Genomic DNA, 288358 nt, shown 5'->3' on the forward strand with positions numbered 1-288358 from the left:
AAGCTATTACTTTTTCCTCTTGATCTACTCTTTGTAGCAGAACAGCACCCAGACCCTTGAGGCTTGCATCGGTGTACAAGTACGTTTTTGCACACACATCAAAGTGCCCTAGGGTAGGCATCATTCCAATGCAATTCTTTACAAAAGAGAATGCAGTCATGCATTCTTCCTCCCAGACGAACTCACAACCCTTCTTTAAAAGAGCTCTCAAGGGTTGTGTCACGCTAGAAAAATTGGGAATAAATTTAGAGTAATACTCCGCCAAGCCTAGGAATGACCTCACGTCATCCTTGTCTCTGGGTTCAGGTGCATGAATTATAGAATCTACTAGTTCCAACTTGGGTCTGATCCCTTCACCAGTAATGATGTGACCCAGGTATGTCACAGAAGTGACTCTGAACTTGCATTTTTCCTTCTTAACAGTAAAACAGGCCCCTGCTCATTTGCTCAAGACTCTCCTTAATACCTTGTCATGATCAGCCACTGTTTTACCATGAACTAAAATATCATCCTGGAAACACAACATGCCAGTGAGCTCTCCTAAGATTTTTTTCATAATACGTTGGAAACACGCAGCCACAGAGGCCAGACCAAAAGGCATCCTCATAAATTGATAAGCCCCCAAAGGTGTAACAAAAGAGGTGAGATGCCTGGACTCAGGGTGCAAAACAATCTGATGGTAAACCGAGGAAAGGTCCAACACACTAAACACTCTTGAACCCCCTAAACCTGACAACTCCTCTGTTATGTTGGGAAGGGGTTGATGATCTATCCATATATACTTATTAAGATCCCTGAGGTCCACACACATTCTGATGCTCTTCCCATTGTCTTTGGGTGCCAAAACGACAGGAGCTAACCAATCTGAAGATTCTATCTCCTCAATCACTCCTGCCTCAAGTAATCTATTAAGTTCTGCTCTGAGAGGTTCTAACATCAATTTGGGTACTCTTCTAACCTTATGTACTATAGGCACAGCATTTTATTTAGAGTAATCTTGTGTTCAAAATTGGTCAGGCAGCCTAAACTTTAGTTGAACACAGTCGGAAACTCCATACAAATCTCCAACGGATCATCCCCATTACTTACCACCATGACTTGATTATCAGAATTGGGATCTAATTTAATACCCATGTCCCGTTGGTGTCGCCATCCTAACAAATTACCACCACGTTTAGCTACGTAGACTTTTCCTATGGTCACCTGGTCTTGGAACTGGATTTTCATAACTCTGTATCCAATTATCTCTATTCTGGTTCCCCCCATAGCTGACCGGGTTGATGTCAGGTTTGATAAGAGAATCCAGAGACTCTCCGAAGATCGCCTGCCAGTTCTTATCACCGACCATAGTGTAGGGAGAACCCGAGTCTGCTAGAACCATAACGGTTCTATTATCGAGTTTAATAGTGCACTCAGGCATGATCACAGGTCCCTCATCTACCATGCTAGCATTGTGGTCAATCTCCTGTCCCACATATAATAACATCTTATTGATATTTTCGGTGACACAATCTACGTTACTTTTGTCATTGTTACAAACCCTAGCATAATGACCCTTCTTCCCGCACTTTCTACAGAATGAATTTCGTGCAAGACAACTGGCACTGTTTGCAGCATGACCCGCATTGCCACAACGGTAACAACGCAAACATTTAAAGTCTCTTTTCTTTTCCTGAAAAGACGCCTGTGTTTTACTGTCATTGCTAACTCTAAAAACTTCTTCTTGGATCTTTGGAATTTGCACAGTAGAAAGACTGTCCCCTTCAGTATGATTCATTTCTTTGATCCAGTTAGAAGTACTTTCCATTACTTCGACAATGGCAATAGTTTCTCTCAGGTCAGGATTCTTTGTCAAAAGTTTTTCTTGAACTTTTTTACTGTTTGTGCAACGCACAATTTGGTCACGAATAAGAGAGTCCGTGATATCACCAAAATCACAGGTGCGTGACAAGGTGCGTAAGGCAGCCACAAAATTCCCTACGCTCTCAGTATTACCTTGAGATCTGGCGAAAAATGTATGTCTCTCTAATACAACATTTAGTTTGGACTCAAAGTGTGCTGCTAGGATTGCTACAGACATCTCATAAACATCTCTGGGTTCACCATCCGCCCCACCAATAGCCAAAGGTTCTAAACTGTCATATATATTTCTGCCTTCGATTCCCAAGTTGTGTAGTAGCACCGCTTGTTTCCTGGCTGGAGAAAATTTTCGCCAACAATAGCTATTAAATAGGAATCAAAAAGATTTTTCCAACGTTTCCATGGAAGAATGGGGTCGCCTTTGTCTGATAAGAATGGAGGTGGTTGTGACATAGTAGGTGTAGCCATAGTAATACCACGGAAAGTTCTGTTAAAACTTGGAAGAATATCAAAAGCTAATTGCAAAACGTCTAAAACCACAAGTGAAAAGCAAAATAAATAAATCGAGTACATCCTTAATGAGAAAATAAAAAATAAAAAAAAAGCAGATAGAAGAAAAAGTTGTTGTCTTTTTTTTCCCCTTGTAGAAACTGTGGCGATGAACAAAATAGTTGCAGTTTTTTTTTTCCCTTTCCTCCTTCTTCTGAGTTATGCCGCGTAGTGAGCAGAAAGTAGCGGTCTAGATCCTAAACCGCTATCACCAGAGATTAAACCATTTCCTTTCTTTCCTTGAGTATGAGCAGAAAAGAAAGTAGCGGTCTAGATCCTGAACCGCGTGACTCGTGACGTGAGGATCGTCACGTTCTGAACAGTGCGCACAGCAGAGGAAAGCACGAGGGTGCGCGAGGAGGAGCGCGCGCGCACCTCACTGAAGACAACGGTACAGCGCGAGCTAGACCGAAGGTAACAGCCAAAGCGCGAGTTAATGCTGAAGGAGAAGCGCGAGCCTCATATGAAGGTAGCGGTAGAAAATGCCAAAAAGAAAGCGAAAGTCTTCAGTACCTCCAGTGGCTCACGATCAGGAACGGGAATCTGCGGATTGCGGGTTCCCCCAAAACATGAAACAGCTGACGGCAGCACGGATCCAAGACTTGAAGTAATGTCAAAGTGGCCGGTAAGTTTGTGGGTTCAGGGTTGGTAAGCCGTCGCCAGTGTTACAGAAGTGCAAACGCGGTGAGTTGAACGAAGATTTATTGCAGAAGAACCAACCCAACAGCATCCGTACTCTGTCTCACCACACCCGCTCTCTCACTTCAAACCGCCTTCCTCCAAGAACCTTAGCGTCTCCACACTCCAGAATGAGTGTCCTGGAACATGGAAGACAGCGAGGTTCCAGGCAAACTCAAGCTGGTGACATAACCCAACCTAGTGACATTACAACACATTGCTTTCTAGGCAGTCTGGGAACTGTGACTCCACGGCGGTGTTCTCTGAGGCTGCTGGAGTACAAAACAGTAGTTGCATTTCTGAAGAAAAACAAAGATCACACCGCGTTAGGTTCCTTCGAGGCAGCTCCATATCATAGGAGATTGGGGACATGGTGTCTCCTCTGGTGGCATTTCCTGGCTTTTCTTTAAGTTGTCTAGTAAGCCTCAGGGCGATCCTTCGGTGTGGTTGCCTGTTCAGACTGCATGTTTACTCAGTGGCATTCTATGTGGGCAAGAGGCTGATCGCATCAGGTGGCCTTTCTGTATTTCTTCGAGCTGTCACAGTAACAACTTGTGGTCTCGCTTGCTCAGACTCAAATGGGTGTTCTGGTGGTAACTTCTGCCCAGCTTATTCCTGCATGTCTGTTATTCTCTGCTCACCATTGTGCAAGGGTGCCTGCGTTGGCACTAGGCAGTACAGTGCACCAGCGCTAGGACAGAGCAGAAATGCACCATATTGTAGCACATATGGCACATTTCTCCTGCCTCCCTTTTACGCAACCAAGTATTGCAATGAAATGAAAGTAACTGCCCCTAAATTTCCAGTAAGATGATCTTATATATGGCAATTGAGGGAAGTTTTAGGAAAATTGAAAGATGCAGGCTTCACATTAAATAAGGAAAAATGTCAAATTGGAGCAAGACCTATCACATATTTAGGGCACATACTTTCCAAATATGGTATCAAACCCAAAATAGACCTAGTTGACCCCATCAGATGTGCCCTATCTCCAAGTAACAAAGAAGTTTTCAAATGCTTTCTAGATCTATCAGAATATTATTCCAAATGTATACAGAATTTTGCGGACCTTACTGAACCATTAAGGAGGCTTCTAAAAAAAAAAAAACATTTCTCAGAGATGAATCTTGCTAATGAGCATTTTTGCTACTTAAGAAATAATGAATGCACCTTTTCTGGGCAGCTTTGAAATAAAAAACATACTATTCTTACCTACTGATACTCGTACTAAAGGCGTCAGTGCCAACCTCAGTCAAATAGTGGGGTTAAGGAGACGTTAATCGTATTTGCTTCTTGTTTACTATTGGATGCTGTATCCAGATATTCTGTAGTTGAGCAAGACGCACTATGGGCCTCACTATGAGAGTGGCAGTCTTACGACCGCCACACTTGCAGTGGCGGTCTGGACCGCCCCCTATGCAGTGGTCCAACTGCCACATAACCCTGGCGGTCCAACCGCCAGGATCTTGGATCCCGGCAGTGGCGGCGATCCTAATCCACTAGGGTAGCGCTGGATGCAGTGCTGCCCTGTGAATTACGACCTCGTTTTCTCTGCCAGCCTTTTCATGGCTGTAACACCGCCATGAAAAGGCTGGCGGAGAACAGGTGCAGGGGGCCCCTGCACTTCATATGGCAGTGCAGGGGCCCCCCTGCCCAGCATCCTCGCAGTGTTCACTATCTGCTTGCAGAAGGTAAACACTGTGAGGGTGCTGGTTGCTGCCGGCTCGATTACTAGCCGGAGACAATGCTGCAGCCTGTTTCCCGCAGGCCGGAGGTCAGAAAGTCAAGTTTCCGCCCGCAGATCTAGCAGGAAACTCTAAATGACTCTGACAGGGACGTCGCCATGTAGGCGCATGCCACCCTGTTGGAAGTTTGGGAGATGGGCTTTTTCATCTGCCAAACTCAAAATAAACCTTAGATTTCTACTTTTACGACAAAGGCAATACAAAAATCTTCTCCCAGAAAATAAAAAATGTTTATCTGATAGAGACTTCTAGCTGCAGATTCCTTACCTTAGAATTCCCTTGCATCAGTTTTGAATCCGGAATTTTTCTGCTGAGCACTACCCTGCGTGCGCCATTGGGTGGTGTTGTTCGGATCCGCGTGCGTCGTCCAGCTCCATGTGGCATCGTCAGCGTCCTTGGAGCCGTCAGTGACGTCACGGTTGTCTATATAGATGCTACCTCTGCACATGTACGTCAGTTCTTTGCCTTCCGTGCCGGTTAAACGCAGATCCGGATAAGAGCTACCCTTTTCTTCGACGGTCGTTGAGGTTTTTTCAACTTTTGATTGTTTGAAGCATGCCTTCTAGAAAGACTGGGTTCAAACTGTGTTGTGCATGTCATCGCACCATGTCAGTAACGGACCCACAGCGAGTGTGTCTCTGGTGTTTAGAGAAGGATCACAACTCCACTTTGTGTTCCGACTGTCAGGCCATGGCTCTGAAGGCCTTGAGGGAGAGATCCCTCAAGCTTCTTGCGGCCCGACAGCCATCTTCGGTCGGGCCGACTCCGAGGAGGACACGGTCCCACAGTAGGAGGAGGTCGCAGCACTGCTCCTCTTCTTTGCATTCAAGGTCATCCGATCACTCAGGTAAGAGGCACAAGAAGAAGTCCAAACGGACTTCGACTTGCCCATCGGCCGAAGAGGCGTCTAGGGAACGTCGATGTTCCGAGCGCAGTTCTGCGGAGCTGTCACCAGGGCCGACTTTGCGTCTTCCGGAGTGACCCCCTCTCAAATAAAGTAATTTTACGAGGCCATGCGCCTTGTTTTTGAGTGGGCTGCACCCTCAGGTGGGTGTTCGGGCCCCACTGGATCAGCAGGGGCCCCATCAGGTACTACGTCAGCGGCTTCGGTGCCATTGGGGACCCCAGGATCTGATACCGGTTCCGGACCGGCGCCGGACCCTCACAGTCGACCTCCTCCAGCTCCGTTGTTGACGCTTCTTCCACCACCGGCGCCCACCGGTGGTAGCCCCATCCTCATTCCGGATGATCCGAAGCAAGAGTGATGTTGTACGACACCGCCTCTGATGGTGCCAATTAGGCACAGATCATTGCCTGATCCTTATTCTGAACAGCCAGGCACAGGAGAGGAGTGGGGGGTCTGAGGACCCTTTACGACCTGGAACAAGAACAGGACATAGGGGAGGCCAGTGGACTGGACACTTCTCCAGATACTTGTATACTCTCTCCTTCTAATGTGGCTACGGAGGAGGAAGCTTCTTATGCTATGGTGGTGCGTAGGGCAGCTGAGGTCTTGGACCTAGACTTGCCTACGTGCCAGTCAGGATGAATCTCCTGACAGAGGTGCTTCAGCCAGGGGTGACTACATCAGAGCGATGTTGCCCTTCAATGAGGCCCTAGTGGACGTCCTTCTGGGAACATGGTCCAAACCCAGCACAGGGGCTCCTGTGAATAGGACAGCAGGCCGCCGCCATAGACCCGCTCTGAGCGACCCTAGTTTCCTTACCCAACACCCCACCCCAGAGAGGTGGTCCAAGCCTCTACTTCCCGTGGTGCCTTCCCTTCCGGTCCCCAGATATGGAATCCAAGAGGCTGGATCAGCTTGGAAAGAAAATGTTTTCTTCCTCCAGCCTGCCATTGAGGTCAGTAAACACCTCTTGCCTATTGGGCCGTTTCTCCCATACTTTATGGGATACGTTGGCATAGGTGCTGCCCCAGGTCCCGGAGGGCATACGGGACACTCTCACCCAGGCTGTCAAGGATGGGAGAGATGCAGCCAAGTTTACTATCAGGTGTGGATTGGACACGACCGACTAGCTGGGAAGAGCGATTGCAGCGACAGTTGCCCTACGTCGCCAAGCCTGGCTACGCTTAACTGGCTTTTCAGGGGATGTCCAGTCCAGTTTGATGGACATGCCCTTTGATGGCTCTCGCCTTTTTGGTGAGAAGGCAGACTCCGCGTTTGAGAGGTTTAAGGATTCTCAAGCTACGGCCAGATCCTTGGGCCTCTCAGCGCCAACGCGACAGCAGTCTGTCTTCCGCCCCTTTTGAGGCTTCGGAAGGGGGGTGGTACCAGGCCAGCCACAACTCAGCCACTGTCCTCAGGCTTCACACCATCCCGGGAGAGGACGTAGTCATGGTACCATCAGACCCAGAGGGTCTGGCCAGCGGTCGGCCACCACACAGCCCCCGTCCACCGCGCCCAAGCCCTCCTAGTGTGGTTTTGCAGGACAATGTCCGTCCAGTTGGAGGGAGGTTTCAATTTCATCTCCCTCACTGGCATTCCAACACAACGGACAAATGAGTCCTGCAGATCATACGGAAGGGCTTTTCCCTCCTCTTCCAGTCTTTTCCTCCCTCTATCCCTCCGACAAAAGAACGGCTGATGGAGGACCATTTGGTTTTGCTCCGCAAGGAAGTTACGTCTCTCTTGGCAAAGGGAGCCATAGAAAGGGTCCCAATGTCAGAAGTAGGCAGTGGTTGTTATTCCACCTACTTTCTGATTCCCAAAAAGAACAAGGGCCTTCGCCCTATCTTGGACTTAAGGGACGTCAATCTCTTCCTCAAGAAAGAGAAATTTAAGATGCTCACTCTTGCTCAGGTCTGGTCTGCCCTAGACCAAGGAGACTGGATGTTAGCGTTGGACTTGCAGGCTGCGTATTTTCATATCCCCATCCTGACCGCCCACAGGCGTTACCTGCGGTTCAAGGTAGGCCACAAGCACTTTTAGTTTACTGTGCTCACTTTCGGTCTCAGCAGTGCCCCTCAGGTGTTCACAAAGGTGATGGCAGTGGTAGCAGCTCATCTGCGCAGGTCAGGGATTTCAGTCTTCCCCTACCTCAGAAGGGGTTGTTGAAGGCTCCCACGCCCCAGGCTCTTGTCACCCATCTCCAGACGGCGGCGAACCTCCTGCATTCGCTGGGGTTCACTATCAATGTGCCGAAGTCACACCTGACTTCATCTCAGAAGCTCCCTTTCATCAGAGCTGTTCTGGACACAGTGTAGTATCAAGCCTATCCTCCCGAGCATTGAGTCCAGGATATTCAGGTTATGATACTGATGTTTCGGCCTCTATCCTGGATTTCGGTGAGACAGACTCTTGGGCTGTTGGGACTCATGGCTTCCTGCATCCGGTTAGTCAAGTATGCCAGATGGCATATGAGGACTCTGCAGTGGGACCTGAAGTTCCAATGGGCACAGCAGCAGGGAAATCTTACCGAGGTGGTTCAGATCTCGGAGGGGACTGCAAAGGATCTGCAGTGGTGGTTAGTGAACTACGATTGGGTCAAAGGCAGACTCCACTCCCTTCCCCAACCAGATCTCACAGTAGTGACAGATATGTCATTTCTGGGATGGGGCGGCCATCTGGGAGAGGTGGAGATCAGAGGTCTTTGGTTTCCGGCAGAATCCGGGCTCCATATCAACTAGTTGGAGCTTCGGGCGATCCGACTAGCATTAAAGGCATTTCTTCCTGTTGTGAAAGGGAAGGTAGTGCAGGTGTTCACGGACAACACTACTGCAATGTGGTACTGCAACAAGCAGGGCGGTGTGGGGTCGAGGACCCTTTGTCAAGAGGCTCTGCATCTCTGGACATGGCTAGAACAGCAGGGCATAACCCTGGTGGTTCAATACCTGGCAGGTTCTCTGAACGCGAGGGCGGACTAACTCAGCCGACAATCTTTAGCGGATCACGAATGGCATCTCCATCAGGAGGTGGCGCAAGAACTCTTTCAGCAGTGGGGAGAGCCTTGGTTAGATCTGTTCGCCTCTGCAAAGAACGCACAATGTCAGCAGTTTTGCATGTTGGAGTTTCCAAGGTGGCTATCGCTAGGCAATGCTTTTTGTCATGAGTGGAGTTCAGGCCTCCTGTATGCCTTTCCGCCCATACCACTTCTGCCCAGAGTTCAAGAAAATCAAGAACGACCGGGCCCAAGTAATCCTGGTGGCTACGGATTGGGCACGGAGAGTCTGGTATCCAGAGCTTCTCAAAATGAGCATCAGTCCTCCAATCAGGTTGCCTCTTCGGGAGGATCTTCTGTCGCAGCAGCAGGGGAAGGTTCTTCACCTGAACCTGTCAACCTTGCGGCTTCATGCGTGGAGGTTGAGCGGCGACAGTTGATGGTTTATGACCTCCCTTTCGAAGTTTGTGATGTCATTCAGCTAGATAGTCTCTACCAGATAATTCATTTACGAGGGTAATTAACTTGTTCTTTAGGTTTAGAAGGATTGAACCCAAATATGAGATATGTTCCAGGAATTAAAAATATAGCAGCAGATTGTTTTCCAGGCTTACTGTTACCACATGAAACAGCCAAGAATGACAGCAGAGATTAATTTGTGACAGCTCTATATCAGATGGGTTGCATCCAGAGGAGTGGGAAGAGGGTAAGAGATGATCTAATCTTGAACAAACAGAATTGATAAACAAAGGGTGGTAAAGAAATGTTTAGAACTAGATAAGATTTTTGTGGAAAATGAGTGACAAACTGTTGAGAGGCGATAAACTTGTACCCTGGAGACCTTTATGCAAATTTAATTTAGTTCATGAAAGTCATCTGGGATGCAGTTTGGCTGAAAACATAGTAAAGCAGCATTATCGGTGGCCTTGCATGGACTTGATGCTTGAAGAAATTTAAGAACTGCATAAATGGTGCCTTTAGTGATAAAATCAGGATCACTAGGAAACTGAACTTTTTCTCCTGTGGAAGTTACAAACAGACCCTGAAATACAGGTTGCTCTGGATATTATTGGTCCAGTGAAGTGTAATGGCCTGGGAGGAAGGTTCATAGTATGTTTACTGGATTATCACTCAAAATAGATTGAGATGTAAGTTGTTCAAAATATCAAAACAATGGTGATTATCAATATCCTTAGCAAAGTATTTTTTGTAATCAATGAGTATTGTAGACTATTTTCACTGACAATGGTGTATAATTTACATGATATCAAATGAAAAAATTCTTGAGTCATATGTCCACTAAGCACATACAGACACCTCTATATTTTCTTAGAACAAACAGTCTGATTGAACGTACCGTTGAGAATGCATTCATCTTAATTTACACAATAGTCTGTCTAAAATAGGCTTGTAATGAAATGATATGGTCTTACCGTACTACCTCAAAGTGTCACTGAAATACCTCTATTTGTATCATTGAAAGGCAGGAATCTAGGGACTAAATGAGCCTGACTATGGCTATGTAAACAGATTCTGATGTTGTACACTGGGAAATGTTGTGAAAAATAACGAATCATCAAAAGGAATGGATGGAAAGTTATAATGAAAGACGGTCAAATCAGAAAATTCTAATGGAGTGTTGGGGCGGTTGTGAGAGTCAAGCTACCTAAAAGATACACACGGGAAGTCAAAATTCTTTGCATCAATTAAAATACAAGTAATGAAGAAAGTAGTTACATTGGAAAATGGTCAAACCTGGAGTATGGATAGAACTGTAAAACACTTTACGGTTAGAGACTATCTAACTGTAGATTCTTCACCTTAGAATATACCTCAGGCATCAGACCTGATGCGAAAAATCTTAAGCAATATCTCTATGCACCGTTTAGCTCTGCATTGGTATTGTCTGTGTCAGAAGGGATGTCACGGTGTCCATAAAGAGGCCACCCCAGCATGCTGACAACAGTTTTTCGTGACTATTTCTGCTCCAAAAACGCTGAGCCACATAAAAAAAAAACTGTATTTTTTTACCAGTTTTCTCAGGTTACAATTACAATAAGTAGTTATACAGAAGCTATGAATATATATGTGTGTATGGATACTGATGTTCCTAACAAGAATGGGTATATGCACAGATGTCGAAAGTATCAACATGGCATAAGGACTGTCTGATAGGGTAGCCCCATTCACGTATGTCATCTCAGAATGCATACTTTTTTCCCAATTGACTGAATAGGTAGATGTGTTGTATTTACATATTTACAATTATCTATGTACCCCTTAGCTACTCTGATATGAATTCCAACTTATTACTTTACTTAACCCCCTACCTGTTCACCCATTGTTCTCTTCGAGCTTATGTAAACCTGAGTTCTGATGGATACAACTACCTGTGGATTCCTCACCTAATGAATACTCCCATTGCGCCAGCATTCAACGGAAATCTTCTTCCTAGCTTCTGCACGTCGACGAGGACGTCACATTTGCCCACGCGACGCCGTCTGACGTCATACAGGCAATAAGAGGTCCTCGCCGACGTGCCGACGTCAGTTCCCTTTTTTCCGTGCCATTCGAAACGGTTATCTTCGAGGGAGCTACTGTTGCTGTTCGGCAGTTACAGTGTGTTTTTGGCTGTGTGTTTTTTCTCTGAGGTTACTATGTCTCAGAGGAAGTCTGGTTTTAAGCCCTGTCGAGAATGTGGGGGCAAAATGTCGGTTACTGACCCACATTCGGACTGTTTGTGGTGTTTGAGTTCCGACCATGATGTGGCCAGGTGTGATTCATGTCAGCACATGAATCCGAAAGCCCTGAAGGAGCGAGAGGCCAAACTTTTTATGGGAAGTCGAAGAGAAAGGAGAAGAGGCACCATAGAAAATCCTCCTCGCCGAAGTCTCATCGACGTCATCGAGACTCCCGGCGCCGGTCAAGTAAGGAGAGGTCTCGGTCGAGGTCGCCATCGACTCGGCGTCGGAAGACTTGGGAGGTCAGTCCCACAGTCACTCCTCATCCATCGACGCCGTTGCCTTCTCCAGCCTCGCCGACTTCGCCCGGGTCTTCGGGCCAGCCGCCTTCAGTATTTGAGGTGCCACAGCCTCAAATGTTCTCACCGACGTTGCAGACGTCGAGGCCTGCGTCGGTGTCACCTTCGATCCAGGCACCCCAGTATCCAGCTTTTCCGGCCCCTGGAGCCGATAATACCGCATTTTTAAATGCGATGTTTTCCATCTTTCAGCAGATGGCTCCAGGTGGCGCACCGGCTGGGCCTTCGGGTCCTTTGGCTTTCAGTTTGGGTACTCCGGCTCCGCTGCGACCAGCACCCTTCATGCCCTTTCTCCCCTTGGGGAACGTGGGCTCGGCGCCAGTGTCGGCTCCGGTGGCTTCAGAGGCTTCAGCTCCATCGGCTTCGGTGTTTCGGCCAGTGACGCCGTCTGGGCCTTCTGCGACTCCGAGGCAGTCTTCTCTTCATCAGACTCCTGGTTCGGCACCGAAGCTACCTGTGGCGCCTGTTGACCCGGCGTCGGACGGATCCGGTGATCGGCGTCATTCTTCGACATCTGCTGACGCCATGTCGACGCCGAGGATTGAGGAGAGGCTGCATTCGAGGAGACGTGCTCTCCGTCTCTTGGAAGAACAAGAGTATCAGCAGGTCCTGGAGGAAGGAGAAATTGAGGACTCTGGCGAGGGTCTTCATGGGCTGGACACAGCTAGTGGCCTTGATACTTCCCCTGAGTGGGACTTGTCATCTCCAGGGGAGTCTACTGAAGAGGCAGCCACTTTTCATGCTGTGATAAAGAAGGCAGCTAACTTCCTGGAACTGCCTTTGCCGGTAACTGAGGTGAAGCAAAATCTGCTGACTGAGGTTTTACATCCGGCCTCTACATCAGCAGAACCTCTTTTGCCATTTAACGAGGCACTGCTGGAACCTGTGTTGGAGGTCTGGAAGAAGCCGGTATTTTCCTCGGCTGTCAATAGGTTTGTGGCCAGGAGGTATCGGGCTGCACCAACTGACCCTGGCTTTCTTTCCAGACACCCTACGCCTGAAAGCTTGGTGGTCCAGGCTTCCTGTTCGACAAGATCTGCGCCTGGATCTTTTCCATCAGTGCCGGCGGACAGGGACTCCAAAAAGATGGATATGCAATCAAAGAAAGTGTTCTCGTCATGTAGCATGGCGTTAAAGTCCATCAATGCTACGTGTATTTTGGGGAGGTACATTTATGCTCTGATGGACGAGATAACATCTACGTATACAGAGGTTCCTTAAGGGCTGTTGAATCTCGTGTCAGACGCTCAAGCTGCTGCAACCCAGGTTATCCAATCTGGGTTGGATAAAACTGACTCGGTGGCCAGAGCGATGGGCACGGCTGTGGTTGCGAGAAGACAGGCTTGGCTTCGCAACTCAGAGTTCTCTTCGGATGTGCAGTCGACCCTGTTGGACCTCCCTTTTGATGGGGACAAGCTCTTTGGTGCCAAAGCAGATTCGGCTTTGGAGAGGTTTAAGGAGAGCAGGGCCACGGCCTAGTCGTTAGGACTACAAGCCACTTCTTCTGCCTCCTCCAGATTTTTTAGGAGGTTTCGAGGATTTGGTCGTGGCTCATCCTCCTCCTCCTCCTCCTCCTCCTCCTTTCGGGGGAAATTCCAACAGCCTACCTCTTCTCTCGCCTATAGATCTTTTAGAGGGAGGGGTAGGGTCCGTACCAGGGGAGCCTCTCAGCAGCACTCTGCCTCTTCCTCTGGAGGGGTGCAGCAGGGGAAGCAGCCTTAGGCTTCCACCAATTCCCACTCACTCCTCTCCTGTAGGGGGAAGGTTACTGTATTTTCTTCACAAGTGGGAGGTTATCACATCAGACGCCTGGGTTACCAGCATTGTGAGAAAAGGCTACACCCTTCCCTTTCGGGAGTTTCCGCCCCCCATCCCGCCCGCCCTTCTTATTGTTCAGAAGAACACCTCCTGTTAGAACAGGAGGTTCAAGTCCTCCTTTTAAAGGGCGCGTGGAGTTGGTTCCAGAGCAGGAAAAGGGTCAAGGTTGTTATTCAAGGTACTTCCTGATTCCCAAGAAGGATGGTCGGTTGAGACCAATCCTGGACCTGAGGATGTTGAATTGGTTCTTCAAACAGGAAAAGTTCAAGATGCTGACCCTAGCTCAGGTGCTTTTGGCGTTGAACAAGGGAGATTGGATGGTGTCTGTCGACTTGCAGGATGCTTATTTTCATATCCCGATACTCAAGTCGCACAGGAAGTATCTCCGGTTTGTGGTAGGGTCGCAGCACTATCAGTTTGCGGTCCTCCCGTTTTGTCTTACTTCAGCACCTCGAGTCTTCACGAAGGTGATGTCGGTGGTTGCGGCAGAGCTCAGAAGGAAGGGGATAGCAGTATTTCCTACTGGTTGATCAAAGCCAAGTCCCCGGAGCTTGTGTTGCATCATCTGCAGTCGACAACCCAGTTGTTGTTCGACCTGGGCTCTTCGGTGAACGTGCCCAAATCTCACCTAGAGCCCTCTCAACGCCTCTGTTCATAGGGGCAGTACTGGATACAACATTGAATCAAGCCTTTCCTCCGCCTCAGCGGATTCAAGACATTCAGGCGTTGGTTCCAATGTTTCAAAGTGGAGCGGTCATTCCAGTCCTCAAGGTCCTCCGTCTGCTCGGTCTGTTTGCCTCCTGCATACTGTTGGTCATGCATGCTCGCTGGCACATGAGGGCTCTTCAGTGGTGCCTCCGATGGCAGTGGTCTCAACACAAAGGAGATCTTGAAGGTTCTGTCAAGATCTCCAGAGATGCTGCCACGGATTTGAAGTGGTGGATCGCGGACAACAATCTTTCCCGGGGAAGGCCGTTCATGCAGCCTCCACCAGTGACCACGGTCATAACGGATGCTTCCACTCTAGGGTGGGGAGCTCATTTGGGGGACCTGGAGATCAAAGGGCTTTGGTCTCCAGGGGAACAGATGTTTCATATCAATCTGTTAGAGTTACGGGCTGTACGTCTGGCTCTCAAGGCCTTCCTCCCATCCCTTTGCGGTCAGTCGGTTCAGGTCCTGACGGACAATACTACCGTGACGTGGTATATAAACAAACAGGGAGGAGTGGGGTTGTACCTTCTCTGCAGAGAAGCTCTTCGGCTATGGTCCTGGGCAAGGGACCATCAGATTTGCTTGGTAGCAAATCATCTGGCCGGAGTCTTGAATGTACGTGCGGACAGTCTCAGTCGACATTTCTCGGCCGACCACGAGTGGCGTCTCCATCCAGATCAAGTCCGTCTAATCTTCCAGATGTAGGGGTTTCCTCGGATAGATCTGTTTGCCACCCGGGAGAATTCGCACTGCCCGTTATTCTGCAGCCTCCAGTATCCGGTGCAGGGAGCGTTGGGGGACGCATTTCAGAGAACCTGGTGCGACCAGTTGCTTTACGCGTTTCCCCCCATACCCTTGATTCCTCGAGTGTTGAGGAAAATACGCCAAGACCAGGCCCAAGTAATCTTAATTGCTCCGGATTGGCCAAGGAGGGTGTGGTATTCCGGCCTTCTTCAACTCTCAATGTGCCCTCCGCTCCGTCTCTCTCTCAGGGCAGACCTCCTCTCGCAGTCGCAGGGGCAGGTTTTACACCCCAACCTCCAGAGCCTGCACCTTCATGCCTGGAGATTGAACGGGTCAACCCGAGTTCCTTTTCTCTCCCGCCTGATGTAGTGGATGTTATCTTAGCGACCAGGCGACACTCCACTAAATCTATCTACGCTAATAGGTGGTCTAAATTTGTGGTATGGTGTGGAGAGAGGCAGATTGATCCCTTACGTGCTCATTTGTCAGATGTTTTATCTTTTGCTTTGTCTTTAGCACAGGGGGGTTGTGCAGTGGCTACTGTTAAGGGTTACTTGTCTGCCTTGTCAGCCTTTGTCTTCCAGACCAGCCTTCATTATTTAAATGTCCTATAGTACTTAGATTCTTGAAGGGCCTTATGAATAAATTTCCTCCAAATCCTTTCATTATGCCTCAACGGGATTTGTCCTTGGTCCTAACTTTCCTTATGGGGTCCCCTTTTGAGCCTATGCATTCTTGCCCCTTAAGATTGTTAGTTCTTAAAACAGTTTTCCTGGTTGCTATAACATCTGCAAGGAGAGTGAGTGAGTTGCAGGCTCTATCGGTAAAACCCCCTTATACAACTTTTTATGGGGATAAGGTGGTGTTGAGGACCAAGGCTGCTTTCCTTCCGTAGGTTGTTTCACCCTTTCATTTGGCACAGACAATTACTCTGTCCACGTTTTATCCTCCGCCTCATCCTTCAAAGGAAGAAGAGAGACTACACCGCTTGGACCCAAAGAGGGCGTTAAGCTTCTACATACAGGACGAAGGATTTCAGGCTGGAGGATCAGCTTTTCATCGGATACGTGGGAAAGAGGAGAGGAAAGGCAGTCCACAAGAGAACACTCTCCAGGTGGGTTGTTCTTTGCATTAAAATGTGTTACTCTTTAGCAAAGAAGGATCCTCCTGATGGTATTAGAGCTCATTCCACCAGAGCTAAGTCGGCCACTTCGGCCTTGGCCAGGGGTGTTCCGGTGGTCGACATCTGCAAGGCCGCAACTTGGTCGTCCCTTCACACTTCTGCGAAACATTACTGTTTGGACTCTGAGGTCAGAAGGGACGGACATTTTGCATGGTCAGTGCTGCAGGATTTCTTGGTTTGACCATTCAGGCACCCACCACCGAGCGCGGAACTGCTTTGGGACTCTATTCATTAGGTGAGGAATCCACAGGTAGTTGTATCCATCAGAAGAACGAGTTACTTACCTTCGTTAACGACTTTTCTGGTAGATACATAAGCTACCTGTGGATTCCTCACGGTCCCACCCGCCTACGCGTTGCCTGTTTGGTCTAACCAAGTAATTCTTGAGTGTGCTCCTCTTGGCTTTGAGGATTGTTATAGATTATATATATATATATATATATATATATATATATATGTTTATATATTTATTTACTTGTTTTAAAAAAAAATATATATATTAAATTAGTAGTCCATCTTCTCACAATGATGTGTTGTTTACAATGTCATTAAATATGGCTATTCTCTTTCATCTCAATGGATTATTGTTCTCAGGCACGTAAAAAATGTTGGTACTGACGTCGGCGAGGACCTCTTATTGTCTGTATGACGTCAGACGGCGTCGCGTGGGCAAATGTGACGTCCTCGTCGACGTGCAGAAGCTAGGAAGAAGATTTCCGTCGAATGCTGGTGCAATGGGAGTATTCATTAGGTGAGGAATCCACAGGTAGCTTATGTATCCACCAGAAAAGTCGTTACCGAAGGTAAGTAACTCGTTCTTCAGTGTTCTCTGTTTCACTGTATCTTATGTTTTTCTAATGCTTATGTACTCTGAGCCCAAGATTCTCTGTGACAGTTGGAGTGTGACATGATTCTGGTAGAACTGGTCAGAGATGTCATCTGGAAAATACATTTTTTCTCCTCACTTCATATGAGCTTGCTGTTATTTGTGAAAGAGAGAATACATTAGTTTCTTTTGATCTAGAGAAGTTAGAATCACAATGCCCATGTGAGTACATAGGTATATAATGTTAATTGTAGAGTGTGAACTAAACTAGATAGTAACCTGAGCTCTGAACAAGGGACATAGCCTTGACATTTATGAGAAACAATATTGGGGGAGGCGGGTTAGTTCCTATTGAGCAAGAGTAAAGTGTACTGTGAATGCCTTTTCAACTCCTTTCTGAATTGTAGGAGAGGCGGGTAGGACAGTTGTGATGTAGATGGGGATTTCATTCTAGACCCTGGATATGAAGACCTGTCCATTTTTCTTTTCTTTTTCTACATTTCTTTCTTTTCAGTCTAGCAACTTCCTGGTTTCTAAAATGAAGCTGACTGCAGGAGGTTTTAATTTTCTAGACAAAGTAAGCAGGTGTATCTTTAATGTGATGATTTGCTCTTGAAAATGATGTGGCACGGAAGGTGGGTGCTTTTTAGTTCCTTCAGTGTCAAAGCAATGTGGTTAACCTCATTTGAGCCTCGTATGCCCCATCTCAGATGTAGGATATAATTCAGGGAAGCCAGTTTTGAGTTGAGAAGTTCTTTAAGTAGAGCATTGATTCAATGTAGGTGACAGAGGACTAATGCTAATGCTTGGTCTGAACTAGTTGTGGTTCGGTTGAGCTTTAGGCTAAGACTTAATATGCAATTCTGGATGAGATTCAGAGAGATTCCGAGGCAATAGATGTAGTGAGCCATAAAGACTTTCAGACTGTTATCAATATATTTATGGAAGGTCATTGTTTGGCATAAAAAGAAACAGGGATAATTGTAGGGAGCATAAGAAACCCAACAGAAAGGGTTAGTTCTTAGTACAAACAGGAATAATTATAGGGGAATTATATGGCATTCAAGCTAACAATGTAGATTTTTGCGACATGTCACAAACAGCAAAAAATCAAATCCAAACTCCTCAATGGAAAAATCTCAGAGCATGTTTTGCACTTGGGTTATACAATGTTTAATCTGATCTAAAAACACTGGGCAGAACAAAGACAACCGAAAGGGTTAGTTCGTAGTACGGAAATGTGAAAAAAAAATCTAAGTGAGGGCGAATGGACAAATACTGAACACCAGCTTATCACCGTACAGTGAATCCAATGAAACCGAAAGCCCCTGACTAAAAGATAAATAATGGAGATAAATAAATTGAAGAACAAGTTACTTACCTCCAGTAACACCTTTTTTGATAGAGACTTTATCTAACCGTGGATTCTTCACCTTATAATATACCTCAGGCATCTGTGGTAATGGAATATGTAACGTGGTGTTTCATGTTCCATTACAGAATAGGGAGAGTGGAATGTAAGGGGGAATGCTATGATACAAACGTGCAGTGTGGAGGCCGAAGGAGGTGTTACACTACCTATGGTTTCATGTAACTGCTGGTGTTGAATACAGGATTATGACTTCTTATGGTTGTGCGAGTATCATTGCGACATTGGCGACGAGGGACAAACGTTAGAGAAGAAAAGGTTTATCAGCATTTCAACAACTCAACCCTGGCGTGACGGGATACGCTCTCAATGTGAAGGAGTATCCTGATAATAGTGTGTTACTCCATGGTATAACCACATTGCAAACTGAGAACAAACACACCAGGATTACAATTATTAGCATGATTGTGTGCCACCACCACGCAGAAAACGTACATCGGTGCAGTAAGCGGACATCACACCAATTCAACATACAACTTAAGACTAATACTAAGTCAGCTATGTGTTTGCAAGATTTTTAAAGGGATATTTTCCCCTTCACTGTTATGAGTAATGTGTTTAAAGTTTTAAAAAATGCACTTACTATTTAGCGTGCGTCGGCGGCTGCAGAGTTCTACTGCCAACAGTTTAGATGTGTCAGCACCTACGTCATCACGCTGATTTTGTTCGTATTACAAGCTCTTTCACCCTAAGAAACGCACCCGAACACGCTTGACTTAGCCTGCATTACAAGCCCTATCACCTGTGGAAAAACACCGAGCACGTCAACAGTTACATCAGGATACAAACTGAAGCGTGTTAAAGCTCTGCATTGGAGTGTGAAACAAAGCATCTGGATATCAACAGTGCCAGATACGCCTACAATTTTAAGAAGTAAATACTAGAGTACTTTTTACTTATTGATCGTGAGACAGGGACCACACCTATAATATACACTCACAGGTTTACTTTTTACCAATGTGTGCTTTAAATTTGTTAAATTTATCTACATCAAAACCGTTCCTACATGAAAAAGAACCATCAATGAGATGGCAGGATTGGAAGGAGTATTTTTGTAACTATATTGACACATTTGATGATGAGGATTTCTCACCAGAAAAGAAAAAAAATGTACTCTTACACTGTTTAGGTCCAGGAGGTGTAAAAACCTATAACCAAATTGAAAAAAAGTAAGACAACAAGGAGTAGGGAATATGTTTACACATGCCTTGAAGGATCTTGATGCTCATTTTTCACCTGTGGTATGCGTAGTAATTGATAGATATAAGTTATTTCAGGGCAAACAAGGGAAAAATGAAAGTACTGATGACTATGTGTCAGCACTTAAGCATTAGCCACTTGTTGTAGATTTGGAAACCTACGGGAGGAACTCATCCGTGATCAAATTATAATGCACACTAGCAACCCCAATATACAGGATAAATTGTGGGTTAATGGTGAATCTCCTTTGAAGGATGTTATGACTTTAGTAAGGAAAGCAGAATTAACATGTAGATGTGCAAAAACTGTTGTAAATTAATCTCAAAATGACAACAAGTAAATGTAGTCAAGACTCTAAAAAAATAATAAGAGTAATAGTCAATATGCGACAACTACAAAGAGTAGAACGGGTTCAAAAGGGAAAGATGATTTTAACCCAAAAAAATGTTATAGATGTGGCAGCATAGAGCATTTAGCTTACTTTAAAAAAATGTCCTGCCAAAGGAAAAAAAAATGTTCTAGTTATGATATAGTAGGTTGTTTTGCTAGTTTGTAAAAAGAAAAAAAAAGAGGGAAACGTACAGTGAATTTAGGAGGAGAATAATTCAGATTCCGATCAACTGGATAATGAATCAGACTCCAATAGTGTATTCTGTCTTGATTATGACGTATGTAGTGTGGAACTTTATATTAGAAAAAAAATTAAGTGTGAAATATTGATAGACAGAGTACCGGTTCTTTTGATGGCAGATTCTGGTTTTCCCTTTACTATTATATACAGAGGAGTTTTTGAAGAGTTATTGGTAGATAAATGTGCTTTGGAAAAAATGTGTGTGGAAGCAAGGACATACTGGTGAGAGCATCAACTTTATTGGCGTTAGAACAACTGAATTCACGTTAAAGGGGAGGAAAGCGGTATCCAAATTGCATGCATCTGAAAGAGGTCCATCAGTCTTAGGTTGGCATGATCAAGGAGAATTAGGAATAATAATGAACCCAAATAGTACTGAACCTGTGTTGTTTATGGAAGAGGACATTGAGAACACAATGCGTAAGAAGTTCTCAAAGGTGTTCACAGGGAATTTTGGACTGTTAAAGAGATTCAATCACAAAATAGAATTAAAAGGTACTGCTACTCTGTGCATACACAAAGTAAGACACATACCGTTATCCATTAAAGACGAGGTGGTTGCAGAATTGAAAAGACTGGAGGAGGAGGGCATTATTGAGAAGGTTGAATCCTCTGAGTGGGTTTCACCCTTGGTGGTATTTAGGAGGTCTAATGGCAAGGTGAGATTGTGTGTTGATCTCAGAGATGTTAACAAAAACATACTCAATGATCAATTCCAGTTACCGAAAATTAACTAAATGTTGACCAACACTAAGGGTGCCAATTGGTTTTCCATGCTTGACTTAAAATCTGCATATCACCAGGTGCAATTACACCCTGAGTGCAAGAAGTGCACAACTTTTATCACACCAGTAGGTTGTTTCCAGTTTTAACGGGTACCGTGTGGTTTGGCATCCGCTGCTGCCATGTTCCAACAATTAATGAGTGAGTTGTTTAAAGATATAGGCAAAGTTATATTTTTTCAAGACAACATCTTAGTCATGGGTGAATCTAAGCAAGAACACAATTTCAAATTGAGACAAGTTTTGAAAACTTTAGACCAAAAAGGAATAACAGTGGAATTTAACAAATGCACCTTTGCTAAGCAAGAGGTGACATAGTAAGTTCACAGCATAGGTAACAAAGGTATTAAACCAAAACAGAAGTTAATGGATGTCATTTGTGAGGCACCAGCACCCATTAGCAAAGATGAGGTCAGAGCGTTTCTAGGTCTAGTGGAATTTTATTCAAAATGTGTGTGGAATTTTGCTAACAAAACACATTCGATAAATCTATTAAAGAATAAAGTCAAATTTGCCTGGTCGGAAGAGTGCCTAAAAGAATTTGCAAACTTAAAAGATGATATGTGTAAGGCACCGTATTTGAAGTGTTTTGACCCTAAGTATCGTATTTGTATAACTACTGATGCCAGCAGAAAAGGATTGGGAGCCGTGCTACCACAAATGTTTGAGAGGGGCAATTAATGGTTTGTGGCTTTTGCTTCACGTGCTATTGGCGGAAGGGAGGTATTCTGTCATTGAAAGAGACAACGGCGTGCGTATGGGCACTATGTCATTTTAGACAGTATGTATGGGGATATAAAGTATTGCTTTAACGAAAGTGTTAAACACAACAGGCTTACAGAGAGCTTCTCCACGTTTAGCACGCATGTCTGTCAAATTACTAGATTTCAACTATGAAATCCAATACATTCCTGGCGTGAATAATAGGATAGCAGATTTAAGCTGCATGCCACTTCTGGCTGATGATAGCAATGAGCATCTCATAGATGGATGTGTTGCAGGTATTTTTGATGAAGGCATAGAAGGAATCAACATGGAAGAACTGAAGTGTCATATCATAAAGGATAGTACTATGCAGAAAATACTTACATTTGTCAATGTGGGTTGGCCAGAAAAGAAGAATATTGACAAAGAATGTAGGGCATTTTGGGAAGTCCGCAATGAACTTAGTGAAGAAAATGGAATATTACTTAGGAGTGGAAAATATGTAGCACCATGTGGAATACGGAAAAGAATATTCAAAGTATGCCATGAGGGACATCAGTCAAACTGTATTATTGATGGCCAGGTTCTGATAATGACATTGAGAGAATAGTCAGATAATGTGTTAAATGCAACTGTTCCGATAAAGCTTTGAAAACATTTGGCCCACCTTTGATTCCAGTATCGTGTCCCAGTATGCCCTGGGAGAAAATTGGTGTAGATGTAAAGGGTCCAATTGAGAGTGAGGAGAACAAAAAAAGTATTTAACTGTAGTAGTGGACCATTTTTCAAAATGCCCAGGAATAGATATAGTCAAAAAGGCAGACACTGAACATATAATAAAATTCTTGAATAAGATATTTTTGAAGGAAGGTTTGCCTAAACAAATAATTTCAGACAATGGTTCACAATTCATGTAAAATGTGTTTGAAGAGTTTTTGAAAAGGAATGGTATAGGTCATAGAACTACATAAGTTTCCCATCCTTCAGGAAATGGTTTAGTAGAACGCTTTAGTAGGGTGATTAAAGGGTCATTACACATTGTAATGAGTAATAATATGAAATGGGAAACTGCAGTTTTAAAAAAATGTTATGGGCCTATAGAATTACTCCGCGTTCGGCTACAGACAAAAGTCATTTTGTTCTTATGTGAGGACGAGAACCATTAAGCAAGGAAGTTGCGTGGATGCAAACAACCAAATTAGCATTTTGGACTTCTGAGAGAATTATAAAAAAAATGTGTTTGGCCCAAAAAAAATAAAAGATTATCACGATAAAAAGAAGAATGTCAAACTTGTACCAATTGTAGTAGAAGATTGGGTGAAGATAAAAAAAAAAGAAAAAAGATAGTTCAGAAAGGGATGAGTAGACTTTCTACACCCCTCAAAGTCAATAAATTATTTAGCAATGCAGCTTTACTCAGTGATGGAAATGTGTGGCTTTTAAGCAGATTGGCAAAATGTTTGCATCCTGCTCAAGATTGTATTTATAATCATAAATCAGAAAAAGAAGGAAATGGTCAAAAATATGACTGGATGGATGATATAGTGGAGAAGGAAGTGTTACACAGAAATATTTTCATTGAAACTGTAAGAAGTGACGATGTATCAGGCATAAATAACAACAATGCTTCACAAAGCAGATTGGGAGTCTGGATTCAAAATAAAAGACCAAAAAGATTCAATCACAAACCCATAAGATATAATGATTATGTGTGTACTTGATGGTGACTTGGAATATAAGCAAAAAGAAAAATGCTTAAAATAATTGCATATTCATAATGAGTTTTCTCTCATATTTTAAAAACAATGTTATATAGACTAAGTTAAGTTTATTCATCCTTTATTATTTATAAAGGGGAAAGGTGTGTGGTAATTGAATATGGAATGTAGTGTTTCATGTTCAATTACAGAATAGGGAGAGTGGAATGTAAGGGGGAAAGTTATGATACGGACGGGCAGTGTGGAGGCAGAAGGTGTTACACTACCTACAGTTTCATGTAACTACTGGGGTTCAATAAAAGATTACGACTTCTCATCGCTGTGCGAGTATCATTGCGACAACATCAGACCCGATAGGAAAAATCTTAAGCAATACCTCTATGCACCGTTTAGCTCCTCATTGGCATTGTCCATGCCAGAAGGGATGTCACGGTGTCCATATCAAGGCCACTCCAGCCTGCAGACATCAGTTTTTCGTGACTATTTCTGCTCCAAAAATGCTGTCACATTAAAAAAAAACTATATTTTTTTAGCAGTTTTTTTTTTTTATGTTAGGCCCTTAGGTTACAATTACAATTGGCAGGCCCTGTTAGGTCTCCTTTCTCCAGCCAACTGTAATCAACTCCCAGGTTTCAACCAGCTTAAGGACACCAAAATTCCATGCATCACCACATTGTCTGAGCATACTCACTCGACGTTCGACAGTATGCCCACTCAGTCTATGCATACACAGACACTAATCACTGTATCATCCCTTTATTTTCAGGACGATATCCAAACCTCTTTTGGCACATTTGTCAGCATAGCATCGGAAACTGTTCACGCTCAGAACACGGTTTCTTCCAGCCTGAAGATACCAAATATAGTCTGATTGTGCTGAAAAGGCACAATGTCGATTTTTAACTCCCTTTATCGTGTACTGATGGCCTCTTGGAATAGGAAGTAGGTTTCAGGGCTTGAAGTACTGTCAAAATGGCCTAAAAAACTCTGCAAATCCAAGCTAAGGTCCTGGGCATCATTCGCAGCAGACAGGGAACCCTCAGAGATTCCATGACCTTGTGCAACACACAACTTACACACCTTGCCCATAAATATATACATCTCCATAGAAAGGTGTGACAAAACTTATGCCAAAAAATTAAAGGCAATTTGTCCACACCAGAAAGCAAAGAGCCATAAACTAAAATAATTTTGGAGTTTCTCACATGCACCAGAGTTCAGGAGTCCAAATGCCATTGAAAGCTACCACCCAAGTTAGGCACGTCTTCACTTTCTTTGGTTTAGTGAGGGTAAAAGCAATGCAGCATAAAGGCTGAGAAGTAAGGCTATGTGGACTAAAAACTGCTGAATAAAGGTTGCATACCAACGTTGGTGTTTATGTCACTTCCTTTCTTTGAATCGCCCCAGCCGTGGCTCCATTCTTGAAAAATTCAAAGGCTCAGTAGAGGAGGCACCCTTTGTGACCTGCCTGTTGTGCCTTGTTCTCTTTTGCTTAGCCTTCAGGCCCTATAATTGTCCTTAGAGGCTTATTCCTTCCCCTTTTTAAGGGTCAATTTTGGACAAGACTGCCAAATTTGACAGAATGCATAGGTGAGTTATATACTACACAAAGTAATGATCTGTGGCAGCCTTCTTTCTCCCATGGGAAGGTCACTTCACTAAAGGTGAAGGCATTTGTCAGACAAATCACCTCACAACCATGGGAAGCAGTTAGATTTGCTGAAGGGACTTAAGATATCCAAGAAAATGGACAGTTTTGAGGGAAAATGCCTCAAATTGTGTTCTAGTATCCACTCAGAATGAGCCACAAAAAAACAGAACTGAGGCTGTAAAGCAAACTGCCTTACTGTGCACAATGAGGGATGGAAGCTGCTGAGTGCCGAAAGAGTGCACTCCAGCTTTTCAAGGATTATTTTTCTTGTTTTTCTTGTTTTCTACTAAAATGCAGGACTGAGCATATTTCTAACCTGGAAGCTAACATTTATCAGCTGGGTACTGCAATATACCCTTTTTATTGTTACTTTTTATTTACTATTCTAGTGAGAAAAACTCAACAAAAGCCTTCATGCTTAACTTTAGAGGTAACATATAAACAGCTTACTTTGAAAAGTCTTTAAAATGTCTACATCCCCTGAAGATGTTTCTACTATGGAAAGGGACTGTTCTGGGGTCTTTGTACATTGGCAGGAATATTTCTTCAGAAAGGCAAGTTAGTGCAATACTATCTTGGTATTCTTGATTATGCTTTCTTTGAAGGAGAGTGGTATAAAAGACCCACTATTTATGCAAGGAGGATTCCATTCCGCACATAACCAATAGAATGGGAGACCATGTACAGCTTATGTAGAACAGAATAGCCCTATAAAACACACCTTCTTCAGAACACAAGACTATCCTATAAAAATAATTCAAACATTACTTTCCCATAAAAAAATAAATAAAAAAAAACATACAATTGACTTAAGACCCATTCGAACAACTAGAGTGAAATAAGCTGAAACATAACAAAAATAAATTGTACACGTTTAGGCACAGATATGTATTCCTTTATTGTGTGTGTTGTTTCTCAACGTGAAAAACCTTCAGCAATCTTTTAGCTGTTTTTCTATACAGCACCGACAGTTATTTGATTCCACTTTTGGTCATGGTTTGAGCCTTACAAACGCCTTTCCCCTTCACCTCAAACGACACGCCTTTGTAAGTGGCCACACAATGCTCATCAGTCTGCAGGTCAGGATGGACTTGCTCCCAGATTTTCTTTTTAGGATTCAGCTCCTTATCGGGCTCTCCTGCAAAACATCAACAATCAATTAGAAAATTCTGACACGTACAGAAAAAGTCTGATTACGATGTATTAACGTTAAAGCGCAATGACGTTGTTCTATACAATATCGAACGAAACATGGGGCATTAAACAACAGTGCAAACAAATACAAAGACTACTGAAGCTGTATGAAGTAGACATGATGCAGAGAGAGAAAACAGAACAAAAGCTTTGGAAAAAAGTGAGCCATACACGGTAGGAGAAGACTCGAGTTTATGAATGAGTGTTAGGAAAGATGTTTATTCTGCAGGAGAGTGCAGAAAAAAACATGGAATCATTTGAAAGTTGTACCTAAAGCAAAACCTACAGTAGACATTACATTTTAATTCGTAGAGAAATTAACAAACTAAATGGCGCAAGCAGGTTACTACTTTTTAGGTCGAGCCTAGCAGCGTACATGCTGCTGCTCTCTCGTCATGCTATAACCTACTTGGTGGGCTTTAGCCACACCGATCACTTTCATTAGTCCCTTAGCCTGCCTTTCAAAAATTCCCTTGATTTCGTAGGTAAATGCTTTATGTTCGTCCCTCCTGGAGACTGTTTTGTTACCGTCTTGCTCAAGTTGCCAACCTTAGTTCCTCTTCAGTCCTCGCTCATGAGGTGATTTTGTTCAGCAGTAGGCAACGTTTCTCTTTAGAAAGATACATGGCTATTGCTGATGCCATCAACTCCTATTTTCTGCCCATTTGGTATCTTTTTAACTCTTGACAGCATCTCTGCGTTAGTCAAGTTGCTATTTAGATTACTGGGTCTTCTGATTAACCCCCTCTTGGTGAGTACACACATACAAACACAAATTCAGCAACTGCGTGTCCCTCGGGTTAGTTTATTGCAGACTATATATTGGATACCCTTGCTTCCCTCCAAACTGGACTACTGATACCGGTCCATCGAGGCAGATCCATGCCTCTTTTCTCTTTGCTCTGCCAGTCCTTCTCCCAGACTCTGAAACGTTTACAGAAGGTTGGCCAACTGCTGCGGTCAGGATGGGATATATACTTAAAACAAATAGAAACCATGAAACATAACGTGAGCTGCAGAGTAAATATTGCAACCTAACTATTATAATAATTTGTTTGCTTATCTCTCACACTTTCTCTTCCATCACACTGTGCCCAAAGACCAGATATGTTACCTTAGGGGTAAAATATAGTGAATCCCCGGGGCAAAGAAAAAGTATCCCGGCTCAACAACTACTTCTTGGTGCAAATAAAGACAAAAGAGCAATAGATGTCTCACCTGTTCAAAAGACTTACAATGGCTCAATTTGCATTCCATAATTTGTTTTTTATAACTGATTTATTATTACGTTGATTTCAAATAATTTAGTTTATAAAACAATGTTATGCCTGAAATGAGTTTGTATTTTCACTACAATTCCGCAAATAAAGGTGGTGATTTAGTCAATTCAACCGGTGTTAAATATATTTGAGTATTATGCTGCTGTGAGCAACAATGCACTACACAAAAATGCTTCCCACATATGGTCACAACAAATTTAACTTTCCACAACCATGCACTCTCTTTGCTATACTGTGCTACCAGTATGATAATGTTACAGTTCACTACAATGCAATATACACGAATGACATTAATAAGTGGTTTAGATCTGAATGCATTTTACATATACGCTAGAGTGAAACACTGCAGACTAAAGCTGTGTAATGAGGCAACAAAGCAGTGCTTAATTTATGCTTGTTGTTTCTGGAGCTGAGCACCGGCACTTCTTTTTGAGGGCCGGGGCTTACTCTTCTGCCTCAAGCATTTGCTGCGAGCAAAAGACACATATGGGAAAGATGGAGGAAAGGAAAAACGAAAAACGAAAAAGTGTCACAAAGAGAGAAAGCAGAAAGCTGCAAGAGTGAGCTGAAGGGACAGGGAGTGGCTTTATACGGATTGAAGAGGCCCGAGATGGCTTCAGGATTACACCGCCTCAGTATTCTGTGTTCGCACATTTAATTGCAGCAGCCATGTGTTTAAGAGGAAGGCTTTGGGCACCAGCACCTTTTTATTTACAAATTAAGCACTGCAACAAAGCAACCAATCACAAAGTTGGAGAATGAGCAATGCTCCAGGGGAGGGGCAAACAACATAAAGAAGCAACAAATCACAAGCAAAGGATTGCAAGTTGACAAACGGCTATCCAACAGGAAAGGATAAGTGGCTGGTTAAGAATGTAACATAATGCTGCCTGCAAGAGGAAGCAAAAGCTGTGCGCAGCTAGACAGCTAAAATGAATTGGGGGATAAGCACATTCCCCAGCATCTTGGCTCCAAGTGATGAAAATGTGTGACACCAAAAACCAAATATCTGAAGAAGCACTTGAACAATACAAGAAGATTAAAGGTTTAATAGCAAGTTTGCAAGCAACACAACCTTTACAGAAAAGTCTTAATTGCAACTATCACCTCTGACTGAACACTCCCCCCCCCCCCCCCCAAAAAAAAAAAATCTTCCATCCCAGCAGGATAGCATGAACAGTTACATGTTTGCTGATGAAGCAGGGGGCTCATGACCTGGATTATGGCAAGGAAGGCTCAGCCTCTGTGTTTTTCTTAAGGTTGGTAAATGAAGTACTATTAAACTGGGTACTAGCATCACCTGTTACAGTTTAGAAATGACAGAAGTGCAATTTCCAGTGCTCTATCCCAGGCAGAGTTCAGGCCAGGATGTAATAAGATTGGTAGCTATTGAACAAGACATAATGGTTACGTTCAAAGAACAATGAGACATTTGAGAAAGTTATGCTGCCCCTCCCCACCATGCCAGAGGTGATTACATTATTAAAACCAGATAAGCCGTCTCGTAAATGTGAATCATATCTCCAACGTTCACTAATACGTACGAACAACAAAATGCTCGCTAAAATCATCACTAACATGTTGCTCCCTCTGAAGCCTAGACTGATAAGACCGGACCAGTCAGATTTTATTCCATGGCGATCAACTGGAGATGAACTACGCGCGACTTTCAAGTGCACTTACCAACTTAACCCCGGCAACAGTACTAGAAAGAATGGTTGGAAGCTAAGCTATGCGCCAATAGGTTAGACTACTAAATATGGAGCCAAAGGCAAGCATTTGGGTTTATAATATATTATACCATCTCGCGAGGTGTAACTAATACCACTAAGGATATGTTGATATATCACCGCCTTCGTTGCTCTATACCAACCAGAAATACCAATGGAACCGTTCAAATGGCATCTGCTCAACCTGGTCACTGTTAATCTAAATCAAGTAAAACTGATCACAAGAATGTCTTCGTGTACCGTGAATAAGTTCCATGTTGAGGATCTGAACATGAAGGGAAATTGGAACTCGATCTCTGGCACGAAATAGAGACTGTACAGTGGGTATGATGCTGCCAACAAATTAAAACATGTGTCCATCAGCAGGAAATTTAGATTAATACAATTAAAATATATACACAGAGTATAAACATGATGAGGGATGGGCTAACTACACTCTAGCTGCTGGAGATGCAAGGCTCAGAATGCAGAGTTTGTGCATATAGCCTGGAGTTGCCCACAGATACACTTATATTGACAGGAAAATCATGACCTCAATTAGACTTTTGATGTGTCCATGACTCCTATGTAGGCCATGTTGGGAAATGTAAAAGACATGCCTACGCCTTCCCGGAAAATGACCGCTATTGCTAGCCAAGCAAAGGATGGATATTAATTGGAGAAAGAGAGCGGCCCAGAGATACGCAACGCAGCTCCAAGATCTCACCATACACTGTAAGTACTCTGAAGTCTATGACTGCTTACTGCCACACCTATCTTGCCCTAGAAATATGTGGGGCCACTGTAAGCATGTTTAGCCAATCTGAATCTATAGCACTAACCTTGTAACATGCTTCCTTCTGTTGTCAATCAAATGAGCTATGTACCACATGACGTAATGGCTGGGACATTACACATGTTGCCTGCTCCTTGCTATTAAATAACACACAGTGTTAAGAGAAGAACTGTGTAATGTCTCGTCTTGCAACATTATGCTCTGTTTAGTGTTGAAAAAAAAACCCGTGAAAATAAGTTTAACAAAAATAATAAACTGAGTAACAGTACAGCCAGTTTACAGTTTTAAAACTTGGACAACATACATTATCAAGAAATGAACACAGGACGATGACCAGTCAAGGTCAGTTCCACAATCAGGAAAATATACATTTTAGAATAATCTAACCTAAGCATACTTTTTTGGACATGTTTCTTAACAGTATGCAAGTGTGACATCCAAAAGGCTGCCATTCAGATCAGCGTTAGGACAGACGTGTATATATATTGACTGCTGAAATAGATTCCTGCAGGAGGCTAAGTTGAATGACTAGACCGGGTCAATCTCTTATTTAGATACCACCATCCTGATGTGAAAGTCTGAATGTCTGTCAAGCTGAATGGAATCCGAGAGCACCAACTTAGGCAAAGGTGATCGTGACAACTAGCCAAATGTTAACAGTGATTTAAAGGAACATGTACCAATATGGCTAAAACCTCAGATCAAGAAATGCCCAGCTTCTAATCAAAGCCAAAATCTGATCAGAAGCTATTACTTCAGAAAGAGAACAATCCCTGGTTCAATTTAATCTATTTCCTTTCCTTTAAATAGTATTTCTGAGGGAAACATCTACCTGTGGATTCATCACCTTTTCAATACTCCCAATGCACCAGCATACAACGGAAATGTTTTCTTTCTAGCTCTTCACCTCAACGAGGACGTCCGAACTGAACAGCTCTGCACGCGACTCCGTGCGATGTCTTTGGAGCCATAAGAAATCCTTGCCAGCATTCTGATGTTAGTTCTCTTTTTACTGCCCTTTCGAGGCAAACATTTTTTTCTGTCTCTCCCGGTGTTACACTGTATTGAGGGAGCTTCTTTTCATAGCTTTCTTCGTGTTACAATGTCTCCGCTGTAGAAGTCGGGCTTTAAGCTTTGTAAAGAGTTTGGAGGTCATATGTCAGTTACTGACCCACACTAAAATTGGCCCGAGTTCCAACCACAATGTTGGCGGATGCTCTTCTTGCCAGAGTATAAACCCAAAGACAATGAAGGAAAGGGAGGCAAAAGTGTTCCTGGCAAAGGCATAAAAAGAGAAGCGGGCCATCCAAGATTCAGGCCTCAAAAGGGGTTGTCATCTCACAGGTCCGTGAGGTATCATAAGATGGATCGCCATCACAGCTCTTGGCGTCGCTCTTCCCGAGATGCTATTATCACCAGCTTCGAAGTCTCGACGCAGTTTGACCTATAACACGAGTCCCACCTTAGAGCCCCACCTTATCACCTCCACAACCAAAGACGCCTGAGATGTCACCAGCGCCGTCTTTGGTTGAGATCTCAGCATGGCCTGCGAGTCCTGCAGCGCAATTCTCCTCTGTTACTCCAGCAGACCAGGAAACTGAAGAGCAGGAATCAAGTTAGGCCCAACCTCAACAGGAATATCAGTTTGTTTTACTCCTGGGACAGATCCATCTGTTTTCTTAAATGCTATGTTTAGCATTTTCAACAAGGCAATGACCCCCACTGGTCCTTTGGCCTTTAATCTGGGATGCTTCCTGGCACTGTAAAAACAGGCTCCTTTCATGCATTTTCTGCCCACGGCTCAATTACCTTCGGGAATTAAGATGCCACTGGCACAGATACGGACATCGGAAAATCTCATCCGGTGTCGGGCCACTCTACTCCTCTTCAGAGTAATATCCCAGCTCTGGCTTCACCAGCACCACAAAAGACATCCACGACGTCGGAGCGCTCACTATCAACACCGCGGCTGGGGTCTAGACTGAGGTTTAGAAGGGAAGCCTTGCGGCTCTTGGAGGACCAACAATACTGGAAAGAACAACAAAACCTTGAGGAAGGAGAGATTCCTTTACCTTCTCAGGGCTTTGAAGGTATTGAGGTGGCTAGTGAACTGGACACTTCTCCGGAGAGGGAGTTGTTATTACCTGGAGTTCAAGGTTCTCCCCTGATAAAGAGTCCACCTTAATAGACCTCCCTTTTGACGGGTCCAGGTTGTTTGGAGACAAGGCTGACTCAGCGTTAGAAAGGTTCAAGGAGAGTAAGGCCATTGCTAAGTCATTGGGACTTCAGACACTCTCCTCATCCTATAGTCCTTTCCTTAGGTTTAGGGGAGTTTGGCCACAGCTCCGCCTTTCGTAGGAGGCAGCAGTTCCAGGGTCAACAGCCTGCCAACCCCCTCTATAAGACCTACAGAGGCTGTGGGAGACTTAGGCAGAGTAGTGCTGTCCAGCAGCCTTCCTCCTCCTCCAGTTTATCATCTGCTGGGAATCTTTCAAGAAAGCAGCCACAGTTCTCTTCCTTTCAGTCAGAATGTGTTGTCCGTAGGGGGGAGGTTAATTCATTTTCTCCAAGAGTGGGAGTCAATAACATCAGACTTTTGGGTGTTAAGCATTGTAGGAAATGTGCATGCCCTTCCCTTTCGGGAGACTCCCCTTCCCTCCTCAGCATACTTTTTGTCAGAAGATCAGCTGCTGTTGCTTCAGCAGGAGGTAGAAAATCTGCTTTTACAGGGCACAGAGGAGCAGGAAAAAGGTCAGTGATGTTATTCAAGCTATTTCCTATTCCCCAAGAAAGATGATTGTTTAAGGCCAAGCCTAGACCTGAGAATTTTAAATTGGTTCCTCAAAAAAGAAATTCAAGATGCCAACACTAGCTCAGGTGCTTCTTCCGCAGGACAAGGAAGACTGGATAGTTTCTATCGACTTGCAGGATGCATATTTTCACATCCAAATTCTGCAGTCACAAAGGAAATATCTTCTGTTCATGGTAGGAACACCGCACTACCAGTTTGCGGTCCTTTCTTTTGGTCTAACTTCTGCACCGCAAGTCTTCACAAAGGTGATGGCAATGGTTGCAGCACATCTCAGAAGGAAAGGAATATCGGTATTTCCTGACCGGGGCGACTGGTTGATCAAAGCTAAGTCTCCAGACTTGGTGCTGCATCATTTGCAACTCAGTTGTTGTTCAACCTGGGCTTTTTGTTAAACATGCCCAATTCTCACCTCAGCGCCTCCTGTTTAGAGAGACAGTACATATGTTTCAGTGGAGTGTTTGTTCCAGTCCTAAAGGTCCTATGCCTACTCAGTCTGTTCACTTTCTGCATTCTGTTTGTTTCTCATGCACGTTGGCACATGAAGGCTCTCCAGTGGTGACTCCCAAAGCAGTGGTTTAGACACAACAGAGATCTCAAGGAGTCAGTAAGGATCACCAGGAGCACTGCAATGGATCTTCAATGGTGGTCTGTGGACAGAAACCTAACACAAGGGAGACCGTTTTGCCTGCCACCTCCTATGACCAGTCACAACGGATGCTTCCACTCTAGCGTGAGGAGAATATCTGGGGGATCTGGAGATCAAGAGTCTTTGGTCTCCAGAAGAACATATGGTTCATATCAATCTGTTGGAGTTGCGGGCAATACGCCGGGCTCCCAAGGCCTTCCACTCTTCTATTTGCGGTCAGTCGGTTCAAGTTTTGACAGACAACACTACTGCAATGTGGTACATCAACAAACAGAGAGGAGTAGGGTTGCATCTTCTCTGCAGAGAGGCTCTGTGACTCATGTCCTGGGCTCAGGAACATCAGATTTGCATAGTAGAAAACAATCTGGCTAGAGTTAATCTCAGGTGGCCCTTTTCAGCCGACCACCATTGGTGACTCCATCCAAAAGTGGTTCTTCACATCTTCCAGTTATGGGCGATGCCTCAGATAGACCTGTTAGCCACTGACAAGAATGTGCACTGCTTGCCTTTCTGCAGCCTCCAGTTTCCGATGCGGGGAGCATTGGGGGACGTGTTACAATTGAGCTGGGGCAACCGGCTGTTTTACAAGTTTCCTCCCATACCCATAATTCCTCAGGTTCTGAGGAAGATTCGTCAAGACCGGGCCCAAGTCATATTACTAGCCTTGGATTGGCCAAGAAGGGTGTGGTACAGACCTCCTTCACCTCTTGCTGTGCCCTCCTCTCCATCTCCCTCACAGGGGAGACCTCCTCTCGTAGTCAGAGCGGTAGATTCTATACCCCTACCTCCAGAGCCTGCACCTACATGCCTGGAGATTGAAAGGGGCAATCTAAATTCCTTTTCTCTTCACCCAGAAGTGGCGGATGTTATATTATCGGCCAGGCGACAAGCAACCAAAACTGTCTATGCTGATAGATGGGCCAAGTTTGTTAAGTAGTGTGAGGAGAGTCAGGTTGATCCTTCAAAGGCCTATTTGTCCAATGTTTTATAGTTTGCTCTCTCCTTGGCACAAGTTGCAACAGTGAAGGGCTGGCTGTCTGCATTGTCGGCATTTGTTTACCTTACCAACCCTCTTCAAGTCCCCTATAGTTCTAAGGTTTCTTAATGATTTGATTAATAGGTTTCCTCCCATTCCATTTATAATGCCTCAGTAGGATTTAAATTTAGTTTTAATGTATCCGATGGGTGCACCATTTGAACCACTGCATAGTTGAGGCTCCTTTAAAATTGTTTTTATCATACCAATCATGTCATCTTGGCATGTTAGTAAGCTGCAAGCTCTGAGCGTAAAGCCCCCGTTCACCATTTTCCATGCCAACAAGATAGTTTTAAGAACCAGGGCTGCTTTCCTGCCAAAGGTGACGACTCCTTTCCATTTGGGGCAGTCCATCCTTCCACCCTCCTTCCCATCCCTCTAAGGAGGAGGAAAGACTGCACGTCTGGATCCAAATAGAGTACTGAGCTTGTACATGGACTGGACGAGAGAGTTTGGGACCGACAATCAGCCCTTTGTTGGCTATGTGGGCAAGACGAAGAGCAAGGCCGTCCACAAAAGAACGCTAGCAAGGTGGGTCATTCTTTGCATTAAAATTTGTTATGCACTGGCAAAGAAGGATCCTCCAGAGGATATTAGAGCTCATTAAACCAAAGTTAAGTCTACTACTTCTGCTTTGGCTGGAGGTGTACCTGTTGTTGACATCTGAAAGGCAGCAGCTTGGGCTTCCATCCATACTTTTTCAAAACATTACTGCTTGAACTCGGAAGCAAAGCGGGACGGACATTTTGCCCATTCTGTGCTGCAGGATTTCTTGGTATAGCCAGACAGGTGCCCACCTCAGAGTGCGGGTCTGCTTTGGGATTATATTAAAAAAGGTGAGGAGTCCACAGGTAGATGTAACCATCAGAAGAACAAGTTACTTACCTTTAGTAACGCTTTTTCTGGTGGATACAGTATCTAACTCTGGATTCCTCACCGTTCCGTCCAACTCCCCGTTGCCTGTCTGGTTATGCCAAGAACGAAATTGTTTGTATATATATATAAGGTACATCAGTTCGTGGCATGTTCCGCTGCAGATTCACATGCTATGCATAGTCCAGCCATCTAGTGTTGGGCTTGGAGTGTTACAAGTTGTTTTTCTTCGAAGAAGTGTTTTTGAGTCACGGGATCAAGTGACTCCTCCTCTTTGGCTCCACTGCGCATGGGTATCGACTCCATGTTAGATTGTTTTCCCGCAGAGGGTAAGGTAGGAGTGATAGAGCATAAAGAAAAGAGATGTTATTGCAAATGGAATAGATATATATATATACATATCTACAAATGAATGTTTTAACTTAAAAACGGCTACAGGCTCCCGGGGAGGTGAGAGGGCGCATGTGAATATACAGCGGGAACATGCCACGAGCAGATGTACACTGGGTAAGTGACATTTTCCTTTCGATGGCATGTGTAGCTGCAGATACACATGCTATGCATAGACTACAAAACAGTTTTGCCTCCCATAAGCAGTGGTCAGCCTGTAGGAGTTGAAGTTGTTTGAAATAGAGTTCTTAGCACAGCCTACTGTGGCCTGTTGTGCTGCTAACACATCAACACAGTAATCCTTGGTAAATGTATTGGGTGTTGACCAAGTGGCTGCTTTACAGATTTCGGTCACTGGTATATTTCCTAAAAATGCCACTGTTGCTCCTTTTTTCCTGGTGGAATGTGCTTTTGGTGTTACTAATAGCTGCCTTTTAGCTTTTAGGTAACATGTTTGGATGCATTTTACTATCCATCTAGCTAGTCCTTGTTTTGTGATAGGATTTCCAGTATGCAGTTTTTGGAATGCCACAAATAACTGTGTTGTTTTCCTAAATGATTTAGTTCTATCAATGTAATACATTATAGCTCTTTTAATGTCCAATGTATGCAGCGCTCTTTCTGCTACAGAGTCTGGCTGTGGGAAGAAGACTGGGAGTTCCACTTTTTGTTTGATATGAAACTTGATATCACTTTTGGTAGAAATTTTGCATTTGTCCGAAGTACCACTTTGTTTGTGTACTTGTATGAAGGGTTGTTCAATAGTGAATGCTTGGATTTCACTAACTCTCCTTAATGAAGTAATAGCAACTAGGAATGCAACTTTCCATGTTAGGTATTGAATCTGACATGAATGCATAGGTTCAAATGGTGGACCCATGAGTCGTGTGAGTACAATATTTAGATTCCACGAAGGCACTGGGGGTGTTCTTGGTGGTATGATGCGTTTTAGTCCTTCCGGGACTCTAAATAGAGAGATGTGTTGTATATTTTGCAAATACGCTGAAATAGCATTGAGATGTATTTTGATGGACGAGAAGGCTAAATTAGCTTTTTGCAGATGAAGCAAGTAACCTACAATGTCGTGTATTGATGCTGAAAGAGGGGCAATCTGTTTAGTTTGACAGTAAAACACAAACGTTTTCCATTTGTTCGCATAACACTGCCTGGTAGTGGGTTTTCTAGCTTGTTTAATTACTTCCATACACTCTGTTGGAAGTTGTAGATATCCAAACTCTAAGACTTCAGGAGCCAAATCGCTAGATTGAGTATTGCTGGATCTGGATGCCTGATTAGTTGTCTGTTTTGTGTTAACAGATCTTGTCTGTTGGGGAGTTTGATGTGTGGTACTACTGACAGATCTAACAGTGTTGTGTACCAGGGTTGACGTGCCCACGTTGGTGCTATAAGTATGAGTTTGAGTTTGAGTTTGTTTTGATGCAGTTTGTTGACTAGAAATTAAGTGAGCAGGAGAGGGGGAAAGCGTAAGCAAATATTCCTGACCAGTTGAGCCATAGAGCATTGCCCTTGGAAAGAGAGTGTGGGAACCTGGATGCGAAGTTTCGGCCTTTTGCGTTTTCGCTGGTGGCGAATAGGTCTATGTCTGGTGTTCCCCAGTGATGAAAGTATGTCTGAAGCACTTGGGGATGAATTTCCCACTTGTGTGTTTGTTGATTATCTCGGCTGAGAACATCAGCCAATTGGTTGTGTATCCCTGGAATGTATTGTGCTACTAGGTGAATGTTGTTGTTTATTGCCCAATGCCAAATCTTTTGTGCTAGAAGGGACAGTTGCGAAGAGTGGGTCCCTCCTTGTTTGTTTAGGTAATACATTGTAGTCATGTTGTCTGTTTTGATCAGAATGTGTTTGTGAACGAGAAGAGGTTGAAAGGCTTTGAGTGCTAGGAATACGGCGAGCAATACTAGGTGATTTATGTGAAGTTGTTTGTGTTTGGTGTCCCATTGTCCTTGAACAGTGTCTTGAAATGGCCGCCCTTTGTTTAAATTTGTGGAATTCCACCACTGAAGTGATATGCATGTTTGGCAGTCTATCAACACTAGATCTTGAAGTTGACAGTGTGCCTGTGACCATTGTTTTGCAAGGTACTGTTGGAAGGGCTGCATGTTTAATCTTGCATTTGGGACAATGGCGATGCATGATGCCATCATGCCCAACAGTTTCATTACAAATTTGACTGTGTACTGTTGGTTTGACTGAATTTGTGCTAATACATTGTGGAATGTTTGTACTCTTTGTTGACTTGGGCTAGCAAGTGCTGTTTGTGTATTTAGTGTGGCTCCTAAATACTGTTGAATTCGGGCAGGTTGCAAGTGGGAATTTTGGTAGTTTATAAAGAACCCTAGAGTGTGTAGGGTTTGTATTACATAATGTGTATGGTTTTGACACTGTGTATGACTGTTGGATTTTATTAGCCAACCGTCCAGATATTGAAAGAAATGGATGTGTTGCCTTCTTATGTAGGCTGCAACTGCAAGGTATTTTGTAAATACCCTGGGAGCGGTTTTCCCCGTTTTACAAGCCTGAGATATTTTCTGTGCGCTGGATGGATGGGTATGTGAAAATACGCATCCTTGAGGTCTAATGTTGCCATGAAATCTTGTTGTTGTAGCAGTGGGATTACATCATGTAGTGTTACCATGTGAAAGTGTTCTGAGAGAATGTAAAGATTGAGAGTTCTGAGATCTAGTATTGGTCTCAAGGTTCCATCTTTTTTCGGAATAAGGAAGTACCGGGAGTAAACCCCTGTTCCTATCTGATCTTGTGGTACAAGCTCTATGGCTTGTTTGAGTAATATTGACTGTACTTCTTGCAACATGGAGATGTGTTGGGAGGAGAGTTTGTGTGGTCTTGGAGGTATATCTGGGGGAATTTGTGCCAATTCTATGCAGTAACCATTGCGGATAAAAGACAATACCCAGTTGTCTGTTGTAATGGGTAACCAATTTTTGTGGGACGTTTGCAGACTTCCTCCCACAGGTGAAGTGTGATGAGGGAAGAGGTGGAGAGAGTCACTATTATGGCTGTGAGGCTTGTTTTACTGGCTGATATTTTCCCCTACCTCTGGGGAATTGGCCTTTATAAGTTCCTCTAAACCCACCTCGTTGGTATTGAGGCTGGTAAGATGATTTGGACTGTGAGGTGGATGCCTCAGGTGTTTGTGCTCTAAAACCACCCCTGTATTGAGGTTTACAAAATGAACCTCTGTATTGCGTAGTATAGAGAGCACCCATGGCTTTAGCAGTGTCTGAGTCTTTCTTCATCTTTTCAATGGCCGTATCAACCAAAGGGCCAAAAAGCTGTTTCTCACTGAATGGCACATTAAGGACAGCCTGCTGGATTTCAGGCTTAAACTCTGAAGACCAAAGCCATGCATGTCTCTGAATAGAAACAGCAGTATTGATTGTCCTAGCTGCTGTGTCTGCTGAGTCTAGGGCTGACCTAATCTGGTTGTTAGTAATTGCCTGCCCTTCCTCGACTATTTGCTGTGCCCTCTTTTGTTGATATTTGGGAAGATGCTGGATGATATCTTTCATCTCGTCCCAGTGGGCCCTATCATACCTAGCCAGTAGTGCTTGGGAGCTGGCTATTCTTCATTGATTGGCTGCTTGTGATGCTACTCTTTTGCCAGCAGCATCGAATTTCCTGCTCTCGTTGTCTGGTGGTGGTGCATCACCAGATGACAGAGTTGGCCATTTCCTTGCTGCACTCACAACTACAGAATCAGGAGGCAGTTGTTGAGTAACGAATGCAGGGTCAGAGGGAGGTGGTTTATATTTTTTCTCTGCTCTGGGAGTGATGATCCTGCTTTAACGTGCCTGGAAGCATGGGAAGGGACTGGTAAGTAGTGTGAGTGGAGGATAATGTATTAAAGAGAAAATCATCCTCAAAAGGCTCGGTGTGCATGGAGACATTGTGGTATGATGGCGCCCTAGCCAGAACTTGAGTGTACGCAGTGCTATCTTCTGGTGGTGATGGTTTGGAAAGATAGCAGTCTGGTCTGTTATCGGAAATGGGATCTGGATCATAGAGATCCCATGGATTGACATTGCTGTGCTGTGAATCTACAGAATGTACAGGAGACTGTGCAGGTGTAGAAGTAGGAGTAGTGGGTGGAGAGACAAACAGGTGAGGAGAATGGGGAGGAGACTGATGAGGTGAAAATTGTGGAGGTGGAGATTTTTGCTTAGGCCTTGGCACTTTAGCTGGTGGCTGATCAGTGTCCAATTGTCCTTGAAAGGCTAGCTTCCTCTTAGTCTTCAGAGGAGGTGCAGTTATAATCTTGCCAGTGTCTTCATGAATATGAATTCTGGCCTGCCTTTCATCAATGTCCTCCATTTGTGTGAGTTCCTCCGAAAATCTATGGCTTTCTTGAAGTTGTTTCGAAAGTCCATGCTCTTCTGTGTAGCTGGGTGTTTTCGGCTCTGAAGCCGATTTTCTCGGGATCAAAAGGCTGGGAGTGAATGTTGGCCTCGGCTCCGAAAGGGATTTGAGGCTTCGACTCGAAGGGTCGGCGTTTGCCTGTTTCGGAGCCTGTGCTTCGGTGGTGTGGCCTTTCTCGGTGCCGAAGTTGTTGCTTGGTCACCGGAGGTCTTTTTGCCGGTCGAACCATGGCCTTCTGGCAGTAGCGTTCCCAAGGCCTTGTGTTTGGGCTTGGATTGGACAGGGGCAGGCGTACTCATGTGCTGTCCTGCCTTGACCGGTCGGTCCTCCTCGGACTCCTGCTCAGAATCGGACCCTCGGACGGAGACTGCGGTGTGCATAATCTCATCTTCCTCCACGCTGAGACGTTCGGTGCTTCTCAACGCCATTTCCAACCTTCACGCTCTTCTGTCTCGTGGAGTCTTCTTCGAGCGGAAGGCTCTGCAGGCCTCACAAGTATCCTCTAGATGGTCTGGAGACAGACAGAGATTACAGATGAGATGTTGGTCTGTATATGGGAACTTGGCATGGCACAGAGGACAGAAGCGAAATGGGGTCCGGTCCATGAGGCTTCCACGCAGTCGGCCAGACCAGGCCAGAGTTGGGCACGGGTGCCCCGAAGGGCAAGTAAAGAAGTTGGATCCAACGGTACCGAAGTGTCGTTGAGAGATGATGCGCGATCTAAGCAATACCGACGAATTATAGAGTTTTTAGAACTTTTCCGACTCAAACTACCGGAGCGAAAAGAAACCCGTCCGAACCCGATGGCGGAAAGAAAACAATCTAATATGAAGTCGATGCCCATGCTCAACGGAGCCGAAGAGGAGGAGTCATTCGATCCCATGCCTCGAAAACACTTCTTCGAAGAAAAACAACTTGTAGCACTCTGAGCCCAACATTAGATGGCAGGACTATGCATAGCATGTATATCTGCAGCTACACATGCCATCGAACATATACATATATATATATAAATATAAATAAAAATTATTGTATTGAGTTTGCACATGTGCTTGTGATGTTAGTGTTCCCCCCCCCATTTGCTTTGAAGGCAAGGTTAAAAAAAAAAAAAAAAAACGGGGGAAACTGACATCAGCACACTGGCGAGGTCTTCTTATGGCTCTGATGTAGTCACACAGAGTCACATGGAGAGCCGCTCCATTGTGACGTCGAAGTGGATATCTAGAGAGAAAAAAAATTCAGTAGAATGATGGCGCACTGGAAGCATTCAAAAGGAACCCACAGGTAGATACTGTATCCACCAGAAAAAGCGTTACCTCAGGTAAGTAACTTGTTTGTTAACAACAAAAGGCCACTACATTGATTTGATAGATTCCCATTCAAATGGAAGATGGAAATTGTATGTCATTTCATTCAATATCCTTTAACATTAAGGGGCATCTCTTTATCTCAATGTAGTCCCCCGTTACTAACACTATCAAAACTGCCTCTAGTGCTAATACCCCCTGCTAGTACTACTTTTGTTGCCAATAGAACTTTCTGCAACACTATTAGTGATAGCATACATAGAACTACCACCAATACTAGTACCAGCACCATTTGTGCTAGAGAGGTACCGCCAATACCCAAAGGAAGTTTTTTTTCCACCTGGACGGGCTGGTAATAATACATTTATGACAATGCACAGAGGCTAATATTATGTCTATTTTCTTTTATTGCCTGAAGCACAGCAGCAATACGGAAAAAGCAACCGAACAGAAAAAAAAAACCGGAGCTTTCCACTTAATTTAAAACCATATAAACATAATGCCATCTTCATTATTTTATTGTTCTTCAGGAAAATTTAACTTTTAGTACAGCTGTGGAGATGTGCTTGTGAAAGGTTACTGCATACGGAACAAAGGAAAGATTTTAAGATGGAGAGGTACAAGTTTATTTCTATTTTGTTTTGGGTTTTGACTGTTTATTGGTATGTAAATGCCCAGAGCATGCTGCTTGAGCAGTACGAGTAGTGTTGTGGATTTCAGTACTGAGGGCTAACATGAGCAGGGCATTATTCAAACTTTCTAGGTGGTCAGGGTTAGATTTATTTTTAGAATGTTTGTGCTGCAGATAGACAATGATTCCTTGCTTGGACAGCACACAAAGCTGGAGTGGGTGAGGCTGAAGAAACAGCATTAGTAGTTTGCGCTTATGCCTGTGCAAAGTGTGTCAGAGCAGATCCTTTATATTTGAAATACGACAGATGTGCAAATGAAGTAGCCATTTGTTTGGTAAATTGTGGATTTATTTGTTTTTCAACTGGGGTCCAGTTGTAAAGGCAATGAGATAAATTATGATACAATACCATATGAGATTCACCTGTTCACAATAAATATGCAAGATTTGGTATAGATTTGGAGGATTATGGAAATGATTGTGATATCTATGTGTAAGTCTGAAGCATAGCTCTCGATTATGATGGAGAGGTCAGTTGATTAGTCAAGGTTGTTGCCAGGTTTCCAGAATTGTTGGTAGGACCACAGAGGAAGTATCCATGGTAAGTCTTGGCATCTTCTTAGCCTTGGTCATCTACAACTGAAAGCATAGGGATTTGGGGTGTCAAGGAGAGCATAGGTTTACTGAGGTCTGGAAAGAGAGGACAGTCAGGCGCCAGAGGAATTTGTGCATGTAATTAATTTCTTGACAGATTTAACAAGGAACTTTCATATGGTACAGTAACCTTTTGTATATGGACCAAAATTATGTCTGTGACTTACCTGTGTAAACGTAATCAAAAAGGGTTGAAGGCACCATTCAGACCATGTGCCTAGATTTAAGATATTTAACAATCCTAAGTGTTGTTCAGAAGCTGGATCTGTTTGGTTTTGTGCTATATTCACCACATCTTGAAGGTGCGGTAATGGTGCCTCCTGAATTGAAAGCCATGTAACTCTAACTGAAGAGGGGATAGATGATCATAACAGATAAAGAGTAGGCAATAAAAAAAAAAAACACAAGTATATTCTGAACTAATGAAATAATGAAACAATGATGCTGAATATGTTAAAATTGTGTTATTTTAGAAGTACCCAAGATAAAACTTTAGCAACAAAGTCATAATGAAATATTGGGGAGGGGGGGGGGATCTTGCCAGGCTGAAAATTGGCTGCACCTTGAGCGCCCTCTGCTGGCCACTCATCTAGCCGTAACAATCCTACTACCTAAAGACCCACAACAGCCGTGAATAAATAAAGAAACAATAATTCTACTTATCCATCTGTTGGCTGGGGGGGTGCAAAGACCTAGAATTAGCAGCAACTGCATTCCAGCTGACAGTGGCCTACGTTGGGCCTGTGTTCCTGAGCACTGTGAAGGTGTGGCTAGCTCAACACAGAGCACTTCTTCCGCTGCATGGAGGACCCCAATGTGGCGACCGGTCACGGTCCTAGACTAAAGGAGGAACGCAGGCTTCATGCAATGCCGCTTTTGGCAGCGGGAAGGACCTGGCAGTGCTAGCTGTGGGGACGGCGCATACAGTGGGCGAACGGCCCCAGGCAACCCATTCGGGCCGCCATGCCTGGTGCTGAAAGACACACAGAGGCGGCGACAGTGAGTGCGCCACGTTTCCCTCTTAAAAATTCAAGGGCTTCCTGCTCTCTTGTGGCCCTGAGCTGCCGACGAAGATCTGGCCAGAGTAATTCCCCAAGGGTCTGCCACGGCTCGATAAGGAAACATTCTGCAGCGGGCCAGGGAACACCCAGGAGAAAGCTGGAACACTGGGAGGCCAGGATTGGCAGCAAGAACTCAATAGCCTCATAAACCACACAAACCCTTCAACAGACTGATAGTGCCTGAAGCACCAGCTGAACTAGGGGAACTCCCAGAGGATCATTTGCCCACACTGTTTGGCGGCCCAGGGGATCTAAACTGTTACTGTGATAGGCCACATCACATTGTTGACCGGAGCGTGAGAAGTCTGGGGGTACACTTAGCACTGCTAATGCACTCACTGGTCTATTTGCTGCAACCGCATGTATGTTTCATAGCGGGCTTATTACCAGACCTAGGGTGACGGAGAACTCACACTGGCTCCTGTCCAGATTTGCCAGTGACCTCGAAGGATGCGTAGAAAACGGACACCTAGGAGAGCGACTTCTGGTTCGCACACACGTGTTTTTCTGGAGTGAGCCTCGCTGACCCACTGAACATTTTATTTATCACCGGCAATATGGGCAAAATAGATAAGTCTCAATGGAAATTACAATACAATCAGCACAAGACCCCTAAGTTTTGTGAGGGTGGTGCAAGTGGATCGGGGCCTCCGACGGAAGAGCCAGAACCAGAAAGCGAAGCGGACCTTAAACAGATCTTGACTGCCACGTAAAACAGTGTTGCCAAAATCGAGAGCAAAATAGACGCCCCTTCCAAGCGTACGCAGCGATTGGATGCCGTGTAACAACAGGTTTCACAACAAGATGGACAAATTACTCCTCTCATTACAAGCAAAGACAGAAGATTTGGAGGCCCACTCTCACAGGAACAGGCTGCGTACAGTTAGGATCGCTGAAACCAAAAACATTGATAATATGGAAAGGTACACAGAACACCTACCCATTGCCTTGCTAAATCGTGATACTTGCTCAGAGATAACTGAGGTAGAACGTGCAACATCGCTCGCTAGCCACCCGCCCACAATCAAACCCCGGGAGCTAATCCCAGCGATAACGAGAGTCCTGAACTACAAGTGCCACAAAGCGGCTTTAAGTAAGGCGCATGAATTAAAATCTTTGCAACATGACGGTTACAAAATCTCCCTATACCCCGACTTCATGCAGCAAGTACAAGAGGCAAGACAACTTTTCATTCCAGTCAAGAGACAGCTCTGGGAACTTAAGCTGGACTATAGCATGCTGTACCCTGTTAGGCTACGAGTCATGGCAGACGCCAAGGCGTTGTTTTTTTTACTGATCATAAACAATTGCAACAATTTCTTAAGTGTAGAGCATCTGCCAGGGGTTGTCGTGACTCACCAACTCCTGCTTCGGAGAGAGGTGTGGATACACACGGCCCCAAAGACTAAGACTTTAACAGTTAATGGCAGATACGGGGTTAGTGCGGCCTGTCTCGGAGTCTAGTGCCTGGGAGATGCGATACCTCCCAGAAGGGAGCCACCTGAACTCATACTTGGTCCCTGTACACGTCATTTCATGGCACTGCACACTATCATTGTTTGGTATGAGCTTCCCAGTCAAGAAGTAATAGCCATTTCAGAGTGGTATTGTTCTTCACTATGACTAAACCTTTATGCATTACTACTCTCGTATAGATCTACATTGTGACTATCAAGCGCAATTTGTTGTAATGTCTCTCTCATTACTTTGGGTACAAATGATACTAAATAGGTGGCATTTTGAAGCTGCGTGTGAAGGAGGTGGCTAGGCCAGGCAAGATCGGTCCCCATGTGTATTCCACCTGGCCTGGTATTGATTTGCTTATTCGTGGTACCGGTGGGTTAAGGTAGAGTACTACGATGCCATGTACGTTGGGGGTGAACCTGGCGTGGGAGGCTTACATGTTGTGCAACAGTTCATCATTTGTGGTTTCTGCACAAACGTTTTATATGAGATGGGGCTAGGAGAAGCAAGATATGTAGAGCAGGTGTTAGCTGGTGATTGACGTAAGACACGGAGTGGAGGACCCTCCGGGTCGTCCACTACTGCGATTTCTTACATGGAACATCCGGGGTCTCAATGATCATAGAAATATAGGTAAGGTGGTGGAATACCTCAAGAGACATAGAACAGAGGTAGCGATACTGCAAGAAACTCACTTGGCACCAGAGAACAAAGTATTAAAGGAGCGCAGAATGCAAGGCCACTGCTACGCTGCAAGTTTTAACTCGCACGTGCAAGGAGTACTAATATGGGTCAGCCAAGGATCAGGGATTCACCTACAGGAGGTGTGCATAGACCTGGGAGGGAGGTATGTGGAGACCCATTGTAGGAAGTTGGCTCTGTATATACTATCTCAAAGTAAGAGATAGTGTGCACAGAGTACAAGGGTTCCCCTTAGAGGTAAGATAGTGGCAAAGTTAGATAATTTTAATGCTCTATTTTATGGTAGTGTGGTCGAGCAGTAGGCTTATCAGAGGGTAGTGTTAAGCATTTGTTGTACACACACAGGCAATAAATGAGGAACACACCCTCAAAGACTTAACTCCAGGCCAACGGTTTTTATATAGAAAAATATATTTTCTTAATTTATTTTAGAACCACAAGATTCAAGATTTGAATTAAATAAATAAAATGCAAGGTACTCCACACAGGTAAGTAAGGAACTTTGAATTAGACCAGTAACATACACAGTTTTAGTTAAAATGGCAATAAGCTATTCTTTAAGTGGACACAGTGGAACAATCATCAGTTCCTGAGGGAGGTAAGTATTGGTTAGTTTTTCAGGTAAGTAAGGCACTTACAAGTTCAAGTTCCTGGGCATAGGAGGCCCACCGTTGGGGGTTCAAGGCTACCCCAAAGTCACCGCACCAGCAACAGAGGGCCGGTCAGGTGCAGAGGTCAAAGGAGGGCCCAAAACAGATAGGCGCCTATGGAAAACAGGGGTGCTCCAGTTCCAGTCTGCCAAAAGGTAAGTACCTGCGTCTTTGAAGGGCAGACCAGGGGGGGGGTTTTGTAGAGCACTGAGGGCGGGGGGGGGGGGCACAAGTAGACACACAAAGCACACCTTCAGCTGCACAGGGGCGGCCGGGTGCAGTGTGCTTAGTAGGCGTCGGGTTTTCAATAGGAATCAATGGAGGGACCCAGGGGTCACTCTAGCGGTGCAGGCAGGGCACAGAGGGCTTCTCGGGCCAGACACTGACTGGGCTAGGCAGAGGGTCGCCTGATGGTCACTCCTGCACTGGAGTTGGGTTCCTTCTGGTCCTGGGGGCTGCGGGTGCAGTGCTTGGTCCAGGCTTCGGGTTCTTTGTTCCAGGCAGTTGCGGTCCGAGGGAGCCTCTGGATCCTCTCTGCATGCGTCGCTGTGGGGATTCAAGGGGGTCGTGTCAGGATACTCACAAGGTTACAGTCGTCTGGGAGTCCTCCCTGTAGTGTTGGTTCTCTGGAGCTCGAGCCGGGGGGATCGGGTGCAGAGGGTGAAGTCTCACGCTTCTGGCGGGAAGGGTGAAGTCTTTAAAAGTTGCAAAGTTGTTGCTGATTTTGAACAGTGCCGCTGTTCTCTGGAGTTTCTTGGTCCTTTGGGTTCAGGGCAATCCTCTGAGGCTTCAGAGGTGGCTGGTCCCTGTCGGATGCATCGCTGTGCAGGTTCTTTGAGTCTGGAGATAGGGCGGTAGGGCTGGGGCCAAGTCAGTTGTCGTCTCCGTCGTCTCTGCAGGGCTCCGAGTCCTGCTGAGTCCTTGTTGTAGGTATCTGATTTCCTGGGTTCTGGGTCACCCCTAAATACTAGATTTACTAGATTTAGGGGTGTTATGGCTACTGTCCTGGAGGGTGGCTACATCCTCTTTGTGCCTCCTCCCTGAGGGGAGGGGGCACATCGCTAATCCTATTGGGGGAATCCTCCAATCTCAGGATGGAGGCTTTCTAAAGGCAGGGGTCACCTCAGCTTAGGGCATCTTAGGGGCAGTCCTGACGGGTGGGTGACTCCTCCTTGTTTTTCTAATTATCTCCTCCAGCCTTGCTGCCTAAAGTGGGGGCAATGGCCAGAGCGGCTGGTATTTCCACTTGGTGGGATGCCCTGGGCTGCTGTAACAAAAGTAAGGAGCCTTTGAGGCTCACCGCCAGGTGTTACAGTTCCTGCAGGGGGAGGTGTGAAGAAGCTCCACCCAGTGCAGGCTTTGTTTTTGTCCTCAGAGAGCACAAAGGCTCTCACCCCATGGGGGCAGTAACTCGTCTCAGTGGCAGGCTGGTACAGAACAGTCAGTCCTGCACCGAAGGATTGGGTAAAATACAGGGTGCATCTTCTAAGATGCCCTCTGTGTGCATTTTGTAATAAATCCAACACTGGCATCATTGTTGGTTAATTATTCTGAGACGTTTGATACCAAACTTCCCAGTATTCAGTGTAGCCATTATGGAGCTGTGGAGTTTGTTTATTTAATATGGCTACACTGTACTTACTATGTCTAAAAATGGACTTAGACACTGTTGGGGCATGTTGCTCATGCAGCTACGCCCTCACCTGTGGTACAGTGCACCCAGCTTTAGGAATGTAAGGCCTGCTAGAGGGGTAAATTACCTATGCCACAGGCAGTATTTTGTGTGCATTGCATCCTGAGGGGAATGCCATGTCGATTTAGCCTTTTTCTCCCCACCAACACACACAATCTGCAATGGCAGTGTGCCTGTGTTAGGAGAGGGGTCCCTTAGGGTGGCACAACACATGCTGCAGCCCTTAGGGACCTTCCCTGGTCATAGGTCCCTTGGTACCACTGGAACCTTTTACAAGGGACTTATCTGTGTGCCAATTGTGGAAATAATGGTACATTTTTAGTGAAAGAACACTGGTGCTAGGGCCTGGTTAGCAGGGTCCCAGCACACTTCTCAGTCAAGTCAGCATCAATATCAGGCAAAAAGTGTGGGGGGGGGGGGGGGGGGTAACTGCAACAGGGAGCCATTTTCCTACACCCACTGATACAACAAAGATTTGACAGTACTGCTTGTAGGACTGTATGGTTCCAATTATGATGACCCACAGTTTTATCATTCGCTAAGTGCACACCTGCTACATTGGGGTGATCGGCCACAAATATGGGGTGGGGATTTTAATTGTGTTCCAAAGCCTGCACAGGACCGCTCCACGGCCATCCTGCCTGCCGCACTTAGCACCAGCTTTGGTTGACAATGCTGATAGGAAAGGCCTCCTCGACATCTGGCATCACAGATTCCCCACCGGGACAGGATGTACACACTATTCCTCAGTGCATGACATCCACACAGACTTCTGGCTTATTTTTAGGGGGTTGCTGCCTAGAGTACAGAGATGTGAACCTCCCCCACCAACCTACTCCAGTCATTCACTTGTGATGCTGGAGCTTGAGCTCCTAACCCGAAGGACTGAAGCTTAATCCTGGCGCTGCTCCCCCCCCCAAAATGAACACTGGATTCAGTATTCAGAGACTAACTGGCTCAGGCTATTAAAGAGTTTTTCCATATGAATGTGGGAACAGCTGACAAATTTGTTTTGGTGTTTAAGATTTTTAATTTTATATGAGAGGTGTCTCATTACCCAAGCATGCGGGGGTCCTTAAATCCTTAAGGGGCTGCTTGAGGCTTCTTAAGGAGGAAATATCAGAATTGGAGCGTAAACGTAAAAAACGCCACACACAACTGTTTACTGGGTGAAATCAAGGCAAACGTGGCTGAATTTCATGAGACAGCACAAAGTGAAGTCCATCACTTAGGAAAATACTCTATAGCCCATACTTATTGGGAAGGTGATTGCTCTAGTGCCACACTTGCTGCATTGCTGCCCCCAGTAGGGAGGCAGATGTAATTTTAGAGGTCCAGAATGAGCATGGGCAGACTATTGGTGATCCAGAACAGATAGCCATCAAATTTCTGCACTTGGTAAAGGTGATATACACCTCGCCCAAAGCTCTGATTTGTGTCAATGAGGTTGTCTCTGCTCCTATTCCAGTCCCCACAGGCACTAGGCAGGGTTGCCGCTGTCCCCACTGCTGTACGCCTTGGTAGCTGAACCACTGGCATGCGCAATCTGCGAATATCATGGACATAGGGGCTTGCGCTTACCAGGGTACAACCTAATAATCTTGGAGCATGGGGATGATACGCTGCTCTACATATTTAACCCAGAGTGTAATCTTACCCCAAAACTGCGTGACATAGTACGATTCGGGGGATTCTCTGGACTACATGTGCATTAGGATACCTGTTTCCCACTAACCCTGGCCACGACATCTCTCTCACTGGAATTTCCACTGCAGTGGATGACTGACTTGGTACGTTACCTGTGGATTCAGGTACACGTGGATCTGGAAGTAGTCCTTCTCAACAATTATGGCAAAGTGGTGCAAAAGCTCTCTGAGACAGTGGACCGCTGGATTAAATTACCATTGTCACTAATCGGACGCATAGTCATCATGAAGATGGTGGTGGTTTCCAGATTCTTAAAATCCCGAATTTACTGACTCGAGCGGTGCTTGACAACATATAGTCTCTCATAATAAAATTGGCCTGGGTGGGGAAGCAGCCGAGGGTGAGCTGGGAGATACTCACACTACCTTACGATATTGGTGGCCTTAATGCTCTATATCTGGAGACGTATTACAAAGCAGCGCAAAGTGTGTTTGTCCATTATTGGATACATAGCCCACACAATTTACCACATCTGCACATAAAAAGAGATGCCACTCACCCCTGCATGTTACCTCAAACACTGCTTGACAAACAAACTGAGATATGGTATCCTGGATTCCATAAATGGCACAGTGCATGCATGGCATTGTCTGCTTGAACGCCAAGCTGGCTCTAAATTGAATTCCCACAAGTCCTGTTGCCTTGGTATTACTGGTACCCTATGAGATGGGAGAAAAGGGCCATACAGGCTTAAAATTCACTAGGCATTGATACCATGGGGGACTTTTTCCAGGATGGAACAATGCGCACCTGGGTGATGGTTCAGGAACAGAGAGATACGCCTTCTGCTCTCACTCGGTACCACTTTTATTGAGCTTAGACATACAATGCAGGACCTACTGCGTGACGATCTCCTAGAACCCATCGACATGCCAGCAGTGACCTCATTGCTACAGTAGACTGCCCCAAGCTGGCTGGTAGCAAGACTTTATGCGTACGTGCAAGAGGCGCGTAGACCTGAGTTTACTAAGGCTCAACTAGAATGGCAACGAGATCTTTGAGTCGCCTTCATGAACAAGCACTGCCAATATTGCTGTTCAGTTGGGAAGACAATCTCCTCTAATGGCAGACATAGGTTGATACATTTCAAAAACCTCAATAGGGTATATGCCATTCCAGAAGGACTATTCAGATATGGCTTGAGGGACACTGCTTAATGCCAACGATGTGGAGAGAGGGTGGCTCGATTTGTGCATATGGCATGGGTTTGTCTTGGGGTGCAAGAATTCTGGAAAGCAGTATTTCACAAATTGGAGGTCATCACTGGGGTATTGCTGGAGTTAACTCCGATGCTGGCATTGTTGGGGTACGATTAAGACGTTGAAGGGGAAGTCAGCCGATTGGTAGACATAAGTTTACTCCTCACTAGATGACGAGTTGCTATGAAATGGGCTAGTAGCCCACTCCCACCCCTTAAGGATTGGCATACAGACATGGTATACTGTAACACACAAACTGAAATGCACAAGGAAATGCTCCCACCCCAGAGCCGTCCCAAGAACCATTGGGGTCCCTATCAGAACTATATAGTTGACAAGGAGAGGAGGAGGGAAGTGAGGGCGCTGTTGTGAAGATTGAGACTGACTCCACGAAGCACCCTTGGAAAGTCAGGTAACGTTGGTGGCAAGTTGTGTGTGTGAGTAGCTCTTTGATTTTGCACTTCACACAGTGCCCAGTCGATATATTTTAATGTGCTTCTAGTGACCAATTCCCTCTATTTTTGTATTATGAACCTTGCCATGTGTCAGATGTATTATCTACTCAAAATCCTATGGCCCTGATGTGTAACACAATGTTTTTTCATGGTTTTCGACACAGCAACCAAGATTGTTACATGTTAATCTTCGTCATGCCTGGTCAAGCTGTATGTTTTCTGTTTTAATAAACAAATATTTTTTAAAAAGTCATAATGAAGTCTTGTTTGGCAGCACTGGTATTAAACTTTAGGCAGTAGCCAAACGGAGCATATTAACGAAAGGAAGAAAAACAAGCATTGGCAAACCCAATAGATCTCCTGTCTTTGGGACCAATCGTCTTTAACAACTGCTTTTAGAGGGGATGTGTAACATCGCCAAAATGAAGAGTAATATCATTTCTTTCTTTTTCTTTTTTTTTTTTTTTAAGTGCAAAGACAGTTCCATCACTCCCCTGACGCACAAGTGCGTCAGAATGGATGGGCACACCAGGATAACGATGTGGGGGCCATTTGCTTTAATTTTTTTACTAGCCGATTCAAGATGGCAGATGCTACTTGGATCAAAAAATAAAAAATATGATTACTTTAGTTTAAAAGCATTATTTAAAAAAAAGAAAATTAAGGACTGGGGGTGATAGATAACCTAGGAGCAGGGAGGAAGTGCAAATGCAGCACATGGAGGGTGGGGGGTGAAGTACAAGGGGACAAGAACACCACAGAAGAATACAGATGAAAGTGCCAACACTGAGAGTGTGGTGGGGGACAGGGAAGCACATGGGCAAGACAGCAGTGCAGGGGGGAGAAACATGGACCAGAGACAGCAACAGAGTGGGAGTCAACTGGAAAACATATATACTTGTGGAGTGCTTGAGCAAAAAGTAAAAGGAGTATGTTACTTACACTATAAGCATCTATTCGTAGTGTGTAGTGCTGCAGATCCACATGATATGCACACTCTTGCCATCTAGTGTTGGGCCCAGGTTCTGCAAGTTGTTTTTCTGGAAGATATTTTATGGTCAATGTTGTATCTCCCCCTCCTCCTCGAGGTATTGCGGATGTTCAACTGCTGCTTTGTTAGATTGTAATGTTTTTTCCTCCCATATGGAAAATGAAGATGCGGTCTGTTAAGTTAGCGTTTGGCGTAAAACATGCTGATAGTTATGTGTATAGGTGTCAGGAGGGTGCATGTGAATCTGCAAAGCAGTACTCCTTTTGTGGTGGCTTAGGCATCAGATTGGGCACTTTCTTGATATAATGTGCGTAGTAACGTTTGTCCAACTAGAGCCTGTTGTCTGGCTTGCACATCTACACAGCTGTGTAGTAAAAGTGCATGGGTTTGTCCATGTTGGCGCTTTACAAATGCCTGTTCGTGGATACTTCCCAAACCTGCCATTGATGCTACCTTTTTCCGTGTTAAATGAGGTCTCAGCATTCTAGGTAGTGTTCGTTTCGCTTTAATGTAGAAAGTATGTATACATTTTACACACCATCTAGTGATTCCTGCTTTTGAGATTGGATTGTTTTTCCGTGGGTTAGAAAAAGCTACAACTAGCTGTTGTGCTTTCCTGAATATTTTTGTTCATTCCACATAGTACTTAAGGGCAAGTTTCACAACCAGTGTATGTAATGCTTTTTCTGCGAATTTCTCGTTTTGGAAAGAAAACAGGTAAATCCAGCACTTGATTTAAATAGAAAGGCAATACAACCTTTGGCAGAAACTTTGGGTGTGTGTGTAGGCGAACTTTGTCTTGAAATACTTGAAAGTGAGGTTCCCGAATAGTTAATGCATGTATTACTCTGACTTCGCAGTGATGTAATGGCCACAAGGAATGCCACTTACCATGTTAAGAACTGTTTTTTGCATTTATGCAGTAGTTCAAAAGGTGTAGACAATAGTCTAATTAACACAATGTTTAAGTGTCACATTGGTACAGCAGGAGGACGTGATGGAATAACTCTCAAGACCCTCCATCAATGCTTTTATGACATTTATATGAAAAATAGATAGATTTGTTCTGTTTTTTAGGTAAGCAGCGATTGCTGTTTAATGCAAGCGTATAGACGTGTACGCTAAATTAGCTTTTTGTAAATGTGGCAACATACAAGTAGTTCAGATGGTGAGGATGGGATTATGTTGTTTGCCCCACAGTAGTGGACAAAATGTTTCCATATTTCTGCATAACACACCCTTGTGGTTGGGTCTTCTGGCTTTTTAGAATGTTCATGCATTCCTCAAGTAAATCTAGACACCCAAATTCTATGACTTCAGGAGCCTGATTGCAAGATTGAGTAGTTGAGTAGTGGGGTGTTTCACTCTGCCCCCAGTATGAGTGGGAAGATCTAGAATGTTTGGTAGCTTCTCATGAGGTACTAGGGAAAGTGACAATAGAACTGGGTACCAAGGTTGACGTGCCCATGTTGGAGCTATGATTATCATTGTTAATGAAGTCCGAGTTACCTGACCGCGCAAGGAATGAGTGGGACGCGCAGAAAAGTGCACGCAAACGTCCCTGACCAGTTCATCCATAGTGCATGGTCCTTGGATTGTAGGTGTGGGTGCCTGGATGTGAGGTTTTGGCATGTTGCATTTTCTACAGTGGCGAAGAGATCTATTATTGGTGTCCCACCCACTGTTGGAAGTATGTTTGTAGGGTCCGAGTGTCGACTTCCCACTTGTGGACTTGTTGTAGAGTTCTGCTTAGTAGGTCTGCTAGTGAGTTGTCCACTCCTGGTACATACTGTGCTAGATGATGGACTTTGTGTTTGTTGGCCCATTTGCAAATGACTTGTGCTTGCCGCAATAGTTGTAGTGAATGCCTCCCTCCCCTTGGTCTACTGTGGTATGACAAATTGTCATCATGTGGTGAGGCTTTTGCAGGAATTGGTGGTTCTATATCAGTGTAAGGCAAGACCAAATCATAACCATCCCATGGGTCTGAGCTGAGGTGGGTATCTTCTTGAGAATCAGTCACAGTCTTGCTGAAGGGTTTCCCCACCCTCTTCTTCATAAGTAGGTGAAGATATCTGAGGTTGTTCAAATGCAATAGGACTCGTGGCCCTGTGTTTGAGAGAGACTCTCTTTGGTGGTGGTAGTTTGGCTCAAGTCCTGTGCATGTCTTTTGGAAGTGTCTTTATGTTGTTTCTTTTGCATATACTTGTGCAGTCTTTTAAAAACACGAAAAAAAAACTGCCTTACCCTTTTAGTGGCACTTGATTTTGTGTTGTTTTTGCCTGCTTCTTTGGCACAGTCATTGTAGCCGAGAAAGGCGTCTTTGTCTTTGCCACAGTTATAGGAAGGGTTTTCTTCAGCATCAAAGTGCGATCTTGCTTGTTTTCTTTTCTTCATGCCGATTGATACTTGCATTCCATGTGGCTCGATGTTGAGCTTTTCTTTGACTCCGATGACTTTTCTGGCGTTAAAGTTGTTTTTGGCTTTTGCTGTGCTGATGCATGTGTTGCTGTTCACATGTGCTTTGGTGCCGAAATGGTGTCAGTGCCAACCCCATGTTTTGGCCTTGCTGCCCGATTGGTATTCAGAACATCTTCATCCCTTCTTGGCTCCGGGGTGAACTCGAAGTGTCGACTGGAACCCAAGAGTTGTGGCACACCGTGGTGTGGAGGTAGAGCAGTGTGTAATATTTTCTTCAATATGGGTGGGTCAAACGTACTCCCAGCCCTTGGTGTCGTCTTTGGTCCCGATCCACCCACTGGATTCTGCTGTGAGGGCTTCTTGACCTGTTACGGCTCCTTTTCCCCACTAGATTAGTCTTAAGCGACATAATGGGGCTTGCAATGACGACCACACTTTGAAACAGTAAATCGCCATCCATCTCACCCCTGCTGTCTGATTCTTCGTGCAAAAACTCTTCCTCCGCTCCATGTTGTGCGCTAGGCACAGATTTCTTCCACTTCGCAGCATTTTATTTTTGAAAAAATTGCATGCTGCAGTCCTGTTCCCTGTGTTCTAGTAATAAGCCATTACAGACCTTGTGAGTATCCATGTAAGCATATTTGGCCCAGCACCGAGGTCACTATCTAAATAGACTTTCTTTCCTTGACTCCATTACCTGGAAGCGAACATTCTCAGTGGGTGTGGAAGTCGACTTTGGAAATCCGATAGATGCGCTCGATATGCACACCGTTTCAGTGTGTATCAAAGCTGTATACTGTTTTCTGTTGTCATTCTTCTATTTTATTTTTCTTACATAGGCCACGTGGGCGTCTAATCACAAAAGCTCCAACGCAGACCGTCCCCCAGCCTCATGGTGGAAAAAAAGAATTTAACAAAAGAGCTGTTGAACATGCACAATACCTCAAGGAGGAGGAGATACAACGCTCAACGTCAGCCATAAATGTCTTTGAGGAAAAACAACTTGAAGAGTCCGGGCCCAACACTAGGAGCACACACAGCACGTATATCTGCAGCCAACATATTCTACAAGTAAGTAGTTCCCAAAAACTGATCAGCTGAAGGACAAAAGAAAAGAGGCTATGGTCCAAGGGGAGGGACAAACACAAGATGGACAAGGAAAGCCACTGAATAAGTAAGCAAATCAAACTGAAAATAAAGCCAATAACTGGTAAACAAGGATGGGTTTTTAGCCCACAGTAAGATCTTGGTAAGAGGAAAACTGATCTTTTGCAACCAGACAGCTTGCGCAGTGTGGTAGGCCTGAGCTAAAAAAGACCAATTAAAAAAAAAAAAAAAAACTTCTACAATGCTAAAATAACCGTTTAAATATTTAGGGGTACCAATAGCAAAAAAAGATCCCGCATGAGAACTAATTCAAAACCATGTATGGGGTGTTACAACCTTAACCTACCAGTTGGCAGCACACATATGTGCTAGAGGGCCAGATCAAGAAGTAGTTGGGTGCAGGACTAAGCATTCAACACAAAATTACTAATTTGAATATTACCCAAAATAATGTTTCAAATACTGGCATCCTTGAAAATCCATGGTGATTACAATTACAAAAATGTGAACCTGTATTTAAATAGTATTTAAAAAAAATACACAATCGATGCAAGCCATAAAGATGTTTAAGGGAAAGCTATTTCACGGGAAACCGCTATCCTGTCTGAATTAATTAAATGAAAAAAATATCCTATTCCAAAAACAATACAGTATAATCTGCTTGCAAGCAGGCACTCAAACACAACGTAAGATAGCTGTGAGATAAAGCAAAAAAGAAAGTTTAATTGAAAAACAGAAACTATAATCTTTAGGTATGGGCTTGGGGTTTTTCACTGAGAAGGGACCTATAGCCAGGAAAACCACTTGTGACTGAGCTTTACTCTCTCATTGAACATTTTAGCTACTTAACCATAATAATTGTATGCCTAGATCTCACAAATAAAAGTATGGTGAATAACAACTATAGCTACATGTGACCATTGTCTACTACTGTTTACTCCTATTATCACTGCTACTGATGTGGCAAGATGCTAAATGCCAGACACAGCCCAAAACAAATTTTCTGTTTTCAAATAAAGTTCACTTTCCAAAGCATAGGTATACACTGTGGGTCCAATTCATATGTGTTTCTAGGTGGGCAATTTTCCGGAGTCAGTTTCCATTGCCAAATGCATTTAGGAACATGGTACATCCAAAAGCACAGCGGGTTTTCTGCATTAATATATGCAGAAGCAGCAGTGGGATAGCGGCACTTTCTGAGAGGGTCCCCTGCAGGATTAGGTTAACTTCCAAGTACTAACATTTAGAGGAATTCACATAAATGTATTTCTGCTAAAAGTTAGAACAACTGGCAGGGTTGGAAATGAGAAGTACCAACTCCATATTTCACGACAGTGTCAAGTACAAGATTATTCCATGGGGAAAACAATTAACGCAGGTAGGAATTTCATGTATGCATATTTTGAACATGCTAGAGTTCCTGGAAATCTACGGGGAAAGTAGATTCGAAGGAGTACTACTGCAATTCTTTCCATATTCCATGAAAGTTAGAAACTGCTCCAAGCCTATGAATAATCCTCCAAGATGAGACTGCGGACTCAAACCAGTCTTTGAATAACTGGGTCATGTGTATCATAAACTTTGTTTTTTACGTGTGATTGGAGGTTAAAACTCCAGACCAAAACAAATACGTCACTAAGAAGTAAGAAAACAAACACGTATGGAAGCTGAGTGTCAGAAAGGAGAGAGGCATACAGATGAATGGCCATACTTTGGAGTTCTTATCCACTCCTGTACTGAAGAAATAGAAACTCACCAGTTATAGTAAGCAGCACTAACTATAATTTGTGCTGCCACCTTGCACTACTTAGGACCTCAAATACTCATGACATGTTCTATGACATCATATGTGAGGTCATAAGCAGTGCATGGCGGGGGTGCAAGCTATAGTTAGCTCTGCTAATAATAAATGGAGAATTTCCATTTGTTTTTTTTAGTTCAAAACGTTAATGTTGTCACTGAGAAATTCACCTAACTTTACTTTAATCTTTGTTTTTTTCAGTAAGTTTCTAGTTTTTTAAATTTTTTTTCTATTATAAATATAAGGAAAATGTCACTTATCCAGTGTACATCTGTTCATGGCATGTAGTGCTGCAGATTCACATGCTATGCATAGCTCTTCCGACATCTAGTGTTGGGCTGCTTTTCTTCGAAGAAGTCTTCTCGGAGTCACGGGATCGAGTGACTCCTCCCTCTGTGTTCCATTGCGCATAGACATCAACTCCATTGTTAGATTGTTTTCCCGCAATGGGTGAAGGAAGGAGTGATAGAGTATAAGAATACAAAGAGATGTCCATGAAATGTAATGTATCTATATATATATATATACAAATGTTAAACTTGAACGACTACAGGCTTCCAGGGAGTAGGGAGGGTGCACGTAAATCTGCAGCACTACATGCCACAAACAGATGTACACTGGGTAAGTGACATTTTCCGTTCAATGGCATGTGTAGCTGCAGATACACATGCTATGCATAGACTGCAAAGCAGTTAGTCCTCCCAAAAAAGCGGTGGCTAGCCTGTAGGAGTTAAAGTTGTTTGAAATAGTGTTCTTAAGACAGCTTGGCCTACAGTGGTTAGTAGCTATGAAAAAACATCAACACAGTAGTGGATTGTAAATATATGAGGAGTTGACCATGTAGCCGCTTTACATATGTCAACCATTGGTATGTGTCCTAAAAAAGCCATTGATGCACCTTTCTTTCTTGTAGAATGTGCTGTAGGAGTAATCAAAAGTTGTCTTTGCTTTGATGTAGCATGTTTGCATGCATCTAACAATCCATCTTGCTAAACCTTGTTATGACACAGGATTGCCTGTATATGGTTATTGGAAAGCAGCACAAAGTTGCTCTGTTTTCCTAACATTTTTTAGTTCAGTCTCTGTAGTACATGAGAACTCTTGATATCTAGGGTATGAAGAGGTCTTTCTGCCACAGAATCTGGCTGTGGAAAAAAGACTGGCAATTCCACTGTTTGTTTGATGTGAAAAGGAGATACTACTTTTGGTAGAAATTTTGGATTTGTTCTAAGTACAACTTTATGTTTGTGCACTTGGAAAAAAGGTTCTTCAAGAGTGAATGCTTGTATTTCACTAACTCTTCTTAAAGAAGTAATAGCTACAAGAAAGGCAACCTTCCATGTTAAAAATTGAATTTGGCAAGAGTGCATGGGTTCAAAAGGTGGTCCAATGAGTCTGGTAAGTACAATATTTGAATTCCATGATGGAACAGGTGGTGTTCTGGGTGGAATGATGAGTTATAATCCTTCCATGAAGGGTTTGATAACAGGAACTCTGAATAGAGAAGTATGTTGAATAGTCTATAAGTATGCAGATATTGCAGTAAGGTGTATATTGATGGAAGAAAAAGACAAATTTGATTTTTGCAAATTAAGTAAATAGCATACAATATCTTGTATAGATGTTGTAAGTGGATCTATGCTTTTAGATTGACAATAGTAGACAAATCTTTTCCACTTGTTTGCGTAGCACTGTCTAGTAGTAGGTTTTCGTGCTTGTTTAATTACTGCCATACATTCTGATGGAACATTTAAATAACCAAATTCTATGACTTCAGGAGTCAAATCGCTAGATTGAGAGCATTGGGGTTTGGCTGCCTTATCTGACCTCTGTTTTGTGTTAACAAATCCGGTCTGTTTGGGAGTTTGGAGTGAGATACTACAGATAGGTCTAGTAGTGTTGTGTACCAAGACTGGCGTGCCCATGTTGGTGCTATGAGTATCATGTTGAGTGACGTTTGGCATAATTTGTTGACTAGAAATAGAATGAGTGGGAGAGGAGGAAAAGCGTAAGCAAATATCCCTGACCAATTGATCCATAGAGCATTGCCCTTGAATAGGGGATGTGGGTGTCTGGATGAGAAGTTTTGGCATTTTGCGTTTTCGCTTGTTGCGAACAGATCTATGTCTGGTGTTCCCCATTTTTTAAAGTACCTTGGGAGTAAATCTCCCTTTCGTGCGTCTGTTGGTGATTTCTGCTGAGGAGATTTGCCAACTGATTGTCTATCCCTGGAATGTAATGTACTAGTAAATTAATTTGATTGTGAATTGCCCATTTCCAAATAGTTTGGGCTAGAAGGGACAGCTGAGATGAATGTGTCCCTCCCTGTTTGTTGAGATAATACATGGTTGTCATGTTGTCTGTTTTTATGAGAACATTCTTCCGTTTGAGAAGAGGTTGAAATGTGTTTAGGGCCAGGACCAGAGCTAATAATTCTAAGTGGTTTATGTGTTGCGGTTTCTGTTTGACATCCCACTGCCCTTGATTGGTCTGATTGTTTAGGTGAGCTCCCCAACAGAACATTGATGCATCTGTTGTAATTATGGTTTGAGGCACAGGGTCTTGAAACGACCGCCCGATCATTAAATTGCTGCGATTCCACCACTGATGGGGCATATGTGTTTGGTGGTCTAGCAACACTAGTTCTTGAAGTTGACCGTGTGCTTGTGACCACTGTTGTGCAAGGCACTGTTGTAAGGGCCTCATGTTTAATCTTGATTGTGGAACTATTGCTATGCAAGATACCATCATTCCTAGAATCTTCATGATAAATCTTACAGTGTATTGTAGATTTGGCTGTATGAGTGGTATTACGTTTTGGAAAGGTTGTATCCTTTATATAGTTGGATACGCTAGAGCTAATGGAGTATTTAGGATAGCACCTAGGTACGGTTGTACTTGTGCTGGATGAAGGTGTGACTTTTGGTAGTTTGTAGAGAATCCTAGTGTGTGCAGAGTTTCTATCACATAACGAGTATGTTCTTGGCATTGTGTAAGCTTTCTTGATTTTATTAGCCAATCGTCTAGATATGGAAAGACATGGATGTGTTGTCTGCTTAAGTAAGCCGCTACTACTGCTAAACACTTTGTGAACACCCTTGGAGCTGTTGGTATGCCAAATGGCGCAACACTTTGAACTGGTAGTATTTTCCTGCTATGACAAACCGGAGGTATTTTCTGTGAGCTGGGTGGATGGGTATGTGGAAATACACATCTTTGAGATCTAGTCTAGCAGTCATAAAATCTTTTTTTGCAGTAGTGGAATAACATCTTGCAGAGTTACCATGTGAAAATGCTCTGACAAGATGTACAGATTGAGGGGCCACTGAGGTCTAATATGGGTCTGAGGGTGCCATTTTGTGGGGGAATTAGGAAGTATAGTGAGTATACTCATGTTCCTTGTTGAGACTGTGGAACTAATTCTATTGCTTGCTTTAACAGTAGAGATTGTACTTCTTGCTGTAACAGAACCATGTTCAGGAGACAACTTGTGATATTGTGGTGGAATGTTTGGAGGGGTGGATATTAGTTCTAGGCAATAGCCATTTTGGATAATTGAAAATACCCAGTTGTCTGTGGTGATATTTTGCCAATGAGAGTGGAACTGCTGTAGTCTTCGCCCCACAGGAGATGTGTGGAGTGGAAGGGAGGGAAGGAAGTCACTGTTTAGGCTGTGATGGGGATTGTTTAGAGGTTTGGAATTTATCTCTATTTCTGAAGTATTGACCTCTATAGGATCCTCTAAACCCATCTCGTTGATACTGGGTTTGTTGTGATTGCTTTGTTTGGTAAATGGAAGCCTCTGTGGATTGTGGCTTAAAACCTCCTCGAAATAGTGGCCTGCGAAAGGAGCCTTTATATGGGTGGTGTATAAAGCACCCATTGCTTCTGCAGTATGGGAGTCCTTCCTCAATTTTTCAATAGTTGTATCCACTTCTGGGCCAAAGAGGTGCTTTTTAATCAAAAGGCATATTAAGTACTGCCTGTTGAATTTCTGGTTTAGAACAAGGAGCGTTGCCATGCATGCCTTCTGATTGTGACAGCAGTGTTTATGCTCCTTGCAGCTTTATCAGCAGCCTCAAGGGAGGATCTTATCTGATTATTGCTAATCGCTTGCCCCTTTCCTTCTACCAGTTGTGCCCTTTTTTGGTGCTCTCTTGGGAGATGCTGTATAATATCAGGCATTTCATCCCAATGGGCCCTATCATACCTGGTTAAGAGTGCCTGAGAATTTGCAACATTCCACTGATTTGCTGCTTGTGTAGCAATTTCTTTCCCTGCTGCATCAGATTTTCAACTCTTTATCAGGAGGTGGTGCATCTCCTGAAGACTGCCTATTTGTCCTCTTTCTTGCTGCACTGACTACCACCGAGTCAGGAGGGACCTGGTGAGTAATGTAATCTCTGGGTCCGAAGGTGATGGCTTATACTTTATCAATTCTAGGTGTGATAATCCTAGCTTTTACAGACCCGCAAAAAATTTGGTCTGCATGTTTAACCATGCCTGGTAACATTGGGAGACATTGGTACCTTGAATGTGTAGAAGACAGTGTAGTTAATAAGAAATCTTCTTCTAATGGCTCTGAATGCATGGTTACCCCGCAATAAGTTGCTGCCCTGGATATTACTTGGCTGTATGCAGGTTTTGAGGGGTAAATATCTGGGTCATTATCTGGGATGGGATCAGGGTCATAGAGATCCCATCGGTCTGCCATACCTCCTTGTGAATATAAAGAATGTGTTTAAGAAGGCAGAGGAGGTGGTGGGCTGTTGTGAGGTGAGAAAGATAATTGTGGAGAAGTATGGAGAGGTAATGGCTTCTCCTTTTGTTTTTGCACCTTTGCTGGTGGCTGTACAGAGTCCAATTCTTCTTGGAAAGCCAACTTTCTTTTTGTCTTTAAAGGAGGTGAAGTGATAATTCTTCCTATTTCCTTATGGATATGTATTCTGGACTGTCTCTCATCCATAACCTGTGAAATAGGTCCAATTGCAGGCTCCTCCTCAGAAGTCTTATGAGATTCTCTAAAAATTTTTTTAAAGTCCTTGTTCCTCTGTAAATGAGGATTTTTCGGCTCTGAAGTGTGTAGTTTCTTTCGGTCCGGAAAAGGTAGTCGAAAGTCTCTGCTCCGAAGCCGAATGCCGAATTTTCTACTCCGAAGAATAGGCTTTTTTACTGGAGTCCGAAACAGTGCCTTTAACAGGTTTACTCTACTCCGCAGTAGAGGGAGGAGTGGCCTTTTTCAGTGCCGACCCCAAAGGATGGTAGTCAACAGTTCTTTTTTCGGGCCAAACCATGTCCTTCCGGCAGTGGTGTACCCAAGGCCTTTAAATGTTTTTTGTGCAGGGGTGTAGGGGCAGGCGTACTCACATACTGGGCAGCTGTGATGGGTCTGTCGTCTTTCGACTCTTGTGTCACAGATGGAGACTGCTGTCTGCGCCCGTTCTTCCTCAATGACGTCGAGATGTTCACTGCTTTTCGACGCTATTTCAAGTCTTCGGGCTCAGCGATCTTGGAGGGTCTTCTTTGATCGAAATGATCGACAGGCCTCACAATCTCCCTCCCGATGTTCTGGAGAAAGGCACAAATTACAAACCAAGTGCTGGTCTGTATAGGGGTACTTCGCGTGGCACCGAGGGCAGAATCGGAATGGAGTCCGAGCCATCAGGCTTTCAACACAGTAGGCCCGAACAGGCCCCAGTTGGGCACACACGGCCGAAGTGCGAAAAAAAAAAACCAAATGAAGGTTCTGACAGTTTCACCCGTTCGATGCTAGATGGGGAACGCGATCGAAACAATACCAACTAGTAAGGAGGTTTTCTGTGGTTTTCCGAACCGAAATCTCGGAGCGAAAGGAAACGCGTCCGAACCCAACCGCGGAAAGAAAACAATCTAACAATGGAGTCGATGACCAGGCGCAATGGAACCGAGAGTCATCGTCACTCGATCCGGTGACTCCGAAAAAACTTCTTAGAAGAAAAACAACTTGTAACACTCCGAGCCCAACACTAAATGTCGGAAGACCTATGCATAGCATTGGCATCTGCAGCTACACATGCCATTGAACATAGGTGGTTGTATTGTAGTTGAGATATGAGATTGTGAAAAGTTTGAATTCTCACTGGGTTTGGGTATGCTAATGCTGCCTGAGTGTTCAGAATTGCTTCCAGATATGGGTGTATTTGTGCTGGTTTAAATGAGATTTTTGGTAATGGATTGGGAATCCTAGGTTATGTGGGGTGTCCACTGTGTAGTGTGTGTGCTGTTGACAGGTTTGAATTGTGCTGGCTCTTATGAGCCAGTCGTCCAGATACGGAAAGACATGTATATGTTGTCTTCTGTGGTATGCTGCGAGCACTTCTAAGCGTTTGGTGAATACCCTTGGTGCTGTTGTTGTTACTCTAAAGGGTAGTACTTTGAACGGGTTTTGCTTGCCTGCTATCACAAATCTTAGAAATCTGCAATGTGCTGGATGTATGGGAATGTGGAAATAAGCATCTTTTAAATCTAATGCAGTCATGTAGTCTTGTTTCTGTAGCAGGGGACTGAGTCCTGTAGAGTGACCATGGGAAAGTGCTCTGACAGAATGTAGTGATTGAGGGGACTGAGATCTAAGATTGGTCTGGGACTACCATCTTTCTTTGGTATAAGGAAGTATAGAGAATATACTCCTGACCCTTGTTGGGATGTAGGCAGCATCTCTTTGGCACTTTCGAGTACCAGTAGAAGTGATTGTACCTCCTGTTTTAATAAATTTAGGTGTTCCAGAGAATGTTTGGTGGAATAGAGATAAGTTCTAGGCAATAACCATGTAACCATGTAGGATAATTGATAAAACGCAATGATCTGTAGTAATTTTGTGCCATTGTTAGTAAAAATGTTCCAGTGGTTGATTTACCTATCCCTCTATAATTATTTCAACTGTAAGAGCCTCTGTTGTAAAAATGTGGCCCTTGTTTCTGTTGGGAAGTGGATGGCTCTGAGGTTGATGGTCTGAAGCCAGCCCTAAACTGGGGCCTGCGAAAAGTTCTGAGTAGTGGTAGTGTAAAGGGCACCCATTGCTTTAGATGTATCAGTCTTTTTCAGCTTTTCTATGGTGGTATCGACTTCTGGACCAAATAGGTGTTGCTTATCAAAGGGCATATTCAACACTGGCTGTTGTATTTCTGGTTTAAACCCTGAAGTTCTTAACCATGTGTGCCTCCTAATGGTTACACTGGTATTGATACCCCTTGCTGCTGTATCTGCTGCATCTATTGCCGATCTAATATGATTAGAGATAGCTTGCCCCTCTGTTACTATCTGTTGTGCCCCTTTCTGGTGGAAGTTACTGCAACAAATCTTCCATTTCATCCCAGTGAGCTAAGTCATATCTTGCTGAGAGTGTGCAATCCTCCAATAGTTAGTAGCTAAGTTGCTACTCTTTTTCCACCTGCGACAAAGTTACGACTTTCCTTGTCTGGGGGAGGAGCATCCCGTGTGGATTGGCTATTTGCCCTTTTCCTTGCTGCACTGACGATGACAGAGTCAGGTGGCAATTGGGCAATAATAAAAAGTGGATCAGAGGGTGCAGGTTTATACTTTGTCTACCCTTGGTGTGATAATTCTAGACTTCACTAGCTCTTTGAAAATGTCCTCAGCATGTTTAAGCATGCCGGGGAGCATAGGAAAACACTGATACTCCTTATCAATCAATCAATCAATCAATCAATCAATCACTGCATTTGTAAAGCGCGCTACATACCCGCAAGGGTCTCAAGACGCTGGGGAGGGGGGGTGCTACTGGTCGAAGAGCCAGGTCTTGAGGAGTCTTCTGAAGGCCAGCAGGTCCTGGGTCTGTCGTAGGGTGGTGGGGAGAGTGTTCCAGGTCTTGGCGGCGAGGTAGGAGAAGGATCTGCCGCCGGCGGTGGTTTTTCGGATGCGGGGTACTGTGGCGAGGGCGAGGTTGGCTGAGCGGAGGCTTCGGGTGGGGGTGTGGAAGCTGAGTCGGTTGTTGAGGTAGGTGGGTCCGGTGTTGTGCAGTGCTTTGTGTGCGTGGATCAGGAGCTTGAAGGTGATCCTTTTGTTGATGGGGAGCCAGTGCAGGCCTCTCAGGTGGAGTGTGATGTGGCTGCGGCAGGGGACATCGAGGATGAGTCAGGCCAAGGCGTTCTGGATGCGTTGGAGTCGTCTCAGGAGCTTGTTTGTAGTTCCTGAGTAGAGGGCGTTCCCGTAGTCGAGTCTGTTGCTGATGAGGGCCTGGGTAACTGTTTTTCTAGTGTCAAGGGGAATCCATTTGAAGATCCTGCGGAGCATACGGAGGGTGTTGAAGCAGGACGCGGAGACGGCGTTGACTTGCCTGGTCATGGAAAGAGTGGAGTCGAGGATGACCCCAGGTTGCGTGTGTGGTCCGTGGGTTCCGGGGCTGTGCCTAGTGACGTGGGCCACCAAGAGTCGTCCCAGGCTGATGGGGTGGGTCCGAGAATGACCTCCGTCTTGTCTGAGTTCAGCTTCAGTCTGCTGTCCTTCATCCAGTTGGCTATGGCCTTCATTCCTCGGTGGAGGTTAGCTTTTGCGGTGTCGGGATCTTCGGTGAGGGATATGATCAGCTGGGTGTCGTCGGCGTAGGAAATGATGTTGAGGTTGTGTTGTCGTGCGACGTGGGCGAGGGGGGCCATGTAGATATTGAACAGTGTCGGGCTGAGGGAGGATCCCTGTGGGACGCCGCAGATGATCTCAGTGGTTTTGGAGCGGAAGGGTGGGAGGCGGACGCTCTGGGTTCTGCCGGAGAGGAAGGATGTGGTCCAGGCCAGGGCCTTCTCTTGGATACCAGCGTCATGGAGGCGTGCTGATAGGGTGCAGTGGCAGACCGTGTCAAAGGCTGCTGATAGGTCCAGGAGGATGAGGGCAGCTGTTTCTCCTTTGTCCAACAGGGTCCGGATGTCGTCAGTGGCGGCGATGAGGGCGGTCTCGGTGCTGTGGTTACTGCGAAAACCAGATTGGGACGGGTCCAGGATGTTGTTGACTTCGAGGTAGCGGGTCAGCTCTTTGTTGACAATCTTCTCAGTCACTTTTGCCGGGAAAGGGAGCAGGGAGATGGGACGGAAGTTCTTGAGGTCCTTGGGGTCCGCCTTGGGCTTCTTCAGAAGGGCATTGATCTCGGCGTGCTTCCAGCTTTCTGGGAATGTTGCTGTCTCGAAGGAACAGTTGATTGTTTTCCGGAGGTGGGGCGCGATGGCTGCGCTGGCTTTGTTGAAGACGTGGTGAGGGCAGGGGTCCGATGGGGATCCGGAGTGGATGGAGTTCATGGTTTTGATGGTGTCTTCGACGCTGACGCTGGACCAGACGGTCAGGCGACTGGTGCGAGTGGTAGTCGCAGGCGTGGTGGACTCGGTGGTGGGTGAGGGGGGGTCGGGGTTGAAGCTGTCGTGGATGTCAGTGATCTTGCGGTGGAAGAAGGTGGCCAGGGAGTCGCACAGGTCTTGAGATGGCGGGATGTCGTTGGTGATGGAGCTGGGGTTGGAGAGTTCTTTCACGATGCTGAAGAGCTCTTTGGTGTTGTGTGCGTTGTTGTCTAGGCGGTCCTTGAAGGCTGTCTTCTTGGCGGTCCTGATGAGTTGGTGATGTCTGCGGGTGGCACTCTTGAGGGCTGTGTGGTTGTCTGGTGTTCGGTCGTGGAGCCATTTCTTCTCCAGCTTCTGACAGGTGTGCTTGGAGATACGGAGGTCCTCTGTGAACCAGGCGGCTTTCTTGTTGGTGTGGTTGGTTGTAAAGGTCTTGAGAGGGGCGAGGGTGTTGGCGCAGTCGTTGATCCACTGTGTGAGGTTGGTCGCGGCAGTGTCTGGGTCGGTGGGTGGTCTCAGGGCGAGGGCGGTAGTCAGTTGGTCCCCGGTGACCTTGCCCCAGCAGCGGCGTGGTAGCTGTTGGGTGCGGTGGTGTGTGGTGGGTTTTCTGAAGGTGAAGTGGACGCATCTGTGGTCGGTCCAGTGTGGTTCGGTGGTGTGGTTGAAGGAGACGTGGGGGCTTGCGGAGAAGATGGGGTCAAGCGTGTGTCCAGCGGCGTGAGTGGGTGTTGTTACTAGCTGTTTGAGTCTGAGGTTGGCGAGGTTGTCGATCAGGGCGGTGGAGTTGGCTTCGTTGTTGTTCTCGAGGTGGAAGTTCAGGTCCCCGAGGAGGATGTAGTCCGTGGAAGCGAGGGCGTGGGTGCTGATGAGGTCAGCGATGGTGTCACTGAACTGTGGGCGGGGTCCGGGAGGTCTGTAGATGAGAGTTCCTCTGAGGGTGGTGTTGGGGTCGGTGTGGATCTGGAAGTGCATGTGCTCGGCGGTGGTGAGGGTGTCATCGGTGTTCGTTGAGATTTTGATGAAGTCTTTGTGGATGATGGCGATTCCTCCTCCCCCTCCGTTGGTGCGGTCTCTGCGGGAGATCTTGTAGCCCTGTGGGATGGCTATGGCAATGTCTGGTGCTGAGGTGGCGTTCAGCCAGGTCTCCGTCAGGAAGGCAACGTCAGGGGCAGTGGAGTCTAGGAGGTCCCAAAGTTCGATGGCGTGCTTGCGAGCGGTGCGGGTGTTGAGGAGGATGCAACGGAGGTGGTTGGGTTCTCTGGCTGGTGGTGTGGAGGGTTGGATGCTGGTGAATCTGCAGTTCCGGCAGGTGAAAGGCCCCTGGGTGCGTTTCGGGGTGGCCCGGTAGCAGGGGTGGTCTCGTCTGGTGTTGAGTGCATGGAGGGTGCTTGCGTCATAGTGCAGTCTGGCGTTGCGGGTGGTGCGGGTTCCAGGGGTTCTGGTGCTAGGTGCGGTCCAGGCGCGGACAGGCGCAGACGGGCTTGCCTTAGGCGCGCCTTTGGCACGCCCGCTTCGCGGCCTCCATATGAGGGCAGAGGGAGGAGCAGCTGGGAGCGGGGCGGCCAATGGGAGTGAAGGGGGCGGGGCAGCAGGGGCTCAGCAGCAAGGGAAAAACCCAGGGGAAAACCCGGGGAAAAAACGGCGGGAAAAGACGGCGGGAGAGGGACAACAGAGCACAGGGGTACAGAAAGCAAAACACAGGGGCACAGAATGGAAAAAACAAGTGGCACAGAAGCACAAGCTCAGGGGAATAGAAAAAAAGGGAGCGAGTAGTCAGGCGGCAAAAGTGGCAACGGAGGTTCAACCCACAGGGGGCTGCGTGGCAGATGGGGGGAGCGACCTGCCTGGTGACAGGGTCAAAGGTCGCTCTCTACCACCGCTTCGCGGCCTCCATATGAGGACAGAGGGAGGGAGGAGCAGCTGGGAGGTGGGAGCGGGGCGGCCAATGGGAGTGAAGGGGGCAGGGCAGCAGGGGCTCAGCAGCAAGGGAAAAACCCGGGGAAAAACCCAGGGGAAAACCCGGGGAAAAACGGCGGGAAAAGACGGAGGGAGAGGGACAACAGAGCACAGGGGTACAGAAAGCAAAACACAGGGGCACAGAATGGAAAAAACAAGTGGCACAGAAGCACAAGCTCAGGGGAATAGAAAAAAGGGAGCGAGTAGTCAGGCGGCAAAAGTGGCAACGGAGGTTCAACCCACAGGGGGCTGCGTGGCAGATGGGGGGAGGGACCTGCCTGGCGAGTATGAGTAGATGCTAGTGTGTCAAATAAGAAGTCATCCTCAATGGGATCAGTATGTTCTGCACCTTGTGATATGCAGCTGCCCTAGCTATAACCCGATTGTAAGCAGCGGTATCTTCAGGTGGAGATGGTCTTGCAGGGTATAAATCAGGATCATTACAAGGGATGGGATCTGAATCATAAGTCCTATGGATCTATATCCGGAGGAGTATCATCTAAAACCAGTGGGGTTCCAACCTTTTGGTTTCTGTGGACCCCCACTTTAACATTAACGGAACCCAGGGACCCCCACGGAATCATCATGGGAATCCGGTGACCCCCGTCTGAGTCATTACTGGAAGCTGGGGGCCTAATTTGACAATATTTGTTAATATTTAATTTTCTAGGCTCTCGCGGACCCCCTGAGAAGGCTTCGCGGACCCCCAGGGGTCCCCGGACCACAGGTTGGAAACCACTGATCTAAAACATCCCCATGTGTTCAGATAGGTGACAGTGTAGAAAATTGTGTAGGCAAAGGTGGTGGAGTATCTGGTGGGGGAGAGCAGGAAGTAAAGGAGAATGTGGCAGTGAAGGCTGTTGTGGTGCCTTTGGTTTCTCCTTTTGCTTAAATATTTTAGCAGGTGGAGGTCCAGCTCCTACAGTCTCTTGGAAAGTCAATTTTCTCTTGGTTGTAGAAGGAGGAGAAGTGATAATTTTGCCCGTGTCCTTATGTTGGATTTTTCGCTGTTGAGCGTCCATTACTTCCAATATGGGCCTTATTTCAGAAGACTCCTCAGTAATTGGAGCATATTTTCCACCCACTGGTTTCAGCTCCAAAAGTTTGGAAACCGAATGTTGTAGTTGGGCTGAAAGTGTCAGATCTGAAATTGATGGCAGTTTTTTTCAGCTCTGAGGGGGAAGTCTCAGCTCGATCCCGAAACAGGTACGGGTCACTGTTTGGTCGGCACTGAATGCACTTTGGTCTTTTGTTTCAGTGCTGAACCTGAGGGTTGATCATCCAACTGTATTTATTGGGTCGAACCATGGCTGGCAAGCAGTGGGAGACTTAAGACCTGTGCTAAGGTCTTTTTGGTTGTCTTTTGTGGATTGGAAGGGGCTGATGTACTCACTTACTGCCTTGCTAAAAAGAATTGGCTGTCGCCATCGGAATCTTGCTCCGAATTGGAGTCTGCAATGAAAACTGCAGTTTGATGAGCCATCTCTTCTTGTATGTGTTTTTTGCCGAAGGTGTCGGGCGTTTGTTCCGACGACTTGGATGCCATCTCCAATCAACGTGTTCTTCGATCCCTAAGAGTCTTCTTCGAGTGAAAAGATCGACAAGCTTAAAAGCTTTCTTCTCTGTGATCTGGAGAAAGACAGAGATTGCACATTGAGTGCTGATCGGTGTATGAGAACTTGGTGTGACACCGAGGGCAAAAGTGAAACTGAGTCCGTTCCATCCGCCTAACATTGTTTGACAGCCAAGTGTCAAAGTAGGCCCAAGAAGGGAGAGGTCGCCAGAAAAGGACGTTTAATCAACCCAGACTATTTCAGTAGGATCAAATGTAAACTTAGAAAATGCGATAGAGAACTATACCGACTTTCATCAAAAAGAAGAGAGGAGTTCAGATAGTACGGAACCGCGATCTATCGGAGCAAGAGGAAACATGTTAAACCAGGCGGCAGAAAGAAAACAATCTAACAAAGGACTATATGCCCATACGCACTATCACTGAGAGGAGGAGTCAATCTTGTGACTCTAAAACCTTCTTCGTAGAAAAACAACTTGTAATACTCTGAGCCAAACACTAGATGGCAGACTTATGCAAAGCATGTGTATCTGCAGCTACACATGCCATCGAACACATATCCACCCTGCGATACTTAACAAGGATATACATTTTTAAAAAGAAGGCACCATGAGCGACCCTGAAGAGGTAAGAGGACAACAGGAAATGATATTTCCTCTAAGTTTTCGTGTTTTGATTTTGCTCATCAGAATTGAAGAACGAAGAATTGCTGTGTCCTTTTCCCCAACGTATTAACGGTTACATATTCAGTGACCATACTCTGATAATAAATCACACACAATTGGTAAATCAGAAGTATGAAGCTACAAGAAATAGAAGCCAAATGTTTGTTGTGAGATTACTAGATCTGGCCAACTGAAATTACGATATAGCAAATATTGACAAGGAAAGTGCCTGGTGTTTGAAGAGTTTTGATTTGTATTTTAAACTTGTCACACAACAACCGCTAACCTAGACATCATGGCTGAGAGAATGATGAGACAAGAAGAAATGTGCAGAACTCTTTTTGCTTAAAATGATAACACAAATGGATCAGAATATTTTCTTGCTAAGAATTGTGAAGTCTTGCATAATATGATAAAGGAACTTGAACAGGCAAAAAAATGGAAATAAATGGTGGGAGAAAACAACTTAAAAAAATACATAGATTGCGGAAGAATCCAGAGAGGATTGAGGATATTTGTATTGTCCACACTAAATGATATGGATGCCGATCTACTCAAACAGTGGCAGACTGATACACTAGAATGTTCTATGAAATTGATGCAAACACTAATTATTCAGGCAGAACAAAAATTAGTAAAAAAATTACGAAGGATAAAAGAAATTGAGGATCAACCTGAATCTGTAAATCAGAGGACATAAAAAATATGTTAAGTCAAATGGAAAAAAGACTGGAAAAACATGAAAAAGATACAGGTGAAAAAGTTAAAGAAATTTAACAGAGACAAGGCAGACTACTGCATGGGAAAAATATACACATTTGCAAGACGCTTTGACTCTTTCTATGCCAAACAACATATGGACAAGACAATTAAAAAGATAAGACTGTGTTAAGTGCTGAAAGCTCAGACTTGAGTCCGGAGGACGAGCTCTCCTCAATAAAAGATCCAGCATTGGATTTTTCAGAAGAGATGCGCCTCTACAATATGGAAACAAGACAGAAGAGAAGAGGCACACAAAACAAAATTAGCACAAGAGCACAAGGAGATCAAGGCGGAAGAGGCAAGAAAAGAGGAAGCGAACAATAAACATCCACAAGTTGGGGCAGCAAGAGGACTTAGTTATAAATATGTCCTCAAGATCACTAGAAGACACACATTAAATTGTTAAATAAAGGGTTGACTTTTTGCCCCATGGTTGAAATGGATCTTGGTACTGTTAGGATTTACTTATCTAAATTTTCCAGAAAGTTAAAATTAAGAAAAAATCCTTTGCATCATAAAATCAACAAAAGAAATCAGAACACAATAGAAAACCATAAGAGGTGTCCCTCATAAATATCGGAGAGATGGAACAACTAAGAAGCCGCATGGAATTGGAAGGAGAATCCATAGAAAATGTTGATATGTTAAATGTACAAACTTTATCCGATCAAGAACTATGCCAAAACACTGGGATTCCAACAGATTGTACAGTCTCAATTGGATGCAAACCCAAATCACGATTCTGTCACCAACTTCCCACGGGTAGTAAAACCGGAACTGTTTCAAGAAGCGATGATAGAAGGATTGATGACAACTGCTCTGGAGACAAACAAATATAAACAGGCTAATATAATGCAAAAAGTTTGGGAAGCTTTAAGATTAAGAATCATCAGAAAAGCATCAGAAAAGGGAGGCAACACTGATTTTAGATTGTACTGAATACATCAAGGAGGCAATGAGTCAACTTAATGATAAAGCAAGTTACATCAAGCTGAGCAAGAACCCTATGGCTGAAAGTATGGAGGACTATCATAAATTAAAAAACTGGCAAGATGAAGGACTCTTAGAAGAAGAGAAAGTGAGGTATTTGAAGATACATTATCCCATTACTCAAACAATATTATTTCTTGCCGAAAATACACAAGAACAAAACAAATCCACCAGGGTGGCCAATTGTAAGCTCCATAGGATCATTACTAGAACACACACTTCAAGATTTGTTAACATATTTTTGTTCCCTTATGTTCCAAGTCTTCCCTCTTATTTGAGAGATTCTATGGACCTTCTCAATCAGATTAACAACATCCCATGGAAAAAGGAGTACATCATGGCAACAATCAATGCGGTCTCCCTGTATACCTCCATAAGACATGAAGATGGCTTAGAGGCCTGCAAATATTTTCTGAGAGCAAGGTCTATTGGTTTACTGAAGCACTCAAATGATTTTGGAGATGATACAATATTGTCTAACTCAAAACATCTTTCTCTTTGATGGACATTATTATTTACAAAGGGGGGGGACAGCGTATGCTAATTTAGTAATGGAATGGTGGGAAGCAGAAACCATCTGGTGTGACAACAATGAAAGAAATCTAGAACATGTGATATTATGGGTCCGTTATATCAATGACCTGTTCCTGATCTGGGAAGGAGAGCAAGAAGCATTAGAGAAATTCATTATCACCTTTAATGACAACACAGAACAGTTGAAATTCACACAACAAGCATTACCTATCTTGACATTAGCGTCTATGTAAAAAAACAACATGATATGTACGAAGATTTATTGAAAGCCCACAAGTGTGAACAGAATAGCGGTCATCTCCGAGCTCTCAAATGGAGTATACCGTATGGTGAATTCTTGAGGGTTAGGCGCAACTGTTCAGACAAATCTGTTTTTGAAAGCCAATTGGAAGACATGTATGTGTGTTTTGCACAAAGCGGATACCCAGATATGGTTCTGAAAGACGCAATGTTAAGGGCGAATGAACTCCTGATACCAAAGCAGAACATCTCAGAAACATCCGAGAAGAAAGATAACATATATCATGAGATTTGATACTGCTAGCCTCGAAGTTAAGAAATTGCTGAAAAAGAATTGCCATTTATGCGATTAGATGATATAATGAAAAGGATATTACCAGTTCATCCACAAATTACATACAAGAAAGCACCCTCCTTTGGGGAGGGTTTGTCCAAGAGTTACATGGCACCCAAAAATAGACATATCTCGAATTGGTTATAACAGAAGAAGATTGGATTTTGGAAATGTGGGAAATGTAAGGCATGTTGTATTGGAAAAAACACATCCACATTCCAAATACATAAGGGAAAGATAATGAAAATCAGGGAGAGAATTACTTGTGAGACAACATTTGTAATCTATGTTTTAGAATGTGGGTGTGGCAAGAAATATCTGGGAAGTACTGTGAACAAACTTTGCATACTCCAACATTTAAGAGCAATTAATAACAAGGACATGACATACTCTGTGGCGAAGCACATTTGGGAACAACATAATGGAGAACATACAGGATTACAGTACTATAGGATACAATCCATCAATCGTAATCCTAGAGGGGGAATCAAGAATATCTGTGGAGAACCAAGACAAGACGGATAATTTCAATAGGAACGGAGTCCTTGGGGGTTAAATGCAGCTGCAGAATTACACGTTCATCTGTGATACTGGAATGTCGTTCAGTCCTATTAGAATCAGACAATTAATCTTATATGATTCTCAGTAAAAGGAAACTTGACAGAAAAAAAACACATAGGGAATTCTTCTTGAAAATATGATCAGTGAAAGTATGAGCACTTTGTTAAAAAGAAGAGACACACTAGGGTACTTAACATTGGGGCAATTAAAAAACTAGAAATTATGACAACAGTTTTAGTGTAAGGCACATGTACTTTTATATGGTACTTCCCCTTAAAGACTTTCATTCTTTTTAAATCCATGGGATTAAACCGCCACAGATCTCATATGTAGACATTGTGCTTTAATGGTTCGCATGGGCATTGGGTCATTGAAGTGCTATATTTTATATAACAAATTTTATATAATTGTTATGTAATAATGCACCTGCACTTTAATGAGGTACTTTACCTTACAAATTCTATAGGTATAACAACCTACAGTGTGCCTTACTCGATAGACAATGTTCTTCAATTGTTTGCACCTGCACCTAGTTGATTTCAGTATTAGATTAATAGAAGAATCTAGAATTTTAACATCCTTTACAGTGTAATTATAGAATTTTGAATAGCCATGGTAATAAATACACTGTTCATTAAGGATTAGTAGCTAACAATGTAATGATGGAATAAGTGGAAAGGAGATAATTAACAGTTTTGGCACTTTATTTATGCATCAGCACTTTAATTTATGGATTAGAAATAACGGAGATAGGTTTGTGTTACCTTCTTAATCCCTAATATGCCCTTTATGGAAATAGTGTAAAGCGAATATAGATTAGATGTGTTGCAATAACCCAGAGGGAACCCATGTCTTAGATTTTCGGAGACAATATGGGAGTGACAAAGAGATGAGTGAATAAACCATTACAAAGAAATTAGTAAATGGATATAATGCGTATATAGAAGAGAGGAAGAGGTAAACGGGTACTTAACCATTTTTAAACAGGTACTTTATCATGTATATTAGAAAACTTATTGTGTTTAATGTTTGATATGTTATATACTTAGACATGGCTCCCGTAAGGGTAAATAAAAACAACACTGGAAAATATGGACCTGATGGTTAACATTCTAGTGTTTGTGCAATATGTGTGAGAGGGAGTGGTTTCTTTGAATGTAAAAAGGCACTATCACAATGCACTCTATCACAATGAACTCTATGGCCAGTTGAAGGCTTTGGCCAAAACGCGTTGCCAGTTTTCTTTACATGCACTGAGTACTTTGTGAATGAACTATAAAAATTTGGATTCCAGATCTAGTGGGGGTCTCTCTCTCACTCTTTTTCTTTCTTTATTTATTAAATGTAACGTTTACATCTACACTAGCCATTGCATTTCAATCCTTTGGTCTTATTCCCGGCAATATAAATAGAGGTCGGCAGCCGGATCCAGGTCAGGTCCACTCCAAACTGGTCAATAGGGAGTTGTAGAAGGCTTCTTGTAGCTTGAACAGACTTCAGATTTATGACCCTTGGAGTCCACTTCTTTGTCCTGCATACAAGATTGAGGGTAGGCCCATTCTTTTAGGATCTTCTCAAGTTACAGACAGCAGGTACAGTCCTTTGTGCTCTACTGAAAACATTCCTACAGTGCCCTCCCTGCCTTAATTCAAGATTGTAGAACCTTTCTTCCCCTGTGCAGAGCTTCTGTGCCCACCCCAGAGGTGTGGCCAAGGAAATGAGCATCCCTCCCCTTGGTCACTCTAAACTAGTTCTGGGGGAAGTTCCTCTGCCACAGGACTGGTGCCTGCAGGAGGGATTGGGCGAAGGGGCGGGGTGGAGGCAAAGATAGGGGACAGGCATGATGTCAGTTAACATTTGCTTGTGACAGTGAGGCTCTGTTTAAAGTTAATTAGGTTCCTGGGCACAGCACGCAGGGCATTCTATAAAGACGACAAGACCTCCCCACGACAGGCTTTTGTAACTGCTCTGGAAGCAGGCTCACACCCAATCAAGGGGGCTATTCAGCTGCAGGTGACAGTTGGAGCTCTTGCAAATCAGCACCTAGAGGGTTTAGGCAGAGAAAATGTGGCTTTCTAAAAGTACCTTTTCCAAATTATGCATTACAAATTCCACTTCACCAATGACTTGGGCTTGTAACGAATATTTCAAAAGTCCAAGAATTTTGAAGCGGATTCCTAGCTAGAGATGACACAATTAAATTTAATATTAAATGCTTGTCAAACAGAACAGTCAGCCCTGCTACAGTGAAAAGAGTGTTTGGGGCCTTTTCTCTCTAAGCATTCGGCATTAAACTTTTACATGTCCTCCTTTTAAATACCTTGAACCCTGCCTGATGAGCAGTAAGGTCTACCTGGGGTCACAGCTTAGTATTTAAAAGGAAGGTTTTGGCCTATAAAGAGGGGTTATTTTGATAGGCCGGACCTGCTGTTTAACCGGTTCTGTGCCCTGGACGAGATGATCTCGTCCAAGGCTACAGTTCCCCTGTGCCTTGGACGAGATCATCTCGTCCATGGCACAGGGGAACTTGGGGGCACGCTAGCGCGCCCCCCCGTGCACCCCGCTCCCCCCCCAGTCGGGATGGAAGGGGAAGACCTTCCCCTTCCATCCCTGACCCCCCCCACCCCCCCCTGTGACGTCAGCGCACGAGCGCGCGCTGATTTGTCACAGGGGCCTCCCTAGTCACGCTGGAAGCTGTATTTAGGCCATTACTGCCCCCCTTGGGGGCAGATTGGCCGATTTTAGGTCAATCTGCCCCCAAGGGGGCAGAAACCACTAGGCACCTGGGATTTGTTTTTTGGCGCCAATGTCATGCAGGGGGAGCGACCCCGTAGGCAGGGGTTGTTCCCGGGCAGGGGCAGGGTGGGCTTGGGGGGTCAAATTTATTTTAGGGTATTTCTGCCCTCCCCACCCCTCCTCCCGGGGCCGGCTGAGCTAGAGGCCAAACTCCACAGGTAGGCACTTTGCAAAAAACACCTCTGTTTTCTGTGAAAAAATATGTTCTGTCCACGTTGTGTTTTGGGCCATTTCCTTTCGTGGGCGCTAGGCCTACCCACAGAAGTGAGGTACCATTTTTATCGAGAGACTTAGGGGAATGCTGGGTGGAAGGAAATTTGTGGCTCCTCTCAGATTCCAGAACTTTCTGCCACAGAAATGTGAGGAACATGTGTTTTTTTAGCCAAATTTTGAGGTTTGCAAAGGATTCTGGGTAACAGAACCTGGTCCGAGCCCCGCAAGTCACCCCTCCTTGGATTCCCCTAGGTCTCTAGTTTTCAGAAATGCACAGGTTTGGTAGGTTTCCCTAGGTGCCGGCTGCGCTAGAGGCCAAAATCTACAGGTAGGCACTTCACAAAAAACACCTCTGTTTTATTCCAAAATTTTGGATGTGTCCACGTTGCGCTTTGGGGTGTTTCCTGTCGCGGGCGCTAGGCCTACCCACGCAAGTGAGGTATCATTTTTATCGGGAGACTTGGGGGAACGCTGAGTGGAAGGAAATTTGTGGCTCCTCTCAGATTCCAGAACTTTCTGCCACAGAAATGTGAGGAACATGTGTTTTTTTAGCCAAATTTTGAGGTTTGCAAAGGATTCTGGGTAACAGAACCTGGTCCGAGCCCCGCAAGTCACCCCTCCTTGGATTCCCCTCGGTCTCTAGTTTTCAGAAATGCACAGGTTTGGTAGGTTTCCCTAGGTGCCGGCTGAGCTAGAGGCCAAAATCTGCAGGTAGGCACTTCGCAAAAAACACCTGTTTTCTTTCAAAAAAATGGGATGTGTCCACGTTGCGTTTTGGGGCGTTTCCTGTCCCGGGCGCTAGGCCTACCCACACAAGTGAGGTATCATTTTTATCGGGAGACTTGGGGGAACATAGATTAGCAAAACAAGTGCTATTGCCCCTTGTCTTTCTCTACATTTTTTCCTTCCAAATATAGGAGAGTGTGTAAAAAAAGACATCTATTTGAGAAATTCCCTGTAATTCACATGCTAGTATGGTCACCCCGGAATTCAGAGATGTGCAAATAACCACTGCTCCTCAGCACCTTATCTTGTGCCCTTTTTGGAAATGCAAAGGTGTTGTTGATAGCAATTTTTTACTCTTTATATTTCAGCAAATGAATTGCTGTATACCCGGTATAGAATGAAAACGCACTGCGGGGTGCAGCTCATTTATTGGCTCTGGGTTCCTCGGGTTCTTGATGAACCTACAAGCCCTATATATCCCCGCAACCAGAGGAGTCCAGCAGACGTAACAGTATATTGCTTTCCATAATCTGACATTGCAGGGAAAAGTTACAGAGTAAAACGTAGAGAAAAATTGATGTTTTATTCACCTCAATTTCAATATTTTGCTTTTTCAGCTGTTATTTTCTGTAGGAAACCCTTGTAGGATCTACACAAATGACCCCTTGCTGAATTCAGAATTTTGTCTACTTTTCAGAAATGGTTAGGTTTCTGGAATCCAGCATTGGTTTCATGCCCATTCCTGTCACTGACTGGAAGGAGGCTGAAAGCACAAAAAATTGCAAAAATGGGGTATTCCCCAGTAAAATGCCAAAATTGTGTTGAAAAATTGGGTTTTCTGATTCAAGTCTGCATGTTCCTGAAAGCGAGGAAGCTGCTGAGTTTAGCACTGCAAACCATTTGTTGATGCCATTTTCAGGGGGAAATCCACAAGCCTTCTTCTGCAGCCACTTTTTTCAATTTTTTTGAAAAAAAACGAAACTTTCACTGTATTTTGGCCAATTTCTTGGCCTCCTTCAAGGGAACCCACAAAGTCTGGGTACCTCTAGAATCCCTAGGATGTTGGAAAAAAAGGACGCAAATTTGGCTTGGTTAGCTTATGTGGACAAAATGTTATGAGGGCCTAAGCGCGAACTGCCCCAAATAGGCAAAAAAAGGCCTGGCACAGGAGGGGGAAAAGGCCTGGCAGCGAAGGGGTTAAAACTGCAACAGCCAGGCTACAAAGGCAAGACCTACCTGTAGTCATGTTTGCACGGTCACTTTAGTGGCACAATGGGTGCTGCAGTCCACTTGCAACATTTAACACACAAGCCCCAGGTACACATTTATAATATATTAAGGATTTATATGTAAGGAGAATATACCAATTGGGGGTAGGCTAAATTCATCATGTTAAAAAATGTGGAAGGGGGGAAAGTGCAGAGTCCTACAGCCAGCAAAAAGATCTGTGGGTACACCAAGCAAAAGATGGCCATTCCCAACAATCCCAAAATATGATAACCTGCACCATCAAAATAATATTTAGTCCCTTATCAGTGACCACCATAACTTGACACACTTTTATTCCACTTACCACCGCCCCGTGAGCACTCCTTGCTAGGATTGGGAAGATCAGCTTCTCAGCCATAGAGGGTTCACACCCCTGCGCGGAGAGCGTCCAATCTTAAAAGCTATTGTAACACTGAGCAATATGCCTCTTTTTAATTCCTTTATTCCCAAATATCCAGTTCCTCTCCATTCCTTCGGAAAAAACCCCAAAAAACACTAACAAAATGTTCATTTAAAGAGAGGGCAGAACAAGTGCTATACATAAACTTATTGTTACTAATTAAGGCTTCTTAACAGATTTAGAAGGAAGAATTGCTCAATCAGGAGCCGCCTAATCATCCCCAACTGACTGTGTCCATACACTCCAATCTCACCGCATAAACTTTTATCACATTCTTGTTGCAACCATCGCCCTTGTGTGTGTGCTTTTCAGACACCACAAAGAAATCCAGCACAATTAGTTGTGACAGGTACCTTTTCCGGACACGCATAAGTGGGTACATTTTCTGGACCTCAAGGAATAAAAGACTGTTTAGCTGGTATGGACAGAATGTTATTTCCCAGTGTCCCCTTCTCTATCACCACAGACCTTCCCAAACACTCTTGCAGAGGACAAAGTCTGGCACTGGGAACAAAAAAAGTGCAATTCCATGAAGCCCATTTAATAAAATATTGATTTTCGTACACTTTTCATGAAACTTGTGACTAGGGCTGTGCCAAGTACTTAAATCTTTGGTAAGTTGTGAAAACAAGTCAAACATTGTCTGCAAGCTCCATACCACTTGCAACTGCAAGTTGATTTTATAACGAAAGAATAAAGTATTGGTACATACAAAATAATATGCTGGAAAGCAACAGAAAAAGTGCTTTGTTGGACTTTAGGGTAAATTCTGTACTCAAAATGTTTCTTTTGAAGTATCAAGATGTGCTACTAGGTATCACATAGGCCTAGGACAAACATACAGTATCTTTCATATAGTTAAGCAGATCTACTGCAGTGCCAACATTCAATTGTTCTTTTGTGATATAGTCGCCCACAATTTTCAGGTATAATGTTGGTTGAAATTCCTGGTGTGTGCTCGTTTCGTTACTAAGTAGACAGAGATTGTTTGTCTTGTTCCTCTGGCATTTCAGAGCAGTCACTGTTTTAGACTTCTTGAAGGGCCTCAACACCTAGAGAGATGTGCTGGGTGGAGAACATAACAAGCTTGCTTTTGAAGTAATGCTGCACACTATCTACCACACCTGTCTTTTGTTATCATCGGACATGCTGGAATATTGATATTAATGATTCCCTTCACTGGTTGCTGCCTGACCGGTGGTTGCAGAGTGAAGAAGTCATTGTTTTAATGGCAGGCTAGCCTTTTCCACAGGTGAAGAAGGCTACTGGATTTTCTATACATCAGGCAGAATATTTTTAACTGTTGAGGTTGGCTGAGCAGATGTGCAGTTTCAGAAACCCCTTGCAGTGTTTTTTGTGAAAATTCCATTCTACAGATCTTTATTAGCATGTGTGTCAAATGCATCTTCCTATGAAAGTGAGGTTGTGTATTTTATCACGACACTAAGGAGTCAGGAAGGTGAAACATGGCCAAGAGAAGAATTTTTTAACAAGTCCATGGCAAGTGCAATGAGCTATAAGCTTCACTACGTCTTAAGCAGTGCATAACTGATCAAATACAAGCACGCCCTTCTTCAAGATCTCGTATATCCACTCCCTTGTCTCCCAGCAGATCTGCACATTGGTTTAAAGAGGCACAGAAGGCACAATCATAGCAGCCTAGCAAGGCTAATGAAATAGTTGCCCAAAGAATAGCAGACAATATCTGCCACACCTTTTTCTCTAACGAACCGATGTGTTTCTTTAACCAAGGAAATTAAAAAAGAAGCAGGTTGGAATATTTTTTATTTGCTTCTAACAAAGTGGGACTAGATTTAAGATTGCGAATATTAAAGATGTCTGAAGAAGACGAGGAACAACTTTTAGGCTAAGACAGGTTTGTTACCTCATGACAAGACATAACATCAAAAGGGGAAATAAACAAAGGACACAAAGTGGAGTACTTGCCTCAAATGGAGACAGTTTTATCTCTCCCCAATATTCTTCAAATTCAGAGGTACAAGGACCTGCTTTGGCCACTCTTCCTTCAGCCAGTCATCCCATGGCTTCTCTTGAAGAGGAAGAAATTTGAGTGTTTTTAAGGGATCAATGGTGCTCTTTTTGTGGTGGCACCAAAATATCCATTATCCATTCAAAGCACTTCAAAGCAACAGCTATACACTGATGAAACATTCTATATGACATCTAGGGACATATGTGGCACAGGATGACAAACCGTGTCGTGTGGTTGGGAACAATTGTTGGTCCCATTTGTAAGGGTAAAGGCCAAGTGCTCATATTAAACAATAACACTACACTTGCTGCAATAGACTTCACGGCTTTTACTGGTGTAATTGGCATGCACAGTATGTAAATATGGTGTGTTTATGTTACATTTCAGACTTGGATACTGTTTCTAAACATTCCCAATTTTCACAATTAAAGAAATGATGACAGTTTTGAAATAAAAGTAAGCGATCCTCTGTGAAAGACAGGACTGAAACTCTGACGTCCTGGTTTCAGGATAGGCGTACTTAGCGATTTCATACATCTCCTCTTACAAGGGCAATTACCACCCTACACAACACTAACTTATAGATAAATATTTACATTTTCATGTGCATCCCACTAGCAAAATACAACATCAAACTGGCATCAGAGATAAAAAGCTAGAAACTGCAAGAAATAGTAATGAGAAGACAATGGTTAAAATAGTGCATTGGGAATAAGTGATTCTTCCAGGAATGGCAGGAACTTTCATTTAGAATTCTATAGATAATTAGGATCATTTTTGACACTCTAAAAACCAAAGTCAAGTGATTTATTCGAAGCACCTGAAGACAAAATATAATGTTATGCTGCAGGATTCGTTTGCATTTAAAAAAATAAAATAAATCAGATGTATATCGGATCTTAAGACATTCTTAAAAATATTTGGAATGGATATCTTCAAAATAAGTGAAATGAATTAAGCTTCACAGACCCTGGTAAAAGTGGTTGCAAATTGAGCACTGACTTTTTACCACTAGTATCTGATTTTGAGAAGCAATATATGCACTACTGTTTTGCTTTGCAACCTCTGTAATAGAGGGAGTACATGGACGGGGTCATAGAACGACTTGCCTAATTAATATTAATGAGGCAAATAACAATTTGCGACCCCCCCCCCCCCCCGTTATTGACTACTAACACAGGGATGGTGCTATGCAGGGGACAAAGGACTACCATCCTGTGAATGCATTTCCAGACAGAAAACTTACAAGAAACCAGTGTTGTTGCTCTAAAAAAAGAGTGTTTTCTGTTTAGGAAAACATCAGGGGCGCAGGGGAACAGGCAGGGATCCTATGGACCTTTACCTGCCTCCTTTGAGGGTTCCACCATTGTGATCTAAAGGGCAAAGGGTCGTATCAGGACAGTGTCCCCTTTGCTAATTAGTAACCACTCTCTTTGGGGAGTTGGTAACTGTTTAATGGCTTGCAACCAGAACAGCAGTCACAAACCATTGATCCAATACATAATGAATAGCAATTTGGAAGGAACTCCCCAAACTGCAATTCGGTAAATGTTGCAAAACACACCCTATGAGTTGGAAACACTTTTCAGACTCATAAAAAGGGTTTTGTACGTAAACAGCCGTTTTGGGGGCGCAAACCCTAGGATTATGCACATCACAGAACTTGCAATCACAAAATTGTATTGTAGATCTGGCTGTAAATCCTAATAAGGTTTTTAATGGCAAATATGTTGGTTGTGGAAATGAGCAACGCTTACTTACCAGGAAAGGCATTAAAGGTGATCCTGTCGCCTGGCACCGACCCACTTGGAGGATCCAATATTTCCACCTTGTCTGGTGAGCTGGCACACATCACCATTGCTTGCGAAACGACTCCCCTCATTTTCGCAGGTTTCAGGTTACACAGCATTACGGCCATACGGTTCTGCATCTGTGCAAACATTGAAAGAGAGCAAATCAGAGCACGCCTTGGCACTTGTGAAAGATGTCATTCTGACAAAACCAAATGCACTTTAAATTAAAGCAGCACATTTCTAATTCAAAACAAACAGCTTTGATATTAAAAAAAAATTAGAGACGAGTCTGTTGCATATAGCATGTTCAAAGTGCTTTACAAAGAGCCTGTTCAGAAAACATATTAACCAATTAAAATTAGTATTCATTTTGTGACATCAGAAAATTAGAAGGCTGAGTTGAACTTGTGAGGTTAATTGGGACTTTAACATGGCTGGTCTTTGTGTACAACGGCACACATGCTGAAAATTGATGGACAAGACCACATCTTTTTGTGCTACGTGGATTCGACCCTGCAGCCAGCATCAAGCCACTTGCTTTTCCTGTCTAGTGGATAATTTGTTGAGGTGGATGGATTGGGGCAATGTTTTTTCTAACTATGACTACTGTGACAATCTGACTCTGGAATCCACTTGACAAACAATGTGATCTGCAATGTAGCATTTTATATCACCTAGGACATGACACCATCCCCCAAACAGTACCAAACACGGTCACTGGATGAGAGAACTCCTTCACTGGCTGTAAAGCATTGCTAACCAATGATATTCCAAGCTCTCAAAACCATCTTGTCCTTGATTCTCCTCTGCTTTTGGAATGCTCTGTGGGTGGAGCAGGACATTCTTGAGTCTTCTTCGTAGCCCTTGAGTAACTATCTTCTTAATTGGTTTACCAGCTGCTCATTATTCTAAACGTCTTCCCTGTATGAAGGGTGTAGTGAGAGTTTACTTGAAATTCAATAATGTTGTTTGCTTGATGTTTTATCCTCTGTGTCAGAAGTCTGGGTTATTCAGTACTATTAAGCTGTTTCCACTTGAGGCTGAAGTCGTATCACTGGAGGCAGGCTGCACCACTTTTTCCATTTGCCTTAAAGCTGACAATAGTATGTGTGTTTAAATTAATGTGACCATTAACGATGGGCCATTCCTGATGCAATGTACTTTTCTCACCAAATATAGGTCTAAGTAGTCTGTGTTTGGCTTCTGGGATTTTAATGGTGAAAAGAGCTTATCCGTTTTTGCATCTTCAAGAAGTGTCCTCAAAAACTTTCACATTCTCATAATCCCGGTTTCTAAAAGTCTTTGATGATGGAGTAATCCCCCTCAGACCCAAGCTCAATTTGAGATGCTGTAGCAGAAAAATCCATGCAGCCATTATACAGGTCTTCGCTTTAAGTTCTGTTTCGTTTGTCACAATCAACTGCACCACATCAAAAGCCACAGAGCAATCTAAACATGGATTACCCTCCACCCCCTTCCAATAGTGTGAATATACTGGTGAAGAAGGGGTAGTCTCTTTAGTGTTGGAACAACAGTTTTCGCCTTACTAAATTTAAAATCCATGCATATGCTAGATCTCCACCTTGTGGTTCAAGAACACTTACTAATAGCCATGATGAAGATAATGCAGAGTTGCTAGGCCAGTTAAGATCTTGTTTTTTGAGCATCGTAAAACTAGAAATAGTTACATCAGCTAGCTCAATGGGCAGACATTCCCTCTGCTGGCACCCCACTGTTTGATAAACATTTCTAAAAAATATAAAATCGAGAACTTGACCATACCAATAAAGCAATTAAATAGCTCTCCTCCAACCCATCACACATTTAAGTACCTGTGCATATGGTGGGCAAGTCTTCATCAGACTAATTTCAACTAGATGAAAATGTGGTGGTAGGTCACATCTTTGAACAAAGTAATCTGATCTTCCATCTTGCTTTATGGATTTCCTTGCATGCTGTTGCATGCAACTACAAATACCAAAATACTAAGTCTCCCTTACTGAACTATGGTATGTGCCCAATTTATAAATGCCTTCTGCTAAGGGAAGTTAATTATTTGTTTCTCTGTATAAGGCCGATTACAAGATATATTAAAGTATAGCTTGAAATTCCAATACAAAGCATAAATTGTATGGAGTTTAACATCTAAAATAAGAGTAATCAAAATAATACCATCCCACCCTGCCTGTACAACTTTAGCAATTCATAAATTTTAATAAAAGAAAAATTGGAAACTGGGACTGGTTTGCCTGAAAATGGTCTGCGCTTATCACACAGCTGTTTTTTTTTTTTTTTAAACTTTTTCAAACTATTTGCCCTTCCTTCCTCCATTACATTAAAATATATTTCTTTTAAACTAGGTAAGCCCCTCTCTCCCAATCACATTTAACTGTACTATTTTCTAACACCACAAACACCTGCATTTTAAAGTACAAGCATTTTTGTGTGATGGGATTTGGGGTATTGATTAGCAGTGTTTGGTGGTTCCCAAAATGAAAAAGGTGCTTAGGCCAGACACTATCTTAACAAGCGTTGGCAAAGCCAATAAGTTTCACCTTTGTTTTTTCTTTTGCATTCTATCTTATTATCTAACTGGATTATAATTATTATAAAAAAGTTATAATAATGTTGGTGTTGAATGCGATAAACCATTAATAGTTGTTTTTTATTGTTTATTAATTAAACATTAACTATTAACGATTTTTCAAATTTAAGAAACATTATCACATTTTTCTAATATTTATAAACCAGTTAAATAGTAAGATAGAATGGAAAAGAAAAAACAAAGTTGAAACCTACTGGCTTTCCCAATGCTTGTTATTTTGTTTACTTTTAGCCATGCTGCACAGAGCAAGCATGACTAAAAGTCTCTGGGCATTTGAATGTAAATGGTCGGGCATTCTGGCAGCTGCTGCCATGACCATCCCCCTCCACCTGTCCATGGTGCTGGCTCAGAGTAGGCTGCAAGAGAACACTGACAAATCTGTTGTGCACTATAGGAGAATGACTACACCAAAATATGCTATTCCAAATCCTGCACAGCGCTACAGCTCTCCATCGCACTCGCAGTGCATGCTGCCCTTGAAATCGGGGCCTGAGTGGAACTCATATTCTCCATCATTTAAGTATGAAAGACTCAGCTGACCCTGCCAGGCTGCCAAAGATATGGCCACAGATCTACGGATTAGGTTTACCAATCTAGTGAGAAAACGTATATGTTTAACAAATGTGTGGCTGATTTTTGAAGGCCGCACAACAACCACATTTCATCATTCAAAATATCTCAGTGTCATTTCAAATATCATACATATAACATACGTACGCATGTCCACTCTGATGCATGCGCTCATTCAAAGACAATTACACAATACAAAAGCACTTTAATCCCTCGTTTAGGCCTCAAAAAGACACTTGTGTGCATACAGTACATTTCGTTGAGTGGTTCCAGTACTTTTGAGGCCAATCAGTGCTAACAAATGGAATTACAAATAAATGCCAATTTGAGCCCACTTTGCAGATGGAAGTTCCAGCATACTCATGGTGCACCATACGCAGAATGCTGGGCCGCGCTCTGCGGAGAAAGATGGCAGCAAAGAAAGGCAACGGCAGCAAAGAAAGGCGACAGCAGCAAAGAAAGGCGACAGCAGCAAAGAAAGGCGACAGCAGCAAAGAAAGGCGACAGCAGCAAAGAAAGGCGACAGCAGCGTGTCAGTGAAGAAAGAAGACGCCCCGAAGCAAGATTATGTCATGAAGAAGACACCATGAAGAAAAAAGACGCCCGAAGAAAAAAAAAAAGACGCCACAAAGAAAAAAAAAAAAGACGCCACAAAGAAAAAAAAAACAAACACGCCACAAAGAAAAAAGAAAAAACAAAGACGCCACGAAGAAAAAAGAAAAAAAAAAGACGCCACAAAGAAAAAAAAGACGCCACAAAGATAAAAAAGACGCCACAAAGAAAAAAAAGACGCCACAAAGAAAAAAAAGACGCCACGAAGAAAAAAAAGACGCCACGAAGAAATAGGACGCCACGAAGAAATAGGACACCACGAAGAAATAGGACACCACGAAGAAATAGGACACCACGAAGAAATAGGACACCACGAAGAAATAGGACACCACGAAGAAATAGGACACCACGAAGAAAGATGATAGCAGTGACAAAAGAAGACAGTGAAGAAAGAAGAAGACATGCAGAAAGAAAAAAGAGGTACCTTCAGCGTCGTAGCCAGAGAGGCCAGTCTCCAATGGAAAGGGACCAGAAGGAGTACTTGGTACAGAGGCAACCCGACGACAACAGGAAGCGAAGCCAATCAGAAGCACTTAAATCGGAACAATGTTGAACTTAGCCAATGGCAAGTTCTGCTAAGTAAGGGACAGGATCTAAGCCCCTTTTAATTTTTTATTATTAACAATAGATTTTGCAAGCAGAGTGCACGCAGGCAAAACCTAAAACGATTCCTCACAAACACTGGGTTTGGAAAAAGAGCTTTAAAACTGTTGGTGCTATATCTTTCAATATCATTTTATAGTTTCCACAACTAGAAAGAATAGTGTGATGAACTAGGAATGTCCTTCAATTTTGTAGTTTGAAGGCTGGATTGCAGGCAAAATGGTTTACAGACATGATATTACTGCTTATTTCCTTTGATGGTATTATAGCAATGCAACTGTTGGACCACAGTTATTCTTGAGCTCTTATGTTGCTGGCAGAGTTATGGGCAGCTGATATCATAGAACCAGTACATTTAAATTTAAAATGCACCAGGCATTGTAACATTACTGCATAAGAATTAGGACGTTCACAAGACCCAAATCAAGATCTCAATTCCTTCAAAATAGCTATCCAATCAACGGTGAATGGGGCAAACATTACTAAATGCAGAACTCTAGGTTGTGAGAAATTAAGACATCTGCTGTGGCAGGGCTCCGTCCCCTTTAGCCACCCTGGAAGGAGCACTGAGCAGCCTTTTTTGTGTGCCTTATTATGCAGTAGGTGCACAGATGTGTCACTGGCCCTAAGCTACCAAAAGCATGTCTAAAACATTTGATAAGCTGTAACCTACACCTTGAAATACTGTCTGCCTTTCTGCAATTCCACTGCATTCTATGAAGTGGCCCACACTTTTTGAAATTTATTAGCTGGAAACATATACAAAGTCACTTAAACAGATTACATCAAGAGGTGCACTGAAGCTCTGCAATGGAAAGGAATAACAGCGTAAGTGGTAAGGGGCATGTCAGATCTAGGTTCAATCTCTAAGTCTCAATGAGCCAACTTGGCCTCACTTTGGCTTGCGATATGCTTTTCTTCCAGTTGAAACTGTGTTCAAAACCATTACCAGTGCAGAACTAAAAACGTCGTCCCCAAACACCTATGGCCTGAGTTAGAGTTTGTTGGACAGGTTACTCAGTCACAAATGTGACAGATATCCCAGCCGCTGTCGTATACGATCTTCATAGGGATCATAATACGGAGGATGGGATCTCCGTCACGTTTGTGATGGAGTAACATGTCCGCCAAACTCTAAATTAAGCCTTAAGTCTTTGCGGTTCTTTGCCTTTACGTTTTGCTAAAATCAAAAAATACAATTTAGCAAAACCAAGAGCAATACTTTTTATGCAGCCATCTTTCAACATTATATAACATATGCCTTACCAATGCCATGATTCATACAAAAAAGATTGTACTTGCAAAATGCTGGAAGCGTCTTCACAACTGTTAGAACTGCAAAACAGGGCAACTCTTGACCCAACAAGTGGGCGCATAAAGGCTCCACTGGCTCAGAAAATCTGTCACAAGTGATGCTCAATGTATTCAGTTAAGATCAATAACATTTATGTTGAAATTACAACACACTTTAAGCAAGAAAGTGGTGAGCTCTCCTGTTTAATCAGGCAGGATCGAAGTTTGACAACGACATCATGGCAAGGCCAAGGGGCAACCTCTTTAGAATATTTCCAACCTCTGACTTATATCAGTCTTCTCCACACCTTGTATACCCGGGAAAGTTTAACTTGTATAAAGAGCAGGCTAAATACCTTTCCAAGGTGGATATAGGAGAAAGTGGTTTCTCCACAGGGAAAAATAAATTTGTAGAGAAAGAAAACAATAAATTATCTATTGCCGAAATCCAATGCAAAGTCCTAAAGGACTACATTATCTCAATTGTTTTTAAGGGGTAACTCCCCCATTTGATTTTTATTCTAAAGTACCCTTTGGATATAAAGGCATAAATGGTTAACATGAACAACTAAAGGCAAAAGTAAGAGTTCTGAAAATGTTGCAGTCTCCATCAAAATGGCAAACTTTAAGACCATGATTCTTCTTGTCGGCAACAATCATTCCAATATTCAGCGGTGGCTGCCTGCACAGCTCAGGTCCTGTCTGGTCCTAACTTGAGTGATAACACACATCTCTTTGACTGACCCATCACAATGACTGGCAGCAGAGGTTGCCCAGATCTAAAAGTCTTAGTTGCTCCATTTAAATCTTCTAGGAGAATCTTTTCCCACATTTGCTCAAGCCCAAAAAAAGTGAAAGCTGTTTTTCTTTCATATCAATATGGACGTGGCTAAAAGCATCTGCATTGGAATTTTATATATATAAAGAAATGATTACCCTAAGAAGTTTATGATGAATTTCTCCTACTAGAACAGGCAATAAAGTGCCCAGTCAAAAGTAAACCCCACTCCCTGAGGGTTATTTCAAATCTCTCTCATATATTTGTTAAGTTTGCAAAAATCTTAAAAGTAGTTACAGAACTTTAGTCTTTCTGATGGATCAAACTACCTGTGGATTCCTCACCTAATGAATTCTCCCCATCCACCAGAAAAAGCGTTACCGAAGGTAAGTTACTTGCTCTTTTGGCACAAAAAAGAAGCAAGAAAAAAAATACAACCATTGGCAAAGCCAATAGGTCTTGCCTATGTGAGAGCTATTGGCTTTGGCAATGTGTTTTAGCCTTTGTGTACACCAGTGTGACTGCTGTTCAGCATAGCTAAAAAGTTTGTGGAATGAGGTACATTGGAGTAGAGTTGCGGGATAGATGGCAGAGTGGAGTGGGGGTAGAGTGTATTGGGGGTAGAATGAAGTGGGGGGGAAGAGCAGGCAGTTTGAAGGGGGGGAGATTGGGGTGGAGTAGAATGGGGTACATTGGAGTTAGGTAAATCAGAGTAAACGGCGGTAAGGAGGAGTGAGAAATACTGGGGGAGAATTGAGTGGATTATAGTAGGATAGAATGGAATAGAGTGGGAGTAGATTGGGGTAGTTTGGTGTGGGGTACATTGGGGTGGAGTGGGATATATTGGGGTAAATTGGAGTAGATTGGGGAGCAGTGGAGTGCAATGGACAAGGATACAGTGGAGTGGGGTGGGGTAGATAGGAGTGGGGTGGGGTAGATAGGAGTGGATTGGGTAGACAGGAGCGGACTTGGGTCAATTATAGTGGAGTGGGGTAGGATGGGGTGGAGTGAGGTAGATTAGGGTGGTACACTGGAGTGAAGTGGGGTTGATTGGAGTGAGATAGATAGGAGTGGTGTAGTCTGGACTGGGGTAGATTGTGATGGAGTGGAGTAGATTAGAGTAGAGTTGGATAGAATGGAGCACAGAAGATTGGGTGAGAGTGGTGTAGATAGGAGTGGAGTAGATTGCAGTAGGCTGGACTGGGGTAGACTGGAGTGGGGCGGACTGGATGGGATAGACTGAAACGGAATGGGGTAGGGTAGACAGGAGGGTGGTATGTGGTAGGTTGGAGTGAAGTGGAGAGGGGTAGATTGGGGTGGAGTAGAGGTGCACATTTTGGAGTGGAGTCGAGACTGGAATGGAATGAGAGATTGGTGAAGAGTTTAATGGGGAAGATTAGGGTGGAGTAGAGTGAGGTAGATTGGGTGGATTACAGTAGGATGGACTGGAACAAAGTGGGGTAGTTTGGAGCGGTGTAGTTTGAGGTGAGTGGGGTAGAATGGAATGGAGTATGTTGGACTAGGGCAGAATGAGATGAGGTACAATGCAGTGGGGTGAAGTAGGATTAGTCTGGAGTGGAGTAGATTGTGGTGGGGTAGATTGGAGTAGGGTAGATTGGAGTGGGGTGGGGCAGATTGAGTCGGGTAGATTGGAGTGGTGCAGACTGTGGCTGAGTTGCACAGATTGCAGTGGAGTCCGGAGTGGAGAGGGGTAAATTGGATTGGGCAAGTGTGGAGTGGAGTCGAGTGGAGTTGGGTTGATTGTAGTCAAGACACTATACTTGGGGTATAGTGGAGTAGGATATATTGGAGTGGGGTAGATTTCAAGGTAGTGGGGTAGACTGGGTTGGAGCTGTGGTTCAGTAGGGTGGGGCTGACTGGGTTAGATTGAGTGGTGGAGTGGAATCAATTTGTGGTAGCATGGAGTAGATTGGAATGGAGTGGGATAGATTTGAGTGGAGAGGGATAGGCTGGAGTGGAGAGGGATAGGCTGGAGTGGAGAGGGATAGGCTGGAGAGGGATAGGCTGGAGTGGAGAGGGATAGGCTGGAGTGGAGAGGGATAGGCTGGAGTGGAGAGGGATAGGCTGGAGTGGAGAGGGATAGGCTGGAGTGGAGAGGGATAGGCTGGAGTGGGGTAGACTGGAGTGGGGTAGACTGGAGTGGCGTGTTGTATTGTGGAGTGAGTGGCGTAGATCAGGGTGCCGTGGAGTTGAGTGGTGTGTTTTACAGTGTCTTCGAGTGACTGGGCACAGAGTGGAGTGTCACAGAAAGGAGTGGTGTAGAATAGAGTGCAGTGGTGTAGTGTGGAGTATGCATGGTGTCGTGGTGCACTGCCATTATAGACACCACATTTTCAATTGAAATGACCATTACATTTGCACCGACATACAGTTTGACTGCACATGAACAATAATGTGTGCAAATGTTGTCACCTAATGTAGTGATGTGTTTTGATCATGTTCAAATATTTTTCCACCACATTTCAGAAATACGAAAACAACTGTGCTTAATTTGTACTAATTTTGACATATTCTGAAACATCCGCAGTTAATTTTTTTTGTTGTTTGCTAGAAAAAACATCCTACACCCTCTTCTCTTACATGGGTACTCAGCAGGATTGTCACATCAATTCTCTCACTTTTGAGTCAGAGAAAGAAAAGTAAACTCACACTTCCTCAGAAGAGAGCTTGACATTTGACTTCTGTCTTTGAATGTTAAGCAAATGTGACAAGATAAGAATAAGATTTAAAGGTCTGCTTACAAAAAGTGAAACTGTGGAAGAATACAGGTTTGGGCAATGGGAGGGACAAACTCAAGCTGGAAAGTGTAAATCAAAGCCAGCAAAAAAAGCCAGAAAATGTAAGTTACAAACCACAAGTGAATGGTACGCAAAGGGTGGAATGCATTGCTCGGTCAACTTTCCTAATGTAACTAAGATGTCTTTAGCAAACTAGACAGCTGTGCTGTCTGGTAGGCTTTGTCCTAATAATATTTTAAAGCAAAGTCGGCTGGTACTGGCTCTATGGCTCCTTTTAAAGGAAAGGCCTCTACTTGAACAATTACTCTCCAGAAAACAACATCTGGACTAGGTCCTGCTTCAGACATTGGTCTTCAACCAACTTCTCACGAGTGTTGTATTTTAGAAGCGTTGGTACACCAGTTAGCTTCAGGTTCTTTTTTAATTCATTGTTCGGGTCTTTCCAGTAAGCTCGTTCTCCAACCTGGCAGTATATGAAGACGGATCCTTCCGGGAGATGCTTGAGTTCTGCTCGTATAACTGGTTCAGCTTTCACGCAGTCTGGGCACCAGCTGATCCCCTCCTCGGTCTTATTGCCACAGAAGAGCACGAACACCTTGTTGTCTTCGAAGCGCTTCACTGTCTGCGTGCACAGTGTTAATCTCTCTGCTTGATTCCAGGAGTTTTAGTGACTTAAATGGTCACCAATTTTATGGAATCAAGCATTTTCTCCTATGGGGGTACTGACAGCCCTAACCCAGATAAATGAGTACTATGCATAAGGGATATTAGAAGGTAGCCAAACAAAGGCTGCATATGGAAAGCCCAGAGCCAAAGGATGCATGTGGAAAGCCCCGAGCCGGAATGTCAGTCCTGCTGCAGCTGCACAGACCCCTTAAGTTTGGAAGGTGTTCTTTTGACCTAATGGAAAGATCATTGTGGACTCTGGTCATTACCTTGCCATTATTTGTAGCTGTGGCATCTGTCTTCCGAATGGCACTTTCCAATTAAAAACTCATATCCTGCACGTGCTGCACTAGTATTACATTTTCATACAATCTGTGGCAGCTTTCCTTCAACAAAAAAACCTCACCCCAACAAACATTTGTGCCCTCACTTCTGGAGACAATATTGCACTAAGGACATGGGATGGTTCATGTTCATGGGCATCCACTGCTACAAGCCTAGTAGCTTATTCACATACAGTTAATGCAGTTCAACTGAAAGGGTTAGGCGCTGGGTATCCTCAAAGAGGGGGAAAACATGTGTTTTAAGTCATCAGTTAAAAATCAAAATAGCTCTCCCATCATTTCTCAGAAACACCAATCTCGTCTGGCAAGAGGAGCAGTGCAATTTGCAGTTCTTAGCATTTAGGAATTTTTAGAACAAAGCTAAGCAACGTTACATAGCCTCTACTGAGTTCCATCTTGGACTCATAACCTGGCTGAACATTTGCAAGTCCATAAATTCAGGGCCTTTGAGATGGTCAAGTGTACTTTATTTTCCTTAAATGCTAGGATATATCAAAACTGCTGCAGCAAGCATTATAAACAACAATTTATCATCATTACTTGATAAACAAAGTGAACACAATTTTAACTGGCTTTGCAGCAGTCTCTTCCTGAACTGGATACTGATGCTTCGAAAGGTTGAGAGGGCATACTATACATTGCAAATATTAGAGGCTTTCAAACCCCTATTGTATGATGAACTTCAGGACCTCCGAGGTCTTCCATAGTTCCATCCATCTCACAACTGCAAAAAGGAGTGAAACGTCATATAGCCAAGGGCCTACTATTTACCATTAAGTGCTCCTTTCAATTAGGTATTGTTCCTTACTCAGTGAAACCAGCACCAATCACCCCTTCAATTTGAAAAATAAACCAATGTGCACTATAAGGCTTGGAATTACAGGGAGTGCAGAAATATTAGGCAAATGAGTATTTTGACCACATCATCCTCTTTATGCATGTTGTCTTACTCCAAGCTGTATAGGCTCGAAAGCCTACTACCAATTAAGCATATTAGGTGATGTGCATCTCTGTAATGAGAAGGGGTGTGGTCTAATGACATCAACACCCTATATCAGGTGTGCATAATTATTAGGCAACTTCCTTTCCTTTGGCAAAATGGGTCAAAAGAAGGACTTGACAGGCTCAGAAAAGTCAAAAATAGTGAGATATCTTGCAGAGGGATGCAGCACTCTTAAAATTGCAAAGCTTCTGAAGCGTGATCATCGAACAATCAAGCGTTTCATTCAAAATAGTCAACAGGGTCGCAAGAAGCGTGTGGAAAAACCAAGGCGCAAAATAACTGCCCATGAACTGAGAAAAGTCAAGCGTGCAGCTGCCACGATGCCACTTGCCACCAGTTTGGCCATATTTCAGAGCTGCAACATCACTGGAGTGCCCAAAAGCACAAGGTGTGCAATACTCAGAGACATGGCCAAGGTAAGAAAGGTTGAAAGACGACCACCACTGAACAAGACACACAAGCTGAAACGTCAAGACGGGGCCAAGAAATATCTCAAGACTGATTTTTCTAAGGTTTTATGGACTGATGAAATGAGAGTGAGTCTTGATGGGCCAGATGGATGGGCCCGTGGCTGGATTGGTAAAGGGCAGAGAGCTCCAGTCCGACTCAGACGCCAGCAAGGTGGAGGTGGAGTACTGGTTTGGGCTGGTATCATCAAAGATGAGCTTGTGGGGCCTTTTCGGGTTGAGGATGGAGTCAAGCTCAACTCCCAGTCCTACTGCCAGTTCCTGGAAGACACCTTCTTCAAGCAGTGGTACAGGAAGAAGTCTGCATCCTTCAAGAAAAACATGGTTTTCATGCAGGACAATGCTCCATCACACGCGTCCAAGTACTCCACAGCGTGGCTGGCAAGAAAGGGTATAAAAGAAGGAAATCTAATGACATGGCCTCCTTGTTCACCTGATCTGAACCCCATTGAGAACCTGTGGTCCATCTTCAAATGTGAGATTTACAAGGAGGGAAAACAGTACACCTCTCTGAACAGTGTCTGGGAGGCTGTGGTTGCTGCTGCACGCAATGTTGATGGTGAACAGATCAAAACACTGACAGAATCCATGGATGGCAGGCTTTTGAGTGTCCTTGCAAAGAAAGGTGGCTATATTGGTCACTGATTTGTTTTTGTTTTGTTTTTGAATGTCAGAAATGTATATTTGTGAATGTTGAGATGTTATATTGGTTTCAATGGTAATAATAAATAATTGAAATGGGTATATATTTTTTTTTGTTAAGTTGCCTAATAATTATGCACAGTAATAGTCACCTGCACACACAGATATCCCCCTAACATAGCTAAAACTAAAAACAAACTAAAAACTACTTCCAAAAATATTCAGCTTTGATATTAATGAGTTTTTTGGGTTCATTGAGAACATGGTTGTTGTTCAATAATAAAATTATTCCTCAAAAATACAACTTGCCTAATAATTCTGCACTCCCTGTATTTTGCTATACTACACAACTCACTTTGGCAACAAAATCACTCAAAAGGGCAGCTGTAGTGACTTTCACTCATGAAGGGAGATTGAGCAGGGTCTGATTATGGTGTTGGAAGATGCCAGGAGGATGGCGATACTGCTCTGATACAGTTTCTCACCACTGGTGTAAATCCATTTATCCCGTGTCATCTACCCCAAACTTTAATTTTTTGCCAAACACAAAGTCTCCTTTCCATTTGAGGGTTTCTGGATGGTCCTGGTTAGAAATTGGGTTCCTAGTTGGCTAGGGTAGGTACCTCAGCCAGGCATGGACCGCCACTCTAGTCAAGGGAGTGACACACCTAAGATAACCCCGGCTCACCCCCTTGGTATTTTGGTACAAGCAGTCAGGCTTATCCCAGAGGCAAAATGTAAAGCGTTTGCACAACTCGCACAACACGTGACACAATAAATGCACCACAAAGAAAACGCTTCACCAAGTTATATAAAAAGAAACTATATTGTACAAAACATCATTAGACCAAAGACAACATTTATAAGTAATACCCTGCTACCCAAGCAGTTGTCCGAACATCACAGAGGTTACTAGTACTCTGCGAATGCAAGCATTAGTCTGGTAAACAAATAGGTTATTGGTATTCTGCAACACCAGCTGGAGTCAAGTTGCCATTATCAACCAAATATGTGCATAGAACGAAACATTTCCACAGGGCATCATTGTCACCAAGGATGCACCTGTTATAATAAAAACACACCATCAGGAATGCTAAGACATCATCATGAATGCCCCAAGAGAAACATTTCCCTATGTCATAGGTCATATAAAACATTATCCTGCATACCAATAGAAGGAACAGCACATGTACTATACAACTTCCTGGTGAAGCATCTCCATATAGTTTATGTCATAAACATGTGATATCCCGCCCCCAATACGACAAGCACAACGTATCGCATGGATTAGGTTATAAAACGTTCAGAAATAGAGAAGGCAAGAATCGCACAGCAAAATAAACTTTCTGTCCGGATCGCCAACATTACCTTCAATGTGAAGGTTGCAGCGTGTCTGTGCTTCCTATGCAGGATATGTGGTAGGTACAGACCCCTTATGTCAACCACAGGAGCTCTTGCGATGAGTGAGGTTCTTCCTCTATCAGGAAAGCAGCCCGCACTAACCAGTTCCAGGAATGTCCCCTTTCTCCCCCAGCACTGGCTCCAGACATCAGTAGGGAGTAAACAAGCCCTATGTGTAAGGCCAGGGCACAGCCTGAATAGATCCATGTGCGCCCCGCTTCTACCTCTCCCAGCCCAGGAAGGCCATACAGTATGCAGATGTACTTGTTACACCTTAACCCTCCCTCTGTACAGGCTGTCTGAGAAGTATGCACACAGCTCAGCTGTCACTCTGCCCCAGATGTGGATTGGAGTCAAGCTGCAAAACACCAGATTTATAAGCACAGAGAATTGCTCACTTTCTAAAAGTGGCATTTCTACAAGAGTAATACAAAATCCACCTACACCAGTAAGAAGCATTTCGCACTACCATACCAACCATGCCTACGACACCCCTCACTGATCAGACAATATCACTTGGACGTATGTTACACCAATGCAATCCTATGAGAGGAGCAGCGCTCACAGTAGTGAGAGACTAAATAGGTGGTTTGTCACTACTAGGACATTAAGTACATAAAGACATATGTCCTACCTTTTACATACACAGCACCCTGCCCATAGGGTTAGTTAGGGCCTACCTTAGGGGTGACATATATAGTAAATAAATGGGGAGTTCTAGGCCTGGCAAGTACATTTAGCTGCCAGGTCCCTGCCCTGTGACAGTAACTGTGCATGCAGGCCCTGTAGTGGCAGGTCTGAGAGGTTTGAAAAGCTACTTCTATGGGTGGTGCAAGCTGCGCTGCAGGCCCATTAGTAGCCCTTAATTTACAGACCCTGGGTATAAGGGATACCACTGTACAAGGGACTTCTGGGTAAATTAAATGTGCCAATCAGGTGTAAGCCAATCATATCAACTTTAGAAGGGAGAGTGCACTTTAGCACTGATCAGCAGTGATAAAGTTTTCGGGTCTTAAAGCTAACAAGAGGTCAGACAGAAAAATAGAAGAAGGAAGGCAAAGGGGGCATGGCCAACATGGTGACCAGGACGGCCGCATAAATCGCAGCTCCGTTCCCGGTTCAAACTAAATATCCTGTCCCAGATGCCTGTGCCCTCCAAGGAGACGGATGTCGACCGCTCTGTGAAGGGGGACACCGGCGCTACATGAAGCACTGAACGGGGCGCCACGGTAAACAAAGAAATAAACATCCACCAGTGGAGCAGTTGGGCCGAGCGGCGAGGGACGCGGCCTACCTTGTGGCAGCGCCGGGCCAAGAGGCTGCCTCGCGCCGCTTGGACAGAATCCGGTGCCTGTCTTGAGTTCCTGACGCGGTCGGGGGCAGACACGCATCCTACGGCACGATCGATCTCGGTAGTGCAGGTGAGGGACTGCGCCGACGCTCCTGTTCTGGAGCCCTGTCCCAGCTGGGCCGCGCCCGCCCAGAGGTGTGGCCCGCATCAGACGTGGCATGTGCGGGCCCCGCAGACTCCCTGCGCCTCACCGGGGGGGGCTGTGAGCCTGAGACGCCCATGGCGGGAATCGCGGAGCAATGAGGCGGATCCCCGCGGCTCGGCTGCGGATCCCGAGCGTGATGGAGTGTTGAAGTGCTGCAGATTCCTCGCAGCCAAGGGCGGATGGCTGTGGCCACACGCAGCCAGTGGCAGCATTGGAGACACGGGTGGCTTTTGTACTCCCCATGCAACACAGCAACCAAACAGGCACAAATATATGCACAATCAATGCGCTTTACCGGCGACACTAATCGAGTCGCAGTGCATACAAAAGACTAAGACTCCTCCACTAATGAATGTACGCGCAGACAGCAACTTACATTCTAGCTGAAAATAGCCCTCCCAAATCAGGAAAAACACAAGCGATTGCATATTCGGTGACTTTATGCAACCATCACATATCAACCACCCCAAAAACTCAAGCACCTTGTGTAATACGCATTGCGCAATCAGCGGGCTGATTTAACGAGCATCCCCATCCAGATCTGTCTGCCTCAAAGGCTTACATACATGCACAAAATTCAGGGTAACAACGTAACAAATTTACAAAGGCCGAGTCCCCGATATAATACTCAATCCCGATGTCCATTGTACTCAAGAACTAGAACACTCTAAAGTTTCCTTGCACCATGCTAAACAAGGTGCCCACATAAAAACATCAAATTATTGCAATATCAATCAACCGACGCCATGCAAAACTCAGCTGTCAGCAACAACATCGGACAATAGCCAACTAATGGGCATACCGAAGACCTCACGAGCGCCCCAAGGGGACATGGACCCCGGCGCATAACCACCACCCGCGGGAGCCTCAGACACATATCAGGTTCTACAAAAGATGGAAGCAACATTACAAACACATACAGCACAATTTGAAAAGGTATTGCAAGCTATACCAGACACTAAAACCACCTTGGAAGCAAAAATAGGTTCAGTAATCGAGTATGTTAACCTGCTGCGCACAGACCAGCAGGCGCTGGCTGAAGAGGTTGCAGGGCTGGAAAAAGACATGTCACACCTCACACCATCTATACTCGAACTCCAGTCACAGATGGGAGCCGTAACAGCAGAGGTGGAAGCACTAAAGCGCAGAGCTGAAGACGCTGAAGGCAGATCACGCCGCAATAACATCCGTTTTGTGAGTTTTCCCGAGCGTGCCGAAGGCCCCAGCGCAGAACTGTTCATCAAACAATGGCTAACTGAAACGGTATTAAAAAACAATGTCCCAAAGTTTTTTTTCCCCAAAGAACGCGCCCATAGGGTCCCTGTAAGGCCCGTGCCACCTGGCGCTCAACCCCGCCACTAATAGCAAGACTCCTTAACTACCACGACAGAGACCTCATATTACAACTATTCCGTAAGACAGGCCCAATACGCTTCGAAAGTGCGGAAATCTCGGCCTACCCAGACTTCACCATGGAAGTACACAAAAAGCGCAATTCATTTTTCCGGGTCAAAGAACGACTAAGAGACCACAACATCAAATACGCTCTGTTGTTCCCTGCCAAACTCCGAATACAAGATAACACCCGCACTCTCTTTTTTACTACTCAAGAAGACGCATGGACATGGTTACATGCAAAAGGCCTCACTGACCCAGTAACCACGAGAAACCCCACGGATAAAAGTCCTCCTCCGAAGGATAAACACAGACCCTGCAGAAAACAAGACAACAAGCCCACACCTGAGCAGTCTCGTGAGGAACGTTCACTACTGTTACAGACTACATTGCGTTTTGTCAACGCATCTCCAACATCCATGGGATCACAACTCGCTCGATACAGCTACCTAAACCTCACTGGGACAAGCCATTGAGTCATCGTCTCTCCCAGCTATATCACTGATTGCTGACGCTCCCGGACAGTAGCAACACCAACAAGTGCAAAATGGGCCGGGATTATCGCTGTCTCGAACCCATTAACCTGAAACACCCCCCGCTCCATACGGACCGTTACACCAGGTTGGCAAGTTCTGTACCAACACTGTCCTTGCCACAACCACAGTTAATGTTATGTGTAGTAAATGTTATTGTTATAGCTAAATGGGACGTTTCCCTGTTACATGAGTTAGTCTCTGACAATAGTAGGAAGGGTCATTACAATGTAAACTTAAAGAACATGCTAGGTAATTCTAACGCAAAATGGCTAGGCACAATAGGCACGAAGTACATTAACAACACACGCGGAGCTAGGTCCGGGAACTCGTTACGCGCCAGCACAAAACTACATATACCCCATGGCTTCTCAAGATCAACGGCACACCCCACATTATAAAATACTCACATGGAACATAAGAGGCATGGCATCCGTAAGTAAACGGCAACGGATCTATGCATATCTCAGGAGACACCAAATACATATTGCTATGCTGCAAGGAGCACACTTGGCCGCACCCTCGCTCGAAAATATAAAAGCAAATTGGAAGGGACAACTATATGGTACCACCTTTTGAACATACGCTCATGGAATAGCGATCTGGATAGCCCCTGGGGTCCCATATGTTATGTCCCGCTGTACAAAATGACCCAAATGGACGGTACGTGATCATAGAAGGAGCATTAGATGGTAACCCTATAGCATTGATAGCAATATATACTCCCAATGTAAATCAACGGGAATTCCTATGGTCACTCAACAATAGTAAGCTTAGTGACTCTGCAACAGACGCCGTATGGGGAGGCGATTTTAATTGTGTCTTAGACACTCAGGAAGACCGCTCTATCCCCCCCACTAGACAGTGCCCCAGCTAAACGACATCACTCGACCTAGCAGATTGGGCCTCCAAACTATACACCAGAATAGACATGCTTTTCGCATCGACCAACATAATTCCAAAGATAATTACATCTGGTTATCTAGCCCGCACCATATCAGACCACAATCCGCACTATGCTACCTTGCTATGGGGCCAAACACACACACACACACTTGCACTCCAACATGGCGCTTACAGCCAGATGCCCTACCTGACCCTCCTTTCAATGCTGAGCTAACCAAGTGTCTGTCGGATTATTTCTCCTGAAACAAAAATTCAACACCATCACGTGTCACTGAATTGGACGCCCACAAGGTTGTAATTAGGGGTCACTGCTTGGCAGCCTCTGTAGGGGTAAAAAAAAACGCTCATTAAGGAGCTACTAACGCTGGAATCCAGTATACCTAAGAGACACCCCATTAGAAACACTGAATTCACTGAATGCGAAACATAGAGAGGCTGACAACAGACTTAGCAGACACGACTACAGACACTTTAAAGCGAGGCAGCATACAGAAGGTGGCAGGTCAGGCAAACTGTTAGCATGGCTGGTTCGTCAACCATCGCAATCCCTGCCAATCAGGAGATGTGGTTAATACTCAGGTTGACATAAACGAGGCCTTCTACAGGTACTACTGCTCTCTATATCAGTCTACCCCTCCTCCCCCAGAAGAGCAACAACCGACTGAGCTATTAGCACAGATTCCCCTAAACCTAAACATTACCGACAACGCAGATATACTAGACGGCCCCATCACTATTGAGGAACTCCGCTTGGCTCCCTCTCAAACGGCATGCGGCAAAACCCCTGGATCAGACAGACTACCAGTAGAATACTATAACTCACAAGCCACTCACCTCCTGCAACCCCTGCTCGAGGTGTTTAACGAAGCACGCAATAGAAAACAGCTGCCAGACTCCATGCGCAAAGCACTGATAGTGGTCCTACCAAAACCAGGCTGTGACCCACTGGACGTTAGATTTTACAGACCACTCTCCCTTCTGAATTCTGACTGTAAACTTTTAGGGAAGATCCTAGCAAACAGATTACTTCCCCATCTACCGAACTTAATACACCCTGACCAATTAGGATTCATCCCAGGAAGAAATACCTTTTTAAACATAAGACGGTTAATCCGCATCATGCACATTATCACAGAAACAGAAACAGTGGCCGTATCTTTAGATATAGAAAAAGCATTTGATACGCTCGGTTGGGATTATCTCTTCCGTACTCTTAAAGCGCCTGGCTTTCAGAACGGCTTCATCAGCTAGATTGCAACATTATACGCCAAACCAATAGCCAGAGTCAAAACTGGTCAAGTAATATCGTAGGCATCCCCCATTGGTAGAGGCACTAGACAAGGATGCCCGCTCTCTCCCTTATTATTTGCAATAGCCATAGAACCACTCGCAATTAAGCATCGTAGCTATGCTCAAATATGGGGCATCCAAGAATTTAATGCATATCATATCATATATCTTTATATGCAGATGATGCCCTGGTATACCTGCGCAATTACTCTACCTCCCTAACCGGGGTAATGCAAATCCTGGATACTTTTGCCCTCGCCTCTGGCTTGCATGTCAATTGGGCTAAATCCTGTATTTTCCCTCTTACTTATACACCCATTGAGCAGCAAACGACACTCCCTATTCATCAACTACCATGGGCACACCAGACCTTCAAGTACTTGGGCGTTCAGGTGTATCACTCTATGACGAACCTAAGAGAAGGCAACCTAGACAGACTACTTCGCTCCACCCGCAGCTCCTTGGCATTTTGGAGCTCGTTACCTCTATCACTCATGGGTCGGACGGCCATAGCCAAGATGTTAATACTACTGAGATTCTTATATTACTTTACTGCACTCCCGATATCTTTGCCACGCTAGTTTTTTCACAAAGTACACTCATTATTGACTTATTTACTCTGGGGCAAAGACAGGCGTAGGGCAGCACTAGCCATTACACAATACCCACAAAAAGAAGGCGGACTTGGCATGCCAAATCTCGCACTATATTATGCAGCAGCCCAACTTCAATGGGTCACCATGTGGCTCAACGAACCGGCCACCCCAGAGTGTGTAGCAATAACTGCCTACACAACACCACAAACGATACTGACATCTTTGCTAGCAGGACCCCCCTACCCATTAAATAAATCACCCCTATTGGACATGGCCAGACACTGCTGGCGGAGATATGTACAGGGTAGAACACCAATCCCCCCCCCTCCTATCCCCCCTTGTTACCACTGTCACAAGTGCCGGGCATCTACGCTCTCTCCTCCTGTCATGATATACGTGTGACCAAAACTTTGAACTTGGGAGGCCCTAATTCCAAAGCAAGCACATTCGCAGAGTTGGTGGCTGCTGATGCAATGCAACCTTGGGCCTTCTTGACATTCAGTGCCATCACTAATCTCTTACACAATCTCTGGGGACGTAGTCCCAATGAACCTAACGAATCCCCTCTACTTACTTCAATACTCTCCATGGGCAACGCAAAGGGCGTCATCACTAAATTATATAAAATACTCCTATCAAGTAATTGCATTACCCTAACTCAGATTAAACATCACTGGGACTCTGTCCTCACTATACCAACCACCCAGAAATCTTGGGATGTAGTCCTTGCCACGATTAAGTCCGTATCCCGTAACATCAGGCTAAGATATACGCAATTTAATTACATACATCAATCATATCTGTCCCCGGCCTGTACCAATAAAATATACCCAAACTCTAAACCAGTATACCCAAGATGTGCCACTCCTGCAGCTAATTTTTACCACATGGTTTGGGAATGTCACCCAATAAATAATGGTTGGTGTTGCATCATCGAAACCACAGCAGATCCCGTGCTAACACCCACCCCGGAATCCTGCTTGTTAGGCATACGACATCGGACCAAGGGAGATAAACACATCCACAAGTTTATAGACCTCGCATTTGTGATATACAAGCGCTTGATTGCCACACACTGGAAGGCCCCAAATGCCCCTCCTTACTCTGCCTGGCTAAAAGACTTGCATAGCTGCACACTAGCAGAGGCTCAAACATTAAGACAATTGCAATATAAGGGCCAGATACAGGAAGGCACGGAAAACTGGGATCTTTTCGTAGTAAAAATAGAAACCAGAGACGACATGTACCCTCCCTGAGATGCTCAAAGAAAAGAACATCCGAGAGGGGATCCCCTGTCTGACACTCAATAAGCATAGCACTTGATCCCTCATACCTCTCGCATTGTATTAGCAGGATACCACCACACTCAACATAAGCATAAAAGCAACTATTAAACAAAGCCTCATCAAAGTGTGAACCAAGGCGACAAGTTTGCGCGCTACTAACCCGTTAGCCCTGACCCGACACTACTAACTAATCACACTAAGCAAACGCAAAGTATAGATACCTCTCGTGCCTACACAGCCTAATGTTACTGCCACTATCCCTGATGCCACTATATATATACCTAAGCATAATAATTGATATGACTAGTGTTAAAAGTTACACAATGTTAAGTTGTATGTCAGTATGCTCAAATGCAACCGTATTGTACAAAAGCTACAAATACGCACGGATATACATGAGTAGAGAAGATGTGTATTCTCTCACTAAGCTAAGTGGAATGTACTGTTGCTTTTGAATTATGTTTTGAATTACGTTTAATAAACAGATTTAAAAAAAAAAAAAGAAGAAAGGCAAAAAGTTTGAGTATAACCCTGTTAAATGGGCCAGGTCCAACAGTCATAATCCCGCCTTTACAGTTATCACACTCCACAATCCCTTGTGGGGCCCCACATGGTTTGGCTTGGTCACAGTAGTTTTTAATTTCTATGAGAAAATGTTCATGGATGTGATCATTTCTTTGGCCTCTTGTTTTACATGCATGTCAGCCATACACATTTTCATCTGGATGAAAATAGGGGTCAGCATCAGCTCATTTATGAGGGAAGTGTATAACTGGATAAACAACAGGCTAAAATACATACATTAAAATGGGAAACTGTACTATGTGGTGGTCATTATCACATTGTGGGATATTAACCTGGAACCAACACAACTGGGCTTCAGCCTGTTCCCAGGTTGGAAGGTATGTAATGTGGGTATTTTGATAAAGAAGTAACTGATTCTACATGAGTCGCTCTAGTCGTAAACATTTCCTACTTCCATGTGAGTACATCACAAAACTATTGTGCCTGTTTTCAAATGTAAAGCTAATTAATTCAGTTTTGCTGTCAAAACATGATTGCTGAAAAAGGTGGTATATGGGGGGGGGGGGGGGGGGTATGTGAAAAGTGTTGAGGGAAAAGTAAGAAAGGCAACACATTCAGCATAGAAAATGAAAAAAGTAAGATATTAATTAACAGGGAGGGGAATCACATTAGGCATTATGATCTTTCAAAGGGTTTAACGTGTGGATGACATTCATAAAGAATACTAAACATTTTGGGGGTGCAGTCAGGTATTGTCCAGCGAATACGTAAGTGTGCATTAAGAACATGGTTAGTAAGTGGATGCAGAAGAGAGAGATTTACATGGCAGCTTGTTTTGCGTCTATGGCCAACTTGCTTAAAGTAAACGAGTGCTTAAGGAACAAGTTAATTACCTTTGGTAATGCCTTATCCAGTAGAAACAATCTACCTGCAGATTGCTCACCTTAGGATATCATCCAGGTATCAGGCCTCTTGACACAGGGTCCACGTCACCAATCTGCCCTGTTTGCTGCAATACCACATGGCGGTGGTGTTGTCTGAACACCTGAACCAGACTTCCATTTATGGAAGGAAGAAAGGCTTTAAATTCAAGGCAAATCAGTCAACTCAAAAAGGCTTACGAGGAGCTAAAACTCTGTCGGAGACCAGGGTCCTCTGATCTCCACCTCTTACAGACCACCGCTCCAACCCCAGGAGTGACACATCTGTCAACACTGCAAGCTCTGGGTGGGGGAAGGGAGAGGGGCCTGCCGCTGACCAAATTGCAGTTTATCAGCCACCACTGCAGATAGTTTACAGCTCCGTCCAATATTTGGTCACAGTCGCAGAGATTTCCCGGATACCGCGCCCCCTTGAACTTCAGATCCCTCTGCAGAACCTGCATACGCCAGCGGCCACGTGTTACCAAGCAGGATGCAGGAGGCCACGAGGCACAACTATCTCACAGGCAGTTCACCAAAGTCCAGGATAGGGGAAGAAACATCTGAATCATAGCCTGAATATTCTGTACTTGCTGCACCAAAGGATAGGCCCAAACCTGCACTGAGTCCAGAATGGCTCAGATGAAAGGGAGATTCAAAGAGTGAGTCAGGTGTGACTTCGGCAAGTTGATAGTGAACCCCAGCACACGCAGGAAGTCAGGCCCCAGGCCACTGTAGAAGAGCTTAAACAATGCCTTCACTTTTGTGAACACCCAAGGAGCGCTGGCAAGGCCAAAGGGAAGCACAGCAAACTACAAGTGATTGTGACCCACCCTTCACCACAGCTAACATCTGTGGGTCAGTAGGATGGCTATGTGAAAGTGGGCAGCCTGCAATTCCAACGTTACCATCTAGTCTCCAGGGTCCAGGGCAGACAGGACTTGAGCATTTTGAATTTCTCCTTTCTCAGGAGACACCTGAGGGGGGTCAGTTCTAGCTTAGGGCAGAGGCCTCTGTCCTTTTTCTGCACCAGAAAATAGCAGGAACAACAACCATGTCCTACTTCTAATGTTGTAACTCTCTTAATGAATCATTTGTTCACAAGAGCCTGCACTACCTGATGCAGCAGGGAAAGGAGGGCCTCTGTCAATCCTTCTGAGGATGGTGGTATGGCCAGTGGGCTTTCTGTGAATAGGAGAGTGAACAGGAGGGTGTAACCCTGCTGACCGACTTAGAGCACCGAATTTCTCCAAGGTTATATACTCTCATCAGAGCAGGTGGTGCCTGATCCTGTTTCCGACCGGTTAAAGGTGTGAGGGCATATTGAAGTGTTTTTTAGAGAAATAGGGACCTTGCATTTGCTATCTCGTAGATGAATTTCGAGAGCTAACGTGCCCAACATATCTGCGTGCCCTTCGACTAACTCATAACGACTGAGACCAAACTTAGTTGAGAGCTGGACGACTGTCTAGGGTTTGACTTTACCTGTTACCAGTGCCCTTTCCCTCTTTTCTCCCTTCCAGCATATTCTAGATGTTTTACTCATTTACCTAGTTGTCCTTAAACATCTACCCCATGACCTATTTCGTCCTTATTTCCTCTATACCCGCTGTCTAATGTTATTTTTTCCACACTAGCTATTTGATGAAGGTGGGGTGATTGTTGTACTTGTTGATTAAAAACCTAATAGAGATCTTAAACCTAAAGTAGTTTTGGGCTGTGGCTGCCAAGGCAAGGGGTGGAGGACCAGTAGGTCTGCGACCTTGGGTTCCACAAGGGTTGCAGAAACCATACCTCTTGCCGCTGAAGGACTGGGGCTCATGTTGCCCTTGGTGGCTTGGCCCACACCCTGGGCAGGACGCCAGAGAGGGCTTCAATAAAGGGGAGAGGAGGTTCAGTGGGGGCAACTCCCGGTTGAAGCACCTCTGTCATTTGTCTTCACTGCCACAAAGGACAGCGTAAGTTCCAGGACCTCAGCCAACCCCTCTCACCACAATGGCAAATGAAGCCCCTTTGTTCATAGCCAAACTAGGAGGACAGAATAGGCCAGTGTCTAGAGAGGTGGCTGGACCACTGCCATCCACTGGTTCCTCATACCAGTTATTCTCCGGCTCTTCCATGGAGCTGAGGTAATCATAAGGATCCTCAAATACACCCTAATCATATTCCCCACAGGGCTGATCAGTGAAAGGAGACCCTGTCTTGACACTATTGACGCCACTTACCAGCATGCAGAGGTACTTTGCAAGATTTTCAGGATCCAATCTGACAGCTGGGGAATATTCCAAGATAATGAAACTGTAGCTAGATGTTTAGCAACTACCTAAATTTAGCATATTTTAACAATGAGACTAATGGGAGAGATGTGTCAATCTAGCTCTGGTCATCAAGTGCAAATCTGGCAAAGTCCGACCCTGACAAAATCTGGATCCTGAAAAAACCTGAAAGCTTGGTTTTATCAGACAACAGGCTGATTTGTCTGGTGTGTTCCGACAGATTTATTCAGGAATGTACGGCAAAGAAAAGGGAGTTGAAAAGACTTCTCATTTAAAAAAAAAAAAAAAAAAAAAAACTTTTTGTTCTCTTTAAAAGTACACTGAATTCTAAGGAAGACTTATGTCTCAGCCCAAAGACTGAAAATGTATCAAGGAGTGGAACTGAATGGAAGTAACTCATAGTTAAAAAGGTAATTAATATATCAGCTGAAGAGATAAGTCATGGCTGGGAAAACAAAAAAAGCACACAAACAAAATGTGCACTCCCTATCTAATCAAGGGCCTTAAAACAGCTTTTAGTGCTGAAAAAAAAGAAAAAAAAACACTTGAAATAACCAAGATAAATCAATCAAAACTGGGAGGCAAGAAGTGGGAAATTACGGGAGTCATATCTTTTTACTAGCATCCAAATTCTGTCTAAGAAAGCTGAGAAATTAAGAGTCAAAATTAAAAGGGAAAAACGCTTGTCTCAAATCAAGGAATATACGGATAGATTATAATTGATTTTCTAGTCACAAGTACCATACAAATGTCAACAACTCAACATATCACACTATCCTTCCAATGCAAGAGGCATAAAAACATTTTCCTAAAATGTTTTTAGACCTATGCAATAATTTAATATGGCCCTTGTTCTTGTTTGGATAATAGTTGTACTTCTACGCCATCCACCAAATGTGTAGAATCAGAAAAACTGTGACAGAGAAGACTTGGATTTTAAAATGTGCTTGACGATATCGTGGGAGGTGTGGGATTTGGGAAACCTTTGCTGTTACTAAGATCAAATGTGTTTTTTGCTGCCTAATGAGGTTGAGAGGCTAAGAGTGACAATAACATTTAAAACAGTCAAGAACCCTTCGCTTCTCATCAGGAGATATTTGTTAAACAGCATATGCCTAAATGCTAGATAACTTTTTATGGTCACAAGGCAATACTTAAACTACTGTATTTAGCGTACGCAAGTCAACAGCTGAATATATGACACACTGACTGTCTCTTACATGGAAGAAGTGCAAACATTGTTTTCTTCAACTCTTTTTGATTAATACAAGTATGGACTGTGAATCTCTTTTAATGCTGTATAAATAAACAGATCCTGAAACAGAATGTTTGCACTCTTAAAATGCGTTTGTCGATTTAGCTTCATACCTGTTCAAGTGGCACATGCTTGACCAACCCACTGACAACAGTCCTGGGAGCAGATTCACCAACATCCACCTCTTCTACATACAAAGAATCAGCATCCGGGTGCTTTTTGGCAGTAATAATGCACCCGACACGAAGATCCAACCTGGAGACATCCACGGGCTTGGAGTCCTCCTCAGCCACGGTCAGTTGCTTCTTTTCCTTTTTCTCTCCTAAAGGGAGAAGTTCAGAATTACACACCGCAAAGGCTATGAAAGAACATAAGCTATATCCACCTCCTGAACAAACATAGCTGATGCCAAACACTTGAATGTTGTAAAATTATCCCCTCTACTTATCTTGTCAAACACACACACATACATTCTCAATCAAAATGGGTTAGCTCCAGGGTTACTTTTCATCCAACTATAGTTCATGGAGCAACACTATTAAGATTGCTTCAAGCTGAGGTGGGGTAAGCCCTACTGATCTCCTCTCATCTCCTCCTGCCACTTGAAGTTAGACCTCTGTATTTCACAGACAGGCAACACTATTAAACTGAACAAATAGCATAAGACTATTCAAAAGCAAGGTTTTGTTCTTCTGACTGGAAACAGAACTGCCTGCTTGGTTGAAGGACTGAATTAACCTCGGTTTCCCTGGCTAACATAAAACAATCTGCATCCAAATCTGTCAACAGCCTGTTCAAAAGCAATGCATGATATATAGTTTCGGGACTGATTGCAATTTCACTTTACGTTTTATTTTCGCTTGGGTGGCAGTAGGCCATATTCTAACTGTTCCATTCCATCCCGCGTCGAAGATGATTAATGTTCTCATGAAAAAACCTGTTACACTTATCATCTAAGTCAACTCAAGTCAGTGGTTCCCTGATGTCGAGCCAGTAGATGTCCTGAACCATTCTTCCTCATTTATTTTTCCAAATACTGTCTACTGTATGAAGGTGGCTTAACAGTGGGTGCTGCTCCTCTGCCATTCTCAGGCTGATACTGTAAAGTGGTTGCTTCATTTCTAAGTAAACAGTGCCCCAAGTGGGGCTCAGACTCTATTGCACCTTGGTGCACTCAGCAATCCCTAGTTGTTCAAGTTTTCTGCTACTTCAGAAAGGACTCATACAATACAGTACCTTGTGTTGGGGCTGGCACACTCGCAGCACTATCCTTATTGTTTAAGGGCGCCTCCAGCGGATTTGGTCTGTTTCGTTGTTAAGGTGCAAACTCCCAATAGTAAATAACCCAGGGGACTCCAACTGATGTACATCAGTATTGATTCCTATCTTTGATGCAGTCCACCTGTAAAGATGGCAAGGACCGCTATTCATTAAAACAGTAACTCAGGCCCTCGTCAGCAGCAGACTCGACTACGGCAACGTACTCTACGCATGCATCCTGTCCAAACACCTGCAATGCCTCCAACGCATCCAAAACGCCTCTGCCTGACTCATCCTCAACATTCCCCGCCGCAGCCACATCACCCCCCCCCCACCTGAGAGACCTGCACTGGCTCCCTGTCGACAAGAGGATCACCTTCAAGCTCCTCACCCACGCACACAAGGCACTCCACAACACCGGACCAGCCTACCTTAACAACAGGCTCAGCTTCTACATCCCCACCCGGCAACTCCGCTCTTCCAACCTCGCCTCCAACCCCCGCATTCTACGCAAATCCTCCGGTGGCAGAGCCTTTTCCTACCTCGCCACCAAGACCTGGAATACCCTCCCGTCTGACCTTAGACAGATCCAGGACCTGCTCACCTTCAGAAGACACCTCAAGACCTGGCGCTTCGAACAGTAGCAGCACCCCCCCTCCCCGCCCCCCACCTTTTCTCTCCCCCAGTGCCATGAAACCCTCAAGGGTATGTGTGCGCTTTATAAATATTCTGATTGATTAAGCTGGCCTTAACCGGAACCTGGTGCAGTTGGCTAGTCAGAGATGGTAGGTCTGCAGTGGGGCTTCCCGAGCATTCAGGATCCTGAGTAATGGCAGAAGTGATGGCCTTGGTTGTACTTGTGTGGTAAGGCTCACACCCTTGCTGGGTGACGTGGCAATTCTGGGTATTGGAATCACTTGACAAAGTGCCTAGAAAGGAGAGACACCCATTCCAATTCAGAGACGTTTGCATTGTCAGCTCTGCCAGGACCATTCGGTTATCAGTTGACCATGGCCCAAAATTTCCTTTTTTTTTTTTTTTGCTTTCGTATAAAAGTATTGCCCAAAAGTGATGTTCACTCCTGGCCTTTTTTGCCCAGTCAGCTTGCTTATAGTGATTTTGCGTGTGCTTCAATACCGTTGCTAGCTCATTATTTTCAGGGTTTTTACGCACTGCTCTCAACGTGAGGCTCTGAGCTTTCTTTGATCGTTCCCATAAAGAGAAAAAGCTTGGTGTAACTCAGAATGAAGCAAAAGCAGCAGTTGTATGTTGGAATTTCACAAGGACGGAAGTAAGAAGGGTAGCCCACTCTGCAATCATCGAGAGGTTTCTGGCAATGAACCCTCTGGTAGCTTTTATACATTCGGCAATGATTTTGCCATAAGTATCATCTCTCCATTTAAGTCGCCTGAGATTGTTGGTGAAGATTCCCTTACTAGTAGCACAGGCCGGGGCATGTTGGGTCAGGTTTTTGCTGATTCTTATAACCTGGGGGCAATGGTTACTCTCAAAGGGAGAGGCTACGCAGTCCCACATTGCATATGGAATAATCAAGATAAGACTGTGATTTTCATCTGATCTTGTCCAACTGGATGGAGCATCCTGCGAAATACTTCAGTTTAAGACTAACACTTTATTGAGCTGCAAGACCACGAGTTCTCTCAACGGGCTTTGTAGACATCATTTGGGCCGCATTTGTTCTTTAATGTTCCAGGCACCGTCAAAGGGCGTCACTGGGGAATCCTCATAGTGCTCTTGAAAGAGGTTCAGTCAGATGAGGGACGGTCCCTGGGCGATATGAGGTGGTTTAATTTAGGCCTTTTTTCCCCTTGAACTTGGGTTGATATAAGTAATGATTACCAAGAGCGACCAATGTGGTCTCCAATTGAGGAGTCTGACTACTTGCAACCAGGTCTCCGGCATGGTTATAAGTTCAACTGTCACCTGAAGCATTATGGAAATATACAATGACAGGCCACCCTTGGCTCTGCCATTTTTATGCTCTTTTGAAGCTGGTTTGAAGCTGAAGTTGGTGATGGGATGGCCAGTTATTGGCCATGTTTCTTGTACGGAAATGATTTCAAAATCGTTCCAGAAAGCTAGATGGTCTATGAACCACTGTTTCTGGGCAAGACTACAAATGTTTGAAGACTCAGGTGTATGCTATCCTTGGTTCAATCAGAGCACCTGCAGGTTAAAGCTGAAGGCAGCCAATTCCACTTATCCCTTAAGGGGTCTCTCGTTTAACCCCTCTCATTCGCTGGGAGCTGTGATGGTGTGACAAAATGCATTTTTTTAATGACACGGCAGGTCTTCTGCTTGGGCGCAGTTGGGCTGTCTGTTTTGTGAGAATCGCAGAAGTGTGTTGTTACAACTACTGAAAATTATAAGAAACTGTGGTAACTGTAATATTTTCTTAATTTCAATTTGTTAGCCACCATATTGACATGAAAGTACTCCTACTGATGATTCAGTCACAGCGGTTTAACTGTTAGCTATAATGCCTTTCAACATTGATTCCATAGCATCTCCATCACACTATGGGTACTGGATCAAGAAATGTTTTGCACTTCATGATTTGACCGATATATCTACAGATCCCAGCCCTATTTTTCATTTTTACACCAGACAGGGACCAGCAGCTACATCTACCAAATCCTAAAATGGTAAAGAGCCAAAATGTTGTGCATGATGGAGACACCCCTGCTGTTGGTGGAGATTGGTCAAATGTTTACTAGAACTTTTCTGCTGTTAGAATTAGTTTGCTTTACAGTTTAACCATCAACCTTCTAGTAATAAACCTTTGAAAAACGTACCTCACATGTAGGCTGACGTGCTCACATTCCCTGCCAACGCCAAAACTGAACTTTGTGGTTTAATGAGGTAGGATTTCTTTTAGAGATGCTGTTAACGTGGCAGGGAATAGACGTAAACTAAAAATGGTCTTCAGAAAGTCTGATGAGGCTAAACAAGTCATTAATTCTTGAGACAGCATGAATAAACTGTCCAACACCATACACCGATTTACTCAGGTGAGGAATGTTGTAACTTTTCCATTTCAAACACACTTCCCTCATCTAACCGATCACATAGTTCAGAAGTACCAAAGGGGCCTTCAAAACAATGTTAAGTAAAATGACTCACATATGAGTTGTCATCTAATAATCAATCTTTCAAACCCTCTTCCAACACCGAATGAGTAGGGTAAGGCATTGTATGTCCAAACATTATAGAAAAGTACAAAATAACGACTGAATTCTCAACAAGACATTTAATCTATCCCAGATATAATATATAGATCAACCGGGGAAACAATGATTTCCCTTCAGGAATTATTCACCCATCCCAAAAAATGGTTCCTCAAGGAACACACAGCCAAGTACATACACATATTGGGTGGGAAATGGGTAAGCAACAAGTACTTTCATGATGAATGCCGTGCTCATTCACTGCGAATGAGGTTACAAATAATATCAATGTGGACTGTGAAATTTTTTTTTTTAGTTTTTTTTTTTACAGTAATTGGAAAAAACACATTTAAACTATTACTGTAACTGTGAACAGGGACATTTTTCACCTAGGTTCTCCGAGTGACCTGAAATAGACAAAAACAGCACACTAAAAGGCGACAAATTCCCCCCTTTACTCCCAGTTAACCATCTAGAATGTGTTATTATATAGGACTTCCAACCCTGTCTAATATTATGAACAAGCTTGTCAAACTGTAATACGTTTTAAACAAAGAAAGAATACAAAGTAGGCAGCCGTTTCAGTATTAAGCATCGTTACGATGCGGCAGTGGTAAACAATCTTTGTTTCTCATTGTTGTGAGGTGATTGTAATTAACAACAGCATTTTGAAAAGGATGTTCAGGGCACTGGACAGGAATGAGACCGACAGATAGCAAATATTCTGCATGGTAAAAAGTTGGTATACTCCTCACAGGTATCAGCAAACCATCAAACTATCAAGGAGGGGCTCAAGACATTAAGTGCCGGCTAATAAACATCCAAACAGCGATTTCCTCTGAATGCAACAGAGGGGTTTTGAGCTGGACGCTTCTGAACCTGGACTCAAAGCAAACTGCCTCCAATTTGAAAAGATGATAAAAAAAATAAAAAAAAAGACTATCAGCACCTACTTCACCATATTTAAGGCTTTACAATAAAGGGCAGTAAAAAGGGAAGTATGTAGAAAAATGGCTGGTTTTACCTCAGGGGGAGATAAAAAAAAAAAATAACAAAAAGAGTCGCAACTCAACTGGTTGACACTTGCAGACCTCCTCCCCTGAACTACAGAAGAAGACATCCTTCAAAGCTTTTACCATTCTTTTCCCAACATTGGAAGGCTTCACTGATCTCCACTGCTTCACAAACGGTAGGAAGCACGTTGTTCCATTTGCAGAATACTTGAGCAATAGTAACAAAAGTCTAGTCAGTTATCAGGAGTGTTCGAAATTCCCTTTGCCCACGATCAGCACATATTATTTGGCATCAACAACATGTTTTCATGTTTATGTTGTCCACTAGGTAAGTCGCCCCAACATCCGGCAGCACAACCTTTGCCTGCCTGTTTGCTGTACCACAGTATCGATCTGTGAAAAAAGGGGTGGGGGTGTGGGGGGTGGGGGGGCCAGGGGATTGCCTGCCACTGATGCAAGATTTGTGTCCACATGTGTAAGGTGTTCAAACTTGCATATACAATTCATAACGTAAAGCAACTTCCACTAGGGCAAGCACTAAGAAAATACTGTGAATTCAGGGTGCATTACTGTAGGAAGTTGGCTCTGTATGCACTATTTCAAAGTAAGGAATAGTATGCACAGAGTCCAAAGGTTCCCCTTTAGAGGTAAGATAGTGGCAAAAAGAGATAATACTAATGCTCTATTTTGTGGTAGTGTGGTCGAGCAGTAGGCTTATCAAAGGAGTAGTGTTAAGCATTTGTTGTACACACACAGGCAATAAATGAGGAACACACACTCAGAGACAATTCCAGGCCAATAGGTTTTTGTATAGAAAAATATATTTTCTTAGTTTATTTTAAGAACCACAGGTTCAAATTTTACATGTAATATCTCAAATGAAAGGTACCGCAGGTAAGTACTTTAGGAACTTTGAATAATCACAATAGCATATATACTTTTCAAATAAATCACATATAGCTATTTTAAAACTAGACAGTGCAATTTTCAACAGTTCCTGGGGGAGGTAAGTATTTGTTAGTTTTTGTAGGTAAGTAAACCACCTACGGGGTTCAAGTTTGGGTCCAAGGTAGCCCACCGTTGGGGGTTCAGAGCAACCCCAAAGTTACCACACCAGCAGCTCAGGGACGGTCAGGTGCAGAGTTCAAAGTGGTGCCCAAAACGCATAGGCTTCAATGGAGAAGGGGGTGCCCCGGTTCCAGTCTGCCAGCAGGTAAGTACCCGCGTCCTCGGAGGGCAGACCAGGGGGGTTGTGTAGGGCACCGGGGGGGACACAAGTTAGTACAGAAAGTACACCCTCAGCAGCACGGGGGCGGCCGGGTGCAGTGTGCAAACACCCGTCGGGTTTTCAATTTGAATCAATGGGAGACCAAGGGGTCTCTTCAGCGATGCAGGCAGGCAAGGGAGGGGAGGGGAGGGGGGCTCCTCGGGGTAGCCACCACCTGGGCAAGGGAGAGGGCCTCCTGGGGGTCACTCCTGCACTGGTTTCCAATCTTTCAGGTCCTGGGGGCTGCGGGTGCAGAGTCTTTTCCAGGCGTCGGGATCTGGGAGTCAGGCAGTCGCGGTCAGGGGGAGCCTCAGGATTCCCTCTGCAGGCGTCGCTGTGGGGGCTCAGGGTGGGCAACTGTGGCTACTCACGGTCTCGTAGTCACCGGGGAGTCCTCCCTGAAGTGATGTTTCTCCACAAGTCGAGCCGGGGGCGTCGGGTGCAGAGTTGCAAGTCTCACGCTTCTGGCGGGAAACGCAGTTGTCTTTAAGTTGCTCCTTTGGAAACAAAGTTGCAGTCTTTGGTGAACAGGGCGGCTGTTCTCTGGAGTTTCTTGGTCCTTCTAGAGCAGGGCAGTCCTCTGAGGATTCAGAGGTCGCTGGTCCTGGGGAAAGCGTCGCTGGAGCAGTTTCTTCAGAAGGGGGGGGGGGGGGGGGAGACAGGCCGGTAGAGCTGGGGCCAAAGCAGTTGGTGTCTCCGTCTTCTCTGCAGGGTTTTTCAGCTCAGCAGTCCTCTTCTTCTTAGGTTGCAGGAATCTGAGTTCCTAGGTTCAGGGGAGCCCCTAAATACAGAATTTAGGGGGGTGTTTAGGTCAGGGAGGGTAGTAGCCAATAGCTACTAGCCCTGAGGGTGGCTACACCCTCTTTGTGCCTCCTCCCAAGGGGAGGGGGTCACATTCCTATCCCTATTGGGGGGATCCTCCATCTGCAAGATGGAGGATTCCTAAATGTCAGAGTCACTTCGGCTCAGGTTGCCTTAGGGGCTGTCCTGACTGGTCAGTGACTCCTCCTTGTTTTTCTCATTATCTCCTCCGGCCTTGCCGCCAAAAGTGGGGCCGTGGCCGGAGGGGGCGGGCAACTCCACTAGCTGGAATGCCCTGTGGTGCTGTAACAAAGGGGGTGAGCCTTTGAGGCTCACCGCCAGGTGTTACAGCTCCTGCAAGGGGGAGGTGATAAGCATCTCCACCCAGTGCAGGCTTTGTTACTAGCCACAGAGTGACAAAGGCACTCTCCCCATGTGGCCAGCCACATGTCTCGAGTGTGGCAGGCTACTAAAACCAGTCAGCCTACACGGGTAGTTGGTTAAGGTTTCAGGGGGCATCTCTAAGGTGCCCTCTGGGGTGTATGTTACAATAAAATGTACACTGGCATCAGTGTGCATTTATTGTGCTGAGAAGTTTGATACCAAACTTCCCAGTTTTCAGTGTAGCCATTGTGGTGCTGTGGAGTTTGTGTTTGACAGACTCCCAGACCATATACTCTTATGGCTACCCTGCACTTACAATGTCTAAGGTTTGTCTTAGACACTGTAGGGGCACAGTGCTCATGCACTGGTGCCCTCACCTATGGTATATTGCACCCTGCCTTAGGGCTGTAAGGCCTGCTAGAGGGGTGACTTATCTATACTGCATAGGCAGTGTGAGGTTGGCATGGCACCCTGAGGGGAGTGCCATGTGGACTTACTCGTTTTGTCCTCACCAGCACACACAAGCTGGCAAGCAGTGTGTCTGTGCTGAGTGAGGGGTCCCCAGGGTGGCATAAGATATGCTGCAGCCCTTAGAGACCTTCCCTGGCATCAGGGCCCTTGGTACCAGGGGTACCAGTTACAAGGGACTTACCTGGATGCCAGGGTGTGCCAATTGTGAAAACAAAAGTACAGGTTAGGGAAAGAACACTGGTGCTGTAGCCTGGTTAGCAGGCCTCAGCACACTTTCAAATCAAAACATAGCATCAGCAAAGGCAAAAAGTCAGGGGGTAACCATGCCAAGGAGGCATTTCCTTACAATTACTGACAGTGGTTTCAAACGTACACACTGGCGAAATGCTACAATTTGGACTACTTAGGATGCTTACTGAGTATATACAAATATATGCATTAGCCCAAGACTGGTGCTTGCTAGCTTTAAAAATAAAACGGAGCACAAAAAATGTTTGTGCAGTTTTGCGGAGGCATCACTAAGTAAAATGTGTCTGATGCACGCCAATAGGTGAAAAATGAATAACCAGCTTAAAATCAATATGAACATAAAGGCCCCAATTCTTAAAGAAAGTCACTAATGTGCGCATTTTTATTTAGTACTTTGACATCGCACGACTTGACAGACATAGGTCTGGAAATGGTACTGCCAATAAACTTTTGTGAATTCCATGTTTGCATGAGCAAATACACACCTTGAATTTGCCCATATAAAAGTCTACTGGGCAATTGGAAATTAATTTTCCATACTCCCTGTTTTTACGCTTCCTGGTAAACGTTTTACTGTTGCCCGGAATAAAATTCCAATATTTTCCAGTGAGAGAAGTGATTGGAAATTAGTTTATGAATACCATTAAACATTTAAGTTCGTTCTTGTGTATACACTCACAGGGCATTCCAGCCTTAGAACTACAGCTTTTCGCTTACTTTCAGTACTTGTATATTTACGGAAAGATGTTAAAACCAGAGCCTTGCTCGAATCTAAACCCTGATAGACTGTAGTCCCTTGCATAATCACAGGGGCTATTATCAGAGCTTCACTAACAATGCTGTCATAGTTTGTCATCACACTGCATGGTAACAAATGGAACAAATGGATTTTTAACAAGACATCAATCTACATCTCCTATTTCCTCTGCTGAGTTAAATTTCCTAAACTTGGACAGTGCAACAGCATGTTGTACCTTCTGCCAATTCAAAGTCTTTAGCAATGTGGACAGTTAACCACAACTGAAATTGGTCCCTTTTCAAAATACCTTTTTGCACTGTGCCGTGACACTAATCTCCCAAGGGTTCCTCAGGTGGAAGGCACACATGCGGTGCAGCATGAGAACGTTTCACCCTATCTTTTGGACTATGGAACAAGCTTTCAACTTTCTCTGATCTGCAACGATGACAACCAATGACCATTTCTCAGCTTGAAAATGAGACCAACTACACATGAGGAGCACGAAAAACACACGGGCATAAAGAGTTATGCAAACAAAAAACAAAGCTCGAAAAATAGTGCATGAGATAAAAGAGGAATGGGAGAGAAACCATGAGACAAAGAAAGACAGACTAAAACAGAAGGAGACAAACACTTCTTTCACTCCTATCAATCAAATGAAACTCGGGACCATGCACATAAAGTAACTTGCATCTAACATTAATGATCTGACACCAACTGTGATCAAACAACAACCAAAACAGAAACAAAGGAAGGATACAAATTGAGGCATGACAGCAAGCCTGATGTGAATAAGTAAGTGCTTTGCATTGGCCCAGAAACATATTGGTAACCTTTGGATTGCACTTTCACATAAGAACATGCTGCATGGTTTAAAGATGAGCCTTTTAATTGGCTTAGTGGATTACAATCAATGAGACAATTGCTTAATTGAGACACAACATGCCAGATGATTAGGTTTCCTCTCCAGAGTAACCTGGAAATCCCTACTAGGATCAACATGTTGAAATATGGATTTGCAAACCCTTTTGTTCAACTACATATATTAATTTACTTTTCAATTGTTGATTAAATGTGGTAATTGGCTGCACAGATTTATTCCCACATGCTCTCCTTCGCTGCGTTTCAATAGCAGTGGAACACCCTCAGGAAGGACCGGCTGCCAACAGCGTGTCACTGGATTAACTAAGCCCGCAAAAACACATGGAAAACTGGCAAACAGCAGCTGCTCTGTTTCCCTGGTCCACTCTGGATATCAATTTATAATATGGCTCATTAGCACAATGGAATCTTTCCGGGCTCGTGTGCACAAAATTATATTTTTTTCAATTTGTGTAGCTCCACTGACAATTACTTACAGATCATGTACGTTTTATTATTATAGCTCACGAACCACATACACTTCCAGAAATTGACACAGCCATCGATATGGGACAAGGAACCTCTAAAACATACAGCCAAATGGAAGCTATCGCCAAATATATATCATATAGCCAGGATCAAGAAAGTTAACCCCAAGAATAACCTACATTTTTTACCCTTATCATATGGTCAGATCTTTCCACTGAAAAAAAATAACTACGTGTCTCACATTTATCTAAACGTAGATACCACGTCCAGCAAAGAAATAGAGCAGTCTTCATGAAGCCATTTTAGAGAGTAGCCGGCATTGGAATTGCACAAATCCAGCTGCTTTCTTGCAGAATTCAGTGGGCAAAATGACTGGGTGGGGTGTGAGATGGTAGAGGGTCAGCCACACTTGGAGCCAGGTTGCTGGAGGTCACTGTCCTTAATAAATAAGTCCAGATATGAGGAGAAAGTAGACCAATAGAAGTAAAGACTTGATATTGTGGGATCCAGTATGAATCAACTTAAGTCCAAAACGTATCTTCTTCCTTCACTTCGAAGTTCTATACGACTCCAAATCATCGTCAGCACAGAAAATATTAACAAGTATTTGCAATGCAATAGGTCTCGCATTTGTGAGAGTTAGAGCTACTGGTGTTGTAAATGCTTAATTGGACTTTTCTTGCTACATAAATTGGTCATCTCTGCCTCATAATTTGGTCCTTTCCTGCCACATAATTCCACCAAAAGGCATTACGTTTTGTTTCATTGTTTTGAGGTGTACTGTTGTCTATTATCTAGCTTCAAGTGGATGTGTTTGAGTATTTCTTCTAATTATATGGCCTTCACGCTCTTCAATGGGCAAGTGTGTTTGGTAGGCTTAAGTTAACATCCCCAGACTGGAAGTCTCTGTCAATATTCAGTGTTATGAACGTGTTACCCAGATGCAGTAGGTTGTACTTTGGCTTGCCCATGACGGAGACATTGACACAAGAAATGCATAACAGTCCTTAATCAAATCTTTCATTCAAAAGGCCATCTGCATCAATCTGACTGGTTCCCGTAGTCTCCCTTTGCTTGTGCTGTAATTCATCTGCTATTGGGAAAAATGACTTGAAGGGTCTGTCTGCAAGTGGACAAAAATGTCAGTCATATAAAATTTGCAGAATAAGTACCTAGAGATTCTCGATTTTAATACCTAAAATGTAAGGATGTACAAAGAACCTACCTTACTGCAGCAACTGCAAAAAAATATATATTGTGTACCTTGTTGTCGGAAAATGCCACGGTTGGCATGGTTGCACCCACTCTTTGCCTAGTGTTGATGCAAACTTTGAATGAAAGTGTGCTGGGATCCTGCTAACCAGGCCCCAACACCAGTGTTCTTTTCCTAAAACTGTACCTTTGTTCCCACAGTCGGCACAGCCCTGGCACAAACTTAAGTCCCTTGTAAAAAGTACCCATGGTACCAAGGGCTCTGTGGCCAGGGAAGGTCCCCAAGGGCTGCAGCATGTATCATGCTATCCTGGGGGACACCTCACTCAGCCCATGCCCATTGCAGCTTGTGTGCGCCAGTGGGAAGAAAAATACAAAGTCGACATGGCACCCCCCTCAGGGTGCCATGCCCCCCCAAAATCACTGCCTGTGACATAGATAAGTCACCCCTCTCGCTCTAGCAGGCCTTACAGCCCTAAGACTGGGTCCACTATACCCCAGGTGAGGGCATAGCCGCATGAGCAATATGCCCCTATAGTGTCTAAGTCAATTCTTAGACATTGTAAGTGCAGGCTATCCATATTGAGTATATGGTCTGGGAGTTTGTCATTACGAACTCCACAGCACCATAATGGCTATACTGACTACTGGGAAGTTTGGTATCAAACTTCTCAGCACATTAAACCAACACTGATGTCAGTGTGGGATTTATTGAAAATGCACACAGAGGGCATCTTAGAAATGCCCCCTGTATGTTAGCCAACCTGGTAGTGTAGGACAGACCGGTCTGTGCTAGCCTGCCTCTTCCAGACAAGTTTCTGACCACATGGGGTGAATGCCTTTGTGCACTCTGGTCTGAAACAAAGCCTGCCCTGGGTGGAGGTGCTTCACACCTCCTCTCTGCAGGAACTGTAACACCAGGCGGTGAGCCTCAAAGGCTCAAGCCTCGAGTTAAAGTGCCTCAGGGCACTCCACCTAGTGGAGATGCCTGCCCCCGTGGACAAAGCCCCACTTTTGGCAACAAGTACAGCAGGTGAATTAAGGGAAAACGGAGGAGTGTCCACCTCAGCCAGGACCACCCCTAAGGTGTCCAGAGCTGAGATGACCACCACCCCCATGTACAATCCTCCATCTTGGTTTGAAAGATCGTGGGCAATAGGATTAGGAATGTGCCCACTTCCTAAAGGGAGTGGACACACAGAGGGTGTAGCCACCCTCAGGGACAGTAGCCATTGGCTACTGCCCTCTGACCCCTAAAATGCTCCTACATTTAGTATTTAAGGGTTTCCCTGAACCCAAGTCGTCAGATTCCCGGTGACTTGACAAGAAAAAAGGACTGCTAAGCTGAAAACCCCAGCAGAGAAGAAGGAAGACGACAATTGCTTTGGCCCAAACTCTACTTGCCTGTCTCCTGCTTCAGAGAACCTGCACCAGCCCAGCAACGCATCCAGCAGGACCAGCGACCTCTGGCCGAATCCAGAGGACTGCCCTGCGACCCAAGTAGGCTCAAGAACTCCAGAGGACAGCAGCACCATCCAGAAAAGAAGAAAAGAAACTCAACTAAGGACTCTCACCTCACTCCAGAAGCTTGAGTCCCAACCACTCTGCACCCGACACCCACGGCCTGTGTCCAGGTGGCCCAACTATCCAGAGAGGATCCCCAGGGGATTCCGACAGAGCGTCCATCCTGGGCTGACCTCTCCACCCCTCCCCGACAATGCCTGCAGAGGGAATCCCGAGGACCCCCCTGACCGCGACAACCCCGGACGAAGAGATCCGACTCCTGGAAAAGCATCCCCAGACTCGAGGAAAACCAACCACCGGTGCAGCATTGACCAACAGGCGGCCCTCCTACCTATCCAGTCAGTGGCTTGCCCGAGGAGCCCCCTGTGCCTTATCTGCAGTGCCTGAGTGACCCCTGGGGTCCCCTCATAGAGTTCCATTGGGAACCCGACGCCCTGCACCGGCTGCTCCTGTGTCGCTGAGGGTGTGGGGTTGGTGCCTACTTGGGGCCCCACCAGTGCTCCTCTAAACCCCCCTGGTCTGCCCTTCGACAACACAAGTGCTTACCTGCCAGCAGACTGGAACCGGAGTACCCCTGTCTCCACAGGGGCCCACATTATTTTGTCTCCTGTTTGACCTCTGTACCTAACTGGCCCTGTGTTGCTGGTGCTGGGTGTTTGGGGTTATCTTGAACCCCCAACGGTGGGCTGCCTATGCCCCAGAGACTAAATCAGTAAGTTTGTTACTTACCTCGAAAACTGTACTCTATTTTCTTCCTCCAGGAACTGTTGAAAATTGCAGCATCCACTTTTAAAATAGCTTTTTGTCATTTTAAAGAAAATTGCTCGTTCTGTTGATTTGATTCAAAGTCCTGAATATACTTACGCAAAGTACCTTTCAATTGATGTGCTTACCTGCAAAATGAATCTTGTGTTTCTAGAAATAAATTAACAAAACATATTTTTCCTATATAAAATCCTATTGGTCTGGAGTTATGTCATTGAGTGTGTGTTTCTTTAATTGTTTGTGTGTGTACAACTAATGCTTAACATTACCCTCTGATAAGCCTAACTGCTCGACCACACTACCACAAATAGAGCATTAGTATTATCTATTATTGCCTCTGTCGAGCCTCTGGGGGAACCCCTGGACTCTGTGCACACTATCTCTCACTTTGAGATAGTATATACAGAGCCAGCTTCCTACACTTGTCAATGCCTCATATGTGAAGCAGTGAAAGCTAAATTGTATTAAATGGTATGGACCTGTCCTGTCCAGTGCAGGAGCTTTTTTCGAGGGGGAGGATGGCGTTGGAATATTTGCATCCATAGCTAGCAGACACAATTTGTTTGGATCTGAAACATGCCTCCTCAGCATCATGTCCTGACCAAATAAAGCACAAAGTGAAACTAAATGTACTGACTTAACCCTTGTTGCTGCCAAACATAAAATAGCTATAACATGGAAGTCTGTTGTTGCTCTCAATATCAGAAATTTAACAAAATGATACCTCCAAGTGACCTGAAGCATAATGCAATGTACTAGGAAGGCAGACTAACCCTACATGCAGCTCGCATGTTACTCTTGTGTGGGATATTTTATGACCATAGATCTCATAATAAGGAGCATGACACAATAACCTATGGTAATGTTACTGATGTATATTGTATCAGCCAAAAACAGACGTAGTGACAGTGGCCAGATGCTTGAGAACATGCTACAGCTGCCTCTAACTCATGACTTATACATTACTCTAAAATGGATTGAAGACCTGATCCGGGTTCCTAAATGATTACTATACTGTTATTTCCTTAAAGTTGCTATTGACTTGTTGTATATCCTGTCCATCTGTGTATCACTGACATATTATGCATTGTAAACAGAGTATTTTAGAAGCTATGTACTTAGGGTTGCAAATACTTATACAACTAGATGTCTTGGGGCTGTGTTGTATAAATGATGATGCCAGGAGTTGTTTAATATGTACCATTGTTGTTAAGTGGTTTGTCAGAATTACTTGATCTCGATGTGCTACAGAGTTGTCAAATACTTAGCCAACTGTATGGATTGAAGCTGTGTTGCATGATGGTGCAAAGGGTTGTCTCTACGGTGTACTGTTGTTGGATGATTGTTCAGTATGACGATGTGGATGTGCCTCAGGGTTGTCAAATGCATAACCAACTGTATGGATTAAAGCTGTTTTGCATGCATGATTGTGCTAAGAGTTATGTCTAAAGGGTACTGTAGTTACACAGAAACTAGAATACTTGATCTGATTGTGATGACAACAAAAATCAAATGCTTAGCCAGCTTAAAGTAGTTTTCTGTGGATGGTGGTGATAAGGGCTCTGTCTAAAGTGTATTGCTGGTGTGGAACTAGTGTTATTCCCACTAAGATCTACTGCACATTGTGTTGTCCTGTAGGAGGGAAATAGAAGTAAAGGGGTCGCAATCTCTAAACTCACAGACACATTGATCTCACGTCATTTGTTTGGTTAGGCATTAGCAGACATTCAATGAACAGATAATATGATGTACCTTGTCCTCCATTTGATTGTGGCACTTTCAAGATAAATCCCATGACATACATAATTGGCTGAGCAGAGATCTCTGCCCATTGCTATTGTGGCTGCTTCAAGCTTCTCACCCTTCACGTGTTTGAAGCAGTGAAGCATGGCATCCTGATAGTTAAGGAGGTAGAAGTAGAATGTAGAGATTAGATTTACCAGGGCCAGGCATAAAAAGCAAGAGGGTGTAGCGCCACAAGGGGGAAAATGTAGGCAATTTGTTCCCTTGACGACAGCCTGTCTAACCCTAGTATATTTGCAGGAACTCACCAACCCAAGGAAAACCATTGGCATTTTCCTGAATAACACCGTCCCATATGAGACCACCAAACCCTCTCTGGGGACCAACCCCTGTACTGAGTGCCACAAGAGAGGAGGCCCAGGAACGCATGTGACTTCTCAAAGACCTATAGTCAATCTCTGTGTAAGCACTTATATGGCCCGCTGTGTTATTTTCCTCACACATAGATATTTGCAATGTTTACTGATGGCGGTGGAAGAGTACTGCTTTTTTTCCAGTATACTGGATTTTTAGGAAACATTCTACTATTTCGGGAAAGCTGTGAATGAAACTGCTAAGAGGATACAATAACAATCTGAGAATGGAGAACAATTTAAAATAACCTAAGACGACCTCCTAAATAGCAGCTGACAAACAAGAAACGTATTAAACGCTGTCTGCTTACCTTACTGAACAGGTGGCTTTGCCCTCCAAGAGATATGTTAGTTAGGTAAAAATCTGTCCCAGTGCTACTCATCACTCATTCATGTAATTTCATGGTGTTATTTTGGAAAGAGGCATATCGTCATTTCCTCCGATCTGCCAGTAACATGTCAGGTGATTATCCTCTCATTACATCATCCGCCAATAGATCATGTAATGTCGTCACGGGTAATGGGATATACAGCTAGCTGAAAATGTTTAAGCTAAAAATCAGATTCGACCTCCTTTAGGACATTGGGAAGTATGTAAGCAAACACACGGTCACTCTTACACCAGCAATTCTCCCTTGAACACAGACACTCCCACTGACATACCCAAATCAAGCACGCAGGATTGAATATTCCTCAGCTCCTCACCAAGTGGTAGTGAGGTAAGCACGTAACAGGATTCTTTGATTGGAAGGGGTAGTGTTCTTGGGTGCCTCAGTCACTCCTGTTCTTTCCTTGAAACCACTTTCCTCTGCCAATTCTCACTCAGTTACACACTTGAATCCTTTCTCTACTGACAGCTCTATGAAATACTATCTGCACAGACATCATTTCCTTCGCCTTCATCACTCTGTCATATTGCTTGTACTTTCTTGCATAACCTCTTCTACACCACGCACTTTCTATCATGCACATACATGCACCCACTCTCTCTCACCACACCTGTAGACATAGCATTTTCTTTTCCTTTGCTGATGCCAATATTTCAACAGTTGTGTATACCTCCTTCATAACCTTGTATTTAAAAAGATAATTACAACTGACACTTATGTAGCCATCGCTCTGTGGGCTCTACCCAGAGGCAAAGGATTGAATGAGCATGTTGTTTGAAAATCGTTATGACTCGTGATAGGCACTGTAAGGAATTTGCACTGATTTCAACTCCAGTACCAGAACTCTCAGTTGTGTTGGCTCTCGTGAACACTCACCCACAACCTGAACTCATCCAGCAATATAGAAGCAAATCATTTCACCCTATGCTGTATACAAGAATACTAAGTCACACGAGAACATACCGAAACACATCAGGAAAAAGCAAACACACTTAAGTTATACAAGATTAAGTAAAATGTGATGTTTAAAGAGTGATGGCATCACTGACGTATTTCCGAGTGTTTTACAGTTATTACTGCCTGTAACATTAAGGACATGAAGAACGAGTTACTTACCTTCGGTAACGACTTTTCTGGTGGATACATTAGCTACCTGTGGATTCCTCACCTAATGAATACTCCCATGGCGCCAGCATTCGACGGAAATCTTCTTCCTAGTCTCTGCACGTCGACGAGGACGTCACTCTAGCCCACGCGACGCCGTCTGACGTCATACAGGCATTAAGAGGTCCTCGACGACGTGACGACGTCAGTACCAACATTTTTTACGTGCATGAGAACAACCACCCAATGCAATGAAAGAGCAAGGCAACATCCCATAACCTTGTAAAATACACAATATTGCAATGAATAGCTGTAAATTTAATATAACGAACAAATATATGCAAATCATGTATGTACACAAAGATATATATATATATATATATATATATACAGATAATATACACACGTATCCATATATACAACGTCTATTGCAACCTTGAAGACCAAGAGGAGCGCACTCAAGGATTACTTGGTAAGACCAGAAAGGCAACGGGGAGGCGGGTGGGACCGTGAGGAATCCACAGGTAGCTAATGTATCCACCAGAAAAGTCGTTACCGAAGGTAAGTAACTCGTTCTTCTGATGGATACAACTACCTGTGGATTCCTCACCTAATGAATAGAGTCCCAAAGCAGTACCACGCCCGGTGGCGGGTGCCTAAATGGTCAAACCAAGAAATCCTGCAGCACTGACCGTGCAAAATGGCCGTCCCTTCTGACCTCAGAGTCCAAACAGTAATGTTTCGCAAAAGTGTGAAGGGACGACCAAGTTGCGGCCTTGCAGATGTCAACCACAGGAACACCCCTGGCCAAGGCCGAAGTGGCCGACTTAGCTCTGGTGGAATGAGCTCTAATGCCCTCAGGAGGGTCCTTCTTTGCCAAAGAGTAACAGATTTTAATGCAAAGAACCACCCACCTGGAGAGTGTTCTCTTGTGGACTGCCTTTCCTCTCCTCTTGCCCACGTACCCGATGAACAGCTGATCCTCCAGCCTGAAATCCTTTGTTCTATCAATAAAGAAGCTCAACGCCCTCTTTGGGTCCAGACGGTGCAGTCTTTCTTCCTCTTTAGAAGGATGAGGCGGAGGATAGAACGTGGACAAAGTAATTGTCTGAGCCAAATGGAAGGGTGAAACAACCTTCGGGAGGAAAGCAGCCTTGGTCCTCAACACCACCTTATCCCCATAAAAAGTTGTATAAGGGGGCTTTACCGATAAGGCCTGCAACTCACTCACTCTCCTTGCAGATGTTATCGCTACCAGGAAAACTGTTTTTATAACCAAATACCTTAAGGGGCAAGAATGCATAGGCTCAAAAGGGGACCCCATAAGGAAAGTCAGGACCAAGGACAAATCCCATTGCGGCATAACGAATGGTTTTGGAGGATATTTATTTAGAAGACCTTTCAAGAATCTGATAACAATAGGGGATTTAAATAACGATGGTTGGTCTGGAAGACAAATGAAGGCTGACAAGGCCGACAAATAACCCTTAATGGTAGCCACTGCACAACCTTTCTGCGCTAGAGAGAGAGCAAAAGACAAAACGTCCGATAGATGAGCATGTAAGGGATCAATCTGCCTCTCTCCACACCACGCAACAAATTTAGACCACCTATTAGCGTAGATAGATTTAGTGGAGTGTCGCCTGGCCGCTAATATAACATCCACTACATCAGGCGGGAGAGAGAAGGAACTCAGGTTGCCCCGTTCAATCTCCAGGCATGTAGGTGCAGACTCTGGAGGTTGGGGTGTAAAACCTGCCCCTGCGACTGCGAGAGGAGGTCTGCCCTGAAAGGGAGACGGAGCGGAGGGCACATTGAGAGTTGGAGAAGGTCGGAGTACCACACCCTCCTTGGCCAATCCGGAGCTATTAAGATGACTAGCGCCCGGTCTTGGCGAATCTTCCTCAATACTCGAGGAATCAAGGGTATGGGAGGAAACGCGTAAAGCAACTGGCCGCACCAGGTTATTTGAAACGCGTCCCCTAACGCTCCCTGCATCGGATACTGGAGGCTGCAGAATAACGGACAATGCGCGTTCTCCCGAGTGGCAAACAGATCTATCCGAGGAAACCCCCACATCTGGAAGATTAAACGGACTTGATCTGGATGGAGACGCCACTCGTGGTCGGCCGAGAATTGGCGACAGACTGTCCGCACGTACATTCAAGACCCCGGCCAGATGATTTGCTACCAAGCAAATCTGATGGTCCTTTGCCCAAGACCATAGTCGAAGAGCTTCTCTGCAGAGAAGGTACGACCCTACTCCTCCCTGTTTGTTTATGTACCACATCGTGGTAGTATTGTCCGTCAGGACCTGTACCGACTGACCCCGAAGGGAAGGGAGGAAGGCCTTGAGAGCCAGACGTACAGCCCGTAACTCTAACAGATTGATATGAAACATCTGCTCCTCTGGAGACCAAAGGCCTTTGATCTCCAGATCCCCCAGATGAGCTCCCCACCCTAGAGTGGAAGCATCCGTTATGACCGTGGCCACTGGTGGCGACTGCGCGAACGGCTTTCCTTGTGAAAGATTGTTGCTCGCAATCCACCACTTCAAGTCCACAGCAGCATCTCTGGAGATCTTGACAGCACCTTCTAGATCTCCTTTGTGTTGAGACCACTGCCTTCGGAGGCACCACTGAAGAGCCCTCATGTGCCAGCGAGCATGCGTGACCAACAGAATGCAGGAGGCAAACAGACCGAGCAGACGAAGGACCTTGAGGACTGGAACTACCGCTCCATTTCGAAACATTGGAACCAATTCCTGAATATCTTGAATCCGCTGAGGCGGAGGAAAGGCTCGACTCAATGTTGTATCCAGTACCGCCCCTATGAACAGGAGGCACTGAGAGGGCTCCAGGTGAGATTTGGGCTCGTTCACCGAAAAACCCAGGTCGAACAACAACTGAGTCGTTGACTGCAGATGATGCGACACAAGCTCCGGCGACTTGGCTTTGATCAACCAGTCGTCCAAGTAAGGGAATACTGCTATCCCCTTCCTTCTGAGCTCTGCCGCAACCACCGACATCACCTTCGTGAAGACTCGAGGTGCTGAAGTAAGACCAAACGGAAGGACCGCAAACTGATAGTGCTGCGATCCCACCATAAACCGGAGATACTTCCTGTGTGACTTGAGTATCGGGATATGAAAGTAAGCATCCTGCAAGTCGACGGACACCATCCAATCTTCCTTGTTCAACGCCCAAAGCACCTGAGCTAGGGTCAGCATCTTGAACTTTTCCTGTTTGAGGAACCAATTCAAGATCCTCAGGTCCAGGATTGGTCTCAACCGACCATCCTTCTTGGGAATCAGGAAATACCTTGAGCAACAACCTCGACCCCTTTCCTGCTCTGGGACCAACTCTACCGCGCCCTTTGAAAGGAGGACTTGTACCTCCTGTTCTAGCAACAGGAGGTGTTCTTCTGAACAATAAGATGGGCGGGGCGGGATGAGGGACGGGAACTCCCGAAAGGGAAGGGTGTAGCCTTTTCCCACAATACTGAGAACCCAAGTGTCCGTTGTAATAGTCTTCCACTTGCGGAGAAAATGCTGTAATCTTCCCCCTACAGGAGAGGAGTGAGTGGGAAATGGTGGAAGGCTAAGGCTGCTTTCCCTGCTGCACCCCTCCAGAGGACGAGGAAGAGGCAGAGTGCTGCTGAGAGGCTCCTCTGGTGTGGGCCCTCCCTCTCCCTCTAAAAGTCTATAGGGATGGTAAGAGGCAGGTTGCTGGAATCTCCCCCGAAAGGAAGAGGAGGAAGAGCCACTCCCAAATCCCCGAAACCTCCTGAAAATCCTGGAAGAGGCAGAGGAAGAAGGAGCTTGGAGTCCTAGCGATTTGGCTGTGGCCCTGCTCTCCTTAAAACGTTCCAAGGCCGAATCTGCCTTGGCGCCAAACAGCTTGTCCACCATCAAAAGGGAGATCCAATAGGGTTGACTGCACATCTGCAGAAAACCCCGAATTACGGAGCCAGGCCTGTCTCCTTGCCACCACAGTCGTGCCCATTGCTCTGGCCACCGAGTCGGTCGTATCCAGCCCAGCCTGAATAATCTGGGTCGCAGCAGCCTGGGCATCTGAAACAACATCCAAAAGACCCTGGGGAAGCTCCGTAAATGATGAGGAAATGTCCTCCATAAGAGCATGAACATATCTCCCCAGGATACAAGTTGCGTTGGTGGCCTTCAACGCCAGACTGCAGGACGAAAAGATTTTCTTGGACTGCGCATCCAGTTTCTTCGAGTCTCTGTCCCCAGGCACCGTCGGGAAAGAACCAGGCACTGATTTGGATGAACAGGAGTCCTGCACCACCAAGCTCTCCGGTGTAGGGTGCCTAGAAAGAAAGCCAGGGTCAGTTGGTTCAGCTCGATACCTCCTGGCTACGGCTCTATGAACCGCTGGGGAAGATACTGGTCTCTTCCACACCTCTAGCACCGGATCCAGCAAAGCGTCATTAAAGGGCAATAGAGGCTCTGCCGCAGCTGAGGCCGGATGAAGCACCTCTGTCAGAAGGTTCTGTTTTGTCTCTGCCACCGGCAAAGGCAGGTCCAGAAAACTAGCTGCCTTCCGTACCACTGCGTGAAAGGAAGCAGCCTCCTCCGTGTATTCCCCTGGAGACGAAAGATCCCACTCAGGGGAAGTGTCCAGCCCACTGGCTGTATCTAGACCATGCAGTCCATCAACCGAGTCCTCTAGTTCTCCTTCTTCCAGGACTCGTTGGTACTCCTGCTCCTCTAATAAACGGAGAGCACGTCTCCTCGAATGAAGCCTCTGCTCGATACGCGGAGTCGACAATGCCTCCGCCGAAGCCGAAGATCGGCGCCGATCTTCAGAAGCCACCGACGCCACAGGTAACTTCGGCGCCGATGAAAGAGCACTCGGAGCGGATGGACCCACCGGAGTCACAGGACGAAATCCCGACGTCGACGGGATGGAAATCTCCGGGGCCAATCCCTCCGAAGCCACCGGAGCGGCCACCGGCGCCGACACCGGCGCCGAGCCCACGTTCCCAAAAGGGAGAAAGGGCATAAAGGGTGCCGGCCGTAGAGGCGCAGGATCACCCAATGAAAAGGCCAAAGGGCCAGCCGGAGCACCCCCTGGAGCCATCTGTTGGAAGATGGTATACATCACATTTAGGAATGCGGTACTATCGGCTCCAGGGGTGGGAAAAGCCGGATACTGGGGTGCCTGTATCGAAGGCGACCCCGACGCCGGCCTCAACGTCTGCGACGCCGGGGACAACACCAGAGGCTGCACCACTTCAATCACCGACGCCTGTCCAGGTGAAGTCGGTGACGCCGGAGAGGGCAACGGTGTCGATGGATGCGGCGTGACCGTGGGACTGACCTCCCAAGTCCTCCGGCACCGATCCGAAGACCTGGAACGAGTCTCCTTGCTCGAATGGCGCCGTGATTCTCTACGGCGCCGGGAGTCTCGATGACGCCGATGCCTTGGCGAAGAAGACTTCTTATGATGTTTTTCTTTCTTCGACTTCGCCATAAACAACTTCGCCTCACGTTCCTTGAGGGCCTTTGGATTCATGTGCTGACATGAATCGCAAGTCGAGACGTCGTGGTCGGAGCTTAAACACCAAAGACAGTCGGAGTGAGGATCCGTAACTGACATCTTGCCCCCACACTCACGACAAGGCTTAAAACCCGACTTTCTCTGCGACATTATTACTGCAGCAAAGGACTACGCAGCAAAAAATACACTGTAACCACGAAAGTAACAGTTGCTCCCTCGAAGATAACCGTTTCGAACGCACGGAAAAAAGGGAACGGACGTCGGCACGTCGTCGAGGACCTCTTATTGCCTGTATGACGTCAGACGGCGTCGCGTGGGCTAGAGTGACGTCCTCGTCGACGTGCAGAGACTAGGAAGAAGATTTCCGTCGAATGCTGGCGCCATGGGAGTATTCATTAGGTGAGGAATCCACAGGTAGTTGTATCCATCAGAACATAACTTTATGTTACATAACACTCGTTAGGGACTCGGTTCAAAGTCAGTTTTTTATTTACGACCAGCTATGAGAGCCGATGCCCCACTTAAAGCCCTGCTTGGAGCCATGAAAAAGAAGTCTTGGCTTGATCTTTGTAAGGGTGAGAAAGGGGGAAGTGCGTGCCCCTAACAGATGCTGCATCATGTATTAGGGAGAAGGTTCTCTGTTCCAGGGGTCAGAGTGAAGATCGAGATGTCAGTGGCTGAAACAGTGTCAGCAGAACAATGCCTTTAGAGTGCCTTGTGCATCATGTTACTGGCGCCATCCTGGCAAAGGGAGCTTGAGTGACAGGCAGTGGTCCATGGTGCCAGTGTGCAATGTTAAGTCAGCCTCACACTCGACAGCCTTGGACACTGCATAGGCTTCAGACGCTAAGGTAAACACTGACTCTCCAAATAATCCCTTCAGTGAAATAACAGTCAAAAGGTGATCTGATCATCACCAGCTCCAGGTCACTGGAATTATGCGATTGTGCGGCTGTGGCGTTGTCTGCATAATTATAGATTTGCTGCATTTGCCATATAACTGATCATGTGCTACTTAATGCTGCAGACTTTACTAAAAAATTGTTTCTAGCTCAAATGGTTCAAAGTTACTAAAAACACAGCTAAGTATGTTGCCCCGCAACGGAAGGCCCTTTGCAAAAGTTAACTGTTCAGTGGCGTGCAACCAGTGCCCAGTGTTAACAAGTGTAAAAATGACAAAACAGTGAAGAGCATGGTATGTGCCACGCCACACAACACAATTTGCCTTTTCTTGCTAACAATATTTACTCAGTACTACCGCACAACTGGACTCCTCTGCTACATAACTCCAGTGGCTCTCCCCTACTCTGAGAAATTATTAGGCGAGTGTTTTGCTTCCACCTCGTACATCTTCCCTTAGTATACAGTTGTGCGTGAATGGCAGAAACAGCAGGAATGTATGTGTTCTCCGGTCGGCCTGCAAAATTTTTGAGCACTCTTCTCAAACAAAAAATTTATAATTAAGAGAGAGAGGGGGGGCGAGGGAGAGAAGTAAATCGGACTCTTCAACGACAGCAACTGTGACGTATTGCCTGACTACACCGCTGCCAGAAACGGTAGGCAAAAAATATTCTAATTTACATTGAGGTTGTTGCATGGGGAAAAAAAAAAGACAGGGGTGTGTCAAATACCCAGCGTGGAACAGTATTGCATCCTGTGGCTTGGCGAGCAAAGCAGTCACTAGTCTCTCTCGTGTCCACGATGTCCCTGCTCTAACTGATGCGCAGCAACCTTGGTTTAAAACTTACCGTTGAACAATTAGAGAATGGGCACCTGCAATAGAGCAAAACAATGAAGGCCGAGATCTGTTTAGACAAAAGAAGACGTGCTGCATTTTTATGAACAAAGAACTTTGTTACCTTGTCCATATAAAATTAAACTGCTACAGTAATAGTAAAGCGGGTAACGCACTGCTAATCACTTTTACTGGAAAACGGGCCAACGCAACATTTAAAAACCAGCCAACGCCACCATGAGCATGAGTGTAAAGGAGAGACACAAAAGGAAAAAGACGTTCGCTCGCAGCCAAACGTGTCGGCAAATGTCTAATTAGCCACGAAACGGGGGCATGCCTAAGGCCGTAATCAAACCGCCCCAAGGAGGGACAAACGCAAAGCATTTGCCAATGATAACAAAGGATTTTTGATGGGCAAGCCCACAACAGAGAGAACGTGATGGGCGTGAGGTGTGCGTGGTTAAAAGCCCAAATAGATAACTACAGGTCGGCTATGCTCGACCTTAAAAGGGGCACAGGGAAAGAATGGAGCAAAAGAGATCGGAAGGGATGGGTAATAGGAAGATGAAATTCAACTAAAATGGCTATAATTGATCCAGTTTGGTGAATATGTTAATCAATATTAACAATTGTTTCACAGTAAAAGAACTGTCAGTTTTCTAGCAGCAGTGAATACAAAGGATTTAACAGCAGCCTCTAATGTCCTAGCTTTAAAATGGGGTGGGGGCTACTCAGATTGATCTTAGAATTTTCTGAGTTTCAGCACTATATGAGGAAGGTTTGGAGCATATTTCAGATTTGCACCTCCTTGACAACAATCTATTTTCCTATCTTGCCTTTCTAACCATATACTTTGTGGTCTATAAGATAAACAGGCCAACATACATGCAGTTATTTGATTGGTTACTGTAGGAGGCTGGCCTGGCTTGTAGTGGGTACCAGAGGTACTTACACCTTGTGCCAGGTCCAGTTATCCCTTATTAGTGTAGAAGAGGTGTTTCTAGCAGCTTAGGCTGATAGAAGGTAGCTATGGCAAAGCAGCTTAGGCTGAACTAGGAGACATGTAAAGCTCCTACTATACCACTTATATCATACGCACAGTATCATAAGAAAACAAAATACATAGAGTTACTACAAATAAAGGTACTTTAATTTTATGACAATATGCCAAAAGTATCTCATTGAGTACCCTCAGTAAGAAGGTAAGTACTATACACAAGTTATATGTACACAAACCAAAGTTAGGTAAGTAATAGCAAGGAAAGTAATGCAAACAGTGTAGAATTACAATAGGAGCACATAGGTAAAGGGGCAACACAAACCATATACTCCAAAAGTGGAATGCGTATCACGAATGGACCCCCAAACCTATGTGAGCTTGTAGAGGGTCGCGGGGACTGTAAGAAAACAGTTAGGGTTAGAAAAATACCCCACCCCAAGATCCTGAAAAGTAGGAGTAAAGTGCACCTACTACCCCCAGAGAGCACAGAAGTCGTGATAGGGGGATTCTGCAGGAAGAACAAACACCAACAGTGCACTGACAACAGATTTCCGGACCCGAGTACCTGTAAGACAAGGGGACCAAGTCCCATAGTCGGCACCGTGTCAAAGGCGGTGCAGGTGGGGGGGGGGGGGGGGGGGGGGGGGGGGGTAGGAGCCCAGGAAACCCCAGCTGAAGTTGCAAGGAAGCTGCCACCGGTTGGAAGAAGCTTGGAGTTCTGCAAGAAAGAAGAGGACTAGGAACTTCTCCTTTGGAAGACGGATGTCCCACGTCGCGATGAAGCTTGCAGAGGTGTTCCCACGCAGAAAGACTGCAAACAACCCTTGCTAGCTGCAAGGGTCGCGGTAGAGGTTTTGGGCACTGCAGGGGCCCAGGAGGGACCAGGATGTCACCACTTGGAGGAGACAGAGGGGGCGCTCAGCAACTCAGAGAGCCCTCACAGAAGCAGGCCGCACCTGAAGAAGTACCTCAACAGGCACTTAGAAGTAAAGTGAACCGGAGTCCACGCAAAGTCACAAAAGGGAGTCCCACGACGCAGGAGGACAACTCAGAAGGTTGTGCACTGCAGGACAGAGTGCTGGGGACCCAGGCTTGGCTGTGCACGAAGGAAATCCTGGAAGAGTGCACAGGAGCCAGAGCAGCTTGCTGCATGCCTTCATGTGGTTTGTAAAACGGTTTACATTTATAGCTGGAAGAGACCAGCTACCTCTACTGAGCATTTCTGCTTTTATACAATATGCTAAGCATGCACGAATAAGTAAGACTTGCTACCAACGAAAGATAGTTTTAGTAACTTGAATTCCTAAAAACCTAACAAGAGTTAAAACACTGCACGATATTTGTTTAAAAAAAAAAAACAAAGATTGTTTTTATTCTACAACTTTCTACATTTTATGTCAATACAATTTCACTAAAAAGTAAAGTGTTTTTAGAAAGGATGTTGCTTTAATTAAAAAGTTTAGATTATAAAACAGGTCCACCTACAGTCTCACTAACTGTAGAATACAAGGCTGTACTGAATATACTGAGGGACAGCAGGTGAGAAAAGGATGTTCACCCTTTGGCCAGCATGCTTTGGAAATAGTTACTCCTCAAGCAGCTTCCAGGTAAGGCAAGTTAAGAGAAACAAACAAGTTAACAGAGTGTATCATGTTTAACTATCACATTTGCAGGATGCAAGATGCAAGCTTCAGGCAAGCCTCTGGCAGGTAAGGTCTTTGTTTAGTGTGGGTCTGTATAATCCATGGTTAGCAACAGTACATTTGTAGCATCGCTTTTAAGATGCCATTCCTCTAATGTGCACCAGACCCACATGAGAACTGCAGAGTTCTAGATACCTCTAGGACAACCTTTTTGAGATTAAAAAAGCCCACAACAAATAACAAGCCTGGCTAACAGGAGGGATATGGGGTAAATCAATAACTTGCTCCAGTACTTTAACAGTCCGCTCTGTTATAGTTTACATTCAAGAAGGTGCCTTTGGTCACAGTGTAAGTGTCAGCTGCTCAGTTAGTAAAGAGAAAAAAAGACTGGATGGACACACTACATAAAAAGTCCCCCATGGTATTGCATACTCGGAAACAGATGGTTGGAAGACATTAATGGAAAGATATACATTTCCCCAGCCTCCGCCAACCTGTAACCACTGTTTGGGGTTAAGCTTAAAACAGGTTTGCTAACTCCAAGGGACTAACTGGTCTAGGGCACTCCAAGGAAGGACGAGAGTCTGACTGTAGGTGTGCATAGAGCATCATCAACAACTGGAGTAGACTTCAACAAAACAGATGCAATTAGAATAGTTGTGAATAAACTACAATTGTACATTTTATTTATAGATAATCGCAGCAACGGAACATAAAACCAATCAGTGACAAAGGCTTGAAATGTGAAAAAAAATACCTTTTTTTTCAGTTTTCTCTTTTTTTTTCTTCTCATCGCCACAACCACCTTTGTTATGATCTTGGGTAGCAGGGACTGAGGGCATTACAGGTTCCGGTCGCTTTGGTTGCTCTGATGCTGCGGCTGTTCGGCTGATGGGCATTGAAGCACTGGTTGGAAGAGCGACCTGTTTCACTGAAAATTGAAGAGTCATAAAACAGCTATTCAAAGATTGCACTAAGTGCAGAAGATAAGGTAAACGGATGGAGAAGCTCGTTTCTAAAGGCAATACTTAAGGTGTTTCACAGCTAAACTCAGATTAGGTTTGGGATTAGTTTTAGAAAGTGCAATTAGTAATTGCCTTTGCAAAGACCATATTTTGCAAAACACAAAAAAAAAAATCTTAAACTTGAGAAGGAATGACTGTAGACTTCAAATGGAGTTCTGAGCTTTGGGTAGTGCATATGATTATTTTCTGTTCTGCGGTGGTGAGAGAAAAACTTTAGCAAACTCACTAGTCCAATGTGACTGTTAAAAATGCATTTACTCAATACAGGAGGCAAGCATAAGAGTTACCATTGCTACTTCCAATAAACATGTAAGTAAATATCATGATCAATGTACAAGTGGGATACGCCACTTGCAGAGATCCTGCAATATAGAGAACCTAATAATTCGTATTGCATAGTCAAAAGAAATCTAATAACTTGGGTGTGATCAAATATCTAAAGCTACAGAAAGGGGTATAAACAATGCTCTAAGCAATTGTTGATATTTATGTAGGATCGAAGAGGATCTTGCCAAATACTGCACAAGGCTTTAATGTTTTACTGTTTCAGCACCTTTAAACTGCAGCAAAGTAGCCCTTGAAGGCCAAGAGGCAGCAGCAGCGTCTAGGCAGCTGAACAAAATGCTAAAATGCTGGAGTCACATAAGCAAAAATGAATTAAGTTGAAGGCAATCGGCCAATTGATCAATTAGATTCCAGAAGTAGGAAAAAAGACTGACACCTGTGCTCCGAGTGGTGCACTATCATGTGAATTAGGATTGGGTTGTTATAAGGGCACGTTTGTATTTTTAAGGTTTATGTTTACCTTACCGAGAGCATGAATGGTGGCCCTTCATAAATTCTCTCCCACCCCTCCCCCAAAACCCTGAACGCAATTGAGGTTGTTGTGTGCTATCATGTGTACTTGACTTTTAGGTCAGACTTTCAGCAATAGGTATTGTCACCAACTTGTTATAATATACATGGAGTGGGTTTTGACTCCATCCAGAAGAGTAGGTCTCAGTAGTGACTGTTTGGTGCATCATTCCTCCGCCTAAAGAACCTCTGTTTTGTAATGCACGAGTACCATTCTACATTTCAAAAGTACACTGAATCATCACATTGGATTCAATGTTTCAAATATGCACTTGGTACACAAAGCTGTCATTTACTGATTTTATTTTTTGTTCTGAGCGGCAGTGTGTATACATTTTTAAATCACGACTCCAACTGCAAACCAGACTAAATTGGATTTGCCAATGCTTCTTGCCCTTATGAGGGATACAACATGCTTAAAGTAAGAAATTAACATTTTACCATTATTTTACTGTTTGAATTGTACTGTGTGCTCCACCTTTTCGATGTTTCGACTCTAGCGGTATCACACATATGTTTTAGTTTAGAAACATTGTAGTGTGAGACTAATAGTATATTGGTGGTGCGTCACAGATACACTTCTTCATAAAAAAAAGATTGGTACAAGTTCAGGCATAAAATAATGTGAAGATAGTGTATGTCTTGTGTACTTTAGGTACAAAAGGGTGGGAATCGCTATCAGAAACATTTTCTTAAGCGGTATTAGGATCATCTAGCCTTACAAATCCTAAAATGCTAGGCCTCATTAACATGTGCATTACTGTATCTAAGTGCATGTTAGAAGATCTATTTCTCCAATAATAATTCATCATTACAATGAGAATGAAAAAGGCAAAGAAAGTACGTCCTCCAAACAATTCTTAACCAACACACAGTTGTACTGTCTGCAAAAAAAAAAAAAAAAAAAAAAAAAAAAAAAAAAAGAGTCTACCAGTACTCTTGAATTCATGACAGAAGGCCCTCCTCCATCTGTCGGGTGACAGTCTGTCTGTTCTAGGTGAAAGCTGCTACCCAGATATTGGGGGGTGTTTGAGGTGTTTTCTGGGGAGCTAGTCATAAGCAAAGGAACGAATACCGGCAGACAGGGCCTGGTAGCAAAGAAGAATGAAGAGAGAGAGATGTCTGCTAAAACTACCTATTAGTGAGCTACTGTCATTTTAATAGGTCCCCAAGGGTAGATTGAAAATACCGGGGTCAATCCCACCCACTCATGGAGGCCAATATCAGTGGCGGCCGGAAGCTTAGGGAGGGAGCGGGACACACACACACGCGGGACACACACACACACACACACACACACACACACGCGGGACACACACACACACACACACACACACGGGACACACACACGGGACACACACACGGGACACACACACACACACACACACACACGGGACACACACACACACACGGGACACACACACACACACACACGGGACACACACACACACACACACACACACACACACCACTCATTCCATTCAAACATGCACGCACCAAACATTCATTTTACAAGATCACACACATTCATTCTTTCACACACGCACGCACATCCATTAAAAAAACACTCATTCCATTCAAACATGCACCAAACATTCATTTTACAAGATCACACACATTCATTCTTACACACACACACGCACGCACATCCATTAACAACACTCATTCCATTCAAACATGCACGCACCAAACATTCATTTTACAAGATCAAACATTAATTCTTTCACACACAAACACACGCGCACATCCATTAACAACACTCATAACACTCAAACATGCACGTGCGCACCAAACATTCAATGTAAAACATAACACACATACATACACACACACTTATCTTTAGCCTCCAGGACCCAGGATGGTTGGGACTGCTGCCTTCCCTCATTGGCGGACCTGAGGTCCGCCAATGAGGGAAGGCAGCAGTCCCAGCCTCGTCACAGAGTGGGATGGGGTCAGTGAGACTGCTGACCCCACCCCACTCTGTGACGAAGTGTCACTGATTGACACTCGCCCTGGGCGCTTCAGGGCTTAAACTGAAGCGCCCAGGGAGAGTGTCAATTGGTGACGCTTTCCTCGTCACCCAGGGGAGGGCCTTGAGGCACCTTTGCTCGGCCGAGGATGTCACGCCCATAGGAGCTGTGATCTCCTCAGCCCAGCAAAGTTCAGCTCAGGCAGCCAGGAGTCTGCGCAAATCGCGCATGTCTGCTCCTGGCTGCCTGACCTGAACATGAAGAGTGTCTGTCAGGCTGACCTTTGTTCAGCCTGACAGACACTCTTCATGGGATGGGGGGGGGGCGTGGCCCCTACGCCCTAAAGGACGGGCCGCCACTGGCCAATATGCTTCTGCCCCTACTACACACTCGAATGTGGTGTTAGGGCATTCTTCAGGACACGTTGCCCCCTCTGCTTAAAAAAAAAAAAAAACGAAAAAACAAGTTACAGAAACCAAGAAAAGAGTATTTTACAGCAGAAAGGGGGTGAGGTTAAGTCCTCACGGGAAGTTGCCAGGAGTACTTGGGTCTGGTAATCTTAATGATTTAATTCAGTTTCTATCATCTGAGTGGTCGAGGTGAAGGGGCCAGATCTCTGTGGATTCCTACGTCCCTGCTACTCATGCACCCATCCAGCTTAGGAGAACTTTTGACTCTTCTATTTGCAGACAGTACTGTTGTTTCTCTGATACTGGATATGTGCCAAATCAGAACAGAAAAAAATGGATAGTTTGTGTGGCAATTACTTATTTGGAGAATGACAGTGGGATTCATTTTATGTCTTGGTCGGTGAAAGGGAATTTCGGCAACCATAAAATATACCACAATTTCCTTCCTTTAATAAATTCTAGAAACTGCAGGTCGGCTGTGGTTACTGTTTTACTTTCCCATCATATTACCTCCATTTTGGACTTCCGCTTCAGTCAGCTGCTCTTTCAGTACTTCAATTTCCTTCTTCAGCTTAGCATTCTCCACCCGCAGCTTTTTTTCTTCTCGCAGAGATGCCTGTAAAACTTTATTGAACATTTCTAGGTCAACGATAGATCACTTTATTTTAAATAAGCATGTTGTATAAAGTAGCAACTGTAAAGATGGCCAGCAAGTAAAAATATTAAAACGGAATACCTTCCCACACGTGCTGGGGCGGGAGAGCTGGTGCTGTGAACATTCAGGTTTCATTTGAAGGCTTTTCTGACAAAGCCAACCAAGAATGTCACACAGGCCAGAGGAAGTTGCATCAACATCAGGCATAAAAATTAAGTAACAAGTGTTTTTTTTTTTTTTGGTGAAGGCTTACAAATGTGACATTTTGTGCACTTGCCATAGCTCGTTTACCTTATGTTTCATAAATGTAACCTGTATGTAGGTTTATGCTACATTTATACTCTCAAACAGTGGTCTTTGTAACACTCTCTTACATTTGGAAGGAAAACTGTTAGAGAAAAACAAGGGGGGAATAACACTTGTCCATAGCATTCGTGCTGCAGGAATGCTCAGAGACATGAAAAGGGAAGGAAAAGCCTTTCCTTCCCTTTTCATGCCTCCCTGACCTCCCCTGCCCCTGTACCGAGGACAAACTAATCTGTTTCTCCTCAGATCGCAAAGGGAGGCGACAACTGATGAGGTCAGTGCGTGACCGGTGGCTGACGTCATCAGATGTCACGGGGTGGGAGACTCATGGGGGAAGCGCTAGTGCTCCGCACATGAGCCAGGAGCAGGACGAGCTGGTCTCGTCCTCAGCACACGGCGACAGTGGCCGAGGGCGAGATCAGCTCGTCCACGGCACCCGAAGGGTTAAATCTTGTGATCCTTAACCTCAATCTGTGTTTGTATATTATATCCAAGATTAATTGAGTAGTCATCTCTGGAATTTTAGACTGTTAGCCTAGTGTATATTTATTTTTCCTATTGTGTAAGATTTTGTAAGTGGTTTGGTATTACAACTTGTTCATCTACCCTGTGTCCCTTCTGCTAACTTGAAGTTGGAGGTTATCAACACAGACGTCTCTTGGGGAGCTGAACTTTCCACTTATTGTCAATCCATGTGGAGATGAGGAATGCATACTGTACCACTGGCTTGGTTATTGGGATGGGCATTTTTATGATGGGTTAAGCAAGTGTTTTGCCTTTAAGGGGTTATTTGAAACTTTGCGTTGTATGTTCTGTTGTGTCCTCTGAAGTGGAGATTCGATTCTTGACAGCTGGATCTTGGCTATTAGGAGGGGATCATACTCCGGCAGGCTGCTCTTATTAAAGACTTCCTTTAATCATATTTGCTGTCAGCATCAACGTCTTCACTGCATTTGGGTGACAATTTGCCAGCCAAGCAGCCTGAGAGGTGACAGACTGACCCAAACAAACCCCTACTATGCCTGTGCCTCTGGACTCCTGATCAGTGCAGCCTTTGGTTTCTACTCAATGTGTACCTCAGAGAAACTTACATGAGAAGTATCTTTGTATTTTACTTATGCTGTGCAGTACAGAAAAGTGATTTAGTGCTACTGTGCGTAAGAGCCCTTACCGTATTTAGACAGTCGCAAGCAGCTACGAGCGCTGCACAGTTCTCCATCTGCGCTATTGCTCACAAAGAAATTGCGAGGCTGGTGCGTGTGAAGCACAAGGTTAGCACACCTATCTACACCATCGGCCACAAAGGAACTGCACGGTTGGCCCGAAAGAAGATCAGTTACTCGCTGTGTGGGATTACTTTCAGAGTCCTCTGCGCACCATAACACACCACATGATATTTGAGGAAAGCACCTTACTTTGTGTGAAACAAACAAACAGGACCTATTTACAACTCAATGAACCAACCTATGTTTCTAGAGTTTTATTACTATGGAATCTACTTCGATTGTTGCTTCTCCTTTTTTTCAGGCACACCAAGGTTACCCATCTTTTCAATGAGAAGAGTAAAGAGGCTTGTTCAGAAACTATCTTATAGCTCTTGATGATCAAGACTTCAGACTGGACAGGAAAAATGCTTTACTTTTAAACGCTTAGTAAAAGAAGGTCAGCACATTTTTAAATATCTTCCCAAAGCTTGAGACCTCAATGATAAAACCTATACTGGATGTTTACAAGGAAGCCCAAGTACGCTTGGAAAGTAAGTTTGGCAAAAAGGTAAACATTATTATGTCATGATACACATTTTATACTCACCCTCAAAAGGCTGGAGAATCAATTGATGAATTTACGGTCAAGTGTAGGATTAGCCAAAAGACTGAGGAACAGTTGATCGTTCAATATAGTAGCAAAAAGATTCAAGAGCTCAAGTTCACGTTTACTGACAAGGTTAATTAAAACCATCGCAATTCAAGTATACATACAATATAAATACTTAACATATTCACTATATAAAATAGAACCTCATAAAAACGTATTTTGCTTATTTGAAACTAAATAATGTCATGGTGTTAAATTGTGTGTGACTAAAACCTACTCCACTAATTTCAACCTTGTCTTGATCTTAAATTCAGGATTTTCTTACTCCTGTGTTAAAGCTGCATTGCGTCCTAGTTGCTAAAAGTAAAATTCAGGGCATATCCTTAAATAATGAACAGTAAGTTATACCTATGACTAATTTCTCGCTGGAGTTGACCGTTTGGGAACTCTTCTAACATAAATTGATAAACCATGTACTCTCGGCTTTCAAGACTTTGTTCTCTAATTCTTTTTGGGCCTGTACCATAAACTGGGTCCCTCGACAAGAAAACGGGATTGAGAGTCCACTAAGCCAACGGATGACGGCCGGCCTACATGAGCATATATTTAATGACCGAAGATGTTTTTCAAATATAATGTCCTTAGGCCTAGCAAAGCTGGGCACATGCAAAAGGTGTTTTCTAAGGACTCCTGTCTGTACCCACACAGTCAGCAAAAATGTGTCAGTACTTGCTGTCTCCATAAAGGGATCCTTTCTTACGTTTCCGTCGACCCAAAACGAAAAAACATAAACCAATGTTTCAACGACTGGTTGAAGGATGCTGCTAGATATTCCTGAGCACAAAGTTTTATATGATGTTATTACAGTCCATGCATGCTGTTTTTTTGCCAGTTTTTGTTTGTCCGAAATTAGAGACTTCATCTTAGTGACAGCATTTGCCTTCCGATAAAACTCTGCTTTGCCCAGGTTCCGCTCCCATGCTTCTCGCAAGCCTAGCACTTTAATACAGTTGTTTAAGTGATGACCCTAGGTGCCTTTATCATTGTAACGCTGTTGCTCCTCGATTTCAATTCAACGTAAGTTATTAATGGTACCGATCTCTGCTGCACACATTGTCCAGCATAATTTGGTGAAGGCACATTTATTCCGATATTGGTAGTTTTTTAGACCCAATTCTAAGGGGACCTGGGCTGGAGAAGCTGGCATGGAAACTGAAAAAATTATTTATAGGCCTTCGTCTGGACTTGATTGTAAAAAACTGCCTCCTTCCCTAGCATAATTTCAGCTCCATAGGTGACGGTAGACATTAACTGTGCTGCCATGACAGAAAGCAGGTGAGTATATGACGGGCAGCTCAGTTTTTGTTGTAATACTTTGAAGCCATAGGTCAATGAATGGGCTTTAGCTTGGGCTACAGCAGGCTGTGGTTTGAAAGTCAGGAGGCGATCCATAGTAAATCCCAAGTATTTATATGTGGGGGTGTTGGACTTTTCATCCTTGGCGTGGTTTCCCCTAACTTTTTGCCTCTGTTTCCCAGGTTGTTGATGTAAGCTGGACTCTGTTTTTGCTTTTTTTGTTATTCTAGGCACTTTACCACTGCTATCCAGTGCTAAAGTGCAAGTGCTCCTTTACAAAATGTGTATGTAATTGGTTTTCCATGATTGGCATATTTGATTTATTGCTAAGTCCCTAGTACAGTGCACTAGAGGTGCCTAGGGCCTGTAAATCAAATACTATTAGTGGGCCTGCAGCACTGGTTGTGCCACCCACAATAGCAGTTCTGTAAACATGGCTCAGACCTACCACTACAGTGTCTGTATGTGCAGTTTTAAACTGCCAATTCGACTTGGCAAGTGTACCCACTTGCCAGGCCAAAACCTTCCCTTTTCGTACATGTAAGACACCCCTTGGGCAGGTTGCACTGTATGTTTAAGGTAGGACATATACTCATTTGTTTTATATATCCTGACAGTGAAATACTGCTAAATTTGGTTTTCACTGTTGCAAGGCCTATCTCTCTAATAGGTTAACATGGGTGCTACCTTTAAAAATGATTAAAGCGTAGATTCCCTTTGGGAGCAGATAAACATATGGAGTTTGGGGTCTCTAAGCTCACAATTTTGAAATACATCTTTTAGTAAAGTTGTTTTTAAGATTGTGTGTTTGAAAATGGCACTTTTAGAAAGTGGGCATTTTCTTGCTTAATCCATTTCAGTGACTCTGCTTGTTTGTGGATTTCCTGTCTGGGTCAGTTTGACAGCTGGGCTGTTTGCACCTCTCTCTAGACAGCAACACAAAAGGAGCTGGGGTGTAGTATGCATTTCCTGATGAGCCATCTGTGCTAGGAGGGAGGGGAGGAGTGGTTACTTACACCTGAAAGTGCTGTGCCTGCTCTCACATAATGCAGTCTCCAAACCCCTGGTGTGTATCTGGGGCCTGGCCTGGGCAAGGCAGGATTTCAGAAACAAGAGAGACTTTCCTTTGAAGTAAGCCTACTTTTCAAAGGGCAAAATGGGTATAAGAAGGGCACCCAAAACCACAGACTTTAGATCACTTCTGGACATCAAGAGAAACCTCTGCCTGGAGAAGAGCTGAAGCGAAGTGATGCCCTGCCTGAGACTTTCCTTTATGGAGCTATCCTGCAGTTGCTGATTCTGCCTGTGCAAGAGGACAAAGACTGGACTTTGCGTGCCTTCCTGCTTATGAAGAAATCTCCAAGGGCTTGTCCTGAGCTTGCCTCCTGTTGACGACGTCTCAGGGCCATCAAAGACTTCTCCTGCCAGCACCTGGACTCTCTACTGAGACTCCTGCCCTGCCAAGTGGTGCCCTATTCAGTTTCTGGGGCCTTGGAAGGTGAAGCTGACAGACCAAGACTGAAAATCCACACACTGACCGCCGTGCAGTGAAAAATTCGATGCACCTGCCGAGACGCGGCTGAAAAACGACACGCCGCCGGCTTCGCAGCAGAAAATCGACGCTCCACCGGCATCGCGGCTGGAAAAAATAAAATAAAAAATTCAATCGATGGACGGAGCTGGAAGAACGACACTCACACCCGCTGACGGAGACTGTTAACGTCGCAACCCACATTGCGTGGTTTTGCTGAGACCATGTGGCAGGATTTTTGACGCAAACCTTGCTGCGCGCAGAGAAATGATGCAATGCCTGGCCGGACCCGAGTGCTGCCCGGATCGATGCATCGCTCCCCTGGGGGGAGGAAAAACAACGCTTGCCGACCTGACCGGAGAAGGAGAAACGGCGCACAAGCTCGCTTGAGGGTAGGAAATCGACGCACACCCGTCCGTGCGTGTTATTCGACGCTACCCAGGTACTTTTCAGCGCTAACAGGGTTGTACTTGTTTTCTCAAGGATTTAAGACTTTCTGCTTTTTAATAAATAACTTGACTTGTGTACGTTGGATTTTTGTCGTTTTGGTCTTGTTTTGTTTAGATAAATATTTTCTATTTTGCTAAACCTGTGTTGTGTCATTTTGTAGTGTTTTCATTGAGTTACTGTGTGTGTTGGTACAAATACTTTACACCTAACACTCTGAAGTTAACCCTGCCTGCTCGTGCCAAGCTACCAAAGGGGTGAGTGGGGGTTAGTGGAGGGTTATTCTCCTTTACCCTGATTAGAGTGAGGGTCCTTGCTTGGACAGGAGGTAACATGACTGCCAACTAAAGACCCCATTTCTAACAGGGGGCAACCTCCACCCGGGTTCCATTTAAGAACCATGAAACAGATTTAAACTTCTTATCAACCAGGCGGACAACCTTTGTTTTACTCAAGTTCAATTCCAGACCTTGCATTGTTATGTATGTATAAAGTGTGTCAATACTATGCTGTAGTCCGACTGGTGTTTGGCTGAGTAAAACTAGGTCATCTGCACCTGGCCAGTACTGGTGGGTGACTGTTTACGGGTGCGAAGACCTCGGCTAGGTCTGCAAGATATAAATTGAACAGTGCGGGAGCTAATACACACCCTTGTTTTAATCCTTTACATGTTGATATTCTGTTGGTGAGGTGGCCACCCTCTCCGATTTTTATGTGCGCACTGCCTTTCCATGCTTCTGGTACGCCTGTAGTGCACTGGAGGCCATTAAAAAGCAGCGCCAGATAATGAACCCAGAATGAGGGGTCCCCTCTAAAAAGGGCATTTAGAATTCCATTCTGGCCAGCTGTTCCTTCCAGTTTCAATTTCTTAATAAGGCCAGTCAGCTTTTCGATATCTATACTCATTAGTGCATGTTTTTGTTCATGATCAGACAGAGATAAGTCAGTTTGTGTTGTCACTCTAAAGCCAAAGTTTGTCCTACCGAAGTTATTAGCTGCCTGAGGGGTCCCTCTTTCACGTGGTGATCTGGGAGTGAGTACGTGGGCTTCCCATGTGGCTGCGTCAATACCTGCGTTCGTATGTTCGTATGTCGATTTTTCCCCTGATTTAATCCATGTATCAGTTCCAAGAACTTTTTGTGATTTTTCTGTTTGCTGGACATGAGAAGCTTGGTCCACAAATCCTCATGATATCTCTGTTTTGCCGTCCAGCAATTTTCTTGTATTTGGCTCTTAGTTCAGAAAGCCTTGCGTTATCAGATTTCCTACCCCGGTGTATGTCCTTTAAGACTTTTTTTGATTCTCTAGAGACTTGATTTTTCTGATTACGCAGTGTTTTGTTATACCATGGCTTTTCTGCTCTGCCACTCTTAGCTTTGTCGTTTGCCTCTATTACCAAAATTGGGAGATATTTTTTGATGGAAATTTTATTCATTAGGGAATCACACAAGAGCTTCCAAGCGGCCACCTGTTCTCCTGGAGGATGATCTTTTCATTGCTGCATTCTTAGTGTTTCTTTGAGCTCTTCAGTTGTACCTGCACTGTGGTGCACTTCTTCCACTACTTTGCCAAAGCCCGGCCCCTTCTATTTCAATTTTTGTATATCAAAAGTCACTGGGGCAGAAATTATGATATTTTCAGAGGGGAGCAGATTCCATTCATTCCGGATCTTAATGAGTTGTGGGAAGTGATTGCCCTCTGTGCGTAGTTTGATTCTATATGCTAAGATCAATGATGGTGCGGTTTCGCTTATTAATGTAAAGTTGATATTAGACTTTTTTGGTACCACTTGTGAAGGTTACTTGTGTGGATGAAGCATCCTCAGGGAGAGGTGCATTTTTTAAATGCTGATCAATGTTTCCATATTTTCACTGTTTGGAGTTTTATTTGGGTGAATATATACTTTGATCAGTAATAAAGTTCTGTTGTTGCCTGATGAAACCCGATGTTTCAACTTTATTGGTAGCACCCAACCGATTCCCAAGTCAATCTGTTTAATCACCCAGTTGATTTTCGTAGAGCAGTATGTTGTGATGACCCCCCCCTTAGGGTGTCAATGTTTTTTAGGTTGTTTTGCAGAGACATCCGTCCCAGTTTATCCAGAAATTTGTATCGGCTCCATACACCATGTTTCCTGCAACATAATGATTTCACACTGCTGTAGGAAACTCAGAGCCGCCTCATCTGTAACCAGATTTTTTTTAGACCATGAGTATTCCAGGAGCATACATGGATGTTTTCTGGATTTTCATCAGGACCAATTCAGACTGTTGTCGTTTAAGTATTGCCTTCCAACTTGTTTGACTGTCGAGGGCGTACCAATGAAAACCTGTTGGCACGTGCCATGATGAAGCAGGCTTTGGTGCTTTACTATTGTTAAGTGTTCCCGCCTGCTTGGGGAAGTTTCTACTCCAACGGCCCCTTTTGAAATTGAGCCGCCCTTCTTTTGTTCTGGTATCAGAAGATTGGGGTATTGAAGCGGTTCTAGTTTTTGCAGGAACGATGCCCCATCCACTAAACGTTTCTTGATGTGCTAAAATTTGGTCAGTAATGGCAGACGTGGCCCAAAATGCCAGCATTGTCTCCGTCTTTATTACTTGGATGTGGTATAAACTCAACAGTAACCAATTCTGTTGCTGAGATATGAGCCAAGGGCTGAATCGCTTTTATTCACTTCAATATGGTGCCTCTGTTTAGGATGTCAAATGCCCCCTTCGAATCATAACAAGGGATTAGAAGTAGTTTATTGTCCTCTGAAGCCACCTTATCATACGATGTCTGATGTCCTGGAATTCTTTTTTGTGCCACACTGTTTGTGCAATCATCTGACGAAGGACAGTGAACTAGATCTGAAATCGGTTTGTTGTTTACCGCAGACTGGTTTAGTGCGATCGTGTTGTATACATTGAGGGTTATTTTCCTAGAATTTGACACTTTCCAACCTGTCATTAACCTGCTGAATTCCCTGTTCTGGGCACCGACCGATCATTGTTCTTTTTCCCTGTGGTTCTCTTGAGGCCACCTCACCATACGAGGGGCTACCGCCCCGCTCGCCACTGGAAAAAGGGGTTTTAGGTGACTGTTGCTGTGATGTTCGCTGATTTCCAGGAACACTTGGTTCACACGTAGGGTTGTCCATGCGAGCTGGCTGTTCTTCCCTCCTCTGTCTGGATTTTGCCCTGCTTGCTATCTTGTTACTATTGTCTGTTCTTCCTGATTCCTTACTCTTCAAGCTGTTAAATTTAGCAAGTGATTTCTATATATTACGTTGCTGGGCCCCCTTAGATTTTTTTCATGCTTTCCTTTGTCGTTTCTTTTCCCTTTTCATAAGGGAGGTTTCCTCCACTACTGAATTGTTAACAGCTGATTCCTTCGATCCGCCCGTGGTCAGGCCTATTTCTTGTGTGCTGAGGCATGATCTTCCCTCTATGTTGCTCTGAGTCCTTTCCTCTCCAGAAGAACAATTTTCTGTGAAATTATTTATTTCATGTGGGGGATCCTCTGCGTTTTGTGTGCTTTCCTTATTCACTGGGTTTCTGAAGGCCTTCTCATTGTTACTGCTAAAGTGATCTTGAGTTCTAAGGGTCCGGACTTTTACCTCTTTCAAGATGTCGTTTAAGATTTCCAGGGTTCTTTGTGCGTTGTCACCTATAGAAGCACACTGACATGTCACCTGCTGGGTGGTTGAGTGGGTTTGAGCCCTTTTTATCAGATCGTTCAATGTTTGAAGCTTGTTGTCAATGGTCACAATGTGGACGGCCAGGATATTAAGTAAGTTTACCTGAGTGTCTTGTTTATCTGCTTGAAACTGAATAGCTGCCGACATTGCGTCCATTGTTGCTAGCAAAGCCTTCCAAGAATCTCCTGATGTTGATGGTTCTACCATTGATTTGGGCCCCATTATGTGGTCCAACAGGGCATCAGTTTCCTGTTGTCGCTCCATTGCCACAGCTGTTGAAGTTGTATTCGTATCAGATTTCATTGAGGTTATTTTGCAAAGTGAGTAAACTTTCCTTGGTGAGCTCGTGATGAAGATGGGATATCAATTTTGCTTTGCTATTTATGATCTGATTGTCTAATAGTATGTCTGAAAAAATATCTGAAAGATCGATTAGCGGATGTTCCTCTATTATAATGCAGTCAGTATCGTTCTCTTCTTACGGGGGCTCGGGATATGAGGTGCAGCAGAAATGCTCCCCCCAGTTGTTCCAGTTACTGAGATTTAAGGTGGAAAATGTATCATTTTGGTAGCATCTGTGAATTTCTGCGTTGATCGTTAAGCCAGTTTTATTAGGCGGAGGATTTGGTGCATTTGTTGTTCCCAGGTCAGCACAAGACCTTTCCACGTCCGGCGCAATCTTCACATCAACCATGTCTATTATCTCAGTATCGTTGGCAAAAACTGAACCTTTTGAAGCGTTGGTGGAATTTCACTCCCTCTTAGTAAGCAAGAAATCTGTGATTTTATATCCTGCCTTTCTGTCCTGGCTTGGAGATTTATAGGATGATTTCTTTGATTGTGCCGGGTGTGGGGGTATTTTCCTTTCTGTGGATTCACTTTTTGGCTCGTGCCAGCCCTCCCCTGGGGAGCCTTGCCTTTGCCTCTTTGCAGCTTTTTTCCTTCCACGTGTTGGTGTCATCCTGGTGCTGCCCCTGGGTTGATAGACTATGTTTGAATATTTCAGTCAATTCTTTCTCAGGTGAGAGATGCTTGAATATACGCGATACGGACTAGTGCTGGCTGCTTATGTGCTGAGAGGGCAGCCTACAGCCAAGTGCTTTGAGGAATTACCAGTTTTCTACGCAGTTTCCCAAACAGTCTCGGAGTTTCTATGCTCTATGTTCTTTACCCCAGGGATCCGAACTGTGCAATCTAAAAGGAGCCTGGAAGTGCCTTACACACCTCTGTGTGTCTGGGCCCCACTTATTACTGCTCTCTGGGCCCTCAGTCTCTCTCCGGCCCCCGGCGCCTATGTGAAATTGCAGCAAAGCAGGGATGGTGGGGGGTGGGGGGGCAGGTAGCACAGAAGGTGACACAGCTGGGGCCAAGGGCACAATGGAAGGTGGGGCGATCACAGCCGGGAGAGCAGCTGCAGCTCCCCCTTGCCCTCTCCCCTCCCCTCGTGCCTTGTCCCAGCGCTTACCGGCACTTCTCAGCTCCTTTCCTGCCTACTGCTGCTGTCGTGGCACTGTGGCACCGGTCATCCTGTCGCCGCTATTGAGGATTGTGGCTGAGGCTCAAGTCTCAGGCTCGCCGCGTCCACGCCGAGCCCTACCGTGAACCACCCGGCACAGGCGTGTGTTGAGTTTCCTTCTCAAGCTTGTCTGGGGCAAGGAACGAGAGGACACTGCAGGCCTGCATTTGTGGGTAGCGAAGAACCAATCACTGAAATACGCTATTAGCATAGAGACAGTAGTAGATGAGTTGGAGTTTTGTCTGCGGGAAATGAGTAGAAAGGCTGCTGTGGGTGGGGGAGATGTGGTATCCTTAGTGGAGAAAATTGAGTGTAATCAATAAAATACTTCTGCTGTCAATTCTGTTAGTAAGACTTTTAGTAAATCTCAAAAAGGGGGCACACATGACAAACTGAGAGGCTAAAAACATTTTATGCAGTCAACAAAGAGTGTAAAAAATGTGGCAGTTTGCACGCATATGTAATGGTAGCAATAAGTCATGAGTTAAAAAACAAACGGACGAGAGAAAACAGGAGAATCATGGTTTAAGTATAAGGAGGGAGGGAGAAAAGGGAAGGAAGACTTGACCTAAAACACTATTTCTAATCAAGGGAAGAAATGTTGAACTTATGGTAGACTCTGGGTCCTTGTATACTATTGTTCCAAAGTGTATGTGTAAGGAAATGCCTCCTTGGCATGGTTGCCCCCTGACTTTTTGCCTTTGCTGATGCTATGTTTACAATTGAAAGTGTGCTGAGGCCTGCTAACCAGGCCCCAGCACCAGTGTTCTTTCCCTAACCTGTACTTTTGTATCCACAATTGGCAGACCCTGGCATCCAGATAAGTCCCTTGTAACTGGTACTTCTAGTACCAAGGGCCCTGATGCCAAGGAAGGTCTCTAAGGGCTGCAGCATGTCTTATGCCACCCTGGAGACCTCTCACTCAGCACAGACACACTGCTTGCCAGCTTGTGTGTGCTAGTGAGGACAAAACGAGTAAGTCGACATGGCACTCCCCTCAGGGTGCCATGCCAGCCTCTCACTGCCTATGCAGTATAGGTAAGACACCCCTCTAGCAGGCCTTACAGCCCTAAGGCAGGGTGCACTATACCATAGGTGAGGGTACCAGTGCATGAGCATGGTACCCCTACAGTGTCTAAACAAAACCTTAGACATTGTAAGTGCAGGATAGCCATAAGAGTATATGGTCTGGGAGTCTGTCAAACACGAACTCCACAGCACCATAATGGCTACACTGAAAACTGGGAAGTTTGGTATCAAACTTCTCAGCACAATAAATGCACACTGATGCCAGTGTACATTTTATTGTAAAATACACCCCAGAGGGCACCTTAGAGGTGCCCCCTGAAACTTAACCGACTATCTGTGTAGGCTGACTAGTTTTAGCAGCCTGCCACAAACCGAGACATGTTGCTGGCCCCATGGGGAGAGTGCCTTTGTCACTCTGAGGCCAGTAACAAAGCCTGCACTGGGTGGAGATGCTAACACCTCCCCCAGGCAGGAATTGTCACACCTGGCGGTGAGCCTCAAAGGCTCACCTCCTTTGTGCCAACCCAGCAGGACACTCCAGCTAGTGGAGTTGCCCGCCCCCTCCGGCCAGGCCCCACTTTTGGCGGCAAGGCCGGAGAAAATAATGAGAATAACAAGGAGGAGTCACTGGCCAGTCAGGACAGCCCCTAAGGTGTCCTGAGCTGAGGTGACTCTAACTTTTAGAAATCCTCCATCTTGCAGATGGAGGATTCCCCCAATAGGGTTAGGATTGTGACCCCCTCCCCTTGGGAGGAGGCACAAAGAGGGTGTACCCACCCTCAGGGCTAGTAGCCATTGGCTACTAACCCCCCAGACCTAAACACGCCCTTAAATTTAGTATTTAAGGGCTACCCTGAACCCTAGAAAATTAGATTCCTGCAACTACAAGAAGAAGGACTGCCTAGCTGAAAACCCCTGCAGCGGAAGACCAGAAGACGACAACTGCCTTGGCTCCAGAAACTCACCGGCCTGTCTCCTGCCTTCCAAAGATCCTGCTCCAGCGACGCCTTCCAAAGGGACCAGCGACCTCGACATCCTCTGAGGACTGCCCCTGCTTCGAAAAGACAAGAAACTCCCGAGGACAGCGGACCTGCTCCAAGAAAAGCTGCAACTTTGTTTCCAGCAGCTTTAAAGAACCCTGCAAGCTCCCCGCAAGAAGCGTGAGACTTGCAACACTGCACCCGGCGACCCCGACTCGGCTGGTGGAGATCCGACACCTCAGGAGGGACCCCAGGACTACTCTGATACTGTGAGTACCAAAACCTGTCCCCCCTGAGCCCCCACAGCGCCGCCTGCAGAGGGAATCCCGAGGCTTCCCCTGACCGCGACTCTTTGAATCCAAAATCCCGACACCTGGGAGAGACCCTGCACCCGCAGCCCCCAGGACCTGAAGGACCGGACTTTCACTGGAGAAGTGACCCCCAGGAGTCCCTCTCCCTTGCCCAAGTGGAGGTTTCCCCGAGGAACCCCCCCCTTGCCTGCCTGCAGCGCTGAAGAGATCCCGAGATCTCTCATAGACTAACATTGCGAACCCGACGCTTGTTTCTACACTGCACCCGGCCGCCCCCGCGCCGCTGAGGGTGAAATTTCTGTGTGGGCTTGTGTCCCCCCCGGTGCCCTACAAAACCCCCCTGGTCTGCCCTCCGAAGACGCGGGTACTTACCTGCAAGCAGACCGGAACCGGGGCACCCCCTTCTCTCCATTCTAGCCTATGTGTTTTGGGCACCACTTTGAACTCTGCACCTTACCGGCCCTGAGCTGCTGGTGTGGTGACTTTGGGGTTGCTCTGAACCCCCAACGGTGGACTACCTTGGACCAAGAACTAAGCCCTGTAAGTGTCTTACTTACCTGGTTAACCTAACAAATACTTACCTCCCCTAGGAACTGTGAAAATTGCACTGTGTCCACTTTTAAAACAGCTATTTGTGAATAACTTGAAAAGTATACATGCAATTTTGATGATTTGAAGTTCCTAAAGTACTTACCTGCAATACCTTTCGAATGAGATATTACCTGTAGAATTTGAACCTGTGGTTCTTAAAATAAACTAAGAAAAGATATTTTTCTATACAAAAACCTATTGGCTGGATTTGTCTCTGAGTGTGTGTACCTCATTTATTGTCTATGTGTATGTGCAACAAATGCTTAACACTACTCCTTGGATAAGCCTACTGCTCGACCACACTACCACAAAATAGAGCATTAGTATTATCTATTTTTACCACTATTTTACCTCTAAGGGGAACCCTTGGACTCTGTGCATGCTATTCCTTACTTTGAAATAGCACATACAGAGCCAACTTCCTACATTGGTGGATCAGCGGTGGGGTACAAGACTTTGCATTTGCTGGACTACTCAGCCAATACCTGATCACACGACAAATTCCAAAATTGTCATTAGAAATTCATTTTTGCAATTTGAAATTTTTCTAAATTCTTAAAAGTCCTGCTAGGGCCTTGTGTGTTAAGTCCCTGTTTAGCATTGTCTTTTTAGAGTTTAAAAGTTTGTTAAAAGTTTGAAATTAGATTCTAGAAACAGTTATAGATTCTTTAAAAAGTCTTCCAACTCTTAGCAAAATAATGTCTGATACAGAGATGAATGTGGTGGAACTCGACACCACACCTTACCTCCATCTTAAGATGAGGGAGCTAAGGTCTCTCTGTAATATCAAAAAAATAACCATTGGCTCCAGACCTACCAAAATTCAGCTCCAGGAGCTGTTGGCAGAGTTTGAAAAAGCCAACCCCTCTGATGATGACCTCACAGAGGAAGAAATTAGTGACTTGGAGGCCAATGTCCCTCCTCCAGTCCTAAATAGGGAGAACAGGACCTCTCAAGTCCTGTCTCCAACTGTGTTAGTCAGAAATAGTGAGTCCCTCACAGGAGGGTCCCACATTTCTGAAATCACTGAGGATGCTCTCAGTGAAGATGACCTCCTGTTAGCCAGGATGGCCAAAAGATTGGCTTTAGAGAGACAGCTCCTAGCCATAGAAAGGGAAAGACAAGAGATGGGCCTAGGACCCATCAATGGTGGCAGCAATATAACTAGGGTCAGAGATTCTCCTGACATGTTAAAAATCCCCAAAGGGATTGTGACAAAATTTGAAGATGGTGATGACATCACCAAGTGGTTCACAGCTTTTGAGAGGGCTTGTGTAACCAGAAAAGTGAACAGATCTCACTGGGGTGCTCTCCTTTGGGAAATGTTCACTGGAAAGTGTAGGGATAGACTCCTCACACTCTCTGGAAAAGATGCAGAATCTTATGACCTCATGAAGGGTACCCTGATTGAGGGCTTTGGATTCTCCACTGAGGAGTACAGGATTAGGTTCAGGGGGGCTCAAAAATCCTCGAGCCAGACCTGGGTTGACTTTGTTGACTACTCAGTGAAAACACTAGATGGTTGGATTCAAGGCAGTGGTGTAAGTAATTATGATGGGCTGTACAATTTATTTGTGAAAGAACACCTGTTAAGTAATTGTTTCAATGATAAACTGCATCAGCATCTGGTAGACCTAGGACCAATTTCTCCCCAAGAATTGGGAAAGAAGGCGGACCATTGGGTCAAGACAAGGGTGTCCTAGACTTCAACAGGCGGTGACCAAAAGAAAGGGGTCACAAAGACTCCCCAGGGGAAGGGTGATGAGACAACCAAAACTAAAAATAGTAAAGAGTCTTCTACAGGCCCCCAAAAACCTGCACAGGAGGGTGGGCCCAGAGCCTCTTCACAAAACAATGGGTACAAGGGTAAAAACTTTGATCCCAAAAAGGCCTGGTGTCATAGCTGTAAACAGCATGGACACCAAACTGGAGACAAGGCCTGTCCCAAGAAAGGTTCCACTCCAAACTCCCATCCAGGTAACACTGGTATGGCTAGTCTCCAAGTGGGATCAACAGTGTGCCCAGAGCAAATCAGGGTCCACACTGAAGCTACTCTAGTTTCTGAGGGTGGGGTGGATTTAGCCACACTAGCTGTCTGGCCGCCTAACATGCAAAAATACAGACAGCAACTCTTAATTAATGGGACTAGAATAGAGGGCCTGAGGGATACAGGTGCCAGTGTCACCATGGTGACAGAGAAACTGGTTTCCCCTGGCCAATACCTGACTGGAAAAACTTACACAGTCACCAACGCTGACAATCAGAGAAAAGTACATCCCATGGCAATGGTTACTTTAGAATGGGGAGGGGTCAATGGCCTGAAACAGGTGGTGGTCTCCTCAAATATCCCAGTGGACTGTCTGCTTGGAAATGACCTGGAGTCCTCAGCATGGGCTGAGGTAGAACTAAAAACCCATGCAGCAATGCTGGGTATCCCTGAACTGGTGTGTGTGAAAACAAGAGCACAATGCAAGGCACAGGGTGAACAAGTAGAGCTGGAGTCTGGAAGAATGGCCCAGCCTACCAAGAGAACAGGAAAGTCAGTTGGGAAACCAACTGCAACACAGCAAAAGAAAGGGAACCTCTCTTCTCAGGAAGAAGTTCTGCCCTCTGAGGGAACTGAGCCTTTGGAGCTTGAACCTTACCAGGTTGAGCTCTTGGGCCCAGGGGGACCCTCAAGGGAGGAGCTGTGTAAGGGACAAGAAACCTGTCCCTCTCTTGAAGGCCTTAGGCAGCAAGCTGCTGAAGAGTCCAAAGGCAAGAAAAATGGAACACATAGGGTCTATTGGGAAGATGGACTCCTGTACACTGAGGCCAGAGACCCAAAACCTGGTGCCACTAGGAGAGTGGTAGTGCCTCAGCTGTTCAGGAAGTTCATCCTAACATTGGCCCATGACATTCCCCTTGCTGGACATTTGGGACAAACCAAGACGTGGGAGAGGTTAGTCAACCACTTCTACTGGCCCAATATGTCCAACATGGTTAAGGAGTTTTGCCTCTCCTGCCCCACCTGTCAAGCCAGTGGTAAGACAGGTGGGCATCCAAAGGCCCCCCTCATTCCACTTCCAGTGGTGGGGGTTCCCTTTGAAAGAGTGGGTGTGGACATAGTTGGTCCACTAGAACCTCCCACAGCCTCAGGAAATATGTATATCCTGGTAGTAGTGGATCATGCTACCAGGTATCCTGAAGCTATTCCCCTTAGGTCAACTACTGCCCCTGCAGTAGCCAAGGCCCTCATTGGTATCTTTACCAGAGTGGGTTTCCCTAAGGAGGTGGTGTCTGACAGAGGTACCAACTTCATGTCAGCATACCTAAAGCACATGTGGAATGAGTGTGGAGTGACTTATAAATTCACTACACCATACCATCCACAAACTAATGGCTTGGTTGAGAGATTCAACAAGACATTAAAAGGCATGATCATGGGGCTCCCAGAAAAACTCAAAAGGAGATGGGATGTCCTCTTGCCATGCCTGCTTTTCGCTTACAGAGAGGTACCACAGAAGGGAGTAGGATTCTCACCCTTTGAACTTCTGTTTGGTCATCCTGTAAGGGGACCACTTGCCCTTGTTAAAGAAGGCTGGGAGAGACCTCTCCATGAGCCTAAACAGGACATAGTGGACTATGTACTTGGCCTTCGCTCTAGAATGGCAGAGTACATGGAAAAGGCAACCAAAAACCTTGAGGCCAGCCAACAGCTCCAGAAGTTTTGGTATGACCAAAAGGCTGCACTGGTTGAGTTCCAACCAGGGCAGAAAGTCTGGGTCCTGGAGCCTGTGGCTCCCAGGGCACTCCAGGACAAATGGAGTGGCCCTTACCCAGTACTAGAGAGGAAGAGTCAGGTCACCTACTTGGTGGACCTGGGCACAAGCAGGAGCCCCAAGAGGGTGATCCATGTAAACCGCCTTAAGCTCTTCCACGACAGGGCTGATGTCAATCTGTTGATGGTAACAGATGAGGATTAGGAGGCAGAGAGTGAACCTCTCCCTGATCTTCTGTCATCAGACCCAAAAGATGGTACAGTAGATGGAGTGATCTACTCAGACACCCTCTCTGGCCAACAGCAAGCTGATTGTAGGAGAGTCCTACAACAGTTTCCTGAACTCTTCTCCTTAACCCCTGGTCAGACACACCTGTGTACCCATGATGTGGACACAGGAGACAGCATGCCTGTCAAAAACAAAATCTTTAGACAGTCTGACCATGTTAAGGAAAGCATCAAGGTGGAAGTCCACAAGATGCTGGAATTGGGAGTAATTGAGCGCTCTGACAGCCCCTGGGCTAGCCCAGTGGTCTTAGTCCCCAAACCTCACACCAAAGATGGAAAGAAAGAAATGAGGTTTTGTGTGGACTACAGAGGGCTCAATTCTGTCACCAAGACAGATGCTCATCCAATTCCAAGAGCTGATGAGCTAATAGACAAATTAGGTGCTGCCAAATTCTTAAGTACCTTTGACTTGACAGCAGGGTACTGGCAAATAAAAATGGCACCTGGAGCAAAAGAGAAAACAGCATTCTCCACACCTGATGGGCATTATCAGTTTACTGTCATGCCCTTTGGTTTAAAGAATGCCCCTGCCACCTTCCAAAGGTTGGTGAATCAAGTCCTTGCTGGCTTGGAGTCCTTTAGCACAGCTTATCTTGATGATATTGCTGTCTTTAGCTCCACCTGGCAGGATCACCTGGTCCACCTGAAGAAGGTTTTGAAGGCTCTGCAATCTGCAGGCCTCTCTATCAAGGCATCCAAATGCCAGATAGGGCAGGGAACTGTGGTTTACTTGGGCCACCTTGTAGGTGGAGGCCAAGTTCAGCCACTCCAACCCAAGATCCAGACTATTCTGGACTGGGTAGCTCCAAAAACCCAGACTCAAGTCAGGGCATTCCTTGGCTTGACTGGGTATTACAGGAGGTTTGTGAAGGGATATGGATCCATTGTGACAGCCCTCACTGAACTCACCTCCAAGAAAATGCCCAAGAAAGTGAACTGGACTGTGGAATGCCAACAGGCCTTTGACACCCTGAAACAAGCAATGTGCTCAGCACCAGTTCTAAAAGCTCCAGATTATTCTAAGCAGTTCATTGTGCAGACTGATGCCTCTGAACATGGGATAGGGGCAGTTTTGTCCCAAACAAATGATGATGGCCTTGACCAGCCTGTTGCTTTCATTAGCAGGAGGTTACTCCCCAGGGAGCAGCGTTGGAGTGCCATTGAGAGGGAGGCCTTTGCTGTGGTTTGGTCCCTGAAGAAGCTGAGACCATACCTCTTTGGGACTCACTTCCTAGTTCAAACTGACCACAGACCTCTCAAATGGCTGATGCAAATGAAAGGTGAAAATCCTAAACTGTTGAGGTGGTCCATCTCCCTACAGGGAATGGACTTTATAGTGGAACACAGACCTGGGACTGCCCATGCCAATGCAGATGGCCTTTCCAGGTTCTTCCACTTAGAAAATGAAGACTCTCTTGGGAAAGGTTAGTCTCATCCTCTTTCGTTTGGGGGGGGGTTGTGTAAGGAAATGCCTCCTTGGCATGGTTGCCCCCTGACTTTTTGCCTTTGCTGATGCTATGTTTACAATTGAAAGTGTGCTGAGGCCTGCTAACCAGGCCCCAGCACCAGTGTTCTTTCCCTAACCTGTACTTTTGTATCCACAATTGGCAGACCCTGGCATCCAGATAAGTCCCTTGTAACTGGTACTTCTAGTACCAAGGGCCCTGATGCCAAGGAAGGTCTCTAAGGGCTGCAGCATGTCTTATGCCACCCTGGAGACCTCTCACTCAGCACAGACACACTGCTTGCCAGCTTGTGTGTGCTAGTGAGGACAAAACGAGTAAGTCGACATGGCACTCCCCTCAGGGTGCCATGCCAGCCTCTCACTGCCTATGCAGTATAGGTAAGACACCCCTCTAGCAGGCCTTACAGCCCTAAGGCAGGGTGCACTATACCATAGGTGAGGGTACCAGTGCATGAGCATGGTACCCCTACAGTGTCTAAACAAAACCTTAGACATTGTAAGTGCAGGGTAGCCATAAGAGTATATGGTCTGGGAGTCTGTCAAACACGAACTCCACAGCACCATAATGGCTACACTGAAAACTGGGAAGTTTGGTATCAAACTTCTCAGCACAATAAATGCACACTGATGCCAGTGTACATTTTATTGTAAAATACACCCCAGAGGGCACCTTAGAGGTGCCCCCTGAAACTTAACCGACTATCTGTGTAGGCTGACTAGTTTTAGCAGCCTGCCACAAACCGAGACATGTTGCTGGCCCCATGGGGAGAGTGCCTTTGTCACTCTGAGGCCAGTAACAAAGCCTGCACTGGGTGGAGATGCTAACACCTCCCCCAGGCAGGAATTGTCACACCTGGCGGTGAGCCTCAAAGGCTCACCTCCTTTGTGCCAACCCAGCAGGACACTCCAGCTAGTGGAGTTGCCCGCCCCCTCCGGCCAGGCCCCACTTTTGGCAGCAAGGCCGGAGAAAATAATGAGAATAACAAGGAGGAGTCACTGGCCAGTCAGGACAGCCCCTAAGGTGTCCTGAGCTGAGGTGACTCTAACTTTTAGAAATCCTCCATCTTGCAGATGGAGGATTCCCCCAATAGGGTTAGGATTGTGACCCCCTCCCCTTGGGAGGAGGCACAAAGAGGGTGTACCCACCCTCAGGGCTAGTAGCCATTGGCTACTAACCCCCCAGACCTAAACACGCCCTTAAATTTAGTATTTAAGGGCTACCCTGAACCCTAGAAAATTAGATTCCTGCAACTACAAGAAGAAGGACTGCCTAGCTGAAAACCCCTGCAGCGGAAGACCAGAAGACGACAACTGGCTTGGCTCCAGAAACTCACCGGCCTGTCTCCTGCCTTCCAAAGATCCTGCTCCAGCGACGCCTTCCAAAGGGACCAGCGACCTCGACATCCTCTGAGGACTGCCCCTGCTTCGAAAAGACAAGAAACTCCCGAGGACAGCGGACCTGCTCCAAGAAAAGCTGCAACTTTGTTTCCAGCAGCTTTAAAGAACCCTGCAAGCTCCCCGCAAGAAGCGTGAGACTTGCAACACTGCACCCGGCGACCCCGACTCGGCTGGTGGAGATCCGACACCTCAGGAGGGACCCCAGGACTACTCTGATACTGTGAGTACCAAAACCTGTCCCCCCTGAGCCCCCACAGCGCCGCCTGCAGAGGGAATCCCGAGGCTTCCCCTGACCGCGACTCTTTGAATCCAAAATCCCGACACCTGGGAGAGACCCTGCACCCGCAGCCCCCAGGACCTGAAGGACCGGACTTTCACTGGAGAAGTGACCCCCAGGAGTCCCTCTCCCTTGCCCAAGTGGAGGTTTCCCCGAGGAACCCCCCCCTTGCCTGCCTGCAGCGCTGAAGAGATCCCGAGATCTCTCATAGACTAACATTGCGAACCCGACGCTTGTTTCTACACTGCACCCGGCCGCCCCCGCGCCGCTGAGGGTGAAATTTCTGTGTGGGCTTGTGTCCCCCCCGGTGCCCTACAAAACCCCCCTGGTCTGCCCTCCGAAGACGCGGGTACTTACCTGCAAGCAGACCGGAACCGGGGCACCCCCTTCTCTCCATTCTAGCCTATGTGTTTTGGGCACCACTTTGAACTCTGCACCTGACCGGCCCTGAGCTGCTGGTGTGGTGACTTTGGGGTTGCTCTGAACCCCCAACGGTGGGCTACCTTGGACCAAGAACTAAGCCCTGTAAGTGTCTTACTTACCTGGTTAACCTAACAAATACTTACCTCCCCTAGGAACTGTGAAAATTGCACTAAGTGTCCACTTTTAAAACAGCTATTTGTGAATAACTTGAAAAGTATACATGCAATTTTGATGATTTGAAGTTCCTAAAGTACTTACCTGCAATACCTTTCGAATGAGATATTACCTGTAGAATTTGAACCTGTGGTTCTTAAAATAAACTAAGAAAAGATATTTTTCTATACAAAAACCTATTGGCTGGATTTGTCTCTGAGTGTGTGTACCTCATTTATTGTCTATGTGTATGTGCAACAAATGCTTAACACTACTCCTTGGATAAGCCTACTGCTCGACCACACTACCACAAAATAGAGCATTAGTATTATCTATTTTTACCACTATTTTACCTCTAAGGGGAACCCTTGGACTCTGTGCATGCTATTCCTTACTTTGAAATAGCACATACAGAGCCAACTTCCTACAGTATGTTTTAGTGAATGGTCTCATGTAAAACTGATTGACACAGACATCAATCCTGGGGAGGGGGTATCAAGGGAAGTAAGAAATTATACCCTAGGCTATTTCCTTGCTCCCATTAAGTTCCTGGCAGGAGACATTGAAGGCAGGGTACATTGCATAAAATGGACCACCGATAATAGGTGTGATGCACCAATAAGATTTACATATGTTTATTACTCAACATGCTCCCAATCAGGTTATTATGGTGGTAGACGACTTTGGCATTGATGATATTCCTAATGGTGCCAAAGATACGTTTAAAGAAAAGTTAGGTCAACTGAGGGGACATGTGCACAAACTTGTTGTTAACATGTAGCCATTTCTGGCAAACACAAGTTGAGAAGAAAACCAGTGGTGGTGAGAAGTGAAGTTAAAAGGAGGCTGAAGGACATGGTGAAAGAGGGCATAACTGAACCTGTAGAAGCTTCTATCTGGGTCTCACCTGTGGTTATAACCAGGGCCACTGGAATTATGTGATTGTGCAGCCACAGCAAGTTTGCATCATTACAGATTTGTCACTGAGCGTCTTCCCACACCACACAGCCTTGGCCAGGTTGTCAGCCCTTGTGACTTTGTAATACACATCAGAAAGGGTACCATGAGTATTCCAGGGCACACTTTTGATATTTTCACTGATGGGGTCTGCTTATTAAGAGATACAAATTCCTAGAAGGCTTCCATACAGCCATAAGGGTACAGGATATTTATAGGTAACAATTTACTATTTTGGATATGGTATCCATTGAAGCCCCTCCTTGATTGAGAACCCCCCCCCTCATTCTAGAGAGCATCTTTGCACCCTCTCTAGAATGTGAATAATGGTCACCAAGAACCAATCTACATCTAAACAGATTGGGATTTCTGTATTACAGCATTTGCTGTACCTAGACTTGGGCTGCCTTTAAGGCATGGCATTTTGTAGATCGGTTAAATGCTTTGAGTGAGGCTTTAACTACTCCCCTGTGACAACCTCTCTCTGCTGGCTAGATGCCCGGTGAGCCCATGCAGGATGTGACCAACCACTTGTCCATTTAACTTTGCCAATACTTGGGGAACTAACTCACAAGCATTAGCAAAGCACTGTCCATCAACCAACATTGTAAAAAGGAAAAATAAATAAATCATTTTACAATGGCCAAGGAGCATGCACACTGGCAATCCTGTTATGATTTTTATGAGCCTTTAAAAAAATTTTTTAAAAAAAAGGACAAGATGGCTGCTGAATAAGCACATGCATGCACTGTAAAGGCCATCTTGAAATTATTTCTGTACGTTTAAAAAAAGGAAAAAAACAATACAATATGGCTGCCATGCACACGTGTGCTTGGTGACCACTGAGGGACCAAAAAAAATAAAAAAAACAATATCAAAAGGTGAGATCTACTGGCTCTGCCACAGCACATATCCGTTTTTTAAAAGGGGTATTAAGAGAGGTTCTGACGCTGGTACCACTAACATATTAGTGCTTAATCTGCCAACCTATTTGTCATTACAAAAAAAGAAAATAGGCACAGATTTAAAAATATTTCTTCATACATGTGGGATCCTGGAATAAATCAACGTTTAGCAACATCATGTGAAGTTAAAAGGATGGATAACCCTATTTAAGCAGGTACATTTACTGTACTTTTTGAAGAAGTAAAAGAAAAAAGTATTTTACCCAAGGACAACTGCAGGCAAGGTTAGGGCATAAACTTTTCACCCTTTTAAAAAAAAAAAATAAAAAAAAAAAGAAAGTAACTGAGAAGAAAAAAAAAATGATTTTGAAATTGGACATTTCTTTCAGATAACATTTTTATTTCCCGTGGTAATTCACTATACAGTAAATATATATTCACCTATTTGTTTTTGTTATTTGGATTCTTACTGGCTCGCTCTGCCGGTTTGTGCACCACCCCTCGTGGGCCGCCTGAGCTCGGAACAAGCATTTTGTTTGGCGGGATTATTGAGGGCTCGACTGGGCTGGCCGTCACCATGGACACAGTTGCAGATATGACGCACGCTTGAAGACACTGCGTGCTGTTTTACAAACTGTGTGCCTTTCATTACCCAGGATCAGTGATTATGGAGCAACAACGCTGACTATTTTAGTCAAAGCATTATTCAAAGTGAATTACTGTGGACTACAGATTTCGGAGGTAGGTGCCGCTTTGCCCTGAATGCTTGGCGCCTTCGACGCGTGTCTTTCTCACTCGCGCCTTGTACACTGGGTTGTGGTGCAGTGGTTTCCTGCACGATGCATTGAATAATTTCCAGAGTGTAACCTATTGTGTTGTGGTGCAGTTAGGGGAACTGAGCATTTGACTCAAGGGACATTTCGCTCTCATAGATATTTGGAAAGTGGCAAGTTTGTTTACATTGAATCATACTGAACATTTGAAAAATGATGACAATATTGACAATGAAAGTAAGTTAGCAGCGCAGATACTAGTTGCAAAAACGTCTATGAAAGGGAGATCCTTTACAAAAGAGCAAGATTGTACTGATGATCTTAATACATTATTGCATACATTGGAAAAACTATGGAGATATCGAAATGGTGGAAAGCAACAACTCTACAAAATTATGTTGACCAAGAAATTGTCCCGAGAGGTCTCAGAATTTATATTACTCCATCATATGAACTATCTAATCCTGATATGCTGAAAGAACGGGCGGAGAATTCTGCTGCTAGTTCTAGACACATGCTTGAAATATGAATAAAATATGCATGGCGAGATAGAGAAGTCTTGTGAAAAGATATCAAAAAAATTAAGCCAGTACTGGATTTAAGACCAGAAAGAGAGACTATCACCAAATGTATGGAGACAATGAAAACACGGCTAAGGAAACATGAAGATATTAAGATCAAGAAACAACAGAAATTGCATAGAGACATAGGAGATTATGAGAGTGGAAGGATTTTAACCTTCAGTTGAAAATATGATCATTTATATAAATATTTGACTATCATCCCGGGGACAGACAGCAAATTTTCAACTTCTGAGAGTGAACAACAAAGTCCGAAGGAGACTGATACTTCAAGTTCAACGGATAGCAAATTACCGAATACTGAAGTGAACAATAAGCTGCCGACTTTTTTAGATGAATATTGCCTGCTACGTCAAGGCAGGCAGATTGCCAAAGATCAGAAGGAAGAAGTACAGAGGTCGAACAATGGGCCGAAGAGGAAGACGGGGAGGAGCCATAAGAGGCGAGGGAGACTCAGAAATCGGAACAAAAACGTTCTCAAATCAGGGGCATGTGGGAAGAACAACAAGAAGCTCCAATACACAAATTTAATGGATATAGATACGGTGAATAAGACGATTATTAATCTGTCTAACCATGTACTGACAGATAGAGATAAGTTGACGTTATGTTTGGATCTTTCATTCTGTCCTACTGAACGTTTTAATTATGTTGAGACTCGTCTTGACTTATTCAAATTTGTTACAAAGTTGAAACTTAAAATATGGTTCAAACTAAAAAATCAGAACAGTATGGGTAATGATTGCTCAGACATTTACGATGGTCAAGATATGTTGAGTATTAGCGATATGGATACGTTGGTAACCCTTCATGAGTTGGAAAATGCTGAAGCGATACAGGAAACTCAGAAGGATCTGTATCAAACTTTGGATGATTTGGGTGTGACATATGATCTTACAGCTCCTTCGAGATTTAAACCCAGATTCACATTTTTGCCTAATTTGAACCATGATAATATAGATACGTTCCAGGATGATGTTGTTCAGAATCTGATAGCGTTCAGACATAGAACATGGTTCAAGATGAGACATAATCAAAATGTAACATATGATCAAAGATTAACTATAAAATCATTGGCAGAAGACAATAATACTATTATATGTCCAGCTGACAAAGGTGGCAATATTGTACTTATGGGGAGAGAAAAGTATATTGAAGAAGTCATGCGTCAGCTGGACAATAGGCAGTTTTATATTACTGTCACAAAAGATATATACACAAATAGTGTTACAGGAATTTGGCAATATCTCAAAGAATGGAAGGACAAAGGTTTGTTATCATGGGAGTAATATTGTTTCCTTAAAAAACGATTTTGATAAGTTACCTGTACTGTATATTCTTCCTAAGATCCATAAAGATAGAGATAACCCTCCAGGTAGACCAATAGTATCTTCATGTGATAGTGCTATGGAAAATGTCTCAAAATATGTTGATTTCTTTCTGAGAGAATTTGTAATTAATTTGCCATCGTATGTGCGAAACACCAAAGATTTCCTGGGCAAACTTGAAGGTATTTCATGAGAAGATGACTTTGTACTGATAACTCTAGATGTCAATTCCCTATATACCATTATCAAACATGAGAAAGGTATTCAAGCATGTAGATATTTTTTACATACAAGATCAATGAAATACTTGGCACATACTGACATGATTATAGATGATCATATATTGACTTACTAATAATATCTTCTTATTCAATGGAGTACTGTATAAACAAGTTCTCGGGACTGCCATGGGAACTTGTTTTGCTCCACATTTTGCTGGTTTGTTTCAGGATGCTGGGAAGAGGAGATTTTTAAGGATGAGAAGAGGTACCCTGAAATTAAACAGGCCCTATTGTGGCTTCGATACATCGATGATTTGTTCATCATCTGGAAAGGTACAGAAGGCGATGCAAAAGGATTTACTGATAACCTTAATAACAACAATCTTAATATTGTCCTGACATATGAGTAAATCATCTATTGAGTTTTTTGATAGAAAAGTAAAGATCAGTAATATGATACATACAGAATTGTTTCGCAAGTTGACTGCAGGCAATAGCTTACTTCATGCATCAAGTGGGCACCCAGAGAACTTGTAGTGGAGTATTCCTTATGGGGAATTGTTGAGGGCTAAGCGGAACTGTAATACTGATGAGGTATTTGAGAATGACCAAAAAAATATGATTATGTTTCAACAAAGGGGCTATCCTAATTGAGTGATTAGGAGGGCCATCAATAAAGTCAAAGGGGTGAAAAGAACACAGACCCTATTTGAGAACAAATCTGTGAAGAAAAATGATGATACCAATGAGATGAGAATCATTATGACTTATAATGAGGACACAGCACATATTAGGAAGATTATTTCAAAGAATTGGGACATCTTGAGGAGTGATGCTATTATTGGTGCTAAAATCCAAAGGAGACCTCAAATCACTTGTAAAAGGGGGCGTAGTTTACACGATATTTTGAGATCTAATGACATTGCAACGATTCCTCAAATTAGAGATCATAATCTACAGGGATTTTTCCCATGCGGCCATTGCAAAGCTTGCCGGAATAGTGTTATGCGGAAAGAATATCCCACATAAAAACCAGGAGATTCAAGACAGATTAAGCAGTTTCTTACATGCAGTAGTCTATTTACTATTTATGTATTAGAGTGCCCTTGCCATCGGTGGTATGTGGCAAATACCAAACAGTGTAAAAAAGCGCATTCTTGGACATATGCGAGCTATTACATCCATAGTTCCCTCTAAACTGCGCACCTGTGCGGGCGCGCATGTCTAGGTTTCCCCCCGCACAGACACCTACAATCAACACGCACTCCGAAGCACTGCTACATTCATTAAATACTTCACTTGAGAGATTGAAGTGTTGCTGATGGTGGTGACGCTGCGCTTCCAAATGCATTTTTAAAGACACATTTCTGTCTTTAGAAATGCTAATGGAGGACGTGTGAATGCCTGCAGGGAAAGCATGAAACAGCTGGAGAGAATTTCCAAAGCTTTTCCTGTAGCCCAAGTCCAGTCTGCCAAGTCCACAGACCTGTGACTCCTCCACTTTTAATTTCTATTTCTCTGTGCACCTCCTGGAGTCACTATTTTGGCTGCACACACATACTTGTCTGAGGCGATATGTTATAAAGTAACATTATTTGAATGAATGGATGAATGAATCAGAGTGTATGCAAGTTAAAAAGTGCATGAGTGGTAAAAGAATAAGAAATAGTGAATGTATGAGTGAATGGGCGAGTGAATGGATTTGTGGGTTTTTGAATGAGCATCTGACTGTCAAAGCGAGTCAGTAGATAAGTGAAACAGTGCCTGAATGGGTTAATGAATGAGGAGTGAGTGTCCAAGTAATTGAGGAAGTGAATTAGTGAGCAACTGAATGTGGGAATGAGTATGTGAATGAAGAAATAAGGGATTTATCGCAAGTGTGCAAATTAGTAAGTGAATAAACAAACAAAAAAAATCAATTAAGGGGTGAGCAGCCAGTAAGTGAGCGGGAAAGCAAGTAAAAGAGAATGGATGTCAGTAAGTGACTGAGGTAATGCAATTATGCATGTAAGTGAGGTGACTGAGCACATGAGTGATTTGGTGAGTGTGAGTTTACAAACGAGTGAATAAGCAAGTGAGTGAGTGAAGCATGAAGTGAGTAAATGAAGACCTAGATTTTGAAGCAGTGACTGAGAAAATGAAGGTGTCAGTGAACAAGTGAGAGAATAAGAAGCTAAGTGAATTAGTGCAGAAGTGTTTGAGTGATTAATGAAATCAGCGAGTGAAAATAAAGCTTTCTGCAGTGGGGGTCTTAGGCAGTGTAATACAGTGACTCACTAAGCCAAACAGCCTCTACCTCTCTCCAAAACAGGAAGTGTGACTCCGCATATTTTTCAGAGAGGAACACCTCCCTGGGGCAAAGTAACGCAAGCAGCGATTTGTGCTGCCCTGCGTTACTCCAGAAGTATCAAGCCATGCAGGGCCATGCAAGGTGGCCTTGTATGGCTTGATCAATCTGGCATTAGTGCTGAGTTGCCCTTGCGCCCCCTTATATGGTGCAAGGGGAAGCAACACTATAATAAATATGGATCAATGTACAATGCCATTGCAGGGTGTCCACAGCTATGTACAATACCATTTCAAGACGTCCACCTGCTGCTTTGTTTAATTTTGTTAATGCAAGCATGTCTGCTATTTTTAGGCAACAGCATATTTTATTTTTTCTACATTTATTATTTCAATTTATATTCCATATGTGGCTGAACTTGTGTATGTGTTGTATTGTGGTTGCGGAAGTTGGTGAATGCAAGATAAATCAATGATTTATGGATGCACAAGTGCAGGGATGGGTGACAGGGTGCATGTATGACTTATTCAGTGCCTAAACCACTCAGTGACGAAGAAGCAACCTTAAATTAAAAGTAATCCTTATTGGCATTGCCAATGCTTGTTATGTACCTTTAAGTGGTAGCTAGTCGCCTTGCCTTGTTGCACATCTTATCACTCAGTGGCGCACACACGCAAGAAAAGAACATTCTATTGCCGCACATGAGAAAGAAAAATTAGAGGGAACATTGATTACATCTAATGATTCACACTATCCGGTAGCCAGACACTTTCAGGAGAAACATAATTCGACAATTCTCTACTGTCATACTTTGGTATGGACCATGTGCCATCCTATCACAGGGGTGGGGACAGAGAATTAATTCTACGGAAAAGGGAATCCAGATTTATTCTAGATTTGGAAACTAAGATACTGAAGGGATTAAGTACGGGTGAGGAATTAAAAACTCACCTATGTGAGGGTTGATGTAGCACTGATTTTTGCAATTATCTGCCAATTTAATTTTTAGAAAATGGAGAAAAATACTTTAACTTGATATTTGAGTGTATTGTTTTGTATACATAATGCCTTTGTGATTAGATGAGAACTATTTAAAAAAAAAAAATTATGTATTATGTATTTTTGTGTTGTTACAGGTAGAATGGGGTCGGATAGAGATATATATTCGGATATTCCTGGACTTCTCCTTTTCCCCCTTACATTTATAATACGGTCTGCACTGGGTGTAATGATATACAGATAAGGATTTTTTGCACTTATTTCATTGTTTTTCTTTCTCTTTTTTGCACGTTTATTCTAGTATTGATTATGTTACAGTTTAGTATCACGTCTCTGATAGTGAACACATTAAGACTAACAACTGACATTTACTTACAAATATTTGGGATTTCCCATAATATGACTTAATATAAGTGTGAGCTGGTCAGATAACAGGATTTATAATGTATAACTTTGCACTGGCTGAACTATTATAATATAAATTAACTTTAGTATTCAAGCCTTATGCTGGAGATATATATATATATATATATATATATATATATAGTTTACGTATATTTATTAAGTTATATTCTGTCCTTGATTCATGTATGATCATTGTATAGTAATAGATTAGAGTATATCTATTTATCGTCTATCGACGAGCCACACTTATATTAGCAATTATGGTAAATGGGACTAATACAACGTTGTCTCTCTTTCCCGTTGTCCTGTTTCTATGAGACTGAATACAATTGTATTTAAATGTCAATGGCTGTGTAATGCACGTAATCAAGGCTGCAGGGACAGCAGAAACGTGTTCTGTTTTGGATTAAAGTTTGCTTTCCATACTCTATTTCCTGGATGTCCTGAGTGTGCGTATTCACCTATTTGTTTTTGTGATCTATTTATATATATATAAAAATAGAGAGAGATAGATATCTATAAAAATTAGTACCAAGGTAAGTTAGTCTCAAGTCCAACTTAGTGTGTCCATGAAATGGATCCACCAGCAGTTTTTTCTCCCTTAACTTCATCTGAGTTTGCATTTCTCTATCCTTGTCAATACAGCCAAAGTGTACCCAAGCCTGTTTGATTCTTTCCCTTTACCTTGGTCACTCTATCTTTACAGAATAAATCTGCCTGCCCTGCACTAACTTCCTCTGCCATGGTTAATTGCGGGTACCCCACATTCAGCCTGGAATCAACCTCCATATGCTTTATCCTTAGTCTACTTCTATTCTAGGATTCAGCCTGGGCTGCCACCAACACCTAAATGATTCAGTATTCCTACTGTAAATCTTAGTTTCAAATTCAAGGCTTTCCATCTCCCATCCTTGTTTCTAATGAAAGAGTACAAGATCTATAAATGATGGCAGTGAAGCACACAGGACTGCATGGAAAAAGCCTTGAAGCACCTCCATTCAATACTGAGAGGGCAAGACAGTAGAAGTGCAAAAAACATTTGGTATAGCCACATGCTGCAGCTGAACAGAGCACTTATTTACTACAGTATCACTCAATGGAGGTTGCATTCCTGGTTAAAGCAAGACTTGCATAGTGAGAAACATTGAACCAAGGCTTCCACTACACCAAATCAGGTTTTAAATGGTTCAGAACGCATTAGAGATAAACATCAGCCAAGAAAAGCTACATTTAAGAGCCCTCCACCTCACCTTCAAAATGCATCAATGATGTTTCCCTCAATATTGGGGGGAAGGCGGTGTAAAATTGTGCTATATTCCCCAGCATGTGGTCTATGGTGAGCATAAGAACGGCTTCAGTTCACACCTAAAACCAGATGCGTTAAGAGGCGTGATCACAGACTATCCATGGTGGCCCCTCGAATTGTCATACAACTCACCCAATATGTGACATGTTTCAGGTAGAAAAAAAATCAAGACTCATCTGTTGTAACTATCTTGCAAGCTCAGCCCTTCTACCCCTCCACTTCTTGCTTCATTATTTTATAGCATGTTGCATTCTTACTGTTGATAAGCACGTTTTTAGGCCCTTTGCATTCACTAACACACCAGTTACGAAATATACATGGACTGTCCCACTGCTATCTTTCTGATGCCTCTGGTTTTAAAACGTATTATTCCTGCAGTCTGCACATTATAAATACAAAAACAAGCTATAGGATACACAGTAAATATAGAGAAAAGACAAGACACAAAAGACAAGGGCCCCTTTATTAATGAGGTTCTAGAACCTCATGCACTTCAATATCGCTAGCTCTATAAAACATTTAGCCGCGAGATTGAGGATCGAACTACCTGTGCATGTTAAGTTTGAGTTCTTCAGATGGGTAGCATATCGGGTGGACTGGTAAATCGTAGATCAAAGAACATCTTGTGGAGAGGATTTCAATCTCTCGTTTGATATGCCGAATCAAGTGCTAGAGATAAGTCTGATTTTTAACTATTTAGGTAAATGACATTATATATTTACATAATCCGTTTACTTTTGTGGGACTTCATTTTGTTAATGGAGACATCAATAATGACTTTGCAGATTATACATTTGGGGCGAGATGTTTCAAGGTTTTTTGCATTCGCAAACGGTGCGAATGCCCATTTGAGAATGCAAAAAGCCAGTTCAGAATGTATGAAAGACATTCTGAACGCAATTTTAAGAAATCGCTAAAATAGCGACAGGGGTGTGGAATTTATTAAAATATCTACTTGTCCACGGGACAGGTTGCTTCTCAAATCTACTTGTCCTGTAAAAAGATCTACTTGTCCCTTTGGTGCCATGTAATGTGGCGCCAAATTATGGCAGCAATCTCATAATGTAAGAGCTCTGATAATAGCCTCTCTGATTATGCCAGGGCTGCTACCATAGTAGGGCTTGAATACTTGCAGTTTCAATCCCTACTGTAGCAATTTCCTTATTTTTCCACCTTTCTGCAGATCTGCATACTGGGGCTGGAGGAAGCAGTAAGCAATAGTTCCAGGGCTGGAATGCCTTTGAGTCTGCAAACCTACTAACCTGCATGTTTTAAAGATTTTCACCAGCTTCTCTCTAATATTTTCCCATGATAAGAAAGGTTGGACATTTACTCCTGACAATGGCAGAATTAGAACTTCTTCCAGGGTTGGGAAGAAAGTGGCTAAAGGGAAAATGAACTTGCAAATGCTCAATAGATTTTCACATGAGCAAATCTACACATGCGTATTTACCCATGCTAAAATACAGTTCAGAAATATTTTATAGGGGTACGACATATACCATGGGTGCACTTTTGTGACTTTAAGAATTTGGGGCCACATGTAGGTAGGTTCAGATTTGCGACCCGCAAATTGCGAGTCGCAAATCCGAATGTAGGATGGTGTCCCTGACACCATCTGTGATTCGCAAGGGCTTCGCAAATGCACACCTCATGAATAATCATGAGGTGGGTCGCAATTTGCGACCCCCTTGCGAATGGCGGCCTCACAGGGATGGTGGCCTGCTGGAGACAGCAGACCACCATGTCTGTGACTGCTTTTCAATAAAGCAGTTTTTTTTTTTTGTAATGCAGCCCGTTTTCCTTAAAGGAAAACGAGATGCATTACAAAAACGAAAAATGAAACGTTTTCGTTTCATTTTTTTAGAGCAGGCAGTGGTCCGCAGGACCACTGCCTGCTCTGAAAAAATGTTTACAGTGACATTCACAATGAGGAAGGGGTCCCAGGGGAACCCCTTCCCTTTTGTGAAAGTGTTAGCACCCATTTGAAATGGGTGCAAACTGCGATTGGTTTGCGCCCGTGTTCGCAAAACAATCCTACATTGCACTGCGAGTCGCAATTAGGAAGGGAACACCCCTTCCTAATTGTGAGTCGCAAACCCGTTTTGCGATTCGGTAACCAGGTTACCGAATCTCAAAACTGGGTTTGTGCATTGCAATGTGCTTTTTGCACGTCGCAAAGAGCGAAAGTCGCTGTTTGCGACATGCAAAAAGCTACCTACATGTGGGTCTTGGTCCCTAATTAGGTCTGGTGTTAACAAAGACATTTTGTTTTTATTAAACTTCTATTTCTCTCTCTTTCGGCTGGCTTTACTGTGAGAGATCGCATTCTTCCTCTTCCACAAGGAGCATATTGGCACACAAAGTAGTTTTGTTCAGTGTCAGGAACTACAGTGGCAATCAGTGACGTAACGAAACTGGAGGATGCCCCTTTGCAAAGAACATGGAGGAGCCCCCTCTCCAGACTCACTCAGGGCAGGTGCTGTGCTGAAGGGGTCCCCTGGAGGGCGGCTGCGGGGCCTTTGTTATGCCACTGGTGGCAACGTGTGCTTTTAGAGTTCAAAAACGTTTTGGTTTTTTTTTGCCAGTGTTTGTTACAATGTTGAGGGCCTGGTAGCTCCCACAACAATAAAGTGTTACAAAAGCCATGTCAAAACAAGACACGCATTGATGAAACTAAAAGACTTATAAAAAATATGTCAGATCAGTTGGCTTTGTCAGTGTTTGTTTATTTTCATGCTTCCCATAATCGTGTTGAAAATGGTTACACTGATTTTCCATTAGAAATATTTTTGGGAAATACTAGCATGCATCAAAACATTTTACTAAATGACACTTCATTTGCATCTAATCTGAGAGCATTCTGGGAGCATTATACTTAGCCTCATAGCCTAAACTTTTCAAACATGTGTATACACGTTTTTTATTTTTTAGTACTGGAACCAACGTTAGTAGTGAAGTGTGACCTTAAAACATTTATTTACAGCACTCACCCTAATAATGAAGATTTTCAAATAATGAACCATAAATACAAGTTCAAACAGCATTATCTTTTGGAAACACATTACCTCAACTGCAGAGAGTTCCACTCTCTGTAAACAGGCAGCCAAAGGGTTTGTGCTGCAGAGGGTTGGGCCTACTTGTCCCAAGGACAAAGTAAACATAAAAACTTGTTGCCCTTGACCCCAAACAAGATGTCCCGGGCGTCGGGCGATAGGAATTTCACATCCCTGAGCGATTCCTTAAAATTGCGACCCTGTTTAGAGAGTCACAAATTGCGACTCTCTAATAAGAAATCGCAAATAAGGATTCCTTATTTGCGATTTCTTAGCACATGTATGAAGCCATTCCTAAATGTTATTTGGGCATTTAGGAATCGCTATTTACCACCAGGTTGAACCTGGTGGTAACCATGTGCAAAATTTTAAAATGCATTTTAAATGCATTTTTAAAATGTACATGTAAAGTACACATGCCCTTTTGGCATGTGTGCACCTTATATGTCCCAAAAAATAATTTTGGGGTGCAGCAGAGGGTGCCTTAGGCCCCCAGCACCCTGGGGTTTTGCATTTCCAAAATTGCGATTTCTGGTTAAGAAATCGCAATTTTGGAAATGCAAAAAATTTGCAGATATGGGCCCATAGGTGCGAATGGGGCCGGTATCGCAATTTGCGATTCAGTAATAGCATTTGCTATTTTTAAGAAATCGCAATTACCGATTCGCAAATGTGATACATGGCATTTTGCAAGTCGGACATAGCGATTTCTTAAAAATCGCTATTTCCGAATCGCAAAAGGCCTCCATGATACATCTGGCCCTAACTTACCTAATTATGGATGGTAATAATAACTTTCGCTATATGCATTGGGGTCACAACAATGGAAGTGTGACTGAAGGGAAATTGTGGACAGAGTTGTTTGATAAACCGCTACATTGTCTTTGCACAGATGGTGTGTAAGTGTATTGTGCAAAATAAAGGCCATTTCCAAAAGGTAGGTTTTTAGCATTTCCCAAAAGTCAGCCGACTCAGGGGCAAACCTGAGAATACACCCTATGGGTTCCTCTGCACCTTTGAAGAAGCACACCCCTTCTTCATAACAAAGTGTGCATCATTAGACCATTACATCATGAAGGATGGAGTTAGAGTTCATAAAAGGTCAATGTGTCTGTAGTGTAATAAACAGCCAACATTAAACTAGAGCCAGACCTACTTGCTTTCTCTTTTAGAAGGGTGACTTGCTGCTTTAGGTACTCAATAACTTGGTCTGCCTCCGATGCTCTCTGCTCCAGTCTGTTCAATACAGTGTTCTTGCCAGCCATCTTTAGCAAGGAGCGGACAAACAGCCTAAACAAAAGATATAAAGAACATTCACTGAACCCGATCAATAGCTGCTGCACATTACCTACTTAGCACCATAACAACCAGATGTTAAAGAACGTGTGTAACATACTTAATATCAACTCTTCAGTGCACAAACCTACAGCAGACACAAAACACAATGTGAAGTAGACTCTGGACTGGACATCACCCTGGCTGGTGATGTAAATAACTTATGATAGTAAGGTATTTCTTCATCTACGTAGAATGCTAAATAACCCATGGTGGAAATTCCTTCACATCACTGATCAAATGGATCATGGGCAGACCACCAAAGACAAATCAAGAAGAGAATGTAAATCTAAACAGTCAGCCAAGAACGCCTGTTGCAGAGAAAAAGAATAAAAAAATATATAATAAAAGAATGTTACAGCTTGTGGGTGCGAGGAGAACCACTGTGGTTACCCTGTGAATGGATCTTTTGGAAGAAACCTTCATGGAAACAGATTTACAAAGATAACTGAATCCGCGCAAGTCGTTAAATTTAAAGAAAAGATGGACTACTGAATTGCACATTAAAATGACAGTTAAGGAGAGAAAAACATTAAGTTAAAGAGCAAGTTTGGGATAAAAATGGACTTAGTCTGGACATATAACTGTTTGTTAAATAAGTCTGTTTTAGCGAGAAAAAAATGAAAAACTTCTAAAAAGGTTTCAAGTCGAAACATTTAACTTAGTTTCAAAAGTATTTAAATTAGACCAAAATGAACACGTGGTGCATAAGAGGACTCTCTGGCACTACAGTCTGCTCATCTGTTGGCTTATGAATGCACAATCAATCTAGAATGCCTAAAACGCTTTTGCACAAAGGACTTAACAGCTGTGCATAAAGACGTGTCCTTAAAAAGACCCCATGCTGCTCAAGAGGGGAAGAGGACACCCGAAACGATTAGAAAACAAGTCGACCAAACCATCACCAAAGGTTTAGTGAACTTCATGGTTAGACCACTGCTAGTCCAATAAAGGACCTGCTAAAATAACTTCACAGCGTAGTTATGGGTTTCCCAGAACTTTTTTTGCCATTAACTAGCAAAACTGTTCAGAAAAATAATGAGTGATCTAAACAATTACGAGACATTTCACTTTTAGAGTCGAGCCTGTGAGTGCACGTGTCTCGCTTGCAACTCTTGTGTTCATTTAAGGGCTGGGAACCTGTCTGTCGCTCACCATTTGTTGGTTTACAATGCTCTCTTCTTTACAGCCTTGTAATTCGTCAAGGCACGTCTGGCATCATTTCCGGTCCTCTGTGTGGAGCAGGGGTGAAGCCCTAATTGATTCAACCTAATTAGTGCCCGTCCCCTGCTCCCGGCGTGAACAAGGTACTATTTTTTTTTTTTTTTTACTTCTGGTGCCCTGAAAACAGAAGCCTTGTGACTGGCAAAAACATGCCCAGCAGGACAAACAACAATGCAAAGTTGTATTTTTCAAAGCTAGCTTTATTTTGCCAAGTCATCTTTTCTCACTTTGCACTCATGTTTTCTTTTTTGTTTTTGCTTGTGGGCACTGTTCTCAAAAGATGACAATTAACTTGATTGAAATATTGCAAAGCAACAGTGTTTCTTTATTATGTGTAACCTATGAAATGCTGTTTTAACATATAATCATACAGTACACCTAAATCCACCCCACTAAAATCTGCCTCACTACTATCCACTCCAGTTCAATACAATTTACCCCCACACCAATCCACCCCACCCCAGTGAACTCCAACCCAACCCACTTCAATTCTTTCAACTCACCCCAATCTAATCTGCCCCACTCCAATTTGATCCCTCAAATCAAAAGCAATCTGCCCCACTGCAAAGCAATCTCCCATACTGCAATCCTAAACAATCTCCCATACTGCAATCCTAAACAATCTCCCATACTGCAATCCTAAACAATCTGCCCCACTGCAATCCTAAACAATCTGCCCCACTGCAATCCTCGCCCACTCCCATCTGCCCCACTTCAATCCAAAACAATCTGTCCCACTCAAGTCCACCCCACTCCAATGTGCCACATTCCAGTCCACCCACTCCAACCCAAAACAATATGCCCCACTCCAATCTACCCCAATCCAACACAATCTGCCTCACTACAATGAGCCCCACTGCAATCCAAAACCATATGCCCTACTGCCATCCACCCCACTCTGGCATAGTGAGCAAACAAATGACAATGCTGATAAGAGCGATAACCAGTGGTTAAATATTAAGCATTTCCACTCGCCATTGTTATTCTTAGCCATTATTGATACCACGTTTTATATTGCCCAAGAGAAAGTGTCATTCTTGGGACAGAACTTCTCAACCAAGGAGTTCTCACTTTCACCCTAAAAATTCTTTGAATTGAATCAGACAAGAGAAGAGCACAAACCTTAACTCAAACAAGCATTTGTAATGCAACGGGTCTCGCATTTCTCTGAGTTGGAGCTATTAGAAGTTGTAAACTCCCAACCGGACTTTTCTTGCCTATTGCCAAAAGTGCAATTATATACGTAACCGGCAAAAGTGCAATTAACTATCTAACAGGGTCGATGTCATGCAAAGTGCTCAACTTCTGCCAAGCCAGATCGCGCTGCGAAAAAAGATAAAAAGTAGTCCACAAATCAGACGGAAAACAGCGAGCCTTGTATGTTTTCAGTACTTGGTCGCTGCTGTCGAGAAGGGCTAATCACCGGAAAAGGCATGACATATGCATGCCTTCCACTAATTAAAGCAAGCAGATTTTAAAAGGCAAGCCCACAAACCAATGAAAGACATTGACGTGACATGGACGGGGCTCCGAGCCCTTTTCTAACTAGTAAAGCGTCTCCCAAGTGATAAGCATGCGCAACCGCATGCTAGCGCAGGCTCGACCCTAAAAAGGCACGGAGAGATGTTGTAGCCAGGCGGTGGGGAGGGTGCACTGGCCACCACTCAGTTTGTGGTGAGCATGTACTAGGTGACAGCCCTGTGAGAAACTATGTCTGAGGTTCCTTTTATTACCCAGGGGCTGCACTGAGCTCTTAACATATTGGAAAGAGCAACAGAGACAAAAGAAATAAAAGAAAGCATGACAAAGAGAGAGTACAAGACATCAAGACGAAAAAAGAAAAAAAGGACAGCAAAAGTAAAGGAGAAATCCTGAAAAAGTACGAGAATGATAAAAAGAAATGGCAGAAATTGAGAAAAAAGAAAGAGAGGAAAGCGAAAATGTGTTTGCGACCTTTATTAACGATGCAGGCTATACAAATAGAGAACCTGACATTTTGGGTTAACTCGTGGCAACGACGTCAGGGCATGGGGTCTTCTTGGATGTTTCATATTAAAAAAATATATTACTGTCAATAAAGTCACTTGATTCAGTACCTGAGACGCCGAGAAATTACGATAAATACATATACTTTTCCCCCCCATTTTCAAGTTTTTATCATATTTTTTTTTTGCCCGATTTATATCTTTTGATGGTTCAGCTCATGCATTGGCTCTTAGAGCCAAGTCAGACCCCAACTCGGCTCTCCAAGACCGTCTGTGCCCCCATCCCAACCCCTCAGAAATTTAGCGTCTCCTACTTCTCGCTGAGATATAATTTAATAAATAAATAAATATACACTTTTTCCTCACAAAAGGAGCAACTCTGTACAAAGCAAGAAAACTAATAAAATCCAAATGCTTCCGTGCATTAATGATTCTGCAGATTCTATAAATAACCTCGAATAGGCTGTGAGCAGTGACGGCGCCAGAACTGCACAGATCCGCACAATTGTTCAATGTTACTCTCACCATGAATATTCGAATATGCGCTATTTAAGCTGAAAGTAACGCATGAAAAAGCACCATGCTACAAAAAGAGAGAACGTTAAAACCATCCAAAAAATATTTTCACTCTCGTACAAGGCACACAGACCTACAAATCGAATAGGTCCAATTGTAAGTGTGCATGCTCAAATCGTTGCGGTCAGCCTTACACTACAAGGCGAAACAATTTTCGTTCGTCATCAAATCCTGCAGACACACGAGTGAAATACAATAACAAACCGTCTAGTGGTTTTTAAATGCATTTGGCTCTCTTGTGACGAAAAACGATAGCGCCCCCCACCCAAACAACTAAAGCAAAAACACAAGCCATCCATGCACAGAAATACGCTGTCATTCTAACAATAATAACCGAGACCTGGTTAAAAGACATGAAGCTTTGAAGCTGGCTGAAGCGAAAAGAATATATATTTAAGTTACGTTACCAAAGAGCAAAATGGGTATTCTTGAAGCTAGAAAGAGACCCCCGAGACAACTGTTTCTCTGGCCATGTGCTTGAGCAGGCTGCCAGCCACTGGTCCCTGTCAATCACTATCAGCCTCTTGCATTCCTAACAAAGAGTATCTGGCCCAATGGTCCTGAACACAGTCCCCCTCCCCCAAATAACGAATGGGTGGGACAGCAAACCAGGCGCATGGGAGGATACTCGATGGCTAAAGGCTTGCTGGCTACACAGGTGAAGTTTGTCCCATTTTGCCTAAGCTGTATTCCTCCCAAATGTAATTAGTTGTGATTCTAGGGACAGTTGACCGCTGTGTTACCTAAACACAGGAGTCCGAATCCCAGCCTTCTCACTTCAAAAGTTAAGTGACCCTGGGAAAATCGATTCATAAATGGGCTCCTCTATCGTCATGTGTGCAAAATGTGAGTTCTTAGGCAGAGGTTAAATGTCTGCATCTATGTACTGCAACTTTTTGAGAACAAGTGCCATGTAGGTCAAAAGAATCCTTCCTCATGAACAGGTAAACACAATATGAGAGTTTTGTCAATGAATTTCATCCCACACATTTATTGTACTGATTTCTAGTTACTTTCAGATTTTCACTAGCGCCATAATCCAAGGTAGTAAATCATGATTAGGGTTTGGGCAAACTGTGTACAGGGAGTGCAGAATTATTAGGCAAGTTGTATTTTTGAGGATTAATTTTATTATTGAACAACAACCATGTTCTCAATGAACCCAAAAAACTCATTAATATCAAAGCTGAATATTTTTGGAAGTAGTTTTTAGTTTGTTTTTAGTTTTAGCCATGTTAGGGGGATATCTGTGTGTGCAGGTGACTATTACTGTGCATAATTATTAGGCAACTCAACAAAAAAAAATATATACCCATTTCAATTATTTATTATTACCAGTGAAACCAATATAACATCTCAACATTCACAAATATACATTTCTGACATTCAAAAACAAAACAAAAAAAAAAATCAGTGACCAATATAGCCACCTTTCTTTGCAAGGACACTCAAAAGCCTGCCATCCATGGATTCTGTCAGTGTTTTGATCTGTTCACCATCAACATTGCGTGCAGCAGCAACCACAGCCTCCCAGACACTGTTCAGAGAGGTGTACTGTTTTCCCTCCTTGTAAATCTCACATTTGATGATGGACCACAGGTTCTCAATGGGGTTCAGATCAGGTGAACAAGGAGGCCATGTCATTAGATTTCCTTCTTTTATACCCTTTCTTGCCAGCCACGCTGTGGAGTACTTGGACGCGTGTGATGGAGCATTGTCCTGCATGAAAATCATGTTTTTCTTGAAGGATGCAGACTTCTTCCTGTACCACTGCTTGAAGAAGGTGTCTTCCAGGAACTGGCAGTAGGACTGGGAGTTGAGCTTGACTCCATCCTCAACCCGAAAAGGCCCCACAAGCTCATCTTTGATGATACCAGCCCAAACCAGTACTCCACCTCCACCTTGCTGGCGTCTGAGTCGGACTGGAGCTCTCTGCCCTTTACCAATCCAGCCACGGGCCCATCCATCTGGCCCATCAAGACTCACTCTCATTTCATCAGTCCATAAAACCTTAGAAAAATCAGTCTTGAGATATTTCTTGGCCCAGTCTTGACGTTTCAGCTTGTGTGTCTTGTTCAGTGGTGGTCGTCTTTCAGCCTTTCTTACCTTGGCCATGTCTCTGAGTATTGCACACCTTGTGCTTTTGGGCACTCCAGTGATGTTGCAGCTCTGAAATATGGCCAAACTGGTGGCAAGTGGCATCGTGGCAGCTGCACGCTTGACTTTTCTCAGTTCATGGGCAGTTATTTTGCGCCTTGGTTTTTCCACACGCTTCTTGCGACCCTGTTGACTATTTTGAATGAAACGCTTGATTGTTCGATGATCACGCTTCAGAAGCTTTGCAATTTTAAGAGTGCTGCATCCCTCTGCAAGATATCTCACTATTTTTGACTTTTCTGAGCCTGTCAAGTCCTTCTTTTGACCCATTTTGCCAAAGGAAAGGAAGTTGCCTAATAATTATGCACACCTGATATAGGGTGTTGATGTCATGAGACCACACCCCTTCTCATTACAGAGATGCACATCACCTAATATGCTTAATTGGTAGTAGGCTTTCGAGCCTATACAGCTTGGAGTAAGACAACATGCATAAAGAGGATGATGTGGTCAAAATACTCATTTGCCTAATAATTCTGCACTCCCTGTAGAATGGTCCGAGGCCAAATCCCCATGCTGTGCTATTCGCCTTGAGGTCGAACCTAAAGGAAGGCGTTAACCCTCCTTCCACTAATGAATCACCACGCCCTTCAAGGTGAAATGTTTGGTTAAAAAAAGGAGGGTGGGGGGTATGTGTGTGCTTTTGTTTGCTTATTTGGGTGCTGCATATCACCCGGTAGAGCATCCTTGCACCTACAGAAGTGATGTGTAGCTGTCTGTGGCCTATTGGAAGTGTCTTGTTTTCAGTTTCTTGCCAGATTCTAAAATGGAACTAGCAGCTCTGATGTGGAAGGGGAGATTGTTCCAGGCTTTGGGTGCCACGCAGGAAGCGGCGCAGCCCCCAGCTCTGGCTCAGTGGACTCCGGTGGAGCAGCGCAATTTAGACTCCATCCTTTACAGGTCACTACTGTGCAAAAAACGGATATACATTTGACATTATATTTATATCTCGTATCTTAATATCATTAATATGTCTGGATATTTTACTGCATTAATAAAAATGTAACCACTGGAAGACTGAAGCTTTATAAACGTGCACACTAATGTTCATTTAAAGTGCTTACATGTATTCATTATTTAGGTTTTCTATTTACACATGAAGATGAATCTGTATAAGTAAACCTGTATTTCTTATTCATTTTCAGCATTTATTTGACAAGTATGTGCATGTGCATTTAAGATCATGTATTCGGGAATGCACATTACATGTTGGTTAAAGTTAGACTAAAGGCCTTAATTTTAAAATGTATTTTGCTTGGGTAATGTGTTCCTTTTCTTGCAGGTGCCTTTCAAGGCTTTGTTAGCTAGAGAAAAGGAGTATGGGTATATGTGTTAGTTTGCCGATAGCAAGGCCCGAGAAAAACAAATCTTGGGAAGAGACATGAAGATCTAGTGAGCAGCCAAAGTCTCCTATTCATCGTATTCCAGGAACGTGGAATGTTAAAGGTTGCAGTAACTGTGATGTGTATGCAAATGACAGGCTAAAAGCTGACTGGTTCTTTGAGAGGAGGAAAGAAAGAACATTAATGTTGAAGGTTTCGTTTGTTTAAATTAATGCTTAGGCTGTTAGAAGTTAAGCAAATTCACTACGACTTCAAGGGATACAAACCCCTCAGCTTCCTTTACTCTTGCAAGGGTGACGCTTCATGCTAAACACTTATTCCTTTGTTGGAGGGCCTTTACGGAAGCATTCATTATGCTGACACCTTCTTGCATTCCCAAAAGATACAATTTCAACCATCCTCATTCCTGATTTGTAACACTGACTAGATGACTTTAGAATTATTTAATGTTTAGGAGAGAGCAAGGTTTTTTTTATTTTTTATTATGGAACACCTATTTCTAATTTCAGTTTCTGTATTGCTGTGGTTGTTATTGCCTTGCACCTTAATTTGAGGAGACTGAAAAGACTGCGATATTGCAGCTTGCCAGCTATAATCCTCTATCTTTTTAACATTTCATGGCATGCATATTCATAGGAAGGAATATTGATTGGAAATAAATTACTTAACTTCAATTATCGATTTCTGGTCCTAATTGTGTGGCCAAACGAGTTACCCAGAAATCCAAATTGTTTATTGTTGTTGATTCTCTCACTCTCTCTGTCAACTTAAAAAGATCCATCAGATGAGAACACTTCTGAAGGCAAGAAGGGTGGTTGAGCAGAGTGGTCTAGTTGGTCTAGTTGGTGTGTGGAAATGGATGTGGTTTTGAAGGTATGCTGGGCCTGCATTGTGTAGAGCTTTGTAGGTGAGTGTCAGGAGTTTGATGAAGGCACATTTGTGGATAGGTAGCCAGTGGAGGTCCATGAGGTGTCTGAATATGTACGTGCTGGGGGTAGTTTGAGAGTGAGTCTGCTACGTTCTGCAGGACTTGGGGCCTATTGGTGAGTTGAGTGGTGATGTCGACATAAAGGGTGTTGCCATAGTCTAGACTGCTAATGATTATAGCTTGTGAGATGGATCTTGGGGTGTACAGCAGGAGCCATCTGAAGGCTTGGGGTTGCAGAAGCAGTTGGAGGCGACCATGTTGACTTGGCTATTCAACAAAATTAGAATGTCAATCGTCGTCCTCAGGCCCTGGCCAAGCTGGGTGGGCAGGGTGTCTGTCAAATGGGCTGTAGAATCCCAAGTCTGTATTTTGGTATATATGACAGCACTGAAATACATTTGGGTCTAGCTTCTCTGACCAACCACAGCAGGTCCTACCCACTACAGCCTTATCCAAGTCGTCCACTTTCTTATCTTTTCACCTGGACATCTATAATTGTAACCACATTGCATGTATGCAGCTTGGTAATATCTTCACAGGTCTGGGCAGCCTACCGACCCACCTCCCAGCCAAATAACGCTTTCAATCTTTCTCTGCAGAAGTGTATTGTGAGGACCTTTAGGGCCCAGGTTGGTCACCCTTGTTCCAACTTAGTTTTATAATGAGGAAAATTGAAATCCCTCACTTGAGAGGAGGAGCAGAAGACTCGGTGGAAAATATTCAGCTTGATGAGCTGAGGGCGGCTCTTCAAGATATGGCCAGAGGAAGTCCCTGGGCCCTGATGGCTTCCCAGTAGAGTTTTATCAGGTACTCTTCTGACCTCCTTCCTAAGCTCCTAGACACACTCCAAGAGACAAACCGATAGGGGATTTGCCCAATCATACGGAGGAGGCACTTATAATCATGCTGCCGAAACCCGGTAGAGACCACTGTGACCTGGAATCATATAGACCATTGTCTATACTCAACATCGATGTCAAGATAATTGTTGAAGGTCCTGGCGACACGGTTGAGTCAGATGGTCTCCAGGCTGGTCCGACTGATCAATGTGGGGTCATGCTAGGTAGGGGCACACACATGAACCTCAGGAGACTTTCACACATCTTTCTTGCCATCAAATACACTGGGTAGAGGCCGCGCTGGTGCCTTTGGACATAGAGACAGGCTATCCAGGACATACCTCTTGGAAGAGCTCCAGAAATGGGTTTTGGCCCACAGTACTTGGCTTGGATCTGCCTGTTTTACATGGCACCCATGGCACGACTGCGCACGGGCCAGGTAGTATCAGAGGCCTTCAACATTGGAAGAGGCACCAGACAGGGGTGCCCCGTCTCAGCTCCTTTTTGTCCTTATCATGAAGGATCTGTTATTTTATTTGAGGGACAAGCTTGGCAACAAGGGGATACAGGTGGGAGACACCACATATGTATGCAGACAACACTCTCCTTTATGTGACTGATCCTGTCTGCACTGCTCTGCAACCACTACAACTCCTGATGCACTTCGGACATGTCTTTTGTCTGGGAGTTAATTGCCACAAGACAGTGTTTTTCCCGATGGCAGCATTAGCCTTGTGCCTGGTGACAGATCTCCCAACTGTTGGACTTCCCTTGAAAAAAAAAACAATTTTAGATACCTGGGAATCATATGCAATAGGATATGAAGATGGGCCGTGTGCTGCAGGACCTCAATCGCTTCGTGGAGTTTTGGAAGACTCTGCTGTTGTCAGTTATTGGACGGGTGACCTTGAACAAAATGGTTCTGTTACCTAGATGCCTATATGTTATGCAGAACTCCTTTTGTACCTTACCAATGGCACTGTTTCAGCAACTTGATGAACTGCTGGGGTCTTTGCTCTGGTGCACTAAATGCTGCAGGGTCAAACTTGAGATCCTGAAATTGGTTCAGGAGCAAAGAGGTCTGGGTCTTCCCGATCTTTAACTGTACCACCTTAAGGGGCTACTTCAGTATGCGGCACTGTGATGTGGGGAAGAACGGACGCTGACAACTCCACTGTGGGAGCCCCTATCCCGCCGCCCCTCTTGAGCCTACATAGATTCCCACTCCCTCCACATGGCCAAGAGAAGACCAACTGATGCGGAGGCCCCTGGAACCTAGTGTACAGTTAGCAGGTATTATGCGTGATGTGGCCGTGAGTGAGGAGGATTTGAGAAGGCAGATCTTCACCCTGCTCGGCCGTGGTTGGAACTGGAGGTGTCTGTCTCCCGCCCCATCTCCGCCCTTATTGTGGGCCCCTACCATAGGCTGTATAAATTACCCATGTTTAGGTATCCCTGAAGTGCGGCCACTCCACTACCTATACCTCCCGGTTCCGTGATTGGATGCTCCAAATAACGTGCCATCTGCAATTATCACTGTACACGGAACATAGAGCTGTTGTATGACACTGCAATCCATTATCTTTTTAGATGTCAAAATGCTAATAATTACATATTAAAAAAAAAAAATAACAAAAAAAAAAATCACCTCCCAGCAAAACTTTAGCAGGTTACTAAGAGCGTGTACTGTGTCAATAACGTAAGTGCCCTAGCTTGTATTGGGTGTGAGGATAATAAATAGTGTTGAAACTGAGACAGTTTAAATCTATATTTTAGATCTCTTTTGGTTTAGCTGTAATGGTACGTATCGCTTATTTAGATCCAATGAATAAATTAATCTGGGTGGGATAATCACTGTATCAGCCGCTTCTGCTCTTCCTCTCTTAAATGTATTTTTTTGGGAGGAACACAGTGGTAGGGTTGTGCTCCTTCAAACTTCAACAGACCCTTTGCACTAGTTTAATGACTTAGACCTCTTCAGTTTAGTGGCAAAAGCTTGAAAATTGTTTTTGTAAATGTAAACATTCTCCTATAATTAGCGAAGTCTACATTTCACTAAAGATGTCACAGCCATGCCTTGAGGAGCATCATGTGGGTATTCCTGAACAGCAAGTCCACCTGCAGTCGCCCTGCTTTAAAGTAGGTAGGTAACCAATTTTACCATTACGTCCCTAGGCAGTCAGTCACTTTATTCATTCACCTCCCGACTCTGTGTACTTTTCTCGGCCAATGCTTAGGGGTTCATCTGACTATAATGCTTTTGTGAACACAGAGGATGCAGCCGCCAAAATAATTTTCCTCTGTGGTTAAGTTCTGATCCCAGTTTTGTCCCTCTTAGGACTGTTTCAGACCTTCACACTTCTCAATATGGGCCTTGACTTGAGATTCTAGCGAAACACTGAGGGTCATCATGATCTGATCGGTATCTAACATACCAGATTATTTGTTCTGCTGCTTCTACTCGAGAGCGTAGAACCTCCATGTCTCTCAAGAGTTCAGAGAGGTCACTCCCTAAATAGGAACGCTGTGTGGCAGGCCCTCCGATAGTGATTTCTCCAAGCGTTTTTTCAGATCTGCTAAGCATGCCTGTAGATGATCTTTTGAGAAGGAACAACTAACCTTACTTGCAGTACTGCTTCTCCAGTCTTACTCTTGCACTCGCTCCTGAGCTTGTGGAGCAGTTTCTTTGCATGGGACAAAAGCATGGCTCTTGCCCGAGATTGGTAACTTTAGCCGCCTGTAGCTTGGGTCAAGGTGACTCAGACTGCAACACTTTTGTACCTTTTATACCCTATTAGCAGTCTCTGTATTGCTTACCTTGTTCTTCAAGAAACAGTGATCATTTTGATCTTTGCTTAATGGCACCTCTTTCCTTCAGTATAACGCAGCTGTACTGTTCATTTCTGGTGTAAGTGGACTGAGTAGGAACTAAGTGCCATATGTACGAACACATTTTCCCATAGACACAGAATGGGCAAAACTCCTTGCTACATCTGGCCCTAAATTCTTACTCAACTTCTCCCTCCACAGTACACCAATGTGTGGAAGGTTCAACCACCTGGACGCCCTCAAATGCAAACCCATCATCGACTCCAAAAAAATCCTTTTTGATAACACTAGACAAAATCCTCAACATGCAATCAAACTTCCACATGGAGACCTTTTTTCCAACTCAGCCTCGCAAGAAGGTGAAAAAGTTTCTCATCACCAGACATCAAGATCGCAGTGACTCCTAATGGTTTTCAGACTTGTCTGTGGAAGTGCGATCTTAATGGGGCTTCCTAAATCAAGACAAGCTTTGCTCAAGGCGACCCTCAATGCTGCAGCGTGACTGATAACGGGAACAGGACGCTTCAACCAGATCACACCCTTAATCAAGCCTCTACATTGGCCCCCATTTGAAGCCAGGATCCATTTAAGATAGCATGCCTGACGCACAACATGTTGCAGTAGGACACACCCAGCCCTCTCTACAATCTCACTATATCGGGGGCAGTTGCTTCTTACAGAGTGCAAGTTCCCTACTGTTTGAACCACCTACATTCAGAAAAAGAGAAGATCTAAACCCACACTTTCCTTACTTGGGTCTCCAGAATATGAAAAATTTCTACCACTGGAGTTTCAGCAGAACCCATCAACCACCGTTTTCAAAACTTGAGGTCAAAAGTTTAGCTTTTTGTTTTTTTTAATTCAACAGATTCCTACTTGGCTGATCTTAACATCCGGACCTCTAGATACACAATGTACCCTCTAACCACACAACTCACACCTGTTTGGTTGAAAAACTGCTGCCATGTCATGCCAGTACTTCACTAAGAGTACTGTGAGGGTTCAGCTTTTCTTCTCCTTGCTGTCTTAGTGGGTTTGACATACATGCCCAGAGCCCTCTCCTCTTATCGATTTCGCCTTTTCAGCTTCTTGTGGCAACTCATTCCGGGGCTTTTTCAAGTTAGTTCCCTCCATAACTCACAGCACCAACCTCGTTCCGGTCTGCATCCCTGCGCTCGCCTATTTTACTGCTTCACCACCTCCTTTATGGTATCGAACTGGAGCACTTCAAATGTTTTCTCCAGGTGCACAGGCTGTGCATGGACCACGTGGACAATAAATCTATTAAAGTGGCTGCATTTCCAGGACTTGTTTCATGTTGGCATACAGGCTCTCCTTGTTCCATTCCTATTCCCATTTTTCAAAGCCCCACATTCTCATGTAAAATATACTCCATATAGTTTAGGCTCACATGAAATTGTCATGAATTCGTTTTTTCTCAATTTAAGCTTCTCATATAACGTAGCTATAATAAGTAATCTTCACCATTATTTAAATATTTTTACACACTGGCAAGTCATGATCAGTTTCCACTTCGCACATTTCTAATCTCGTCCACATTTAGACTGTTAGGCTTTACTTATCCGCATTTTGCGTATTTCTAGGATATTCTATTCTACAGACTAGATGCATATTCAAGTAAACCATTCACCGACTTCTCTTTCGTGTCGACACTGGGGAATAGATTCACCATCACAGCATCATAATTTCATCAAAGCTACAAGCAAAATGAATACGGACTAGCTGCCAACATTTCGATGACTGTCACCAAAAATAAAAGTTCACACAACCAAAAACAGTAATGAGGATAACATACTGAGTTCACCAATGAAGAAAGTAGGCCATGAGAGAATGCATAGTTCAGTTTGTCAGCAAACCAAGTCAATGAATGCAAATTCTGCAAAAGAAAAATACCTCAAATCTAGTTCTATAAAATGCATCGCCGCTCATCAAAAGTCAATTGTGTATAGAAACAAACAGTGTATAACACATGGATAAGAGGAGACGTGAAATGGCCAAAGGAAAAACACACCTTTGTCAACAGAAGTATTTTTACCAAACCAGCTGTGTCTGCGGGGGCAACGGGCTGACTTTACAATGAAAGTGACATGAAAACATTAAGCAAGGAGCAGATTCCATATGTAACTGTAGAAGGTTGTGCACATGAAGAATGACGTACACGAGAAAGACAACGATATCACGCAACACTTACAGACGTAGATGTAATCTAAATGAGATATGCATGCAGGATAAATTCAAATGACACATGGAGTCAACATGAAACAATAGCCAGAATTATTCCTCAAACAGAAACAAATGCAAAGCTCAAAATAATGTATTCAGGAACAGAGCACTTGTAGATACAATACAAACAACCAAGTCTCCGGGCTATTAGTCAGAAGACAAAAAACAAAGCTGCCAATCACAGTAAAAACAAGTGAAAAATAAATTACGAAAATGAACAAAGCAGGTTTCAGGTCCTGCTAAACCGCCATGTACCACACCAGTTTTTGCCACAACAGCGAAGATCAACCTCGACACAAAAGGAGGCTCAAAATAAGTTTAACCAAGGCACATGTTCTGAACTAGGATTAACAACAAAAACTGACAACTCGTCGACAGCATAGTAGAATCACATCTGGCTTAGAAAACACTATATTTCACCCATCAAAACATTCCAGCATTCCCAACAGGATCACTACACAGACTCCAAGTCCAAGATACAAACAAGCAATCCATCTATAGACAGTAATGCAACTTAGATGATGCCTCCTGAGGACGGGCCTGATCGCGCCATACTCTCCTGGCATTCCATTGTCCTGGCTCCGCTGGCTGCCTAAAGCGGGAGAGTGGAGGGTACTACTCACATGGATAGATGCAGGGGCCACACGGATGGGGGACTTGTATAAGGAGGGCAACTTGCTACCCTTCGAGGACTTTCGGCAAGAACATGATCTTCCACAGGGCCACTTCTTGCTACACCGGGCACTCACTCGTTCTGTCGGGCGGTACTGGGGGACGGGAGCAGTTGAACACCCCCCATCACGGCCTCAGCACTTATTTGCTAGCTACAGGATGCACACACAAAGCAGTTACCAGACTCTACAGGATCGTTGGGACTGGAGAGGGGACCTTCCTGATTGACCTGAAACAAAAGTGGAACACAATCTGGGGGACTCTCAACAGATTCGGACTGGGATCGCAAAAATATCCAGGAACGCTAGGTTACATACAGTTTTAAGTGCTTCATAGGGCTTACCTTATCCCACTTAGATTAAGAGATCATTTCGGAGTAAGGGAAGCAGGCTGCTCCTGGTGCGGCCCGGAGGCAGCAGGTTTTCTCCATATGCTGTGGTCTTGCCCCTGGCTGGAGTTCTACTGGGACACAGCGATTGCGGAGGTGGCAAACATTATTGAGATTGAGATTGCATGCACACCCGCTAGATGCTTGCTTCATTGATTCCCCCACACACCCAGAAACAAGGCCACTAGTAGGTTCCAAGACCTTGCATTTATCTTAGCCAAGAGAGAGATGACAAGGAACTGGAAGAACCCCTGGGGGGCCCACAGCTCCGAGACTGGAGAAGGGAACTCAAGAAATGGGTAGATAGCAAAGGATTGGCACTGCACACTGAACTGAAGAAGGGAATGGGATCCCCTGAGATGAAGGAGGCTTGGGAACAGCTTACCATAGCGCTACAGAGGGAAAACCTGGCCCCTGGCGGGAGGGGACCCTCACAGATCAATGCACCAGATTACTGGTATTCTCACAGAAGACAAACGGAACTGCAGCTGAAACAAACAGACCGGATCCCAGAGAAATGAGACTAGGGTATCTCACGTGACCTGTATGACCACGCACGGACAGACATAACACATCACTACTACAGAAGGCAAGTTAAGGGGGTGAGGGGTAGCAACAAATAGGTTGAGCAATAAGCATCCTTAAATAGACAGGCACAGTGTTAACTAATAGACGCATCATGATCTCCTCACCACACCACTAGCACACACCTACTAACTTGGTGAGGAACAACAGACCAGCCCGGAATAAATACTGACAGAAGGGATAGCAATAACGACAGTATCAACAATGGCAAGTGGGAATTGTTATTGAATTGCGATGCACATAGATGTTATGTTTCAAGCTCTGTAAGGAAATGATCAGCTGTTGATAACCTTCTCATGCCTAATGCTGAACTATGACCTATTCTGTTTTGTGTTTCTTCTTTTTCTCATACTCTCCTCAATAAAATCTGTTTACAAAAAAACAAAAACAGTAAAGCAACATAACCTAGTAACAAACACACGTTCAGGGATAGGATAGAATCTCCTACACGAGAATCAAAGGCAAATTATAAAAGGCAACGTAGTGGGGTAACCATTTATGAATCCACAGCAGATTGGTGACAAAGATGGGCATGATCCATGATAACTGCAGGACAGAAAGAAAGAATGAGAAAGATGCATGTACATATAAAAAAAAAAAAAAAAAAGTATTTTAAGGCATTCTAATAAAGCCTTGAAAATGTGCAATACTGCTTTATTACAGAAAACAAGATGAGCTATGTGATCATCACTAAACCTTATACATTTCCTAATAGGCCTCGTAGAACCAGTTCATTTCGAGGCTCCAACTCCAAGCAACAGCTTGCCCCTTCTGGCTCAGAACCATAGAAAAGGTAGGAATGGGCTTGGCTACAGAAAGTTTGAAAATGTTAAATAACAGCCCTTAATTTATATATTGGCAGGCTAAAGTACAACAGTTTTAGTTACGCTGTTAATGTTTACTGCATCCCTTGCGGATCTGGGGTATTGAGAAGGTTTTGAGAACATCTCGCTATTGGAGTCTCCATGTGGCGAGGGCCTAATCAAGGCCAGGAGGTACCAAGAAAGGCTGCAGTGTATAGTCACCTTGCTTGTGTAGGATGTGGTTATTATTCTTGATATTCATCCCTCCAATCTGGTCTATGTCTTAGTAGAGACAGAGGACAGGGTGTGTCCGAGTTACAAAACATACAAGTAACACTACATACACTTAATCAGCAAAATATCTGTGCAGGTCTCCCATTCGGCTTCTGCTCAACCACTCTTTTGGAGCTCCCAAATCCACAGAAGCTATTCTTATCTTTATGTCCTTATTCCTGCCGCAACCCCACAGTCGAGACTGCAGTTATTACATATTCATTTTTCGCACTCTGTGCATCTTTGGAGGACAATCTGGTTCCTGAACTGGCCACTCCTTGTCCTTTTCAAACTCAGCCGGTTTCTCCAGGAATACTCTGCTCAAAGAACACCTGCAATGTGTGCCTGTGCCACTGCACAACAATCATTGAAGACTATGAAGGGAGCTTTCTCTTATTGTTCAGGAAGCTAGTTCTCTTCTCGGGAACAATTTCAAATCAATTGGGGTCCCGAAACAACGATTAGAGGAAAAGACATCTTGCAAGAGATCTATAAAACAACCTCTGCCATAGACTCTGAAATGTCACATTTAGTGGCCAAATTAGGATGGTCCTAAGATAGGTTAAAGCAGTCCTTCAAGGTTGAAGGGAGTTTATTTATATAAGGCTGCCTCAAACACAGTGTGCAAAGCTTTTTTTTTTTTTTTAAATAATTTCAAAAAATGTACCAAAGATATAACTGATTTCGGATTCATAACGGATCAGCCATTGGGTACAGAGAGCACTTTTATGCTTGCGTTACACAAACACAGCCTTCCCTTCTAAAGGGGACAAGCAACTGCCCCAAGTCAGAGCTAGTGTCATCCATACAAGATGTTGAGAGGAAACTGCTTCTCAGCCCTTTTTGTCATTTTATGAACTGGAGAAAGAGGAGTCCATATTTTGAGAATTCTTTGAGGACACTGCCCTTTCCATGGCTAGGACGCTTGAGGTCAACATTTTATTTCTTCCTACAAAACAGCACCCTACCAGAATTCCCATCTTGGACGTTTCCAGTAACATGGTGGAATGCTAGTGGGCGGGACCTCATCCAAAGCCACCCCTCCTCACTCAACGCCTCATAGAACATGCCTTTAGTGAGGCACAGCCTTAGTGGTGTTGGTAAACTAGGCTTTTATCAGAGGAGATGAGAAGGTTTTCTATGCTATTCACAGCTTGATTTATAGTTTTTTTTTGTTTTTTTCAATTTAGTTTTAAAACTGTTGGCTAAAGTAGATCCCTTTGGTGAGCTCAAGACTGGTAGCCTTAATTCAAAGCTACCAGCTCTGGCCAACAATGGGACAGTCATACGAGCTTCTTTTATTACAGTCTTTCAAATACAGAAGTCACATTCTTCCTCAGGCACAAGGTACTCAAGGGCGACTGGCTTGTAAAATTGTATAAAAAGAATGATTACCAGTCCATTTCAGTTGTAGGAGGATTATTGGAATGATCTACCATTTAAATGGGTGGAAAACCTTGGACGTTCACTGCCCCCCACTTAGGACCGCCATGTGGGTTTAGAAGGATCATAAAACTAGTTGTGTGGTGTCTCAGAATGAAGGTTAGGAATCATAATCTATAGCTAGAAGATATTCTCCTGCTGTCTCTCTGTAAAAGGTCCACCCATAGCTTGATGAGAGATCAACAATGTGGTTACCAGAATCACTCAGATTCCTCATCAATTATCCCAAATGAACTGTAATGCCTAAATAATCATTGTTTTTTAAAAGTTCCAACATTTTGAAAAGTCAGAGATGAGATTTTTTTGTAGTTTCAACATATTAGCTATGGAATGAGTGTCTTATCTGTGGAGTCAGTCCTGATTGACTGACTGATTGATTGATTAATCCTATAAATCAGGTTCTTGAAGAGCGGGGGTTGTCACCCGGGAGGGTCTCAAGGCGCTGAGGGGAGGGCAATTGCAGAGCCAAGTCTTGAGGTCCTTCTTGAACGGAGGCAGTGAGGGTGATTTCCTGAGGAGTAGTGGAAGAGCATTCCAGGTCTGAGCAGCGAGATAAAAGAAGGATCTTCCTCCAGCTGAGTTCTTGTGGATCCTTGGGGTTGTGGTGAGGGCCAGTTGAGTGGAGCAGAGGTGTCTGGTGGGAGTGTAGAAGGACAGGCGATGGTTGAGGTATGCAGGTCCAGTGTTGTGGAGGGCCTTGTAGGTGTGCGTGAGGAGCCTGAAGGTGATTGTTTTGTTGACTGGGAGTCAGTGAATGTCTCTCCGGTGAGTGTGATGTGGCTGCGACAGGGGATGTCCGGATTCTCTGCAATTGCTTTTGGAGTTTTAGGGTGTTGCCGGCATAGAGTGCGTTGCTCATTGATGAGGGAGAGGATCAGCTGAGTGTCATCGGCGAAGGAGACGATGGGGAGTCCATGGTTTCTGAGATGTTTGCAAACAGAACCATGTAGATGTTGAGAGGGTGGGGCTCAGAGAGCAGTCCTGAGGAACTCTGCAGCTGATCTGTGTCGGTTTTGAGGAGAACGGTCAGAGCCTGACTCTGCTGGGGTCGTGGAGTCTAGTGCAGAGAGTGTGGTGAGAGACTGTGTCGAAGGTGGCATGGTGGTCCAGGAGGAGGAGGGCTGCAGTTTTGCCTCGGTCGAGGAGAGTGAGGATGTCATCCGTTTCTACCAGGAGTGCGGTCTCGGTGCTGTGGTTGCTTCTGAAGGCTGATTGGGAGGGGTCTGGGGTGTGGTTGGTTTTGATAAATTAGGTGAGCTGGGCACTGATGGCCTTCTTGATTACCTTGGCTGGGAAAGGAAGCAGTGAGATGGTCTGTTTGAGGTCCGTTGAAACTACAGAAGGTTTTTCCAGCAGGGGGTTGATTTCAGCGTGTTTCCAGTCTCCCGGGAAGATGGCGGACTCAATGGCGCAGTTGATGGTTCTGCCTCGTTTGGGGGTGATGGTGGCGCCAGCCATTGGGGGTGATGGTGGGGGCATGGGTATGACAGGGTTCCAGAGTGGATGATTTTCATGATCTTTAGGGTGTCCTTAGGGGTGAGGGTGGTCCAGTTGAGCAGGGTCAGCTGGGGACTGGAGTCTTTGGGTGTGGTGGTTGTGGGTGGGGTAGGTAGGTCTTGGGCTGCGAAGCTATCGTAGATGTATAACAATCTTGCGGTGGAAGAAGGTGGCAAGGTTGTCGCAAAGGTATTGGGAGTGGGGAGGATGTCTGTGGAGTCCGTGCTTGGTTTGGTGAATTTTCTGATCACAGTGAAGAGTTCTTTGCTGTTGGGTGTGTTGATGTTGATGCATTTCTGAATGGCTGTTTTCTTTGTGGTTCTGATGAGGTGGTGGTGTGTGGTGACATCGGTTTTGAAGGCTACGTGGTCGGCCGGTGTTTTGCTACTCCTCCATCTTCTCTCAAATTATTGAATTTGATGCAACATGCTGGGGTGTGACTTAGAAAAGTTGGAAGGAAGGCCACTGCACAGTGTCAGGCATATTAGGAGCTAAATGTACACACAAGACTGAAATTTTGGGAGGGTGCAGCAGGAAATATAGTAGCTGTCAAACATTACTTTGGATGAAAAAGAAGAAATCTTCCAGCTCTCTCCAATAGTCTATGTAGCAGTCAGGAGGGAGAGCTTGCACAAGTTCTGAGATAGACACAAGGGTGTCATGTGCTAAGAATGTTCACTCAGTGCTCTACCATCCTCACATAGGATGGTAGAGCACCGCAAGCATTAGCAGAGACTGGAGGAAGGGTGCACACTCATGAAGGTTACTCTACACAACACCACCAGACAACTAACTACATTTTCCAGAACCTCCAGTAAGCTCACAAAAGTTGGAGAAAGATGTGGTGATCTTGGGTAGTCAATATAAAATCTTACTTGTGTTTCACAGCATCTTTGCTAGACAAGCCTGCATTGGAGTGGCTGAAGCCAGGACCTTGGTTCCTGGGTTTGCAATTCAAGTTTTTGGAAATACTAGTGTTTACTTAAGGTTCGGTGTGACCCATTCTGCTTTTTCGTAGAAATATTCAAGGATAACAAGTCAACTGGTAAAGTAACTTTGAGCTGTTATTTTAACTTGCACTTTAGTTGCCAAAGACTTTGGGATTATTGCATTAATTAATGAACTTGAATTCTTTTGTGTAACAGAAGAAATTCTACTGTCAAGAACGTGGTTATGACATGCATATATGATGAAGATTTAAGTTCTAGCGACATTACGAAGGGGATACTATGTGAAGATTAACTAAGCATTTGCTTTTGTACTGCAACATTTCAGTTTTTGGGAGAGTCAGTTTCTGAGCATTGCAGAGAATTGCTTATACAGAGATAGCTCCAAGGTAGAGATCATTGACACTGAAAGTCAGACGGTGAACAGTCAAGGCAGATTAATGATTTCTGTAGGAAATTACCATCTTTTGCGTGGTGTATCCCCAGAATGTTCCCACTGTTTTTGCTGGCTGAGGAACTTTGTGCACTTTACCGTTGCTAATCAGTGGTAAGGTGCCTGTGCTCCTGCTTTCAACATGATGAAATTGGAATACCTATATCTGGTATATAATATAAAGTGTATCCAGTTTCTGTAAGTTTAATGTCTCTAGGGGAATGCAAGACCCATTGTGCCATCCACTACAGTGGCAGTGTACAAAGCAGCTTAAGGCCTACCACTGTAGCCTGATTAAAGTAGCTTTTAAACTGCAATTCAAGTTACCAAAATAACTCCTTTTGACAGGCCTTAACCTTATTTTTACATATGAACGTCACCCCTGAATAAATGTTACTGCCCATAAGGCAGGGTGCATGCTATTTAAAACGTGTGACATGCAGAAATGTAATATTAAACATGGCCTTACTGTGAAAAAGACCCAAAAGCTATTGAGACTTGCTGTTCCATAAGAAGGCATTGGGGTGCACATTATATGTAATAATGCTATCTCTGGCTAGGAAACTAGAATGTAATAAAATAAATAATATGGAAAATATACATTTACAAAGTTACCTTTTACCTGCCTAAAACTTCTTGGAGGCCCATTTGGATGTGCACCAACTGTCAACCAGCAGCTGAATAGTCCCCTTGATATGTATGTAAACTGCTCCCGGAGGAGAGACAAAGGCATTGTTATGGGGATGTATTGATGTTTCCTTGACAGGATGACCTGTAGGCTGTGCCAAGAATCAACTTGAGTAACCTCGAAGAACGCCTAACCTGTCACAGGAAAACATTACTTGACACCTATGAAAGGTTTTTTTTTGTTCCCTTAGCCAGGCAGCAGGAAGGTAGCCCAGAACTGAATTAAAGTAACTACAGTGAAGCAGTTGTTCATTTACCTGGCCACACCTCTGGGCTCTGCATTGGAGAAAAAGGTTTGCCATTGTGATTTTATGAAGAGAGGCACTGTGTGATTGTTTCCTGTAGGCATAGACAAATTGATGCAAAGGTTGGTAGAGTTACCCCTGGGAAATATTACCATATTGGTTTGGGAAGAGACCAGGAGTCATCCCCACCCACAGGCAGATGCCATGCATAAATTAGGCACCTATACCTCTGCCAAACACTACTGGACCTGTGAAAGATCAGAAGAGGTCTCAAACAGCAGGTTCAGACCAAAGAAAAGCCTAGGAGACTGGACCTGCTCTCTCTCTTGTAATCAGGACATAGAAATGGACTCCAAGGGCCATAAGCCCTTGTTGTTCAAACCAGAGTAACAAGTCTCGCTAAGAGTCCTTTCCTGCAAATGTCCACCTTTTCCACCTGGGCCTGTCCTGGGCACTGCTGGTGGCTTCTGCTGAAGTGAGTCTTGCCCCCCAAATCCTATGCCGGACGTCAGGGAACCCTGGGCTGTGCCAAAGAGTATTCCTCCTAACATCCTGAAAAACCTGGGACTTAGAAACATTGTGGCTCCAAAGACCTGGAGCAGGACAAGCCTGCCAAACTGATCCGACAAAAGTGGTAGCCGCTGAGATGAAGATTCAGGTTCCCCACACTTTGAGGTTTTCTGCAAATCCATCTCAGCAGGACCTGGCTGTAGGAGGCTGGCCTGGCTTATAGTGGGTACCTTGTGGTACTTACACCTTGTGCCAGGTCCAGTTATCCCTTATTAGTAGATTAGAGGTGTTCTAGCAGCTTAGGCTGATAGAGGTAGCTATAGCACAGCAGCTTAGGCTGAACTAGGAGACATGCAAAGCTCCTATTATACCACTTATATCATATAGCACTATATCATAAGAAAACACAATACTCAGAGTTACTAAAAACAAAGGTACTTTATTTTAGTGACAATATGCTAAACGTATCTCAGAGGATATACTCCCTTAGGAGATAAGTAATATACACAAAATATATGCACACAAACCAAAATCAGGTAAGTAACAGAAATGTAGTGCAAACAATGTAGAATCACAATAGAATGCAATAGGGAGAAATAGGCCTAGGGGCAACACAAACCATATACTCCAAAAGTGGAATGTGAAACACGAATGGACCCCAGGCAAGTGTAGTGTGTAAAGGGTCGCTGGGAGTGTAAGAAAACTCTAAGGGTGTCCAAGATACCCCACCCTAAGACCCTGAAAAGTAGGAGTAAAGTTACCCTACTACCCCAGAAAGACAGTAAAGTCGAGATAGGAGATTCTGCAAGGACAACAACTGAGTGCAAACCACTGAAGACAGATTCCTGGACCTGAGGACCTGTAAAGGAAGGGGACCAAGTCCAAGAGTCACGCAAGTGTCCAGGTGGGGGGGGGGGGGCAGGAGCCCACTTAACCCCGGATGAAGGTGCAAAAGGGCTGCCTCCGGGTGGAAGAAGCCGAAGATTCTGCAACAACGGAAGGGACCAGGAACTTCTCCTTTGGTCAGAAGATGTCCCACGGCCTGCTGGAGGATGCAGAGTTGTTTCCACGCAAAAAGACCCCAAACAAGCCATACTAGCTGCAAGGACCAGGAGGTCGCCCCTTGGAGGAGGAGACAGAGGGGGCGCTCAGCAACACGGAGAGCCCACGCAGAAGCAGGCAGCACCCGCAGAAGCACCTGAACAGGCACTTAGGAGATCTGAGGACAGCGGTCGACTCAGAGTCACAAAGGAGGGTCCCACAACGTCTGAGTCCAACTCAGCGAGTTGGGCAATGCAGGACGGAGTGCTGGGGGCCTGGGCTAGGCTGTGCACGAAGGAAGCCTTGCAAAAGTGCACAGAAGCTCGAGCAGCTGCATTTCACGCAGTACACAGGATTACTGTCTGGCGTGGTGAGGCAAGGACTTACCTCCACCAAATTAGGACAGAAGGGCCACTGACTGGACTGTCAAAGACACTTGGACCCAACTCCTGTGTTCCAGGGACCACGCTCGTCAGGATGAGAGGGGACCCAGAGGGCTGGAAATGCAGAAGTTTGGTGCCTGCGTTGGCAGGGGGAAGATTCCGTCGACCCACAGGAGATTTTTGCTTGGCTTCCAGTGCAGGGTGAAGGCAGACAGCCCTCAGAGCATGCACCACCAGGAAATAGTCGAGAAAGCCGGCAGGATGAGGCGCTACAATGTTGCTGATAGTCTTCTTGCTACTTTGTTGCGGTTATGCAAGTGTCCTGGAGCAGTCAGCGGTCGATCCTTGGCAGAAGTCGAAGAGGGAAGTGCAGAGCGGCGGCTCTGGTGAGCTCTTGCATTCGTTATCTGCTGAGATACCCACAGGAGAGACCCTAAATAGCCCACACAGGAGGATTGGCTAAAGAGAAAGGTAAGCACCTATCAGGAGGGGTCTCTGACGTCACCTGCTGGCACTGGCCACTCAGAGCTGTGCATTGTGCCCTCACACCTCTGCATCCAAGATGGCAAACGTCTGTGACACACTGGAGGAGCTCTGGGCAACCCCCCTGGGAGGTGCTGGTCAAGGGAGTGGTCACTCCCCTTTCCTTTGTCCAGTTTCGCGCCAGAGCAGGGCTGGGGGGGATCCATGAACCGGTGTAGACTGGCTTATGCAAGGAGGACACCATCTGTGCCCTTCAAAGCATTTCCAGAGGCCAGGAGAGGCTACTCCTCCCAGGCCCTTCACACCTATTCCCAAAGGGAGAGGGTGTAACACTCTCTCTCAGAGGAAATCCTTTGTTCTGCCTTCCTGGGACTGGGCTGCCCAGGCCCCAGGGGGGCATAAACCTGTCTGAGGGGTTGGCAGCAGCAGTAGCTGCAGTGGAGACCCCGGAAAGTTAGTTTGGCAGTACCAGGGCTCTATGCTGGAGACCCGGGATGCATGGAATTGTCACCCCAATACCAGAATGGTATTGGGGTGACAATTCCATGCTCCTAGAAATGTTACATGGCCATGTTCGGAGTTACCAGTGTGACGCTACATATAGGTATTGACCTATATGTAGTGCACACGTGTACTGGTGTCCCTGCACTCACAAAGTCTGGGGAATTTGCCCTGAACAATGTGGGGGCACCACGGCTAGTGCCAGGGTGCCCACACCCTAAGTAATTTTGTACCTAACCTTCACCAAGTGAGGGTTAGACATATAGGTGACTTATAAGTTACTTAAGAGCAGTGTAAAATGGCTGTGAAATAAAGTGGACTTTATTTCCCTCAGGCTGCAGTGACAGTCCTGTGTAAGAATGGTCTGAGCTCCCTATGGGTGGCAAAAGAAATGCTGCAGCCCATAGGGATCTCCTGGAACCCCAATACCCTGGGTACCTAGGTACCATATACTAGGGAATTATAAGGGTGTGCCAATGAGAATTGGTAAAATTAGTCACTAGCCTGCAGTGACAATTTTAAAAAGCAGAGAGAGCATAAACACTGAGGTTCTGGTTAGCACAGCCTCAGTGATACTGTTAAGCACCCCACAGGGAACACATACAGGGCATATTTTATGAGCACTGGGGTCCTGACTAGCAGGATCCCAGTGACACATAGGCAAAAACAAACATATATACAGTAGAAATGGGGGTAACATGCCAGGCAAGATGGTACTTCCCTACACTCGCAGGGAAGGTACAGCCTTGTGGAGTCCTCTTCAGCTCTAGCCAGCAGATTTACCCTGCTGAAAGAATCCGAGTTCCAAAAAAAGTGATTGTGCCGAACATAAAAATCTTTGCCAGGTGAAGGAGCTAAAAGTATTTGGCTCGTGAGGTACCTTCTTTGGTCACAAAATTCAAATTTCTCCTGCTCTGGACTTTCCAACCAAGAGTCACTGGCTTCACTGTTATGTCGTCCAATGGCTATCCAACACTGTCGAGCCCTATTAGGCCACAGCCTACTGCTCTGCATCGCTGAAAATTTCTGACTTCTATTTTAGACACTGCGTCCAAATGTAAAACCTCGGACCAGGTCAAATCTGGTTTCTGTAGCCAACCCACATTCCATCACCTGTCAGCCTCAAATAAGCCTAGGTCCTGCTGTACCAGGACCAGTTGCCCGCAGCTGGCACTTAACTTTTCTTTTTTTTTTTTTTAACCATAAACCTTCAAATAAAAAATAAAAAATAATACCTCCAGTTCCCCTTACTGGAATTTTGTTGTTTTATTTATTAAAATTGCTTTATTTTTCTTGAGTTGGGTTTGAACTATCACTTTTTTGGTACTGCATACGTTACACATTGCGTCCAAATTAAGCCTGCTAGTTAACAGAGGGTTGAGCTCAGGTTAAGTGAGTGACTGTATGGTGGGGTCACTTTAACAAGGATTCAACCTTCAGACATCAGCATCCAGCAGACTGGTAAGGCAGAGAAGGGATACCCAAGGTATCCATTTTCTGTCGTATGCAATTCTATTTTCCTCACTCCTTCTACTGGTCTCATATTTCATTCAATGCGTAGTCAACAGTTGTTGCGGTGAGGGGTGTAAGATTGCATCATTTACACTGGATCAACAGTACTATCTTAGTTCTCTGTGACAGCATCCTAGTTAAATGCTCACCATTACTCATGTTCTCTGGATTACACACAACCATACTGTGCAATACGTATACACCTTATTCAATATTGGAATTAACAACTCTATAAACTTGTTTTCGCCTAAACACACGAAGACTGGCTGTCGCTGTTGGTTGTATATCTTTTACATTTATTTATTTGATACAATTACTTTCTAAGAAGAAAAAAACTAAAGAATATAAATGATCAAAAAACACTTTGAAAATGTTACTTAATGTGCATCAGAAACAAACTTTAATGCTTGACGTATAACCTTTTTGTTTAAATTAGTTATGGAACCAGTGCAATCTCAGACATATGCCTGTGGGCAGCAGGGTATGTAGGGCTCATGACAATCTACCACTAATATGAGTTTATACAAACTTTTACTGTCTTACTGAAATTGCTAAAGTTGTGCACTGAAAATATACCAATGCTGCCCACCTTGCCCACGCATATCCAACACCAGACAAGCGAAAACTTGAGCAGCAGTAATAAAATAATACTGAAATCTAGGAGCTAAGGACACATCTGTGTCTACCTCCCCAGTCTACCTCGGGGAAAAAAACAGAACCTGGGGGTCCTTTTGCACCCACTCTCATTATTGCCCCCTCCACCCTCCCAAATAAGCAATATAATGGTTAAAGGTGTGAATATGCTAATCTCTATCCGCCAGAAAATTATTTTCCCCTTACAAACATCCCATCAAATTCAACAGAAGACAACTTAGTTTGGGGAGCTTGTATTAACATAGGTCAGGGTGCAGCCTAACTTTTATAGAGACAGCTTCAAAATCCATCTGTCACTGTATGCCTGAGCCCAAGAAAGTAGGACGTCAAACAGGCTTTGAAAACACTCCATTAGATTTCAGAAGAGTGTAGAATCAAATTCAAAATAGTCTGCATTCCCAATAAGGCTTACTAGAATAAAGGCCAGTGATACCACTAAAAGACGGCTTCACAAGGAAACTCCAGTCCTCATCGGTATGCCGAATTCCCAAATTAACACTTTAATCACAGTCTTGAGCTTGGTAATTCAAGGTTGTAACTCTGGAATTCCTTGGATCACCCACAAGAAAAAAAGGTGCTTCAAATAATAAAAAAAACGAAAAAAAAAAAAAAAAACACATCACCTGCTGACTACCTACCTGTATGGCCCCTATAATTGTAGAATCCTAGAGCAAATCATTTTCCACAATGTGCTGGACTCTAACTAGTATTATCTTTTACACTCCAACATTACAGTAAGATGGCATATGGTGCATAATAAATCATCTACCACTCTTATTGGCCTTTTGCAGATTCAGATTTGTATGGCCTGGAGGGAATATTCAACTCTAAGGTGTGTCTGTGATGAAGTGGTCTTGTTTCAGTTAGAGAGACAGACAAAGACAGGTTTTGGTATTCTTTGTTGTGTGGTCATAGGAACCGCAACTATGTAGCAGTGGCATGCTGAAGGTTTGAATTAAGAAAAATCATTCCGCCTGTAGGAGCAAACAATTTCTTTATAGGCTGCATGATTTGACAAGCTCCACTGGATTGATGAATAATAAAAAAATTAAAAAAATGAAAAAATAAAAAAATAATCATGAGACTGATTATTGATATTTTTACTTGTGCTCATTTTGCAATACAGGGTGCCAGCAGTGGTGATAGCAATGTTAAAAATGGCGAATTTGCCCTATCTCTCCACTTTTTTTTTTTTTTAAAACAAAACATATGTGGGACCTGTTGATTAAACGATGCCTGGATTTTAGATTGCACGATTTTAGATTGCACATTAAGACTTCTTAGAAGTACCTTAGGATGCACACTCTTCAAGAGACATGTTAAAGCTCATAATTGTGTAAAGGAGACCAATGCAAAATTATCCCCTTATTAGTCTGCTCTTTCAGATTTCCCTTGGATATTCTGACATTGCTGATTGCCAATTTATGACTGTTGGTTTAGTATGAAGACTAAGTAAGTCAAACTTGAAAGCTATCTTAGAACCTCATTGGCTGACCTTTACAAAACGTTTCTGGTTTTAGGATTGCCCCATGAGCTTGACGAGCAAAAATGAAAAAAGTAAAATAATGAACCTCTGATGAGCCGGAAGTCCCATAACCCAGTGAGGTTTCATAAAACATCCAATTTTGGTAGTCATTATTGATCAATGGTCTCCAAACATTTTAAATGTAAAATGTTAAATAATGCAAGCATGATAAGAATTTTAATATATCTTGAGGAGATACTTCAACAAATGGTCACTAATAAGGCACACTTATGAATTTCAGTTTATCACAAAAACACATACAGTATAAAACTAGCAAGCCAGATGAACAAATCAAGTGGGATTGCACAGTAAGGGGCATTGTGATGTCCAAGAAAAGTGTGCACACCAGAGAAGAATGAAAATCTAAGATGAACATTATTGTAAGGAGAAACATCAGCCACAGAAGATCAAGAGGATTCAGCTCAGCAACTAATTTCACTGCTTCTCCACTTGAACACAAAGATTCTTAACCTTGACCTAGAAATACAGGTAAGTAATGGAACCAACCAAGTTTACAAATAATATGATAACAATGCCACATGCCCTCAATAAGTACAAGGAAAAAAAACCAATAACAAAAAGAAAGAGAGAAACCCCAATAAGGTGATATGAGAATGAATCTTAATGATAAAATAAACTTTAAGAATATAGATCTGACTTAATGACCACAATTCGGTTGAAGTTCCAGATGCATCCATCATCCAACTTAAACAGCCCCAAGAACACTTTAGTGACTCTGTAGATCCTACTAAAATGACAACCTTGTTTTTATTTGTTTTTTATTAAGGTAATTTAACTTTCACAACTTGGCCAGCGTTGATGGCACAGTTTTAGTTGCTTTATGCAGATCATACCTCTCCTTTCTTTTCTCTAGCAATAAGAACTTCCTTGGATGACTCTTTCACTAAGCTTTTTCTCCTTGAAAGTCATATTCCAATAAACCTCAATCCAAGGAGGAGACATCCTTGTACAAGGTCTGAATTTCTTAAATAACTCAAATGGACTTCTTCCAAAAGTGGTATGAGGGGTAAACCAAAACTCCTCCATCTTTCTTGTCACCATTTCCAGCCAACTGAGACCTTGATACTTAGCCAACTGTATGGTTTCCTTAAGTTCGTAGGACTGCGCCCTCTGGAATACACATCTGACAAAACTTGATCATAGCAGATATAGTAATCTAATTAGAACTGCCACTTCAGGTCAACTGGAGATCAAATCCATTAGCACTAAAATATATTTGGTAGAGTTTCCTTCTTCAACAGGCCCCACAATATCAAATGCAATGTCATCCTAGACCGCCCTGGGAGTATGTTGTCAAACTATGGGAGAAATTATCATATTTAAAGCTTTGTCACTCTCACAATAGTCTCTTACCATTCTTTCCAATAACACCAAAGGCCATGTAATCTTTCCTTAGTTTTGCAGATACCCTGGTGGCCTTCAAGGGCAAGAGGGACCAAAAACACTCACTCCTTGTGGAGGCATTAATCGACCATCCTAAGTAATACATTATTGCTGGCATATAACTCATTCAAAACTATAGCAAAACCTGCTGATCTTTCATGGTACTTCACATCCCCTTGCCCTCAATAATGGCTCCACACACCCACTACATTGTAACATCTTTCTCCATCTCAAGTAACCATTCCTCCTCAGACACACAGTCTAAAGTGATGTTGGAGACTCTTACATCATCTTCCAACCACCAAGAGCCCAGATTACAATCCGCCTCCACTAAATCCACTACTAATCTAGTCAGCAGCCTTGTTTTGAACTCGAGGTAAGTATGACAGAACAAAGTGGTAACCCTGCAATGCTACTAACCACTTACACATAGGAGACTAACTCAAGTCAAACCCCTTCTTAGCAAATGCTTCCTGCAATGGTTTATGGTAATATTTAACCACAAATGTAGTACCATACAAAAGTTGTTTGAATTTCTTTATTGACAAGAACACAGCGAGAGCCTCTTTCACTATTATGGAATAGTTATTTTCCACTCCCCTTAACAATTTACAGGCAAAAGCAATTGTGACCTCACCACCATCTTCATTTTGTTGCAACAGAACTCCAAGACCCTTGTTACTAGCATTAGTGTCCATTCAACAAGTTGAACCTGGAATAAAAAACATTTTCCGACACTGTGCTGAGGACAAACCAGACTTCAATAAATCTCTTTTGACATCTTCACTCTAACTAAATTAAACCCCTTTTAAGGAAATCATGATTGGCATAAGTGTATGGCAAACTTCAGGATAAACCTGGCGTTAAAACTCAGTCACACCCAGAAATGACTGTACTTCCTTTTTTTATGTGGGATTTGGCAAATTCAAAAGGTTCTTAATTAAATTCTCTTTAGGCTTAACCCAGTCTCCAGTAATACCATGTCATCAATATGAAATCTCAGGGTAACAAAAATGTACATTTACTAGCTTTGATTTTCTTCTTACTGAACATATTCAACACTGTTCTGATTGTGGTAAAGTGTTCCTCTAAAGTGTTGGCAAAAATCAGATCATCATCTTGAGAAAAAATGGACACCTTCTTCTTCACCCAGTATTGCTGACATAAGCTTCTGGAACATGGATGCTGCTGAACACAGGCCAAAAAACATTCTTGCAAAAAAGAAATTCTCAAAAAAGAGTTATAAACTGTTAAGCTAGGAATAGTATGAAGACCGGAAGAGAATGAAAATCCGGGATGAACTTTACTGCAAAGGAGAATCTCCAGCCACAGCAGAGCCAAGAGACTCAGTCCAGCAACTGACTTCATTGCTTCTCCACTTGAAAACATTGTTAATGGAACAAACCACGACCTAGAGATTCAGGTGTGTAATGGAACCAACCAACTAAGCACTACAAATAAGATGACAGTACCACAGACCTTTTAAACAAGCAGCCCAAGAACAATGTTTTGTGCAACTTTTCTCACAAGTAACTCCACATGTTAAACAAAATATATATTGTAAACAAATGAGCCAAAACATGAGGAAAGTTTGAGGGCATCCAGCATGGTGGGATTTTTGTGCCTACACTTACAATGTTAAAAATGAAACAAAGTCTCAAAAAGCAACTTGCTGGTAGATAAAACACCACAATGGGCTGAAGATTTTGCATAGGACATGAAACCAGTCACTTGGCAATTGTGGACATGTTTAACATTTCAAACACTGCAACTATTCCTTTTAATATCACATTCAAATACATGGATTGCCAAGGGCTAAATGCAGTGTTGTCATTCTAAAAATTATGTTTTAGCAGAACTGAGAGGAGTGAGGCTTAGCTGCAGCCTTTCTTCAACATCACCTCGCAGCACCGACATCAGTGGCAAAGAAGACAGTACTGAAGGCCCTTTACATAGTGGCTCACATGTACTCGTCTTCCAATAAAACACAACACTCTTTTTTCAGTTTGCGTACTCCATGGACAGACTAAGTGATCCTATTGGCCAGAGACCCGCACCCAAAACGACATCACATCACCCTTACCACCCCTGCAAAAAACTGTCCAGGAAATAAATAAAGATGCCTTCAAATTGTGTTTTTAGCTTAATACATTTACGGTGCTTCAAATACAGAGGTCAAAGTGAGGCTATGTCATCTGACAAATTGCTGGTCATCTTTTTAGATTTTGCTTGTGCGCTGCTTGCAAAATCTATTGTGATAATATTATTAATAATAATAATAATAATGAAACAGATTGGATCACCTGATCAAGCCGCAGAGAGTCACAGGACAGAGGCAGAGTCAGAAGCGTTGATAAAGCGAGTGTGGAAGCTGGTGCGTTTGGAACCAGCCCTGGTCGGGATCCGTGGGTCTGGCCGCAGGTCGCTGGGGGAAATTGAGCTTGTAAGCTCGCTGGAGAGGTGGAGAGGCAGTGAGGCAATGGCAACGCTAAGCGGAGAGCGGAAGTTGCGTACCTGGCCCAGCGCCCATCCAGCGCTCTATCACCAACCGCACCGCTGCGATCCCCGCCTCAGTCTGCACCCAGTCCTGGGATAAATCAAAGGGGAGGGTGGGGGGTAGGAGGTCGTAAGGAGTAGGACTGAGCAGGCTGAACAGAGCAGAGAGGAAGTGAGTGTGGGGTCTTGTGGGGCCAAGAGGGGGTCCAGGGGGCGCAGTGCACAGGCTGTAGCCAGCCTCTGCTAAGCATGTGCCCCAAGTACCCTGCAGAGGCGGCCCAACCAGTGCCGGGTACGTTTTTTCAAACCCCAACTCCAGCTGAGCGTGCAACCCCCTTTCCTTTCTGTCAGATCAGCCAGCCAGACCCCACCTAGACCCTGCTCAGATCGAGCTCCGGCGGCAAGTTTCCTGTATGCCACCCAACAACACACTACAAAAAACAAACCCCCACCATCATCCTACTTTGCCAATCTCAGCTTTTAACTCAACACAACTGAGCAATGCTTATCTCGTGCAAAGACAGGGACACTAGGCCGAGCCCAAGACAGCGCTCACCTCAACTAAAAGGGCCACACCCATTACTACACACCTGGAAAACATTGTCCTTCCGCCGATGAACTGAATTAGAGGCAAGGTACTCCACGGCAAATCGGATTTTTAACTCTGGCCCGCCGAAGATATTCTTAAAAACCCTCCAGGGGAAGACATGAAAAATTAACATAGGGGTCTTACACCCGATTAGCTCACAGCCATCGGCCATCGTGGCTGCAGCGGCCATCCATAAACCAGAACCCATGCAAAAAGGAACTGCCTAAAAACCTCACTGAAGAGATATTCCCCAGCCCAAACAGGAACAGCACTAAAGCAATAACAACAAAACGGGGCAGTTCAGTTAAAAGAACAGCTCAAAGATCAGTCCTGGACTACTTTAAGAGAGCACCGAACAGCTTTGCATCACTTGTAGGCCGGCCTCCGTCCAGGAGCAATCTCTGCGTCAAGAATTCGGCCGAACATCGCACAGAAGATTTTCAAGTCCCGACATACAGGAGATCAGTCCAGTTGAAGGACGACACAATTATTGAAATATCGTCCAACAGCATTACAGACAAGATAACAATGGCAATTGCGGACCACACAAACTATGAGGACCAAATCGAACATGGCAGTAGCACTGTCACCTTGCCCAGTAACCCAAACGATACAGCCTTCCAGCCAGCCCAAATACTACAGGAAAATAACACACGTACCACCGCACCTTATGCCGCGCAATACTCACAAACCCCACAGGCAAATAACCCCCAACTAGAAAAGACAAGCTTCTATCTTAATACAGGACTGACAGGGCAGCCTGTCTCCAAGTACGAATCCTCCATTGCACTGGAAAGCAGATAGAGGGCTAGCAATGAAAAGAAGTACAGCGACTCTCTTGACAATCAGCACTACTCGCCTTATACTTCAAGCCTGATGGATTTACCAAGAAAAGGTCAAGCACCTCGGAACTTCAATGGACACAGACCAGAGCGACCTACTGGCATCAATTAATACCAGTTTGACAGCCGCAATAAACACTCTCACCTGGCAATCGGATAAGCTAGAAATGCAATTGGACCTCATATACACATTGGCTGAATCCATCAAACTTGAATTGAAATTTATAGCCTTTGAACAAAGAGGGTTAAGTATCGGCCCCACAGCACCCAGCAACACCACATCTGTATGTGCATGCATGCTGATTGTGGACAAACTATCAGCTCTACCAGAAGTTTTGACTACCATGATCAAATAATTAAATATAGCTCTGCAGAGCTCAGGCACCATCAGGCCACCAGCAGCAGACACAGCACAAGTTAAACCAGTAAGTTTAGGTCCCAATCAAAGCGCCAAACAATGCATCAACTCAAGAGGCGCAAACACCCTTAATTACTATTGCATTCCTGGCCTCGGCGCCCTGGCAGGATAATCAGCCTAACTTTCCAACTGCAAGGGAGAACTTACAAACTGAAGAAATCCACATCTTGCAATCCCAAGGAGGTACTGAAGCAGAGGTAGGGAGAAATACAGAAAGACCCAGCAAATAGTGTGGCACACTGATCAAAAGTGCTATCGAAGAGAAGCAAAAAGAGATTTAAAAAAAAGGCAAAGAATAAAATAAATAAGTCCCCATTACAGGCACAGCAAAATACAGAATTAAGGACAGCATCGCCAGACGAGCCAAGCGTATATCTTATCATCAAGGGCAGGAAGACCAAGGAGAAAAACCAGGAGAATGATGATGCCTCACAGTCGGCAGATAATCAGCCCACACAGTCATTAGCCTAAGGCCGCAAACATAACAACAGCAGTACAAGTGTAACGATAAGTGAGCCTGATGGCCATTTATCCTCGACTGGATCCATATTAGACTCCAAAAATGATCATTCCGATCCACTGAATACGGTTATACTGTTCTATAAATTTGAAGCACAAAGACCCATCAACTTATCACAATCTGACACAACTGGAAGCATACTGGGAGAACCAAAAGTCAGTGAAGGTGGGATCCAGGGTACAAATGAGCTGAGGAACAGTGCACCCTCTGGTGAATTAGTTCTTACACCTCAATACTGCTCAGAAGGGAACCTCGATATCCTGAACTGCTCAAATCTGTTGCGGTTAGTCAAGGCACTACCAGAAGCGATTGACAAACTCCGACAATATTTTAAGAGGGGCATTCAAGGTGCTACCCGAGTACAGTAATCATCGGGAATCAACCATATTAACCTCAAGTTCCCCGACACTGGCTGATCGGATATTAGCAAATAAAGGGCCCTGGAGGAATGGAGCATAAAAGCAGAGATGATTGGCCAGCCCAAATACCCCACTCCCTTAAAGAAAATAATCCAGTAAACTCCAGCAGCAAAAAATAGTCCTAATAGTATTTTAAAAGGGATAGGCCACTTCAAGGCAGCAGGGCAGAATACCAATCATTCCATAGTCTGCACCTACCCAACCCCAACGAGATGCACTAGAAAAGTGTTTCTTACCCAAGGAACTGAAACCAGCACCAACAGGAGCTATACTATCTCCCACAGCAGCAACCAGCAATATGCCTAGTAAAAAACAACAATGCAGGAATGCTGCACCGCCATTTGACAGTTGTCTCGTGGAACGTGGCAGGCCTAAAGAGACTCCTGAAGCATGACAGGGCGCAACTGCTTCAAACAAAAAAGCTGATATAATATGCCTGCAAGAAACATGGCTAATCTTGCCTCTGCTAACCCAGGGCTTCCACAAAATACAAGCTGCAATAACAAAATATATTCGGGAGGCCTCTTGATATATCTGAATATCAATCTAGAACTCAAAGCCCATGTGGTTGCTACACAAACTGAAATGCTACAGGTAGTAAGGCTGGAAACTTTAACATCAAAACGCCATAAATGTAAGTCCCTAATAGTAATCTTTACTTTAATACGTTTGGTCAAACAAGAGCAGAAAGTAGGTCTCACTTAGTAGACACTCTGGATGGAGTACTCTGTGATCATATCGGTTATAATACCATCATTTGCGGGGACTTCAACCTTAGACTTCTGGGAGCAAGGGCAGCCCCTGAACAACCACTATTCCTGGCCACCGAACATTGCTGCAATTTTCTTAGTAAACATAGTCTTTCTTCCTGTCAGCATTCGCAAAGCACAAGCTTTCATGCACAGTTATTTCCAAAAAACCTTTAAGGGCAAAAGTACCCTGGATTACATCTTCGCCTCAGAGGAAGTCATCAAGCGCCTGGTATCCTTCGAAATCTTCCAAATAAATGCTAGTGATCATTTCCACTCATAGCAAACCTCAAGAGGGACACAGGCACCTGGAAACACAACAGCTAATAGGAACCTCACGAGGAGAGGAGGAATCACAACTAATCCGGCAGATAAAATGGGGACCAGTGGCATCTCGGTTACGCAGCACTTGGAAGAAATGAAACGGCCCTATTATGCTGGCAATGGCAGGCAACACACTCCAGGTTAACTGGCCAGATATCACCAATAACCTTTTGCAACAAGCAGGAACTCACAAAAGCTCCAAAGCTGGGGCGTTCTAAGCAAGTTATTAAGGGCAATAATTCTACTCTATACATCAACCTGGTAAGGGTCAAGCTGTCGAGTTCTGCTATCAGCAAGGAGATCCCCACTACCAACAGGTTAAAACAAGGGTGTGTGTTAGCATCCCTACTATTCAGCCTTTACACAGCAGACACGTCTCAGGCATTAAGACATGCAAACCTGATCCCACCAAAAATCGGGAACCCTAAACTTAAAACTCCTGCAATATGCAGACAACATTGTTTTGTTGGATGACTCAAAAATTGGACTACAAAAAGCACTAACTGCCTTGCATAGCTATAACACCGCAAATAGAATGACAGCGAATACCTCAAAAACCAAAGTAATAATTTTTTGGGGTCACTGAAATATCGGCACTCCCGCTGGAAAATGGGGCCACTTACCATCAGCACCACAGATGCGTAGAATTACCTGGGTGTCTGGTTATGGCAAAGGGAAAGCCCAAAGTCAACCTTCACCATCTAAAGGCAAATGCTGGTTTCATAACAACTATAATATGCTAGTTAAACAATCTTATGGAAAGTCCAACCGCCAGACTAATTGTCCAAGTTCTCAAAGCTTATTTTCTTCCAGCATTCAATTATGGACAAGAGTATTTCCATGCCCACTCACCACGCTGACAGAAAACCTCCAAGTGAAAACCTATAAAAGGAGTGTTCAAGCTTCCACAATATATAAGGTGCAACCTGATAAGGTTAGAATTTGGCCTGGAAGGTCAAAACTAGGCAAACATGGTGGGGCCTTCTTGAAGTACGATCACAAAATATTCATGGCCTCAATCAATACTCTGAATCAGCCCTCCACCACATTTTTGAACCCCTGGTCGCAATACGTAACTACAGCACTAACTAGCCATCAAATCGACCAATTAGAATTGATTAAAATGGCACAGTCACAAATATCCATCAAGTCAGTCTTGAAAAGGCAGATAAAAACGCTCTCCTGTGCATGTGACTTGGAAAAATTGAGCAACACTACAGCACACAGAGCAGTGGCGGCTTCTTATAAGAATGACACACAGCATCTGGTACCCCAGCATTATTTGGCTTGTACAATCAGGAAGGCCAGCGTGACACAGATCACTTTTGCTAGACTGTTCGGCCTAAAGATAAAGGAACTGAACTCAGAATGGCACTCTCTCACCAACATAAACTGTTGCAGGCTCTGTGGCTATAAAATAGAGACGTTCAACCACCTACTCTGCTGCTGCCCGGCACTGATGAACGCACAACGCACTTCACTAAGACCCATCTTCTTTCGGAACAGCATAAGGTCTTGTACTGAGGCTAGAACGCTGGTGTTCATTTTGAGGGAGCCGGCAGAGCTGGCCAAATTTGGGATATTTATCTTGCAGCTGCAAGCATAATTGAATGAGAGTCCCAGGCCTATTTAAATTCAATTTTAACCATTTAATCAGTTATAAATTAATACTTTACTTTGATAAGCACAGTGTTAGGAACTCATCAAGTTTTAGTATTTTAATTTGCACCTCCTGATTTCCAAGTTTTATATTCACACAAAGGGTTTTTAATTTTAATTGTTTTATCAGCTAAGACTTGATAACTTCAATAAGACATTTATTGAACTTTAGGAAGGAGGACGATCTGTAATAATGGAATGCACTTTAATCTTCGTACCTCGGTAGAATTCATAATTTCAGGAGGGAAAGTGATTTTGTGCATACTTGTAACACTGGCCTCTCGACAGCAGCACACTTTTAGCAGTCTAACTTGAATTGCTAGCTGACGTTTTATACTAAAAGTGCGTTTCTCTCACCTAAACTTACTGATAAAACGTTTTGCGGGTAGTGCAATGCATATACACCATTTATAAAAAAAAAAATGTTATATTAGGTGTACTGTGCAACGATTTTAAGTAATAAAGATAAGAGGATAATTTAAAAAAAAAAAAAACGTCAAAGGGGTTTAGAACCAGCCCCTTACTTATCTGAACTTGCCATTGGCTTACTCTAACATCGCATCGCTCAAATTTCCTTGCGTCTTACAAGCCAAGGCCTCCTCTACTTTCATTTCCTGCTTTCTGCTGCTTTGCCGTCCTGTGTCATTTTGCGTCAGGACCAAGTACACCTTCCGGTTGCTGCTAATGGTGAGTGTCCTTCCACTGACCATATGCTTTCAAAGGTATTTTATTCTTTTTTTGTTGGCTGCGTAAAGTATATCCTGTAGGTGCAGCCTGTTTTTTAGTTTCACCTCCCGCAGCTGCGTGGATAGAGACGGCGAGACCTGCACACTGTATCCAGTGTGTGTATTCACGAGGATGCCTCTATCTGGAATCGTGTACAATTAGTAAAACGTATGCTTTGGAAAAGCTACAGAAAAACATTGGCTTAAATTCAAATTGTCTTCTAATGTGTGCGCACTGAGCTTTCTCCACTGTGGTTTACTTGGAGGGGGACGAGACTGATAACAGTGTTGTAGGAGCCGTTTGAGGCTTGCACTGCTCTTTGGCTACTGATCCTAATGTGTTACTATCTAAGATTTCACTACGTCCTGGCCTTTAAGCCCTGCTTTCATTTGCAGCTCATATGGGCAAAAATAAAACTGCGAATGGCATAATCAAAATGTGCTGCACATCTCATACAGAGGGTCGGAAGCCCCAGTTCTCAGGCTGGAACGTTTGCTAAAGAACTATATTCTGGGATTTGTAGTATCCGTTCGCTTTAGGAGAACTAACACAGCAGAAAACAGATTTTGAAAAGAATAGGCTAGGAATGGGAGCACGGTGGCCTTGTGACACGAGTGACATGTCCGCTTTACTCACAGGTGACACCAGACAACCCACGAGTTCTGCGGTGAGGCCCTTATTTTTGATGGATGACGTCCAGGGCTGGATAAACCTTGTCCTCCCTCGTTTGCAACCCACTAATGGGCATGTTCAGCGGACAAACAAAGCAGGAGCCAGTAACTAATCACCTGTTTGTGGTAACGGCATCAGCCTGTAAGCTGTCCTCAGGGTACAGGTTCACCTGTGGATGGAGCAGCAGCCGACTCAGAGACTGGGCACAGGTACAAGCGTCCCTCCTGTGCTTTTTAATGCATTTCCCTCTGTGCTCTGACTATAGCTTTTAAGTAGGGTTGACACATATTAGATCTTCATTTTGGCGAATTCAAACCGCATCCTTCTAATTGACAAGGCAGTGCTTTATGGAAGTTGTAGTTGCTTTAATTAAACCAAGTAGACTAGCACAACAGGTAAGGGTGCTTTGCGAGATAGACGGCCGGGGGTTGGATACACAGTGCCCTACTGACATGGAGCAGTTTAGCATGTCCTTCCCAGGATGTCGCTAATTACAGAAGCTCCTAGTAGACTGAATCAGAAGCTGTTTTGCTTGCCTGCGGGCAGGTTTTATGTTAATCTTTAAAATTTGGAATAGGAGTTATATACAGCCCGAGAGTTTTTGGTAGTTATTGGGTACGAAACATACAATCTCTTAATCTGAAATACCCAGATTCATGTCACAGAGAGATGAAGCCAACCCCACAGCTGCTATAAATGGCCCATTTCCCGTACAACACTTTTATCCCATCCTTGTTTGTTAACCAACAGGAATTTGAACCTGCGCGGACTCTGGCTCTCATTTAAAATGTTTAAAACGAGCTTGGCCTGCTTTTCTTTAAAAAGCAAGGACTGACTGAAGTTTTCATGCATGACATTTAACCTCTTGGTAGCCATGCATTCATTTCAGCTCGAGGGGGAGGAGTCAACAGTGCCTCCTTTACTCATAGGCTTCCGGCCACCCTCCCTTGTTAGCTTTCGCCTGCAAATGCAGATTGTTGGCAGAAACGTTTATCCAGGAGACTAAAGGGACTGGGCCAATTAGTACCCATCCAACCAGCCTTCTTCGACAGACTGGTGAAAAGAAGTCTGTGCCACTTGATGGTGATGTCACTGGGTACACTACAGATGCATTCCTAATTTACTTGTTGTCAATTTCTTGCGACCAACATCTCTCAAATGCCAATGCCTGCTAGGTAGCCTGCTCTTTCCTTATGCAGCCCTCCAGGCCTCGGTTTATAAACCCTGTGAGATGAGTCCTTTCACTCACAGAAACATACTGCATATAAGAAGCAGTAAGTACCATCTCGAATACTACTGAGTTAGGATATATATATATTCTTTTTATTTATTTTTCCCTTCTTTCTATTGAAAATATAACTTGGATGTTTGGGGAAAAGCAGCAAAAGAGGCAGAGTTCTGGAATGCCTCGCTTAAATGAGTGCTTAGTTATTTTGTCGCTAGAAATAAAGGGGCTTAACATCAGCTTCAGCTCTTGTCATAAAACCACTCATCTTGTATACCCACTTTTGTCTATGTACCGGTGAGGCATGCTATTTACAAACTGAATTTGATAGCAATGAACATAGATGGCTAATTTGTCATTCAATTTACATTTAAAAAAAAAAGCATTGTCAAAGCCAATAGGTTTTACCTTAGTTTTTTATTTTGCATTCAATCTTACTATCTAACTGGATTATATTACACTAATGTCATAATGCGTTTTAAATTTGATAAATCATCAATAGTTGTTTATGTTGCAATGTATGTTGAATTAATAAACAAACTATTAATGGTTTATCAAATTTAAAACAAGCATTATAAACTTTTTCTAATATTTATGATAAGGGCTCCCGGCTTTATGCTATTTTTTTTTTTTAACATTTCTGTCCGTCTTTATCCATATTTATTTTCTGCCCATCTTTTTGGTATTTAGCAATATTTATTTTGTATTTTGAGAATTAAAAGGAGTTGTAAAATGGTGTAATTCCACATTTATTCAACTGATAAACATGCTCTCGTAATTTGATGCCCGTCGTGTTTCAGCAACTTAGGCGGCTAGCTATAACAAAACACTACAGTCATAGTTAAATATTAGCATTATGTACAAATATATGGAAACATACATTTGTATTTAAGGAAATCTCATCCTATTTTTGAACTCTCCATGTTGTTTAGCTGCTCAGATGTTGGCCTGGAATTCATGAAGAATAGCATGAAAGTCGCTCACAAGAAGCACAATTTTCTGTATTTTTCCACTTTTAAAAATAAATACAGACAGGAAACACATTGTTTTCTGTCTGTATTGATCTGTGAAAATGGAAAATTGGGAGCCTTATTAATAATCGAGTTAGACAGCAAGATAGAATGCTAAAGAAAAAACAATGGCGAAACCTATTGGCTTTGCCAATGCTTGTTTAATAAAGAGATTGGTGTTTACAAACTCCTCTAATTTTGCAATCAGAGAAAGAAACGTGAATTATGTGACAACCTTGCAGGGAATGGCTGCATGATTTAATTTTCTGGGAATGCAGAACAAAGTGTAAATGTACAAAATACTGTACACTGAGTAGTTGGAAAAGAAAACAATAAGCATTTTTTGGTAATTCTGAAGTGTGATGGAAACAAAGATTTTAATAGGATCAAGACATTTTACTTGGTGATGCACAAATGATAAATATCACTAAAACCTGATTTTCCACACATTGTCATTTGTGTGCAATATAGTTTTATAGGTAATATTATATGTCTATGCAAATTTAGTGGCCATTTCAATGGAAAATGTGCTGCCTGTAAATGGCAGGGCACTACCATGGGGTGCTTTACTTACAGGGGGAAAACAATTATTGCCCACCTCTTGTACATTAGTGGGTTGCAAAAGTGGAGTTCATGGTTCTAAAAAGTTTGGGAAGCACTGTCATAAACAGTACACCCCCAAAGCATGAACAGTGATTTCTTATAGAGATACATAAACGTCCCTTCTTGTTATCTCTACCATGACAACATCCCCAAAATATTTTGGGAGACGATGGTCCTTTTACAGCTGGCCATTAGGGAGGATCTTTCCAGTCTCCATGTAGAAGAGTGAAGTTTCTGATGTTCCAGCATAACACGTTGTATCGGGCAGTATAAGATTTGGCCACACTCACAGCCAAACAGGTATACAATAGTATGCGCTGATGCTGTACCTCCTACAGCAGTTAAGGCAGATGGAGGCAGTATCACAGCATCCCAGCCATGAAAAGTCTGGAAAGGAATTACCAAGGCTCAACGAAGCAAAGTGGTTCAGGAGGATGGGCATTCTATGGCAGGAAAGTGGTACTTGGGTTGACATGATATTTTCTTTTGCTGCCTACCAGTACCATGTTGGGAAAAAATGCTCATCGAAGTGGAGGCCCCAATCTTGCTCTAATTTCAAGGCTGTTTCCTTCTCTGACTCACCCAAGTGCCACAGGATCTCCCCATCTCTGCCATGCTAAACGGAGGTGCTGCAAGAACTCATTGATGAAGCGGTGGCTGCAGATAATGCCACTAACTGAATGAACAGAAATAGAAATTCCTAATGTTAAAGAGGAGGGGCATACTGAGCCTGGTCCACAGTCCTGGTTTATTTGAGAGACCATGTTCAAACGGTTCTTGTCTCGAGTCAGGTGAAATGCTGGAAGTGCTGTTCAACCAGTGCCTCCTTCTCTGTGTTCAGGTATGTTTGATAAAAACAAACTACCCTCTACTTCTACTTTTTTGCTCCACGGAGGGAATGGAGAGCCTGAAATGCTGATAATGCTCACATTTGTGGTCATGACGTACACAGTGAAAAGAGGGAAACTGAGTTTGGCAAATACAATTCCAGTGGACACCAAGCAGCCCAATACGGGTGGTTACATGTCCATGACACAAAATAATATGTCACCAACTGACTCCTTAGACCACAAGGTAATTTCACACAGCTTGACCACTAGAGCAAATTTATAATGGATATACAGCCAAGTCCTTCCAGCATGATTTCCGGTCCCTATTTGACCACATGTGGGATGAAATAGATTGTTCCAAGATCCTCAGCATGATGGATCAGCAGATGAATCTTATGGCTTATGTGACATTTACCTCTATTAGGACTGCCACCTTCATTGGCTGCTCTACAGTGGCAACTCGGGTATGCAAGTTGCACATGGACTCTAAACAGAGAGAGCTGCAACAGCACTCCATTTTACAGCAAAAACAACTCCTTGGGTGATGAGCTAAAAGGCATGGTGCACAAGGCTAAGGAAACTGAAAAGTTGGTTTCACTATCTGGGCAAGTCCTGTGGCAATGAGTTTTTAGCTTCCATGGATAAAAGCACTGGTTCTTCTTCATTCTTTGAATTCTTCAACAGAAAATAAGAATGGGGGAGGAGGTAAACGTGTGCTGTCCGGCTACCCAGAAAAAGGCTTACTAGCTGCAGACCTAGCTTCTAACAGGTAGGATAGGCAGCAGACCTAGCTTCTAACAGGTAGGATAGGCAGTGAGTTGGGGGGGGGGGGAGCGGTTCCCAACAGTGTAGGACATAGCAGCATCAGTCTTTCTGTAACTCATGGGTGCTATCTGTAGTATCCAGTGATTACTGGACAGAATTTCTATACACTCAAGGCGATTTAGGGGTGGGGTTATGACTCCAAAACCCTGAGATCCAGTGACAAATCCAGTGTTAATGGAAGATATTAAGGATCTGGTATTTCAATACTCAGGGCACACAGGTCAGTTTTCACTGAATCAATTTTGTCCTACCAAAGGCGACAGTGTTCCAAGCTGGTGCTGGATTCGAAAAAATTTAACTGCTGAATACCAAAATCACCATTAAAGATAGACTAATTACAGTGGATAATTCCTTTGATTGAATCCTAGAAGTTTCTGACTTCACTGATCTTTAAGACGTCTAACTACATATCCTGATATGGGAAACTCACCGTTTTTTTTCTAATTCACTGGTGTGCAACACTTACTTACTATTCATGGTCTTACCAACTGGCCATGCATACGCACCCAGTATTTTCACCACAGTACTGGGGCTGAACAGGAGGGGCTATGGTCTATCTATACCCTGACTGGTTAGTCCATGCTCCTTTTCTGCCCCTACTGACTAGTCAGATTCAATGTCATCCCCTTTCACTCATGGGATTCAAGTCCTCCAGGTAGGCCTGTGGAAATTGTTGCAGTATGGTTTTGTTTTGGTTCAGAGACCATGGACAATTAGTAGCACCTATATTATTGGTTCCGCAAGACAGATACCATCTGAAACCTCAGATTCATCATCTTTTGAGGTCCTGGAATACAAGGACTTTGTCAAGCTGTTTTAGGTTCCACCTGTAGAATGTCAATCTCTACAATGGTGACTTCATAATAAATGCCAGTGTGCAAGGATGCATATTGCTGCTTCAATGTAGAGACATGCTTCTATTCCAAGTTTCAGGAACTTCTGGTTGGAGTAGATGCAGCAATATTTCAGCGGCCCTGGTACCTTGGGTATACTTTCCAATCCCTTTTCCCCAAATGTAATGTGTCCATGTCTAGGTTGTGTGAGAGGGCTTCACCAACACAAAAGAATGATGGACGGAGTGTTGAAACGTTTCAAACACTAACCCCTAGTCACAGATCTGGGTTTAATCCATTGTTATATTGCTCACCATGCCACCCCGGTTTGTACCCAACCATATGCAAATCAGTCTTGACCCTGTTCCTCATAGGAACAGTCCAGCCAGAACTGCCAGGCCAGGTCATCCCTGGAACAGAAACAAGCATCCTGGGACCAGTTTCAGGGTATCACCCTTCATCAGCCAAGCTAGCATGAATCCAGTGGCACAGTGAGCAAGGGACCCACGTCTGGGCATACCCTTCCCACTAAGGGCAACTTTAGCAACACAAAAAGATGATGGAAGGAGAGGGCTTTACTTCAGATGGTTTTACACTACTGATTTTGCATTGTTTTGGTTTACAAATGCTCTGAAGATGGCAGTGGACCTAGCACTGGAATGATCTCTGGTTCGGGTCCAGTGTCGACCATGAGAGCGTCATTATCCAGCTTTAATATGGCAGTTCAAAGCCAAACAAGCATTTGCAATGCAATGGGTCTCGCGTTTGCTCGAGTTAGAGTTATTAGCGTTGTAAATTCCTAACGACTTTTCGTGCCACATAAATTGAAAAGGAAAAGGAAAACAGTTGATATAAGTCAATTCAAAGCGCCACACCCGCCGTGAACGAAAGAGTTGTTGGCTCCCTGCCTGAATGTCTAGAAAGGATCGCGGCTGGGATGAAAGGCAAACCGAAAACAGAGGAAGGGCCATCACACGCTGTAACAGGAGTAAGCGTGACGTAGTGTGATGGCCAACAAAAAGGTTCACTTAGTAAAATTGCCTGGGAGGAAAGTCAGCACGCAAAGGAGGGACATTTCACAAAATTAACAAATAAAAATTAAGCATTTAAGACAAGCACAACAAAGAATGCATTAGTGGGCGTGGTTAAAAGCCCACAGAGAGATTACAACAGGCCAGAGCACTTGCGAGCTCAACCCTAAAAATGTAAGTATGTATTTTCCCCACCAGTGTTGCAGCATGGTCGATTTTAGGCTGTAGGTAGATAAAATAAAGCCATTTTTTACTTTAAAAGTCTGCAATCTCCAATCTGAATCGGTTCTGTTGGCATGTGTACCTATATTTTCATACGTTAGCCAGGGATGCATGCAACATCCAGCATCTTATGCCCCTTATGCGGGAAACACCCATTCGCCTACCTACACTGAACTCTTTAAGGGTTGCTTAGGACATTCTGAATTTAACCTTATAATACAGGCACAGCTACTTTGACTTGTGGTAAAATGTCACTCAAAGTGTCACAGGTTAGGCAATTAAATGTCACACATAAGCCCACTTCAGCCATTGAAGTGGCACACCTAAACACATGCCAACCACTGACATCATACATACACACACACAGGAAACTTGGCAGCTATGTAAATGACCTTCAATAAATAAATCAGTACTTGTAAAATGCGGCATATCACCCATAGGGTCTCATTCCAGCTTTGTTTATGCTTACATAGCAGGGGAATAATGAAATGTCCTGGTGCACCAAGGAGGGAATTACAGGGGTGTACCACATGTGCAGACCTGCTAAATTCCACGCATCTCATGTTAGAATAAACCATTATAGGTTATGCTACCGCACACCCACCAGACTTGCATGCTGTCACACAAATGTGTGGCCCTCGGCAGGGCTGCGATCAACTGAGCAAACAAAAAGGGCCTACAGGGTAGAGGTGCCGAGTGAAGATAATGGAAATGAGTTCTCTTATGGGTTCACAGTAAAATGAATGGCCTGGTGTGGAGCAGCATTTAAACAACATTACCCATTCTGTCACTTGTAGTTTTGCTTCACTTGATTTCTGCTATGGAAGTACCAGATTGCAATTGCTTAGCAGGTAATAAAAAGTGTAGCATTGAAATTTTGTGGTCATAAAACTAAACAGAAGAATTTGCACCAAGTGAAATTCTTTGTCTTGTGCGTGTCTCACTGTGAGCAGGGGGTGCTGAGGGAAAGGCCAGCACAATCCATGTGACTGACTCCTTCATTCCGTCCTGGCTTCACTCAAGGATGTTTTTCGACCATTTTTAAAGCATTACATTGCGCCGATTTGTGCATTTGTGATATTTGCTTTATTTCATGCACAGTGTCACTGAAAGAGCATCAAATGTCACACACAAGCCCACCGAAAAATATGGAGATGTCACACACAGGCAGCAGGCAGACTGAAAACCTGGTAGATACGCATGAGCAGGGAAAAGAGTCTCCTCACCTCGGGATGAGAGGGGCGTTTGGAATGTTCCGGATAGGACGTGATAAACCGCTGGGGTTCCATTGCAAGACAGTTACTGTAAGACAAACGGCTGGGAGGCGGTTCTCTTGATTTGCCGTGCCGACATCAGCCCGGACCAATCACCCCCTGCCCTCCTCAGGATTCTTTCACCCCGCCATTCTAACCGCCTCAGGAGCCCTTGGCTGTCAGTACCCCGGCCCCGCTCACCTCTCGGCGGGCCTCTGCCACCCAGTCTAGCTGGTAGACGCGGTGCGGTGCCCCCTGCCGGTAGCTGATGTAGTTCGCCACCAGGGATGCTGCCCGGGTGGTCGGGTAATGAGACGGGGGTATTTCCATCTTTGCGGCCAGCAGTGCGAGGGCCTGAAGCTGCCAGGCCAGGTGCAGGAGCGGCCCAACCCTCAGGGCCTGACCCGGCAGCTCTGCCTGCAGCACCGCCCGCCCCCCCAAAAAGGGCCCCAAGTCTGTTTACACTTCAAGGAGCTCTCTCTAGTCTCTCCCTTTACAAGTCATTTATTGCAGAAGCGTCTCTTGGCTTTCGACCTAAGAATTTGATCCATTTATTTTTCAATTTGTTTATTGTCTTTTGTATTGATTGCACTGCAAATGTTTTATACAAAAACGTCTAGAGCTGCAGTGTACAGCCTGTCTGTCTCTCACCAGCTTAACCGTTGAATATCAGACAGCCTACTTTCACAAAACAAGCATTTGGAATGCAATAGTCACGTGTTTGCTCGAGGTAGAGCTCATAGCGTTGTAAATTACTGACTGGACTTTTATTGCCAGACAGACTGAAAATAACAAAAGGAAGAGAGTGAGGATGAGCTGACCCTGGAAAAGCCCTCCTCTGCTGTTGGTTCATGTTTACAGAGGGTGCTGGTGGGGAGGGGGGGGCTGAACAAGCACCCACACTATTGAGGTGAAACAGGCAAATGCCAAAAGAGTCCCTTACAGAAGAGATAAACAGGACATAGCGTAATTACACAGTACTTTGTGCTGCTCCCAAAGTGAAAAAAGGCAGGACAAAGAGGCAGAACTGACCACTAGCAAGCAAGGATTTTTGAAGGACACTGCAACTAACAAATCAGAACGCTGAAACTCACTCTATTGTATACTTTAGTATACAGCAGGCTGAACGCTAACGCTCAACCTAAAAACTAGGGTTGATATAGCGGGACTAATGGGGAATGTTGCAGTGGCCATCCAACCCATTTCTCTCAGTCCACTCTGAACTAACTAAGCAAGTCTCCAAAATTGTAGCCAGGCACTTCAATGGCTTTTCAGAGAGTTAAGAGATCAGGGCTCAAAGCAGGATGAAAAAAGGTTGTCTCGAAAAGGAGCATAACAAACCTGCCAATTCAAACATGACTCATGAGATCAGACACTGATTCAATCCGTGGAGTAGAAGCACAGACCAAGTTTATGCAACATGCTTTCTTTGATGAGGGCCCAGTCTGAGCACACAAGTAAGGTATTGTGAACAGAAGACTGTGACCTATGCTTACCCTTCTCATGAACTATTTGGACCGTATTGTCTTGTGCAACATTCCACTGTGTTTACTTAGCAGCTCCTATATATTGCAGCTAATGTACTAAGAATGAACCCACATTTGGAGGACTGCAGTGATGCACACCATGGCATTCAACGGCTGCAAATTTAAATAAGAAACACCTGCCTGCCCACACAGTGAAATCTGGAAAACATCAAGGTCAGTAAATCGGCTATGATCTGTGTCTTCAGGAAGATTTCCAATTAAAAAAATCCAAACATTGAAAATCAAGAGTTGGCCCTGGGAGCAAATCAGTTCAATAAACTACAAATGAGGATGAGGCAGAGACTTCTGTTTACATGTCAAGCAGGTAAAAAAAAAAAAAAAAATAGGAAGGTCATAACACTTGACCAAATTAAGCACAGCTAGGCAATTAGGCAAGACCCATGAATGAGTGTATATGTGAATTTACTCTGAGCCTTTTCTTTTGTTAACGCCTTATCACTGAAATTACCTCTCCCCCCAACTCACCACTTTGCCCCTTCACTTACATTCTGTTAAAAAATGGCCCTTCCTGCAGCGTCATCCCCAAACTTTTTGCCTACGTCCCCTACTTTTCTGACCTCATTTTTGCTGGCTTTGCGGACTCTGTGCACTTTACCACTGCTAAACAGTCTTAACGTGCTTGTATTCTCTCCACTAAACATAGTAAAATTGTCTTATCCCCAAATGGCATATTTAATTTACTTGTAAGCCTCTAGTAAAGTGCACTACATGTTCCCAAGAACTGTAAATTAAATGCTATTTGTGGGCCTGCATCACTAGATTGTGCTACCTACTTAATTAGCCCTTTAACCATGTCTCGGGCACAACATTGCAGAGCCTGTATGTGCAGTTTCACACACCCTTGTCAATGTGGCAAAGTAACCCATTTGCCAGGCCCAAATTTTCTCTTTTTATACAAATACGTCACCCCTAAGGTAGGTCCTGGACAACCCAGAGGGCAGGGTGGAATGGATTAAAAAGGCAGGCATGTACTTCTTTAGTTTTTCAAGTCCTGGTTGTGAAAAAGCTCCCAAATTAGTATTTCACTGCTGCAAGGCCTACCTCTCCCACAGTAGAACATTGGGATTACCTTATTCTATATTATAAGTCTAATTCAAAATCTGGATGAGATAAAATCTTTCAAGTTTGATGTCTCGGGAATCACAATTTAAAATCACACCTTATAACAAAGTCAGATTTTAAAATTGCAATTCTGAAAATGCCACTTTTAGAAACTTGACATTTTGTTCCTTTAATGATTTGGTGCAAGATGCCTGTCTCTGATCACTTGCCTGCAGTGGGTGACAGCTGGGCTTTGTGTATTCCTTCTAAACAGCCACACAATGGGAGCTTAGGTGAGACTCAATGGGCCACCCTGGGAGGATGGGAGGGAGGTGCGGGCCACAACCTCACTTATACCTGAACAAGCTGTGTCCTGTCCCCACACAAAGGGCTACATAACCCCCTGTAGAAAGTCTGGAGCCAGGACAGGACCTCTTTGCAATTAAAAGGCCTGTGTTTGAGGTCCCTGCCACTTCAAAGACCCCACTGGGTACAAGTACTGGAGCACTGACACCACCAAATCAGTACATTTCTGGACCTACGGATTCTCTGGCAGGGAGAAGGACCGTTGTGCTGCTAAAGGACTGCAACTCTGCTGGACTTATGCCTTGCTGTGCTACCCTTCTGCCCGCTGTTCCCCTGCCAGGGTGAGAAGGAATGGACTTGCATCACTTGAACCAGGAGTGAGTCCTAGAGCTAGCTGGCTGGACTCCTGATCTGAAGTCTCAGGGACATAACAGACTTCCAACCGCCCGGCTCCTACACCTGGACTCTGCCATCTGCTAGTCTGTCCTGCCAAGTGGCGCCACCCCATTCCTGGACCCTTGGAAGTTGGCCTAAGGTGTTTGCTATAGAGGAACTGATGTAGCCTCTGCTGGGGGAGAGAATAGACACATTGTTGCTGTTATGGTGGAACAGAACTGGTGCACTGCCTTTAGAACCACCACTGCAACCATTTTCCGGGTGCAAGGTCCTCGCATCCCTATTGACAGCAGCCTTTATGACGAATCTCCTCATCACAGCCCCTGCGCTCACTGGAACAGATTCATTGCCTCGACTGCACAACGCATCCTCAACACCAGTCTTCACATCGCAAGCCTGGGCACATGGATCAATTTCGAGGCAGCAGCTCGGAATCGAAGAATTGCCACGATTGCATGGGGAAAAAAAAAAAAAAAAAAAAAAAAAACGACGCATCACCTCTACTGCATGGTTCAGCACCAACGCAACGCTCCGCAACCAGGATTTCAGGTACTTTGGTTCAGCTGGCCCAATTGGGTCCCTGAAGCAAGCCCACGCTACATCAAAGTTAGCCTGAACTGTTGACTTTGCCTTGGGACAGCGCAACCAGATTGGTGCTTCTTCCTTCTACACGCTATTTTACAGTTTAATCTTTAAATATGCATCACTTAAGCGCTACTTATTTTGTTTTTTATTGTTTTGGTAGTTTCATTTATTAAAATCAAGAGTTATTTTTCTAACCTGGTGTGGAATGTTTTTTGTGGCATTTCCACTGTTTTAGTACTAGAAGTGTTGTAACAATACTTTACACATAGCCCTTAAGTTAAACCTGGCTGCTCTGTGACAAGCTACCAGAGGGTGAGCAAAGATTAATTTACGGTTTGCCTGACAGTTATCGTGGTTGCTGTTTGACTAAGGTTCACAATCCAGTCAACCAACAGCCCGATTTCTAACACTTTCCAATTACGGACTGCGAAGGAAGGCTTTTAACATACCACAAAGCAAGCAGCAGGCCAATACAGGGCCTCAAAAGTGGGAAAGAGGAAATCAGAGAAAGACCACACAGTGCCTCAGAGGATTAAGTGAGAGTGGACCCACAGGAAAACAAACTATACTACTTTGCTGTTGAATTCATGAATTGAACTTAAAAGAATCAAACTATTTCAGTTTCAAAATGTAGAAAAACTACAGGAAGTAAAAATAACATTAAAAAATTGTCTCTCTCCTTAGCCAATTGGCAAGTCTTTCAACTTAAACCTGCCGTTTTCCACTTGTGGTCGTAAAGCATTGTCTAATAAATCTGACCTGAACTCTATGATTCGTTACCTGGCCTTTTACAGCATTAGCTCTTTTTGCTATTCTGATAATTAGGTATTTAAACTGTCGCTAAATGAGTTTAAGCAGACCAATAGTAAATTGCTCCGAAACCACCGCCCTGTCAGAAGCACAGACCTCGTACAATACAGGAAGCATCATCGTCGTTGAACGTCGTCCACGAGGCTCGCTGGTCTTCAAAATACACCAATATAACCTACGTCCTAATCTTACGGGGTTTTCAGAAACAACGACCAGACAATTTATGTAATATTGTGCATTCTAGTGAGACCCATCCTGACACTATTTTCTACGATACGCAGGGAAACCGGATATACAAAACTGCAATGACATCCATGAAAAAGTATTCCGCATATTTCAAAATGTCGATTACATTTACAGAGAAACTACTGACAAACTGTGGTATAATAACGTTGTGTTTCTTCAACCGTTCTAACCCCTCCTTCCCCGCTTCTGCTTGTTGGCCCCTTATGGAACCTCCCTTAGGATTAAAAACATTTCGGTTTCTCCCTCTTTCTCCTACATTATACTGGCGATGTCACTTCTATAGAACGTTGTGTTCTGGCAGTATCGTACTAAGCTCTGGTGGCTTGACCCTGGGCCCTTCGTTTTCCCACCTGCCGTACGTCGAGGTCCCTGTATCCAGCAATTGAATTCTGCGAGGCGGGCAGCGTCCCTTTCTGTTGTGTCACACAACTCCCAAGATTAGCTTCTGACAGCGTGCTGTGCCGGGCGACGTGGATCAGGAATGCATTTCGCCCCGTACCAAGATGAAAGGTTTTTGTTCACCAATAATACGAGCCTTCCTGTCTTAAAATGGCTGAATACTACTTCCGGGATAACAATGGCACTGACAGTGACTGATAACATAAAACACGAAAGAATATGAGATTTCGAAGGTTTTCATGCGCCCCAGCGCTCTTCCACTCTGTTATTTAAAAGGGAAGGTGACTCCCTATCTCTCACTTAAACGGACCGCCGGTGCCTATAAATTGATGTTTAGCTGTTCACGTGTACATCTTTTAAATGATAAAATCAACCTGTAATTTTAATACGTCCGGGTAGCACGACAGCCAATCCTACGACGGAACAAATTCCGAGACTTGTCTCAAAAGTGGGAGAAGAAGTCGTAATGTGTAAACTGACCTCTGATAGGAGCACTGTTGCACGCCAACCAACCCTAGTACGCCCCATTCGAACCTGCTAATTTGCTATGGGAGTGCACTTATTTATTTTTTGCTGTGCAGGTGGATAGTTAATACTTTGCGGAGTGTGAAATTAGATATGGGGTGGATGGCCCGTGGTGATTCGGAGGACATTTGAAATTGTATTTATATTGTGTTTAATACCCCTGACGAGGCGTTCAAACATAATGGGTCAGTTCGCCCACTGATTACTGTCTGCTTTTCTGGGGTTCAAATCGCGTTGGTGACGTGTGTCTAGGGACTTGGATATCTGGAAACTCAGAACGCAACACAGAAACGCAAACTTCTCAGCATTTTTCCAACTCTGTTGAAATAGCGCCATACCCGACTAATATTTTGGTTCTCTCTGACCTTCCTAATACTATTTCCAGATTGACATATACAGTTACTATAGAAGTTGGCCAGACACTAAAATGTCGAGTTAGAGGACTGGCTCTGTGTTTTCACAGGAATGCTGTGCGACCCAGTGGATTCTGCCGGGGTTGACTACATTATTCGGCAAGAAAATGCACATCATGCAGCACATTTTGTGATTAGAATCAGTTAATCATTTTGTAATTTTTACACGTGCTAACACTGTCTGGACAAAGGTTTCACTTAATTTGTTCTACATTAACACCTAAATACAGGATTATCCTATTTACAAGTGAACGGTTGACATTGGCAAAAAGACTTGAACTCTGCTGCAACATTTGTTTCTGCGTTTGTCGTATTTTTTGACCTGTTTAAGGTAGAACTATTTTTTGTTAAAATCTGCAAGCTCCGCAGACGATGATGAGTTATGTGGCAAACCGTAATTATGTGAAAAATGTTGTGGCCGCAGATTCACATAATTCCGGTGGTTCTGGGTACAGCTGCTTGGGGGAACATGTTTGTATCCGGGCCTTAGATCATCCTGTGAGACCCGGCAAATCTCCAGGTGCTGAAAAAAAAAAATGTAAAGTAACAGTCTAAGTTGTGAAGTGCTCTTAGGTCATAAATCATTAGCTTTTGTCAGTAGGAGATACGTCTCTAGTGGCTGAATTTAGCAGTGTGAAACTACAAAATCTGGGCTCAATCGAGGCTTGTCTGCTTGATCAAAATTTGTGATTCAAGGCAATACTTTATTTAACTTATCTTCCTTTTTGTTTATTCTCATATATGAGTGCACTTTGATATACATGCGTTCAGAGTGTGCGCTGTATAAAAACATCTTGTGTTTGATTTACTAGCCTCTAATGTTGTTCTATCTATACTTGGAATGTAGGCCTCATATAGGGGACACGTGGCCCCTGACTTTTTTCTTAGTTCACTAATAGCATTATCATGAGGGTGGGTCAGGAACTTTTCTCACTACATATTTAAAAACTCTCACTTTTAATAAATACTTCTTAAATAATGTGATTGATGAAAGCAGGATCCCTCACACCAAATGTGACATACCAGCTGCCACACGAGCCGTAGTTGCTTTCTCCCACCTAACCACACCTAAATGTGTGTGTTAATGTATTGCTTTATTCTTCAATACTATGATGTAACACAGCATGAATTGTCTTTTCAAGCCAGCGGTTTCACACCCGGACTAGTTAGTTCGGACTTTTAAAGCAGTCCTGTTGTATTATGAAACCAATAAAGAAAGATTTTTTTAAAACCCAATGATGTACTAAGGTGAAATGCCTTTGTATGTCAAAGAAATAAACTATTTTGAATTTAGGAGACACATGAGATTCTAATATGATCTTTGTTACGTGATTGACACATACCTTTTACAAGGGAGTTAATTGTGTGCAAGGGCTGTGCCAATTGTGGAGAAAAAAAGGTACAGTTTTAGGGAAGAACACTGGTGCTGGAGCCTGGTTAGCAGGGTCCCAGCACACTTTCAATCAAAGTTGGCATCAGCACTAGGCAAAAAGTGGGGGGCAACCATGCCAACAGTGGCATTTTCCTACACAACCCCCCCCCCGCAAACGAAAGAGGATGAGACGAACCTTTCCCAAGAGAGTCTTCATTTTGTAAGTGGAAGAACCTAGAAAGGCCATTTGCATTGGCATGGGCAGTCCCATGTCTGTGTTCCACTACAAAGTCCATTCCCTGTAGGGATATGGACCACCTCAAAAGTTTAAGGTTTTCTCCTTTCATTGGCATGAGCCATCTGAGAGGTATGTGGTCAGTTTGAACAATAAAGTGAGTACCAAACAAGTATGGTCTCAGCTTTTTCAGTGACCAAACCACAGCAAAGGCCTCCTTCTCAATGGCACTCCAACGCTGCTCCCTGGGGATTAACCTCCTGCTAATGAAAGCAACAGGCTGGTCAAGGCCATCATTGGTTTGGGACAGCACTGCTCCTATCCCATGTTCAGAGGCATCTGTCTACACAATGAATTGCTTAGAATAATCTGGAGCTTTTAGAACTGGTGCTGAGCACATAGCTTCTTTTAGGGTGTCAAAGGCCTTTTGACAGTATATGGTCCAGTTTACCTTTTTGGGCATTTTCATGGAGGTACGTTCTGTGAGGGGAGTCACAAAGGACCCATATCCCTTCACAAACCTGTAATATCCAGTCAAGCCAAGGAATGCCCTGACTTGAGTCTGGGTTTTTGGTGCTTCCCAGTCCAGAAGTGTCTGGATCTTGGATTGTAATGGTTGCACTTGGCCTCCACCTACAAGGTGTCCGAAGTAAACCAATGTGCCCTGCCCTGTCTGGCATTTAGATGCTTTGATAGAGAGGCCTGCTGCTTTAAGGGCTTGCAAAACCTTCCCCAGTTGGATCAGGTGATCCTGCCAGTTGGAAATAAAGACAGCAATATCATCTAGATATGCTGCACTAAAGGACTCCAAACCAGCAAGGACTGAATTCACCAACTTTTGGAAGGTGGCAGGGGCATTCTTTAAGCCAAAGGGCATAACAGTGAACTGATAATGCCCATCAGGTGTGGAAAATGCTGTTTTCTCTTTTGCTCCAGGTGCCATCCTAATTTACCAGTACCCTGCAGTTAAGTCAAAGTTACTCAGGAATTTGGCTGCACGTAATTTGTCAATCAGCTCATCAGCTCTGGGGATGTGGTGAGCATTTGTCTTGGTGAAAGAATGAAGTCCTCTGTAGTCCACACAAAACCTAATTTCTCTCTCTTTCCATCTTTGGTATGAGGTTTGGGGACCAAGACCACTGGGCTTCCCAGGGACTGTCGGAGTGCTCTATTACCCCTAACTCCAGCATCTTGTGGACTTCCACTTTGATGCCCTCTTATACTTGGTCCGACTGTCTGAATATTTTGTTTTTGACAGGTAAACTGTCTCCTGCGTCCACATCATGGGTACACAGGTATGTCTGACCAGGGGTCAAAGAGAAGAGCTCAGCATACTGCTCTAGGACTTGCCTACAGCCATCCTGCAGTTGGGCAGAGAGGGTGCCTGAATAGACCACTCAATCTACTGTCCCATCTTTAGGGTCAGTTGAGAGGAGTTCAGGGAGAGGTTCACTCTCTGCTTCCTGATCGTCATCAGTAACCATCAGCATGGTTATATCTGACCTATCGTATCAAGGCGTTTAACACGGATCACCCTTTTGGGTGTCCTGCTAGTGCCCAGGTCCACTAGGTAAGTGACCTGACTCTTTTTCTCCAGGACTGGTTAAGGGCCACTCCATCTGTCCTGAAGTGCTCTGGGAGCCACAGGCTCCAGAACCCAGACTTTCTGCCCTGGCTGAAATTCAACCCGTGCAGCCTAATGGTCATACCACAACTTCTGGAGTTGTTGGCTGGCCTCAAGGTTTTTGGATGCCTTTTCCATGTACTCAGCCATCCTTGAGCGGAGGCCAAGAACATAGTCTACCACATCTTGTTTAGGCTCATGAAGAAGTCTCTCCCATCCTTCTCTAACAAGTGCCAGTGGTACCCTTACAGGGTGGCCAAATAGAAGCTCAAAGGGGGAAAACCCTACTCCCTTCTGTGGCACCTCTCTGAAGGTGAAAAGCAAGCATGGCAGGAGGACATCCCATCTTTTGAGGTTTTTCAGGGAGCCCATGATCATGCCCTTCAATGTCTTGTAAAACCTCTCAACAAGGCCATTGGTTTGTGGATGATATGGTGTGATGAACATATAAGTCACCCCCACATTCATTCCACGTGTTTGAGGTAAGCTGACATAAAGTTAGTATCTCTGTCAGAAACCACCTCCTTAGGGAAACCCACTCTGGTAAAAATACCAATGAGGGCCTTGGCTACTGCTGGGGCAGTAGTTGACCTAAGGGGAATTGCTCCAGGGTATATGGTAGCATGATCCACTACTACCAGTATGTATTGGTTCCCCAAGGCTGTGGGAGGTTCCAGTAGACCCACAATGTCCACACCAACCATTTCAAAGGGGACCCCCACCACTGGAAGTGGAATGAAGGGGTCCTTTGGATGGCCACCTGTCTTACCACTGGTTGACAGGTGACACAGGAGCTACAAAACTCCCTCACTTTCTGGGACATGTTGAGCCAATAGAAATGGTTCACTAATCTGTCCCATATGCCCAGCTAGGGGAATGTCATGGGCTAAAGTGAAGATGAACTCTCTAAACTCTTGAGGCACTACCACTCTCCTAGTGGCACCAAGTTTGGGATCTGTTACCTCAGTGTAAAGGGGTCCATCCTCCCAATAGACCCCGTGGGAGCCATTGACATCTCCCTTTGTCTGTCCAGCTGCTTGCTGTCTGAGGCCTTCAAGAGTGGGACAAGTTTTCTGTCCCTGACACTTGAAAAATGCTTGAAAACTTTATTATTAGCAAAGTTAATTAAAACCATTAGCTAAACACACATTCATACTATATAAACACTCAAACATGCTCATAGTTTAAGATTTGAATACACATACAAATTTGGCTTATTCTAATCCTAAATTATGCCGTAAAATATTAAACTTACACATGGTTTAAAGCCTGCTCAACTAGTTTAATCCTTTCTTTGTTTGTCTTAAGTTCAGACACTTACTTATGTCCGTGTGGAAGCGACATTGCATCCTACGTACTAAAAATAAAAACACAGTCAATTTCCTAAGATAATGACACAAAATTGAACCTAATTACTAATAACTGATTACTAACTAGTAACTAAAATTTACCATTTGGATACTCATCAAACATGGACCGAAAAGGCTAGGCACACGCTACCTACTCAGTTATTTTCTCCATTTCTTTATTGGCCTGAACCATAAATTTAGTCCCTGACAAGAAAACGGTATTGAAATTCCTATTCACCAACTGATCACAGCCGGCCTACATGAGCGTATATTTAGTGACCTAAGAATATTTTTCAAATACAATCTCCTATATTCTGACAATGCCGGGCACACACATAAAACATGTACTAGTGTCTCTTGTCTGTACCCACAAAGTCAGCAAGAATGTGTCTGTGCTTGCTGTCTCCATGAAGGGACATATCTTTAGTTTCCATCATACCAAATCGCAAAAGCATAAAATGATGTTTCAATGACTGAATGGGTGAAGGGTGCTGCTTGGTAATCCTGAGCCCGTAGGGATTTATATGATGTTGATACAGTCCAGGCATGTCGTCTTCTTGTGAGCGTATGTTTGTCAAAAGTTAAGGATCTCAACCTAGTAGCAGCGTTTGCCTTCCGATAAAACTCCACTTTACCCAGGTTCGTATCCCAAGCTTCTCACTAGCCCAGTTCTTTAATAGAGTTGTTTAAATGATGACCCCATGTGCCTTTATCAATATGACGCTGTTGCTCCTCAATTTCAGTCCAGAATAGGTTGTTGATGGTACCAGTCTCTGCTGCTCGCATTCTCCAGCAAAATTTGATATAGGCACATTTACTCTGATGTTCGTAATTTTTCAGGACAAATTCTAAGCGAACCTGAGCAGGGGATACTGAACGCGGGATCCGGAATACTGATTTATAAACCTTTGTTTGAACTTGGTTATAAAAGCTGCTTCCTTCCCCAACATTATTTCGGCCCCATAAGTAACAGTGGGCATTAGCCATGCTGCCATAACAGAAAGCAGATGATTGTATGACGGGCAACTTAGCTTTTGTTTTAATACTTTGAATCCATAGGTCAAGGAGTGGGCTTTTGCTTGAGCAACAGCAAGCTGCGGTTTGAAGGTCAAGAGATGATCCATGGTGAATCCAAAGTATTTGTATTAGGGACAACCTCCAACTTTTGTTCCATTAATGAACCATGAAAAAGATTTTAACTTCGTATCAACCAAGCCGACAACCTTAGTTTTACTCAAGTTGAGCTCCAGGCCTTGCTTAATCATGTATGTAGTGAGAGCATCAATGCTGTGCTGTAATCCGACTGGTGTTTGACTGAGTAGAACTATGTCGTCTGCATACTGTAGTCATGCTATTCCTTCCCTGGCCAGAACCGGTGGATGACTATTTATGGGTGCAAGGGCATCGGCTAGGTCTGCAAGATATAAATTAAACTGCATGGGAGCTAGCAGACACCCTTGTTTTAATCCTTTTGCTGTTTGAATTCCATTGGTGACATAACCACCCTCCCCAATTTTTACTTACGCCCAGGTACCCGAATACAGGTCCATCATTGCGTTCATTAGACTATAGAGAAGGCCCCAAACCTTTCAATTGTTCCCATAAGCGAGTTCTTGGCACACAATCAAAGGCAGCCTTCAGATCAATAAAACACGCAAATGACCATCTATTCTTGAGCCTAGCTTTAGTACCCAACAGAGCCAGGGCTGCCAGGTTGGTTGAGGCTCCCATACCAGCTCTAAAGCCTGTCTGGCTTTGTGGTATTAATTGTCTTTTATATATCAGTTCCGATAGTTGCTGCAGTAGACAGGCTGCATACAGTTTGGCTTCCATATCAATCAAGGCTATTAGAGGGGGCTGCAGGATTTCCTGTAATGTATATCAGGTGGAAGATGCTGCCTTTCCATGTGTCTGGTAGCCGCATAGTACCCTGGAGGTCATTAAAAAGCAGTGCCAGATAATAAGCCCAGAATGTAGTATCTCTTCTGAAAAGGGCATTCGGGATTCCGTTCTTATCGGCTGCCCCTTCCAATTTTAGTTTCTTAATGAGGCCTGTCAGCTTTTCAATGTCTATGTTCATTAGAGTGTGTTCTTGTTCCTTATCAGATGGAGAAGAGCCTGTTTTCAACTTCACTCTAAAGCCAAAGTTTATCTTACTTGGATCTTTTACAGCCTGAGAGGCCTCCTCCTTCCTGTGATGCTCTGGGAGTGAAAACATTGTTAATACAAGGGCTTCCCATGTGGCTGCATCTATACCTGCATTCACTTGTCGATTATTACCCTGGCTTAGCCCATTCACCAATTGCCAGAACTTTTTGTTATTCTTCTGTTTGTTAGACATAAGGAGCTTGGTCCACAAATCTTCATAATATCTCTGTTTTGCCATCCAGCAATTTTTTTCTTGTATGTAGCTCTTAGTTCAAGAAGCCATGTTTTATCAGTGTTCTTTCCCCAGCAAATATCCTTTGCAACTTTTTTTGTTTAGCTAGAGACTTGGCTTTTTAATTTGCGCAGTGTTTTGTTGTACCATGGGTGCTCCACTGGACCACTTTTAACTTTATTATTTACCTCAATTGCCGTAATTGGAGGACACTTTATAATGGAGAATTTGTTCAATGAAGAATCACTTAAGTGCTTCCAAGCCGTCACCTGTTCTCCTGGATTCAGTTCTGCTTGTTCCTGTATTCTTAGTTTTTCTTTAAGCTCTTCAATGGTCCCTACACAACGATACACTTCTTCCATCACTTTCTCGAGGCCCGCCCCCCTCCATTTCAGTTTTTTGTGTCATAAGTCACTGGGGTAGAGATTATGATATTTGCAGACTGTAGCCGATTCCATTCGTGTCGTATCTTAAAAAGTTGTGGGAAGTAGTCGCTCTCTGGGCGTACTTGAATATTATATGAAGAGAATAATGGCAGTGCTGTTTCAATTATTAATGTGAGGTCAATTTTTGATTTTTTTTGCCACTTAAGAAAGTTAGTGGTGCAGAGAGCACCTCCCCTGGAAAGGACGTCAAGCAACACAAACCCAGATTTTCAAGCCTTTTATTCAGATGTGTTCCGTAGTAGGGTTTTGTACTACCTTTACTCAATTCTGGGTTAAAATCCCCAGACACAATAAGGGTAGCATCTTTATATTGCCTCTGCAGCATTTTTAAAATACTGATCAATATTTCCATATTAGTAGTTTGAGCTTTATTCAGATGGATATATACATTGATCAACAGTAATGTTCTGTCGGAACCAGATTCCAACTTTATTGGTAGCAACCAGTCAATTCCAGATCAATCAGTTTGATGACCCAGTTGATTTCTGTAGAGCTGTATGTTGTGAGGCCACCCTTGGGGTGTCCGCATCTTTGAGGTTGTTTTGCAGAAACATTCGTCCCAATATATCCAGAGATTTGAATCGGCTCCATACACCATATTTCCTGGAACATAATAATATCGAACTGTTGTAGGAAGCTCAGTGCCACCACGTCGGTAACCAGATTTTTTAAACCATGGGCGTTGCAGGAGCATATGTAGATGCTGTCTTCAGTTGCTGGTTTTCCGTCAGGACCAGTTACGGCTATTGTTTAAATTTTTCCTTCCTACTTGTTTGAAAGTCGAGGGCGTTCCAATAAAGACTTGTTGGTACATGCCATGATGAAGCATACTTTGGTGCTTTACAATTTTTAGATGTTCCCGTCTAATTGGGGAGATTTCTACCCCAACCGCTCCTTTTAATATCGAGCCACCCTTCTTTTTTTCCGGGAGCAAAGGGTTGGGGTGTTGAAGAGGTTTTAATTTTTGTAGTGCAATGCCCCATGCACTGAACATGTCTTGATGTACTAAAATTTGATCAATAATGGCAGACGTGGCCCAGGATGTTAAAGTTGCCTCTTGATCTTTATTGTTCGGATGGGGAGTAAACTCCATAGTCGTCAATTCTGTCGTGGAGATGAGCCAGGGACTGAATTGTGTTTATTAGCTTTAATATTGTACCTCTATTTAAAATGTCAAATGCCCCATTCGAATCGTAGCAAGGGATTAAAAGTAATTTATTATCTTCTGAAGCCGCGTTGTGATGCAATGTCTGAAGTCCTGGCATTCTTGTTTGTACCTCACTATTTGTACAATTATCTGGCCAAGGGTAGTGCTCCTTATAGGAGATCTGCTTACTGTTTTCCGCAGACTGGTTTTGCAAGATCGTACAATATTCAGTACTTGCGCATTTCGGGTTGTATTCGCTGTGTTTACCAGCTTCCAACCTGGCATCATCCCACTGATTGCCTTGTCCCGGGAACTGACAATTTGTAGTTCCCTTTCCTGGGATTCGCTTACAGCCACCTCACCATGCAAAGGGCTTCCACCCCGATCACCGCAGGTAGTAGGGGTTTTAAATGACTATTGCTGCAGTTTTAGTTGACTACTAGGAGGACTTGGTTCATTCGTGGGGTTGTCCTCACTATCCGGCTGCACTTTCCTCATCTGTCTGGATTTTATCCTGCTTACTACCTTATAACTATTATCAATCTTTGCTGGTTCGTTGCTTTGCATGCTGTTGGATTTAGCAAATGAGTTCCATATGCTGTTTTGCTGGACCCCTTTTAACTTTTTCTGTACTTTCCTTTGTCGTTTCTTTTCCCTTTTCGTGAGCGAGGTTTCCTGCCCTGTTACATCATTAGTAACTGATCCCACAGACCCACCCATGGCCGAGCCTATTTCACGTGTGCTGAGACCTAACTTACCCTCTATTTTACTCAAAATGCTTTCTTGACCGGGAGAGTGGTTAACCGTTGGATTTTTGCTTTCATGTGGGGGATCCACTAGGTTGTGTGCACTTTCCTTGTCCACAAGGTTTTTATAGGCCATCTCTCCACTACAGCAAGAGTGGTCTTGTGTTCTAAGAGCCTGTGCTTTTACCTATTTCAAGATGTCATTTAAAATTTCTGTGGCCCTTAGTGAATTGTCCCCTATAGTGGTGCACTGACATGTCACCTGCTGAGTGTACGAGTGGGTTTGAGCCCTCTTTATCAGATTGTTCAACGCTTGAAGCTTCTTATCGATGCTCACTATATGGACTGCCAAGATATTGAGTAAATCTACCTGGGTGTGTTGTTTATCTGCTTGAAAGTGGATGGGTGCGGACATCGCATCAATAGTTAATAGCAAAGCCTTCCACGTGTCTCTTGATATTGCCGGTTCCACCTTAAGTTTAACCCTCATAAGAGGGTCGCATGGGGCATTGGTTTCCTCTTGTCAGAGCAATGCCATGTCTACTGCAGTTACCTGAGCTTCAGATGTGATTGGACTCATTGTTTTACAAAGGGAGTGATCTTTCCTCGGTGAATTAGTGCTACAGGTGGGTCTTGAAGAGGCTTTTTAGGGTATCTCTGGCAGTGTGTTTGCCTAAGAGTATATCTGAGCAAGTTTCTGAGAGATCAATTAGTGGATGATCCTCCATCATGATACAATTAATATCGTTTTCTTCATGTAGTGGTTGTTTGGTATGTGATGTGGAGCACAGGCTCTCACCCCAATTATTCCGGTTACTAAGATTTAAAGTGAAAATGAGTCAATTTGGTGGCATCTATGAATTTCTGCATTGATCGTTAAACCTATGTTACTAGAATGTGGATTAAATGTATTTATTGCTCCCGTTTTGACGCAAGACCTGCCAGTGTCCTGAGGGGACTTCACATCAACTGCAGCTGTTATCTCAATATCATTGGCAAGCAATAGGGAGGAAGACACTGAACCTATTGAGGCGGTGATGGAATTCGCATCTGTCTTGGTAATCTAGAAGTCAGTGATTTTGTATCCTGCCTTTTTGACTTGGCTCAGTGATTTATGAGATATTTTATTGGAGTTTGCCGGATTTGGGGGGTTTTCCTCTCCATGGACTCACTCCTTGGCTCAATCTGATCCTCCCCTTGTCATTGCCTCTTTGCTGCTTTTTTTCTTCCCTGAGTTAGTGTCATCCTTACTCCTCCACCAGGGTTGTCAGACTATATCTGGGTGATTCAGCTGATACTAAGATTCTTGCATGGGTAGGAGATTAGTTGGCAGGTTCCCTTACGCACAAGCCACACTAGTCTGTTACTGGCCGCTTCCGTGCAAGAAGAGCATGCTGCGGCCTAGTGCCTTTGGAGAACTCACACCCTCTGGCTTACCTCTGACTCTCTGACCAGTCACTGAGTTGCTGTGTCGTGGTTTGTTGATATGGTGGAGTACAGGCCTCTTTAAACCTCTGTGCCTCTCGGAGCCTTTTGGTTTCCTTTCCGGTTCCCCAGGTTCCTTGATGTACCATACGCCTGTGACTGCAGGGGGAGGGAGGCCGGGTCTCACAGGTTCTTTGTGGTGGCGGCTCCTTTGGCTCCTCAGTATTCCAACTGGTGCAGCCTGATGGAGCCTGGAGAGCACAGCACCGTACCACACCGCATCCCCTGTGTGACAGCTCCGCGCTCGCGCACTGTGGCACCGTGGCACCGCAGCTCTTCTCCAGCACTTCTCCGGCTCTTCCGGCTGCTCTCTTTCTAATGTATCAGGGGGTCACTCACCACACGCCACCCGGCCCCCTGGGACCGCGACACCCTCAGCAGCACTTCGCACCTCATCAGCTCCGTGCCACGAAGTTCCTGCGGTACGTAGGGCTCCTTGTCTCGTCAGCACCTTGCCGCGAACCACCGGCACAAACGCTTGCAGCATGAACGGGTCAACGTACTCCATACTCTGTGTTGCACTACATAAGTACCACTCATATTTTGTGCTGTCCCTGACACAGCTGTTCCCTTGTGGGTCCCCCTGGGCCCAAGAGCTCCACCTGGTAAGGTTCCAGCTCAATGGACTCATTTCTTTCAGGGGATAGGACATCTTCCTGGGAAGAAGGGTCGTGCTTCTTGTACTGTACAGAGGCTGGTCCCCCAGTCCTCTTACCTTTTCTTTTGGAAGGTTGGGGCATTATTCCAGGCTCCAACACTTCTTTTTCACCCTGTGCTCTGCTCTGTGCTCTTGGTTTTACACACACCAGTTCAGGGATACCCAGCATGGCTGCATGGGTCTTGAGTTCTACCTCAGCCCATGCTAAGGACTCCAGATCATTCCCTAGCAAACACTCTACTGGGATTGCAGAAGAGACCACTACCTGTTTCAGGCCAATAACCCCTCCCCATTCTAAAGTCACAATTGCCATGGGATGAACTTTAGTTTCGTTATCAGCATTGGTGACTGGATATGTCTGTCCAGCTAAATAATGTCCTGAGGAAATTAGTTTGCCTGGGCATGGGCAGTGCAGGGGCCCCCAGGAGCCCCGCGACTCCCCTTCCCGACAGCCTTTCCATGGCTGTCTCTACCGCCATGGACAGGCTGGCGGGATGGGGACTCGTAATCCCCTGGGCAGCGCTGCAAGCAGCGCAGCCCTGAAGGATTAAAATCGCCGGGACAACCATGGCGGTAAACTGCCGGGACAACCATGGCGGTAAACCGGCGGGCCCGGCGGTCGTAATGAGGCGGATTGTACCGCCAGCCTGTTGGCGGTACAATCGCCAAAACAACCCTGCCGGTCTTTGACCGCCAGGGTTGTAATGAGGCCCTTTGAATTAAATCAACAGTACATACAGTTTTTGTTAAAATGGCAAAAACCTATTTTAACAGTGGACACTGCAATTTTCAACAGTTCCTATGGGAGGCAAGTACAGTGCAGTTTATGAGGTAAGTAACCAACTTACAAGTTCAGTCTCCCAGCAACACAGGGCCGGTCAGGTGCAGAGGTCAAACAGGAGCCAAAATAGCAGGGCGCCTATGGAGACAGGGTGTACTCTGGTTCCGGTCTGTTTGCAGGTAAGTACCCACGTTGTCAGAGGGCAGACCAGGGGGGTTTTGTAGAGTATTGGGAGGGCCCCAAGTAGGCTCAAAATCACACCCTCAGCGGCACAGGGGCAGCCGGGTGCAGTGTGCAAACAGGGAGTCGGGTTCTTAATAGAACTCAATGGAGGGACCCCGGGGTCACTTAGGCGCTGCAGGCAGGCACAGGGGGGCTTCTTGGGCTAGCCACCAACTATGGAGGTAAGAGGGTCGCCTGCTGGTCACTGCTGCACCGGGGGTCAGTTTCTCTCGGGCCTAGGGACTGCGGGTGCAGTGCTCCTCCAAGCATCAGATATCTTTGTCCCGGGCAGTCATAGTCGGGGGGTCCTCTGAATCCTCTCTCCAGGCGTCGTCGTGGGCATCTGGGGAGGTCGGCCCAGGGTGGACACAGAGTGGGGATCGCCTGGGGGTCCTCTCTGGCAAGTTGGTTCCTCTGGGCATGGGCCAGGGGCGTCGAGTGCAGAGTAGTTTTGGACTCCCGCTTCTAGAGTGAGGTGAGAGTCCCTTTAAAGATGGTTTCTTCTTTCTTGTTGAGCAGGTCCGCTGTCCCACGGGAGTTCTTGGTCCTTTCTGGGTGCAGGGCAGTCCTCTGAGTCGGCAGAGGTCGCTGGGCCCGATGGATGCGTCGCTGCTTTTTTGCAGGGTCTTTGAGGCAGGAGACAGGCCGTTAGGGCTGGGGCCAAAGCAGTGTGCGTCTTCCTTCTTCTATGTTAGATTTTTCAGGTCAGCAGTCCTTCTTCTTCGTCGCCAGAAATCTAAATCTCTTGGTTCAAGGTCGCCCCTAAATACTAAATTTAGGGGTGTGTTTAGGTAAAGGGGCAGTAGCCAATGACTACTGTCCCTGAGGGTGGCCACACCCTCCTTGTGCCCTCTCCCACTGGGGAGGGGAGCACATCCCTGTCCCTATTGGGCCTAATCCTCCAACGCAAGATGGAGGATTTCTCAAGGAAGGGGTCACTTCAGCTCTGGTCACCTTATGGTTGGACCTGGCTCAGGGTGTAACTCGTCCTTGTTTTTCTCATTATCCCTCCAAACTTGCTGCCAAAAAGTGGGGGCTTGTCCAGGGGTCGGGCATCTCCACTGGCTGGAGTCCCCTGGGGTATTTTAACACCAGGCTTGAGCCTTTGAGGCTCACCGCCAGGTGTTACAGTTCCTGTAGGGGGAGGTGTGAAGCACCTCCACCAAGGGCAGGCTTTGTTTCTGACCATAGAGTGCACAAAGGCACTCACCCTATGTGGTCAGAAACTCGTCTGGAAGTGGCAGGCTGACACAGACCGGTCAGTCACACACTAACGGTAGGGCTAACATACAAGGGGCATCTCTAAGATGCCCTCTGTGTGCATTTGTCAATAAATTCCATGCTGGCATCAGTGTGGGTTTATTGTGCTGAGAAGTTTGATAGCAAACTTTCCAGTATTCAATGTAGCCATTATGGAACTGTGGAGTTCGTTTTGACAAACTCCCAGACCATATACTCAATATGGCTACCCTGCACTTGCAATGTCTAAGAATGGACTCAGACACTGTTGGGGCATAGTGCTCATGCAGCTATGCTGTCACCTGTGATATAGTGCACCCTGCCTTAGGGCTGTAAGGCCTGCTAGAGGAGTGACTTACCTATGCCACAGGCAGTGGTTTGTGGGCATGGCACTCTGAGGGGAGTGCCATGTCAACTTAGTCTTTTTCTCCCCACCCGCACACACAAGCTGTGAGGCAGTGTGCATGTGCTGAGTGAGGGGTCGCCAGGATGGCACAATACATGCTGCAGCCCTTAGAAACCTTCCCTTGTCACAGGGCCCTTGGTACCAGGGATACCTTTTACAAGGGACTTAATTGTGTGCCAGGGCTGTGCCAATTGTGGAGACAAAGGTACAGTTTTAGGGAAAGAACACTGGTGCTGGGGCCTGGTTAGCAGGGTCCCAGCACACTTTCAATAAAAGCTGGCATCAACACTAGGCAAAAAGTGGGGAGGTAACCATGCCAACAGTGGCATTTTTCTACACACATCAAATATTTTCAAGGCACAGCTCATGAACAGACTTTTAGATCCAGAGCCTACACTTGGCTCAGCTCTGGCTCTGCTCTTCCACCTCCTCTTTCCTGTTCAGCACGCTCATTTTATTCTCTCCTGCTTGTACTTTATTGCATCTCTTTCACTTAGTAAACCCTCACTCACCAGTGAGCACTGAATTTTCTTTTACTTTGGCCTTGTCAGTATTTCAACAGTTGTCTATGTACTACCTTCATACACCTTCACACACTTGAATAATGCTCAATGTACTCTGGTCTGCAGATTGGCCAAGCATTGGATGAACAGGTATTCTGAACAGCTTTATGACCTACTAAGTAACTTGCACTAACTTCAGCCTCAACTCAATTTCTCACTGATGGCCTATTATAAACACCTGAAGGCGACTCATTTCAAAGTATTTCACTATATAAGAGTAATATACTGCACGAAAGGAAAAGTACTGTAACACAACATTTTAGAAAAAGCAAACACCCTTAGGGAAACAAGATTAAGTAAAATGTGAAATGTAAACAGGAACTACATCATTGACACAGATTACCTAAACAGTTGTTACAGTTATTGTTCAGAAATCAATCAGTGTTTTGCCTGTAAGGTTAGGGACATGACTGGAGGGCCCATAGGGACCCATGTCGATATCCGTTTTTAATTACTGCTTTGCCTGATACCTGCACAATTTATTATGGCCAATTTACTCTTGGAAACCAGCAAATCTCATATGCTTCACGTTTGTGTAGGTGAGCGTTTGTGTGCCAGTTCCACTAACTTGCTGTTCTGCACTCGCTGTTAAGCACCCTGGTAAGGCTGCTGCAACATTATCCAAAGTAGCTGAAAAATATGCTACTGGACGATTGACACCACCATGTGTTTGTGTCAAGACAGACAAAGAACATTCATCTCTCTCATGACAAAACAATGAGAAGGGGTTTGTGTAATCAGGCATAACTAAAGCTGGTGCTTGACACAAACTCTCTCTCAATTCAGTAAATGCTCTCATGCATTCCTCATCCATCATTATGAGATCCAAAACATCCTTATGTGTCAGTCTCTGCAGTGGCTTCGAAATGGCTGAAAAATTTGGAATCCACTGGCGACAATATCCTACCATTCTCCAAAACATCCTCAACTCTTTTTGTGAACTTGGTAGTTTCATTTTCATTATTGCCACTATTCTTTCTCTTGAATTTCTCCTCGACCCTTTCTCAATCAAATGTCCCAAATATTTCACCTCTTGCTGACAGTACTGCAATTTAGCAGGAGATACTTTATGACCATTGTCTCCCAGAAAATTCAACAATGCAATCGTATCCTCTCTACAATCTTCCTTTGTCTTCGATGCAATCAACAAATCATCAATGTACTGTACTAAGATTGATTGGTAAGGCATTACAATGACTTCAAGTTCTTTTTCAAAATCTGATTGAAAATCAATGGTGATTCTGGAAACCCTTGAGGAATTCTACACTAACAGTAGACTCTGGTCAGAAATTTGAAATAAAAGAGATATCTCTTGTCCTCATGCAGAGGTACTGAAGAGAAAGCTTGGCACAAATCAATGACTGTGAACCATTCTGCATCACATGGAATCTGAAACATTATTACTGCTTGACCTGGCAAAACTGGGCAACACTTCACCACAATGTCATTTATTTTCCTTAAGTCATGAACAAGACAATTTTTTCCATTCTGCTTTTTCAAACCCATTATAGGTGAATTATACAGACTGCTCATTACTTCTTTCAGGACCCCCTGCTCCAGGAATTGTTCTATCAAAGGTCTTATCCCTTGAATTACTTCATTTGTCATTTGGTATTGTGCATTCTGTGGAAACACTACATTCTCTTTCACTGCCACTTTGACCCCTTCAGCTCCTTTAATCAAACCAATGTCCTTACCTGAAAGGTCCCAAACTTTTCATTTAACTCTTTCCTGCAAATCGATCAGTAAATCTTTCTCTTCAAAGTTTGGAAAGAAATTAATTAAGTCTTCCAAATTGTAATCTTCATGTGCCTGCTCATTATCATCTAGCTGATCATCCTCAATGTTCAGGAAAGCGAATTCACAAGACATCGTCCTCCCAACATCAGCTGACAAATCTTTCTCTTCATAACTTTTTGTCTCAATTTTAATTCCCTCCATTGAAAACAAAATCGAACAATTTATCTTGCCAGTAAGGCTCTTCCCAATAATGATACTGGGCTAGAATCGCAAACAACAAAGCTATGGTAATCTCTAAAATTACCAATTTTCACAAGAACTGGTTCTGTAAGGGTGTTGACCAAATGTGTATTTGCAACTCCCACTACCTGCACTGTCCTTTCTGAAACTGGTATGTCTGGAAGTTCTGTTGTCCTTACTGTTGAGCGTGTCACTCCTGTGTCAACCAGAAAATTAGCCTCATGACCATGTACTTCACCCTTCACATAAGGACCTCTCTGATCCACTTCTAATGATGTGGCCATCATATTCCTCTTCGTCTGAACTATCGAAGGGCCATTCAGATTTATTTCATTCTCACTGTGTAAAGGAAATTCTTCAACTGTTTTTACACTTTTGTTTTTACTCTAATTTGCGACCACTTGACCACTTGTGAAAGTATCACCTGTTGCTGTTCCATTGGGCTCTGTATCATTTGAACCTGTCTCAGCATGTGCATTTGCTGTACAGGCACCATCTGCACCTGTGGCTGCATTTGTTGTATTTGTGGCATTTGTACCTGTTGTACCTGAGGTTGTACATTCTGCATCTGTTGTATTAGCTGTAAAGGCTGAAAACCTTGCATATTATTCACATTGTTCTGGAAATTTTGATTTTGACCTCCCATTCTAAGTCCTCTCATGCTCTGAAATGAATTTACACCATTTGTCTGCTGGTCTCTTCCTCCCTGATTTAACATTGGGCACTGTCTTTTCCAATGTTCAACTAATCCACAAATATGACAAGGTAACAACTTTCGCCTTTGCTGCTGATCCTGCATCACCAATGAACTCAAATACACATTTCTATTTAATATCGGAATCACCATTCCACCATGACCTCTGCCTCAACCTTTACTCGGAAATAAACCATTTTACTGTGGCTGTTGTTGAAAGTGTCCTTGCAATCCTGTCTGTGCAACCTTAATCTGAATTACCATCGCTTTCTTTTTCATCTTTTCCTGCTTCAATTCAATTTCATCACTACAGTATTTGGCATACTGTAACACTTCATCAATCAGCTTTGCTTACCAGCAAATTAAATGATTCTTAATCATTTGACTTACTTCTAGTTTCAACCCTTCAACAAATCTGAACACCAAATGATTCATGCTCTCTTTCTCAATTGTTTCTACACCACTGAATTGTTTGAACGCCTTCAACAATCCTTCATAATATGCATGAACTGATTCCTTCCCTTCCTGTGATGTTCTATCTATGCACTTCCAATCAACATTTTTCGGCAAAATTCTGGTTTTCAGAAACTCAATGACTTTATAATAATGTTTTATTACTTCAAGAGATGGCGCACATGTTTTTAAATCCCTTTGCTGTTCACTTGACGGCCAGTTAACACTCCTCTTGCATTCAATCCACATGCTGGAACAACAATGTCAAACATTGTATTCAGGTCTTCCCACAGACACTTTGAAAGTTTCACAAACCTATCTGACTGCTGGTACCATTCCATCTGTTTCTCTCTCAGCCTTTTGTAATCATTCATAAAATTTATATTGTCACTCCTATTCCAAGTTACATGGATACATTTCCCTCCTGGTGTTTCTCTCATTGGAAGCATTTTCACTGCTTCTCCTCCCTGTGTCACATCATCTTTCTTTGGTCTTTCTCTTTTCCTGCCCATCTGCTCTCCCATTTGTCGAATGCCCTCCAAACCTGTACTTTCTCAAGTAATTCTCTAAGATGCGTTCTCATTCCTGCAGATCTCATGTTAATAACATCTTCCTCCTCCAAGTTCAATCTATAACTTCTTTTCAGAGTTTTCATTTTTGACAAGTCAATGTCATACTCGTCTGCTACTTGTAATTGCTGATAAACTCTGTCTGCTCCCTTTGTAATTATTTTACATAGATATCTCAGCTGAGCTTCAGTATAGGACTCAAGTCTGTTCACCCCTATATTCCCTTCTAAAAGTTCACTCCCTTCCATGTTCATTCTCACTCTGTTTATAGTTTCTTCCTCTTTATCTTTTCTCTCTTGTTGTTTTCAATTGTTTAAATCTTCCAACCATTTTGTTATTTCTTGTGCAGACAAGCCTTTCAATGATACCCCATTAGTTTGTGCACCTGCATCTGCATCTCGCTCTCGCCCTGAACTCGCACATTGTTTTGGAACCATCGTTCTCTGCCCCTGATTATTACAAAATATTGTTCCAGAATTCCCAACAGGTGACAAATCTATTAAAGAATTTGTCTCATTCAAACTTGGTCCTTGTCTATTCTGCACATTTATTAATGAATTCAGTCCACTATTATCTACGCGAGCATATAATGGAGTTACCAGACCCATCGTAATAGCTACAGTAATTGCATCTGGATTAATAAAGGATCCAACCCTCTGCATCTTTCCTGCACCCATGCTCTGCATCTGCAGAATCTGCATTTGAACAGGCTCTCTTAAATTCATTCCTTGCTGATCTTGTAACAACACTAAATTAGTAGTTGGCCTCACAATCTGAGCTGCTGGCTGTATTTCAGGAATGTTAATTTCAAACTGTTGTCTGTTACTTAATGAGTCATTAAAACTACTCTGCATCTGAACTCTCTCATTGTCCAGGATACTCTTTGCTGATTCTGGAATCAATGGTGCAGTAGGAGTTGTATTACTAATTCCACTCCCATTTGATCTGTTATCATTCAGCTGACTCACATTTGGTGGACGATAGGTCTCTAAAATCTATCTGAGAAATTATATCGTCTTCCTCCATTTTATCATCATTAAACTTGACTCGTTTGTAGTCTTTCATATTTTGTTCTTTAATGTCTGTTGAACCCTTTTTCTTTCCATCTTTTGTTTCAATATCATCCTCCTTTGTTCTTGCAGGAAACAATCTAACCCCATGTAATGTTTCTACTCTCCACCTGTTCTGCTCTTCATCCCATATAGCTTCAGCTACCGTCTTTTCTACTCTTCTCATTTTCTTTTCAAATTTTAAACCCTGTTGCTGTTTTGCAACCAGCTCCCATATCGCTAATGCTTCGTATTGGGCTGGCCTCAGAGAAGGTTTTAAACTTTACATTTTAGACCTTAGATTATCCAAAATTTGCAAATTAAATGTTCCATGTTCTCGGAAAACAAGACAACCTTCTTTCTTTGTAATCTTGACCCAATGTTTCAACCAAAGGCATGCTCCTGCTCTCCTCAAACACAATATATGCTGGACTAATTTGAGTATCTCTACTCCTCTATACTCATATACACCACAATCATCTGCAAAATTACCTAAAGCTGTGCAAGCGCAAAAAAGCAAAACAAATTGTGACAGTGTGAATTTTTGAATATGTTTATTATTGATTTTGCGTAACTAGAAAGTGTAATGAATTAACGTGTAAAACGAGTGACTTTTGACAATGGTTACCAATGTTCGTTTTCTGTTCCTAACTGAGAAAAACTCTAACTAAATGTTGTGGTTATTTTCCATAAATCAAAGCTTACATAAAAGTGTTTTCGAAGTTTGAGTAGATGTGTCCACAGCTACCCCTAGTGGGTTGCTGCATTATGTCTTACAAGGTCATGTTTAACTGAACATTGCATAAGCTGAATGTCCTATTGTTTGGGTATGTTACTAATACTTGGTCTTTCCTCGGGGATGGAAGTAAAGTGAAACAGTAAAAGTTTCTTCCTGAGACGAGGCGCTTGAAAGGCGCTGAAACAATAGAGCTAGAGACGAGACGGAAGAGGAAATGCTACAACTGAAGAAAATGTTCTAGTTAGTGTAGAATTGTTTTATTTTAGGTTATCAATTTAGTTGTTGATTGGCTGAAGCGTAACCACCCCATAGATTGACAAATCGTAAGCCTATTAGGATTTAGTATAACAACTTGGGTAGAATTCTCTAGAGTCTATGATTCAATTACAATTGTCAGAGTCAGAGAGAGAGATTCCGATGGTTCGAGTCTTATTTTGGCTGAGTGGGTTTGGCTGTTGTTAGGCCCAAATCTTCTGATGACATAACTGATGGTGTCCCCTGGCTGAAGCTAACTACTTGTTGTTTCTACTTCTATTATTGGTAATGTAATATGTGTCTCTTTTGCTTTTCAGGTACCAGCTGCAATGTATGATTTAATTGCTGCATATTAATAATATTTTTTTCATTAACTGAGTTAAAGAGTTTCTCTAAATTTGTGTTACTAAATTCTTTTCACAAGAAGCCCAACATTGTGCTGCTAATTTGTGGTTAGAGAGGGAACTAATTTGAAATGCTCATGATATATCTTGAGATTATTTGAATGCTGAACTAATGTATACTTTGCCATTATTACCGGTTTTGGTATTATTAATAAGTGTGATTCTTTTGGAGATAATTTGTTTGGTTGTCTTAATCAAATTGAGATATATAAGACGTTCTAATCAACCGTTTTTTATCTTATACGCTTACCATTTTTGTTTAAGAGTTATTTTCGTAACCGTAGCATTGTTAATTTAGGGAAATACATTTTATAATTCTTCTTTATAAACCGGTGTGGTTATTGAGTGAGGTTTAATATCATGGATTGTGTTGATTTTTGTTGATGCTCACATTGCTCATTGATTACATCCCCTCAAACCTATGTTGCTTCGATCCATCGTCCTCTAGCGCAGAATCCACTATTCAGTGTAAATAATAGCTAGGATTCTGTGGCGCTGCAGCAGTGATGATCCTAAATGAAGCTCTGATTGGATGATATGGGACTAGCCCAGTGTGCCACTCACTCCTCTTGGAACACAAATCTGAGCAAAGTCAAATAGAGGTTATATGGGTCACGGTGTGGGGACAGGGAACCCAAAAGGGGATAAAGATGTAAATCTGTTACCTGTGTATCTGCCATCTTAAAGGAGAATGTGTTATGTTCTTCTGAAAAGATGACACACTCCAGGAAAGTGTTGTGAAGATTAGTCAAAAACTACACAGTCACATACATCTCAGGGCAGCTCCAACTTCAATTGCCATATCAATAACCTTACAGAGCACAGAGTTCTTAAGAACTGCACATGCTTCTGGAAGGTAATAAACAATTGCAACTTTCAATTGGCATGAACTATAACAAATTCCCCTCCCTCAACAAGGCAATCCAAACATAAACAAAAACAGGACTACTAATAACAACTATGAAGAAAATAAACATAACTTACATGAGAACAAAATAAGACTAAAGGCTGAAAACTATTTAACACAGCAAGGTCAACCATTACATTATATTCATTCTGATATCACATACTTCTTCCAACACACAGCCCTATTGTGTTGTCTTTGGCTAACATCACGTTGTCCCTGTACAGAAGATGGATAAGATCACGCAGGTTTGTCATCAACACTCCACTTCACCATTGCCCCAGCTGACAGCATTTTTCATTACAGCTTTGATCACATATTGTCCTACAACTGAAAGATACCCTTTCTCCATGAAACCAGTGGTCTCTTTATGAGTACTTTGTCACATACATCTCAGTGTGATGGCTTAACAGAGTTTTTCTGTTCATACCTTAGTTCATATTTACCTTGATGAGCTTTCCATAGCACAGCCAAATCCCCTTGTTCTTCATTCAACTTGCTCCTTAATAAGCTCGCATCGATCCAGCCAGGATTCAATTTTGTGTTACCAATCCGAATTCTCATACTAGAATATAGCGATTTGGAAGTTACACATTTAGGAGTATTGCGATATGCCCACCACATTTCGCGTAGGAAAAAGGTATCTTGGTTTTAAGCGCTCTTTGAACACATGCAAAATCCATTCGCTTGTGGCAAGTACAATGCCGTCCCCAAATGCACAATGGAAAAACTCTACAAAAACTCCTGCTTCTCTTGGGAAACCAAGTGAACTCTATTGTTGGTAATTAAATGATTGGGCACACCTCCCCAGGAAATATCTTCCTGGAGAAAATCAACCTCAATTCTAGTCTCCAGTGAATTCACACACTTTGTCACTACCCATTTTGATGTGTAGTCAACCAACAGTATCTTAAACTATTCATTAGGTGGGCATTTTTACGAAACATTAAGCACCTAGCAGCGTAACAAAAGATGTGAGGTGTCTACACTCATCCTGTAATTTGACTTGATGGTATGCATAGGAAAGATCTAAGACACTTAGGCCCTCATTACAACCCTGGCGGTCGGTGATAAAGCGGTGGTAATACCGCCAACAGGCTGGCGGTAATAAATATGAAATTATGACCACGACAGAAACCGCTCAGACAGACAGCCACTTTAACACACTGACCGCCAGGGCGAAATCAACAGGCACCACGGCGGTAACCACCAACAGCCAGACGGAAGACAATGTACCTCCCACAGTAATATGACATACCTATCCGCCACCTTTTCCGGGACGGTACCAATGACATCAAAAGCCTGGCGGAAACACTGCACAGAAGGGAAACGACTCACCTCTGGACACTCAAGGAGGAACCATGCTGCCATGGAGCCCGAGTTGCATGTGGTCCCCATGCTCTTCTACGTGCTGCTCCACTACGAACACCAATGCCGGCGAAGAAAACTACGCTGAGTACAGCCGCCTAGCACACAGGGGAGGTGGGGGAAAGAGAGTGACACACACATGCAACACACAACACCCGCACCCCCAACACCACACACACAACCAGATGCGGTAACATAATATATACACCCTGTACCCCTCAGGAATAATGCTAGGACAACTACTATAGTGTAAAAAGGCTGTAATAAGGTGAAATTCATGCATCTCAATCAAAAAGTATATACATATTTACAATGCAAAGGACACTGCCCAGTCCTCAATGTACGTAGGCCACAGGGCCACATCACACAGTCCAAGACCCAACCTCACTCCTTCAACAACACGGAGAGAACACTGCAGGGGCATCAGGTCGAAAATAGACAGGCAGCTCAGGGGGACAGGGAATGGGAGGCACCTCAGCTGGAAGATGGTACAACGCCACTGGTCCTGGAGGGGGCAACATGCCCATCACTCTGTCCTGGGGAGTGCAAGGCCACAGTCTCTCAAGTGGGTGACTTGCCCACATGCTCTGGAGGGGGCAACATGCCCTGTGCTTTGTCCTGGGGAGTCCAAGGCCACAGACTCTCTAGTGGGTGACTACTTCCACTGGTTCTGGAGGGGGCATTGTGCCCAGTGTGCTTCTTCCTGGGAAGGATGGGGTGATTAGATGGCTTCTCCACTGGTTCTGGAGGGGGCATCATGCCCTGTGATGCAGGTCTTGGGTAGTGCAAGGTCACAGTCTCTCAGCTGAGTGTCAGACCCACAGCATTTGCAGGGGCCAGGCCGCGCAACAGCCCATGGATGCAGGACTACACACTGTCTGCCGGCGGTGACGGCTGCTCATTGGTGGCAGTGGTGGTGCTGGTGTCGGTGCTAGCAGTGGTAGGGGGAGGCTCCAGCCCTTCCCCTGCAGCCTCGGACGGCTGCCCACTGGGGCTGCTGCTGCTGGCAGTGGTGCTGGTGGCGGTGCTAGCAGTGGTGGGTGGAGGCTCCAGCCCTTTCCCTGCATCCTTGGACGGCTGCCCACTGGGGCTGCTGCTGCTGGCAGTGGTGCTGGTGGCGGTGCTGGTTGCTTTGCTGGCAGAGGTGAGGGGAGGCTCCAGCCCTTCCCCTGCAGCCTCGGACAGCTGTCCACTGGGGCTGCTGCTACTGGCAGTGGTGCTGGTGGCGGTGCTAGCAGTGGTGGGTGCAGGCACCCTATCAGTGTGTCTGCCTGGTGCCCGGGATCCTCTCCCACCTGGTATAGCTGAGGACACTAGTGTGCCCCTGGACTGGGTGGCTGAGGTGCTGGGCTGGGCTCTGACCACCCTGGCCTGGCGTGAGGGATGGGGGGAGGGCTAGGGAAGAGGTCAAAGGTGGAGAGGAAAAGCTTTTTAGGGACATTGGTGTGGGAAGAGGGAGATGGTTTGTGAGTGTAGGAGGTGTCTGTCTGCTGTGTTTGGGTGCAGGTGCATGGGCTGGATGCTGTTGTGAGGTTGATGGCTGTTGGGTGTCTGAGTGCTTGAGTTTGTGTACTTTGGGAGGAGGGGGCACAGACACAGTGGGAGAGGACACAGGGGACGTGTGCATGGAAGTGGGGGTGGTGTCTGCCAATGAGGGGCGTGTGCTGATAGGTGTGCTGGTGATGGGTGTAGTGGATGAGGATGTAGTGCATGCAGGGGTGAGTTTAGATGCAACTGGGAGGGAGGTGGACGAGGAGGGGGCCACAGTGGAGGCAGTGGATGTTGGTATGTCTGCATCTGGATGGTGTTTGTGTGAGTGCCGGTGGGATGAAGTGTGGTGCTTGTGTTTGCCATGTCCACTCTTGTGTGTTGTCCCGGGTGCCTGCTCATCTGACTGTGTGCTCGGGATAGGTTGGGGTTGAGGGGAATGGGATTACGTAGAGGAAGTTGGAGGGGGGAGGCTAGAAACAGGGACAATGGCTGCCATCAGAGAGGAGGCAGAGCCTGGATTGATCTCTGTTGGGCCGCCATGCCAGTGTGAATGCCCTCCAGGAATGTATTTGTCTGTTGCATTTGGGCTGCCAGCCCCTGGATGGCATTCACAATGGTTGACTGCCCAACAAAGATGGATCGCAGGAGGTCAATAGCCTCCTCACTCAGGGCAGCAGGGCTCACTGGGGCAGGGCCTGAGGTGCCTGGGGTGAAGGAGATGCCCATCCTCCTGGGTGTGCGGGCACGGGAAACGCGCTGAGGGGCTGCTGGGAGGGCGGTGTTTGTACGGGGGTGGCGGCTGTAACTGTAGCTGGGGTGGGCACATAGGTGTCCGCCATCACCAAGGAGCTTCTTTCGGAGGAGGAATCTGTGTCCGAACTGTCCTCTCTTGTCTCTGCTGTGGTGCTCCCCTCACCCTCCGTCCCACTGGTGCCCTCACCGTTGGTGGATTCGGACTCCTGTGCCCTGTGGGATGCAGCTCCCTCCGTCGCCGGTGCCTCCGCCAGATGATGCTAATGCACATAAGGACAGGGTGACAAAACAAAAAGGGGGGGAAGAGACAAAGGATACACTTGGTCAATGGCGGCAACAACACCACCGTTGGTGTACAGGACACACACCCACACAGGGAACCGCCCTACACACTAGGCAATGCACTACCATTCACAATGCTAGTCACCAGTCCATGGATAGGGACACCTAACACCAATTGCAGCATACCTGAGATCCACAGACCCCTGCCCAGTAGTGGATTCCTACTGGCTTGGTTGGAGGTATTTTACATCGGAACCCTGCACAATGTGGGACCTACTCTGCAATGTCAGGCCTGGCCTAGGGGCATCCACAGGTCCACATCCCCCACCCGGATACCACCCCACCAGGCGCAAGTTGTATATTGGGGCACTTTACTCACCCCCTTGTGCACAAGCGCCCATCCAGCTCCTGATAGGCCACCACCAGTAAGCGGGCCATCAGGGGAGCCATGGCCAGTTCCAGACACAGGTCATAGCAGCAGTTGCAGTGTAGGTCCTCTCCTGTTGAAGGTTAGGTAGCAAGTGAGTGAACAGATAGAAAATGGCGGTGATATCCGCGGCGGTGCATACCGTCACTGCTGGCGTACATCACTGTAAGGAAATGCCTCCTTGGCATGGTTGCCCCCTGACTTTTTGCCTTTGCTGATGCTATGTTTACAATTGAAAGTGTGCTGAGGCCTGCTACCCAGGCCCCAGCACCAGTGTTCTTTCCCTAACCTGTACTTTTGTATCCACAATTGGCAGACCCTGGCATCCAGATAAGTCCCTTGTAACTGGTACTTCTAGTACCAAGGGCCCTGATGCCAAGGAAGGTCTCTAAGGGCTGCAGCATGTCTTATGCCACCCTGGAGACCTCTCACTCAGCACAGACACACTGCTTGCCAGCTTGTGTGTGCTAGTGGGAACAAAACGAGTAAGTCGACATGGCACTCCCCTCAGGGTGCCATGCCAGCCTCTCACTGCCTATGCAAGTATAGGTCAGTCACCCCTCTAGCAGGCCTTACAGCCCTAAGGCAGGGTGCACTATACCATAGGTGAGGGTACCAGTGCATGAGCATGGTACCCCTAAAGTGTCTAAACCAAACCTTAGACATTGTAAGTGCAGGGTAGCCATAAGAGTATATGGTCTGGGAGTTTGTCAAACACGAACTCCACAGCACCATAATGGCTACACTGAAAACTGGGAAGTTTGATATCAAACTTCTCAGCACAATAAATGCACACTGATGCCAGTGTACATTTTATTGTAAAATACACCCCAGAGGGCACCTTAGAGGTGCCCCCTGAAACTTAACCGACTGTCTGTGTAGGCTGACTGGTTCCAGCAGCCTGCCACACTAGAGACATGTTGCTGGCCTCATGGGGAGAGTGCCTTTGTCACTCTGAGGCCAGTAACAAAGCCTGCACTGGGTGGAGATGCTAACACCTCCCCCAGGCAGGAGCTGTAACACCTGGCGGTGAGCCTCAAAGGCTCACCCCTTTGTCACAGCCCAGCAGGGCACTCCAGCTTAGTGGAGTTGCCCGCCCCCTCCGGCCACGGCCCCCACTTTTGGCGGCAAGGCTGGAGGGAACAAAGAAAGCAACAAGGAGGAGTCACTGACCAGTCAGGACAACCCCTAAGGTGTCCTGAGCTGAGGTGACTCTAACTTTTAGAAATCCTCCATCTTGCAGATGGAGGATTCCCCCAATAGGGTTAGGATTGTGACCCCCTCCCCTTGGGAGGAGGCACAAAGAGGGTGTACCCACCCTCAGGGCTAGTAGCCATTGGCTACTAACCCCCCAGACCTAAACACGCCCTTAAATTTAGTATTTAAGGGCTACCCTGAACCCTAGAAAATTAGATTCCTGCAACAACAAGAAGAAGGACTGCCTAGCTGAAAACCCCTGCAGAGGAAGACCAGAAGACAACAACTGCCTTGGCTCCAGAAACTCACCGGCCTGTCTCCTGCCTTCCAAAGAACTCTGCTCCAGCGACGCCTTCCAAAGGGACCAGTGACCTCTGAATCCTCTGAGGACTGCCCTGCTTCGACGACGACAAGAAACTCCCGAGGACAGCGGACCTGCTCCAAAAAGACTGCAACTTTATCCAAAGGAGCAGCTTTAAAGAACCCTGCAATCTCCCCGCAAGAAGCGTGAGACTTGCAACACTGCACCCGGCGACCCCGACTCGGCTGGTGGAGAACCAACACCTCAGGGAGGACCCCCGGACTACTCTACGACTGTGAGTACCAAAACCTGTCCCCCCTGAGCCCCCACAGTGCCGCCTGCAGAGGGAATCCCGAGGCTTCCCCTGACCGCGACTCTCTGAAACCTAAGTCCCGACGCCTGGAAAAGACCCTGCACCCGCAGCCCCAGGACCTGAAGGACCGGACTTTCACTGCAGGAGTGACCCCCAGGAGTCCCTCTCCCTTGCCCAAGTGGAGGTTTCCCCGAGGAAGCCCCCCCTTGCCTGCCTGCAGCGCTGAAGAGATCCCTTGATCTCTCATTGACTTCCATTGCGAACCCGACGCTTGTTCTAACACTGCACCCGGCCGCCCCCGCGCCGCTGAGGGTGAAATTTCTGTGTGGGCTTGTGTCCCCCCCGGTGCCCTACAAAACCCCCCTGGTCTGCCCTCCGAAGACGCGGGTACTTACCTGCAAGCAGACCGGAACCGGGGCACCCCCTTCTCTCCATTGAAGCCTATGCGTTTTGGGCACCACTTTGAACTCTGCACCTGACCGGCCCTGAGCTGCTGGTGTGGTAACTTTGGGGTTGCTCTGAACCCCCCACGGTGGGCTACCTTGGACCAAGAACTGAACCCTGTAAGTGTCTTACTTACCTGGTAAAACTAACAAAAACTTACCTCCCCCAGGAACTGTGAAAATTGCACTGTGTCCACTTTTGAAATAGCTATTTGTGAATAACTTGAAAAGTATACATGCAATTGAAATGATTCAAAGTTCCTAATGTACTTACCTGTAATACCTTTCAAACAAGATATTACATGTTAAATTTGAACCTGTGGTTCTTAAAATAAACTAAGAAAAGATATTTTTCTATAACAAACCCTATTGGCTGGATTTGTCTCTGAGTGTGTGTACCTCATTTATTGTCTTGTGTATGTACAACAAATGCTTAACACTACTCCTTGGATAAGCCTACTGCTCGACCACACTACCACAAAATAGAGCATTAGTATTATCTCTTTTTACCACTATTTTACCTCTAAGGGGAACCCTTGGACTCTGTGCATGCTATTCCTTACTTTGAAATAGCACATACAGAGCCAACTTCCTACATTGGTGGATCAGCGGTGGGATACAAGACTTTGCATTTGCTGGACTACTCAGCCAATATCTGATCACACGACAAATTCCAAAATTGTCATTAGAAATTGATTTTTGCAATTTGAAAAGTTTTCTAAATTCTTAAAAGACCTGCTAGGGCCTTGTGTTAGATCCTGTTTAGCATTTCTTTTAGAGTTTAAAAGTTTGTAAAAGTTTGAATTAGATTCTAGAACCAGTCTTAGATTCTTAAAAAGTATTCCAACTTTTAGAAGCAAAATGTCTAGCACAGATGTGACTGTGGTGGAACTCGACACCACACCTTACCTCCATCTACAGATGAGAGAGCTAAGGTCACTCTGTAAACTAAAGAAAATAGCAATGGGCCCCAAACCTACCAAAGTACAGCTCCAGGAGCTTTTGGCAGAGTTTGAAAAGGCCAACCCCTCTGAGGATGGCAACTCAGAGGATGAAGATAGTGACTTGGAGGGAAATTCCCCCCCTCCAGTCCTACTTAGGGAGAGCAGGGCTTCTCAAGCCCTGACTCCACAAATAATAGTCAGAGATGCTGGTTCTCTCACAGGAGGGACCAACAACTCTGAAATCACTGAGGATAACTCCAGTGAAGAGGACATCCAGTTAGCCAGGATGGCCAAAAGATTGGCTTTGGAAAGACAGATCCTAGCCATAGAGAGGGAAAGACAAGAGATGGGCCTAGGACCCATCAATGGTGGCAGCAACATAAATAGGGTCAGAGATTCTCCTGACATGTTGAAAATCCCTAAAGGGATTGTAACTAAATATGAAGATGGTGATGACATCACCAAATGGTTCACAGCTTTTGAGAGGGCTTGTGTAACCAGAAAAGTGAACAGATCTCACTGGGGTGCTCTCCTTTGGGAAATGTTCACAGGAAAGTGTAGGGATAGACTCCTCACACTCTCTGGAAAAGATGCAGAATCTTATGACCTCATGAAGGGTACCCTGATTGAGGGCTTTGGATTCTCCACTGAGGAGTATAGGATTAGATTCAGGGGGGCTCAAAAATCCTCGAGCCAGACGTGGGTTGACTTTGTAGACTACTCAGTAAAAACACTAGATGGTTGGATTCAAGGCAGTGGTGTAAGTAATTATGATGGGCTGTACAATTTATTTGTGAAAGAACACCTGTTAAGTAATTGTTTCAATGATAAACTGCATCAGCATCTGGTAGACCTAGGACCAATTTCTCCCCAAGAATTGGGAAAGAAGGCGGACCATTGGGTCAAGACTAGGGTGTCCAAAACTTCCACAGGGGGTGACCAAAAGAAAGGGGTCACAAAACCTCCCCAGGGGAAAGGTGGTGAGACAGCCAAAAATAAAAATAGTCAAGAGTCTTCTACAGGCCCCCAAAAACCTGCACAGGAGGGTGGGCCCAGAGCCTCTTCACAAAACAATCCTGGGTACAAGGGTAAAAACTTTGATCCCAAAAAGGCCTGGTGTCGAAACTGTAGTCAGTCTGGACACCAAACTGGAGACAAGGCCTGTCCCAAGAAAGGTTCCACTCCAAACTCCAATCCAGGTAACACTGGAATGGCTAGTCTCCAAGTGGGATCAACAGTGTGCCCAGAGCAAATCAGGGTCCACACTGAAGCTACTCTAGTCTCTGAGGGTGGGGTGGATTTAGCCACACTAGCTGCCTGGCCGCCTAACATGCAAAAATACAGGCAGCAGCTCTTTATTAATGGGACACGTGTAGAGGGCCTGAGGGATACAGGTGCCAGTGTCACCATGGTGACAGAGAAACTGGTTTCCCCTGGCCAATACCTGACTGGAAAAACCTATGCAGTCACCAACGCTGACAATCAGACTAAAGCACATCCCATGGCAATGGTAACTTTAGAATGGGGAGGGGTCAATGGCCTGAAACAGGTGGTGGTCTCCTCAAACATCCCAGTAGACTGTCTGCTTGGAAATGACCTGGAGTCCTCAGCATGGGCTGAGGTAGAACTAAAAACCCATGCAGCCATGCTGGGTATCCCTGAACTGGTGTGTGTAAAAACAAGAGCACAATGCAAGGCACAGGGTGAAAAAGTAGAGCTGGAGTCTGGAAGAAAGGCCCAGCCTACCAAGAGAAAAGGAAAGTCAGTTGGGAAACCAACTGCAACACAGTCAGAAAAAGAGAACCTCTCTTCTCAGGAAGAAGTTCTGCCCTCTGAGGGAACTGAGCCTTTGGAGCTTGAACCTTATCAGGTTGAGCTCTTAGGCCCAGGGGGACCCTCAAGGGAGGAGCTGTGTAAGGGACAAGAAACCTGTCCCTCTCTTGAAGGCCTTAGGCAGCAAGCTGCTGAAGAGTCCAAGGGCAAGAAAAATGGAACACATAGGGTCTATTGGGAAGATGGACTCCTGTACACTGAGGCCAGAGACCCCAAACCTGGTGCCACTAGGAGAGTGGTAGTGCCTCAGTCGTTCAGAGAGTTTATTCTGACCTTAGCCCATGATATTCCCCTTGCTGGGCATTTGGGACAAACCAAGACGTGGGAGAGGTTAGTCAACCACTTCTACTTGCCCAATATGTCCCAGAAGGTTAAGGAGTTTTGCCTCTCCTGCCCCACCTGTCAATCCAGTGGTAAGACAGGTGGGCATCCAAAGGCCCCCCTCATTCCACTTCCAGTGGTGGGGGTCCCCTTTGAAAGAGTGGGTGTGGACATAGTTGGTCCACTAGAACCTCCCACAGCCTCAGGAAATATGTACATCCTAGTAGTAGTGGATCATGCTACTAGGTATCCTGAAGCTATTCCCCTTAGGTCGACTACTGCCCCTGCAGTAGCCAAGGCCCTCATTGGTATCTTTACCAGAGTGGGTTTCCCTAAGGAGGTGGTGTCTGACAGAGGTACCAACTTCATGTCAGCATACCTAAAACACATGTGGAATGAGTGTGGAGTGACTTACAAATTCACTACACCATACCATCCACAAACTAATGGCTTAGTTGAGAGATTCAACAAGACATTAAAAGGCATGATCATGGGGCTCCCAGAAAAACTCAAAAGGAGATGGGATGTCCTCTTGCCATGTCTGCTCTTTGCTTACAGAGAGGTGCCACAGAAGGGAGTAGGATTCTCACCCTTTGAACTTCTGTTTGGTCACCCTGTAAGGGGACCACTTGCTCTTGTTAAAGAAGGCTGGGAGAGACCTCTTCATGAGCCTAAACAAGACATAGTGGACTATGTACTTGGCCTTCGCTCTAGAATGGCAGAGTACATGGAAAAGGCAACCAAAAACCTTGAGGCAAGCCAACAGCTCCAGAAGTTTTGGTATGACCAAAAGGCTGCAATGGTTGAGTTCCAACCAGGGCAGAAAGTCTGGGTTCTGGAGCCTGTGGCTCCCAGGGCACTCCAGGCCAAATGGAGTGGCCCTTACCCAGTACTTGAGAGGAAGAGTCAGGTCACCTACCTGGTGGACCTGGGCACAAGCAGGGGCCCCAAGAGGGTGATCCATGTGAACCGCCTTAAGCTCTTCCATGACAGGGCTGATGTAAATCTGTTGATGGTAACAGATGAGGATCAGGAGGCAGAGAGTGAACCTCTCCCTGATCTTCTGTCATCAGACCCAAAAGATGGCTCAGTAGATGGAGTGATCTACTCAGACACCCTCTCTGGCCAACAGCAAGCTGATTGTAGGAGAGTCCTACAACAGTTTCCTGAACTCTTCTCCCTAACCCCTGGTCAGACACACCTGTGTACCCATGATGTGGACACAGGAGACAGCATGCCTGTCAAAAACAAAATTTTTAGACAGTCTGACCATGTTAAGGAAAGCATCAAGGTGGAAGTCCACAAGATGCTGGAATTGGGAGTAATTGAGCGCTCTGACAGCCCCTGGGCTAGCCCAGTGATCTTAGTCCCCAAACCTCACACCAAAGATGGAAAGAAAGAGATGAGGTTTTGTGTGGACTACAGAGGGCTCAACTCTGTCACCAAGACAGATGCTCATCCAATTCCTAGAGCTGATGAGCTCATAGACAAATTAGGTGCTGCCAAATTCTTAAGTACCTTTGACTTGACAGCAGGGTACTGGCAAATAAAAATGGCACCTGGAGCAAAAGAGAAAACAGCATTCTCCACACCTGATGGGCATTATCAGTTTACTGTTATGCCCTTTGGTTTAAAGAATGCCCCTGCCACCTTCCAAAGGTTGGTGAATCAAGTCCTTGCTGGTTTGGAGTCCTTTAGCACAGCTTATCTTGATGATATTGCTGTCTTTAGCTCCACCTGGCAGGATCACCTGGTCCACCTGAAGAAGGTTTTGAAGGCTCTGCAATCTGCAGGCCTCTCTGTCAAGGCATCCAAATGCCAGATAGGGCAGGGAACTGTGGTTTACTTGGGCCACCTTGTAGGTGGAGGCCAAGTTCAGCCACTCCAACCCAAGATCCAGACTATTCTGGACTGGGTAGCTCCAAAAACCCAGACTCAAGTCAGGGCATTCCTTGGCTTGACTGGGTATTACAGGAGGTTTGTGAAGGGATATGGATCCATTGTGACAGCCCTCACTGAACTCACCTCCAAGAAAATGCCCAAGAAAGTGAACTGGACTGTGGAATGCCAACAGGCCTTTGACACCCTGAAACAAGCAATGTGCTCAGCACCAGTTCTAAAAGCTCCAGATTATTCTAAGCAGTTCATTGTGCAGACAGATGCCTCTGAACATGGGATAGGGGCAGTTTTGTCCCAAACAAATGATGATGGCCTTGACCAGCCTTTTGCTTTCATTAGCAGGAGGTTACTCCCCAGGGAGCAGCGTTGGAGTGCCATTGAGAGGGAGGCCTTTGCTGTGGTTTGGTCCCTGAAGAAGCTGAGACCATACCTCTTTGGGACTCACTTCCTAGTTCAAACTGACCACAGACCTCTCAAATGGCTGATGCAAACGAAAGGTGAAAATCCTAAACTGTTGAGGTGGTCCATCTCCCTACAGGGAATGGACTTTATAGTGGAACACAGACCTGGGACTGCCCATGCCAATGCAGATGGCCTTTCCAGGTTCTTCCACTTAGAAAATGAAGACTCTCTTGGGAAAGGTTAGTCTCATCCTCTTTCGTTTGGGGGGGGGGTTGTGTAAGGAAATGCCTCCTTGGCATGGTTGCCCCCTGACTTTTTGCCTTTGCTGATGCTATGTTTACAATTGAAAGTGTGCTGAGGCCTGCTACCCAGGCCCCAGCACCAGTGTTCTTTCCCTAACCTGTACTTTTGTATCCACAATTGGCAGACCCTGGCATCCAGATAAGTCCCTTGTAACTGGTACTTCTAGTACCAAGGGCCCTGATGCCAAGGAAGGTCTCTAAGGGCTGCAGCATGTCTTATGCCATCCTGGAGACCTCTCACTCAGCACAGACACACTGCTTGCCAGCTTGTGTGTGCTAGTGGGAACAAAACGAGTAAGTCGACATGGCACTCCCCTCAGGGTGCCATGCCAGCCTCTCACTGCCTATGCAAGTATAGGTCAGTCACCCCTCTAGCAGGCCTTACAGCCCTAAGGCAGGGTGCACTATACCATAGGTGAGGGTACCAGTGCATGAGCATGGTACCCCTACAGTGTCTAAACCAAACCTTAGACATTGTAAGTGCAGGGTAGCCATAAGAGTATATGGTCTGGGAGTTTGTCAAACACGAACTCCACAGCACCATAATGGCTACACTGAAAACTGGGAAGTTTGGTATCAAACTTCTCAGCACAATAAATGCACACTGATGCCAGTGTACATTTTATTGTAAAATACACCCCAGAGGGCACCTTAGAGGCGCCCCCTGAAACTTAACCGACTGTCTGTGTAGGCTGACTGGTTCCAGCAGCCTGCCACACTAGAGACATGTTGCTGGCCTCATGGGGAGAGTGCCTTTGTCACTCTGAGGCCAGTAACAAAGCCTGCACTGGGTGGAGATGCTAACACCTCCCCCAGGCAGGAGCTGTAACACCTGGCGGTGAGCCTCAAAGGCTCACCCCTTTGTCACAGCCCAGCAGGGCACTCCAGCTTAGTGGAGTTGCCCGCCCCCTCCGGCCACGGCCCCCACTTTTGGCGGCAAGGCTGGAGGGAACAAAGAAAGCAACAAGGAGGAGTCACTGACCAGTCAGGACAGCCCCTAAGGTGTCCTGAGCTGAGGTGACTCTAACTTTTAGAAATCCTCCATCTTGCAGATGGAGGATTCCCCCAATAGGGTTAGGATTGTGACCCCCTCCCCTTGGGAGGAGGCACAAAGAGGGTGTACCCACCCTCAGGGCTAGTAGCCATTGGCTACTAACCCCCCAGACCTAAACACACCCTTAAATTTAGTATTTAAGGGCTACCCTGAACCCTAGAAAATTAGATTCCTGCAACAACAAGAAGAAGGACTGCCTAGCTGAAAACCCCTGCAGAGGAAGACCAGAAGACAACAACTGCCTTGGCTCCAGAAACTCACCGGCCTGTCTCCTGCCTTCCAAAGAACTCTGCTCCAGCGACGCCTTCCAAAGGGACCAGCGACCTCTGAATCCTCTGAGGACTGCCCTGCTTCGACGATGACAAGAAACTCCCGAGGACAGCGGACCTGCTCCAAAAAGACTGCAACTTTATCCAAAGGAGCAGCTTTAAAGAACCCTGCAATCTCCCCGCAAGAAGCGTGAGACTTGCAACACTGCACCCGGCGACCCCGACTCGGCTGGTGGAGAACCAACACCTCAGGGAGGACCCCCGGACTACTCTACGACTGTGAGTACCAAAACCTGTCCCCCCTGAGCCCCCACAGCGCCGCCTGCAGAGGGAATCCCGAGGCTTCCCCTGACCGCGACTCTCTGAAACCTAAGTCCCGACGCCTGGAAAAGACCCTGCACCCGCAGCCCCCAGGACCTGAAGGACCGGACTTTCACTGCAGGAGTGACCCCCAGGAGTCCCTCTCCCTTGCCCAAGTGGAGGTTTCCCCGAGGAAGCCCCCCCTTGCCTGCCTGCAGCGCTGAAGAGATCCCTTGATCTCTCATTGACTTCCATTGCGAACCCGACGCTTGTTCTAACACTGCACCCGGCCGCCCCCGCGCTGCTGAGGGTAAAATTTCTGTGTGGGCTTGTGTCCCCCCCGGTGCCCTACAAAACCCCCCTGGTCTGCCCTCCGAAGACGCGGGTACTTACCTGCAAGCAGACCGGAACCGGGGCACCCCCTTCTCTCCATTGAAGCCTATGCGTTTTGGGCACCACTTTGAACTCTGCACCTGACCGGCCCTGAGCTGCTGGTGTGGTAACTTTGGGGTTGCTCTGAACCCCCCACGGTGGGCTACCTTGGACCAAGAACTGAACCCTGTAAGTGTCTTACTTACCTGGTAAAACTAACAAAAACTTACCTCCCCCAGGAACTGTGAAAATTGCACTGTGTCCACTTTTGAAATAGCTATTTGTGAATAACTTGAAAAGTATACATGCAATTGAAATGATTCAAAGTTCCTAATGTACTTACCTGTAATACCTTTCAAACAAGATATTACATGTTAAATTTGAACCTGTGGTTCTTAAAATAAACTAAGAAAATATATTTTTCTATAACAAACCCTATTGGCTGGATTTGTCTCTGAGTGTGTGTACCTCATTTATTGTCTTGTGTATGTACAACAAATGCTTAACACTACTCCTTGGATAAGCCTACTGCTCGACCACACTACCACAAAATAGAGCATTAGTATTATCTCTTTTTACCACTATTTTACCTCTAAGGGGAACCCTTAGACTCTGTGCATGCTATTCCTTACTTTGAAATAGCACATACAGAGCCAACTTCCTACATTGGTGGATCAGCGGTGGGATACAAGACTTTGCATTTGCTGGACTACTCAGCCAATATCTGATCACACGACAAATTCCAAAATTGTCATTAGAAATTGATTTTTGCAATTTGAAAAGTTTTCTAAATTCTTAAAAGACCTGCTAGGGCCTTGTGTTAGATCCTGTTTAGCATTTCTTTTAGAGTTTAAAAGTTTGTAAAAGTTTGAATTAGATTCTAGAACCAGTCTTAGATTCTTAAAAAGTATTCCAACTTTTAGAAGCAAAATGTCTAGCACAGATGTGACTGTGGTGGAACTCGACACCACACCTTACCTCCATCTACAGATGAGAGAGCTAAGGTCACTCTGTAAACTAAAGAAAATAGCAATGGGCCCCAAACCTACCAAAGTACAGCTCCAGGAGCTTTTGGCAGAGTTTGAAAAGGCCAACCCCTCTGAGGATGGCAACTCAGAGGATGAAGATAGTGACTTGGAGGGAAATTCCCCCCCTCCAGTCCTACTTAGGGAGAGCAGGGCTTCTCAAGCCCTGACTCCACAAATAATAGTCAGAGATGCTGGTTCTCTCACAGGAGGGACCAACAACTCTGAAATCACTGAGGATAACTCCAGTGAAGAGGACATCCAGTTAGCCAGGATGGCCAAAAGATTGGCTTTGGAAAGACAGATCCTAGCCATAGAGAGGGAAAGACAAGAGATGGGCCTAGGACCCATCAATGGTGGCAGCAACATAAATAGGGTCAGAGATTCTCCTGACATGTTGAAAATCCCTAAAGGGATTGTAACTAAATATGAAGATGGTGATGACATCACCAAATGGTTCACAGCTTTTGAGAGGGCTTGTGTAACCAGAAAAGTGAACAGATCTCACTGGGGTGCTCTCCTTTGGGAAATGTTCACAGGAAAGTGTAGGGATAGACTCCTCACACTCTCTGGAAAAGATGCAGAATCTTATGACCTCATGAAGGGTACCCTGATTGAGGGCTTTGGATTCTCCACTGAGGAGTATAGGATTAGATTCAGGGGGGCTCAAAAATCCTCGAGCCAGACCTGGGTTGACTTTGTAGACTACTCAGTAAAAACACTAGATGGTTGGATTCAAGGCAGTGGTGTAAGTAATTATGATGGGCTGTACAATTTATTTGTGAAAGAACACCTGTTAAGTAATTGTTTCAATGATAAACTGCATCATCATCTGGTAGACCTAGGACCAATTTCTCCCCAAGAATTGGGAAAGAAGGCGGACCATTGGGTCAAGACTAGGGTGTCCAAAACTTCCACAGGGGGTGACCAAAAGAAAGGGGTCACAAAAACTCCCCAGGGGAAAGGTGGTGAGACAGCCAAAAATAAAAATAGTCAAGAGTCTTCTACAGGCCCCCAAAAACCTGCACAGGAGGGTGGGCCCAGAGCCTCTTCACAAAACAATCCTGGGTACAAGGGTAAAAACTTTGATCCCAAAAAGGCCTGGTGTCGAAACTGTAGTCAGTCTGGAAACCAAACTGGAGACAAGGCCTGTCCCAAGAAAGGTTCCACTCCAAACTCCAATCCAGGTAACACTGGAATGGCTAGTCTCCAAGTGGGATCAACAGTGTGCCCAGAGCAAATCAGGGTCCACACTGAAGCTACTCTAGTCTCTGAGGGTGGGGTGGATTTAGCCACACTAGCTGCCTGGCCGCCTAACATGCAAAAATACAGGCAGCAGCTCTTTATTAATGGGACAAGTGTAGAGGGCCTGAGGGATACAGGTGCCAGTGTCACCATGGTGACAGAGAAACTGGTTTCCCCTGGCCAATACCTGACTGGAAAAACCTATACAGTCACCAACGCTGACAATCAGACTAAAGCACATCCCATGGCAATGGTAACTTTAGAATGGGGAGGGGTCAATGGCCTGAAACAGGTGGTGGTCTCCTCAAACATCCCAGTAGACTGTCTGCTTGGAAATGACCTGGAGTCCTCAGCATGGGCTGAGGTAGAACTAAAAACCCATGCAGCCATGCTGGGTATCCCTGAACTGGTGTGTGTAAAAACAAGAGCACAATGCAAGGCACAGGGTGAAAAAGTAGAGCTGGAGTCTGGAAGAAAGGCCCAGCCTACCAAGAGAAAAGGAAAGTCAGTTGGGAAACCAACTGCAACACAGTCAGAAAAAGAGAACCTCTCTTCTCAGGAAGAAGTTCTGCCCTCTGAGGGAACTGAGCCTTTGGAGCTTGAACCTTATCAGGTTGAGCTCTTAGGCCCAGGGGGACCCTCAAGGGAGGAGCTGTGTAAGGGACAAGAAACCTGTCCCTCTCTTGAAGGCCTTAGGCAGCAAGCTGCTGAAGAGTCCAAGGGCAAGAAAAATGGAACACATAGGGTCTATTGGGAAGATGGACTCCTGTACACTGAGGCCAGAGACCCCAAACCTGGTGCCACTAGGAGAGTGGTAGTGCCTCAGTCGTTCAGAGAGTTTATTCTGACCTTAGCCCATGATATTCCCCTTGCTGGGCATTTGGGACAAACCAAGACGTGGGAGAGGTTAGTCAACCACTTCTACTTGCCCAATATGTCCCAGAAGGTTAAGGAGTTTTGCCTCTCCTGCCCCACCTGTCAATCCAGTGGTAAGACAGGTGGGCATCCAAAGGCCCCCCTCATTCCACTTCCAGTGGTGGGGGTCCCCTTTGAAAGAGTGGGTGTGGACATAGTTGGTCCACTAGAACCTCCCACAGCCTCAGGAAATATGTACATCCTAGTAGTAGTGGATCATGCTACTAGGTATCCTGAAGCTATTCCCCTTAGGTCGACTACTGCCCCTGCAGTAGCCAAGGCCCTCATTGGTATCTTTACCAGAGTGGGTTTCCCTAAGGAGGTGGTGTCTGACAGAGGTACCAACTTCATGTCAGCATACCTAAAACACATGTGGAATGAGTGTGGAGTGACTTACAAATTCACTACACCATACCATCCACAAACTAATGGCTTAGTTGAGAGATTCAACAAGACATTAAAAGGCATGATCATGGGGCTCCCAGAAAAACTCAAAAGGAGATGGGATGTCCTCTTGCCATGTCTGCTCTTTGCTTACAGAGAGGTGCCACAGAAGGGAGTAGGATTCTCACCCTTTGAACTTCTGTTTGGTCACCCTGTAAGGGGACCACTTGCTCTTGTTAAAGAAGGCTGGGAGAGACCTCTTCATGAGCCTAAACAAGACATAGTGGACTATGTACTTGGCCTTCGCTCTAGAATGGCAGAGTACATGGAAAAGGCAACCAAAAACCTTGAGGCAAGCCAACAGCTCCAGAAGTTTTGGTATGACCAAAAGGCTGCAATGGTTGAGTTCCAACCAGGGCAGAAAGTCTGGGTTCTGGAGCCTGTGGCTCCCAGGGCACTCCAGGACAAATGGAGTGGCCCTTACCCAGTACTTGAGAGGAAGAGTCAGGTCACCTACCTGGTGGACCTGGGCACAAGCAGGAGCCCCAAGAGGGTGATCCATGTGAACCGCCTTAAGCTCTTCCATGACAGGGCTGATGTAAATCTGTTGATGGTAACAGACGAGGATCAGGAGGCAGAGAGTGAACCTCTCCCTGATCTTCTGTCATCAGACCCAAAAGATGGCTCAGTAGATGGAGTGATCTACTCAGACACCCTCTCTGGCCAACAGCAAGCTGATTGTAGGAGAGTCCTACAACAGTTTCCTGAACTCTTCTCCCTAACCCCTGGTCAGACACACCTGTGTACCCATGATGTGGACACAGGAGACAGCATGCCTGTCAAAAACAAAATTTTTAGACAGTCTGACCATGTTAAGGAAAGCATCAAGGTGGAAGTCCACAAGATGCTGGAATTATGAGTAATTGAGCGCTCTGACAGCCCCTGGGCTAGCCCAGTGGTCTTAGTCCCCAAACCTCACACCAAAGATGGAAAGAAAGAGATGAGGTTTTGTGTGGACTACAGAGGGCTCAACTCTGTCACCAAGACAGATGCTCATCCAATTCCTAGAGCTGATGAGCTCATAGACAAATTAGGTGCTGCCAAATTCTTAAGTACCTTTGACTTGACAGCAGGGTACTGGCAAATAAAAATGGCACCTGGAGCAAAAGAGAAAACAGCATTCTCCACACCTGATGGGCATTATCAGTTTACTGTTATGCCCTTTGGTTTAAAGAATGCCCCTGCCACCTTCCAAAGGTTGGTGAATCAAGTCCTTGCTGGTTTGGAGTCCTTTAGCACAGCTTATCTTGATGATATTGCTGTCTTTAGCTCCACCTGGCAGGATCACCTGGTCCACCTGAAGAAGGTTTTGAAGGCTCTGCAATCTGCAGGCCTCTCTGTCAAGGCATCCAAATGCCAGATAGGGCAGGGAACTGTGGTTTACTTGGGCCACCTTGTAGGTGGAGGCCAAGTTCAGCCACTCCAACCCAAGATCCAGACTATTCTGGACTGGGTAGCTCCAAAAACCCAGACTCAAGTCAGGGCATTCCTTGGCTTGACTGGGTATTACAGGAGGTTTGTGAAGGGATATGGATCCATTGTGACAGCCCTCACTGAACTCACCTCCAAGAAAATGCCCAAGAAAGTGAACTGGACTGTGGAATGCCAACAGGCCTTTGACACCCTGAAACAAGCAATGTGCTCAGCACCAGTTCTAAAAGCTCCAGATTATTCTAAGCAGTTCATTGTGCAGACAGATGCCTCTGAACATGGGATAGGGGCAGTTTTGTCCCAAACAAATGATGATGGCCTTGACCAGCCTTTTGCTTTCATTAGCAGGAGGTTACTCCCCAGGGAGCAGCGTTGGAGTGCCATTGAGAGGGAGGCCTTTGCTGTGGTTTGGTCCCTGAAGAAGCTGAGACCATACCTCTTTGGGACTCACTTCCTAGTTCAAACTGACCACAGACCTCTCAAATGGCTGATGCAAAGGAAAGGTGAAAATCCTAAACTGTTGAGGTGGTCCATCTCCCTACAGGGAATGGACTTTATAGTGGAACACAGACCTGGGACTGCCCATGCCAATGCAGATGGCCTTTCCAGGTTCTTCCACTTAGAAAATGAAGACTCTCTTGGGAAAGGTTAGTCTCATCCTCTTTCGTTTGGGGGGGGGTTGTGTAAGGAAATGCCTCCTTGGCATGGTTGCCCCCTGACTTTTTGCCTTTGCTGATGCTATGTTTACAATTGAAAGTGTGCTGAGGCCTGCTACCCAGGCCCCAGCACCAGTGTTCTTTCCCTAACCTGTACTTTTGTATCCACAATTGGCAGACCCTGGCATCCAGATAAGTCCCTTGTAACTGGTACTTCTAGTACCAAGGGCCCTGATGCCAAGGAAGGTCTCTAAGGGCTGCAGCATGTCTTATGCCACCCTGGAGACCTCTCACTCAGCACAGACACACTGCTTGCCAGCTTGTGTGTGCTAGTGGGAACAAAACGAGTAAGTCGACATGGCACTCCCCTCAGGGTGCCATGCCAGCCTCTCACTGCCTATGCAAGTATAGGTCAGTCACCCCTCTAGCAGGCCTTACAGCCCTAAGGCAGGGTGCACTATACCATAGGTGAGGGTACCAGTGCATGAGCATGGTACCCCTACAGTGTCTAAACCAAACCTTAGACATTGTAAGTGCAGGGTAGCCATAAGAGTATATGGTCTGGGAGTTTGTCAAACACGAACTCCACAGCACCATAATGGCTACACTGAAAACTGGGAAGTTTGGTATCAAACTTCTCAGCACAATAAATGCACACTGATGCCAGTGTACATTTTATTGTAAAATACACCCCAGAGGGCACCTTAGAGGTGCCCCCTGAAACTTAACCGACTGTCTGTGTAGGCTGACTGGTTCCAGCAGCCTGCCACACTAGAGACATGTTGCTGGCCTCATGGGGAGAGTGCCTTTGTCACTCTGAGGCCAGTAACAAAGCCTGCACTGGGTGGAGATGCTAACACCTCCCCCAGGCAGGAGCTGTAACACCTGGCGGTGAGCCTCAAAGGCTCACCCCTTTGTCACAGCCCAGCAGGGCACTCCAGCTTAGTGGAGTTGCCCGCCCCCTCCGGCCACGGCCCCCACTTTTGGCGGCAAGGCTGGAGGGAACAAAGAAAGCAACAAGGAGGAGTCACTGACCAGTCAGGACAGCCCCTAAGGTGTCCTGAGCTGAGGTGACTCTAACTTTTAGAAATCCTCCATCTTGCAGATGGAGGATTCCCCCAATAGGGTTAGGATTGTGACCCCCTCCCCTTGGGAGGAGGCACAAAGAGGGTGTACCCACCCTCAGGGCTAGTAGCCATTGGCTACTAACCCCCCAGACCTAAACACGCCCTTAAATTTAGTATTTAAGGGCTACCCTGAACCCTAGAAAATTAGATTCCTGCAACAACAAGAAGAAGGACTGCCTAGCTGAAAACCCCTGCAGAGGAAGACCAGAAGACAACAACTGCCTTGGCTCCAGAAACTCACCGGCCTGTCTCCTGCCTTCCAAAGAACTCTGCTCCAGCGACGCCTTCCAAAGGGACCAGCGACCTCTGAATCCTCTGAGGACTGCCCTGCTTCGACGATGACAAGAAACTCCCGAGGACAGCGGACCTGCTCCAAAAAGACTGCAACTTTATCCAAAGGAGCAGCTTTAAAGAACCCTGCAATCTCCCCGCAAGAAGCGTGAGACTTGCAACACTGCACCCGGCGACCCCGACTCGGCTGGTGGAGAACCAACACCTCAGGGAGGACCCCCGGACTACTCTACGACTGTGAGTACCAAAACCTGTCCCCCCTGAGCCCCCACAGCACCGCCTGCAGAGGGAATCCCGAGGCTTCCCCTGACCGCGACTCTCTGAAACCTAAGTCCCGACGCCTGGAAAAGACCCTGCACCCGCAGCCCCCAGGACCTGAAGGACCGGACTTTCACTGCAGTAGTGACCCCCAGGAGTCCCTCTCCCTTGCCCAAGTGGAGGTTTCCCCGAGGAAGCCCCCCCTTGCCTGCCTGCAGCGCTGAAGAGATCCCTTGATCTCTCATTGACTTCCATTGCGAACCCGACGCTTGTTCTAACACTGCACCCGGCCGCCCCCGCGCCGCTGAGGGTAAAATTTCTGTGTGGGCTTGTGTCCCCCCCAGTGCCCTACAAAACCCCCCTGGTCTGCCCTCCGAAGACGCGGGTACTTACCTGCAAGCAGACCGGAACCGGGGCACCCCCTTCTCTCCATTGAAGCCTATGCGTTTTGGGCACCACTTTGAACTCTGCACCTGACCGGCCCTGAGCTGCTGGTGTGGTAACTTTGGGGTTGTCCTGAACCCCCCACGGTGGGCTACCTTGGACCAAGAACTGAACCCTGTAAGTGTCTTACTTACCTGGTAAAACTAACAAAAACTTACCTCCCCCAGGAACTGTGAAAATTGCACTCTGTCCACTTTTGAAATAGCTATTTGTGAATAACTTGAAAAGTATACATGCAATTGAAATGATTCAAAGTTCCTAATGTACTTACCTGTAATACCTTTCAAACAAGATATTACATGTTAAATTTGAACCTGTGGTTCTTAAAATAAACTAAGAAAAGATATTTTTCTATAACAAACCCTATTGGCTGGATTTGTCTCTGAGTGTGTGTACCTCATTTATTGTCTTGTGTATGTACAACAAATGCTTAACACTACTCCTTGGATAAGCCTACTGCTCGACCACACTACCACAAAATAGAGCATTAGTATTATCTCTTTTTACCACTATTTTACCTCTAAGGGGAACCCTTGGACTCTGTGCATGCTATTCCTTACTTTGAAATAGCACATACAGAGCCAACTTCCTACAATCACCGTTGGCCACTGTACCCCAGAAGGCCCAATGTTAGCCAATGAGGAGTAGCACTGTGGTTTTCTACCGCCTCCCACAACGGCGACAACGTCAGCGGAATGACCTAATTTCCACCTGTCCCTCCAAACAGGACAGGCGGCGCCATCTTGGGAGGGAGTGCAGGCCATGGCTCCTAACTGCATCACAGTACACATATGCACCATTGGACCTCTCAACCAAACTACTGTTACAATCACGACATGCAGTTAAGTGTAGTGTTTGTAAATAAGAGATACTGACCAGCTGCTCACCATTTCGCCCCATACGTTGCAACCGCTGCGGATGAATAGGAGATGGACACATCCCCCTATGTACAGACCACTGGTGGACTTGGCAACAATGGAGGACAGGCACATTATCCTCACCTATAGACTGGACAGGGCCACAATCAGAGAGCTGTGTGCCCAATTGGAGCCTGACTTAATATCTGCTATCTGTCACCCCACCGGGATCCCCTCTCCTGTGCAAGTGCCATCAGTGCTCCATTTCCTGGCAACTGGCTCCTTCCAAGTGACAGTGGGCTTGGCAGCAGGAATGTCTCAGCCAATGTTCTCAATAGTGCTGACCAGAGTGTTGTCTGCACTGATTAAACACATGCGCAGCTACATCGTTTTCCCCCAGGTGGAGGAGTTGGTCACAGTGAGAGCTGATTTCTATGCAATGGGACATATCCCCAACATTATTGGGCCAATTGATGTTACACATATAGCATTTGCCCCCCCCCGGCAAAATGAACAGGTGTTCAGAAATCGAAAGAGCTTTCACTCGATGAATGTGCAGATGGTGTGCCTGGCGGACCAGTAAATCTCCAACGTCAATGCAAAATATCCTGGGTCTGTGCATGATGCCTTTATCCTGAGGAATTGAGGAATAGCAGCATTCCATATGTGATGGCTCAACTCCAGAGGCACAGGGTGTGGCTAATAGGTGAGCCCTGGTTCCCACACAGTGGATGTTGGTGCAAGGGTATGGTGTGGACACTAAGGGTTGGTGTGTGGCTAACAGTTGTCCCTCGATATTTGCAGGTGACTCTGGTTACCCCAATCTCTCATGGCTACTGACCCCTGTGAGGAATCCCAAGACAAGGGCAGAGGAACATTACAATGAGGCACATGGGCGAACAAGAATAATTATAGAGAGGACCTTTGGCCTCCTGAAGGCCAGGTTTCGTTGCCTCCATCTAACAGGTGGATCCCTGTACTACTCACCCAAGGTCTGCCAGATCATCGTGGCTTGCTGTATGTTGCACAACCTTGCCTTACATCACCAGGTGTCTTTTCTGCAGGAGGATGAGGCTAGATATGTCTGTGTGGAAGCAGTGGACCCTGTGGACAGTGAAGATGAGGAGGCAGAGGATGAGGACAACAGAAGTGCAATAGTTTGTCAATACTTCCAATGACACACAGGTAAGACATTGTAACTTCACATTTAATTGACAGTTTTGTGTTTTACATTGTCACTGGCAGGCTGATTTTACCACTTCTATGGCCACCTTTGGCATCTCTATTTGCAGATATTTGTGCCCCACTATCGCTCCTGGTGTGTTGACTGCAGCCAACTACAGTTCATTCCTATGTATACATTTCTGTACAGTTGATTTTCAATGTTTAAACCTTGTTTCACAAATACATACTTAAATCATTTGACATACTCCATACTTGCATTTTTTCAAAGGGTGTTTATTTAAGTGCTAAGAGGTAGAGGGAGATGCGCAATGGGCTGGGGGGGGGGTGATGGAGGAAAATCCAGGTTGGAGTCCAGTCTATTTGTATCACAGGTGCATTGTCCAAAGGGGAATAGTAAGGGGACCAATGACAGTTCAAGGTGGACAGGGTGACAGAGTAGGACACAAGGGTGACAATCAGGAAAGTCTTATTTCCTGGTGGGGTCTTGACAATAGTCTTTGGCTTCTGCCTGGATCGCAGGGAACGTTTGCTGGGTGGTTTACCTTCTGCAGGAGGAGGGGTGCTAGTGGCCTGTTGTTCCTGTGGTGGGGCCTCCTGTCCACTAGCGGCAGCGGAGGTGGAGGGCTGTTCATCAGTTTAGCTAGTGGCAGAGGCCCGGTGGGGTGCCACTGCCTCCCTCATAGTGTTGGCCATGTCTGTCAGAACCCGTGCAATGGAGACCAGGGTGGTGGTGATGTCCTTCAAGTCCTCCCTGATCCCCAGGTACTGTCCCTCCTGCAGCTGCTGGGTCTCCTGCAACTTGTCCAGTATCTGGCCCATCGTCTCCTGGGAATGGTGGTATGCTCCCAGGATTGCGGTGAGTGCCTCCTGGAGAGTCGGTTCCCTGGGCCTGTCCTCCCTCTGTCGCACAGCTGTCCTCCCAGCTTCCCTGTTGTTCTGTGCCTCTGTCCCCTGAACTGTGTGCCCACTGCCACTAACCCCAGGTCCCTGATCGTCCTGTCTTTGTGGTGTGCCCTGGAGTCCCTGTAGTGGTGGACACACTGCTGATTGGCGTGTCCTGGGGACAGAGGTATGGGCCCGCTGGGTGGGTGCTGTGGTGGTGTTTCCTGAGGGGGAAGGCTCTGTGGTGGTGTGAGAGTGTGCCTGGGTAACCGACTGTCCGGAAGTCCCTGATGGGCCAGGTTGGTCATCCAGAGCTGCTGTCATCACTGTGGGCCTCTTCTGTGGGGGGACTGGATGTTGCTGGCACCTCTTCTCCGTTGACATTGGCTGGAGGACCTGTGGGGATGTAAATGCAGTTTTATTGTTTCTGTGTGTGACATTTTGTGCATGGGTGTGTTGCCCTCTATGGTTGTTGTTGCCCTGGCAGATTTGCCTTTGAGTGAGTAGCTATTTGGTGGGCTAGGTGATTCTCTCCAGTGTGCATGCAGTAGTGGTAGGTGTCCAGCAGGTCTGTGAGTGAGGTCCATGCATTGGTGTTACATGCAGGGCTTGGTATTGGGTTGTGATGGTGGGGTATGTGGGAGTGATGGGAATGAGGGTGGGGGTTTGTGATGGCATGCAGGTATGGGGGGTGATAGTAATAGAGATTTGACTTAGCAGAGTCCAGTCCTCCTCCTACTCCTGCCAGGCCCTCAGGATGCACGATTGCCAAGACTTGCTCCTCCATGTTGTTAGTTGTGGGGGAGGAGATGGGGGTCCACCGTCAGTCCTCTGTACAGCTAGTCGGTGTCTTGTTGCTATGGAACGTACCTTCCCCCATAGGTCGTTCCACCTCTTCCCGATGTCGTCAGAATGCCTGTCCCACGGTGTTGACCCTGTCCACGATTCTCCACCGTAGCTCCCTCTTCCTAGCAATGGATGTCTGCTGCACCTGTGCTCCAAATAGCTGTGGCTCTACCCTGATGATTTCCTCCACCATGACCCTCAGCTCCTCCTCAGAGAATCTGGGGTGTTGTTGTGGTGCCATGGGTGTAGTGTGAGTGGTGGAGGTGGGGTGTGTGGGGTGATGTGTTGTGTGTGTGCTCTTGCTGTCTCTCTCTGGTGGCAATTCTTTCTAGTCGTAAAGGGTTGTGGGTAATGTGGGTGTGTGTTTTATAGTGGTGGGGGGGTGGTGTAGTTTTGTTTGAGTGTGTGTATTTTGGTATGTACCGCCAATTGTTTACTGCTATTGAATGTCCGCTGCGGAGATTCGTGGGTCATAATGCTGTGGGCGTAGTTCTGTTCGCATAACGGTGTGGGTTTGGATACTTCCAGTTTATCACTGACCTTTGGGCTGGCGGGCTTGTGTGTGTGGCTGTATAGTGACGGATTGGTATGTGTGTGTCATAATATGCTTGGCGGTTATCCGCAGCAGCTGCATTATGTTGGCAGCAGTCGGCATGGCGGTAAGCAGGATTTACCGCCAATGTCATAATGAGGGCCTAAATACTCTGGCACCACCCAAGAAAGACAAGGCCTCAGAAATGTTTGGCAATGGTTGATGGTGCTTGTTTAAGTCCCTAAGATCCACACATATTCTTATTTGCTTGCCCTATCTTTTGGTGTTAAAGTGACAGGTGCGAGTCATTCCAGGCTTGTTTTCTTTAATGACCCTCATCTTCTAAACCCTTCAAATCTCTATTTTGAAGGATTCCAATGTACAATTGAGAACTCTTCTAGCCTTATGAAGGCATGGAAAAGCATTGTTTTTCAAGATATTTCATGCTACAATCTCTCAAATTGGCGAATTTGTCACTGAACATTCCAGGAAACTTCTTCCTAGATGTCTCTGTGCTCATGCTCTCCAGACACTGACAAGACTTGTTGAAGCACACTGGGATTTAGTGCAATTCATATGTCACTTTAGTGATGTCATCCCAGCAAATTGTTGCCAGGTTTGACTAAACAGACTTTACCTACAGTCTCTTTGTCACCAAACTCAATTCTCATGATAACATCACCTAAGACATCATTCTTTGATCCACCGCAAATTATGGGACGTATGTTAGGCAGTAATAAAGCAATTTGCTTATCACCAAAATCTCTCTCCAATTCTTGTTGCCTACATTGTGCAAGGTTACCTACAGTCTGCTAATACCATTATTTTCTTTAAACCAAGGTGTTTTTCAGTAACATTTTCAACATGTTGAGCTTTGTCACCCTTGGAAACACAAGCATAATGCCCTTTTTCCCCCACATCTCCTACATGTAGAATTCCTGGCAAAACAATTCATACTGTTTGAAAAGTGATTGGGATTACCACACCAATAGCATTTTAATTTGAACTCCTTAAATTCTTTGTTGACATTGGAAGTTGTCCCCTCTCTGCCCGACTGTCCCGGGGCCAGTACTTGGGATCTGCACGTAGCTCTTAGAAGGCCCACTTCCAGGCAGCTTCAACTCAGTCTGCTATAACAGCTCTGAGTATTGGAATAGCCAGGCAAGGGGAAGGGTGTGGGAAGGGTACAGCAAGGAACGAGATCTGTAAGGAAAAAGGTTAATACACAAACAATCATAAACAAATGTTTTTGGCTTAAATCCAGCTTCACTGCTTTGTGAGATCTGTAGTTATGAAATGTAGCACAATGTTTAATCCTCCTCCTGTGATAAAGACTCACAGGCAGGAATGACAGCACACTCACAATAGAATAGTTAAGTATTCATTCACACTTTCCACAGACATGCAATGTTGTGCCCAAAACACCTGCATTCATTCATACTCATTAAAGAGCCTTGATCCCGAGACTATCACTCATTAATAACAACTGTCAAAAGAGAAACGTGAGCACAGCATAAGATGTTTTTAATGTCAAGTAATTAACTGCTGGAAGCACAAACTGCATTTTTTAAAGTATTCAATGAACTGAGGAGTTTGTATGGAGAATTTGGATTGTGGAAGCTGCTTTCTGCCTTACCACTCACAACGCACTCTATGCTTTCTAGGTTTTCTGCGGGAGCCAAACTTCCAAACTGCTGTGGGAAGGCAGGCCGCTGAACTGCAGTCCTCGATCGAAAAGCACTATCCAGCGCTTCGCCTGGGAAACTGCCAAGCTATAGGAAGACCGACTAACACCAGACTGGAGCTCCTGCTTCGGGAAAGATGCATGAATAGTGAGCAGCTTCCACAGGGTGCGGCCACTCTAAATAGAGTCCGCCATGTCCAAGATGGCTGCCAGCGGGGCATGCTGGGACAAGTAGCCCCTAACACAAGGACTGCAAATAAAGAGGAAAACAAACATTGTTGGCAGGGTTAATGAGACTTTACGGCATTGCATGCCCTTGAGCCAACAAAACGCATCCCTGCAACATATACATGACTGAATACAACACTGAACTCATACAGATATCCTTATGTTCAACTAGAACTCTTGGGGCAGCGTAACCACCTGAGTACTGAGGGAGACAGGTGACGCTTACCACAAGGGGGAGCCCCTGTATGGCGGTGACAGGTTGGAAACCAGAAGAAAGAGTATGAGGGCTTATGCTGGGTTGGGATGGGCCCTAAAACGCAGACTTTTGAACTCTCTCACTTCTACGTTCAGATTTACCAATAGCAGTTTCAGCACCAGGGGTGTCACTGACATTCATACCACTATTACACATTTCTCACACCCATATGTTTACACTCTCCATACTTTCTATTATACCAACTTCTTCCTGGAGATCAGGATTTTTCACGAGTAATTTCTTCTGAAGTCTTACAATGTTTTTGCATCACATCAATTGGTCTCTAATAAGTGAGTCTGTTAAAAGACCAAAATCTCACGTACGGCCCAATGTCCTTAAACATGCCACATAGGTCCCAATACTCTCTTCCATTTCTTGAGTTCTTACAAAAGTTATGCCGCTCTTTGTATCAAAATGTCTTTCCAGCATTAGCAGAGGCATGTCATAAATATTTAAACTACGATATATGTTGCAACCTTCAAATGGAAGGTTGTGTAAAAAGGCACCTGGTTTCCTGGCCCGAGAACTTTTCACCCTGTCGCTTTGCACGTGAATTATAACACTGAATACTATTCATTTCAAAATGTTCTTTATTAGAGTATGAATTTAGAGTTTCATATGGTCTCTCAAGCCTTCCTTCTCTCTTCTTCTCCCCTCTGGGTGCCTGGAGGTCTGGTATGCCGGCGGTGTACGCCACATCCCTTCGGAAATGGATAAGAGCCACAGGTAAGTAAGAGCTTCCTTTTATTGCTGTCTTAAAACATGCGCTTATTTTCCCTTCTCTGGGATAGTGATTTCAGGGAGGGGGATTTGGAGGCATTCACCATTTTTATTAGGCCACAATTGTTACCAAAAAATAATGTGCCCAAAACATAAATAATCACCAACTGGTGAAAAGAAAATTAAGATTCCTATTGGACTTCCGAATAGTCCAAGCCATATGCATGCTAGTGGATTCTTTGACTTCCCTTCTCGTGCACTTTGCAAATCGACTCATGGTTAATAAAAAGAACAGCATGTTTTTAAGCTCCCGGTTTAACCCACTACATGAAAAAAACGTAAGTAGAGTGATTACAAAATGCCCATTTTTAAAATGACCGTATCGTTCAGGTTTCAATTTGCATACTTAACAGAGACCCGTAGTCAAACTCCGATGCGGCTCCCTCCCGTTTTCGCTGACGGAATAAGATATGATCCCGTACCTGTGTAAGCCAGCATGGTGGGGTGCAGTGTCCTCCCAGCGGTCTCCTGACTGTTGAAGGGGTCCCAGCTCCTCCTTGCGTTGGGCTGGTTTGGGTGCAGCACGTTGGGTTCTGGATTCTCTCCTCCTGGATTTGTCTCCTGCACAGCCATTATCCCTGGAGCTCCTGCCTCCTCTTTAAAGGGCTTTTCTGACACCATGATGCTTGGAAGCTCCTCCCACTTCCTGTTGTACCTGAGAATGCAAACAGGATTTCCAGCTGTCTCACTGGTGGTTGCCTGACCTTGTTCCATATTTATTTCTGGTTTCACATCCATTGCCTGCAATCTTGAAACAGGTGGTTGAGTATTGTCTGGGATCACGTTTGTTACCGACAATGGTAGTTCGTCGGGTGTGTCCTCCTGGCAGTCCCTTTCTTCCCCACCATCCGACACCCACCCAACAGCCAACAGATATGAAGATATGAATAAAAAAGTTTCTTCCAACATTTCCAGGGAAGTAATGGCTTACTCCTTTCGGAGAGGAAAGCCAACAGATATCAATAAAAAAGTTTCTTCCAACATTTCTAGGGAAGAAATGGCTGACTCCTTTGGGAGGGGAAAGCTGGAGGTTGAGACATGCTAGCTGAATGAAATCCGTGGACAGAAGTATGCCCCAAGAAGCAAGAAGCATGTGGTGCAGTAGGCAAAGAAGACGCCGGAGACTTCACAGCGGCCACTAGTAGAAACTTGAAGGAGACTGCCAGAAAATCAGGTAAGTCCTTAAATGTGCACTAGGCAAAATAATTGCAGTCAGTGAATAACTCCCGGGTGCAGCTTTTATCCTGCCGTACCGGTGAAGTGCTGCCTTCCCAGCATGGACTTCCGACTAGGGCATCGATTGAGGGGGAGCGTGGAACACTAGTCCACGTCTCCTGCCCCAGTCTCAGCCCGCACTTCCAGGCTCTTGGCCATGCCACACAACCTGCGTAACGAGGCACAGCCATGACACCCATTGTTATATGTAAAACAGAGACTGAAGTCTGGTTGAAGAAAGCATGTCCTTCACCAACTAGACATTGGGTACACAAGAATTATCTTTGCATCCTGTTCACTGCCTTCCAAGTGCACCCCAAAGTGTTATATGTAAACCCAACAGACCTTCTGACACTATCGTGCCAAAAACAATGTTCTTATCCCCCACCCTGCACATTCTTAGAGGATCAGAGAGGTCATCCCTGCCAACTGAAGTCAGCCTGTTGTTTATTCATGTGAAGCGTTTCACACCTTTTTTATATGTATTATGTTAATCCCTACCTGGCAGAAATGAGAGAGCAAATGCAAATGTTGCGTCCAGGAACTTAATGCTGGGGCAAGGTAACATTAAAAACGTACTTTTTCTTTAAATGTATTAAAAATCTGATTTTGCCATTGAATTAGATGTTAAAATAGCTCTTAAAAGTAGTTGTTTAATCACTATTCCCCAGTTAGATATTAGAATTTTATTCTTCACTCTGGTTTTCAACATAGGATAGCTAAGCCTGCCACAATGAAAAATAGCTTATGGTTGCTAGTCACTGTAAGACTTGTTAACATCACATTTCTACTTGCCCTACTTTTAATTACCATGCACCCGGCTATGTGGGTGAAAGACCTACATAGGGGTGACTTAGCAATATTTAAAAGGAAGGTTTTGGCCTGTATAAAAGAGTTTCTTTTGACAGGTTGAATTGCAGTTTTACATTGGTATAGTCAGGCTACACAGGATAGGCTTGAAGCCATGTTTTCACAGTCACTATGGTGGATAGCACAAAAGGTGCTGCAGTTCACTGGTGACATTTAAGTATTAAACATACCAATTGTGAATATGCCCTTTCGACTGTGTTTAAAGGGGAACTACAGGCACTTTAATACCAGGAGTAAGGTGCAAAAAAGTTCAAAAACCAGCTAAAATATAGGGTCCAGCAAGAGGCAAAAAATCCAGCGTGACCATGCAGAAGAGGCAGAATATCCTACAGATATTGTTTATAAACATAAAAAGATGGCTTTACCTTCAGTATTATGTCCCTCATTTTTTGCCACAATTTTATAGTGAAATAATATTTTGAAGTCGATATTCAGATACCATGCCACCACAGAGTACTCATAGACATCATCCACAAGTGCCTGATACATGTGAATCACACGTCATAACTGTATGTTTTATTGGTGATAAACCCAGATTGTTCAGAGGGAAGTAACTTGTGCATCATCCTAGGTGGACATGTAGCAAAAACTTTACTCAGGATACCAGTAATTCTATTTATCATAAACAGTGGTCTGTAGGAGCAGACATTCATACAATTCTTTCCTGGTGTCAGTACAACCACTATTAGAAAATCCCTCATGGTGGCAGGTAATCTACACTGATCTAACAATTTGGCATGCACCTCTCAGAACTTATCTACCAAAATTTCAGGCAGGCATTGATAGAACTCAATTAGCAGGATCACTGTTCCACAAGTTTCCTACATCTTCTTGTCACTAATGGAAGCTGGGAAACTCCTACAACTAAATATCTAAATTAATCAAATAAACATCAATATCAACTTCATCTAACACTGCATTGTAAGCACGCATCCTTATCTTGTCTTTCTCAAACACTTGATTTATACACTTCTTAATAACCATTCCAAATTCTGGCCAGCATGCCTCTCTTTCTGTGCAGTCTCTGCATAAATGTGGTGTAGGTTAATTTGCCAGGTCTCAGATAAGTAAGTTGTAACTCTCTTATCTTACGAATGATATTGCCGTTCACATCAGAAGTCGGCAACTGTCTCTCAAGGTTCCCTATATCTCTTTCCGAAAATGTTGCCTTACATTCCAGCTGGGCCTGGACCCCTAAAACGTCTCCTATCCCACACCCCAGGACAAGGATGAAACCCAGTCATCAGCTATACGAATACCTAACCCCTCCTTAAGTTGGATCTAGTTCAAACATCTTGCAAGGCCTCCCACTTAATCCCCATACCAAAATGTGATTCCTCGAACCTCCTTTCTCTGCATTAATGTAAAAAATGAATGATCCAGATGTCGACAACACCATAATTGCCTCTCAGTACTATGTGGCCCATGCATTCACTGACACAGAAATAGTCCAGTCTATTGTGCGCTTATGTGAGGCGGAATAGACGAGATAGACTGAATCTGAGAATATTGTCTACACCAAGTTTCAACCAGACTCCGCCCATCCAACACTTCACCCAACACTTGCGCCTTAGGATTTGAGTCCCTGTGTGATTGTCTGTTCAACACTGTATCATCAATTCAGCTAAAATGCCCAATATCATTGAAAAAAAGTAAATGGCAATTTGGGACATATATGTCTATCAATCAAACATGATATGCATTGAACGCAACATATACTACAGGGAGTGCAGAATTATTAGGCAAATTAGTATTTTGACCACATCATCCTCTTTATGCATGTTGTCTTACTCCAAGCTGTATAGGCTCGAAAGCCTACTACCAATTAAGCATATTAGGTGATGTGCATCTCTGTAATGAGAAGGGGTGTGGTCTAATGACATCAACACCCTATATCAGGTGTGCATAATTATTAGGCAACTTCCTTTCCTTTGGCAAAATGGGTCAAAAGAAGGACTTGACAGGCTCAGAAAAGTAAAAAATAGTGAGATATCTTGCAGAGGGATGCAGCACTCTTAAAATTGCAAAGCTTCTGAAGCGTTATCATCGAACAATGAAGCGTTTCATTCAAAATAGTCAACAGGGTCGCAAGAAGCGTGTGGAAAAACCAAGGCGCAAAATAACTGCCCATGAACTGAGAAAAGTCAAGCGTGCAGCTGCCACGATGCCACTTGCCACCAGTTTGGCCATATTTCAGAGCTGCAACATCACTGGAGTGCCCAAAAGCACAAGGTGTGCAATACTCAGAGACATGGCCAAGGTAAGAAAGGCTGAAAGACGACCACCACTGAACAAGACACACAAGCAGAAACGTCAAGACTGGGCCAAGAAATATCTCAAGGCTGATTTTCTAAGGTTTTATGGACTGATGAAATGAGAGTGAGTCTTGATGGGCCAGATGGATGGGCCCGTGGCTGGATTGGTAAAGGGCAGAGAGCTCCAGTCCGACTCAGACGCCAGCAAGGTGGAGGTGGAGTACTGGTTTGGGCTGGTATCATCAAAGATGAGCTTGTGGGGCCTTTTCGGGTTGAGGATGGAGTCAAGCTCAACTCCCAGTCCTACTGCCAGTTCCTGGAAGACACCTTCTTCAAGCAGTGGTACAGGAAGAAGTCTGCATCCTTCAAGAAAAACATGATTTTCATGCAGGACAATGCTCCATCACACGCGTCCAAGTACTCCACAGCGTGGCTGGCAAGAAAGGGTATAAAAGAAGGAAATCTAATGACATGGCCTCCTTTGTCACCTGATCTGAACCCCATTGAGAACCTGTGGTCCATCATCAAATGTGAGATTTACAAGGAGGGAAAACAGTACACCTCTCTGAACAGTGTCTGGGAGGCTGTGGTTGCTGCTGCACGCAATGTTGATGGTGAACAGATCAAAACACTGACAGAATCCATGGATGGCAGGCTTTTGAGTGTCCTTGCAAAG

At 44.6% G+C, this 288358-nt stretch overlaps 1 protein-coding gene and 1 pseudogene across 3 annotated transcripts; both read right to left on the bottom strand.

Moving 5' to 3' along the window:
* Window positions 1-26048: 26048 nt before the first annotated feature.
* AIMP1 (aminoacyl tRNA synthetase complex interacting multifunctional protein 1) lies at window positions 26049-231616 on the bottom strand. 3 transcript variants are annotated; one of them, XM_069241241.1, is made up of 8 exons: window positions 231299-231616; window positions 178482-178615; window positions 143038-143151; window positions 139025-139198; window positions 110609-110817; window positions 84243-84411; window positions 82436-82538; window positions 26172-26307 (listed from the first exon to the last, which is right to left on the bottom strand). In XM_069241241.1, the coding sequence occupies exons 2-7, from the start codon at window positions 178588-178590 to the stop codon at window positions 82453-82455; spliced, it is 861 nt and encodes a 286-aa protein (XP_069097342.1). In that variant the 5' UTR covers window positions 178591-178615; window positions 231299-231616; the 3' UTR covers window positions 26172-26307; window positions 82436-82452. The 3 variants fall into 3 exon arrangements, with proteins under 3 accessions (XP_069097324.1, XP_069097334.1, XP_069097342.1); XM_069241223.1 differs by lacking the exon at window positions 82436-82538 and having other exon boundaries at window positions 26049-26307; window positions 231299-231508; XM_069241233.1 differs by lacking the exons at window positions 82436-82538; window positions 231299-231616 and adding an exon at window positions 182853-182932 and having other exon boundaries at window positions 26049-26307.
* On the bottom strand, window positions 93796-99408 carry LOC138253057 (thioredoxin domain-containing protein 17 pseudogene; annotated as a pseudogene).
* Window positions 231617-288358: the final 56742 nt, after the last annotated feature.

This window comes from Pleurodeles waltl, chromosome 1_2, assembly GCF_031143425.1.
Source record: "Pleurodeles waltl isolate 20211129_DDA chromosome 1_2, aPleWal1.hap1.20221129, whole genome shotgun sequence".
NCBI lineage: Eukaryota > Metazoa > Chordata > Amphibia > Caudata > Salamandridae > Pleurodeles > Pleurodeles waltl.

Bases quoted from the DNA above. Each gene is read 5' to 3' on its own strand.
- AIMP1 (XM_069241223.1), bottom strand. From the start codon at position 178,590: ATGGCTGGCAAGAACACTGTATTGAACAGACTGGAGCAGAGAGCATCG. The intron at 143,152-178,481 runs GTAGGTCTGGCT...TGTTCAATAAAG, and splicing joins CCTTCTAAAAGAGAAAGCAA to TTTTACAGGCATCTCTGCGA. The intron at 26,308-84,242 runs GTAAGTAAGCGT...GATGTTTTGCAG, and splicing joins CACCTTTAATGCCTTTCCTG to GAGAGCCCGATAAGGAGCTG.